The 271728-nt window shown below is 41.3% G+C and overlaps 5 protein-coding genes across 13 annotated transcripts; 2 read left to right on the top strand and 3 right to left on the bottom strand.

The window, feature by feature from the left end:
- Positions 1 to 54041: 54041 nt before the first annotated feature.
- On the bottom strand, positions 54042 to 202536 carry tns1a (tensin 1a). 8 transcript variants are annotated; one of them, XM_054747631.2, is made up of 35 exons: positions 202344 to 202536; positions 159483 to 159597; positions 155124 to 155161; positions 125715 to 125753; positions 121593 to 121634; positions 105790 to 105839; positions 104493 to 104664; positions 104357 to 104407; positions 104125 to 104247; positions 102517 to 102581; positions 101987 to 102070; positions 99177 to 99289; positions 99025 to 99085; positions 98835 to 98910; positions 98625 to 98754; positions 98330 to 98395; positions 95990 to 96115; positions 72244 to 73905; positions 70427 to 70507; positions 70044 to 70207; positions 67765 to 67846; positions 61347 to 61421; positions 61106 to 61132; positions 60869 to 60950; positions 59740 to 60266; positions 59560 to 59646; positions 59295 to 59423; positions 59114 to 59209; positions 58951 to 59028; positions 58416 to 58487; positions 56052 to 56078; positions 55045 to 55213; positions 54888 to 54956; positions 54778 to 54807; positions 54042 to 54675 (listed from the first exon to the last, which is right to left on the bottom strand). In XM_054747631.2, exons 1-35 carry the CDS (start codon positions 202398 to 202400, stop codon positions 54546 to 54548), a joined length of 4995 nt encoding a protein of 1664 aa, XP_054603606.2. In that variant the 5' UTR covers positions 202401 to 202536; the 3' UTR covers positions 54042 to 54545. The 8 variants fall into 8 exon arrangements, 7 of the variants coding, with proteins under 7 accessions (XP_054603606.2, XP_054603603.2, XP_054603604.2 ...); XM_054747628.2 differs by lacking the exon at positions 202344 to 202536 and adding an exon at positions 201714 to 201948; XM_054747629.2 differs by lacking the exon at positions 202344 to 202536 and adding an exon at positions 192085 to 192383.
- LOC107377217 (putative C-type lectin domain family 20 member A) lies at positions 66423 to 67681 on the top strand. The gene has a single exon (XM_070547255.1). The coding sequence runs from the start codon at positions 66652 to 66654 to the stop codon at positions 67450 to 67452; it is 801 nt and encodes a 266-aa protein (XP_070403356.1). The 5' UTR covers positions 66423 to 66651; the 3' UTR covers positions 67453 to 67681.
- Positions 202537 to 237172: 34636 nt separating the features above from the next.
- On the bottom strand, positions 237173 to 243827 carry LOC107377219 (cyclin-Y-like protein 1). 2 transcript variants are annotated; one of them, XM_015946691.3, is made up of 10 exons: positions 243440 to 243827; positions 243291 to 243365; positions 243190 to 243224; positions 242439 to 242539; positions 242330 to 242365; positions 238789 to 238840; positions 238593 to 238712; positions 238358 to 238524; positions 238110 to 238272; positions 237173 to 237756 (listed from the first exon to the last, which is right to left on the bottom strand). In XM_015946691.3, exons 1-10 carry the CDS (start codon positions 243597 to 243599, stop codon positions 237640 to 237642), a joined length of 1026 nt encoding a protein of 341 aa, XP_015802177.1. In that variant the 5' UTR covers positions 243600 to 243827; the 3' UTR covers positions 237173 to 237639. The 2 variants fall into 2 exon arrangements, with proteins under 2 accessions (XP_015802177.1, XP_070405019.1); XM_070548918.1 differs by having other exon boundaries at positions 243190 to 243365.
- A 2038-nt stretch (positions 243828 to 245865) lies between these two features.
- On the top strand, positions 245866 to 247271 carry mettl21a (methyltransferase 21A, HSPA lysine). Its single transcript, XM_015946693.3, has 3 exons — positions 245866 to 246107; positions 246189 to 246300; positions 246381 to 247271. Exons 1-3 carry the CDS (start codon positions 245961 to 245963, stop codon positions 246773 to 246775), a joined length of 654 nt encoding a protein of 217 aa, XP_015802179.1. The 5' UTR covers positions 245866 to 245960; the 3' UTR covers positions 246776 to 247271.
- An 80-nt stretch (positions 247272 to 247351) lies between these two features.
- LOC107377220 (cyclic AMP-responsive element-binding protein 1) lies at positions 247352 to 256708 on the bottom strand. The gene is made up of 8 exons (XM_015946692.3): positions 256572 to 256708; positions 252754 to 252849; positions 252525 to 252671; positions 252340 to 252437; positions 252124 to 252263; positions 251861 to 252040; positions 251632 to 251785; positions 247352 to 248223 (listed from the first exon to the last, which is right to left on the bottom strand). Exons 2-8 carry the CDS (start codon positions 252838 to 252840, stop codon positions 248079 to 248081), a joined length of 951 nt encoding a protein of 316 aa, XP_015802178.1. The 5' UTR covers positions 252841 to 252849; positions 256572 to 256708; the 3' UTR covers positions 247352 to 248078.
- Between the last annotated feature and the right edge of the window lie 15020 nt (positions 256709 to 271728).

The following is a 271728-nucleotide window of genomic DNA, read 5'->3' as shown; positions in this document are numbered from 1 at the left end:
TGTCTAATCGGACCAAACCCACCCAAGTCACACTCATAGTCCGGTTGGAAAAGGCCCATTTGGTCTACAACCCTCACTACAGCAAACACGCCCTTCTGTCTTCGTAGGACATTTTCCAGACCCTGGTAAAGGCTAACTTAATATTTAAAAGGTGTGGAATACTCATTTAATCAATACATTCGCAGTGGTCTCTAGTAGGAATGAATGCCTTGTAAGTCGTACTCTGGGGAAACAAAGATCTGGTGGTTACTTTTTCAGGAACTAAAAGGGAGCCAGATCAGAGCTGAGCTTCAGACTAAAGGATTTGGAGTCCTGATATTTGGACATCTTGCTTCAGATTGGCTTAGAGAAATGTAGCTCTACCACCGACTTGCAACGTTGATGTTTTATCTCCACAAATAACACAAGCCTGGAGGAGTTCTGCTGTGTGGTGAAGTTGCTAATGCTAACGGTTAGCCTGTACTACAGAGACGTTCTCTGCTGTTTCCTGGACACTAAACCAACAACAGCATTTCTTGTTGCGAGTCAAGATGGGTGAGTCCATGAATGTTAAGTGTGTAACGGGATGAAATGACTGTTTTCCACCAAAAGTCATTTTCCCCTCTCCTCTGACACAGAACTAGTCTGCATGAGATATGGCCTCAGGGTCTCATGCATTTGCTATAAACTGTGTCTTTCCAGCTTAAGAGAAGAATGAAGAAAGGACTCTCTCCTTTTAATAAATCAAAGAACTTTGTTTTAATAAAGCTAATCAAACAAAGTGTTAGTCAATAAATAAGATGTGACCAATCTGTGAAATCAAAATATTAATTACTTTATTATAATCCTATAGAGTATAATAAGTAATTTGACTTTAAATGTTTCCACTAGGACTGATCTCATGTAGCGTTAAGAGACGACACTTTGTTTTCACTGATCCAATCAGAATCTGCCAGATCTGATGGAGGCGTGGTTTTGGTGGTGCTTGGTAAATCTGTCATCTTTTCATTCTACCATAAACCAAAACATCCGAAGTATAAAACTATTCCCACGTCATCTTTAACGCCAGTTCAAAACGTTCTAGAGAAGTTGTCGGAGTGGCCAAACCATAACTTTCCTCGTCAGCCGAAAGAACCAACGACAAGCTGGATAAAATCTGTTGCTGTTCCAACTGCTGCAACGGTTCCTTTCAGAATAAAAGCTGAACCATCACGACCCAGGTTTGGGTCTCACTAGATGCCAACAAAATTGTCGTGACCCGGGAGTATCTCAAGACTGGAGGTCGGCTGCCGTGGCTGCTTCTACAGGCTTCGGCTCCATAAGATCAAGCTGGACCTTTACACCTCCTGATCGAGACAGGGACTTCCGCTAAGGGTACGTAGACCGACAAATGGCGTCTCATGTGTTTATGAATCTCCTAACCAAAGTTTAGCATGAAGACATCTCCTTCAGTTCCCATCAGAACTAATCGTTTCTTCGGATTTGTTGGTTCTGAGCAACATTCCACATTACACCATTCTCCGTCTCATTCACTGTAGTTACACCAAACATTTAGTGTTTAAGTTAGTCTAGTTTTAATTTGTTTAGTTATAAATCTTTATATTTTAAACTCGACTCTCTCTCTTCTGTTGTCTCTGAGTTAATACGAAGCTGTTATCTAATCCCTGCAATAAAAAGTTCCAATCTTCTGGTTTAAATAACCCAACAGATCCATAAGGTGGATTTCATATTTCCTATGGAATTCGACGCCTTATGGCTTATTAAATAACATGTAATTTAAATCATTGCAAGTGACAGCGTGACGTAGATCTGTCAGGATCCTGGAGTTTCACCGTCTATTTAGAAGCTAACACAGGAGATAGGTGTAGTTGTTCAGCCTGCATGAAAAACTCAGAGTGATCGATCATTATTTTAAAAAATAACAAGATAAAAAATGCTTTCTGATGGACGTCTTTAATATCACGCATAAGAAAAAGATGCTTTAAAGTCAATCCCAACTCCAAAGTCCGTGACGTTCCTTATCTGTTCAGAGTAGCTGTTAAAAGAACATCTGTCTGAACCACCAGCAGATTCCCCCACACATGTTTGATTCATACATGGATGATTTATTTCTCAGAGGCATTCTGGCAATGCTAATATGTTTTAACAAATTTTGGTATCCCCAAAAAGATTAACCGTGGTCCAAACGCTGCTAGGATTCATATTCCCACTGCTGCAGCATCTGGTATGGTTAGACTTTCTGTAAAGATGAAGTCTGAGTCAACTGGTGTATAATACATGAGTCACACGACGCTCAAACAGAGAAGGAAGAAGCTCTGGGTAGTTTCTTTTTTCAAGAGAGGTGAAGGGTTGTCATGAGACCTAAAACTTATGGGTTTTGCAGCCTGAACTCATGAAGCGATGATCTAACGCACCTTTTAGCAACTTATTTGACATCTTTAATCCAACAGAACGCCTCCTCCAGCTTCTTTCTTATTTCCTCTACATCTACATCTACGTTCAGAGTCGGGCTGATCCGAGCCGTGCGGTTCAGGTAACAGACAACGGCTGACCCGGTGCCAGAGATCTCTGGGTGAAAGGCCCCACACAGCCTCGTCGGTTCACCCACACAGGTGTTTCCACTCACTGTGGCTGATTAGAGCTCCTCTGCTCGGGCATGCACACACTGTTCCTGTTTGACGTCTCCTTGTGTTTCCTGTTAGCTCTGCTGCACCTGTTGGGATGGGTCGGATCACAGCTTTATCAGTTGCCAGCACACAAAGTCCTGCTTCACATCTGAAGGCATCTAATTAGTCAAGTTAATAAAAAAACATAGAGTTTTAGTTTGTTATCCCCCATCCAAGTAACCAAAGAGGGGTGATTCTGCTCAAGCTCCAAGCTCACACCCCTACAAATGTTGACCAGCCTCAATAAAACCTCCCAGTTTGTACCAAGTAGGTTTTCCCTTCACCTGAGGGGGAAAAATAAAACCTGCATTCCCCTTGTTGCCATCAGTTGTGTGGACATGCACTCGCATTAATTGCAATTATAGGATTCAGTGTCCTGCCAAAACAAACTGGAGCTTGGGGATCAGAGATGGGAGTCCAGAAGCAGCTTTATGGCTGAAGCTCCACTTGACGACAAGCAAATAAATAAATCAAAAGTACACATTTTGGGATTATTTATGGTTTAGAAATGTTGCCAGCAGTATCGTGTTTACTACTGACCCCTGTGGACATTGTGCAGAGATATCCTAACCTGGCCCCAATGGAAAATGAGCAGAGAGTGGCCTCATCAAGGTGATTTATGTTTATTCTTCAGTGTACTGGTCGTTCTTGTAGTGCTTTTACTTGAACGCGAATGTTGGCAATAAAATTCTAAGAAGGTTCCAAAATGCCTTGGAAGGTTTGCACGGGTTCTTGGTTTCCTCACATGAGTTATAGGGGCTTGTTGTTGCGCGGGAGGACATTTTAACATCCTATAAACACTTTTTAGGCACATTTTCACTTAAAAAGGTCGTCACAGGTGACTGGAACCTATAGGGAACCCTAACAAGGCAATTCAGAATGTGGGACAAGGAAAGCAGGCTATCATAATAAAAACAGGGTGAAGAACCCTCCTAATGCCTCACAGTATCTTTGATGGTGAGATTTTTTAACCATTTAACCACAGATCCTTCTTCTATGTTCCTGACTATTACCTTTGCCTTGGCCCCCAAAATGCCTTGGATGTGGGACTGAGCTTTGAAGCTGATCTGAATTGTATTAATATAGAAATATTACATACTTAGCAACACTTTGAAAACGTTACTGTGGTCGTGCTCACAGGACCAGCTGCCTGGAGCGCATCATCAATCAGCACTCTGCGTCGTCACCGCTCAAAACAATCCCCAGAGTCCACATAAGTAATGTAACATAAGTAGAAACAGGACATTGCCTCGGGCTCCCCCCTTGGTGTGTTAGTTGAGGGCTCCCCTTAGCTCCCCCTTAATTCGAACCCTGTATTTAGCTTTAAATAAATATTTTGATTTATATGTTTAGATTTATCTTACTAATTAGAGAATATTTTTAATAATAAGATTTAACTAAATGTATTTGTTTCTATATGGTTAGGGTTGCATTTAGAGATTTTACAGTAAAAGTTTAGCTTTGACATAAATATTAGACTTACTCTTTATATACCCTTTAGAAATATTTTTAAACATTTAGATGTAGTTACATATTTACACCTCACTTTGTATTTTAATATAACTGTAATGCATAATATCATATTATATCTTATTATCTGGGGTGACGGTGGCACAGGAGTTAAGTGCTCGCACCATTATCAGAAGGTTGCAGGTTCGAGCCCCGCTCTGTTTATCGCTGTCGTTGGGTCCTTGGGCAAGACACTTAACCCCCCTTGCCTGCTGGTGGTGGTCGGAGGGACTGGCGGCGCCAGCACTTGGCAGCCTCGCCTCTGTCAGTGGCTACATCGTAGCTCATTTCCACCAGAATTTGAATGGGTGAATGACTGATTGTGTTGTAAAGCACCTTGGGGGGCTCCCAGACTCTAGAAGGCGCTATATCAAATACACGCCGTTTGCCATTTTATTTCCAACTTCATACAATTTGATAAGCATTTTTTAAAAGATTATCAGCTCCAATATGTTCAGATTGAAATTTGAATATTTGTATTAAATAAAAATTATTTATACACATCTTGAATAAACTAGTTAGATTATTTTTATATGAACCTCAAGTTTAGATATTTTTTAAAATATTTCTAATAAACCTTTTTGATTAAATCTTAAAGTTTTAGATGAAACTTTCTGTATTATTTTAATGCTAAATATTTATTTATTTACTCCCTCGTTCTGTTGGGGGACTTTAACGCTCACATGGGCAATGACAGTGAGACCTGGAGAGGTGTGGTTGGGAGGAATGGCCCCCCGATCTGAATTCGAATGGTGTTTTGTTATTGGACTTCTGTGCCAGTCATGGATTGTCCATAATGAACACCGTGTTCAGACATAAAGGTGTCCATATGTGCTCTTGGCACCAGGATACCTTAGGTCGCAGCTCTATGATCGACTTTGTTGTTGTTTCATCTGACCTGCGGCCGCATGTCTTGGACACTCGGGTGAAGAGAGGGGCGGAGCTGTCAACTGACCACTACCTGGTGGTGAGTTGGCTCAGATGGTGGGGGAGGATGCCAGTAAGACCAGGCAGGCCCAAACGTATCGCGAGGGTCTGCTGGGAACGTCTGGTAGAGTCTCATGTCAGAAGGAGCTTCAATTCCTACCTCCAACAGAACTTCCAAAATGTTCCGGGGGAGGCGGGGGACATTGAGTCTGAATGGACCCTGTTCCGTGCCTTTATTGTTGAGGCGGCCGACCGGAGCTGTGTTCGCAGGATCGTTGGTGCTTGTCGTGGTGGCAACCCCCGAACCCGCTGGTGGACACTGGCGGTTAGGGATGCTGTCAATCAGAAGAAAGAGTCCTTTCAGGTCTTTTTGGCCTGTGGGACTCCAGAGGCAGCTGACGGTTACCGGCAGTCCGAGCGGAACGTGGCTCGGGTGGTCGCTGTTGAGGGTCTGCTCTCATGAGAAATTGCTACTCAGTATTTTCTCCAAAAGACTGTGTGAAAACCGCCCTGAAGCGTAAAGAAATAAGGCATATTAAACATCAGCGCCAGCTACAACTTCATGTCACATGAGCCTTTGCACACGGAAGTAGCGTGATGACCTCTGAACTCCCAGGGTCCCGCCCGCATGAGTGTGTTTAAGGGCTGAAGCGCAGAGAGAAACTTTCTCTTTGTGTCCAGCTTCAGCTGGTGTTTGAAGAGACGCTCGTTCTGCTAAGGCTTCGGAAACGACAAGAGGCTGAGCCGAGGAAAAGCAGCGGAAAACCATCACATCTGCTTAGCGCGATTGCCAAGGGACTTCTTGAATTGGCTCAGAGAAGAGGTTTTTTTTCTTGTTTTCTCCTTTATCTATTTTTTTCTTGTTTTCTCCTTTATCTATCTTCCCCTCCCGTTTCTCATAGCCAAACAAGCAGACAACCGCGTGATTTGCTTCAAAATAGGAGACGGGTTTTTCTCTTTCGTACCAAAAACCGCCATCAGAACTCCAAGTAAGGTCTGTTTGTTTTATTATTGTGATATCTGTGTTTGTTTAAGCTGGTCCCGGCTGGACAGGCTTTTTAGATATTCAATTTGATTGATTTGTTGTTTTCCTTGAACTGAGAAACAATTCAAAGTGTTTTGGTTAAGTTTCACTGTGATTTTAAAGTGTTTAGCAAAGTTTACTGTGAAAGCTCCTACACACACTGGTTTTCAGTGTGGTGGGGAGAGGACAAAAAGTTACCTCCCACACACAGTTCACACACACACACACAGCTCACACACACACACACACACACACACACACACACACACACACACACACACACACACACACACACACACACACACACACACACACACACACACACACACACACGCATTCCACAAGTGGTTGGATCCCAGGAGTCAGCCATTTTGTTTCAACTACCTCCATCTTGAGATTATACCACCTCAGATTGTTTTACATTATCATTCCATTGTTTAATTACTTGTTATTCATTTGATAAAATAAGTTGGTTGATGTTGATTGGCCAAACACTTTAGAAGGAGCTGTAGTGAATATATTAGTTAATAAAGGTCATTGCCAATTAAGATTTTGTCTCAGGTGAGTTTGTTTGTGTGATATGAATTTATGACTGCTGCTCGTAAACAAATTTTACTAACTTTAAGACAGACTGATAAGAGGTTTGGATTCATTTTCCCTTGTTAAAAAGGGTGGTGCCCCGAGGCATATCTCCGGATACCCTAATTACGTAATAAAATCGGTAAATATTTCCATATTTACGAATTTTATTGAATAATCCAAAAAGTAAGTAAAAGCTTACAAATTATTCGTTGGCTTAATATCCGCAACATCGCCAAGGCAAAAACCCGGACATGGGAGGAGTTCGGTGAGACCATGGAACAAGACTTCTGTTTGGCTTCGAGGAGATTCTGGTCCACCATTTGGCGCCCGTGCGCTACCAGCACTATCTATAGTGGGGATGGTGTGCTGCTGACCTCTACCCAGGACACTGTGGATCCGTGGGCAGAATACTTTGAAGTCCTCCTCAATCCCACCGACACGTCTTCCAGTGAGGAAGCAGAGTCTGGGGACTTTGGGTTGGCCTCTCAAATCTCTGGTGCTGAGGTCACTGAGGTGGTTAAAAAGCTCCTCTGTGGCAAGGCTCCAGGGGTGGATGAGATCTGCCCGGAGATCCTTAAGGCTCTGGATGTTGTGGGACTGTGTTGGCTGACGCATCTCTGCAATATCTCGTGGACATCAGGGGCAGTCTCACTGGACTGGCAGACCGGGGTGGTGGTCCCCTTATTTAAAAAGGGGGGCCGCAGGGTGTGTTCCAACTACAGGGGATTACACTCCTGAGCCTTCCTGGTAAGGTCTATTCAGGGGTTCTGGAGAGGAGGGTCCATCGAATTGTTGAACCTCAGATTCAGGAGGAGCAATGTGATTTTTGTCCTGGCCGTGGAACACTGGACCAGCTCTATACCCTTACGGGGATCCTGGAGGGTGTGTGGGAATTTGCCCAACCAGTCTACATGTGTTTTGTGGATTTGGAGAAGGCGTTTGACCGCGTCCCTCGGGGGCCCCTGTGGGGGGTACTCTGGGAGCATGGGGTACCAGGCCCTCTGATATGGGCTGTTAGGTCCCTGTATGACCGGTGTCAGAGCTTGGTCCGCATTGACGGCAGTAAATGGGGCTCGTTCCCAGTGAGAGTTGGACTCCGCCAAGGCTGCCCTTTGTCACCGATTCTGTTCATAACATTTATGGCCAGGATTTCTAGGTGCTGCCAAGGTGTGGAAGGCATCCGTGTTGGTGGTCTGAGGATCAGGTATCTGCTTTTTGCAGATGATATGGTCCTGTTGGCTTCATCAGAACGTGATCTTCAGCTTTCGCTGGAGCGGTTCGCAGTCGAGTGTGAAGTTGCTGGGATGAGAATCAGCTCCTCTAAATCTGAGACCATGGTCTTGATTCGGGAAAGGGTAGAATGCCTTCTCCTGGTCAGGGATGAGGTCCTGCCCCAAGTGGAGGAGTTTAAGTATCTCGGGGTCTTGTTCACGAGTGAGGAAAAACTGGAGCGTGAGATAGATCGGCGGATTGGTGCTACATCTGCAGTGATGCGGGCGTTGTACCGGTCTGTCGTGGTGAAGAGAGCTTAGTCAGAAGGCGAAGCTCTTGGTTTACCGGTTGATCTACGTTCCTACCCTCACCTATGGTCATGAGCATTGGGTAGTGACCGAAAGAACGAGATTGCGGATACAAGCAGCCGAAATGAGTTTTCTCCGAAGAGTGGCTGGGCACTCCCTTAGAGATAGGGTGAGAAGCTTGGTCATCTGGGAGGGTCTCGGAGTAGACCCGCTGCTCCTCCAAATCGAGAGGAGCCAGTTGAGATGGCTCAGGCATCTGGTCAGGATGCCTCCTGGACGCCTTCCTGGTGAGGTTTTACGGGCACGTCCATCCGGGAGGAGACCTAAAGGTAGACCCAGGACACGGTGGTGGCACTATGTCTCTCACCTGGCCAGGGAGCGCCTTGGGATTCCCCTGGAGGAGCTGGCCCAAGTGGCTCGGGAAAGGGAAGTCTGGGCCTCTCGCCTTAGGCTACTGCCCCCTCGACCCGTCTCCGGATTAGTGGATGAAAATGGATGGATGGATGGATGGATGGATATTAGAAACTAAATGTGACCAATAACTATTGTTAACTGTTGAATGCATTACTTTATAATTTACACTCATTGTAAAAATTACATCACAGCATTTTTGTGGTCCTTCTGTAGAATTTAAGGAGAACATATTCATTTCCTGGAGTTGAATCTTTAACTGGGATCCTTCTAAATCTGCTGATGCAGTTTAGCTGTGACAAAATAAACCCCTACAGGAAAACTTAGTCCAAAAACTTTCTTGAGTTTGGCCCTTACTTCCATTAGGGTGCCATCATGGGAATGCATCACAAACGAAGGAGACCTCAACGTGCCCTCTCCAACTACCATCCTCACCATGGGTTGGGGCAGCGGCTAAAGGGTTTCCCTCACTGCTTGTTGCCCCATGCTGGCTCCTCATGGGGTGTTGTGGTGGGCCCTCGGGGCATGGGGTCATCTCACTCTGGGCTGGTTTGTATCAGTGGGGGCGACAGTGTGTCGGAGAGGCGGCTCTGGGCTTATTGACTCCTAATGGGTTCCCTTAGACTCAGGGCTGGTGCCCTGACATCTTGGCTGGCCCCCTTTCTTCCTTGTGCCTGGGTCTGCCCTGTGGGTTGGGGTTAGGGTTAGCCCATCTACTGGTGGCTATCAGCTGCAGGCGTGTCTGGCCCCAGACTCTGCTGTTAGTGGGACCTGGGCTGCTGCGCAAAGCCCCTCCCTCATCACATACACAACATTTTAAAAAGTAAGTAAAACAAAACTCTTGGTGACAAATGCACTTTTAAACACCCACAAACACGAAGCTCAGATCTGCACACACAGTAGGGCTGGACGATATGGCCTAAAACCCATATCACGATATGATGAGGATTTCACCTCGATAACGATAAGTTGATGATAACTACAAATGTGGACAGAAACAAAAGTTGTCCACTAGATGGGGCTGTCACGTGCATTACTTTAAGTCACATTTTTACGTGACTCAAGGTGGTGGAGCTTCTTAAAGGGACGTGAATGTTGCCAACCTTCACACATTTATTGACACGGGAAAAATTTTCTCGATAAGAGTCATGAATTTCGACAACAATAAATTTTCGACTTATTGCCCAGCTCTAACACATAGGTAACCACATGAACACATATTCTATAACACACACACACACACACACACACACACACACACACACACACACACACACACACACACACACACACACACACACACACGTTATGTTTCTCTTTTTACCCTGCTGTCCACTCTGGTGCGTAAGCGAATGCGGTCTAAAATGCCACAAACACAATAAAATGAGAGGAACATCCCACATCTCTCTTGCTGTAGATTAAAACTGCTTTGGCATCTTATGGCATCCAGATCGACCTTTCTGTCTGCTACAACTGCCAGGAATAAAAATGAATAAAATGAATAAAAAAACAAGGAGACCAGTGGTTGGTCCACAGCCAGGAATAGAGAGGTGGTGTGTATTAAAACACACATTCAAAAGCCAAATGATGTCATCCTGCTCATGCTTGCACACCCTGCAGTCTTGGTTTGTGTCCAACTGGCTTCAGTAAAACAAGACAAAACGTTTATTTGTGGCAGAGATGGTTATGTATAGAATGTCTATAGTAGGGTTATCTAACAAAACTCAGTGGGAAACTTCCATGTTTTCAGTTACGACACAAAACCTAGAAGTAGAAACTTTCTCACAAAGGATTTTGGCAACAATACGCCTAAAGTCATTAATCTTTCGATCTTTTCTCATCTTTGATTCCCTCTTTTCCTCCACCATTGTTCATCGTTTTCTGTCTTGCCTTTCATTTCCTGACCTACTTTGTTATCTGTCAGAAAACGGCTGATTTGCTTGGTGAGGAAAACGAAGCTGGAGTCTTGAAAGACGTCCGAGAGGAGAAAATGATCAAACGGAGAGAAAAGCAGCAACCTCAGCAACAAATAGTTCAGAGAAATGATACAATCTATGGGAAATGGCACCCAAGTATTATATTTCTCCCATTCTCTTGGATCTTCAGCCAACGTGCTACTTTACAAGAAAAGAGGCGGTGGGGAAAATGTTTTCCTGACAATGAAATAATCCTTGTGAAAAAGATACCTCTGGAGCTGGAATTGTATGATCTCAAGATTTGTACGAAAGTCAAATATCCAAATCTGCTGGAGAACACACACCTTAAGTCTAAAGAACAACTTTAAATTCATGAATTCAAATTAAAGCAGTGCATTTACATACCAGGGTGCTAAAATGATGATCCAAGATCCTTTAAATTGTAAAGACAACCAGTACAAGAATATAAAAGGGCAAATAACTGAGCTTTGGGTACTCAACAGCAAAAACGGTGTTGAGGATGAGGAGTGATTTTGCTCAGTGATAGAAAAGGACCTCTCAGACAAGTGTTATTAAAACCATGGCAGAATGTGGCCAGTAAGTCCAACAACATGACGGATTCTAACACTAGTTCCCCAAAATCTAGAATCCAGGAAAGTACAAGTTCCCATTTTTGTATTTTTAAAAAACCAAAAATTGAAGTTTTTTTATTTTTTTTTAGATGTTGTTTGCTGAGTGTCTTCATGCTGTAATTCATTGATACATGGTACTTAGAAGGACTTTTCAGTTGTGTTGTTTTGGCTCTAAACATCTAACCTTGCGCTGCAAGATGATTTCTCGCAAGATTTGGAGTTTTCCAAACTCAAGAGAATCTGTCTTGCACTGCTCCAGTTCAACCCGTCTGACCTCCGGCCATAGGCCGATCCAATCATGTGTCAGCACTGTGCTGTAGGGTGGCTGATGGTTCTGATGATAGTATCAAGCGTCCGGCTAAGCAAAACAAACATGGCCGCGCCGGTTGACGCCCACTTTAGCAGGTTCAAATAACATAACTGTGTGAATTAAGCAGTGTTGGGGAGTAACGGAAGAAATGTATTTAGAATACTACCTATAATCAGTTACAGTTACTATTTTAATACGTGGTATTTAGAATATAGTTACTTTCATAGTACCATTGGAATAATTGTATGTGTTCCACTTTTCACTCAAAAGAGCAATAAAGAAAATTTCGGGCAACGTGTCTCTGCGTTGTGTAGGCTATCTATCCCATAATGTCCCTAAACAATGTCACGTCTGATACTTAAAACTTTATTGTCATTGTTTTTTGAATGCTTTATAATTTTGACCAGACATGGAGACAGAGGTCCACAAAAATAAACAATCAATGATGAAAAAGAGTCTGCTTCTAGACCTGCAGAAAAGGGACACACAACAATACATCAGGAGCAAGCTATCGCTGCATCAACCTGATGGGGAAATATAAAATCAACATTGTTTTACTGAACAATCACACGATAATAAATCATAGCGCATTTAGTGCCAACCACAGCCTTAAGATACGTGTTGAACATGCTCAAGTCCATACTTATGAGAGCACCATGTGAGCACCTGTGTGTGTACAGGTGCTTGTTTATGTAAGGTTTCTCTATAGGAGCGTCCAATATAGAGTGTGAGGGGCCACATATATGCCCCTCAAAGATGTGTAGGAGTTGGAGGGAGCTCCAAGTCCCAGAGATCCAGGAGCTGCCCCAGAGTGCAGGTACCCCAGGGAGACTGTAACCAGAAAAGCCCCTGCCCCCTTTGCTTTGATGTTCCACCTGAGAGTAAATCTGTAAGGCTTGTCATCAGCATTCGGACATCAATTCTGTTTTCTTCACAGCCAGACAGGATCCAGGAAAAGTTAAAAAAATAAATAAAGGAAGTGACGTACGTGTATCTGCACGTGACTTTTATTTAGAAAGTTTCCAGCTGTTTTACAGTTTTCCTGTTTGATTTTCTGTGTGGCCCGATCTAACCGCGTAGCTTGACTTGTTTTGGATGCATAGCAACAACAACCTGGAGCTTGTTGCCTAAAAGACCGTGAAGATGGTTGTGAACTCTACTGGCCCCATAACCCGGACGGAGACCCCTCTCTCAACCGTGGACTCCCTCCACTTTCTTTGGACCACCATCACCCACGACCTCAAGTGCTTCCTCATCAAAAAGGCTCAGCAGAGGATGTTCTTCCTGCAGCAGCTGAGGAAACTCAGTATGCCGACCATGATGATGGTCCAGCTCAACACGACCATCACTGAGTCCATCCTCACTTCCTCCATCACTGTGTGATACACATGGGCCACTGCCAGGGTAGCTCCACCTCTAAACCAGAGATAGAGTGACCATGGCGAATGTGTGTCGCTCATTTTTTCAACTCCACCTACAGGTTACTGGCGTATTGCAGCGTGCAAACGTGTTGCATTAATTATATTGGGCGCGCACGAACTGTGTTTCAAATCAATGCAAGTAATGCGAGGCAGCCATTATAAACATACATACACGTCATTAACCAGCAAGTATATTCCAGGCCTTACTTGGTAATAAAACAGAATTCTGATGAGCCGGTGTTTGTTTCTACTTTCATTAACTAGACCAAAAACATTTTAGGACTTTTTTCTGACCATTCCAGGGAGCTTTCTACTGATTAGCTAGCTACATTCCCTTCAAAATGAGTTTGTCTTCACCAAACTCTATTTTATTTAGTTTAGTTAACAATATTTCCTAAAATCCCTGTTAATCCCCAAGTAAGAAGCAGACAGCAGATCAGAGGATAACTGGTTGGTGTGACAGACGTGTACACGATAGAGTCAGAGTTTACAAAGCCAAGAAAACAGCTGGTAATGTGCTGAGGCAGCATTGTGTTACCCTCCTCCCTCCCGCGCATGCACTCACACACACACACACACACACACACACACACACACACACACACACACACACACACACACACACACACACACACACACACACACACACACACACACACACACACACCAAAGATGGAGTCAATTCCCAGAACACAGCACTTGATTTTCAGAAAAAATTAAAGGCTTCTCGCTGATTAAACTCACACTGAAGTTCCAAGTAAAACAGAGAAATCTCGTAGAGAGGCGATTTTAAAAATACAACTTTAGCTTTTTTATTGGTCAAACCTTTACAAAAACGTGTGTTTAATTCCACCGTTTGTTATATGGAAACAAAGCTTTCGCTGCAGCCGGCCTCCTGGGTGAACGGGTAAAAAACTGGATAAATCCCAGTGGTGATTAAGCTACGGGAGCTCAAACTCCGTTAAGGGAAATTCCCAAGAATTAAAAAAAAAACAAGATTCCAGGGTCATGACTGCAACAGAGTGCTATTTTATGAGTGTGTAATGAAGAAGTCAAACATATACTAACAGCTGTACTGCATCAGTAAAGATGTAGAATAAATTGTGAACAAAACTGTATATTTTTGGTTCTCTTAATGAAAACAGTATGTGAAATATTTAATGTTACATTTTCACCACATTTATCAAGAAAATTACAAGTTAAATATAAAGAGTGCAGCACACTCCAGCTCCTTACAACATGTGCATGTTGTTGCATTTAAATACTGAACTCTTCACATAATTACATAAATATTTAGTATAAATTTTAAATAAACTGTGTAAACTAGGGGCATCAATATTGGTATTGGCTGATGTTAGTCATTTATAAACAAATTGGTTTCAGGTCTGAGAAGTAAAACTGGGTCAATATTAACAACCTGTATTTTTATCCATCTTATTTTATTGTGTGTCTGTTTCAGAGGGTGAGGCAGGTGATGATGCATCGTTTTTTAGTCATGTGACAGTGAGGAATCATTTCAGAAATGTTAATGTGTGTGTGTGTGTACACACAATACAGAATAGGAACAGGCTCTGAACACCAGAGAGGCTAAGATCTACCACACCAGACAAGACCAAATGTGTAGGCTATGCAAAGAGTCCCATGAGACAATCCAGCACATAACTGCAGGGTGGAAGATGCTGGCAGGGAAAGCATACATGGAACGCCACAACCAAGTGGCTGGCATCGTGTCCAGAAACATCTGTGCAGAGTATGGATGGCAAGCCCCAGGGTTAAAGTGTGTAACATCCCCTAAGGTGGTTGAGAACCAGAGAGCCAAGCTCCTGTGGGACTTCCAGATCCAGACTGACAAAATGTTGATGGAGAACCAACCGGACATTGAGGTGGTGGACAATCAACAGAGGACAGCCGTTGTGGTTGATGTGGCGATACCAAGTGATGCAACATCAGGACAAAGGAACATGAGAAACTAGAGAAGTACCAGGACCTCAAAGAAGAACATGAGAAAGCCTGGAGAGTGAAGACTTCGGTGGTGCCCGTGGTCATCGGGGCACTCGTGGCAGTATCCCCCAAACTGGAGAAGCGGCTAAAGCAGATCCCAGGAAAAACATCAGAACATCAGTTCAGAAAAGTGCAGATCTAGGAACAGCTAAGATACTGCAGAACCCTCAAGCTCCCAGGCCTCTGGTAGAGGACCCGAGTTTGGAAGGATGAGACCACCCACGGTGGGTGAGATAGGAATTTATTTCATATATAGGCAAGAATCTGGTGATACAGTATGTATCTAAATCAATGACTGTATAGCTTTCTGTGGGGCTTATTTGAAGCCCAATGGGTGGTTCCCACCACTCATCAAACTCTGAACCGATGTCGCTACAAGCTAACTCTAAGCTAACACACAGCTAGGAGCCAATGGGTGTAGCCAACTGAAGCCAACAGAGGTTTTTGGGTGCTTCTAGCCGGAAAAACATGGTTGAGCCATTCAAAAGTGAAGCATGCATCAACTCAAAAAGCTGCAGTGTTTCTGCCCTGCCAAAAAAACAGCAGTGACATATGGCAAGACATTAAAAAAATCAGCTAGCATAATTTTCAGTTTATAGAAGCATAAATCTCAGAGTGTATTTGCAAATATTGATTATCGACCATCACAGCGATAATAATATCGGATACCAGTATCGGCCCAAACTCGTATACTGGTGCATTTCTAGTGTGAACTAATCTACAGACAAAAATGTATACATGAATATAAAAGTTTTATACTGCTTAGCTAATGAATTCAGAATGCTAGTAATTAGGGATTGAAGGTGCCTCTGACATCTTAGAATCTGTTTGATGGTGAAATTGTGAGTCCTTTCAGCCATTAATCATTGATCGAGGTTCTTTTCGGTTTTCTCTGCATACTGATAAATCACTCCTGGTTGAACTCTTGCTACCAAAACAACCAATCTGAGATGTGAGGATATGTCTTCACCCTGATTTTGCTTTAGTTTGTGCCAGCTGTCTATACTTCTATGTTAAAGATTTAGTTTAGTAGATTTCCATATTTAGATATTTGCATATACAAGTTGATAACTAAATAATCATTCATACAGAACGTTTAGTGTGCGGTAAAAACAGGCAGAATGATGTGTTTTAATGAGTTACAGAGTTTGGTGAGGGAAGGAAGAGGATTACGGGACGCAGTACAGTAGATGGCAGATTGGCTAAAATCTCGTCATCCCATCTGTGCAGCCCTGACTAACACAGATTGGACTGGGGCACCATCATTGGATCCAGATGTTGGAAAACCTTTGGCCTTCCACTGCCATGATGATTTTGTTGAAAAGATTGCCATATTTTTATGATTTCATGGAAAATTGTTCAAATCTGTCAGTGATCTTCTGTAAAGTGAGGTACTTTTGGAGTGGAAAAGAGTTATGTCAGGTGGTCTTGGATCCCAAACTGTTACCCAGAATTTCGGCAAGGGGATTGACACAACTCTCTTCAGGAATCCCACTAGCAATTAAAAACAGTGTGCTTTTTCTTCATGGACCTCAGTGCACTGTGATTATTGAAGAATTACAGCTATATTTGGGACGAGGTCATGTCGCTTCGTTGCACCGCTGAGGCACCTGCAAAAGCACAAAAGTCAGAAAACAGCAAAACAATTCTTGGAAAACAGACGGCTGGCCTCCACGCCGCTGTCATCACTCATATGAAAACACTTTCTCAGAATTTGCGGTTTCTGCTCATCTGAGATTGGTATGCAGAACATCTCCCATGAAACTAAGAATGAATTTGGCTCAAGGGTGCTCGCCGAGGAACCGTGTTGATTTACTGCTGTGAGCCTTTGGCCCTTGTTGTAGGTCAGAATATTTTGAAGTTGTGGTTAGATAGTTTCCCTTTTGTTTCTGTCCAACTGGATGCAATGAGTGATGGTTAAGCTTCTGTAAAGGGTCTTTCCCAGAATAAGTCCTGCTGTGGTCATTGAGGTCACAGTGACTTGGAATAATGGATTCCTTGATTTGTGTGACTGTCTGCACTTCACAGGCGGTAGACTGTTCATAAAAACAACTAAACCCTAAAAGACACACCTGCAGACATGCTATCAGTTACACTCATGGGTGGCTGGGTTTCTTAATGGTACAAAATAAACATTCACCTTGTTAACGTTCTAATTTATGTCCATTTGCAGTATCTATGTTTGACCACGTGTGTTTTCCTTTAACAATACAGCTGTTTAAAAAGACAAATAAATCTCATTGTTCCCATTTAACGAAATAAAATCTGAACCTGTTGGAAGATTATGGGCTACTGTGAACTCAGAAATGGGGTTGCATCAAGGAACACTGAGATGTCATGTTACGAACTCATGAAACCTTTTATTGGCTCTGGGATTGACTCTGGTTGGGATTTTTTTGGTATGGAGTTTTCATGGTCCTTTGACTTCCACCTAAAGTCCCAAATCATGGATGTTAGGTTGATTGGTGACTCTAGAATGACCCTAGGTGTGAATTGTTGTTTGCCACTCTGTGGTCACGTGATGAACTGGCAACCTGAACAAGGTGTACCCTGCTTCTCACCCAATAAGCATTGGAGATAGACCAACTGTGTGATCCCACAGAAAATTTAGCTAGCAGAACTTGAATAAAACTGACTGTTGACTGGTCTTGTGTCTTGAGCTTGCTATCATGCCACTGGTGTTGCCTTAGCATGGAGAAATATTGGGTAACAGCTTCATTTTGATACCAGGACAATCTTGGTGTATTAGTGCTGTTGTGTTGTTTTAAAAAACAGTCCTTTAGTTCAGTTTTGTGCCCATTTTATTGAACACACTAGCCTAATTCATACTTCTCCATCAGCAAATCCCCGCCAGGACAACAGAGGGCGTAGCGCTGTTCTGTGGTATCCTGTCATGTATCCGGTCCAAGATAGTGTGTTTATATTGTGTTTTTTTTTGTTGTATTTTCAAGACTTTTTAATACGGACAAATTTGTCCTTCATCGTCCTCCACCTCTTTATGCGTTCGCCACCTCTAAACCCACGTTTGCCATCATTTCTATCTGCGAACAAAACACCCTCTGCACATCTTTTCACTCCTAGAGTCACGGGGGAATAAAATGTTCATATTTTTAAAATTTGTATTCTTCAAGCTGCTCCATGTCTGCCGCTAGATATCCTTGGCTCTCTTTATGTTTTTGAGGACGCGATGGCGGTGCTGTAAATGACAGCGGTGCCCTGACCAATCACAAGCTTGCATTCTCCATCTTGACTGACGGATGTTTAGAAAAGAGAGCTCGACTCCGTCCGTCCTTGTGAGTGCTCTCCAGCAGGCTAGCAAGGACGGAAAATGGCGTTGCGTGCGTCCTTCCCGATGCAGACGGAGATGTATGAATTAGGCTTTACACTTCTAGTCGCCATTTTTCTTGTCCTCCCGCTCCTTTCGCAATAACTCTGTAACATCAACTATGCTACAGTGGACATAAGGTTTATCAGGAGAACTTAGTGCTAACATATAGAACTTGGTGAAGGCACAGCATCTTGGGTTATGTAGGTTGTGAAAATCATTGGTCTTAATCCGGAAGAAGGTCAAAAGCCAATATCAGCTGGTGATTTTAAAGAAGTTTTAATTAAGGTCCTTAAATGTTTGCAAAGTTCATCAATTTCTTAGCATCAGTTGTGGGACTTTTCTCATGTCAGTTCTCTCGTTCGCTCTTCCTTCTTCCATCTCAGGAACATTGCTAAGCTGAGTCCCATTCTGTCCCGCTCTGAACTTGAGACAGTTCTCCACACCTTCATCTCCTCACGCTTAGACTACTGTAACTCTCTTTTCACGTGTCTGAGCAGAACCTCCCTGAACCGTCTACAGGTGGTTCAGAATGCCTGTGCTCGGCTTCTGACCAAGTCCTCCAAACACACCCACATCACCCGCTTCTCCTCCAGCTTCACTGGCTGCCAGTCAACTTCAGGGTTCATTTCAAGATCCTGGTTCTGGTCTATAGGGACTTACATGGACAAGCACCATCTTACATTGGTGATCTTCTTAGTCCCTACACCCCCAGCAGGTCCCTGAGGTCCAGTGATCAAAGCCTACTGGTTGTGCAGAGCACCAGGCTAAAGGTCAAAGGTGACAGATCATTTGCTGCTGTGGCCCCCAGACTCTGGAACTCTCTCCCCTGAGCCTGAGCTCAGTGGACTCAGTGGTCTCCTTCAAAAAGAAACTGAAGACTCACTTGTTCAAGCTGGCTTTTGTATGACCTTCTTCAACCCCTCGCTCTTTATTCTGCTCCCCCACCTATTCCACCTTCCTCAGGATCCATGATGATATTTTCTTCTTCTTCTTCTTCTTCTTCTTCTTCTTCTTCTTCTTCTTCTTCTTCTTCTTCTTCTTTTTCTTCTCTTGTACTTTTGGAATTTTGAACAATTCTGCTTCCAACTGGTTTAATCCTCTGGAGGCAGGCGTTAAATTAGCAATGTTAAAACCTACCTACCTGGTTACTCCACATACGTATTTCATGAGCTGTTTTTAACTCAGAAGTACCCCTGAAGGACTTAGTTGGTCGTCCTTTCATCAAAGCTTATTTTGAGCCTGAAAGGGTTAAAGCTGAATTACAAGTGTCATAAACAACCTTCTCCAGCCTGCTGTAGCTACTGCTAAATAAGCCTCAAAGTAAAAAGATCCACATTGTTGGATAAAAAATATTACTTACAAGTCCAGTAGCAACAAAGCCAGGTCACTGTCAGCCACTGATTTTTGTAGCCTCCTTTAGCTCCCTCAAATGAGTGTAGGTCTCGTCAATGTTTAATCTGGTTTTAGCTTTTTTCTTAGCCTCCAAAGACATTACTTTTACTTCCAGGCTCTGCTATGATGTCAAGAAAAAAAGAAAAAAAATCTTCTTTTTCCTGTGTTTTTTTTATTGATGGTCTGCAAACTGAAAATGCTAACTGTTAGCCTTTATATTAGCAACTGGCACTGTACACAGCTAACGCCTTGAAGCAGGTAGAGACCTCCCACTAGTGTTCCTATCTGTGCCACATAACTGTGAAGCAGGATTTCTGGTCAGCAGAAGGCTACAGGATGCTGTACAATCTGAAATCGTTCAAGTTTGGGCCTCAAGAATCACTGAAACCATTTAGAAAGCAATAGCTTAAAGTTTAAAGATTGATGGATGAGTTTCTGTTCTCTGCATTGTTTTAAGCTTTTAGCATACATTTTTTCCTGAAAATAAAAAGAATATACATGTAAACAAACATCGTTATTATTGTACTTTTAAAAAGACTGAGCCTGAAAACCTTGTGTACCGCATAAGCATCAAATTCTTCAAGTCACAACTACCAGTCCTAAATGAAAAAAATCCCCGTGTTCAACAATTTGGACTTTTTGTCACCCTCCTCCCCCTTCTAATGCAACAGAACAACCAGATTATTCATTTCACTCCCCCATAGATCAAACTTGATTAATTTGGTTCAAAATGACTGATCCTCTAAATTTGCTGCTGAAAGACGGCTCACACACCTCAGTCACAGCCTTCAATCAAGTAAAAAATGTGTCAGAGTTGAAAGCTTATAATTTAGTTTTATTTCACTAGTATAAAGTTAAATGTGACGTCTATGTTTGTTCAAACAAAACATTTGTGCCCCAAAGTGAAACAGTGCAGAAAGTGCTGACTTTGTCTCAACATTTCACATTATATACAGTCTTGTCTGGGCTTGTATAAACACTGGTGCACTTGTTTTACACGTGTTATTATCTGCGTCAGAAGAGTTTTGTTCATGATGTGGCTGTATGTGAAAAGTCAAGGACATCAACGTGACAGGGGAGCAAAACGTTTCCACTAACATTGCAGATTCATATCGGGGGTGCTGAGCTTGTCAGTTCTGCAATTTTTGAGGCGTCACAATCCTCAGATTGTACACTGATGAGAATCATTGAAATGTGCATGATGAGTATTGTTGTTTGAAATAGGAAAAAGCTTTTATCTGCATTTGATCTGACTCCCCTCAGGTATCAGATGCAGGTCGTGCAGGAGCTTCCAAAAATCAGCTGGATTTAAGCTCTTGTTCTGGTGTTGGGTGATATCTGAGCTGCTGCCAGAGCCGTGTCTCTTTGCGAGACATGTGATACAGCAACAGGACAGCATTGTTAGCCTGGAATGAGTCAGAGCGTGTTGTGTTATCTCGACAGAAATGGCGAGTGTGCGCACATCCCCCGGGGGCGAATGAGAGGCGTGCTGTCGTCTTTGAGAATCAGCAGACGTGTAATTTCAGAAAAAAGTTTACCTTAAAATGTCAACCTATGGATTTGCTTGTTCATGTTAGGAGCTGAAAGATTTCTACCTCAGTAAGCAACAAGATGTCTGAACTTAGCAATTCCAAAACACTGAAGGTCAGTTTCTCTTTATCTGTTTCCTAAAACACAGGAAAAACTGTATATTATTTATAAAACATATTTTATTCTTTTAAATAAAACAAGTAGTAGAAATGAGCTTGTCATGATAAAACCATGATAAAACATTAATTACTGTCAGTTTGTAAGTGCCCCAGGTGTGTACTGAAAATAGTTTGACAAAACTTTGCAAGGGATTTCAATTTCTTAGCAGAAGTTGCATGGCTTTGCTCCTGTACTTTTGAAAATTTGAACAACTTAAAAAATCTTTTAATTTTTAATCATTGTGTAGAATCATTGTGGGCACCTAAAGCAATATTAAATAAACTTCCAGATTCTTCCTCCTATTGGTTGAAACCAAGCCAGCCTGTTGTAGCTAGAGCAAACATTGAGCTAACTGACACTAAAAGGCTCCAACTGTTGGACAGAAGAAATATTATTACTTACAAGTCCAGTAACAACAAAGGCAGGTCATCATCAGTCTGTGATTTTGTAGCCTCCTTAATGCCACAGTGTGCATTTTCCCAGGCAAAAGGGGCAGTGCATACTTAAATCGTTGCAAGCAAGCGGCATTTTTGTGTTCAAGTAAGACCTTACAAACAGGTACCCATTAGGGTCAAAAATCCCAGGAGCGCAATTTTCACACAAGTACATCATCAGATCGTTCAACCTCCAGCAACCTGACAAGCACATCATACTCCCTTTCATCACTGGCGACAAGCAAAGAGGTAAAAGGGTAAAAAACAATGTTTATGAATGGTCAAAGTTGTGTAACTGCTTGTTACAAATCAGTAAAATTGTCCTTACGTAGAAGGAAACATTGCATCTAATATGGCAACTTAGACCCACTACCATGTATTTTAGACCTGATTTTTATGGTTAGATGTTACAAAGCCACCAATATTTTTCAACAGCTGGGCATCATTTAATTCATTTTCAACAATATTTCGATGGATATTTCCAGAGGTTAACTCAATCACTGCAAATGACGACTTGTCGTCATTTTAAATACAGTCGCTCACTGTCATTGACGACCAAAGTCACCAATTGTGTGGGAACAAGCTTGCGCACCTTGATCATAAACTTCACGGCTCTAAAACTGACATCCGTCCATGTGTGTCACTCGACACGTGATCAGGAAGTACACAATCCATGTTTTAGGATATCGTTTTGGGAGGTCACTGTGCCCAAAGCGAGGCACAAACCAGAAAAGCTTCTGCAGCTCACACTTTGAAAATGGTTTGCGAAAGAAAGGAAGAAGCTAGAAACAAGCAGATTCTTCCTGATGTAAGAAGTGAGTCTAGTCTTTCTTTTGGTAGTTTTGGTGTTCACGTGGTCATAGAGCACAATTTACTATGAGTCTTCAAGAAACAGTAACAATTCTCAAAAACGCTGGCAGTCAGGGGCTTTCGGTTCAGAAAATGGCTGGCAGACAATGAGTTAATGGCAAAAACTACACATTGCCACTTTAAGCTTCCCCTTAAACTGTTAGTTGATACAAATCTCCAACACATAGTCCATGCACAAACTGATTACACATTTCATCTTCAAAGTTTAACCAAAACATTTCTCTACATAAAATAATTCCTAGATTAAAACTTTGGCATGAAAAGCAAAAAACAGTGCATGTTCCTTCAAGGAATGCTTGGACTTTCATTTTTGTGGGCGTTTGTGATTGATATGATCAACATTCTCACTTTTAAAGCAGCAAACTTCATCGACTCACACCTCCTTAATCCTTCATGAGGTGAACACGAGCCAGCACTCATCGGATAAGAAAAACTAGGCTAAACAAATCTGTCATGGAGCTGTCACAGACATGTTGTAGTACAGTCTTAATTTAATGACATGTCAGGTCTGAGTCACACTTATTGGTGGAGACGAGGCTCTTCTACAATCCCACTTAGGAGTTGATAGAAACGTGTCAGAGGGTTGTGCCTTTTCCGCAAAGTAGCAGCTAATCTTGTATTTTATTTTATTGTATTTTTACCAGAGCTCTGTGTCACATGCTGAACAGTTTCCTCATCCTCACACTTTTCTTCTTGATGCTTGCTCAAGCTGGGGCCACTTTTCTGGGCTTTGCAACATCAGAATAAACACCATGACAAAAATTCTTTGATTTATAAAATCTGGAAGTTTTCTTTTTTAAGTTTTTACCGAAACCAGGAGTTAAACAATAGGCACAGCTGGTTTGTGGAAATACTGAGGCTAGAGCTTGCTGCTGCTGTTCATAGAACTGATTAGTCTAAAACCCAGTACATGGTTTTTAGCTGTCACAAAGGACTGCTTTGTTTCTCACTGTGAAAACTCCAAAGAGGTGGCACACTGTCCCATCCAAGATATCAGTGAGCATGGCTCATCTAGCAGGACACGCTAACAACACAAGCAGGCTTGTTGAAAAGCATACATCACTAAAATCCGACAGGCTATAAAGTCAACAATAAAAATAGAAAAAAATGCCTGTATTTGTGCTTCTTTTATTAGACTCTGGACCATCCCCAGAAAGGAGTGGACATGTTCTTGCGTGTAGCCTCCATTGTTGATAATGTTGCTAATGCATTTGACCCTCTTCACACACTCTCACGCCACACAATCACCCCAACCAACAAAAGTTGCACATTTTGCATTTTTACGTCAAACAAAGTAAGGAATATGACAGCAACCAACCAACCAATCAACCAAATGCATGAACTAATAAATGCTGAATACACAAAAGCTCGCTCCCCCTTGCCTTGTAGTTCATGGTGGGGGTGCAGAGTAGCAGGCGGTCAGCTGACCGTATGAGAAGACGGGCACATATGATGTGAGTAGGTTCGACATATATGATGGTGCCAGGCCATTCAGTGCTTCATATACAAAAAGCAGGATATTAAATTGTGTCCTAAAATCCACAGGTAATCAAAACTGGGGTCACATGGCTACGTCTGCCTGCGCTGGTCAAAAATCTTGCAGTTGCGCTTTGCACAATCTGCAACTGGTTAAGAAAACTGCTCAAAAATTATTGTGGTGTATTGTTGTGGAAGCAGAATTTTAGCATGGTGGTAGACTATTCATGATGTGGGACCCATTTGCACTGCTGCAGATGACTGGTCATCTAGAATTTCAAGCAGAACTAGGGTGTTTCTCAATGTCAAGGCACCTGGCCTTGCAAGGTGATGTCTTGCAAGGCCAGGCTCCTTGCTTACGAGGACACTGTCCTTCCTTGGTCAAAGAAAACAGTTCAATGGAACAGACTTGCATCACGTGACCGCGGCTTCCACGGCAGTCATGTAACGTCACATGACATGGGAGACAACGTTACTTTTTAAATTGTGTATATGTTTGTTAAATTAAATATATAAGCGAGTTACTACCCGCTAGCCACTGAAGCAGCTACTGTTGAGCAACTAACCAACCATAGATAACTTTTTTGGAACTAAAAAAAAAACATTTTAAATTAGTTGACTTACTTTTAAACTTGAAATTTCCCCAAAGTAGCTGCCGGCTTCTGATCCGACATCTTTTTGAAAATACCGTGGTGTATTGTGGATAATTTTTGACCAAGGCTAGGCTACAAGATAATTCCCGTGTATCCTCGCTTAGCTAGCTAAACGGCTAACAAACGGAGAACACACGCCTTGGTAGAACATGAACATTCAAACACATCTTGACGGTTCCTGATTACATATCTCCTAGCTAACCGAGGCGAGGCCAAGACATCAAGGCGAGGTTCCTTGGCATTGAGAAACACCCTTGGTCACACTGGCATTTTCCTAGGCAATGATCTTGTCATATACAGTCCAAGATATGCAGCTATAGATCTGGAAAAGGGTACAAGAGCATGCTAAGGGAAAATGTCCTCTTACATAATGTTCAGTGAAGAAGCCCTCTCATCTTAATGCTGGTTCTGTTTCAGGCTAGGAGTTTTTCTTTCCACAATCGCCCTGACTTAGCTCCGGATAGAGGATTGCATTGAAGAAAAAGTTCAATTCTCTCTGCCTATTTCTTAGAACAGGGCAACATTTCTTTTACTTGAAGTTTTAGAAAACACTAAATCTGATTATATCACCATTGCATTAAGTTGACCATCCATCATGCTCAACTAAAGTGAAGAAGTGAGGTTTCCTTCGGTTTGTTTCCTTTACTAAAAGATGACACATGCTGCTTTTAGTTACAAGGAAACATTATACTTTAGCTGGAGGTGTGCAGCAACGTCTAGTATCCATAGCAAACAGTTGCTGTGTGCTTGGAAGCTTGGTGCCTTGTCATGTCAGACCCAGGCAAATGACCTTCTTAGGGCACATCACAATAAGGCAGAAAGAGCAATTTGTAACCATGAATCCTACAGCTTCTAAATCCCCCCAGTTTCTCTTCACAAAACATAACTAAGCTCATATAAAGGCAGCATACCTTTTCACTTTCAAAAACAGCTTGAAAACAAACTTTTCAGAACTAACTTCTGCTGGATCAAAGGAATCCAATCATAGGAGTGCATGATGCATACTTTCCAACACACAGCGTGATAACAGATGGTTGTGTGGGAGGTTTATGAGTTTCTAAAACATGCATAACACCATATCATATCTCCAAAAGTGTGTGGGAAGGACATGGAAATTACTTCCAACATCCTCAAGATATTGTTTTTTGTGGTACGGCTTTCCGAGGTCATGGACTGATGGGGTGATAAAACCTGTAGAAGTTTAGGACCAGAAGCTTGCTGATGAATACATTTAAAAAGTTTATATCTTGGGTAAAATCACTGTAAATTCTAGGTTTGCTACTATGCGCTAATTGTATTACTGTAATATAATAAGGTTATCTCATATTTGTAAAATATTGACCAACTAGGTCCTGTAAATGTTAGTATGTTAGGTGTGTGTATGTAGGTATGTATGAGTAGGGGTGGGATGTTTAGTTTTTTATTATTATTGTTATTCTCTGTGTAAAATTGTATTGTATTGTGTAATGTATTATTCTATGTTGAAATACATCAACTCCAGGAAGAGCAGCTGTACAAGTTGAAGCTAATGGAGATCGAAATGATTCGAAATGGAAACCAACCAAGCAATCCAACCAACCAACCAACCAACCAATCCAACTAACCAAACACACAACAACCAATTGGCCAATCTAACTGGCCACTCCAACCGACCAACCAGCCAAACAACCAATCAACCAACCGACTGACTACTCCAATCAACCACTTGACCAATCCAACCGACCAACCAACCAACCAACCAACCAACTGACCACTCCAACCAACCAACTGACCAATCCAACCAACCAACCGATCAACTGACCAATTGCAACGACCACTCCGACTGACCAACCAATCAAATGACCAATCCAACCGATCAACTGACCATTCCAACCAACCACTCCAACCAACCAATTGACCAATCCAACCGACCGACCGACCAACCAACCAACAAGTCCAACTAACCACTCAACCAACAAATCAGCCGACCAACTGACCAAACCAATTACCAACTGACCAATCTAACTGACCAAATTACCAATCCAACCGACCATTCCAAGCAACTAACCAACCAACCAACCACCCAACCCAACCCAACCCAACCGATCAACCAACCAATCGACAACCAATCGACCGACCGACCAACCAACCAACCAACCAACTGACCAATCCAACCAATAATAGAAATACATAAAGCGTTTAGTGAAGGTGCATCAAGACTTTCTAGACAATTGAACTTGGTGGTAAAAATATTACCAAAAAAACTACAAACATCCTGAAGAAAGTTTGGAACAAATTGTACTCAAATTGTTATAGCCCAATTCATTGTGACCCATTCAAAGAAAGAATGAAAGTTGTCACTGAGCAATGTATTCTCTAGTGTGAGTGTGACTACTGAGTCAAGTTTAGGTATTTTTCATAGATTTAGTGAAAAATTATGAATAAATTAATAATTTCTGTAAGGAAAGTGCAAAAAAGGTTTAAGGAAACAAAGTGTTGGAAAGCTGATTTGTTCAGTGTTTGTGCTCTGTCAGCCAACTTACTAGTAACATTCATTTACAGAAAACAATTCAGAGAGAAAAGGAATTTCACCACACGTCTGATTCCATCCGACGCTAGCATTTTCCTGCAACTTGTATCAGATTCCAGTATTTACACTGGATTACTTTTGTTTAGGTTGCAAACACCTTGCATGTGTACGTGACTTCCCAGATAAACAAGTGTACATGCTCAGCCTGAGGCATCATTAACAGTGAAACACACAGAAAGAGATGAAAATGTTTAGAAACCAACATAATTGCTTTAAAATTGGATGGAACATAATGTCTTAGCTTTTTGGACTCATTTTAGAACTTTTTATTTGACAAGGGCATTTCTGACTTTGAGTATAAAAACAGGTTTCAATGGTAGAAGACAGTCCACATTTTCACTACGTCACTACTACTTTTTCAGTCTATCCTACCATGAATGGGTTAATGTGTTTTTCACTACATCTTGTGAATCTCATTTGTGGTGAAGTAGAAGGAAAGAGCTGGATCACTTGGGGTAAAAGAAGTATATTTATCAGTGCAAATAATGTTCTTCTTTGACTCAAGTGCTCCAACTCTTTCCTTCTACGTCACAGTTGCTGTTCCACAGCTGTTGAACACCAGTGTTCAATTGGAAGATGAGCTGAGTGCCGTTTTATATGTTGTCAGACTGAAAATGCCTTTTCAGCCCTTTTCTGAGTCATTTTTAAAAAGCACTGACACGCCTCCCCTTCTTGGCTCGCCCACAACGGCAGGAAAAGTAAGCTTACTCATTGGCTGAGTACAGCTATCTTCATGGTTCTAGAGTGTTAGCATAGATTCCAACATTCAAAATGACCTTTCCCTTCCTTTTCCTTTTCATTAAAGTGACAGTGTGTAGTTTCCCTGACGATAGGGGGCAATACATACCTAAATCACTGCAAGCAAGCACTATGTTTGTGTTCAAGTAAGACCTTTCCAACAGATGGCCATTAGGGTCAAACATCCTTGGGAGTGAAACCTCCAGCAAAATAACAAGAACATCCGATACCCTTTCATCACTTGCAATGAGTGAAGAGGTAAATGTGTAAAAGAACAATGTTAATTAATGCTGAAAGTTTTGTAACAATTTGTTACAAATCAGTGAATGCATTCTGCCCTTACGGCTTCCGTAGAAGGAAACATGGCATCCAATATGGCGTCGCCCAGAGACAGACCTGCTCCCATGTATTTTCAACACATTCTCACCCCCTAAGCGTCGAAAAATGATGCTGTGTGACCAAGCGTTTGTTACCGATGCGTTGGGAGCCTCTGCGCGTCAGGAGGGTACCGCAGGCGTCGGATACCGATGCTCTGGCATAGCGCATCGCCTCCCAAAGTGCAGGGGCTCCCAACGCGTCGGAAAAAAATGCTTAGTCACACCGCATAATTTCTCTGCGCTTTGGGTGTGAGAATGTGTTGGTATTTTAGACCCGGATTTTATGGTTATATGTTATAAAACTGCCAATATTTTTCAACAACTGGGCATCTTTTAACTCATTTATAACAAAATTATATGGATATTTCCAGGGCTCAGATGAACCTGAATCAGGAAATACAATTCCGCTGGAGGAGAAGGAGCTTCAGACGATGGGTTTTGGAGTATTATTTCCTGATATTTTGACATCTTGCTTCTGATTAGATAACAGCAGCGTGACTCTACCAATGACTCAGTTTGGTCTGCAACATGGGGGATCCGTTTTGGTGGCCTGAGGATCAGGTCTCTGCATTTTGCAGATGATGTGGTCCTGTTAGCTTCATCAGAACATGATCTCAAGCTTTCAGGCCTCTTGGTTCCTGCCTCTTGATAATCTACTAGCTAACGTTTGAACATCAGTTTGTTTTTGACCTAAACCCTTTCATTTCATCCAGTCAGTGGATTTTCCTTCTCAGAACTCCACCTGACAATGTTAGATGTTAGACATCTTTTAGAGGTCCCTAAACTTAAAGTCGCATTACTTTAGATGATTGCCAACCTCTCAGCCTCTTGTTTTTTCTCAGTTTCTTCATAAAGCCTATCACAAAAAAGATAACACAAAGTTTCAAAGGTCATGTTTTTACTGTACCAAAACTTTCGTTGCAAATTAACTTTGACCCCTTCTTAACTCGAAACACCTGTTGGACACATTTTCTGCTGACAACATTAAAATGATGATGTTTCAGAGATCCAACAATGCTGTCGGCTCTCTTCAGTTGCAAACAATTTTTTTTTCTTTACGAGCTAAGGCGAGAAAAGGAATTTAACCCTCCTCTGGGCACACAGATTGGTTCAGTAAGTTCAGCCCTGTGTTGAATGAAAGATTTTGTTTTCGCACTTTAGGAGAATCCCTGATGACTCATTTGTTTCTTTTTCACAGCTTTCTTTATCGAATGAACGTTTCCTCAACAGACATGCTACCCTGCTTTTCCTGCTCATAACATTTCACAGCATCTCACCTGGGAGCAGGTCGGTGGAACCACAAACCCCCCGAGTTTCACCTCTCGTGGGTTGAGAGTTTAGATCCAAAGGTACATCTGACAGCTACCAATGGGAGTAAATGTGAATTATGCTTTTTAACTTCCTCTCCATATATCCTTGGGGTTTAAAATGGTTGACTAGAGTAGATGCACAATCTTTTGGCGTGTTTTGTCTCCATTCTACGGTCAAAGTGCTGGATCATTCGTCTTTTGGGAATTGACAACAAATGTTGGTGAATGATCAATGATGTTGGCAGGTGTTAAGGTTGTCGGCTTGCAAATCTTGCTTTTTTGGACCAAACACAATAAATTTCCTTCCTATGAAAAGAAATAATATTAAGTAATGTGAGATTTCCTGGTTCAAACTGTTTTGGATCAATCAAGTCAGCAGCTGTAAGTTTTAAACTCAAGCTGTGCAAAAGGAGTGAAATGGTAAATGGCCTGTATTATAGTGTCTTGTATGGTACTACAACCCCCCAAGGCACTTTACAACACAATTTCCACACACATTGACGGTAATGAGCTACGATGTAGCCTCAGCTGACCTGAAGCTCACTGACAGAGGTGAGGTTGCCAAACAAAGGGGTCGCCGGTCCTTCCGATCACCATCAGCAGGCAAGGCAGGTTAGGTGTCTTGCTCAAGGACACAACAGCAACACTCTCAGGCAGGAGCCAGGATCGAACCTACAACCTTCTGGTTACTGGACAACCCACTCTACCTCCTGAGCTACTGCTGCCCTAAGAACACAGTCACCTCCGCGTTCTACCCGCAGGCTCATTCCCAACCGGAGAAATTCTGACGGGGGCGAAAGCATTTCACACAGCCGGTCCTGTGACGTCAAAAAATCACGGGAGAATTGCAACACCACGTGTAATTTCAGAAGTCCACACACAATAAACAAGTAAATAGACAGTTGCATACATCAAAAAATGTCTTTGGGTTATTTTCTATTCTGTTTGCATCAGCTACAGACGTTCACAGGAAATGACGTAATGCATGTGACTTTTATTTTGAAAGTTTCCGGATGTTCTACAGTGCTTTTGTGTTTGATTTCCTGTCTGGCTCAATCTTAACTGTGGAGTATGACATGCTTTGGAAGCGTAGCGTGTGAAAAATAGACTCGGAACATGACGATAGCTTGCCCTCGCTTCTGGGGTGCGTCCAAAACATCCCACTTTGCTGCTGGAATGGAACTCATCCAATAAGTAGTATGTTTTGCGGCCGTTTCACGACACTTTCACATGCCATGGAAAGGAAGGGTTGGTGTTTCCACCCACTATGGGGTCATGTGAGAAACAACTTAGCAAAGGAGTGATAATACCAACTGCTACAGACGGGGCTCTAACCTTCAACCCTCCAGTTGCGGAGTATACTGGATGCTTCTACGGAGACTTTGAATAGTTTAATGGAGGGCACGGCATAAATGTTCCGGTTTTAGGAATCATTCAATTTTAATCAAAAGGCTTCATCTACTGAAGATTACAATAATTGGCAGTTGTGTCAAGTAATCATAAATGATCTAATCATTCATATATATATATATATATATATATATATATATATATATATACACACACACACACACACACATATATATATATATATATATATATATATATATATACATATATATATATATATATATATATATATATATATATATATATATATATATATATGTGTGTGTGTATGTATGTATGTATATATATTTATATTTATATCCATTTTCTATACTTGTTTATCCACGCAGGGTCATGTGGGGTTGGTACCTATCTCTAGCAGTCTCTGGGCATACAAGTAGCATACACCCTAGGCAGGTTGCCAGTCCATCTCAAAGACACACAGGACAAACAATCATGTCACCTTAGTCACCCATTTGTATTTTTTGTATTATTATTTTTTTTTTCATGATTTGCCCTCTATTAGCGATATAGTGATTCATCTAATAGGATTTACAATAAATACAGTATTTTCCATTTGGATGTTTGATTAGACTGATTGTAAACGAATAAGGTAAAAAAATAACATGTTTTAGGACACGGGAAGACAGTGTGAGGTGTGTTAAGAAGGATGGTTTTTGCAGTGTTTCTGGCAGCGTCATTTTGAAATGAACGCAACAAGGCGTGTATGTTCTGCCACAGAAGAGATTGTCTCGATTTTGATTGCCATTGGCAGAATTCATAGACTAAATAATGATTGTGTAATGGAACTCTGAGCTGCCTTAAACCAGACAAATAAATAATGGTGGTCATATTCATTCCTGCTGGTAACCATCTCTGCCTTTTCATGAAAAAAGGCAAAATCCTTTCAAAGAAAATTGGCTATTAACTTTGGAAATACAATATACTGGCTGAGTTAAACGGATCCAAATTATGACTACTTCTGAGCGTGTCTGTCTGGTGCACTCAACACTTTGACACTGGGCAACCAATGAGGTGAAATTTGTCTTGGTTTGAGAGTTAACTTTTCAGTGCTTTAAACTAATTTACAGCCAAAGAAATCTTTAATTTTTTGTTTTAACCTTTTTTTTTCAAACCAGGGTGTTATTGTAGTCCATAACCAAAGTGTATTTCTGTTGTTACAATTTTCAAACACATTTATTTTCATACAGAAAGTCAGAGAAAACAACTGATCAAATGTGGACATTGGCCCTGTTCTGGTAAAAGAATTCCCAAAATTAAATACAGGAACAGCTAAAGAAACGTTATTTTTGAATAATATAGATAATTATAAAACACTTTAGAACAATCTAGCTAATTTTAGAACGTTATATAACTTTTCAAAAATACAGAATATAACACAATTATTAAACAATATAGTAGATTTTTTTTATAAAAACAGATGATTGTGGAATATTTTTAGAAGCATATTGAACTATAGATACTATTTCTGATCAAATATAGGTCAATAGAATATCTAATATTTGAGGATCTTCCTCAGTGTCATCTTCCTCCTGTTCATCATCATCACTGATGGTGAGATTGGTTTGCACAATAACTGCCCTTCTCCATTTCCCAGAGAAATCTTAATTTAAAACGGCAAAATATAGTCAATACCATAATTGTGATTATTACTGTTATCATGAATATTAAGATTATGTCTAAAAAAACAACTGAATTTACCTAAAAATATTCATAAATTCAAGTTGTTCAGGGTGTATGTTCGAATATAGCAGATGATGATTTTCATGCTAAGATTTCACCAACTTGATTGAGTTGGACATTTACAATATGCGTGGGTTACGGGTACCGCAGATTTGATGACGTCTGACCCGCACCAAACCGCCCCGCATCACTAGGTCTATTTTTACAACCCGCGCCGCCCCGACCCGCCTCATTAAAAACACGTTATTGATTGAATGCGCTTTTATTCAGACAAAGGTGCGTTAAGGGGGGTTCGTTTCAGCCTCACAGGCTCAAAGGCACCAGATTCAGATAAGAAATTGTTTTGGGGCCATACAGAGATAATTTCCTCTCTGTCTTAAAGTTCCGTTGGTCCTCAACCCCTTTTAATCCAATAATGGCATAATTAATCTATCCCAATCCATGCTGATTCGTCCACTCGCTCCTTGATCGCATCCATCTTTGTGCCAATGTGTGAATCTCAGCCAAAGTTCCAAGCTTACGACTCATCTCGACAATTATATGAGTTTGTGTGTTCACAGCGTGGTATTATCCATCCCTGAGCTCCGGGAAAGAGCCAATATTCCTCGACAGCTCGTTAATTTTCCGGTAAGCCAGATAACCTCCCAGGCCAAAAAGCAGGAAACCTGACACCAACACCACGAATATTCAGACGTCTTCAGAATCCTCTACAGACAGTTGAGAGAGGCAGATCAGGTTCCACTGTTTCCAGGAGTCCATGATATACCCAACTGGATCTGTCCCAGAGGGGCAACCGGGAGCCCCTTCTCCCGTTCTCTTTGAAAAAAATGTGTCAATCGCATTGATAGACCAATTGACCAGGTTCATTTTAGTAATTTCAGCTTACAGTTTTCCAGAAAAAATGCAGAAGTGCCGTACAACCAGAGACAGATAAAGAGCCTTGGGATAAGATAGGGAGGAGAGGAGGAAAAAGCGTCTGTACTCTCCAAGAGCCGGAAGAAGCCCAACCTAATGTCAGCATTTTCTCATTTCTCATGGTATGCATATCTTCTTTGAGGCATCCATCCTCCTGAGCACCACAAGTTAGTAAGCAAAAGGGGACATGAGCAGTATTGCTTTTGGTGACTCTGACATGAAGTACACAGCTTCCTATGCCTGTCACTGAGCAGCTGTGCTGCTGTGGGCTCCTCTCCCGGTTTGAGTTTGCTGATATGGGTGGTGTTTATGCCTGTAATTGACCACACAGTTCTATGTAACTAACAGTGTAAACGGGTTTTAACTGTAGGTTTTTTATGCATAGAGCCATACTTTAGTTTTGTTGCACCTTTAATTTGTGTCCACAATAATTTAAACTATTAAACATTTAGAACAGAAACATTTAGCACTGGACATTAACCATTTTTGCTTCAGGACTGATTTACTACAAGCAAAGTGGTAACTTTTCCCTGTCATTTGGAGAAAGAGGGCTTTAATATAGTGTAAATTAATAAATAAAGGTATTAATGTTATGTCAAAATTATTCCAATTAAAGAAAAGTTTTAGTTTAATTGTGTTTTTCTGTGGCTGACCTGGCAGTGAAACAGCTTTAAAATGATGAAATCAGGGATGAATGATTGCTTATGTTTTTGTTTTTTTTTGCCTTATTTCAAAATTAAGCATCAGAAATCTGCAAGTTCTCGAGAAATATAATACATTACATGGGATAGAAATTGTATATTAGACCAAAGTTGAGATTTTACCATTATAATTAAGCTAATAGGGAAATACCATTGCTTTAGATTACTTCTATAACCCTTAATGACAAGTGAAATAAAACATTACAGCCCAGACCAACTGATTCTGGCTCAATGTCTCCCTGTAAATCTGAGTTTGTGCTGAAATGCCCTGCAGCATCCGCCCAGTCTCTCCCAACTTGTCTGAATGCAGAATTAGATTTGAATCTGTGCATTTCAAACACACACACACACACACACACACACACACACACACACACACACACACACACACACACACACACACAAAGCACGATCACTGTTCTGGAGAGATTTCACACGAGCGTGAAGCTGAAAGGGGAGTCAGATCTGATGCGGAGACATGGTGAGTCTTACAAAGCCTGCATTGGCTCCAGAACAGCCGGCCCGTTTCAGAGCTGTCTTCCTGACCGACACGCAGAGGTGAAGCATGGTCCCAGCAAGGGAGAAGCTTCAACTCAGCGTTTTTTTCTTAAAGAAAAGGATCAGCAAGTATGCCAACAGGAGTCAGGAGAAACTTCTCAGATTATCTCAGCAAAAACAGCACATTACCTGTTCATCAGCTGCTGCCAACATCACCACATTGTGAGATGGTGATAAATCTTTGACCCCTTTTTCTTTGGGAAGAAGAAAAAACAAAGCAGATTTAGGAGGAGGGGTCCAAGTCGAAACAAACAGGTTGATTTTTTCCATCTGATAAGAGAACAGTGGGAATTTTCCCGTGTTTGAATATTTACAGCTGAGTGGCATGTGCATGTAGAGGGGTCAGGTTTTTCCAAATCGGCCAAGGCGCCTGGGTGACACGCCTCTCACAGATGATCCAAATTTCAATGTGATCTGACCTGATGTGCCCGATTTGGACCTTTAACTGTTAGACCAACTGTTTCGTAGAGCATTCTTAAGTCCCTACATGTCACTAAAACATTAACAGCAACATTAAACACAACTGGATTCTGCAAAAAAAATAAATAAACGCAAAACAAAAGTAATAACATAAAAGGATGTTTGAATAAAAAAAATATGAAATTAGAACATTATTACACAAAGAAGAAAAACCAAGTTTACTCATTTGCAGTGGTCTATAGTAGAAAGAAATGCCTTGCAGGCCTTTGTTGTTCTCTAGGGAAAAAGCTCAGATGCTGCCATCTCTCACTTGTAAATGCCCACCTCTAGCTAGCTAACAGAGCTAAAAAATGTTGTTTTACAAACATTATTCCTTCTTTATTGTGTTTATTTAAATATATGCTTTTCCATAAGAAATGTCACCAACTCTGCATCTGTCTAGGTACATGCTCGAATGCTGGTGCATGCTCTGTGATTGACATCTGTATGTGAGCGAATGTCTGACGCTATTGGCTAATGCTGAGTGGCGCTCAATTAAACTTGCATAGTGCTTTATTGCAGGATTCGCCCCAAAAATCAAAATCAGGTTTTGGTTACATTATATCACAGTACACATTTTATCTAACTCAGAAGCACTCCTCTTTCATGACTATGAGACTTTAGCTGCCACATCTCTTCTTCCGGATCTTGGAGAGTACAGACGCTTTTTTCCTCCTCTCCTCCCTATCTTAACCCAAGGCTCTTTGTCTGTCTCTGGGTGTACGGTGCTTCTGCATTATTTCTGGAAACTGGAAATTATTAAAAATGGACCTGGTCAATTGGTCTCTCAACGCGATTGACAAGATTTTTTCAACGATGAGAATGGGAGAAGTGGCTCCCGGATGCTCCTCTGGGACAGAGCCAGCTGGGCATATCACGGACTCCTGGAAACAGTGGAACCTGATCTGCCTCTCTCAATTGTCTGTAGAGGATTCTGAAGACGTCTGGAAATTCATGGTGTTGGTGTCAGGTTTCTTGCTGATTGGTCTGAGCAGTTACCTGGCTTACCGGAAAATTAATGAGCTTTCGAGGAATATTGGCTCAATCCTGGAGCTCAGGGATAGATTACACCACGCTGTGAACGCACAAACTCATATAATTGTCGAGATGGGTCGTTAGCTTGGAACTTTGGCTGAGATTCAGACTCTGGCACAGAAGGTTGATTCGATCAGGGAGCGAGTTGATGGGACAGCATGGTTGGGATAGATTAATTTACGCCATTACTGGATTGAGAGGGGTTGAGGACCAACGGAACTTTAAGCCAGAGAGGAAATTATCTCTGTCTGGCCCCAAAACAATTTCTTATCTGAATCTGGTGCCCTTGAGCCTGTGAGGCTGAAGTGATTACTCCCCCTCAGAAGAAATGTGGAATGCTGCTGTCGCCATGGCAACTCTGTCTCCTTATCCCAGCCTGGGCGGGACTGCGACCCGTGAAGGCCGTGGAACTGTTTCCAGGAGTCACTGTGCTTTCTAACCCAATTACCTCCCACCCCTGTCCAAACGGAGATGACGAGCGTAGCTATCGCGGCTGTATGCACTGATGTGAGGAGAGTCCCCAACCCTACCTCCCCATCTAGTGGACACTTATAATGTGTTATGTCTGAAGTCTGTTGCATTTCTGTCTGAGGTGTTTTTTGCATAGCAAAGCTGCCCTCCCTGTGGAGGGTAACTCTGAAGTTACTTTTATTCCTCCACGTGACCCAATCCTCGTGTAAACCCTCTGATCCCTATTAAGGTAGTGCGACTCGGGTTGCGAATGACCACAGTCACCAATTCTTGTCATGTGTCAATGTCTATGTATGTATGTCTGATCTCAGAATTGTGTGTACTGAAACTCTAATTTCCCCCTGGGATTAATAAAGTATCTTTGAATTTGAACAGTTTGTGTCCTCTATAGCTTTAAACTTGAAGAAAGGGATTGGACACAAATGTTTAATCAAACCAAAAACCCAATTGTTTAAACATCCAAAGCAAACAAGAAGTGGAAAGTGACCTCGTCCAACATCGCACCCTTAAATCTGTCTGGGAGCCTAATATTCCCTGAGCCAAAGCCTTTAGGAGCAGCTACCAAGGAAACACTGTCTAGATTCAAGCAATCAGACTGAAAGATTCCCAGATTGTGGAAGTGATGGACCACAGAACGGATCTTTCACAGCTCTGATTATCCCAGCTCTCTCTTTCCGCAGTCAAAGCACACACGTGCTCTTGATTTGCAACTCACTGGCTTGGCTGCTGATTGAGTTGGACGTTAACTGCCGTGCCGCTGCTTAAACTCAAATCATGATTTTATTGTCTTGATAGGTCTATTTTTTTGTGTTTTCTGACTGTAATGTAGTACTGGAATGCTAAAAGGGGCAACATTTACTGCTGAATGAGTCAAATAAAGGCATAGAGTTGAATATATTTACACCAGCTATGAATCAACAAACATCTGTTATGTTTGAAAATGCATTATGCAAGCTCCAGTGCTGGTGAACAGGACCTGTGATGCACTGCAGCCTTGGTTCTCGCTTGTAATGTGACAGAGTGAATAAGGGTGACAGCTCCTACGTAATCTGTCAGAGGGGAAATGTGTCATGCATATTTTGGAGTTTGAACACTGTCTGCAGCCATGAGAAACCTCTACTTTCTCTCTTTTTTTTACTGCCTTTCATCATCTCTCGTGGCTCTAGTAAATGGAACAAAGAGGATCAGCATTAAAAAGTGGATTTTTTGCAATTTAAAAATGTCTAAAACAGAATTTTACTTGACAGAGAAGACAATAAACAACAGGGACTATTTATGAGCAATATTTTATCAACAAGTAGATAAAAATAAATAATATTCAGAACTCTTTGGAGACAGGTAAAACTCAGCTCTTATCAAATTTTTGTATTTGACCTGCTGTGACTAGCTGTTAGCTTGTCAATCCTGTCCAAATGAACACAACTTGCTGTTTGTATGCACAAACTTGGAGCACACTCCATGTACCCAACTAGGAAGTCCTGAGTAGCTGCCGATTTCTGTGCTAAAACCAGTTTATATGGCATCTGTGTAAAAATGATGTGATAGTAAGAACTTGTGTCTAAATTAGAGATGGGTGTTTCATGGGTGTTGCTCCACTAACAAACATGGATTCAGGGTCTGCACAAAAACTAGAAATTACTTTTGATAATGCAAAAACATCAACAACATTAGCATAATTTGTTACTTCTCCACCTCTCTAGCTTCTACCTGCACTCTGCTCTCACTGCACATCACTATGTCATCTGCAAACATCATAATCCACGGTGACTCGTGTCTAGCTCCATCTTCCAGTCTGTCCATCATCAATGCAAACAGGAAGGGGTTTAGAGCCGATCCTTGATGCAGTTCCGCTTCCGTCCTGAACTCCTCTGTTACTCCTACAGCACACCTCTCTGCTGTCTCACACCTCTCACTCAAGCTCTTCACCACTCTGACATACTTCCACTCCAGACATCTTCATGCACCACAACACTCTTGGAACCATGTTGTTGCTTTCTCTAAATCTACAAGGACACAACGCAGCTCCCTCTGACCTTCTCAGCAGCATCTGTTGAAACATTTCTTGAAATGAAACCATACTGCTGCCCACTAGCCTAGCGAACTAGACCAAAGCCTTGCTTTGCAAATTTTGGTCTAGAATTGCTCCATTGGAACCTCCGCAGTCCATAGCAGCATTCCGGCGGATCAATCACAGCTCTTTATTAGGGTTTCAAACCGATAGAGTGCTGTGATTGGTCCAGAATCGTGGGCCAATCACAGAACTCTATCCCCTTTTTGGACCAATCAAGGTGCTCTATTGGCTTGGTGGGCGAGATGAAGGGTGTTTCTCAATGCCAAGGAACCTTGCCTAGATGTCTCGGCCCCGCCCCGGTTGCCTAGGAGATACATAATCAGGAACCGCCAGGCTGTTTTCCAATGTTCATGTTCTACCGAGGCGTGTGTTCTTCGCTTGTTAGCCGTTAAGCTAGCTGAGCAAGGATAGCCTAGCCCGGGTCAAAAATTACCCAGAATACACCGCTGTATTTCCAAAAGGACGGCGGATCAGAAGCCGGCAGCTAGTTCAGGGACAAATTTCAAGTTTAAAAGTAAGTCAACTAATTTAAAATGTTTTTTTTAGATCCAAAGAAGTTATCTATGATTGGTTAGTTGCTTAGTAGTTGCAGCTTCGGTGGCTAGCGGGTAGTAACTCACTTACATTTTTTAGTTTAATAAACATACACACAATTTAAATAGTAAACTCGTTGTAATATGTATAAAACATAACGTTATCTTCCATGTCACGTGACATCACGTGACCACTGTGGAAGCCGCGGTCACGTGATGCAATTCTGTTCCATTTAACCATTTTCTTTGACCAAGGAAGGACAGTGCCCTCGTAAGCAAGGCGCCTGGCCTCACAAGACATCGCCTCGCAAGGCCAGGTGCCTTGACACTGAGAAACACCCATGTGGCTGATTAGTTCAAGATGGCGACAGCTCGTTTGAAACGGCTTTTACATCAATTTGGGACAATTTGGACGTGGGCTTTTTTAGAATCAGGAGAAGATAGATATATTTAAGTCCTTTATTTAGAAAAATATTTATTTTTCTCTTCATCAACATCGAATTGCCTCGTTGACCGACTTACGTTTAGGTGAGTACGTCACGTTGTTCATTGTCCAGTAGCATGCACAGATCGTTTGAAAGACAAAGGTAGAACCTGCCCTACGACCGAGAGCCATCAATATTATTTAGTCTGGCTTGCTAGGCTAGCTGCCCACAATTTCTCACTTCTGACGTAATCCTAGCTTCCTGGCTCTTTCACACATCTTCATTCTGTAACGCATTAGCTTTGTTCCACTGTAGTTGCACTTGTCACTTATCAGTACATTTCCATCCCTATCCATCACTTCACTCCATCAAAGCTGAGTGGAGTGGAGTGAGACGCCAATTTTCGGATGAATGGATTTACCGAAGAAATGGTTGTAAAATAATTCTCTCTCTGTAAGGAGGAGACGTGAAGAAAGCTATTGAGAGTTGATGGTCTGAAGGCTTACGATTTGTCGAAAAGGAAGACGAGGACGCAAATGAAGCAGAGCGGACTAGGGCTTGATGAACAGGTGTCGGAGATTACCACCATGACGGATAAGATGATGAAAGTTGGGGAGCTATCAGAGTTGATTAGATCAATCATAAAGGAAGAAATTAATGTGGTCGTCGGAAAACTTCAGCCTCAACTTAATGAGATTAAAAGGGATGTGACTGAATGGACCAGAAGAGTTGATATGATGGAGGAGTCATTAAACAACATGGTCACCAGAGTTACGCAGCTGGAGGAGAGGAACGAAAGTCTGAGTAAAGGGAATTCTGACCTTAAGGAGAAGGTTGATCGTTTGGTGAACGACTGGAGGAAATGTAATATACGGATGTTGGGGTTAATCGAGGTGCTGAGAAAGGAAATCCAACATCTTACATGTCTGCGCTGCTGCAGGAATTGTTTGGAGGAAAACTGGAACGTGTTCCCGAAGTGGAATTTACGCATCGAGTAGGGCCTGTGGATAAATCTGGCCAGAGAGCAATGATTGTAAGGCTTAGAAGTTTGATAACTAGAGAAGAGATCTTGAGGATGGCTAGAGCGGAACGTGTTTTTGAGATAAACGGAATGAAGATAAGAATATTTCCAGACTTTTCAACGGAGACTGCAAAAGCCAGGACGAGTTTTCGGGATGTGAGGAACCAACTGAGGAGTGCTGGTGTTTAGCATGGGATTATTCATCCAGCATCTTTGATCCTGATGTTTAAAGGAGAATCGAGGAAATTTAATGATCATCGTAAGGCAGAAGAATACTTTAAGATTGTGATTGAACCGGAGGTCAGAAAGGAGGGTGGAAAATGACTGATGGAGAGGTATGGACTTCTAGCTGATTGAGGGGAGTAATGTGAATAATCACTCTAGCCGTGCACCTCTTAAAATATGAGTACTGTTACTATTGATCATTTGAGAGGGTAAAAGCTTATTATTATATAGATGATAACCATTAAGTAGGTTGAAGAATTTTTGTTTAGGTGGCGTGAATTGAGGGTAAGAAGCAAACAAAGAATGATGGAAAGTGTGTGGGAATATATATATATATATATATATATATATATATATATATATATATATATATATATATATATATATATATATATATATATATGTTTGAGTTGGTTTTTATGTGTATTGGTTTTGTTTGTGTTGTTTTTTTCTTTAATCAGACAAGGGTATATTATATGTTTGATTGTGATGTGATTAATGGGGAAGAACAAAACATGTTCAGATAAAGGATTAAATATAGGTCACTTGAACATTTGTAGTCTGAGAAATAAGATCCAAGAGGTTATAAGAATTGTTGAGAGTTAAATTTTACACATTCTGGCTTTGTCTGAGACACATTTGGATGCAAGTATTGATAACTGTTTATTGTGTATAAGTGGATATGCACCATATAGAAAGGATAGAAATATATATGCGGGAGGGGTGGCATTTTATGTTAAAGATCAAATACATGTTAGAACTAGGTTTGATCTTGGCTGTATAGGGGTGGAAGCATTGTGGTTGGAGGTGCAGTTACCACACATTAAATCAATGTTGTTATGTGCTTGTTATAGGCCACCAAATGCCCCAATAGTATGTCTAGAAAGGATCTGTAATATGTTGGATAAAGTATGTGACTGAAATAATGGGATTTATTTATTGGGTGACCTCAATGTTGATTCGAGTTTGAAGAATTGTTCTTTGAAAAATAAGTTATGTTCTATTGCGGATACATGCAACTTGGCACAAGTGGTAACAAAACCAACAAGAATTGTTGTAGGAGCGGTGAAAACAGTTTCATATATAGATTTACTTTTTACTAATACTAAATCACTGTGCTCTAAGGCGATGTCAGTAGGGGAGGGCTGTAGTGATCATAATTTAATTATGATTAATAGAAGAACTAAAGTGCCTAAATCTGGACAGAAAATAATTATTGAATGGGTTTTTACGGATTTTGATGAATGTAGCTTTTGTGATGATGTCAGAAATGTTGATTGGGCACAGGTACTAGGGAGCAAAGATACGGATGAAGCATTAGAGTTTTACAAAATTGATGATGCCAGTCATAGATAAACATGCACCGTTAAGAAAAATGATAGTAAAGAATGTGGTATCACTGTGGTTAGAGTGTGAATTAAAAGAATATATGAGGAAAAGGGATGTTATTAAGGCATAAGCAATCACATCGGGGGATGATGTAGTATGGGAAAGGAACAAGAGGTTAAGGAATTATGTTACAAAACTGAATAGAAGGGAAAAGAGGGTGTATTACAAGAGCAAGTTTGTGAATGTAAAAGAAGATAGAAAGAAACTATGGAATACGTTAAATGAGGTTATTCCCGACATATTTGGAAGTTGGCGATTCATTTTTGAGTAAACCTGTTGATATAACAAATCATTTAAGTGATTATTTTATTAATAAGGTGCGAAAATTACAAGATGATATGAAAGTAGGGTTAGGAGAGGATTTGACTGGAAAAATTATTAAAGATAAAATAACGGTTAGTAAATCATGTTCTTTTTCATTTAAATTAGTGACAGTTGAAATGGTGAAGAAGTGTATGCAGAAAATGAAGGTGAGACCTGCTGGTACTGATGAATTGGATGTGAAGTTATTGCAATCAGTGATGGATGAGACTGCAATTCCTGTGTCTCACATTATTAATTTGAGTTTGGAACAATGTAAATGTCCAGGGAAATGGAAAATGGCAAAAATTGTTCCTCTTCCAAAAAATAATAAGGAGCATTTTTCTGAGAAAAATAGGCCGGTGAGTATTTTACCGATTTTAGGGAAATTAATTGAAAAACTGGTTTTTGATCAAATAACTCTATATTTCGAGGAAAATTAGTTGAATTCTAAATTTCAGCATGCATATAAAAAGGGGTACTCAACAACAACAGCACTAGCAGAGATGACTTATGATTGGATGACTAATATGGATAATCGAAAACTAACTGGGATGGTATTATTGGATATGAGTGCTGCATTTGATCTAGTGGATCATAATCTCTTACTGATGAAATTAGGGTTATATGGTTTTCATGAATCAGCTATTAAATGGGTGGAAAGTTATTTAACTGGAAGGGGGTTTATGGTATTGTTTAATTACAGTTATTCTCGAAGGAAGAATCTTTTATGTGGGGTTCTGCAGGGAAGTTGTCTTGGACCATTGTTATTTTAAATTTTTACTAATGATCTTCCATTTATGTTAGAATGTGCCACAATTGTATTATATGCAGATGATTTGACTTTATATGTAGCAGAAAGGAAACTGGAGGAATTCAATTCTATTTTGGAAAAGGAACTGAGGTTAGTAGAAGGGTGGATTATAAATAAATAAGTTAGCTATTAATGTGGAGAAGACTAAATGCATGGTGATGGGATCACCTCATTTGTTGAGAGAACCTGTATTGAATTTATGTATAAGGGAAATGCCAATTGAGCAGGTTAGAGAAGTTAGGTTACTGGGTTTAACAACTGATGAAACGCTAAGTTGGAATAGTCAAGTGAAACAGATTTTAATTAAAATGGGAAAGAACATGGCAATGGTGAGTAATGGTAGAAAATGTATTCCATATTTAAGTAGAAAATTATTAGTTGGCCAGTTTTATTAGTCCTCCATGACAACCCAGGGTCCAGACCAGGAAGCAGAGTCGTAGTTTAACACACCCCTCTGCAGCTTCTGGACTGTTACCCACCCACTACCCCATAGAGACAGTGTCCTGCCCACGGCCAAAATCACACAGATTAAATATCAGGCTTAACAAAGCAAATCATGGAAATCTCATAAATATCAGAACAAATTCAACTGAGCAGAAAATTAGAAAAATTAAATGTGGGTTATTGAACATTAGACCTATTTTTTCTAAGACTTTGTTAGTTAATGACTTGATTTGTGATAATCAGATTTCTTTGCTCTCTCTCACAGAATCCTGGCTGCAGCAAGAGGACTATGTAGGTTTAAATGAGTCGACTCCTTCCAACTATTTAAATCATCATATTGCTCGAAGTACAGGGCGAGGAGGAGGAGTAGCAACTATTTTTCATTCGGACTTATTAATCAGTCCCTTACCAATTAATAGCTACAGTTCGTTTGAACATCTTATTCTTAGTTTTCCTAATCCAGATTGCAAAACTGTAAAACCACTCTTGTTTGTAGTTTTAAATCGTCCACTAGGCCTTTCTGATTTGGTGCTAAATACTGATAAGGTCATTGTAGTGGGGGATTTTAATATTCATGTGGACATTGAAAATGATAGCCTCAGTGTAGCCTTTAGTAATATCTTAGACTCAATTGGTTTTACTCAAAGAATACATAGCTCCACCCACTCCTGCCATCATACATTAGACCTCTTGGACCACTTTCTGATAACCTTTGAGTTTTTTATAACTGAGTGCTCGAGACATGAAAATAAATTTCACTATAGTCTGTCTCTATCTGACAACACTGTTGCATCTTTTAAATCAACTGTTCCATCTTTACTGTCCTCAGCATCTCAGAGGAGCGTAGCAGAGGGCAATATTTTTATTTCTAGCCCATCACAAATTGATGCCTTAGTTCATAATATAACTTCCTCTTTACGTGTGGCATTAGATGATGTTGCCCCTTTAAAAAAAGAAGGTAATTAGGGACAGGAAGTTGGCTCCCTGGTTTAATTCTCATTTACGAGCGTTAAAACAAAACTCTAGAAAAATGGAGAGAACCTGGCACTCTACGCACCATGAGGAGACCTACTTATCCTGGAAAAATAGTCTTGTGCTTTATAAAAATAAGCTTTGACAAACTAGAACTGCTTATTTCTCAGCGTTAATTGAGGAGAATAAGAATAATCCTAAATTTATTTTCAATACAGTTGCCAAGCTTACACAGAATCATAGCTCTGAACCATCTTTTCCCTTAGCCCTCAGCAGCAATGACTTTATGAGATTTTTTACAAGTAAAATTAATTCTATTAGAAAGAAAATCATTAGCATCCTCCCAAATGCGATTTCTTCTTCCTCAGTAAGTGAGGCAGCATCAGAGGTAACTGTAGAACCTCATCTGTGCTTGAACTGTTTTGATCCAGTTGAGCTTTCAGAGTTATCAAAAATATTAGCTTAATCTAAACCTTCAACTTTCATTTTAGATTCAATCCCAACCAAATTATTTAAAGATGCATTTCCCTTGGTTACTGCCCCCAATCTAGATATAATCAATCTATCCTTAGTAAATGGATATGCACCACAGGATTTTAAGGTTGCTGTAATCAAACCTTAATTTAAGAAGCCTTTTCTGGATCCAGATGACCCAATGAATTATAGACCAATATCTAACCTTCCATTTTTATCCAAAGTCCTTGAGAAAATAGTGGCCATCCAAGTATGTGAGCATTTAAACACTAATGATCTGTTTGAGGAATTTCAGTCTGGTTTTAGAGAGTATCACAGCACTGAAACTGCATTAGTGAGAGTTACAAATGATATTCTCATGGCCTCAGATAAGAATCTTGTGTCTGTTCTAGTCTTGTTAGATCTCAGTGCTGCCTTTGACACAGTAGATCATAATGTTCTTGTAGAAAGACTTGAATATGTTGTAGGGATTGAAGGATCAGTGCTAGGCTGGTTTAAATCCTACCTGTCTGATAGATTTCATTTTGTAAATGTACATGACAAATCTTCTTCATACTCCAGGGTTAATTGTGGACTACCACAGGGTTCAGTGCTTGGACCAATTCTTTTTACTGTATATATGCTCCCAATATGTAAAATCATTAGGCAGCATGAGATACACTTTCACTGTTATGCTGACTATACTCAGTTATATTTATCCATTAACCCTGATGAACCTAATCGGTTGGGTAGATTACAGGCTTGTCTTGAGGACATAAAAAAATGGATGACTCTAAACTTTTTGCTTTTAAACCAAGACAAGACGGAAGTTCTAATCTTTGGACCCAAAATTCAGAAAAGGAAACTGCTTAGTCAATCACCTGACCTGAATGGCATTACATTAATCTCCGAGAACAAAGTAAGGAACATTGGTGTTATCTTTGACCAGGACATGTCATTCAAATCCCAAGTTAAACAGGTTTGTAGGATTTAATTTTTCCACCTTCGGAAAATTGCTAAGATTAGAAGCATCCCTTCCAGGAGTGATGCTGAAAAACTAGTTCATGCATTTATTACATCAAGACTGAATTACTGTAATTCATTACTCTCAGGAAGTCCACAGAATGTAGTTAAAAGTCTTCAGCTTGTCCAAAATGTTGCAGCTAGAGTTTTGATGAGAATTACAAAGACAGATCATATCTCTCCTGTCTTAGCTTCCCTACATTGGCTACCTGTTAAATTCAGAATAGATTTTAAGATCCTCCTTCTCACATACTCACATAAAGCTCTTAATAATCAAGCTCCATCATACATCAGTAATCTGATTGTTCCATATGTTCCTAACCGAGCACTTCACTCTCAGACTGCAGGTTTACTGGTGGTTCCCAAAATATCTAAAATTAGGATGGAGGCAGATCTTTTAGTTATCAGGCTCCTCTCCTGTGGAACCAGCTCCTGGCCTTAGTCCGCGAGACAGACACCTTGTCTACTTTCAAGACTAGGCTTAAAACATTTTTATTTGATAGGGCCTATGGTTAAAATCTGATGTTAGCCTAAATCTGGACAAGTGGGGGAGTAGAAGGAGGTGGAGTGTACAGTCGGTAAAGACGGCTCTCCCTTGCCCTGCATCCAACATGCCTCCATCTAAAAGACTAGGTTATCCAGAGTTATCTCTGTAGTTATGCTGCTATAGGCTTAGACTGCTGGAGGATACACTGATCACTACTTTCTTCTACAATCTGCTCTTTAACTGTATTATTTCCTGCTATTTCAGCTGTTAACTTCATTTTTTCTCTAAGTGTTTTTCTCCCCAGAAGAAGCTACAATGATGTTCTGCTGAGCTGTGGTGGCCTCATGGAGGGGGCCATTGTCTAGCACACTGCTGCTAACCACTTAAACATTCTCCCTCTCCTGATAATAACTTTTTGCTTTCCTTGACGTTGGATGTGCTACTGCTTGTTCACCCATTTAATTATAGATTCACTGGGATAAATACAATAATGTTTATCTCTCGCCAAATAGATTATTTACTAAGAAATCACAATGTAACCATAGACACATTGCTTGGTGTGTGTGTGTGTGTGTGTGTGTGTGTGTGTGCGCGCGCGTGTGTGTCTGCTCTGTCTTCTCGATCCCCAGTGAGTCGTGGAGGATGGCTGCTTCTACTGAGCCAGGATCCTCTGGAGGTTTCTTCCTGTTAAAAGGGAGTTTTCCTCTCCACTGTCGCTATTTGCTTGCTTAGTATGAGGATTGCAATTTGCAGGGTTCCTTATATAGGAAACATTTTTTCTGATTGGCATAATGAACTGACCTGGATTGGAATGTTTATTATGTGAAGTGCCTTGAGACGACTCTTGTCATGATTTGGCACTATATGAATAAAATTGAATTGAATATTAGTTGAAGCTGTTGTTTTGTGTCTCTTGGACTATTGTGCAGTAATTTGGGCTGCTACTACGGGAAGTGAATTTAAATAAGTAACAGGTCGCACAAAATAAGGCTGCCAGATTAGTCTTAAATTGTTCTTTTAGAAGAAGTTGTGAGGATATGCATACTGCTCTAACATGGATGGGTGTAAGGAGTAGAATAAAGTACTTGCAATTTATTAGGAATGTTGTAAATACACAGACAACAGACTTTTTTAAATCAGTTGACATTTTTTAGAGATGTTCACCAAAATGCTACGTGTCAAGCTGATGGCTGCTTTTTGTTGCCAGTTAGTCAAACTAATTTTCTACATTGGTCAGCATTGTATAGAGCTATGGTGGAATGGAATAGTTTACCACAATTCTTGAGGGGTCAGCTACAAATGAGTGATTTTTGTAGGAGGTTGCGGATATTCATTTATACCCTTTTTACACGAGTTTGAGGAAGATGAGTTTTATGTTTTATTATTTTTATGTTTTGTTGTCTAGTATGTGTGGAGTAATTTGCGTTTTATGTTACGGGAAATGTACGTTATTTTGGTGCTGTATTGGGTGGAATGCGGTGTGCTCTTATAGTGGAGATTTATATTGTATGGTGAAATGGATTGTTTGTTTGTGAGCCCAGTGTTGATGCACGAATAATGTTTTTTTTTTGATGATGTTATGACCCCAGGAAGAATAGCAACTGTTTTAACAGTGGCTAATGGGGATCTTAATAAACAAACAAACAAACTCCTGCTGCACATCCTTTCCATCGTTCAACTCACTGCTGCTTCTTTTGTAGGGCGCCAAAATCCCTAAACATTAACATTCATAGTGAAACTTTGGCATAAACACACTAGAATTGCTTTCAGATGGCAGCTATCCACCTTGATCTTAACCTATTGAAGAATCTGCTGACCTTGACCTTGTTGATTGGTTATTTTAGACCAAGGGTGACCAATTCTGGTCCTCGAGATCCCCTATCCAGCATGTCTTAGAAGTTTCCCTGTTTCAACACACCTGATTTGAATCAGTGGTGATTAGCAATGTTCTGCAAAGCCTGATTAGCAGTTGAACAGGTGATTTAGCCACTCGGTTCAACAGGGTGAGATATAAAACAAGCTGGATAGGGGATCTTGAGGACAAGGATTAGGCACCCCTGTAAAGACCCCTTCTCCTTGAGCCTGGGAAAGGAGGAAGAAAAAACATTCTCCATTACACTGACGATTATTTACAGCTAAACACTGTAAATATTTATGGATGAGAGCCTTCAGGCCACAGTAAGACATGAACACCAAGAGAAGCGACTGTGAGTACACCCCAAACCCTCCCTGAAGATGAGTCTTTTCTCCGATTCCCCTTCAGTGCATTGACTTATTCAGTTAATCTGTAGAAATAGTTATCATGACTACAGAGGAGTGTCTCTGAGAATTTCATCATCAGTGTGTGTGTACAGGCCACCTGCAAGTGAACAGCAGAACCTTCACCAAGGGAAAAGGAAACACACCATACTTGCTAGGAGTTATCCGTGGAGTCAGAACAAGTTTCTCAAAACTGAGATCATTTAAAGACTCATCTAGAAGCAAAATAATTATAGTTTTTCCACAGATTCCTGCACCAAAACAACTGGACATGTGCTTTGAAGTGTTTTAATCTACATTATGAGGCCAAAGCAAATATTGTCTACAGATAGATGACATTTTCAGTTGCTGAACTGTGTAATGGGCTGCAGGCTACATGGCAAAATGCAAATAATTAACAGGAATTAGGGAAGATAAATCAGCATCACGATCACTGAGGGGCACCTGAGTGGAACAGAAAACAGGCAATGGTTTGACAGTAAAATGACTTGACGGGATGTGAATATGAGAAGGGCAGCAGGTGAACCAGCGGTCACATGTGTCCTCAGCTCTGCTACTTTGACCCAAGAGGTATGACACGACTACAAGTTTTAATTTCTGACAGCTTCTTTAACCGTGACCAAGGCCTTTCCTTTTGTCATGGTTTTCATGTGGAAAGACTTCCTAAAGAAGTCAGTAATGAAAACAAAGAATGTTCAAAGCTCTTCAGACATGAGAAGTCAAACTAAAGAGGTCATCAAAATCAAATTGGGACATCCACAAATCTACAGAGCCTCCATACAGTTTTAACATTTGTGAAAAAATGTAAATAACCCTCTAAGGTGTTGAACACACTCCTGCTGTGTGGTGAAGTTGCTAATGCTAATGGTTAGCTTCCACTAGCTAGATGCTAATCCAACAACAGCCTTCCCTGTTGTGAGTCAAGATGGATGAGTCCATAAATGTTACGTGACAGTGTGACGTAGATTTATCAGGATTTTCAAATCCAGATTTTCACCATCTACTTTCAACCAGAAGGCAATGCAGCTAGGTGTAGGAGACTATTTTCCTGTTCAGTGTGCATGTTAAACTCAGAGTGACTGATTATGATCAGAAATAATCATGAAAAAATTCTTTTCAGTGTTCCACACTTTTAAAGTTGGAATTTCTTTAGAACACATGAGGTGTGGCTTTTTAGGAAATTTTAGCCTATTTTGTGTTTTCAGACAAGTTTTGTTGAAGTGGATTCTGACTAGATGGCTGGTGGAACTGAACTGTTTTGTCAGACAACAGGAAGTGGGTTAAAGACATCTCAAAAAGTAACACACCATGTCAAGTTTAAACTGTATTTAACAGAGAACAGCATCTAAGCACTGTCGGGCTCACTTGGTTGACATAATAATTTTTTAAACTTTAAACTAGAGCTTTCAAATTGATCTCAGTGATTCTTGAGTTAGAAACTTGACCGGTTTCATATTTGACAACCCTCTGCAGTGAAGTGTTTTGAGGGTAGGTGGCCTATAGGGGGCACACTTTTCCTGCTTTACAGCTGTTAGCTGTAATGCTAGCAGTTAGTATGTTCAGTTTGCTGATTATCAATAAAAAGCACAAGAAGAAGAAAAAGAAGATGTTTGCTTTTTCTGTTGGCATCATGGCAGAGGCTGGAAGTAAATGTAAGAGAGTAATGTCTTTGGTGGTGAAGGAAAGTGCTAAAACCAGAGTGAACATCGGCGTGGCCTACACTAGGTTAAGGGAGCTAAAGGCGGCTACTAAATCATGGACTGATTATGACCTGGCTTTGTTGCTACTGGACTTGCAAGTAATAATATATTTAGTCCAACAGTGTGGCTTTTTATTCCATGGTTCATTTTTATTTTAGTATTAGTTGGCTCATGTTAGTGTTTGCTTGTTGTTAGCACTAGGAACAGCACCTATAGCAAGGTTGTTCACGGCGGTTGTAATTCCACTTTCAACCAGTAGGGCGGAGGAGCAGTAACCTGGTCTGTTACTTTAAGGTTGCAATTCAACAAATTCACAAAAGAAACAGACAAAAATTACCTCTATGGAAGCGTTCTTAGACCAAAAGTGACCCATCTCACTTTCACTCACAACATCCTAATGATCCCCAAAGACAAAGAACAATTATTCCGTAGACTGATGAGACAACAGTAGAATTTTCTAGAAGGTGTGGGTCTCGTTCCATCTGGTGGACACCAACAGCCGGGAATGGTGGTGTTAGTGTGATGGTCTGGGCCAGCTTTAAAGTTTCAAGACCTGAGACACTTGCAAGAAACTTGAATTCTAATCATAAAAAAAATAATAATTCAGCCTTTATGTAACTGATCTGTATTGCTTTATTGGTTTTTTCTCTTTAGGAACAGGTAAGCCATGACAATGTAACGTAAATGATACGCAAAAATCCGAGACTCTTTTTGTACAGCCTTGATAGCCATTCACACAACATTCAAATACCACTTGTACAAGAGGTTGCAGAACCTTTTATTTAATAGTTTTATTTTTTCTAACCAGCACAAGGTAACTTTTGACTTGAAGCCAACAAGTACGATGCACTTCCATGTATCATTTGTGATGTTTTTCTCTCCAAATGAGCACAAATGATGTGAACCTTGTTAGTAGTCAAATAAAATCCTCTGTACCTCATTGCTTCCAAAAAAGCGCCACCATACATTCATCAGAAACACTGACAGCGAAAATGTAAATAAAACAAGGTTACAAAAAAGTCTGGAAAAAAAAGAATAAATAAGAATAAATAAATCGCTGACTCTCGTAGAAGAAGACACCTTTGGCAGTCTGAGCGTTAGCATCGCACAGGAAATCAAATGAATGGCACTCCTTGTTTTTGTGAAGTGCCTTTGTCTAGTTTCACATTTTTAGGAGCACAAACAAATCCCCCCAAAAATGAGTAAACTTCATATCCTGTAACATTTATCCACCCCTTTAAAAAATGCTACTTTAGCTGAGAAAATGGTGTAAATTAAATAATAAAGAAAAAAAAAACATGCTACGAGTGAATCTTTGGCAAAAATTATAATTATAAACCATCATGGGTGAAAACAGCTGTTCACATATTGCCTTTTAGTTCCTCTTTGCTTCTAATTCTAGCATTTTAGCTGCAGTCAGATGCATCTGTCCATGCAACTCAAGACTTGTCCATTCTCCTTATTCAGAGAGAAAGCAAAAATGGGAAAAACAAGATGAGCTGAAAACAAACATGTACAAAGTAATGTACACCATATATTCAAACACATTTCAAAGTCCTCAAACTTTGAAATCATTAGCCAAAATAAGTTTTTTTTTCAACCAATTTTCGTTATCTAGACTGTACAATATATGTATATATGAGTAATCATGAGGGACCAAAGCAACAAAAATAAATACTTTTTCGCTATGTCACCTTTCAAATTAGTATATCTATGTACATTTATATCAATATTAATTTTCCTTAGCTTATTGTGAATGGCGGAGTGTGTATTTAACGAGCAGGCATTGTGTACTGTGTGTTTTTTTTGTTTGTTTGTTTTTTTAAATCCCGAAATGTAGTTAAATGAAATCTGAACACTCAATGAATGAAATCTGAGAAACCAAAATATTAATTTTGGTATGAAAGAAAAATAATTACTTTAAGCACCTGTTGAATTTACTTAACAGAAATGTGTTATGCTCCTGCACCATCATTTCTTCTGCTCAACTAGACTAGACTTGCTATTATTAACAGAAACATTGTTTAATTGATTTCATTCTCTAGTTTTACCATTGAATTTATTAGTTTAATAGGTCCAACCAAATAGCTAGGTGGATATCAAAATGAAGAAGAAGAAGAAGAAGAAGAAGAAGAAGATATCATTTCTATAGCGCCTCTCAAGATAAAAATCACGAGGCGCTTATCAAAACTAAAATCATTTCTTTTGAGTTAATTCAACAGGTGCTTTTTTGGGTTGTTTTCTCTTTTCTTTGAGTAAAACGAAAAGTTAAAACCTGGCCATCACTCAAACAATGGGTTGTCAATTTTTTTTTTACCTTTAGAGCTCTAAGAGTACAAAAATGCCTATTTCATGCAGTCTTTGACAAGTCATCCAACCTCAATGTTTAAAGGTTGTTATTTTTTTTCTTAATGCACACAGTATGTTTTCAGTGATGTTGAGTGTAGCAGTTGGGGGGGGGGGGGGGGGATTTTTGGGACATTAACATGCATAAAGAACAGTGCATAGGTCCAGGTCAACGGGCCAGTTCCTGGTACTTTCCAGTGTGTTTCAGTGGCAGCGTCTATCCACAGATCAACTACTGCAAGCAGGATGATGATGAGGGAGAAAGAGTCCACTTGGATGTGCAAGCCTGAACGTGTGGTGCCATCTGGTGGACAAAGTGTCTTTGTTGCACCAAAGGAAAGCATGGCGATTTCAGGAGTTCATCCAGAAGACTGGAGGGTGATTGCACAGACAAAAAGTGACCTCAGAGTTAGTTTTTTGTGTCTTTTTTGTTGTTTTTTTTGAGTAAGGTCTGCTATGCACAGTTTAGATCAGTTGTTGTTTCACTGCAGAGCCCTTTCCAACACATAGCAGACCCATAAAATGACCTCTAAGGATTTCATAGTGACTTTAATGTGGAAAGTAGAAGAACCGAGCTTAAAGATCAAGGTAACATGCATAATGTCTTCAGACATTTTCTTTTGCTATAGGCCGTTGAGGCCAACTTTTTTTTTACTCTTATGTTTTTTTTTCCTGAAGACAAGTTCAAGAAGAAACCAGATTTTTTTTGTTCAATACTTCATCTTTTAAAAAGAGTAAATTATAATGGCTTAATAGCTACATCATTCTTGCACTATTGCAGCTACCTTTGGTAAAGCAACAGATTCTTCAGAAAACCCCAAAACATCCTCTCATGTTCCCTGACTGAACTTTGCATTGTTCCTTTAATCTTTATCAAGATGCTCCCTGTGATTAAATCTCTCCACGATATACTCTAACGTTTGTCACGTGCACAACTCCACACAACACGTCCTCAAACACTTCTTCTCTGCACCCAAGCTGAAGCTTTCACTCCAAGAAAGACAAACTAGCAAGGCGGAAAAAGGAGAGGGGATGAAACGAACCAAGAGGACAGAAGAAAAGGGCATCATCATGTTTTTGCAAAAGAAAAAACGATGGCCAGTTGCAGCGTGAAGTTTCACCGCTTCATCATTTTGGAGACAAAGCTGACGATGGCTGAAGCAGGTTGATCTGGGTCCAGCTCTGCAAACAGATGGCTGACATTGTCTGTTGTGCTTCCTTGTTTCCTTGCGACAAACCCAAAAAGCCTGAAAAGGACACAAAACATAAATTCACTGTCAGTATATGACTAAAACTTTCTAAACCCTTCATGCACAGTGTTGCGTCATCTGCAAAACATGTAAACCTACTTCACTGAGCCACCTCCTTCTTTGCCCCATCTATAGAAATAAAAAAAAAAGATTTTAATTTATCACAAGTGAATGATGTTTAAAATAAACCCCGATAACATGACTCTTACTTTCTGTTCTGGGGGTCGACTTCACAGTAAGTTACTGTGTTGATGGGATAGTGCCGTCTGAAGAAAATCCTGAACACAACGAAGCAAACAACATGTTGGAAAAAGAAAATGTTCATTCAGTGTTTATAAATACCTATTGCATTGGTATTGCACACACTTCCTCTGGCTGTCGGTGAGCGTGATGCCCTGCGTGGACACTTTAAAGTGGACGGTGGTGGCATCTGGAAGAGGGTTGGTTGCCAACGTCTCACTAATTGCCTTTGCGACAGCCTGAGGCCCCGTGAGAGATTCCATGTCCACAGAGTTGATGTAGAGAACATTGCAGGCTATAAATAAAAAGCGAAGGCTCACTGTTAAATAAGGAACTGATGTTGTGAGGAAAGAGTATCTAAGCGGTCGGGCGGAAGACGATGGTGCAAGGCTTTCATGAACTGCACAATTTGTGCAACAGATAAATAAAAATGGCACCAAATTTGGTAGAATTACTCAAAAACTACAGATGTTGTCTTTTTAATTTAAGATTCCTGCAAAATAAATAAAAAATCAGCTTTTAGAAGTAAATTGTTTTGTTTCAGGTTTTCTAGAGTAACATTCTTATTTCCAAACAAACAAGAACACATCCCAGTGATAGTGCCGGGATAGACACTTCTATCATGATGTTTGCGGTGACTTGAGGACGTTCAACCCAACGTATTCCTCAGACAGAAGTATCCATTAGGTTATTGACCATATGTAGCATACAGCTGATCAAGCCTCATTTCTTAGAGCTTGTAAGGTAACAAATTCTTGCCAATTTTGCCTCTTTGATGTGTTTTCTTTCAAATAGAAGCTGGGTATGTAGTACTGATTGATGCAAAAGGTTGAAATGAAGACGAAACCTTCCAAAGGCTACCATGGTTTTCATCTTTGGCTTTCAAATGACCATTAAAGCAGATTTGAGATCCAACATTCCACATTTGAAGCTTGTTTAGCATTTTTCACAATCCTAGTGACCTTTTGCTTTTTTAAACTTTATTATAGAAGAATCAATCATTTTCTCACGTTTAAATCAATATTTAATTCCAGTAACAGTCACTTGGAATGTTTTGTTCATGCAATGAAACTTGTTAAAGCACATTCCGTCAAAATGGGTGGTGGTGCAAAACCGTGCAAATCAATATTTACCATGAGCATCTTCTGGGATCTTTTGTACTGGAAAGTAAGGATGACAAAATGTTGTTAAATGTTGTTTTGTATTGAAATTGAATATCCCAGACATACCTGGACCTTGCTGAAATGCCTAATTTTTAGCTCCTGTTTGCAATTCGAGAGAACAAGCATGGACAACATTGCTGGCGCCCTTCGGTTAATGAAAGAAAACTCAACGGTCACAGAAATAACTTGAATTTGACAAAAGTAACAATAATTAAAACTTCTATGAAATTTAACCAATTAAAGTCAGATGTTACTTTTCAGCCATGCTTAAATGGAATTTTTTAAACAATAATAAACTCATGGAACATGCCTTATGGAAAAGGTGACCTTCAACCCTAAGACAAGTGGAGCAGTTTGCTCATGAGTAGTGGGCCAAAATACCAGCTGAGAGGTGCAGCAGTACAGGGATTGTTTGATTGCCTCAAAAGGTTGTGTAACAAAATATTAATTTAGGGGTACCACCATTTTGGTCCAGGCCTGATTCCAGCATGGTTAAAAAGCAATGTCTGACTTTCATTGGTTAAATTTCATAGAATTTCAATTTATTATTACTTCTGTTAGATTCAAGTTATTTTTCTGACCAGTGTGGGTTTTCCTGTCACTGACCAAAGGGTTTACGTCTGTAAATATTAGGGCTGCACAATATATCATAAATATATCGTTATCGCGATATCAGCATGCACAATATGCATATCGCAAAGAACAGATAAATATGGCAATGAATGGTCAGCTCGAATGTTTGCTACACATGATGCATTCTGTAAATCAAACGGAAGCATGATGTTTTTTTAACAAATCAAATAGAGCTCTTCACCCATTCGGCCAATTGTGTGGGTTCTCATAGGTTAGATGCCCGCCCCAAGGTGGACGGCACTTAATTTTGATGGTTAGCAAACACACGAGTTAGCTTAGTTCTGCTCTTTCTGCTGATTCTGCTTTTCCCGGGATCCACTGATTGCCTTTTCTTGTTTATTTTCTTTTTACCTTTCCTCACATCTTTTGATTTTCCATTTTAATGATTATTTTTGTTCCTAAGTTACATTTTTATTTATCGCAAGTAATATCCTCATTGCAATTTTAGTCATTGTTATCGAATATCGCAGGTAGGGATGGGTACCTTTGACATTTGAATCGATCCGGTACTAATTCCCGGTACCTACGAATCGATACCGGTACTTAACGGTACCAATTTTCGATACTTTTGAGTGTTTAATATTTTAATTCTCTTTTATAATTAAATATATATTTTTCTCAATATATAACCATATTTGATAAATATCACGATAAATAACACACAACTGTTTTTATTTTAACATCGTCCTTGTAGTTTTATAAGCTGATAATTAAACTGAAGCAAACATCTTTACTGTGAACTAAATTTACTGTGTATCTTCTTTCCTTTTGCCGTCCTTTTTCAATAGATTTTTCCTACTGGGAAGTTAGAATTTCCGAGTAGAAAGCGAACGCACCATTAGCTGATAACATTGGTGGCAATGGAAGCTAATTTTTCAAGCTAACGTTATCTTAAACAGTTTATTTAACTGCTGGAGCAGATTAAAATGATGATGCCTCACACTTAGATCGTTGTCACTGGTTTCATCTTCACCCAATTACCCGTCACATTTAGTAAAGTGAAGTCAAACTTTAGAGCACGTTCATGTTCCTCTAGTCGGAAATTCGGAGTTCCGAGGAGAAGGCGAACGCACCATTAGTGAAACGGAAGCTAACATATCAAACTAACGTTATCTTAAACATTTTATTTACCTACAGGAGCAGATTAAGATGAGGATGTATCACTTAGATCGTTGTCACTGGTTTCATCATCACCCAGTTACCCATCACATATAGTGAAGTGGACCCAAGCTTTAGCGTGCTTTCTTTCTACCATGCTGCTCTGTTTACAACTGGCTCGCAGCGACTGGCTCGCAGCGACCGACGACATAACGCTCTTGCGCATGCGCAGCTGTCTAGACAAGTTCTCGTTAAGAAGGACGGGTACCGAAACGAGGCACCATTTCAAATTAAGTGAATCGGTGCTCAGTCGGGACTGTGGAATTCGGTCGGTACCTTAAAAAGTACCGAATTCGGTACCCATCCCTAAATATCGTGCAGCCCTAGTAATATATCTTTTACTATCACTGGTCAAAATATTTTACGGGGTAGTTGTGCCACTCTAGATATGCTAAAAGGAAAGGAAATGTGACTCTTTAGACGGTAAAAACAAAACAACAAAACAACCAATCGTCTCATGGTTCATGAGTACAAAAAAGGAAGACATACTTAAAATCCAGGTTATTGTGTATTTGTGACTGATGGTAAAATAAACGTTCTTACCTGCTCCCTGCTTGAGAAGCTCAACCACAGTGTCAGTAGGTGTTGCAAGTTCTAGTGCCTCTTCATTTGGGTCTTTAGGGGAAAATTATAAATTGTAGAAAGCTATTTTAATGCATATTGTAGATTATACAACTATAGGTATCAACAAGTTGGTCAGTTTGTTGAATATGAAGGCAGATTTTGAAACAAAATTCTGTATCAGGGCATCTACGAGTAGACAACAGCAGGCCAGTCTTAGGATAGCACAGTTGTTGCTTCGTCCTTTTATGTCTTTTTATGGTTGGGGTGCTTATATTTAGTATAACATCAACAGGCGTGCTAACTTTTAAAACCTCTCTACAGGACCAACAGATGCAAATCCACAACGAAGTACATAATGACGAACGACAATGAACTTTCCTTCCTGTAGCCTCAAAGCCTGAACAACAGGGCTGAGGATCGGCTTCTTCTCTAAAGCTGTGAGGTTTGCGAATGCTGGCCTTTAACATGCCTATTCATGGTTTTTGGCTGCTATGCATCAGAGGGTTAAAATGACCTTTGGTGGGGATCATCAACTTGCAGGGTAGCGCGAGTGGAGTCATCGAGTGTTGGTAGACCAACGCTGAGAGACACCCTGCAAGCATAAGGTGTTCAATCTGGTAAACTGGACCATCTTTACAACGAGCAAAGTAATCCAACAGAAGAAACTCCAAACCCACCAAAATAGGGCTCATTGGGACAACCCTTCAGCCGGACGCCTTTGGAGCTCGTCTCAATCAAGAAGTGCCTCACCAGCTCGTTGGTCATGTCACCAACTGGCAAATAAAAAATAAATTTGGCACGTCAGGAAAACCTACTTAGGGTTCTTGGGGTTTGAGCTGATAGGGTCACAGACGTTACCTTTTTTGTTCTGTTGAATGGTCGGTGGAGGGCAGGCCACCTTCATAGCCAGACCGTAGGCTCCACGGAAAGAATGGCTGTCCCTGATAATGAACGCCCCGGGTTCCCTGTCCTTCAACAGATTAATGGCTGAAAGAAGCAGGTTGGATAGTAAAGTCGCTGAAGATTGGAGATTCAAATGAAAAAGGACAATCATGCTGTTTTTGTTCATCTGCTTTTAGTTTTTATGTCTTTACGTTTTCAACTTTGGAGGACTTGAACTCACCTTGCTCTCTGGAAATGTCTGGCTTGTACCAGAACTTGGATGTATCTTGGACAAACTTTACATTCATCTTAATGTCCGGATACCCATCTGTTTGGAATAAAATAAACAAGAAAAATATTTTAAACTTAAACAGCTGAGAGCAGATAAAGTTAAAAAAGCGAAGCATCTTCAGCATTTCACCGTATATGGACTTGGAGATGTCTGGGAGCGGATGTGTGCCAGATAGGTTTGGCGTGCTGCCACCGCTGATTGGGGTCAGGTTCTTGTTGTCTGTTCTTTCTGCGTCTCCGCTGGACATGTGTCTCTTCTCAGGCAGCTGTGGGGAGACAGGGAAGGCAGGCGTGGGAGGTGGTTGGGTACTCCCTTGGCGGGAGGCAGCACCCAGCTCATCTGGTGTACTTTGACCACTCGATGCTGCTCGTCGTCCCATTAGCGGGCTTGGAGGGACACCAGCCACTGCCGTTTTGGGGTTTCGACCTATTAGAGGGCTTAAGGGGACGCCGCTTGGAGGGGGTTGTCTTGCTAGGGAGGGGCTGCCTTGACCTAAGCGTCTCTGGAGGGCGGGGCTGGGCGGTGTGTTGGTGGCCACTGTGCGGTGAAGGGTGTTTGGGCTGCCAGGTATAGTGTGGACACCCATGATGTCGACCTGGGAGCCTTCGGGAGAGCCGGGTCTGTGCTGGGCGACATCTGAGGAACCAGTTCTTCTTCTAAACACAGAAGCAAATAAATACCTTGTTGTTTTGCTCTTTTCCCTCAAATTGAGAAAACAAAATGTGGAAATCCTCGACAATAATTTAAGATGACCTCAGTGTAAATTTGAGATGTTGATGTTCTCCTTCGAACCATTATGAATCTTTGGGCCATGGCATTAAGCTTACAAAAAAAAAAACACATGCCCAAATTCATTGTATTTGTGAAGATCTTGGTCCAAGGGAACTCATTAGATCGTAAATTGAGAACTTTTGGTCAATTCTTGTGAGGCAGGTGGTCAAACAACAATTTCTAAGAAACTTCTAGCACCATTAATGAAGAATGGGCCACCATGAGTCATCTGATTTAGGGATTTCAAGCTTTTCCCAGACTAAACAGAATAAGCAATCTCTTATGTGAGTTTTAGGTCTTCCCTGGAGTCTCCTTGACCGTTAATGCCCAGAAAAGCTTCAGAAAAGTCAGTCTAATCACATGTCTACGCCACTTCAAATGACTTCCTTCAACGGCTCCCTTTGCCTCATGAAATTTGATATTTTAGTTATGATGTGAATTTGTAAATGGAAAGAAATCCATAAAAACCTGAAGTAAAATCACTCACCCATCAGTGTTGTGGATGGGACTGCTTGAGGAGAGAGCAGAGTTGAACGGCTGTGCCCTTGAGTCCACAACACTCCGATTATCTGTGAAACCCACACAGAACCACTCGGTCAACACCTAAAACCTGCTGCTACGGAAACAAGAATTCATTCATCCTAAACATCATTTTATGGAAACATGGGAAATGAAAACATTTGGTCGCAGCGAAACAAAAAGAGTGATACAATTTTGTCCATACCTTGTTCTCCCTTTTTACAATCAGACTCTGACCGCAAGAAAAGACAAATGGCAAATAAACGAGAGGAAGAAAGATGGAGGAGGAGGAGACAGGAAGACAATAAAGCTGAAAGCACGAGGAGTGTCCAGTACAAAGAGCTGTCATCATGTAAGTAAGCATCAGAGCAGTACTCAGTCAGAGAAGGAAAACCCTGAAGATGTATTTGGTTTGAAGAATTTTACATTTTTCTCTGTATACTGACCTGATCCACCCTGCTGATGGGGCTTTAGTCCCAAAGCAGACAGAGGCGTCTTTGTCAAACCCGGAGTAGAACGGGCTAAAAAGAAAAAAATATTTTCACCAAAGGTCTTCACACTGTTGTATTTAAAACAGAAGCAAAAATGATGCATAACAACATCTAATTGGTCAGTTGCGCTTTACGGCTAGGCAGTTTTACTTGCTTTTAGCACCCCCTAGTGTCTGTTATTGACTAATTGATTAAACAAAAAATGAAATCGTCTACAGGTAAAAAAAATATATATTTTTTTTTATTGAAGAAAATGCATTCTAGATTTCTGGCTTCTATTTACTCTTTAGTTTGTTTTTTTGTCCTTTTAACAAACTTTTTTATATGTACTTTTGTTCGTGATTAGGTTTGTACAGCACTTTGGCTGTCAAGCTGACTGTAAAGGGTTATATTAACCCTTAAATAAAGTAAATTTAATTTTATAATATAAACAATGAGCTCAACTGAATTTTACTGAGAGCCAAGTTTAATCGTGTAAGAAGGTAGGAGGAGCCAGAACAGCTCCAAATAGAAGGTCAAAATAGAAGGCAGGGCCCATTCTTAAAAACATCTGCATAAACATACAATGTTCCACCAACCACACTGACTAATCAGTTCATTTTTTCTTAATATATTAACTAGATCATCTAATTGATCAAATTATAAAACTAAATCAGGATCAATTAGTAAAATAATTTTTTAAAAGTCAGTTTTCTTGGAAAAACATGGCTTTTAGTCTCATGTAAACATCTTATCTTGTTGTCTTTTCCAGTAATAACACATGTCAAAATGACAGATGATGTCCTCTGGAAAAAGAAAATAAAATTTGCACACACCTGCCATGCTCCTGTAGCTTAACCAAATGATTAACTTGTTTCGATCTAACTACTGCATCGCATTGACAATAAGCTCAATTTTTCTACTTGTTTAAAGATTCAAAGATACTTTATTAATCCCAGAGGGAAATTAGAGTTTCAGTACACACAATGAATCGTCTTAAATTTATTGGACCAATCTGAGTCAGCACTGTTTGGCATCATTGCCCCTTTAAAGAATCATCTTTTAAAAACCAATCAAGAACTTTTATCAGACCGCCATAAAATCTCAAACCATCAGCACTCCACCGCTGTGCTTTACTTAATATCCTTCTTTGATCTCATCTCTCTAATCACCAAAATTAGCTTTACTTTTTAAAAATTACTTGTGTTCTGATGGTCTAACCCAGTGGTTCCCAACCTGGGGTGAGTGACCCCCCCCCCCCCCCCCCCCACACACACACACACACACATGATTGCAGGGGGTTCCAATAATTTGGCTTTGTTGATGTCGCTGAAGAATATATTTATAAAAAAGATATTTATAAAATCCAAATAACACACCCGATAGTAAAAATCAAACCTCCGTAAGAGCCACAACTCTGTATGTCTATATAAAGTTTGTAATTGCTCACTTTGAATCGTGTGCATGCGGGTAAGAGTTGGGGTTGGGGAGGTGGGGGGAGTGGCTTATCAGGAACGGGGGTGCACTGATGTATTGGCCCCGACTTCAAGATCGGTGTTCGGCCAAAACCTGAAATCGGTGCACCCCTAGTTAATGTTAAAGCAAATCATTGCTATAGAATAATTATTTTGGACAAGTGTGTCAAAACGGGTACAAAAGTTTTGTTTATGCTGCGCTTCCAGAAAAAAAGAAGAAAAAAAACCTCTGTGTTTGTATTTCTTCTGTTTTCGTAAATCAGTCCATGTATCATGACATCACATGCACGAATATATCGCCCATCATCATTTATTGGACTGATGATTGGCAGTGGGAAAAACCATACAAACTACACCACCCTAATGGGTGCCAAGCGGAATGCGGCCCGGGTGGTCAGAGAGGCAAAAAACCAGGCTTGTGGATATAAGCAGCCACAATGAGTTTTCTCCGCAGGTTGGCTGGGCTCTCCCTTAGAGATAGGGTAAGAAGCTCTGTCATCCGGGAGGGGCTCGGAGTAGATCTGCTGCTCCTCCACATTGAGAGAATCCAGTTGAGGTGGTTCGGGCATCTAGTTAGGATGCCTCCTGGAGGCCTCCCTGGTGAGGTTTTCAGGCACGTCCATCTGGGAGGAGGCCTAAAGGAAGACCCAGGACACGCTGGAGGGACTATGTCTCTCAGCTGGCCAGGAAACGCCTTGGGATTTCCCCCGAGGAGCTGGCTCAAGTGGCTGAGGAGAGGGAAATCTGGGCCTCCCTGCTTAGGCTGCTGCCCCCTGCAACCCAAGCCCGGATAAGCGGCTGAAAATGGATGGATGGATAGCGCTTCTCAAGATAAACACTACGAGGCGCTTCACAAAAACAAAAACTGACATTTTAAAAAAAGCTATATGGTAATAAAAATGGGGAAAAAGTAAAAATTTGGAAAAAACAATATGTGAAGGGAGAAAAATAAACCAATAACAGAATAGTAATCACGAGATCCCCAGAAAGACTGAATTAGTTGAAACAGCAGCATGGAGAGGATGAAATCTAACTAACTAACTAACTAACTAACTAACTAACTAACTAACTAACTAACTAACTAACTAACTAACTAACTAACTAACTAACTAACTAACAACTCTAATTTCTTAAATGCATAATGCAAATTTTCTTGTTTCAATTTAGCTACAAAAACCCAAATCCACTAAAGAGAAGTCATGCCTGTTGTACATGCAAATAAGAGTGTTCTACCTCTGACTTATTCCCGAAGCCCCCGAATAGAGGCATTCAAACCTCATTTCTGTGGTGTGAAAGTTTCTTTCACCTCCTAACTCAATGGGTGTGTAGAAATTTGGACTATTTGAATTTGACACTGTTACAGCCTCTATTGGGGGGTAAGGAGAAGGACAGGGAGTAACACAGAGGCATGTGTTTCAGGTGGGGAAATTGTAAACATTGATTTTATTAAAAGGATTTTAATATGATTAAAGGATTTTAAAATGACAAAAAGCTCCAAAACTAAAAGTACTTAAAACACACTGTTAAAATGGCCATGGGTTTATGTTTAAAACAGATATCCGAACGCTCCCAAACATTCACAAAACAAAGTCCACTGACTTAAACACAAGTTTGGGAGCCAAGAGGACGCCAGCACTCTGGTCCCTCGTCTGTTAAAAACCTCTAAAAGTAGTTATGCTTCACCAAGCTTAAACAACTAAAACCCATTTAAAAGCCATTAAAACACAACAATTGGAGCACATGAGAGAACTGGCACAGATCCAGACTCTCCCTTCCTCCTGGCAGCTCTCCCTTTTAAGCTGCTTCAGAGGTGATCAGCCCAAGTGAGTGCCACCGTGCAGGTAGGAGGAGGAGGCAATGCACTGACTGTCCTCTGCAGAGTCAGCTTTCTGGGACAAAACAGCAACAGCTGTAACAACACGATGGCCTAGTCCACACGTAGCCGTTTTAAAAAAAAACCTGAATATCTACCCCTCCAAAAACTTGCATCCACACCACCTCGTTTAAAAAAAACTCTGTCCACACGTACCCGGATAAATACGTTGTTAAGGACATGCCAGACCTGTTGGCGGCAGTACTTCCCCCGTTCTTAACCTCGTCCTTCGTCTGTGGTCTTCCGCAAGGAGCAGTAATTCCGCTTGCAAAAACAAACAAGCAAAAAGCGCTTGGACAACTGATAAAGCGAGCGCAGCTCTGAGGGCATCCATGCTGTCGGCTAGTGTAAACACAGGTCGCACACGTGATGTCAGCATTTTTTTGTCGCGGAAAGTGACGTTGCGGACCTTAAAACTCCGGTTTTGTCTGTCCACAGGCAGACACCCAAAACTCCGGTTTTGTCCGTCCACACGCAGACACCCAAAACGGAGAAAACGCAGATCTTCACTTTGGCCGGAGTTTTTAAAAAGATTTGTTTTCGTGTGAAAAAACTCCGTTTTCATGTGGATGACAGGCCAAAACGTAGAAAAATATCTACGTTTTGGCAGATCCCCGGCTACGTGTGGACAGGGCCTCAGATGGCTAGCAAGAGCAAAACCTTAAGCCTAAGTTATGTTTAACCCCCCTTGCCTGCTGGAGATGGTCGCACCTTGGGGTTGTAGGACACTAAGAAGGTGAACATCCATTGAATGAGACAGAGAGCGCAGGCTTGTGATTGGTGAGGACGCCACTTCCTTTAAATTTTTCAAGAGCAACGGCATTGCTCCTTCTAAGCAACAAACAAAAAGAAAGCCAAAGATATCTAGAATATTTTATTCGCTTTGCAGGTGACGGAGAAGTCCGAAGGCAAAACGTCTCCATCAATACACGTGTCTCTGCCAAGTGGAGCGGACAGAGAAGCATAACTAGGCTTTAGCCAAAACAGTGCCAAAAAAAAACCCATCCGCAACACACATTTGTGGATTTATCTGAAATTGTCTTAATTTGTTTGAAATTCTGTCATTTTTTGGTAATTTTATGACATTAGGAATTTTAAAAACTGTCTTTGTTTCCAGACTCCTCAACACAGCATGGTAACGCACCGACTGTGTAAAACTTGTAAACGAAGATAGAAACAGAATCCCCAAAAGCCTGCTTTGGAAAATCCTGAAATGCTTTTGAAATTTCAGTGACATCAAGCGAGGAAAAACGAGAATCCTGTGAAAGCATTTTAACCATCCCAGTGTCCTAACGGGTATGACCCCGTGAGGAAAGTTGACCATTGAGCAGGGTTGATGGTTTATCCCTTGGGTCCACGTGGCAGGGGTGAGGAGTGAGCACCACCTCACCCCTGTCACGGGATAAACCATCAATCCTGCTCAATGGTCAACTTTCCTCACGGGGTCACCCATGAAGACAGTGGGAGGGTTAAGGCATTTTGGAAACCCCCTTGCAAATCCAATCCACAGTTAGTTTTCAGTAAGACTCTTGCTTAAGGTGATGACTTTTCTCTTTGGCATTGAGTTAACGTGCACCTACATGCTCCAGACAAACTAACAAAGTTCTGTAGTATGTTATAAGACCATCTGTCCTCCATTTAACCTTCTAATTTATGTGTAATCACCTGGGTTGCGCTGTGAAAATCATTGTTATTTTGGCCTAAATTTACGACGCTCAATTAAAAAAATTCCAGCATTTCTGCAACAAGCTGCAAGCAAAACGTTTTGAGATCTTTTACATAAAGCAGCAGCAGCTCCAGTGACTTCACAGATGACGCCTGAACGCCTCAGTGAATGACGAGGCCCACCTAATGCAAATACTCTTTAAAGAACAAACAACGCCAGCGGGTGCATCTTCCATCCTCCTAGAGAGTCTCACCGACACAGAGAACCATGGGGCAAACCTTCACCTGCATCTTGATCCTGCTGAGCTTCTTCGGAGCTTTTGGTAAATACGTTTACGTCAAGGAGGCACGGACTTGGCTTGCAGCTCAGTCGTATTGTCGGCAAAAGTACACCGACCTGGCTCCACTCAGCAGTAAACGTGATATAAACTTGATGCAGATGGCTGGGAATACAGATCTCTTCAGCTGGATCGGGATGAAGACCACTGACGATACTGAGAAGTGGATGTGGTGGGGAGGTGGTAGGATCTCCTGGATGTTCTGGGATTCAACTGGAACCACGAATATGGCCAATTTTTACGGGTTCTCTCAAATTCCTTTTTTCTGCTACAATCCGATCGTGGTAAAGCAGAGGAGCACCTGGGAGGCAGCTTGGCAGTACTGCAGGGACAACCACAACATGCTGGCCAGCGTGGCATCCGAGGTGGAGATGCAGCTGATTCAGAGGAAGTTAAACCAAGCTGGTGTCACACAACACGTCTGGATTGGTCTGCACTTCTTCCCTGGTGATGGGTGGCTGTGGTTGGACAATCAGCCGCTGGGCTACGAGTCCTGGGGGTTGGGGGGAAAACCCGGGTGTCCCAGGGTTAATCTGGAGTGTGCAGCCTTGAAGGTGAATGGATGGAGGGACAACAGCTCTGGATCTACCTCCAACCCCTCTTCCTCTTTAGAATTAGTGAACAATCTGCTAGATAGCGAGGGACCAGGAAATAGTGAAGCTGCACCTCTAGAAGAAGGTGTGTGGGAAGCTACCGACTGTCAGGAGACACTAAGCTTCATCTGCTACTAAACGTCTTTCAGCGAGTTTGTTAATGTTGAGTCAAAGATTTGAATTTTGATGCTTGCCAGTAGAAAACTGGATTTGAAAGTTTATGTTGTGACTCTGATGATTGCATTGTTTGAATTTAACTTAAAAGTCATAATTAATCAATAAAATTTGGTTCAACCAAAAACAACAATCAGAACTGTATTTTATGTAATTCTTTGCATTTTTCTTATATTTTCATTTTGCATTATTAATAAGTAGGGAATCTTTTTTAAATAACATATAATGCACCATGCATCTGTAGAGACACTGGGGGTCATGGGTCAGCTCTCTTACCGCTGCCTCCATAGGTGGGGCTGTTAGCGAGCCGTGCAACTTCACCGTCCTCGAATGCCTCTCGGTAGCTGTGCATCAGACCCTGGAAAAGAAACAACAATTATATGTTTAGCCTAAAAACAAAAATGAATGATTTGACCAAAATAATAAAAGCTTTTATTAAGATAAAATAAAATGAAGACCTTCATTTTGGTCAATAGGTTTCTTGTAGGACTAGAAAACAACATTATCAATGGGATCAAAAGTCCATTTTTATTATACAAAGTTACATCAAATATTTTAAAAATGAGACTCTTTATGCACGTTAAATACAAAGTCAATCTTTAAACTCAATACAATTACTAAATAAATGCTCTAATTTACTAGCCTGTCAAGCCAGACTAAATAAATATATTATTTAGTCTAGCAAAGCTCCATTGACAGCTCTTGGTCATGGGGCAGGCTCTACCGTTGTCTTTCAAACTTTACTCACCGCAACAGATGTCGGTTAAAGAGGCAGTCTGCTGTTGAGGAAGGCAAAAATGCATCCTTTTTTTTCTAAATAAAGAACTTAAATACATCTATCTGATCCTGATTCTAACAAAGCCCAAGTCCAAATAGTCCAAAATTGATTAAAAAGCCATTTTAATCGAGCTGTCGCCATCTTGTTCCACTCTGTTGCATCACCCCACCCACCAGATGAATGGAGGGTCCTGATTAGCCCACAAAGCGGATAAAACACTGTGATTGGTTCACAAAGCAGATAGAGCGCAGTGATGGACCCACCATTATCGACCAATCACAGCTCTCTATGTGCTTGAAACCCCTATAGAAAACTGTGGAACTGTGATTGGCCAGCCAGAAAGCTGCTAGGGGCTGCAGAGGTTCTAATGGTGCTTTCCTAGAATTTGGTCTAGTTCACTAGGCTACTATTTACAGCTGTTTAAATGTTACTAGGATGACTGAAACCCCCTTTAAAGGTGTGGATTACTGAAAAAAAATGTTAATGATTATTTCTAGGGATGCACCGATAGCGATACTGGTATCGGAATCGGTGCTGATACAGATACCGACACCAGTATCAATATCAGTAAAAATTAACAGATACCAGTAACCAATACCAATGCAGTTGCTTGAAAGTGGCTTCACTGTGACTTGTCATTTCTGTTCACCTAATATTTTAGTTTTGTGATAATTTCTATTAACATATTTTACTTTTTATCTACCTCACAGTCATTTCTTAATGAAAGCAGAGAAGAAAATAAAACCTGTATTCCAATTCAGAGCATTTTTTTTTTTGTGTGGTAGAATTATCGATATCGGCGAGTACTCAGATCCAAGTATCGGTACCGTATCGGTTTGGAAAAAAGTGGTGTTGTTGCGTCCCTAATTATTTCTGATTATTGGTCACTTTGAGTTTTTCATGCAGGCTGAACATGAAAACAGTCTCCTACACCTATCTCCTGCATTAGCTTCTGATAGAAAATAGATGGTGAAACTCTAGGATTAGAAAATCCTGACAGATTTACGTCACACTGTCACTTAACATTTATGGACTCACCCATCTTGACTCAAAATTCAAATTCAAATTCAAAAATACTTTATTAATCCCAGAGGGAAATTGATTAGACGGGGAAGGCTGTTGTTACTTTAGCATCCAGGAAACAGCAGGGAATGTCCCGACTAGTATAAGCTAAATGTTAGCATTAGCAACTCCACCACATAGAAGATCCCCTCTAGGCTTGTGTTATTTGTGGAGATAAAACATCAACGTTGCAGATCAGTGGTAGAGTCGTGTTCCTGTTATCCAATCTGTGGCGAGATGTCCAAATATCAGGAAATAAGACTCCAAATACTCCATCTGAAGCTCAAAAGTGATGTGGGTCATTGCTAGTTGCTGGAAGTGGTACATCAGTATATTTTCCCCCTAAGAAAAACTTACAAGGCATTCATTCCTACTAGAGACCACTGCAAATATAAAAATGAGTGAACCACACCTTTAACCCTACCACTGTCTTTATGGGTGACCCCATGAGGAAAGTTGACCATTGAGCAGGTTTGATGGTTTATCTCTTGGGCCCATGTGGCAGGGGTGAGGAGTGAGCACCACCTCACCCCTGCCAAGTGGACCTCAACTTTCCTCGCAGGGTCACCCATAAAGACAGTGGGAGGGTTGAGGACAAAGTGAATGTAATTATGGGCATATTTTATTCTACCATTTTATTATACTGAATTTAAACAATCTATAAACCATCTTCAAACGATGAAAATTGACTCATATAGGACTTCATGGATTGTACCTCTCTGGGTCTCCCTCCTGGATTGAGCAACAGGTTGTTGGTGAAGTCCGGCGAATGCGTCGCTGACATGCTGTCATGGCTGCTCTGGTACTGACCCTCGCTTGTGGTCCGGCGTCTTCCCATTTCCTGCGTTACCTCTGGGCTCATTCCTCTGGAGCGAACTCCTAAACACCCGCCCCCAGGAAACATTTACCATGTTTGAATTTTAAACTTGTTTGTGTAACGTCATGTAAAACATTTTCTAGAACCAAAGGCAGTTGAACATAAACAAAGGAGTGAAAAGCAGTGGGGAAAGTAATGAAGGAAATAATCTTAAAGGGGGAAAGCCATGGTTGGGATGCAGAGAAAAATCTCAAACAAAAAGTGAGGGAGAGTGGACAAACCAGAGAAGGAATAGGAGCGATGGCGGTCAGATTGTTGTGGTGTCATGCTTTCACTGATGCCTCGAATACGAGCGTTGTACTCTGCTCCAGGGGAGGAATTTCAGGTGTGGGAGGGGAGGCAGCAGGTGGAAGAGGATGAGGAGGCAATGATGAGAATAAAAATGGATTAAACAAATAAAAAAGGGAAGAAAAGAATCAGAATAGAAATAAAGTGGCAGTGTCATCAATCCTCCACTGGGAGGGAGCGTTTAGCTTTTGAAGCATTCCACCTGAATCCTGGACGGAGATAAAGCAGGGATGCTTCTGAAGGCTTAGGCTATTCTTGCTCTGCTTCCCATCTTCACTCTAACCAGCTCTGCTTCATTTCAGCTGCAGAGCTAATTTTATGAGCCCGGGTCATTCTGGTGGTACCGCGCCACATGACCAATCTGTAACACAAACTGCTGAAGGCTGCACTGCTTCACAATCTGCTGCAGAGTCGTCTATTAGCCTCAGTCCGCAGTTTAGATTCAGGCCCATTCTCTCATTTAGTAACTTAAAAAAATCAGTTGGGGTCTACATATTTTCATTCCCTTACAGATGATTATAAAACTGTTAAAGGCCTTGTAACTCATCTGGACTAAAATGATGGAACCCATAACATTTTGCTGAAGACAATATGGGGGCAAAAATGTGAAATTTCTCACTTGTTTTCTGACCTACCCAATGATGCCCCCAAGGCGTGGCCAAGGGTGGCCATGGCCACCCCTAGAAAATTGCCAATTATTTTTATTATTAAATGTTTTGGATACATGCTGCTTTTTTAAAATGATCTTTAATACAACTGAATAAAGGAGCAATGCAATACATCGCCACAGGCTAAACTCTCCCAGAGTTACCACAAGGATCAATTTGGTGTGCCACCCCAAAAATGTCTATGGCCTCGTCTAGCCACCCATATCAAAATTTTCTGGAGGCGCCCCTGGACCTACCCCTCATGCAAACTGCTCCGCCTGTCTCATGTCTAAAAGGTTCCTTCCCCAGATGGTCAACAGGAGTTAGATCAGGACTCAGAGAACTTAAGAATAGTTCTGGAGTTATTTGTTGGCATTATATTTGGAAACATACAGCTGATAGGGCTGCATGGTGGCGCAGTGGTTAGCACTGTTGCCTCGCAGCACAAAGGTTGCAGGTTCGAAACTCAGCTCGGCTGCAGCCTTTCTGCGTGGAGTTGCGTGTTCTCTCCATGCATGCGTGGGTTTACTCCGAGTACTCCGGTTTCTCCCACAGATCACAACATGCCCTATAGGTCATAAATTGTAAGTTGCTTTGGATAAAAGCGTCTCCTAAATGAATAAACATAAACAACATATATTTTGCCAGAAACCTGCAGTTTTTTCTCATCGGTGAAAACGACATTGTCGAGATGCTTTGAGGCTCATCAACACGCATTTTGACTAATTGTAGTCCTCACTGATTCTTTGGCTCAAACATCCGTCAGAGGAACATCTTACTGGTTGGAGATAGACTTCTACCCATTTACATGCTTGGGGATGGGCTTCCCCAGAAGTTATTTCTGTGGTCATTTGTTATTTTTTTAATTGATGTCTAAAAGGGAATGAATAAATGTGAGACCATACAGTTTGTCATTTACAAAACAGATCTACCACAAAAAAGTTTTAAAATTCATATTTGATAGTCTTGGTTTTATGAAACTCTGCCTGCTGTGTAAATTAAAACATCTAACAGATATGTAGTGAAATAGAGTACTTTACTGTCAATGATCTAAAATAAAAACAAAGTACAACAATAATTGGTGTGAAACGTAAAAATCATACCGGCAATACGGTGAGCAACTAGGCCTTCCAGGTTTAGCGTCTCCTCCTCTGGGTCTTGCTCTCTGGGTAAGGGCGAAGAAGATGTATCCTTGGGTTGTGGGGTAAGAACGGGAAGTGGAGAAGAAGAGGTGCTGTAAACTGGATATGGAGATGATCTCTGCAGGTCTGGGGAGTGTGAAACACTGCTGCCTGCATACAAGTTCACCGGTTTTTGTGGGTTGAGGTTAGAAGAATCACTGGGGTAGTGGTGGGGTGATTGGCGAGTTTGAAGGTATGGCTCAGGGGTGTGTGTTGGGGTGGTGTTCTGGTGTTGGTAGCCAGCGTTGGACCTCTGAGAAGGGTAGGTTGGGGAATCTGTAACTGGACTGTGGTGTGGCACCCTCCCAGGTGATCGCGAGGCCTGATGATATGTGTTGTTTACTGATCCAGAATTGCTGTAGCCATGGATGGCAGAGTCCCCTTGGTAGGAAGGCCTGACCAGGGTCTGGGAAAAAGGGGGATGGGTTGAATTGAAGTTGTTTTCCCCAGTTGGTGCACTGTTAGACTTAGACATTTGGGAATTGATTGGATCCAAATCAAGCATTAGCATGTTGAGTGCCTCAATGGACTGTTCAATGTCTCGTTGAGAGGCAGGGGTTGGAAAGTGGGGCAAGCTGTGGGTTGACTGAAGAGGAGGCCCAAATGGATCATCTGGAAGACTATGCTGGTGCCAGTGGTTGAGACCCCTTTGAACAGCCTCTCGGCTACTGGTGCTCCTCTCAGGGGCTCTTGGCATAATTTTAGAGTTGGTCTCAGGGCTACTGGGTGGCTGATTCCCAAAGGAGTGTGAACGATAGATCCCTCCTCCATTTTGGTAATTGCTGTATTCCCCCTGGGGTGATGGTGAGTCTACAGACCCCTCTTGCATCGCTATAGGAGTTTGTACTCCATGGACAGGCATTTCGTTGAGCTTTTCCCCAAGAACACTTCTCTCAAGGTATGGACCGTCGTTCTGGACACTGACAGGTGTCTGTGATTGATAACAGAGGCTAGCGGGTGTTGCTTGACCCTCTAGGGATGAGAGGGTCCCTAAACTATCCACACTGTTGCCCTCTTGACTATTTGGCAACTCTTCATCAAGAATATCTGTCTCTCTTTCCTCTGTTGAAGGTGCCCCAAGCAGCCTAGTATGGCCTCCGTTGACGTGAACCTGTGCCGGGACCAGGTGTCGAACCCCTCCTCCTGGACTGGTTGATGTGGATAAATAGGCCTGTCGTTGAGTTGGGGCCTCAAGACCACTCAGAAGCTGGTCAAGCTCTCTTTTCTCTTGAGGACTGAGTGGTGGGTGGGTTGTTGTTGGGTTGTTGTGGCTTGCAGCTATCTGCAAGGACTGGCTGTGCTCATCGGTACGATCAGTTTTGATAGATGCGGTAGAGTTGCCTGAGTCACTGCTCACAGATAGGGTATGGTCTACAGCAGGTAGGGAGGTGTGTCCTGTCACAGGAAGAGCCTGTTCAGTTGTTTGTAGTGGATGGTTGGTCTGCTGCAATGAGTTTTCTGCATTCTTTAAGGGGTTTTCACAGACTGGGAGACCATTGATGGTAACAACTCCTTCCAAAGAGTCTTTTTTGCGAACTCTGGCGTATAGACTTCCATCAAGTGGACCTTGGGTGTGACCAACATCTGAAAAAGTATAAAAAGACATGTTAAATTCAAACTTCTTTCTATGTCTGTTTACTATGTTTCACATATCAAAACACAAAGTAAAAGAAAGTATTTTTGGTAAAAGTACAAAGGTTTCTGAGGCAATTTACTCATCTTGGTATGAGAGCTGGTCAAGGTAAAGGGCCTTCAAACATTCATCCATTATTTCACACTAGTTCCTGTTCAGGGTCATGGGGAACTGATGCCCATCTCCAACAGTCATTGGACAAAAGGGAGGTTAGGGTGCAAATTCCACCTCTTGCAATCCTTAAGTTCAGCATGCGGTCCAACCAACAGAAAACAACCCCTTCAACTCTATTAATAGTCAATTTGCAGCTCCAAAGCCCATGCCACATTGCGTCACCATGAGCCCATAGGGACTGACATGAAACAGTGTTGGATCTGCCCAACACATTAAAATTCTTGAGCACATGAGCCAAAAACAAGAGGAACAGTGCCAGTTTGAGTGTTTGGAGATAGACTGGAAGAGGACATGATGTCTTTGAGTTGCTTGCTTAATCACAAGATCAAACCCAGGGCAAACACATTTTCAAATTTCCCCCATATTCTGAGGTGCAAGAATTAAAGTATGACAGGCTTCCCTTATGTAGGATGTGTAAATGATACATGACATATACATGGCCGAGGCTGGCTCATATATGTGTTCCAAATTGAGCGACCCCTCGGGACAGATGGTGGATCGCTCGGACTGCAGCTATTTCCAAACCTATGTCAACAACAACTCCAGGGCGCAGTAGCAACAAGACTGAAAGGGCAGGCGAGGAAGCTGTAAACACAGTTTGTTCTTGTGATCTCTCTAAATGTTGACACATTATGAGATTATAAATTCAGGTTTAGAGTTACAATTTGTTTTGAAGAGTTGAGTTAGTCCAGTCCTCATCGTAGGTCAAACATATGATGCATGCATTTTAGTACTAACATTTTATGTCTTACCTTAATTGTGTTTAATTGGGTGCCATACTAAAAGGAAACCCCTCATAAAATGGATCCTTAGGTTTAAACTAGAACAGCTCACAAATCCTGCTTTTTTCGGTCTTCCAGTAGCTTCTTAAAGACAGAACTTTCAATCTCCATGCTTTTTTACTCACTCTCCCATCACCCTACATGTGCCCTGGTGGAGTGAGGTGGGGCTCTACCACTGGCGCTGCTGAGAGGGGTGAGCTGGCACTGACATGATTTAGTTCTGTTCTCGACAGCGGGGAAGGGACGCCGCTGACGTGGAGACACCAGCTGTTCGAGAAGATTTATATTTTGAGATCGACTCCCACACCGTCCACTTGCTGCAATTCTCTCTAGGGGACGTCATTGGGGGTTCCCTTCACTTCCTGCACCATCAGGGTTTCATTGCTTTTTACCAAATTTACAAAGAAAAGTTCTGCTTGTTATTGAATTATGGGAATCAGATTTAACCTTCTTTACAATTTACTTATAGTGTGCAAGAAGAAGTTATCAATTTTCAAACATACAAAAATAGGGTTATTTGTCTGCAAGCATCCTTTACACTAAATAATTAATTTAATTAGCACATTTACAGAGAAATTACTTATTTGACAAAGAATCTTCAAGCAGAAATTACTTCAATTATGACTAATATTTTCTGTTCTGCCACAAGGTCAAAAACAAATGTAAATAATGTAAAAAAGGAGATAAAATAAATATTTAACATCACATGATGTTAAGTAGGTCATGTCATTATTTTCTTTTTTAGCTGTAGTGTATTTGAAGATTTGCTCTGGAAATGATCTTGTCAACTGCTTTTCAACCAGGATATTAGAAGCAAGCACAAAAGACCTGAAAGGCCATCAGAATTTAAGAAAAGAAATTATTTTCACATTTTCTAAGAAAAATATGTTTCCTGAATTTTTTCGTGAATTTATGAGAGAAACAAAACAAAATTTGTTGATCTCTAAAATGGAATATAAAATGGCAAAAAAATAAACAGATCCTGATCCAGTTCAGTGGCCTAGTGGTAGAGTGTTCACCCAGGGACTGGGAGATCGGGGTTTGATTCCTTGACAGTTCATACTAAAGACTTTAAAAATGGGACCCAATGCCTCCCAGCTTGACACTCAGCTTCAAGGAGTTGTATTGGGGGGTTAAACCACCAAATAGTTACCGAGCGCAGCCACTACTGCAGCTCACTGGTTCTCTCCATGGGGATGGGTCAATGCAGAGATGAATTTCACCAGTGTGTGATGATGACTATGGGACTTTAACTTTATTAATGAATATATTAGGGAAATGTTATATACGAAGCACCTTTCACAGATGAAATAAAATAAACAATGTAAACAAAGATAAGATTACTAACGAATGGGTCAAAATCCCCACCCTGTTGCCACGTTTTTGTGAAAAATAAAAAGTCCACACTCTCCCTATAAACCATTAAATCACATTTAGAGTGAAGTTTATTTTTTAGAAATGTAAAGAAAAATCCTTTTCACATGGTGATGTATTCCATCCAGCATAATCTAAATGTAAAATCTAAGTCCAAAAACTGAACTTCACTTCTCCTGACAGGGTTTATGTGTAACAACTGTGATCATTTATGATATAAGAGCATCTCTATTTGAACAGAACTTTCCTTCACTCAATAAATAGAAGCAGTGGAGCTTAAATTAGCCTGGTTGACTCACAGAGTCGCAATACAAACTGACAACAACTCATTTCTTATTCTGGCAGATGACTGGAGCATGCCGCCCTATGTGCTCCAATTCAAAGTGGCAGCAGTAAAATAACTTTTCAGGCTGGATTTGTCCCTTGGTGTCACTCTAACACACACACACACACACACACACACACACACACACACACATACACACACACACACACACACACACACACACACACACACACACACACGTGTGCGTGTGTGTGTGTGTACTCCACATTCCCTCATGTGACAGGTGCTTTCCTTTCCTGTGAATGCACCAGAAGTGTTACTCGTGCAGCTTCACACAAACACATGACACCTGCCTCTTTGCTGAATTCTCCTAAGGGTTCACTTACGCATCTCTTGCTAAATCGAAACCTCAGGGGCAAATTAAAAAGCAGTTTTAACACCTGTGGTCAATGGTTTTTATATAGACAATGTGTTTTAAACACTATTAATGCTGTGTTTCATGGACAAGTTATGTTATGGATTTAATACATGGACGGTAGATTATAGTTGACTGCTTGTGCACAAGCAGCCAAATGTGAATTGTGCTGTGTAATTTGTTGTTAGATGGGATTTAAATTGTGTAAGTTTGCTAAATGTAATTGCCTAAATGTTTTCAAACGTGAAAACGTAACTTGCATAAGTCGTACGTCTGGCCAGTCCTCTAGTGTGACGTCATCGACAGGTACAGGATCCCGAGCCAGCCAGAAGGAAACATGGCGTCTAACGTGGCATCCCCAAAAGGCACTAGACCTTTACCCCGAGTATTTTAGACACAGTCTTCATGGATATTTGTTACAAAGCCGCCAATATTTTTCAACGATTAGATGTAATTTTATTCTTTTTCAACAATGTTTCGATGGATATTTCCATAAATTAAAAGTAAAAATACACATGGTCACTTTAAACAGAAAATTGTGTATGAACTCACATTTATTTGTACATGAAGACTTCCGTATACGCCTATCCATCCCCATCAATATCTCTGTCAATCTGTTGTAAAACAGCCTCTGATATCTCCTGTTTCCGTTGAAAATCCAGTAAAAAAATACCGTAGTCTTGAGTGCTGCCTCCCAAGTGCACGCCACTGTTATGAATCTATTTTAAAAATCAAATGTTGATACAACATTCCCATATTTCATTGACTTCCGTTAAATATTTGCATCCGCTTGAAATTTATTTCAACATTTCCTTGTAAAAGGACTTGAACAAAAATATTTAAAACCTCATTTGGAGAAATCAGTCAGTCTAGTTTGGACCATCTTTTTGCACTGGAGAGTGTGAGAAAGGGAAAGCCTCACATCATAGGTGAGGTGTCAGTCAGAAAGTATCAGTGACTGGCACAAGGACAACTTTTACAGTTTTATATTTGCTGTGTCTGCCTCTGAGTCTGTCCATCTGAGTCCAGCTGTCACAGTTTGAGGTGACGCGGTGTGACCGCGTCTGTGATAGCTTTCAGAATTATGTCACCTATCCGTCTTGTCTGTCTGTCCATCTGTCATCTGAGTGGTTGTCATAAAAATATATCCGTCTGGCTGTCAGTAATTTTGACTAACAGCCACGTTTGACTCATGTAGACATTCTTCATTCTCTCTTGATGCTGCAGTCAAACCAGACTTCTTACATTTTGGTAGGAAGCGTCTGCTCAAGTCCTAAAACCCAGTTCCTCTGACCAAACCACTCAAAAGCCACATCTTTGCATGTGGATGAACAAAAATTAGGAGGATCCAGTTCCATACATGTCTGCCCCTGGAGGTAAATTAAGGCTCCAGGGTGGAGGGTTTGTTTTCCATGCATCTGTCTGTTCATCCATCCATCTTTCATTTCTGAGGATCAGTCACTGTCTCAACAAAGTCTCTACCTGGATAGTAGCCTGTCTGTGGTGCTCTGGGAGCTTAAGTGAACCATATTTAACGCCCAGAGCAAGACACGACGGGCTTTTAAGGGGTCATGCTTCGACACATAAACATAGATAACTTTTAAGTACAGATGCTTCATAAAGTGGACCTAGAAGTACAAATTCAAGATGGTTACATATTTGTCAGATTTAAATGGTGAACGTTTTACTCCCATACTTTTGCCTGGAAGCTGTAGTCAAAATATTTCAGATCTCCCAATGGTAAAGTTTAATCAGATGCTTTTACTCACCCTTTACTGAAAGGTGTCTGTAGCTTCATTAAACTTCTTATAAACCAAAAGATAAATAATGCTTTAAGTTATGAATCATTGGATCTAAACATGTATACAGGCAAAACTAAAAAAAATGAATAAAGTGAAAAGGTTCTTTTATTTTAGTAATTCAACTCAAAAGATGAAACTGATATATGAGATAGACTCAAAGTCTCACATTTTATTCATCTAATGATTCCAAAAGACCTGCAGTGGGTTGCCTTTAGATGGTCTCTCAGTCTTAAGTTGTATTACTAAAATAAATGGACTTTGCACCATGTTCTAACTTTTCAAGTTTCACTTGTATGAATGGAGACCTCGCAATTCAAGATGACCGCTACAGCTAACTAATTTGAAACTGAATTACAAAAATAGCTACAATTCTATTGTACATTGTCTATTAATTTAAACTAATATCTGGAAGCGGCTAAGTTTAACATTGTTTAAAACAATTCCACCAACCCAATTTCCTGATGGCCACACCCAACTGATCTTAGAGAATGCTAAAAATAGCCATCAATCCCAGCCCATATTCTGTGCTCTACACATTCCATGTGTGTGTGTGTGTGTGTGTGTGTGTGTGTGTGTGTGTTTTATTCCAGTTCGCTAAAACCATTTGAATCTGTGTTTGCAAAAGCAGGTGTCTTTGGGGCTGCCAGCATAGGCTTACAGCTGTGCTTTGTCATAAAGTAGTCCCAAGTCTAAAATGGCGCCTGTGATTCCTTCATGTTACTAATTATTTTCACTTGAAGTCAGTCTGATTATTTAGGTCACCCAGCAGAATTGGGATCACTACAGAGTGATTTTTTTTAGGACTTTTTTACTCACAATGCTAGTTGGATCCATTCACTTACTGTATTTTATGCTAAGCTAACGCTAAAGGAGTATAGAAGAAGAAAGTATCATTTCTATAGCGCCTCTCAAGATAAAAATCACGAGGCGCTTCAAGCCGGGTGGGTAAAAATGGTTTCTTCCAACTCTGGGAAATATGTCAACAGACAAAACTTCAAGTTTGGGTGGAATGTCCTTTTAAGATGGCCACAATTGCTTAACAATCTTAATAATCAGAATCAGAATCAGAAAGAATTTTATTGCCAGCGCTCCAGCGATCCAGAGCATAGGAACTTGACTTGAATAAACGGCACTTTTGACACCTTTGTAACATGTGGGATGTGTACTATGAAAGTTACCAGCTGGTGCCGCATTGCACCATTGGTCAGCCACCAATATTCAGCCAAATAGTGTTTTTTTCCAGGAACAGTGCTGAGAAATGATGTGCCACTGTTTTTTATAAATACCAGCAATTTGCTACCAATTTGTTATCCAACTGGATAACCATGTTTACTGTGGTTGGACCCTGATTGCTTTCAGTGGCATCAGCTGCATGTAGGGTCCCCAATTACTAATAGAAAGTCACTTCAAAATAAACAAAATATTCCTTCAATGACATCAAAGCCCAAGAAAGTGGGGTGCATTAAAAGCCAGCTATCAGTGGAATAACATTCACAACTGATAAACTTTTGGTGTCAATCCAATTCAAGATGGCCACCACAGGTAATCAATGTTAGCAAACACAAATACATCTATAACCAAGTCATCTTTATGGGTAATGAGCAATAACTTTGTATCCTAAAAGCTGGGAGTCATCTCTAGTGAGTAATATGAATGCTGAACAATCATGCAAAAGCTTCCAACTTTACATGCCAACACATCATACAAAAATACACCATTTGGTTTTGGCAGCATTAAAATTTATTCAAAAATGTGAAAATATAAGCCTTTTATAAAATTTGATTACCTTTTGTTGACATAACTTACTATGGGGTGCCATTTTTAAAGTCAGTCATCATTTAACAGCAGGTTTTTGGGTTATTTAGCCTATCATAACAAAACAAATAGGAGTTCAATTATCTATGTAATATTTTCACAATGTTATACATTTATAAATGAGTTCTTAACAAAATATTTAGTCAGCGAGCAAAATTTCTTATTTAGAGTTAAATGTATAGTTTACGGGGCTGCACGGTGGCGCAGTGGTTAGAGCTGTTGCCTTGCAGCAAGAAGGTCCTGGGTTCGCTTCCCGGCCTGGGATCTTTCTGCATGGAGTTTGCATGTTCTCCCTGTGCATGCGTGAGTTCTCTCCGGGTGCTCCGGCTTCCTCCCACAGTCCAAAAACATGACTGTTAGGTTGATTGGTCTGTCTAAATTGTGTGTATGTGTGTGTGTGTGTGTGTGTGTGTGTGTGCGTGCGTGCGTGCGTGTGCAGGATTTTTTATCCTGTCTCTGTGTTGCCCTGCGATGGACTGGCTCTCTGTCCAGGGTGTACCCCGCCTGACTGCCTGTTGACCGCTGGAGATAGGCACCAGCCCCCCGCGACCCTACGTGGACAAAGCGGGTTCAGACAATGGATGGATGGATATGTAGTTTACAAACTACATATTTAGCTTTATATTAAATTGTTATTTTCCCAAAGAAATATTTTGATCCCAGCTAAATATTTTTTTTGGGGCTAAACCTAAATATTGATTTAGCTAACTAAATGTTTTTGCTCCAAAATAAATATTTAGCTGAGATTTAAATATTTATTTGGAAAAATAAATATTTAATTTGGAGATAAATATTTAGTTGTGAAACTAAATATTTAGCGTAAAAATAATCAATGAGTTTAATTCATTTTACTAAGTAAATATTTAGGTCTGACATAAATATTTTGTCTATAAAATGAACATTTAACTAACTTAGCTTGCCAACTAAATATTTATTTAGACATCCTAACATTTATAAATGTATGAATATTATGGTAAAAATATGACTATGAGTTATTTTTCACTTATGATAGGACAAAATAACTTAAAAAAACTGCTGTTAAATTATGACTGCCTTTACAAATGGCACCCCATAACTTACAGTAATCTAGTAACTTTTTAGAGAAAATACTTCTTTAGTGTTTCCCATGATATTTTGAGACATTACTTTGTAATGTAAAACAGCGAGAGAGTGAACATTAGGAGAATCAAGAAAAGAGTCTGAGATTTCCAGGAGCAGGAATTAATCCTGCTGCTGCAACTCACCATGCTGTAAGCACCATCTTACATTAGTGATCTTCTCGGTCCTTACACCCCCAGCAGGTCCCTGAGGTCCAGTGATCAAAGCTTACTGGTTGTGCAGCACCAGGCTAAAGACCAAAGGTGACAGATCATTTGCTGCTGTGGCCCCCAGACTCTGGAACTTTCTCCCCTGAGCCTGAGATCAGTGGACTCAGTGGTCTCCTTTAAAAAGCAGCTGAAGACTCACTTGTTCAAGCTGGCTTTTGTATGACCTTCATCATCACTCTCTCTTTATTCTGCTCTCCCCACCTATTCCACCTTCCTCAGGATCCACTGATTTCCCTCTTTCCCATTCACTCTCTGTCTTAACATTTTTAATCACAATTGTCTATTTTTTTCTCATTTAAATATATTTTAATCAATTTCTAAATTCTTTTTTATATTTTTCATTTTTTGTTTTTGTGAAGTGCCTCGTGATTTTTATCTTGAGAGGTGCTATAGAAAAGATCTTTTCTTCTTCTTCCTCTTCTTCTGTCAACAACAGGTCTAATTAAAAACATTATAAGCTCATAAAACAAACACTTCTTTGTATCATTTTGTTTTAACACAGCCGTCCTGTAATGAGGCAGAATTAGACATAATTTGTTATTTGCAATCAAGCTTTCGACTTAAAAAAACCCTAAACCAAAACCCAACATATGCCGTGAACCCGGTCTGAAGGCCTCTGCAGCGCGCAGTCAGCCACCAATCAAAGCTCCTAATACTTTTGGTGTACCCAAATTGCAGCCCGCTCATAAAATGTTCCACACACAAATTGCTTGCTCCATGACTCATTTTGTACCATATAGGCGCCATACACACAGAATACATCAGAGTTGACATGGAAACGCAACAAACAGACAAACAGGCTGTTGTCCGAGCACAAAGTCAGTCTCCTGCTTACTTTTAGCTTTAAAAAAATACCAGTTACACATTTTGAAGGACTTAAGGCTGATTATTTAAAGCAACATTTATAATTTTTGTGAGACTCACCAATCAGCTGCTCTTCTGGATTCCTTACTTTTCATTCATTTGTCAGTTTCGTTCCTATTTAAACCTGTGATAAAAACAATTAAAAAAAAACTCCTAATTTGCTTCCCATTTAGAATGGAAGTCTTTAAAACAATCTGGTTGCCTCATTTCTCTCAGTGTCTCTGTGCCTCTGTCTGTCTCTCTCCTGCTATTCCAGACATGTTTGAAGGCTCAGCCCCGGCCAAATAAGGGAGGAGGGCGGTAAACGAGGAACACAGCCTGTAACGGAACTGGGCCGGCAGATCTACCATACCTAACAAAACACACACACACACACACACACACACACACACACAAACACACATGAGCTTTGAAGTTTAATGAATCTGACAATTTGTACAAAAGATTTCAAGACACAATTGGCAGAAATTACTAAAAGTCACTGGTTTCAAGAAGAGACTTCTAGCTTGGTCACTACTCGGTAAAAATAAGTAATTGTAATTTCTTTGGAGAACATATTTCTAGTGCGGGTGGGACGTGATTAAAAAATAATATAATTGACCAGAGGCTTTGTAATTAATTAATTTTGATTAATCACATTTTAATTGTTGAAGACAATTTGCCCCAAAGCTATTTTTTCTTTAAAATCTTTTTAATGAGGCACAGATGCCATACCCACAGCATAATGAGTATATATCGGTAACCACAATGTCTATGTAATTACTTTGATCTCATTATAAAGATAACCATTATGGGATTTGTCGGGATGTGTAAAAATAGTATGTGTTATTGATGATGTGTAAATGGGCATGGAACAGTGTGAATATTGTGTACTGAACTGAACACTAGGAGGCAGCAGAGCCCTGCTAGTGTATATAGAGGTGTAGTGTAGAGTTCAGGGGAAGTTCTGCTGAGAGTTACAAGATGAATGATGTGTGCTTGTCCTTTCTGCTGTAATAAAGTTCATATGGATAAAGTTACTGCCTGCATATTTTCTGCCAACTACAAAACACTACTGTAAAAAGTCACAAGTCATTTAATTGTAGATTTAGTTGTATTTAGAGCATGTTAAAAAGGTTCATAAAGTTTTGTAACCCAGGCTCTGCAGTTTTTTTTTATAAGTACAGTTTGACGACATTTATCAATATATAGGGCATACATTTTGATGCTCAACTTTTTCGGCCCTCAATTGGGGGACACTTGGGCTCAAGGGGTATATTTTAATGAGTTTTTTTTTTTCAAATTAATTATTTCCCACCCCACGTCATTATTTAAACAAAATATGTCTAGCCAGAATTTTCTGAAAATAACTTTTAGCCTAGCTTGGCCTGCCAGCCTCGTCCTCTGTTTACATCTACAGAGAGAACTAGAGTGTTTCTCAATGTCAAGACGCCTGGCCTTGCGAGGCGATGTCTTGCGAGGCCATGCGCCTTGCTTACGAGAACACTGTCCTTCCTTGATCAAAGAAAACAGTTAAATGGAACAAACTTGCATCACGTGATCGTGACTTTCACGGTGGTCACGTAATGTCACGTGACACGGGAGATTATATTGTAGTTATACGTATAAGTTTCAATATAAATATATAACGAGCACTTTACTTTTTAAATTGTGTATATATTTGTTATATTAAATATATAAACGAGTTACTACTCGCTAGCCACCGAAGCTGCAACTACTGAGCAACTAACCAACAATAGATAACTTCTGTGGATCTAAAAAAACATTTGAAATTACTTGACTTACTTTTAAACTTGAAAATTTCCCTAGAAGTAGCTGCCGGCTTCTGATCCACCATCCTTTTGAAAATACTGCGGTGTATTCTGGATAATTTTTGACCAAGGCTAGGCTACAAAATACCACCCGTGTATCCTTGCTCAGCTAGCTAAACGGCTAACAAACAGATAACACACGCCTCGGTAGAACATGAACATTGGAAAAGGTCTTGGCGGTTCCTAATGACATATCTCCTTGACAACCAGGGCGGGGCCAAGACATCAAGGCAAGGTTCCTTGGCATTGAGAAACCCCCCTAGCCTGGTAACTCACAGGTAGAGAGGCACATGAGGGGCAAGACTTGCCAGCTCAGAATTAACCAATCAGAAAAAATGTGGAAATGCCAAATTTTTTAGCTGTAGTTAAAAATGGCAGCGACACCTCAGACATCTTTTTTTTTAGAAGAAAAAAGGCTTTTAGCGCTTCTTGCGGTTTTAAAGCCATGTTCAAGTCATTTAGAACAGAGGAAAGAGCTGCAGCGAACTCCGTTTCGGTCTTCGTTATTTATGCAAAACTCAGCATCGTGTTGTGTGACGTACACTGCTCATTGATTGGCTCGGTTAGATATCTCAGGGGGTGGGGTTATTTGAATAGGAGAGTTCCCAGGTGCTGGCTGGTTAGGCTACTTTTAGCCACCATTTTGGTTAAATGATTGAGTCACTGGTTTGTAAAATGGACTTCTAGCCCAGGCTTTTAGGTGGCACATTTGGTATCGCTGTTGGCTTTCAGGTTGCAGATTCAGTTTCTGACTGCAGCCTTTCTGCATTCTTCTAATCATTGCTGTGAGCAAAGGAGTTCTAGCCACAAGTTTGCAGATATGACCTGGCATCGGGTTTTCACTATCATAGATAATTGGCTCATTCATAGTACCAGTAATATATCTCTGGTGTATTTATTTTTGTTTGACATTGTGCGTATGTGGATAATTCACATTTTTTTTAAACTAAAGTCATAAGTTTTCCAGGCAGAGTGAAGGGCTAGTAAAACCTGGTTTACGTGGCAGGAATTGTAAATCGTTGAACGATTCTCAACCACACATGCAGCAAAAAAATTAATCACGGATATACCAGTTTTGTTCCTGCGGTGTGTGGTTTGAAGCCATACTTTCAGTAACGGACATTCTCCGCTCGAGCGGGAAATCTCACACAAGACAAAACACAATGAATGAGGAGTGCGCTTCCGTCACCTCGGTTTATGATTCGTAAGACATAACATTCAAAGTAAGCAGATTCATTTGTCCCCAAAATTCAGGTCAAGACAATCCAACAAGTTAAAAGGGCAGATTTCTTTCTGAGCAGAACAGTGTGCTCTTAACACATGACACAAGGAACGATTATCTGATAAGATTATCTTTACAGCCACTAAGGTAATTAGGGTTGAGTTTTGTTTGAATTTGACCAATTCCGGTTTCAATTCTTGTTCCTATCAATTCTAGATTCTGATTCTTTAAAGAGGCAGGGTCCAAAAACTAAACATGTTTTAAATGAGCCAGCTAATCATAGGTCTTACTTGATGAAAAAATCTTCCAGTGTATATGGAAACTTGAAAAACCAACTTACGTAGCCCAGAGTTTATTCTTTAAAACTTGTGTTAAGTCTGTTGTGTTGACTCTTTTTATTTCTTTATTTTTTCTTCGTGGCCTGTCAGGCTGTGAAGCAAACAGAATTATGTCTGAATGCTGGTGACAAGCCTTACAGATTACTCTCAGGTGGAGCATCACAGCTTCTGCTTTTAATGTCACGCCTGATACTGAAAACTTTATTGTTTTTGTTTTTTGAATGCTTTATAATTCCCACCAGACACAGAGACAGAGGTGACAGAGAAAGGAAGACACAAAAGGAGGGGGGTTCCACAAAAATAAACAATCAATGATGAACAGGGCTTTGCTTCTAGACCTGCAGAAAAGGGACACACAACAATACAACAGGAGCAAGCTATCACTGTGTCAACCTGATGAGGAAATATAAAATCAACATTGTTTTACTGAACAATCATGATAATAAATAACAGTGCATTTAGTGCCAACCACAGCCTTAAGACATGTGTTGAACGTGCCCAAGTCCATACTTATGAGAGCACCAGATGAGCACCTGTGTGTGTGCACGCGCTTGTATATGTAAGGTTTCTCTATAGAGCTCCGGACGTCATGTGACTCTCAGAGAGTAGACACCATGTTGGCAGGCAACAAATGTAAACAAAATGAACGGGATCGGCTTGGATTTTACTTCTTCTCAGTTTACTTCACTCTTTAAAACTGAAGAAATTGTTTTATATAGTCAGAAATTAAATAGACTAAACATCTCCGACCCTTACCACGCCCCTGAGATACTTTTTAAAAACACCAAAGCTGTCGGAGCGGACTTCTTACCGGACTTGGCCGGGGAAAAGGCTGGGGGGAGGGAAGTCTGGGCCTCTCAACTTAGGCTACTGCCCCCGCAACCCGACTCCGGATAAGCGGATGAAAATGGATGGATGGATGGACAAATGACATCGATTTACATGTAAAGACTTTAAATAGAGTGCTGTGCTGTTTGAATGTATAAACTGAACGCCAAGAGAAATCACTAGTCTGATTTTTTTTCAATGAATAAAATAAATATGTCAGGCAGGAGCGTCTCAGGATCTGTCTGAGATCTGTCTCAGTGAGACAGATAGCAATCCAAAGTGCTTTTTATGTGTGATCTGACAATTCATCAACCATTGCTTAAAAATTAAATACAGCTTAGCCGGTTAATTGCTGGGATCATAAGACACGTAAACGGCAGCACGCAGAAATCACGAGGCAACGTTTTATGTGATGTTTACTTGTTGCTATGAGTAATAAGACAGAAAAAGCCACGCCAAAATAAGTTTAGGAAGCCCACTAAGAATCGTAATAAAAACATTTTAAATAAATACCATACACAGTTGAGGAAACGTTGGTTTAAGTACCTGATATGATGCGGTTGCTGCATAAGTGAAAACCTTTACTCTCGGGATCCCACAGTTTCATTTTAGCCCAGTCACTAGCGCGTTTTATTACAATGATCCAACATTTGCGGCGCTTCGGATCTTGAGGAATCCTGTAGATGGCTCATTCCTTATGTCGTCCGTGTCTGTTCTGCATCCTGGGGCACAACAGGAATCTACCATATTTCCTGTCTGATTGAGTTTTCTGACAATAACAAATAGTCCAGCTGCGGGCTACTGCCTGCCAATATGGTGCCGTTTCGATTTGAACTGTTGCATGCCGGGAGAAGTGATCTAAACTCCCGGAGGTCTAGAGGAGCATCCAATAGAGAGTGTGAGGGGCCACAGATCTGCCCCCTAAAGATGTGTAGAAGATGGAAGGAGCTCCAAGTCTCAGAGATCCAGGAGCTGCCCCAGAGCACAGGGACCCCAGGGAGACTGTAACCAGAAAAGCCCCTGCCCCCCTCGAGAGGCACAGAGGATTGCCCCGGGGGCCACAACCAGCAGCCGGCAGAGTCCCGGGAGATATCAGCAGCAAACCCACAGGCCCGCCCGTAGCCTCCCACCCCCTAGTCGGCCGAGCCCGGAACCCAGTGACCCGGGACCCAGGGGCGACCAGCCCTGCCGGGGACCCAACAGAACCCAGGGACCCAGACCCCACCAGGCAACCACCGGGACTGATCAGGCAGACGCCAAAAATCTTAAACCCCCTGACCCGGGAGCCACGAACACAGGCAGACCAAGGCACTGCACTCCACACCAGGTGTGGCAGGGAGAGGGGAGGCGAAGATGTATAGCATCACAAGAAGTCCCAGGAGAGGGGAGGAGTCAAAGGCCCCATCTGACATATACAGCCATACACAGACACAGTCACACACTCCCTCCCTCATGCTCACACATACACATACAACCTAAGACTTACAAAAATGCACGCCAGACACCCACTCATGCTCCCCATACACACCCTATTCACTCGGGTCCCGGTACTGCTGCGCATGGGGTACAACCATCACCGGTTACTAGAGTTCGACCCTTTGTGTTGACTCATTTTACCGAGCTTCCTCCATGCTGTATTTTTCGTTGCTGGATGTAAACTTTATATCACTACAGACGTGTTTGTTTACATTTTTTGCAACTGCACACCTTCACCATGTGAAGGAAGGGGAAACGAGATGTGACACTGCACACGGAGTCTCTGCCGGCTACACAGGCCGACAGCTGGTATGATTGGCTCTGAAAGGACTTGATCGGAATTTGCAGGTGACGTATTTTTTCCACGGAGATCAGCTGGTTTTGATCGGTGGCCGAAGCCACACTTTAGAACACTTCTGCTCATTTGCCATGATTGCATGGTAATGCAAACACTTCAGACAAATTCTTCTTCATTGGTATATGGCAGTATCTTGTTCCAGTTTGCGGACCGGGAATCAAAACTACTTATTGAAATTTAAAAACAGATTGAACAATATTCAGAGTCTGGCATATCGCTGAGCAGGGAAGCAGTCGTGGTAAAGGCATAACATCTGTAAAGGAAGCGGGACCGTGGTGAAGCCCGAGAGGAGGTCCGGATCCTGGCTCTGATAGTTGGTGGCGGAAGCTTCAAGACCCAGCAGCCAGGCTACACTGCCTGCCTCCAGGCCCAGCAGCAAGCTCAGCAACACTAACCTTCATGCCAGGTCCAGGCTCCACCATCGGTCTTCAGGCCCAGCACCCGGGCTCCAACACCGGCCTCCGGCACCAGCGTCTGGGCTGCACCAGCCACCTTCTGGCCAGGGGGCTGGGTGCCTCTGGGCCCTGCATCCGGACTCGGCTGCTGGCCTCTGGGTCCAGCAGCCAGGCTCCACCAATAGCCACTGGGCCCTGCTTCTTGCCTCCTCTAGGCTAGGCCTGGCTACAAAGAAAATCTCTACAGCGCTGCCTTCAGTTAGGTAGGAGGTTGCATTTTTTTTAAACTTCAGCTAAGTGAATATTCTTCATATCCGGCCACGAAAATGGCAATGAAAGTTCTACAGAAAGATATGGAGAAGTTAAAGGACTCTGTGAGCATGATGACAGCTGAGTTGACGACTCTGACGAAGCAGCAAGTCTGCATTAAGGACTTACTTGCTGACATTAAAGATCTTAAAATGTGCAATATGGAACAAGAAAGGAAAATTGACTTGCTCAAAAATCGCGTGGCAGAGCTAGAACAGCAGTCAAAAATGAATGACATAATCATTACAGGTCTTAAAATTAGACCGAAAAGCTACCTCCAAGCAATAAAGGGAATAGATAATGACAATGGGGCTGACCAAGAGGATACAGCTGAAGAGCAGGTTGTGTCATTTCTGAAAAGTAAAGGCATTTCAGTTGATAAAATAAACATTGAGGCATGCTATTCATTACCTTTCAAGAAAAATCAGGACAAATCCGTGATTCCAGCTATTTTAATTCACTTCAGTAGTTGGAAGCACAAAGTGAATCTGCTCAAACAAGGGAGGAAATTAAAGGGAACAAATGTGTACATGAATGAAAATCTTACGAAGAAAAATGCAGACATTGCTCGTAGAGCGAGACAAATGAAAAATCAAGGATACGTAGAGTCTACCTGGACTATGAATTGTAAGGTGTTCATCAAACAGAAAGGTGCTCCTGAAAATAGTCATGGGTTCTGGATCAGAGATATCAAGCAACTGGAAAATATGAAATGATGAGGTTGAAGTTTTGATGGTCATGCTCTAATTTATTAATTTTTTTGTGGGTGTTGTCCTATTTACTTAATTTTCTTTGTGTGATTTATTTTCTTTGGGTGATTTTGACAATGATATTGACACAGAAAATAACTGTTGTAGCAACATACAGAATGAATGTAATTATTATACAGAAGAACAATTTATTGAAAAGGTAATTACGGAGGACCTTATATCAATTATACACTTTAATAGCAGGAGCCTGAACCTGAATGTCGCAAAAATAGAAGATTGTCTCGGAGAACGTAATAGCAATATCGGAAACTTGGTTGAGTGACGAACAAGCGGATGAGATGCAGATTAAAGGATATGTTAGTTATTTCACAAACTGTCATGTTCTGTGTCCCTCTGTCCCCAGCCTCCTCCTGTTCTCCTCCAGGTTCTCCTCTTATGTCCCATTATTATTCCCAGCTCCCTCTAGGCTTCCCTCTAGTTATTAGTTGTTTATTTTTGCCCTTAGTCTTTAGGTTTAGTTATTCCGTGTTTTATAGGTTAATGTTTATCTTCCCTCCTGCTTAGTTCTTTTCCCATTTAGTTTATTGAATGCACCTGCCTTCCCTCCAGATCTCACTCACACTTGTCACCTGTTCCCCTGATCACCTCCCTCTGTGTTTAAAAGCCCTGTCTCGTCCCTCAGTGTTTGTCGGTCCATTGTTGTGAGTCAGCGTTGTTTTGTTCCCTTGTCATGTTCTAGTCTTTCTGCTCATAATTTAGCTTTTGTTTTTTGGCGTCCTGATTTTCAGTTTTCTGGATTTGACTCCTGCACCTCTACGTTATTTTGTGTTGCCACCTTAATAAAAGAATTTTACCTCTTTCAACTGCTCTTGCCTCGAGTCATTCTGGCTTCTGCGTTTTGGGTCCTACCTCCTCCTGCTTAGCGTGACACAAACAGGAAAACATCAAAAGGGAGGAGGTGTTGCCTTATATGTCGAAGAAAGGTATAAAAGCCGATATGTTTAAAAAATGTCATTTGTAATGGACAATATTATGGAGTCCGTTACAGTGGAGGTTGATATGTGGAAGTCAAAAAACACTATTTGTTGAGTGTATAGAAAACCTAGATCATGTGTAGAAAATTTCAAGGACAGGTTGTCTGAATTAATTAACAGTAATGGTACTAAGCAAGTCTTTATTTGTGGCTATTTTAACATTGATCTGTTGAACCCCAAGAAACATAATTTGACAGCTGAGTTTATAGATGAAATTTACAGTCTTGAACTATATCCTACAATAACTCAGCCAAGCAGGATAACAAGGCACAGTGCCACCCTTATTGATAACATATTTACAAATGTTGTAGACAGGACAGTTTTGAGTAGGTTAATAATAAGTGACGTAAGCAACAATCTTCCAGTTTTTATAATTATCCAGAACTATATGATACAGAGGAGAAACGGGAAGTATATGGCAAGATGTATAACACAGAAGGCAATACATAATTTTAAAGAGGAACTTAAGAAGCACGATTGGAGGGGCGTCTACGTCGACAATGTAAATGCAGCCTATGAAGTTTTTTTGTCGACTTTGTTAAAGATGTTTGAGAAGCATTGTCCATTAAAAATAAAACTGTGAAACAAAATCAGAGGGAAAAACCATGGGTAAGAAAATGAATGCCGCAAGCATGTAAGAAGAAAAATATGTTACATAGAACATTTTTTAAGAAAAAAACTCTAGAGAGCGAGTTAAACTATAAAAAATACAAAAATAAATTAATTACAATGTTGAGAAACAGTAAAAAAGCTCATTACAGTAAGATTTTGGAGGAAAATAAAAGTAATGTAAAATAAACTTGGAAAATACTGAAAACTATTATTACACATAGAAGCAGTGACAAGAATTGTCCGACAGAACTTTGGGACAACAACACAGTGACCGGTGATGCAAATATAATAGCAAATGGATTTGATAATTTTTTTGTGAATGTGGGTCCTGAATTAGCAAGGGATATTGTTGTCTCCGAGCGAAATTGGAACGTAGAGAGTAAGACCGAAAATATTGAGGAGAGAAACAGATGAAAGAGAAATTATTGATATTGTTAACAAATTTAAAAGTAAGAAATCCACTGATTGTGATGGACTCCAAATGTTTCTAATTAAATACATAATAGATTGTATATCAAAACCTATTGCTCACATTTGTAATCTATCACTGTAAACAGGTGTATTTCCCCACAAGATGAAAATAGCTAAAGTTATACCTATATTTAAATCTGGCAATAAACAGCTACTTTCAAATAGGCTGTTCTCATTACTACCACAATTTTCCAAAATATTAGAAAAATTGTTCCTTATAAGGCTGGAAAACTTTATTACAAAACACAACATATTGTGTGAACAACAATATGGATTTTGGAGAAAAAGGACAACAACACATTCACTCACCGACTTTACAGAGAAGATAGTAACAGCAATAGTAAAAAAGAACATTTGATAGTTTTTGTTGACTTAGAAAAAGCGTTTGATACCGTGGATCATAACTTGTTACTGAAGAAACTAAATAGTTATAGAATTAGAGGCATTGCAAATATATGGATAAAGAGTTATGTGGAAAATAGGGAACAGTATGTGCAAATGCAGGAAGTTAAATCCCAGACACAGAGAATCAAGTGCGGAGTTCCCCAGGGGTCAGTGTTGGGGCCCTTTTTGTTTATCTTGTATATAAATAATTTAAGGGAAGCATGCACGGAGCTTAAACCCATTTTGTTTGCAGACGATGCTACCTTAATTTGGATCAGATTCTGGACACTGTACATGAGGAGCTCTCAATCTTGAAGACCTGGTTTGATGATAATAAACTCACATTAATTTTGCCAAAAACAAAGTTTATTACATTTGGAAATAAACACAATGATCTAAATGCTAAACAGGATAAATAATATTGAAATTGAAAGAATAACAACAGTCAAGTTTCTTGGAGTGATAATAGACGATAATTAAATTGGAAACCACATATAACTTACATTAAGACAAAAATATCGAAATCAATAGCGATACTGTATAGAGTTAAAAAGATTATCAATACGTCTTCTCTGCTAACCCTATAATCTTCTTTTATTGTCCCTTACTTAATATATGGCGTAGAAGTATGGGGGCAATACATACAAAACCAATTTAGAACCTCTGTGTACTGTACAAAAAAAAGCTATACGAATAGTGGCTAATGCAGAATATAGACAACATACTCATTCACTGTTTATTACATTAAAAATTCTCAAGTTTAAAGAACTTGTTAACTATAGAATAGCACAACTTATGTTTAAAATACTTAACCAGGAAGCCCCTCACAGTGTCCAGAAGTTGTTTCAACTAAGGGATGGAAATTATACTTTACGTGGAACATTTATTTATAAGACACCTTTGATTAGAACCAACAGGAAATATCATTGTATTACATCCAGAGGAGTACAAACATAGAATAATTTGAGTGAAGCAATCAAGAAATGTAAAACAATTAGTAAATTTAAAACTCTTTTGAAGATGGAAATGTTAAATATGGTATGAACACATAGTGGCAATACCTTGGTGACATCACATGAGTGCTAGAATTTTAATTGAATATTGACTCAAATTTATTTATTTATTTATTTCTGTGGCATGTATGGTTTGATTTGACTAATTGTTTTCTTTTCTTTCTGATGATTTTCTGATAAAGGTCAGGTTTATGAGAAAGCATTATTTGAATATAATCATCATGGGATCCTTAAATAAGCTGTTTCAGCTTCTTGGAGTCCCTTTCACAGATCTAATTTATGTAGTAGAGTGATACTGTGTATATTGTGTACAGGAATGTTATGAAAATGGTCTGAATAAAGAATAAAAACTGATTGAACAATATTGGGAAAAACTGACAATTAGTCTCGGTTCCAATTGAATCTTGATGATCGTTGCCCAACCCGAATAGTAATGGTTCACATGAGCGAAGCTGGTCAAAAACTGCCATGGTAACTCTGGCGTGTGAACCAGGCTTAAAATAAGAAACAGAATTTTGTAGGCTAAAAATAACATGATTATTGTGAACACAGTGGAGCTTAACCTCGCTTACTTGGTACAATGAGGCACCATTATCACTTCTTCTCTGTCTGCTTCTAGTAGCTCACAGACCCCTTGGAGGCCTGAACATTGGCCTTCTGACTTCTCTGACCTCTGGGTTGACAGCTGCTTCCAGAACACAGGGCTGTTGGTGGAGTAGAGTCCACCCCCCCCCACCCCCACCCCCCCACACACACACACAAAACACACACTATGCATCGCTAAAACAACAAAACAGCCTCTTGAACCCAACACTCCTGCTGTGACGCAAGCCTGTAAATCTGAATAAAACTTGTGATATTTCACACTTCCTGTAACTTCGCAGACACCCGTCTTTCAATCAGACCTCTCAACTGTATTTCCAAGGTCAGTGGTTAAAAATGGAGGCAGGAAATCGTGGCCAAGCCCCCTGAATGCATTCAGATCTGCTTTAACACCCAGACAGATAAACAAGTCGGGATTCTTTAAATGATGTCCGATGACTGATGGACATCCTATGTAAAAATAGGCCAGTCTATCAGCGGGACTCGTTCATTTAGCGCTGGACTGTTGGTGTGTTTTACACCTGATTGGCATATTCTCACTCTGCTACATAACGTTCTTCCCTACTAGGCATTAAGCACTTTTCCCAACAATTCCATCGAATTTATGGTTTGAGAATGGTTTAAACAGGCTGCCTGAAATTCTTTTTAACCATTCATTTGGCTTTTCCTCATTCTTTTTATCGTCCAAAACCATCCCAGACTCCCTCGATCCAGCGTCCATCCAAACGGTGTAAAGAGAGAAGCTGCTCCAACATCCAGAGTCAACATCCAAGCATAAGAGTAAAAACTGCAATTAGAGAAATGGATAAACCAGCCGAGAGCTTTTTTTTTTTTATCCTGCTGAGTGCTGGGAACGCTGCCGCCTGATCCATTAGGATCAAACTTGCAATCCAGGCGATTCCCACTGACCTTCTTGCAAAACGACAATTACTGCAACAGTTCTCAAGGGGACGTGTGCAGAAATGAATTCGGTCTTTGCAAAGCTGTTAAAAAAATAAATATCCCTTTCATAAAATTGAATGCAGCACCGGAAAGCCTGCCAAGTCCTGACTCGGCGGAGCTCCTGTTTGTGCTGATTTTACAACAATGATTATGGATCTCATCATCCATGAGGCTCCAGAGGGACCCTTCAAGGCAGTCTGAAAACCTTTAAGCTAAAATAATTTTAGGGGACCTTTTGAATAGTGTGATTCTTCCTTTTGTATGTGTAATTCCTGGCCCCTCACCACAGAAACACAGGAGGTGGCCTCAGATGCTTGTGTGCGTTGAGTGTTTCAGTTTACCCCCCCCCCCCCCCCCCCCCCCCCCCGGAGAGAGGATAGCCTGTCGCAAGGCGACTGACGCCCCACTAATACTGCAGCAGCTATTTAAAGGCCCAGCTGACAGGTTGTTTGTGGATCTTCACAGGCTTTAGAAACAGGACTCACTTCAATAGAGGTTATGCTTTCATTCACAACACTAATTAGGTTTAAGCTATTCATAAAAACACTTAAAAGCATTAAAATGTAAAGTAGGGCAGATGGTGAGCACGTGGACCAGCTGCTGTTTGTCGGTGGAAGTTTCTACATAGAATGTTTTTAATATGAAACCTATGAAAAGTTACCAAGTCTCATAAATTCAATAATACGAACCGTGCTCGATGTCCAATGTGTCCTCACAGTTGTGGTTGAAGTTTTCATATGAGTCCCAGCGGATCAGAGGGTCCTGGGTGTTGTAGTCCACGGAAACACTCGGACCATTTTCCAGGTGACCAAGACCTACAGAAATAAAATGGTGTGATGGTTACTTTCACCTTTGCCACTTTTGATTCCACACAAAGTACTTTGAGCATTTGCTGGGCACAAAGAACGCGTAGCCATTTTTTAAACAAGACACCTAGCCACAGCTTTGCATTAGTCATGAAACACACACTGCTGCACTTCTCGAACAATGCTTTGAGTAAATAAGCCGTTAGGTCACTTGTATTGACGTAATCTACAAAGATATGAAATTGCATCGCTGTAGTAGTCTTTTATTTTGAAAATTACCTTAGGTTTACACTGAAACAGTGTGTGATTTCCTGTCTAGTCTAATGTTAACTGCGAAAATTCACGTGTCCCAGAAGCGGCTCATGGCAAAAATAGAACCTGATTCTATTTTTAGCGGCGCAACATGCCGCTTCTGGGATGCGCCTGAAAAGTGCCACATCACAGCTGGTTTTAAACACCACATTGACTTTAAGGGATTCTATTTGGAGCAGTGACGTTCCGCTGCCATTCTGTGCCGCTGATGCTTCCAGTGTGCAGTAGGAGATAGGATCTAGTTTTGCTGCCAGGAGAGAGCAGAGCCAAGTGGATGCTGACTGTTGGCATTACCAACTCCACAACATGGCGGAACATGTTCAGACTTGTGTCATTTGTGGAAATAAAATGTCAACGTGGCATTTTTACCCAAGAAAGTAGAGAACAAAGACAGCGGAGGAGTCGCGTGTCTGTCATCTAATCAGAAGTGAGGTATTTGCATATCATTAATATTAATGAATGAGACTCCAGGTTCAGTCATTTTCCACTCCACCAACTAACTCCTACTTCCTGAAACAGGAGTATGACTCAAGGCTTGCATCTATGCTAGACGACTGTAATAATTAGTAGAGGTGCTGAAAAAAGTCGATTCAAGTCTGAATCGGGATTCTTATTTATAAAGATTCAGAATCGATTCCAGGAACTCAAATATTTGGCATGTTGCAGGTTTGAGATGCACTTTTGTCTGCTTTTTTGGTCTTTGTTAGGAGAGTCAGTACTCCATTTACTTTTGTGGTCCCATAAATTGGGATGATTTGTTTTTGAATCTGCTGATAAATGGGGACTAGAATGTACTTTTTCCATACTCAGAAATTTGAGATATTCTCATATTTATTTTCTAAGTTGATAAGTGAGTACTCAGGATTACTCATGTATTTATTTGAAGTTACTGATAAATGAGAGAAAACATTTTCCTTTATAAGAAATCTGAGGCACTTTTTTTTAACAGGTTGAGGACTCAAATGTCAAACTTGTTTCCACAGATACTTAAACAGTATTTGACTGTATTACTTTCAAAGTTACTGTTAGGTAACTAAAGATTTGTTGTATTTTACAAGGTAAGCAAAAATAAATGTTACCTTTTGGTCAAAAGATTGTTTCTGTTTACAGTTTTAGAATCACTTTATTTTACCAAGTAAATTAGCTTTTTTTTTTAGCATGCCCAGTTTAAAGTCAAATAAAAAAATTCCCATAGCTTTAACTAACTTGTACAACAAAGTAGTTAATCCTGGAACGGACACTCTTTGTTAATATTGATTGTGAATCTATTTAAATTGAGAATCGATTCCGAATCGAATCGGCACCCCAAGAATCTGAATCAAATCAAATCGTGAATTGCTCTGAGATTCACATCCCTGATAATTAGTATATAATTTATATAAATATTCATATGTGTGTATACTGCATGAATCAGCTGAGGGTACGATTTAATAGGGATTGCTACTCATTTTCAAACTGACTGAAAGTTTTATTTCAGGCTTGATTGATGTTACTATTTTTTTCTAGCATTTTTGTTCCTGTTGACATTTGTATATTTTTTATTTTTTTAACTTTTTTTTCACAAAGGTTTTTCACAACGATTTCATCATCATCATCATCATCATCATCATTAAAAAGCTCATAGCCCTTGCTTGTCATACAATCTCTGCAGACTTTACCTTGAACAAAGGGCGTTTAGCCACTGATCAGCAAGGCAAGGCGTCACTCATTCATTGATTAATAAAGGACTATGCCAAGAGATCCTTGCTCTTTTCTAGAAGTGATTGTATTTATTTGAAATTATATTAAATTCATACCCCTAAATTTACTAGGATCACAGATTTATGGCAAACAATTATTAGATACCAATTTCTCTTAAAAAGGGCGAAAAAACAAGCAATTTGATAAAATTAGTAGTAAAAACTGGAGTACCTTTGATTTTTTCTGGTCCATAGGAGAAAACAAACTCAACCTTCCCATACTCTGGAAATCGCTCATCTGCACAAACACACAGAAGACATGTTTTGAACTGCCTCGATGCAGCAGAGAGCCACTGCACAGTTAGTGATACTGAGCTGGTTCTGCCACCAGAGGACTCTGTTCTCTATGAAACTGGAGAACTACAGGAGAACACATGAACTCAGGCTGAAACAGGAAAACCTTTAAGTCTCTTATTTGCATTGTCATCTTAATATATTGAAAACATTTTAGGAAAAAGAACAGTTACCTTTGAAGGTCTCATCAAGCTCGTTCTTCCCAAAAACAACCCCGAGGTCATGGATGGCACAAGTGTGAAACTGCACTCTGAACACCATGTCTCTGGTAGGGTTCCTGTGCCTCTTGTGGTAACATTTCAACTACGATGAACAGATCCAAACATCAGCCAGCCAGCCAGTCAGCTACCACAAAAAAATTTAAACTTTAATTGAATTTGTACCAAAATGTCTCCTTTCAGAAGCAGCCCAGGTTCAATAGTGATGCAGATACTGGTGTTGCTGTCTCCTTGCACATTACTGTCATAAAAGGGGGGAAACCTTTAAAAACTTTTTTCAGAGGACGTTATGTTGCCACTTTTTGACCTGGATTCAAACACAAACCACACTGAACTGGAATAAAAGTTTCCATACTATATTCCTGATGTATAGACCGGTTGCATTGCCTGGTAGATCTTCAGGAAGGGACGGCAGCCTGCAAAGAAGCAAAAACAAAGATATGTTTAGACAAGGACTATTCAGCATAATTTTCTGGTTTTTGTAGAAGAAAAGTAAAAGAAACAGACCTCCTTTGGATTCAAAGTTGGGAATGCCATGCATGATGACATGATGCAGGAAGAGAGGCTTGTTGTTGATCTTTATGTGCCCAGACAGGAGGCCATTAAAGTACTGCACATATCTGTAAACGGGAAGAAAAGAAAAAGTGTTCTTTTATTCAAAATGATTTTAAGAAATGCCTAATGACAGCTAAAATAAAGAGAACTTAAAACATTTGTTTATCAAAAAAAGACAAGTATTTTGTACTTTATGATCTAAAAGCCAAAGCCAGTATGATTTGTGGTGCTATGAGGAATTTAATAAGTAAAGAATAAGAAAAGACTCATAATTCTGAAATTATAAATGCAACACATTTAATATCTAAAGACACAAGATGCTATGAGGTTTAGATCATAGTTAAAAATGAACTCTTCTCAGCTGTTACCTGATACAAATTTGCTTCAAATCTCTAGAACTAACTTGTAGCTAATTGTTGTCCGTGGCGGCCATACTTATTCGGGTTTTCTCCAAAGTAGGGCTGGGCGGATCGATCTAAAATATCGATAGTATCGATCTAACGTTGGTATTGAGTATTTACTAGATACCTGCGTGATGGTATTGATTCCGTTTCTTCTAGCCTGGCAAGCCATGACGTACTCACCTCTACAGATGTCGGTCAACGAGGCAGTCCACCAAACTCCATCAACGAAGATGCAAAACACATCCTTTTCTTAAATAGCGTTAGTACTTCTATCTGATCTTGACTCAAACAAAAGCTAAAGTCATAATAGTCCAAACTTGATGCCAAAGCCGTTTCAAATGAGCGGCTGACCGCCGACTAGTCACGTTGTTTTTTTTTTCCCATAACATACCGCCTACTTAGTGTTGCGATTGGCCCATGAAATCTATATAGTGCCATGATTGGACCACTATAGAATGGCAGTCATCTTGCTTTGTAGTTTACCTGGCTGATACCTGTGATTGTACCGTTTTGAGCGGCAGCCATGTTTGTTTGCAGGGACATCCCACCTTCCTCGCTAAAAGAGCGCTGTGATTGGCCCAACAAACCAGTAAAGCACTGTGATTGGAACGCTACGGATGTCAGTCAACGGGGCAGTCCACCGTTACATAAAAAAAAAAGTATAACAGCACGCCACCACAAGACAAGCACAGAACAGCAGAAAGCACTGTTGTGGCTGCGTGATGGCAGACCGAAAAAGGAGCGCCGTTTGGATTTTTTTTTTTACACAGCTTTATAGATTTCAAATAGAAAAAAATCTTGAGCTTTTAAACCATTTATAGTTTCCTAATGAAAACTTTATTTGCCTGAAAATGTTTCCTGTATTTTATTATCATTGTACACATGATTTATTAAAGGAAAAATTACAGAATAATTAAGTAATCAATAAAACTTGAGTTTTATTGATCCTATTTATCTTAATAAATCCCACAAAACTAGATGGTACTACACTAGTAGTAAGAAGTATCGGTATCGACAATACTAGCCCCTGTATTTTCTTGGTATCGGTATCGGCAATACAAGCCCCTGTATTGTATTTTCTCTGTATCGGTATCGGCAATACTAGCCCCTGTATTTTCTTGGTATCGGCAATACTAGCTCCTGTATTTACTTGATATCGGATCGATACCAAATTTTGCAGTATCGTACCGCACTAATCCAAAGGGTAATCGGTTGTTGACACATGTCCAATGACCAACAAAGAAAGGGTGATGTTAACATTTTGAACAATGCACCATTAGCTACTATGACATTAAATTTGAGCAAAATATGTTAAAAACGGACAAAATTGTAAACATTATGCTAATACAGTTTAGCTGAATTGGGATGAATCTTAACGTTAATAATTTATAAATTAAGAAATACTATTTACTTCAACTTCAGTTTAATTATTACATAGGATTTTGTATTGGTGTCTTACAGTAACGCTAAATAGTTATTTTTTTTACTTGATGCTAGAGCTTTAACATTGATCTCGGTGATTGTTGAGTTAGAAACTTGACAAGTTTCATATTTGACACCACCTTGCAGCCCTCCGCTGGCCAGATACTGCACTTAACAGTTTTGTGGTGTGGGTAGGTGACCTAATGGTGGAGCTCTTTACCTGTTCATGGCTGTAAGCTGCTATACTAGCAGTTAACATTTTCAATTCACCGATCGTCAAAAAACAAAAGCACAAGAAGAAATAGAAAAAGAAGTTGTCTGCCTTTTTGTTGGTATCAAAGTGGAGAGTAATGTCTTTGGACGCGGAGCAAAAAGTAAAAACCAGAGTGAACATCGGTGCGGCCTACACAAGTTTGAGAGAGCTAAAGGAGGCTACAAAATCTTGGATTGGTGATGACCTGGCTTTGTTGCTACTGGACTTGTCAGTATCATATTTCTGTCCAACAGTGTGGATCTTTGTACTTCGTGGTTAATTTTAGTATTAGTTGGCTCATGTTAGCGTTAGCTTGTCGTTAGCACTAGCTACAGCAGGCTGCTGCAGGGTTGTTCACGATAGTTATAATTCCACTTTCAACCAGTATGGTGGAGGAGCAGGAAACTGCTCAGTGTTACTTTAAAGAGACAGAAAATAGGACATCCCAGTTTGACCTCAGAAATAACAATTTTTTTTCTTTTCTTTTTTTTTACCATCAAAGCTTGTAAATCAGTTCTCAAAGACCTCTGAATGAACTCCCCAAATGTATAATTTAATAATGGTCTTTTTTGTTTTTTATATAAAAAATGTTTTTGCAGAATTTCAAAACAAAATTCAGAGGATGAGCAAAATTAAAATGAACAGGAAATGGGCTATTTTCAGGAAATTAGGTCATACTTTACCTTTTCTGCGACGGCTGGCCCACAGGAAGTGCTTTGTCCTCGTAAAAACGCCTCATGGCGAACCTGTCCAATGCTTGGTCAGCACTGCATAACATAGATTTTATTCATTTAAATTTGTGGGTTACAAAGTGGCAATAATGTGTTCTTTACACATATCTCAAGTATTTCATCATTTTTAAGCAGCCATAAGTCTTCTTGGCTTCCTCTCTGTCCAATAACATCTGGCTGTCTTGAAGAATGATTACATTTTCAGACTAGTTTTTAAAATAAACCCCCCAGGATTGAATGTTAAGCTAAAATACCACACCAGTGTTTGAGTTTCAAGGCTACTCTTTTAGCCGACTTCAAGGCCTTACTTTGACGGACTCCTGTCCTCACACAACTCAGTGTGGAGGAGATTTGGAGGATCAAAGTACCTGAATACCACTTTTTTTTTTATAACTGACAACCAGAAACCTTCTGCTGATCAGAGCAGTATGTATGAACTCTTCTTACTCAGGTAGATCTAAACCTTCCAACAGGTTTGATACCTTGCAGATATGTTGCTGTAGTGCATGTATGCTGCCACCACCACGCCTGTTCGACCTCGGTTCCCCTGAAACAGAATAGAAGAAAAGGGTACTTTGGTAACATAGCACACAAAGTCCAAAGGCCACTTATCCAAGTTTGGGTCAAGGAGGTATCATGCATCCATCTTTCCAGAGACACTGTCCAGCTCCTCCTCTGAGTTGCCGAGGTTATAAACTTACCCTATCAAGTTTTTGGTCTTTGCTTTGGGCCCCTTCCACAGTAAGGAGGGTTCTAATCAGATGTGCAATCCACCTCAACTGACTCCTTTCGTTTAGGAGAAGAGGTGACTCTACTCTGACCTCATCCAGATAATGAAGCTCCTCACTTTATCACGAAGGCCTTGAACCCTACAGAAGAAGCCCTTTTCACCCGATTGCCTCCAGGACTTGGTTCCTGTGGTCATGATCCAAATCTCAAGATCATAGATGAGGGTGGGAATGTAGATGGACGAAAAATCACCCGCCTTGTGTTTAATCTCAATAGAACAGAGCCCTGATCAATCTATACTGGTTTATCTCTCTGACCATCACATCAAGATACTTAAACTGTAGTTGTTGAAGAACAGTGTTAATGTTGGTTGAGTCTCTGTCTTACAAAGAGCATTCAGTATCTCCCATGGCTACGCATTTTGGTTCCCACTAAAGGACAAATAACTATGATAAAGGATCTGCACTTTTAAAGCACCTTTCTGAGTCACCAGTCAGTCTGAGCACCATCAACAGGCAAGGAGGGTGAAGTATCTTACCTAAGGACATGACTTACCCAACTGATTGAGCCTGAGTCGCTTACGGGATACCCTTGGTTACTTGGATGAAAGGAAGGTGCTATGAAATCCTCACTACGTGGTAATACGTTTGATGGCCTGTTAAGGGGGAACTGGGAACATCTAATGAAGGCTCTTAGGATCTTCAACCTCAAGGAGAGTTTTTCCTACTCTATACTTTCGGCCATGCACAAAGTCCTACCTCAAAGAAGAGTTGGAGTTTTGTTTCTGAGTGAGAAGATTGAAAGGTGTAGAGCAACATCACAAGATGCCATCACAAAAGGGTCTGCTTACTGGTAAAGCACGGGTAATAAACCAAAGAACGAGACTACAAATACTGGCTGAAATGATTTCCTTTAAAGGGTGGCCAGACTGAGCCTTAGGGGTCTGTTGAGGAGCTCGGACATTCAGGAGGGACTTGTAGCAGGAGCTGCTGCTCCTCCATGTAGGAAGGAGCCATCTGAGGTGTGTGTGGTCCTGGATGTCTACCAGGGGAGGTTTTTCAGTCCTTCAGTTAGGCTCCCTACAGGTTGACCCAGAATTTCTTGAAATGATTTTATCTCTAGCCTGGCTTGGGAATGTTTTACAAACCCACCACAGAAGCAAGCCAAAGTGGGCGGGGCTTCTTGGCTTCCCTGCTACAGCAGCTCACCTCATCACCCAAACTCGAATAGACAAAATAGAAAACACGGCAAACAAATTAGCATTGTGAATCAGTCCAGATTTCCTACAATTGGCATTGAAAATTGCGAAATGGCTGACCTCTGGACAAGTTAACAGTACATCTTTTTATTCATCTGTGTACCTTGTTGTGCAGTAACACCACATTACGTTGGTCCCCGCTGAGCCATGTGTCGATGGCTTTGCACATGCTGCAGATCTTGTCCAGCGCTGGAGCATGATGATCCGGCCAGCCAAACTCCAGAACCTGATGGGATGATTCAGGAACAAGAGCGGGTTTTGTTTCTGATGGTTTCACTCAAACTAAACCTCAATAAACGTTTATTTATTTATTTATTTCCACATGATGATTGTACCTTAGGGTTCAGCTTGGATAAATCATTCCTCCGCTCACTTAGGTTGAGAACCTGTAATCAGAAAGAGAACATTACTTTACCCCAACAAAACTAACATCTAAGCATCTTTTTCTGCTTGTTTTGGTCGTTTTCTCACTAGATAGTGTTCGCTGTGCTTCGACTGCAGCATTGTTGCCACCTCCTTGAGGTTGTTGATGTAGCTGCGCTCCTCTGCTCCAGCGGGGAACGAGAGAGAGATGATCCTCTCTGTGATGTAGACCAGGTCCACCTCATAGTTCTCCTCCATGGCCTGAACCACACTCGGACTCCTTGAGGTTTTATTAAAAGAGATTGGAGTCAAACAGCCGACTTGGAATGCACCTTAATCATCGAACATTTGTTAACAGCGTTTTTTTTTTTTTTATCGCCAACAGTGTTGGGAGTAAATGCAGGGACAAAGCAGATTATGGCAAGCTGTTTTAACATTTAATAAACAAATAGACCTCTCTGTAAATCCTATTTTACATAACAATAATTTAATGTATCCTACTAATTGTATTCTTATTAGTCAAAATGGCAAATGCAGACATCAACAGCTGTTTGTTACTATATAAATTATAGTTAAGGATATCCAGAATAACAACTGCACAATAGGAATAAAGTTTGAGATATCTCAGATTCCCTAAAAACCTAAGGCGGTCTTTTTAGTATTTATTAGGCAGACTGGGATTGTATTCCATAAATCTATACTTCTATTGTTCTGAGCAGAAATAAACATGCCAGAAATCTATAAGAACATTTGTACTAATGAAAAAAAGAATAACGAAGAAGAAAGAAGTAAAAATCATTCAGTTAAAAAATCTTTCACATTATAGATTTTAAAGAACATAGCTGCGTTCATAGTAAGGTCACAGTTACTTTGTTAGGTCACTAATGAATTTTACAGTGTGGTGACCTACTCAAATACTTTTTGGAAAAGGTCATTTGTAACTATCACTAATTACTTGTTTAATGTGAGAGGGCCAACACTGGCCACCAACACGCCTTCATATCCGTCAATAACAAAATTCAACTTTGAATCCCAATGAAAGAACTGTATTGTCGTACTATAATCATCTTTTATTCTGTTTTCTATGGTGTTATTGGTGTGATTTTACAGCTGCTGGAGGAAAATGTATAAAACTCTCAGATTTCTATCAGAAGCTGATCTCAAACATCCACTTGATTCGAGTCTAAACTCCGGCAGCTCAGTTGTGTGTTTGTTGGAAAGGAGGGGATTTACATTCCACCCTTCACTGTTGATGTGACCTCTTAGGCAGCTCGTTTTCACGGGCCAAACTGTGATAGAGTTTTATTGAGTGATGAGCTAGAGAAAAATTCAAGGACTTTATTGATTGATAGAGATCAATTAAAAAAAATTAAATGGTTTCAAGTTTGTGACGACTCAGCCTTACCCTGACTGCTTTCGCCTCGTCTCCACACTCTTGCAGGATCTTGTAGATCCCTGGTGTTAAAAACAAAAACAAAAAAAAAAAGAGAAAAACAAATGTCATTTAAACTGCATCTGGCATTGATTATGCTGCTGATAAAAGCCTGGTGCAGTAAAACACAGATTATAAAGGACAATCCAACTTAAAAGAGGAAAGTAAAATGTAACAACAATGACCAAATAAACAATCGTCAAAGGCAGAAAAACAGGTTAGTGGACGATATGTACAAAAATAAAAAGTAAAAAGTGGAGGGGTAAAAGTAAAAAAAAAACAACATCTTAGTTTTAATTTTTTTTTACAAATATTTTGTATATCATATTTTAAAGTAAAAGACGTACAAAAATGATTTCACAAAAAGTGTTAATTTGGATGACAAAATATTTTAGTTTTTTTAATGACCAAATAATTTTTGCGAACATAAACAAAATGAAAACTTTAATTTGTACTTCAATAAAGACTAAATCATGATAGACATTTTTGTTGAAAAATAAAAGACAACGAAAAATGACAGTGACGAAAATCCAGTCGGAAAATGGAAAAGATGGGAGAATGGAAAAAAGAACCAATCAGCAAACTGAACAGGTGGGACTAGACTAGAAAAGAACCAATCAGAGTTTGAACAAGCTACTGGAAACCACAGACATAATCTATTTTGGTCTATGCTGATAACAGTTGAAAAATCAATGTCTAAAAATGTCAGGCAGCTCACTTGGGTAAATTAGTGCAAGGAAATCCCTAATAAATACACCTGAAAACAATTCTCACCTTTGGTTAATCTCCTTGCAGTATTAGAGTAACACCGTTTAAAGAGCAAACCACTGCCAAATCAACTTTTTTTGCTGATTAATTATATAAATGAGTGTCTACTCGTTAGGGATGAGCGAGTACACCACTATCTGTATCTGTATCTGTTCAACTAACTAAATTATCTGTATCTGTATCTGTACTCGGAATGGGCGTGGCATAACCCGGAAGTGGGCGTGGTTTAACCGGAAGTGGACATGGTTTACATCAATGTATTATTTTAAGTCTGAAATTGATATGGATTGATCAGAAGTTGCTATGTGTATTGTTTATTTGAAAACTATTTACAGAGCAGCCTCAGAATTGAGATTAAATATTTTTGATCACAATAGTAAAGAAACTATTACAGAACAAGTGTTTCAATAAAATCAGAACATTAATATTTGAGTGCATGGATTAATACATCTGAACCCATGCAGTAGGAACTAGGAAATATGAAATGCTAGAACCAGACACAACTTTCTATATATTTTTTTATTTTAATTTGATTAAACTGATTTTTTTCTTAACGTTCTTGGCATTTTCCCACACAAAGTTAAACAAAGAAATGTTGATTAATGTGTGTGTGTGTGCGAGAGAGAGAGAGAGAGAGAGAGAGAGAGAGAGAGAGAGAAACCCGACCGGAGCGGAGGTAGTGACAACAGCACGTCAGCTCTGTCTTGTCAAATGCACCATGTCAGTTACGAAAAAAGTAACTTTAAATATTCAACCGAAAAAGAGGCGAGCTGAAGAAAACCTAGGGAAAACTGAAGAAACGTGAGCAACAGTGAAGCCATCACAGCGCGATCCGTTACTGTCTGTGTGTGTGCGTGGATGAGCCGGCCGGACTGAGCTCCCGGTCGGCTAGAGAGTTTTGTAAGTAGGGAGGGGCGGGCGCTCTATGTGACTGGCCAATCACAGAGCGTGAAGACAGTCAGTTACCCAATGAAGATTTTCCTTCAGCACGATTACAGATAATGACTCGTTTTACTAGTTTCATGCTCGTATTCGTCAAAAATGCGTTATCCGTACCGGATACTCGTCTGAAACGAGTATCCGGCTCATCCCTACTACTCGTGCTGAAGACATGTGTAGTCAATAATCTGACTCTTAAGTGCATCTTTGTTAAAATTTAAATATTCTGCCTAAAACTGTGAGCGTTGCGCCCTCTTTAGGTAAAAACTCTACAATGCATTTTAATTAAAATCTGCCATTTCTATTGGCTAAGAGGTACACTATGATGTTAGCTGGTACATTTTGATGTCACAATGCAGTTGTGAGCCTGTGTGTGTATTTGTTAGCAGCTCCGCCCTCTCGGTCTGCCAGGCAACAGAATTTGTCACATTTTTTAAAACAGGAAGTGGGAGATGAGTAAGACTCGTGCATGAACAGATGTAAACTGAGAAGTCCGGAGCACGTAGAATGCACTCACGATCAACCAGAACGGATTAGAGGAACACGCTCGGTGGAGAACATGCTGTTCAAAAAGAGTCGTGTCTGTTAAGGGACGCTGAGTCTTTGTGATGTTTCTCAGTTATTTCTCTGTGTCATGGTGAGGAGTCCATCCCATATGAAATAGTGCAGAAAATCTGAGTCACCTAAACTAGTTAAACCTGCAGATTATTTTTATTTGACTTACATTTAAAAAAAGGATTTCACTGTTTTAAAAGCAAGTAACTGTACAGGAACTGCACATTATACAGATTTGCTTACTTTATTACTGAGAGGGACAATTTCAACTTGTCAGTGTTCATTATGATACTCTCCGTTAATTGTTGTTATTAAAACAATTATAAATAGTGTTTTTGATCTAAAGTAAGAAATGTGAATTTTCCATATTTCTTTACAGTTTTTCTCAACTAAAATTAAAACAAAATGGATGACTAAATTGTGACTAAAATAAAAGAAATGTTGTTAAAACACTAGGACTAAAATCAATAAAAGATTCTTGTCAAATCAAAACTAACAGTCATCTATTTAAATGGTAAATAGCCTGTATTTGATATAGCGCCTTCTAGAGTCCTGGAACCCCTCAAGGCGCTTTACAACACAATCAGTCATTCATCCATTAACACACACATTCACATGCTGGTGGGGATGAGCTATAATAGCCACAGCTGCACTGGGGTGCAGTGCACTGACAGAGGCGAGGCTGCCAAGCACAAGCGCCACCGGTCCCTCCGACCACCACCAGCAGGCAAAAGGACACAACAACAGTGACAAACTGACTGGAACTTTAACCTGTAACCTTCCGATTAAGGAGTGATTATGTTTGAATAATTTTGGACTTCAAATGCAAACATTTTTAAAACTGTGAATTTGTTTTTACCAAAAAGTATAAGTCTTTGTTTCATCTTGTTTAAAAAAAACAAATAAAGAAGTTATTTTATTGTTTTGTATTAGTTGACCATTTTGGTAATATACTTGACTGCCCAGTCCATTTGATTTTCTAAATTGTTAGATTTTATCCTTTAAAAAAGAAAAATACACTTAAACTAAAGATTTTTTGTCAGGAGGAAAAAAAAATATAACAAAAACTACAACTGAAACACAATGTGTGAAAGGGTAACACAGAAGCATAGATTTTATAGAATAAATTTATCTTTTCCTTCCTCTTATAAAGAGTCCTTCATTAATTGTTTAACAAATAAGGCGGCAATTTAGAAAATAAAATAGGCACTCTTATTTCCCCCTTTTTGACTAACTTAGTCAAGCTTGAAAGCAGCAGCTGCATTTCTATCTCAGAGCTTTCCTTCCCACCTACAGCTGCTTAAAAGGGTCAGTGTTCAGCTTTACTCTTCAAAATGTTGAAGTGTGATGCTGCCAAGAGGCGAGGTTAAACACACAACTGGCAGCTGAAACTAATCAGACCCGCTGACAGAAACCAGATGTTAAGCCACTCATGAAAATGTTAGCTAACAGGAGGAATCAGCTGGAGCACCACCATGATTTTGCTTTTATAAAAAGTATTTCAACTGATTTTGGAAGTTAACACAAACCTTTGCTGCGTATTCACTTTTATTTTACTATACGGTAATTAAGAAATACAATTGGCTTTTTCTGCCTTTAGATCACATGTGTCAGACACAAGGCCCACAGGCCAGATGCAGCACACAGAGCATTTTTATGTGGCCTGCGAGATAAATGTCAAAAATATATTAAAACTGACCAACTGGCTGATTTTACCGCAAAGACTACAACTCCCATGATGCTTTGCGGTGTTAGCGCAGAGCCAAAGCGCCCCCTCCTTTGTGTTTTTTCCACCGTCTGCTGCCGGTGTCTGCAGCTCCGCTGTCTCGGACAAACTAAACACTCCTCCCACTCAGCGCCGAGTTTACTCAGCTATTTTCCGACGTTGAAGCCCAGAAACGGAGATTTTAACCGCTCAGTAATGTGTTCACAACTGAAAGAGAAAGTTTTCCAACTAACTTCCAGACAGAGCTGATATAACTCCAGCGAGCAGCAACACGCTCAAATCAGCATGACTCTGTGGCTGCTGTAGTTTTTATTTTTCCTCCCCGACACACAACAACGTGGTCAAGCTGCTCAGACATGTTCAGCAGCACAAACCTATGTGAGCACCTGTTGTCATCTAATGTTGTCATTATTATGATGAAGATGAACAAAACAACAGGAGTCTCCTCCTCAGCTCAGATCAACCCCATGATGCAGGTATCTGGCTGGAACAGGTGAGCATCACAGTAAACCAGTGGAGCAAACTGAGCTTTAAATATGTTGGTTTTATGCCCTTTTTCTGCTCCAAAACATGAAAGTTAACAGGTGAGATGTTGCATTTTCATTTAAGATAAAATTATATATTTATTTTGTTGTTGGAGAAAAGGTTTAACCTACAGTAAATAGGAAGTGGAAAGGCTGCAGATAGATGAATAGAATAGAAAATCCCTTTATTGTTTCTCAGTGGGGAAAGCTAGATGTCACAGCAGCGATGACACTTATTACAGGAGAAAAAAAGGAGAATAAAAAATAAGAAAAATGAATAAACAAGAAAACATAAATCCTGAATAGATTTTAAAAATGCTGAATATACCACAAGTAATGAATACCACTGAAGTGTTTTATTTAAAACTGACTTGCTTGTGTGTATTGCACATTCAGTGTTAATGCAAAAGTAAGTTTGTTTCCAAATTAAAAGGTTCAAAATTGCAGATATGTTGACAAAGAAAATGTGCATATTTGCCGTCACTTTTTCAAAAAATATTAAGTTTGGCCCGCGACTTCGTCCCAGATTTTCATTTTGGCCCCAGTGTGAATTTGAGTTTGACACCCCTGCTTTAGATCCTTTACCAGAGGGTGGTAGACTCATCTTAATGTACCATATCATTTTTTTAGCAAATCTGCAAAACAAGCTAGATTTTGAACACAAACATGGTCACGGAACACTCCCCCCTCCCCTCAGGTTATTTTTCCTGAGATGCTTCTGCTGGAGCTAGAAACCCACGATGCCAAGGAAACGAGATTGCGCTAAACAAATGTCACCATTTTCTAGGTCCAAACGTATTTTGTTGTCCGTGACTTCAAATGGTGATTTTCTTTGTGGGACTCTGGTATTTGTCCTAAAGTTGAAGTAGTGGCAGCCGAGTGTGTCTCCTCTGATATCATTGAGCGGAGAACCTCTCACACCAGCGGGTGTTCTGTTGCTAAATGCGTGAGTGCTATGAGTGGAGGACCCAGGGACGTGCAGCGGTTCGACAAGACCGACAACTAGATGGTTGTTGATGGAGGTTTACAGACAAATGAGAACCACTCTATTTTATTTTTTATTTCAACAATATATTAATAGCTATACTATGTTAGAACGCAGAGGTATGTACTCGAGTCACATGACTTGGACTCGAGTCAGACTCGACAACATTATTTTAATGACTTCTGACTTGTTGCTTTGCAGCAAGAAGGTCTTGGGTTCACATCCCAGCCTGGTGTCTTTGTGCAAGGAGTTGCATGCTCTCTCCCTGTGCATGTGTGGGTTCTCCCCGGATACTCCGGCTTCCTCCCACAGTCCAAAGGCACGACTATCAGGTGAATTGGCCTCTCTGAAATTAGCTGTGAGTGTGTGTGCATGGTTGTTTGTCCTGTGTGTCTCTATGCTGCCCTGCGATGGACTAGCAACCTGTCCAGGGTGTACCATGCATTATTTGCCCGACGACTGCTGAGATAGGCACCAGCCCCCCTGCATGGATAAGCGGGTACAGAAAATGGATGGATGAGTATAGGCTTATATTTAATTAAATGTACCAAAAGACAGAGGAGGAAAAAAAGAAAAGAAACATAACAGATATGTTGCCAACAAATAGTTTTTAATTAAATTTTACATACTGCAAGTGACCTGGAGTTATCTAAACGGTTTATATGAAAATTCCATGCCTTGGGTCCATGGTACCAAAGAGAAAACTGCTCTCGACTATGTTGTTATTAGAATAAATGTAAATTTGGAGCCAATTTTGTTGGATATTTATGGATCTGATGATTATAAGTAAAGTAGTTTTTAATATATGAAGACCAAGTAGAATCATATAATGCTCTGAAAACAAATGTACATATCAAAAGCGTATTAATGTCAAAAATATTTAATAACTTTAATTTAAAAAGTAATGGTCTGCACTAGGACCATTGAACTTGGTAAACATTACTCTTCTAACAATTTGTTTTTGTGAGATTCAATTTTATTAAGGCAGGTCTTATAAGAAGATCCCCAAGCTAAATTTCAATAAGTTAAATAGGGATAGATCAAACTGTAATATAACATTAAAGACATTTCTGGTGTACCAGGCAAGCACCTTACTTTAGTTATGATTGAATGGATTTTGCCTTTTTTTCCATACATGCTCTATGTGTTGCTTCCAATCCAATGTGACATCAATCCATACACCTAAAAGCATTTCTTGACACTCTTGTTAGTTTTACTATTCGTATGAAGTTTTACAAGATCATTATTATATTTTTTTTACTTCCAGCGAAGACCATACCATTTGACTTAGCGTTGTTTGAAGATTTTGTTTATTGTATTCCAAATAGTTCTTTAGGTCACACTTTAACGTATTAATTAGAACATTAATGTCCCTATTTAAAATATAAAGATTTGTATCATCAGCAAAGAGTAATGGGAAAGATGCAGAAGACATAGAAGCAAATTAATTTATATAAAGAATGAATAATGGTGAGCCTGATATTGACATCTGAGGAACACCATGTTTTATTAAATCAATTTTTGACTCAATGTAGTACATGTGTAGTTTTTACCATTAATCTCTGGGAATACCCATTGAAATGTTGCTGAAAATGAATGAAATGATGCCCAGTTGTTGTAAATAGTGTCGGCTTTGTAACATAAAAATCGGGTCTAAAATACACGAGCCTGGGTCTAAGTCTGGGCGACACCGTATTGGACTCCGTAACGGATGCATTATTTTCACCTCTTTTGAATGTAAAGGCATCAGAATTAACATACTTTTGTTAAGAGCTGAAATTATATTTGTGGTCATTTTTCCAATAATGTCAAAAAAAAACATTCTGGTCTTATATAGAAAGGAAACAGTAGAATAATACAGAGTTCTTGTGCAGCTCACCTTGCCCAACTGGTGGCCTGAGCTCCACCTTCAGGAAAAACTCAGATGAGTAAAATGCCGTCAAATGGAACCAACAAGAGGCATGACTACAACATCTCCAGGAGTGGCGCTCTGAATTCTAAATTATTACACATTATTATTACATTAAAGATGCTGCAATCTAGCCAAAATCGTTGGATTTAAATTTAATCCAGTCGTTTAAAAAGTCAAAGCATCAGCCAGGAAAACAGAGAAGTCCTTTGGTTTATAATCAGGATGCAAAATGATGCTGCAGCTTGTGTTGTTTCATCCCAACCAGATCATTAGTTATGTAAGTCTTCTTCTTCCTGTTTTCTTTCTCCTCCTCCCTTCACCCTCCCACCATGTGATCTCTTCCTTTCTATGTCATTAACTCTCAACGTTCTTCCCTCCTTTCCTTGTGTTTGCCTTCTGCACATGGCTCTCCTCAACACGTCTCAGGATGTAAAAAACAGTTTGAACAATTGCAAATGATGTAAAACAAAGCCAATGTTTAAATGCAAACCCAATGTTTTCAGTGCATCTGACAGACCTTCCTGTCTAGAATTTACTCCACACTCACTGCTAACACGCACACGGTCGTTATGCCAAAAGGGGAATTAAGAAATCTTCTTGGATGACCCTGAATTGGCCTCCCACGGACTCAATTATGGTCATGACTGCAAACTTTGCCTGAAAACCACCGTGGATATACGTCCCGTATGGACTAACCAAAGAAACATTCCACCATCCTCGATCCAAACACCGCAATCAGACGCTCACACAAGAATGGAAATCCCCCCGTCATAGGATGATAGGTTCAATGGGACATTGATGCAGTGAGGAGGAATCCCTGTGAGAATAGGAACATCCTACATTTCCTGAAACATGTTTTTGGAGATGACAACCCCTACAGTTTTATGTTTTGAGAGTTTAAAAATTGTGTCCAGAGTATGCAGATCATGAATGCATATCTGAGAATGTTCCGCAAATTCAAGAAAGTAAACTATGCAACAGGAGGAGTATCTGTTCCAGTTGCAGAGGACATCTACACTGACAGATCCTGGTCTACAACTTGCAGCTCAAGACTCACTTGTGGCTTTTAGTCATCATCAAACTCAATGCTTTGATCTATGACTAAAAGTGACCGGAATGACAAATATTTAACTTCTAAATTGACCCCAAAAGAGATGGTTTAGATATTTTTCTGTTCCTATCTTTGCAGTAAGTTCATGAAATGTAAAATTTCTTTTTTAACAAAATAAAAATTCTGAATTCTTAATAGAAATATGGGCTTCTTAAAATCAGGTAAATATTGAAATTCCTACACCTAGGTTATATTTCTGGTTTTGTGGAGTGCTTGTGGATGGGTCAAGCCCAATTTATACTTAAGTCTGCGTCGGGATGGATGGATGCAACGCCATTATCCATGCTGGAGAGCCCTCGCAAAGACTGACGGAGTCGAGCTTTCTTTGTTAAACATCAGTCAAACAAGATGGAGAATGCAAGCTTGTGATTGGTCAGAATGCCAATGTCTTCGACGAAAACATACAGTCAAAAATATCTAGTGGCAAACATAGAGTTTGAAGGATACCTCGTGGGAAAAACTAAAAATATGAATGTGTTATTCACCCATGACTGGACGAGTAAAAGGTACACACGCAGCAAGCCTTTTTTTTTTGTGGACGGAAGTGACAGCAAACGTGGCTTTAGAGGTGGTGAGCACATGAAGAGGTGGAGGAGAATGAGGGACAAATTGGTCTGTGTTAAAACGTCTCAGAAATACAAAAAACACAATATAAATCTAATATTAAACGCACTATGTTGGACTGTCACCTTATCGTGGCAGAGGAATTTGAGTGCCCTAATGATCCTAGGAGATATGTTGTCTGGGGCACTTTGTGCCCCTGGTAGGGTCTCCCATGACAAATTGGTCTTAGGTGAAGGGTGAGACAAAGAACGGTTCACAGGATCTTTCATGGATGTAAATTCAAAGAGTCAGAGTACCCGGCCCGGAGGGTTACCGGGGTCCCACCCTGGAGCCAGGCCTGGGGTTGGGGCCCGTGAGCGAGCGCCTGGTGGCCGGGCTTTCACCCATGGGGCCCGGCCGGGCCCAGCCCGAACCGGATACATGGGCTCATCCAACTTTGGACCCACCATCTGCAGGAGGAACATAAAGGGTCCGGTGCAATGTGGATCGGGTGGCAGACCAAGGCGGGAGCCTTGGCGGTCCGATCCCCGGACAAGAAAACTGGTTTTTGGGACATGGAACGTCACCTCGCTGGCGGGGAAGGAACAGGAGCTTGTGGTAGAGGTTGAGCGGTACCGGCTAGATATAGTCGGACTCACCTCGACACATAGCATTGGCTCTGGAACCCAAGTCCTTGAGAGGGGTTGGACACTCTCCTTTGCTGGAGTTGCTCCGGGTGAGAGGCGGAGGGCTGGGGTTGGCTTTTTGTTAGTCCCAAGACTCTCTGCCTGTGTGTTGGGGTTTACCCCGAGGGACGAGAGGGTAGCTTCCCTACGCCTTCAGGTCGGGGAACGGGTCCTGACTGTTGTTTGTGCTTATGGGCCAAATTTCAGTTCAGAGTACCCACCCTTTTGGAGTCCCTGGGACGAGTGCTAGATAGTGCTCCATCAGGGGACTCCATTGTCCTGCTGGGGGACTTCAATGATCACTTGGGCAATGACAGCTTGACCTGGAGGGGTGTGATTGGGAGGAACGGCCCGCCTGATCTGAACTCGAGTGGTGTTTCGTTATTGGACTTCTGTGCAAGCCGCAGTTTGGCCATAACGAACACCATGTTCGAACATAAGGATGCCCACCAGTACACTTGGTACCAAGGCAGCCTAGGTCGCAGGTCAATGATAGACTTTGTAGTCGTATCATCTGACCTGCGGCCGTATCTTTTGGACACCCGAGTGAAGAGAGGAGTGGAGCTGTCAACTGATCACCACCTGGTGGTGAGTTGGACCAGATGGCAGGGGAAGATGCCGCGTAGACCTGGCAGACCCAAACGCATAGTGAGGGTCTGCTGGGAACGCCTGGCAGAGGAACCTGTTAAGACGGTCTTCAACTCCCACCTCCGGCAGAGCTTTGACCGCGTCCCGAGAGCAGTGGGGGACATTGACTCCGAATGGGCCTTGTTCCACTCTGTGATTGTTGAGGCGGCTGTTGCTAGCTGTGGTCGCAAGGTGGCCGATGCCAGTCGTGGTGGCAACCCCCGTACCCGCTGGTGGACACCAGAGGTTCGGGGAGCCGTCAGGCTTAAGAAGGAGTCCTACAGGGCCTGGCTGGTCTATGGGTCTCCGGAGGCAGAAGGCAGGTACCGGATAGCCATGCGGGGTGCAGCAGTGGCAGTTGCCGAGGCAAAATCTCGGGCGTGGGAGGAGTTTGGTGAGGCTATGGAGAAAGACTATCGATCTGCTACAAAGAGGTTCTGGCAAACTGTCCGGCGCCTCAGGAGGGGAAGGCAGCAACTCGCTCACACTGTTTACAGTGGGGATGGGGAGCTGCTGATGTCAACTGGGGCTATAGTCAGACGGTGGAAGGAATACTTTGAGGAGCTCCTCAATCCCACCAATGCGCATTCCGAGGAGGAACCAGAGCTGGGGGGCCTGGGGATGGACTGTCCAATCTTGGGGGCAGAAGTCGCTGAGGTAGTCAAACAACTACACAGCGGCGGAGCCCCGGGGACGGATGAGGTTCGTCCTGGGTATCTCAAGGCTATGGATGTTGTAGGGCTGTCATGGTTGACACATCTCTGCAACATTGCATGGTCATTGGGGGCAGTTCCTAGGGAGTGGCAGACCGGGGTGGTGGTCCCCATCTTTAAGAAGGTTGACCTGAGGTTGTGTTCCAACTATAGGGGGATCATACTCCTCAGCCTCCCTGGAAAGGTCTACTCCAAGGTACTGGAGAGGAGGGTCTGATCGATAGTTGAATCTCAGATTGAGGAGGAGCAATGTGGTTTTCGTCCTGGCCTTGGAACTGTGGACCAGCTCTATACCCTTGCAAGGGTGATGGAGGGGGCATGGGAGTTTGCCCAACCAATCCACATGTGTTTTGTGGATTTGGAGAAGGCTTATGACTGTGTCCCCAGGGGCACCCTGTGGGATACGCTCCAGGAGAATGGGGTGGTGTTTCGGGCATGTCCTGCTGGCAGGAGGCCCCCAGGTTGACCCAGGACACGTTGGAGAGGTTACGACTCCAATCTGGTCCGGGAACGCCTTGGGGTCCTGCCGGAGGAGCTGGTGGAGAAGGCCGGGGAGAGGACAGTCTGGAGCTCCCTAGTTGGGATGCTGCCCCCGCGACCCGGACCCGGATAAGCAGAGGAAGACGATGACGTCTATCTTGGACTGGATACATGACGCTACTCTCCCTGTTGTCCTGGCGGGGAATTGCTTTGCAACACTCCTCAGGAGATGAAGACGTCCAAGAGCAAATTGTCTCCGTCCGTGCGTGCATGTCTCTCCGTCATGGAGCAAATGGAGAAGTATAAATTAGGCCTTAGGGTTAGGGTTGCGGCCTTGTCACCACATGTGAAAAAATTTAAATGGGTAAAACATTAAACCCCACATAGTTTAGAAAGAAATGGCAATACTAGTGACGTGAATTTCACGAACGAATCAAATCTTTTGAACGGCTCTTTGAAGTGAATAATGACAGCTGAGTCATTATAGAGAACTGTTAATTTTGTCTTCTAGAACCCCCCCCCCCCCCCCCCCCGCCCCCCCCCCCAGACAATAGCATAACCCTTCCCCCCACCCCACCCTACACTGACCGGACACATCGCTCAACGAAAGAAAAAAAAAACATGAAGATCACTCTACTTCGTTCAAAAGAGCCAGTCTTTTGAACGGCTCTTGAATGAACCGCTCCGTTTAAAGAGTCATAAGTCCCATCACTAGACAATGTTTATGTTAAATTTGCAAAATAGAAACTTCAACATGTTGGAGGAGGTATATAGAGTGAAGCAATCCCTTTTTTTATCTTCTTTAGAATCGTTACTCAGACCTGACTCTTCTCAGTCTTCTGTCCTGGATCACTGTTCACAAAAGCTGGTCTGTGTTTATGTTTTACATCACTCTTGATGCAAATGTCCTAAAAACATCGGACACAAACATTGACCCATGAAAAAGAAACTAGAAAAGAGCTCAGATGAAAGACATCTGTGCTGCTTTTATCTTTGTTGCTTCTAATTTCAGCAAAAGGAGCTCCTTTTTAATTTGGAATAAATTCAAACAAGCTAACAAACGTTCCCTTTCTTGTCGCTGGTGGCTCAGATAAACAGTTTTCTTTTCACATTAGCAGCGGTCGCCTCCCCTGTTATTTCTCTGGGATTCTGTCCTCTTGGAACCACGCTGCCTGTGCCCACACCTTTCATGGTTAGGCTGCGTCAAACAAAAACATGCAGGGGGAACCTCTGAGTTCTGCCAGATCCCATGTCAGGTTGGATTGCTTTTGTTCTCTATTAAGATGATTATCACATATTTACGCTCAGGTTTCAAAATTCCAGACTTTTGCGGACTCAGATGTACATTTCAGGATGATTTGTAACATCAAAATATACACATTTCCTAGGGTTTTCAATGTATCTGCTGTGGTCTCTAGAATAAATGAATGCCTTGCGAGTTTGGCACTCCTGTTTTCACGCTGTGGAAGTTTTTTGGAGGAGTGGGGTGCAGAAAACAAAATTTAGAGTCTTATTCGTTAATATTCATGATATGAAAACATCTTGGCTCTTATTGGCTAGCAGTAACGTTATTCTTCCACTGTCATTGTTCATTCTTCTGTCTAGTAAAAAGTGCAAAACTGATATTTTATCTCCACAAAAAAAATATAAGCCTGAGGAGTTTCGCCATGTTGAGTAGATGCTAATGCTAACGGTCAGCGTTTACTAGCCAAGATGCACTCTGCTCTCTCCTGCACAGTAAATCAGCACAGCCTTAGCCAAGAGGGGTGGAGCCTATGAAGGCTCCTCTTTCTGGTGACATGGCTTTTTCTGACTCGATTTTAAATACATTTTCATGTTCAGCATACATATGTAACAAGTCACCGATTGCATTTCAAAAAGAAGAGGAGTGATAAAGTGTCACATGGTTTCCTCGATGAACCAGACCTTTATTTCTTTTTTAGTACAACATGAGATTTATTTTGAAAAACTATGAATAAAACAGAAATAAATACTATCATCTGCACTTTCTTTTGCGTAAAAAGTTAAAAAATACTATCATCTGCACTTTCTTTTGTGTAAAAAGTTAAACACAGTTTACACATCTTGAACCCTTGAGCACTGGAAGGCATTATAGGGTGCCTCTGGCAACCAAAAAAAAAAAAATATATATATATATATATGTATATGTATAATTAAAACATATATAAAAAGTAATTTGTTCTTAGTGCTGTATTTTAAAGATTTGAGAGAAAGTTGCCAACTCTGAGTCAACTGAGGTACACCCTTAGACGCTCATGCTCTGTGATTGACGTCTGTATATAAGCAGCAATGCCATTGGTTTGTGCTGACCGGTGCTCAGTTCATATTGCATTGAGCTCTACGGGACGGGGGCAGGCTTAGCAAAAATAATAATAATAATAAGACATTATATCACAGTACATGGTAAGACAACCAATTTTATGGATTCCTGAAAAACCATACATAATTCCTGAGAGGGGAAAACTACGGATAGCAAATTTAACCCATTTGAATGATGAAATCCAACCAAAGTACATAGTGTCACTTTGGGTGTATGCATGAATGTTTTTATTTTTGTGTTTTGAGAGCCAAATGAAAATGTCTACTCCTGTGGACAACAAAGTTGTATACTATTCAATTCAAGTCAGTTCAATTCTATTCTATTCTATTATGCTAAATAGTTAACATTGTACAGAAACAATTTTTATTTGCCAACATAACAAGAAATGTATTTTTTTGGTCACAGATTAATCTGCTTTAGGCAAGATGTCTTGTTAAATCAACTTTTTCATTTAATGGCAACACCAATATAGAACCATTTAGGTCAATGAACCTCAACTGGCAGACCTTTCCCTTAGAGTCCAGCCCTTTGGGTATTTGTCCCAAATATCAATAATTGTTTATATTTTTCTAACACACCTAAAACTACAATCAAAACAGTTTAGATGAAAAACAAAGCCAATTTAAATGTTAAAAAATTAAGATACAATAATACTTGAACTTTATCTTAGAAGAGCATCTGGCCCTCACTGTTTCTGCTGGAAAAACCTCTGGCCCTTTACCAAATTTAGTTGACCTTGATCTAGGTCATTTTATATTCACTGAGATAATAATAGGAGTTTCATAACAGTAAGAAGCCCCTGCTTGTATTTGTAGAGATAAAACTTTGCTTAAAATCCACCTCAAGATTCTATAAACCTTTATGATTGGTGCTGTAAAGCACAAAAAAATTCCAAAATAAAATATCAACCAACTGAACTTTATGGTTTAATAATTAATCAATAGATCCATCCATCCATTGTCTGAACCCGCTTCGTCCAAGTAGGGTCGCGGGGCGGGGGGGGGGGGGGGGGGAGTCCATTGCAGGGCATAATCAATAGATATAAACACATAAATAAATAGGAATATATTTAATTGGTGATTTCACTGACCAATTATTTGATCAGTTCAAAATCAGTGGATCAATTGATCAACTGATTCTGACTATTCACTCAACCAAATGGTTAATCACAACCAGTGTTTCAATTGACTGATTAGTCAATCAGCTGACTGTCCAACCAACTGATCAATTAACGTATTACTCACCCAATTCAATTTTCAAAAAAGAAAATAAAATCTGGAAAAAAATAATTTCAGACTTTTTTCTATACTGGAAAACAAGTAAAATTCGTAATTTTCCATAATATGAGAACCATCTCCAGCTCTCATTAACGGAGATTATGTGTCTGAACATCTGTTGTGATAAAATCCTCCGTAATTATCTAAAGCACACATCTTTTGCAAGTGACCATAATAAACAAGCACATCCTGAGTAAGTTACACCTGTCTAAAATGATTGTTAAAGTTTGATGCTTAAGACTGAGACTCAATGGCATTAATCATAAATACTTGTGCTCATATTGTTTGGTTCTGAAAATGTAATGTTTCAACATGGAAAAGGTTACTTTAGCACATTTTATTGCTTTTGCAGATATTAGTTAAAAATATATATATATCAAAGAAAATAAACTTTGAAAGTTTGTTTTTGTGTGCTCTTAGTAGGTGAAATGTTAATTAAATTTCCATAAATTAGAGAAAAAAAAATTTAAAAACACCATGCTCAATTATGGAAAATCATAAAACAAAAGTATAAAAAGTAAGCAAATACTGTTGCTGCAAAAGCTGCATCAACAACCTAAAGTGTGATTAGAGAAGAGTCGATACTCACCGGCGTGTCTACATGCTTTAATGGCAGCTGAGGAGTGGGAAGCTGCAGAGAAAAGCGAGGAAGAATCAGCAGGTCAGTCATTGTTTCTCTCACAGTGTTGAAGAAACAACATGGTGGGAAGGAAATAAAAGATGTCTAGAGGAAAACATACACTCCCACTCTGTCTGACTCCACACACTCATCGTATGTCACACACTCAGTCATCCAGTGTTCTTTCTGTCTGAGCGGTTTGAGGTTTGATTTTCCAGAAAGTGACCAGAAATGGAAGAAAACAAAAACACAAACACACGGCGCTGCTATAAAAGCAGAGAACAGCTGCTGCAGAAACCTGTATGTCCAAAAAGGACTCCAACGTATTTGTTTATTTTTGAATAACATCTGTGGTTTGTTTTCCAGTTTCTTGGTCTATAAATATAAAAATGTTACCTAGATTTAGTCAAGTTTCATGAACAGTGCTCACAAGCCTGCTCTTTAGTAAGAGTCAGTGACGTTTTGTTCTCCCATTTACTATAGTTACACTAAAAGCGAAACACCTGGAAAATAAGAAACTGAAACTTTTGAAAAGATTTTAATTTATCAGGTTTCTTTTTTTTTTGCTTGTGCACAAAAATAATTATATGTCTAGCAGTTTGTGTTTGCAGAAGAAAATAGGTAATTTATGTTTATAATTGAGGGCAACAAATTCGGACACACTTCGGACACTCGTGGGTCTTTTCTTTTTGCATTCGTGCTCTGATTACAACACGCCCCTGGCTTTACATTGATTCATCTTGACCCAGAAGATCACAAGTGAGCAGTCCAACATCAGTTATATGAAAGGGTCCAAGCCTTGGCCTGAGATCATTATGACCAGTGTGCATGATGACCTAATAGGGAGCCCAAGACATGCCCATCTACTTCCGGACCAAGGGTACACGGATGAACGGAAAAATTAATGCAAGTCAATGGGGCTAAAAACGCTAAAGTCATCAACTGCATTATTTTAACGAGGCAGGCCCCCGCACCGTGAGAGTAAACATCACAGCTCTAAAGCTGATCTCCATCCATGTGTGTCACACGCCACATGATCAGGAAGCAGAAAATCCATGAATTAGGATATTGTTTTGGGATACTGCTGTGAAAAAAGCGAGGAGCGAACCAGAAAAGCTTCTGCAGCTCACACTTCGACAACGGATTGTGAAAGAACGGAAATAGCTAGAAACACGCTGATTCTTCTTCATGTAAGAGGTGAGTCTAATCTTTCTTTTGGTAGTTTTGGTGTTTACATGGTCATGGAGCACAATGTTCTGTGACTCTTCAAAAACTGTAAAAATGCTCAAAAATGCTGGCAGTCAGGGGTTCTCTGATCAGAAAACTGCTGGTAGTGAATGAGTTGAAGACGCATTTTGATGCTAAGAATATGTTTATTTTCAAATGGGACAAAAAGTTGTTTTATGCTTTGTGTGAAAATAAGTCCAGAACGACAAATGCGCATCACCAAATGACATCATGGAACCAGACACAGAGAAGAGCAGAGGTAAAAGGGCTGTAAGTTTAGCGAAATTCAAATCCTTCCTTCAGGAGGAAAGGACCACCATAAATCTGGCCATGTGGTAAGTAGCAGCTACGCTAGGGAGAGGAGATTCTGTGGTGACGCCACATAAACTATGTAGCGATGTCTGATTTGTAGTCATGCAAATTACAAACTTTTACAAGCTGATTAATCTCCAAGTACATGACTGGCGTGATCAAAACACACACCATTACTTTGATTGAAATAGAGGTACAGCATATGTGTGATCCAGGGCGTAATAACTCCTTAAGCCTCGTTGACTTGCATTAATTTTTTCACACTTCCGGGGACCCATGAGCCGACCGGAAAAGGAGAAGACTTACCTCGATACATGACTACTATGCTCCACGCAGGACTGTAAACACTGCTACCATGACAACAACCTACCAGAACCTGTTTAACTCAATAACTGTTAATTGTTTACTTAAAATCTTTGAGTAAGTTCTGACAAATATAACCAGTGTCTGTGAAAATGTGCATTCAAGACAGGCGGAAAAAAACTCCAGCAATTTTTTTTGTCAAGCTACCTAAACTGGGTGACAACATGATCTTCAGCAGAAATGTGAAGAAAAAAAATCTCTTGGGAACTGTTAAACAAGCTGCAGCGGGGATTTTAAAAAAGGCCAGAGTCTAAAGTAAATATTTGCCTGTGATGCAGCTCGGAGCGCTTCTTTAAAGATACAGGGCAGTTTCTGTCAGTGGAAAAGACAGGAAAACATGACAATCAGTCCTACTGGTTTTCTTAAATACTATCATTTTTTGCTAATCTTGCATTTATTTTAAATAGAACAACAGTTTGGAGACGGTTAAAAGGACTTTTTGGCTTTGACAGCAGCTCAAAGTTACACAACAGATCAGAAACCTTACATAACGGTGTTGTCTTATTGTCTATTTGGAAAGAGGAAAATCACAAGGCTGAATTTTGCAGATATAAAATAAAATTTTCATTGTAATGAAAAATCACAGCAATTTACCCCTTATGCTGAACAAGTGTGCTGGCTACCTGTATTTGCACACTTCAGTCAGATTGGCTGACACTGAGTTGAGTTGGATCAAATATTGTAAGTAAGAACTTTTTTGCAGTGTTTGGTTACGAATGCAAAATACACACAGAAGTAGCTTGTTAGGAACAAAAATCTTTTAGTTCTACCATAGAACTTGCTTTTCTGTCCGTTTTGTATTTGCAGGTTATTTGGTTCTGTACTCCACATATTATTATTCTGCTTTAAAATGTTGTATTATATTGCTGCTTGTTGTTGTTGTAACCATTTTCTAAATAAGAAAAAGAGTAAAAGGAAAAGGACAAGAAGACAAAAAGAAGAATAGGGGAAAGAAGAAGTAGAAGAAGAATGGTAACTGGCCTGTATTTGACTTCTTAGGGTTCTACAACCCCCCAAGGCACTTCACAACACAATCAGTCATGCACTCATTCATACACACATTCACCCACTGGTGGGGATGAGCTACATTGTAGCCACGTCTGCTCTGAGGCGCACTGACAGAGGTGAGGCCTGCCAAAACCTGGTGCCACGGGTCCCTCCAATCACTACCAGCAGTCAAGGTTGGTTAAGTGTCTTGCCCAAGGACACAACAGTAGCATTCTCTGGTGGGAGCCGGGATCTAACCTGTAATCTCCCGATTACAGGACAACCCGCTCTACCCACTGGGACACTCAGAAGAGACGGAAGAAGACAGATGGAGATGAAAAAGATGACAAAAGAAGACTGAATAAAAAACGACAGAAGAAGACAGGGGAATAATTTAGAAGAAATAAGAAAACGGCAGAAGAAGAAGACAGAGGAAGAGTTCAAAAGAAGAAGACAGAAGAGAAAGGAAGAATTCAGAAGAATAAGAAGAAGACAGAAGAAGAAGAAGACAGAAGAAGCCAGAAGAAGAAGAAGACAGAGAAAAAAATTAGAAGAAGAAGAAGACAGAGGAAGAATTTAGAAGAAGAAGACAGAGGAAGATAGAAAAACGAAGACAACAGAAGAAGATGAAGAAGAAGATGACGGAAGAAGAAGACAACAGAAGAAGTAGACAAAGAAGAAAGTCTTAGCAGGCAAGTTAGGTTAAATGTCTTGCCCAAGAGCACAACATCAGCATTCTCTGGTGGGAGTCAGGATTAAACATGCAACCTTCCTGAGCTACTGTTGTCCAGAAGAAGACAGAAAAAGAAGACAGAAAAAAAGAAAAGGAAGAAGCAGACCACTAATTTGGTTAGCCGATCTATTAGTTGGAAAACGTGACTATTGCATTATGTTGCAATATTAGAAAAAAGACAAGGGGCACTGCAGCCATTTTATTCCTGCAGTTTGAACCAATATTCCAAAGAGAGGTTTTGTACTTCTGTAATTATATTATTGCATCCACATGACCATCTTTATCTTCTCATCGTCTCCATCGTATCGTCTCCACCGATGAAGACAAGTGCAGACAAGAATGTGTGGGAAATGTGAATAGTTCCAGGAAGGATCACTTCATTTATGAAAACAAATCTGAACTAAACACAAATTTGCAAAAAAAAAAAAAAAAAAAGCATAAAAAAGAGAATGTAAAGGTTGTTTACCCACCGGCTCACTGTTGGTGGCTGTCTGACATGATGTGGTGACCTGAAAAAGATGAAACAGAAGCGTGATGAGTGAAAAAAACACACTATTAGTGGGAAAGAGGAACGGAAGAACAGAGGTCAAAGTGGACCATCACTTCCCAGCAACACTTAAGACCAAATCCTTGGGAATGTTTGAGTAGGAAAACACCCATTAAACAGGGAAAACCCTAAAAGATCTAGGAGGGAAACTCAGACATCCCTCCCTCCAGCTTAATCCGGAGGATCTCAAGTCATTCCCTGGCTAAAGAGGACATATAACCCCTCCAGTGAATTCTGGGTCTCCTCCTATGCAATGACATCCAGGCAGCATATCCACGAAATGCCGTTTTACGTGGAGGAGAAGCAGCTCTACTCTGAGGTATCTCTAAGGATGCCTGGGACCTGAACTGAAACAGGACTAGAAGGAACTGACTCACCCTGACTGGAGGTCATGACTTTAACACCTAAACCCAGCATGTCCACCATTCTGAAGAAAAAGCCCTGAAAACTAGAAAAAAAATCAAGAACAATAATAATAACAGAGCATAAATCATATTCTTTCTATCTAATTTGTCTCCAGATTTTTTGCCCTGGTCTACCCAAAACACAGACACCCACCCCCCATGCAATGGCTTTTTGCCTTCCTCATGTAGAGAACTCTAAAGCAAACAGACTAAAACTAGAATCAGCTGCTTGGAAGAGGTTCTTCTGAAACAAACTACAGTAGCTGCAGCATCACCTACCAGGATCTTGTTAAAACACTTGAAGTCAAGTATTTTTACCTGCTTTTTGTAAGCAGATTAGGGATATTAACGTAGTAATGATACTAGAAACCAATGCCGGTATACCACCCCCACCCCCCCAAAAAATAAAAAAGAATTCAATCCTTTTAAGTAACTAACATCACATGTCCGCTATCATGCATTCTCAAACTTTGAACATTAACCAATATGACAACTGAATTCAAGTTAGGCCAGTTTTGCAAACCAAACAATAAAATCCCAGGAACTATCAACTCATCACATTTTTATATTTCGAGTGAGAAGTATTTGAAGAGTTTGGTGTATATTATGTAACGTCCAGCAATGGTAAGTTTTAGGTACTGTTTGACCATTCAGCATCTCGTCAAAAAGGAGACACGAGACTGCATGTGTTCCCTTTAAATTGGCCTGCCTTCATCCTATCAGCTGGAGCTCAGAGCCTCTCTGCAGCTCTGAACACATGATAACGTATTGTCAACAGTAATGTTCTCTCCTCAAGGTCCATCCTTATCGCCCTACAGGATTCTTCATGCCTAACACTCGCAGCTCGGACCAGTTGCTAAATCAAAGAATGATTTCCTAAATTAAATACGAACTTCTAAAACTTATAAGCAAGATAATCCTTAAATTAACGTTTGTTTTTTTGCTACTTATAATAACTATAATATAATGAAATGTTTCATTAATCTGTGCTCAATGATTGAAGTTGGAAATGAATGTTATGTTATGATTACAGTGATTGAAATATGTTTCAGCATGTTGATATGACACATTCTCACACCCAAGGCATCAAAATATGACGCGTTGACCAAGCCTCAATACATGACAAATCGGGACGCCCCAGTGCATCAGGAGACGACGATCAGGGACACACTGGGTCACGTGGCTCCGCTGGCATCACTGTTTGACGCGCGCGGTCACACTGACATTGTGCGACTATTTAACCTTCCCCTCAACCCAATCCTAACCTTAAGGTCCATAAACTGTGACCTTAAGGTAAGGATTGGGGTGAGGGGAAGGTTAAGTAGTTCACAAGTACTTCTAATGTCCATCTCACCACAGGCGTCGGATACCAATGCTCTGGGACGCTACGTCAGCTGTTTGTCCCTGATCGTTGTCTCCTGACTCGCTGGGACATCCCAATTCATCATTTATTGAGGCTTGGTCAAAAGCGTCATATTTTGATGTCTTTGGTGTGAGAATGTGTTGGTTGATATGACAAGGTCATCACCATTTGCACTCACACAAGAACAAAGTAAAGTTAAATTAAACTCAAGACACATAGATAGTCCTTTGTCCCAGATCAGAGCATCCGGTGTCACGGAGGGCGTGTGTTTCTGAGACTCTTGGTAATATTCCTCAAACTTGTCAACCTCTGGTTGGCTACACAAATCATAACATGAGAACATTAAAACTGGATCACTCTGGTGATTCCTCAGTTCTAGAGAAAGCTTCAGACCGGCCACCTGAAGCAAAACCCTCTTTAACCATCAAAGCTCTTGACACGTCGTCAAAACCTTTTTGCACCTGCAAAGCTGATACAGCAACAGCTCCTGCAGAACGAGCTGATCTTGTTCTGACTCCTTAAAGAGTCCCAGACGCGTGGTTCCATCCATCTGTCGTGACCTGAGACATCTCTGGACTGAAGAGTCGGTGCCACGGTATTCTACAGCCCTTTGGCGCCAGAGGTCATCCAACCTCTCTGACCTTCGGATCCACCAAGAGGGTCTCCGAAAACGGGTGAAGTAGACACACAGATAGCATCTGATGTGCTTTTGATAACAATCAACTTCATAGCTTAACGCAAACCAAATTCTTTTACATCCAGAACTCAGCTGTCCTAGATACGGTGTCGGAACAGGATCTGCTCTGGTGCAAGATCGGCTCGGGGTTCTTCGACTGCCAATGACGTCAAAGTACGGCAAACCCACTCGGACAAAATACACTACACATCTTAATACTGTTGGAAAGAATTTAGCAGTTTTGTTATTAAAATAATGTTTCTTAAGACGTAAGTTTGTGTTTATAATGGCATTTGTAAAATATAACACTATATTGAATTCATAATGTTGAACTCCTCTTTGAGCACATCCCTTGAAGGATCATAGGTATTAGCAACACCTGTGAAATTGTATTTGCAGGAAAGAAGTGTGTCCCGTTTATTGAAGTATTTTGTGTTTAGTTTTTGACGTCTTGTCCATGTGTAGTTCAGTTACGCTCATAGCTGCTATAGCCAAAACTCTGGAGTTAAAAGTTTTCTGGCTTTACTAAAATACCTGTCTGTACTTATTTGATTGATGGTAGTTTTACTTTCTATTAGACTCCCAATGTAATCATTTGACATGTATCTAATTCATAATTTGTAAGAATGTAATCGGTGATATTAGCATTAGCATTCCTATGGGTTTTTCCACGTATATTAGCATTGCGCTAACCACTCGCTGCCAAATTGCAGCCTTTGCGATTAGAAAATCTCCTTTTGTCTCATCGCAATTTAATTGCACGTGCAGTTAATCGTTCAGCCCTAATATACATGCAGCTCTATGCTAAAAGTGTATTTTCAAAGAGGTAATGATGGATTTCTTTGTAATAGTTGTCCATCTTTCCAACAGAAAAATTTGCCTGGACCAACGTAACGTGATAACAATGTAACGTTATTACGTAATTCCGTGAGGTTCATGTTCAGCCAATCAACTACTTTGACGTCACCGGCAGTCGACGGACCCCGAGCCGATCTTGCACCCGAGCAGATCTTGTACCGACAACGGAAGTTCTGATAACATCACATTCACACCTAGGTTTCATACATCACATCTGGTTCCATCCATCACAGTAAATGCTTAGTTAACTTGTCATGTTTTAATTGTTGGTGTCATGTTTTAATTGTTGGTAAAATTCTTACTTTTATAAAACTGACTGTTTTCTGAATCAAAATGAAGTGTCTACAATCCCCTAATAAATTAAGAATCCTAGAATCTTTTGGTTAAACACTGTAAAGACCAAGCAGGGTTGATATTCTATATTTAGATATGGTATCACAGTTTATTGGTCATAAGTAGAGGTAATATATATATATTGAGCTCTTAAAGCACTCAGTTTCCCAAACCCTACAATTATGTGCATAGCATGTAAATCTTATGTAATTCAGAGAGTGAAACAGATACCGATAATTTCCAATATTACATTTTGATGCAAATATTGACCAATAATAGTGGACATCCCTAATCACAATCATTATCTGTGGGCTTTTGATTTACATTTCTTTACTGGTGGAATTTCTACATAAATCCTTCTGATTAAAAAGAAATTATCTGGGTGCAATACAATAAAAAAATTAATCTAAATAATCAGAGGTTGTAATAAATTAATCTTGATTAATCACAGTTTAATCGTTGAAGACATTTTGCCCATCAGCAATGTTTTTTATTGAAAATGTTAGTGAGTCACAGATGACACACTCACACTTTAATGGGTATATTTCTGTAACCTCAAAGTCTATTTGATTACTTTAGTTTAATTATAAAGATAACAACTTTGGGATTTATTGGGCTGTGTAAATATCAGTTTATGTGTTACTGATGAAGTGTAAATACACATGGAACATTGTAAATATTGTTTACTGATCTGAACACCAGGTGGCAGCAGAGCACTGCTAGTATATATAGAGGTGTAGTGTAGAGTTCAGGGGAAGTTCTGCTGAGAGTTACAAGATGAATGCTGCCTGTGCTTCTCCCTCCTGCTGTAATAAAATTCATATTGATAAAGGTAATGCCTGACTGCTTTCTACCAACTACAAAATATGACTTTTATTTCTTTCTTTTATCCATGAACAGTAATTTGTCATTATTCATCAAATTGTAGTGTTAGTTGTGTTTGGAGAACGCAGAAAAAGGTTTGTAGGTCTATGTAGCCCAGCCGCTGCAGCTTTATGATATTTATTAAAATTTAGGGTATACATTTTGATGCTAAACCCTTTTGCACAATTTTTTTTTCCTAATTAGGATGTTCAATTCCCACCCCTTGCGCGCGCACACACACACACACACACACACACACACACACACACACACACACACACACACACACACACACACACACACAGGTATTGCATAGAGATGTTCCATTTTTGCTTCCACTAGTGATACTTATAAAAAGTTTCATGTGTAAAGTAACTAAGTTCATTACTGTTACTGTTTAAATATTTCTTTTTTTAAAGCACATGAACTGAGGTGAAAATTAAGAGCTTGGTGCTGTTTTAAGACAGCAGCAGAACACGTGGATCTTGATCTTGATTGCAGTTTCCTCAGCCTAGCCATTAGCGCATCAATCCTGACATTTCTCCAAACTGAGGCTGTTCAGAAAACTATCTACAAAGAGCATGATGGAAATTCTTTAAATCACCCACAAAGAAGTACACTTTGAATCCACAGCTACGAATAAACTGGTCACATAAAGTTAATTTTCCCCTTTAAGCTCTCTTTATTAATTAAGACAAAAACAATAATGTTATTTCAGTGGCACTTGAAATAAATCAAATATATATGCATTTCTTTTAAACTACTATGTCTTTGCATTTTTAATTAAAATAAAAAATATATATATATATATATATTTTAACAATTTAATGTGTTATATCAGAAAACGTACCTGATTTCATCCTGTATTACTAAAGCTCATTTCTTGCATCTTTTCAGCTTCTAAAAGCCAAAGAGACCTCCAGTCAATGCAGAATCATAGGTCAGCACCTGATTCCAGGAGCAGTATTGCTTTTAGCCTCATTATACAATCAATTCAAAATTAGCAGGGTGTTGACTTCCTGATTCACTGTGAAGCATATTTAAAAAGGATGGTTAGCTAATAGTTTCTATGTCAGGACAGAGGGGCTCCTGATAGTCTGGATCGCCATATGTGCTAAAATTTGCTGATGAACAGAAACTCTCTGGAAAACTGGGACTTGTGATTGTTTTAGTGTGCACAGATGAACCACACATAGGGAAGTTCATGGAAGCAAACTTAATGTTTTGTGTTGAGTTGAGTGATTTTTACCAGCTGCTGGGAGGAGAGTACTATCAGCAGAGTACAGACTCAAGCAGGAAGGAAGTGGCTGTAATTAGCTTGTTGTGAGAAAACAAAGGACTGTTTGAGTTTGTAATCAGAGTTCAGTTGGATAAAACAGAAGCCAACAATCCCCGCTGATGTTTGTTGTCATGCAAAGTTCCAAAATCAGTCCCCAAATCCCTGTTCCAAAGAAATCTACCCCAAAATTAATTACATATACTACAGCATTATAGCTGCTAACTGATATGGCTAGCTACTAAAACAGCTGATTCAATTATAAACACATTATATATATATATATATATATATATATATATATATATATATATATATATATATAATTATTTTTTTAAGCCTTTTAAGCCTTTTAAAAATAAATCCAACCATTTTCTTCTGCTTATCCGGAGTCAGGTCGTGGGGGCAGTAGCCTAAGTTGAGAGGCCCAGACTTCCCTCTCCCCAGCCACTTGGGCCAGCTCCTCTGGGGGAATCCCAAGATGTTCCCTGGCCAGGTGAGAGACATATTTCCTCCAACGTGTCCTGGGTCTCCCTTTAGATCTCCTCCCGGTTGGACATGCCTGCAAAGCCTAACAAGGGAGGCATCCTAATCAGATGCCCGAGCCACCTCAACAGGTTCCTCTTGAAGTGGAGGAGCAGCAGCTCTACTTTGAGCTCCTCCATGATGACCAAGCTTCTCACCCTATCGTTAAGGGAGAGCCCAGCCACTCTGTAGAGAAAACTCATTTCAGCCGCTTGAATCCCGTGATCTTGTTCTTTCGGTCACTACCCAAAGCTACCTGGTAAATCGAGAGCTTCGCCTTCTGGCTCAGCTCTCTCTTCACCATGACAGACCGGTACAATGCCCACATCACTGCAGATGCAGCACTAATTATATATTTTTTAAATAAATCCTCAATCCCACCAACACGTCTTCCAGTGAGGAAGCAAAGTCTGGGGACTTTGAGTTGGCCTCTCTAATCTCTGGTGCTGAGGTCACTGAGGTGGTTAAAAAGCTCCTCTGTGGCAAAGCTCCAAGGGTGGATGAGATCCGCCCGGAGATCCTTAAGGCTCTGGATGTTGTGGGGCTGTGTTGGCTGACGCAGCTCTGCAATATTGTGTGGACATCGGGGGCAGTCCCACTGGACTGGCAGACTGTGGTGGTGGTTCCCTTATTTAAAAAGGGGGACCGCAGGGTGTGTTCCAACTACAAGGAATCACAGTCCTGAACCTTCCTGCTAAGGTCTATTCAGGGGTTCTGGAGAGGAGGATCCATCGGATTATTGAACCTCAGATTCAGGAGGACCAATGTGGTTTTTGTACTGGCCGTGGAACACTGGACCAGCTCTATACCCTTAGGGGGATCCTGGAAGGTTCGTGGGAATTTATCCAACCAGTCTACATGTGTTTTGTGGATTTGGAGAAGGCGTTGACTGCGTCCCTCGAGGGGCCCTGCGGGGGGTATTCCGGGAGTATGGGGTACTAGACCCTCTGATACGGGCTGTTAGGTCCCTGCATGACTGGTGTCAGAGCTTGGTCTGGCAGTAAGTCGAGCTAGTTTCTGGTGAGAGTTGGACTCCGCCAAGGCTGCCTTTTATCACCGATTCTGTTCATAACCTTTATGGACAGGATTTCTAGGCACAGCCAAGATGTTAAGGGAATCTGGTGGTGGTGGTTGGAGGAACCGGTGGCGCCTGTGCTCGGCAGCCTCGCCTCTGTTAGTGCGCCCCAGGGCAGCTGTGGCTACATTGTAGCTCATCACCTGCACAAGAATGTGTGTGTGAATGGATGAATGATACACTGTAGTGTGAAGCGCTTTGGAGTCCTTACTCTGAGAGGCGCTATACAAGTGCGGGTCATTTATCATCTGTTTTCAAGGCCTAAATATCAGGTCTCTGCTTTTTGCAGATGATGTGGTCCTGTTGGCTTCATTAGAACGTGATCTTCAGCTTTCGCTGGAACGGTTCGCAGCCGAGTGTGAAGCAGCTGGGATGAGAATCAGCTCCTCTAAACCTGAGACCATGGTCTTGATTGGGAAAAGGGTAGAATGCCTTCTCCGGGTCAGGGATGAGGTCCTGTCCCAAGTGGAGGAGTTTAACTATCTCACTGTCTTGTTCACAAGTGAGGGAACAATGAGATCGATAGGCGGATTGGTGTGGCATCTGCAGTGATGCGGGCATTGTAGATGCACGGGCATGTCTGTCATGGTGAAGAGAGAGCTGAATCAGAAGACGAAGCTCTCGATTTACCAGTCGATCTACGTTCCTACCCTCATCTATGGTCATGAGCTTTGGGTGGTGATCGAAAGAACAAGATTGCGGATACAGGCAGCTGAAATGAGTTTTCTCTGCAGAGTGGCTGGGCTCTTTCTTAGAGATAGGGTGAGAAGCTCGGTCATTCGGGAGGGGCTCAGAGTAGACCCACTGCTCCTCCACATCAAGAGGAGCCAGTTAAGGTGGCTCGGGCATCTGGTCAGGATGCCTCCTGGACACCTCCCTGGTGAGGTTTTCTGGGCACGTCCAACCGGGAGAAAGCCTAAAGGTAGATCCAGGACACGTGGAGGGACTACGTCCTTCACCTGGCCAGGGAACGCCTTGGGATTCCCCCGAAGGTGCTGGCCCATGTGCTGGGGAGAGGGAAGTCTGGGCCTCTTGACTTAGACTGCTGCCCCCACGACCCGACTCCGTATAAGCAGATGGATTTATCCATCCATCCATTTTAAAAAATAAACCAGGCTACCAAACATTAAAAACAATGTTTTTTGCTGTTAGGATTTTTTTGGACATGGTCTAAGTAGTCTGAAATTGATGGGGAGGGGGAAAAAATTCACACACCCCAAAAAATGTTCCTCACATTAATCTAAAAATACTAAAAAAAAAAAGTGATTTTACTTTTCAGTCAGGAAAAAAATCCTGTTCATTTACACATAAGGGGTGGGGCTTTAAACCATACTGCAGTCTGCCACTAGGGGGACATTTGTTTTGGTTATTTGTATTTTGGCAGTAAGACCTGCTTTAAGATTTTGATAGATGTTTACTTTGATCTCATCACCCCCTACTGACTCAACATATGTGCTACAGTCTTTAAAAGAATGTTTTATTTAATGTCATAGCCAGATGGTTACTTCTCCTTTAGTTTAAAGTTGACTTTTATCCATCTTAATTAATGACTGACTACATGTACAGATGACTAAACATCCATTTCATTATTTTTCTACGACTTGAACTTCGACTGTTTACAGAGCAAGAGAAAATACAGATATCTGTTCTGTAAACATTGCTCCAAACTGTTTAAAGCCTCTTCACATCCCCATGCAACAATCACCCCATGGCCTCATCCATATAAGGCTCATGTAGACGGGCGCAGAGATTAATACAGGTTTCACAGCTGGATGGAAGAACAGAAAGCTCTGGGAATCCCAGAGCTTTGGAGTCATAGCGGAGTAAAAACTGCATTTTGTCTCTGCAACTCAGTATCTGTGATTTCTGCTCAGTCTTGTCATTCTGCTTTTTAAAAAAAATCTCCTTGGAAAGATTCCAAGTGTTCTCTTTTTATGTGGGCATCACAGAGATAAAAATCCTACTGCTGACGAATCAGTGATTTGGTTCATTTCACATTGAAACTTGATAGCATCTAGAATTGTAAAAAGGACATTTGTACAATATTTTTTCCAGAAAATTAGGGCTCATGCTTAGTAGTGATGGCTTTAACATTTAACATTTTGCTAATTTTATTGACAATTACAAGACCTAGCACTGATAAAAAAAGAATGCATATCACCATTTATCTTTCATGTTGAGTATTTCACATTAAAATTGTCTCAAACTGAGAAAACATGTTTGATCTGGTCAGATCTCGAAAATAACCTTTCACAAGATCTTTTCTGAACATAAACATGACCAATGTTGGCTATCAGTTTTAGCTGTCAGTTAGCTGCAGCAGCCGTCCTGAATGGGGTTGACTCCAAAAGTTGGTCAGCTGATGATGCACATCCTGCCAAATATTTTAGAGATTTTCATTGTAGCGTCCAGAAATGGACAGGTTTTCATGTACAGTTTGACCTCTTCAGTATCTGGTCAAATGGAGACAGGAGTCTACATTTGTTGCCTTTAATCTGCCGGATGCTGCCATTCCATCAGCTGGAGTCCAGGCCTCTGCAGCTCTGAACACATGACAGCATATTATCACCAAACTGTTCCCGTTTCAAGGCTTAAGCTTTCCTTATCGCTTCTACAGGATTCATCGTGCCTCTGAACAAAGTGAACATTTTCAGCTCATATGAGGTAATTAATCATTAAAAGAAGTGAACAATGTAGTTAAATGAAATGTTTTGATTAATCTGTGCCTAAGTTAATAAGGTTGAAATAAATTTTAATATTACAATGAAACATTTTGATGTTATGATCAGTAATGTTTGGTTTAACAAGTGAATCATTATCTACACTCAGACACAATGTTCATAAGATAAAGCTAAAGTAATTTCATGCACATAGAGATGTTCTTACCCACAAATCAGAGAACCTTCTGTCTGAAAGAAGGCGTGATGTTCTATTTGTTAACACCTCTTAACATGGCACATCCCGATTGGCCAAGTAAATTATAATATGAGAATATTAAAACAGGATCACTTGCGGAGTGATTCAGCATTCTGGTAGTTGAAGCTTTCAGTAAGTTTTTGAGCAGAACTCCGGACTGGCCACCGGAGGAAACTCTCTCTAACCACCTACTCAGAAACAGCTGCTCTAGATGCAAACTAGTTCCAACCTGTTGTGCCTGGTGACATTTCTGGACTGGAGCGTTGGTGCTGCGGTTCATCTACTGAACCTCGGTGCCCAGAGGTCCTCCGACCTTCCTGACCTCCGGATTCGCGAAGAAGGTCTCCAAAAAGGGTGAGGTAGACACACAAGATTGCGTCTGATGCCGTTTTGATAAGAACCAACTTTCTAGTTTAATTCAAACCAAATTCTTTTCACACCAAGAACTCAGTTTCTTCTAGATACAAGGTTCATACAAACACACACTATTCAATCATCATACATCACATTCCATCCACGTATATTCACCCATCACAGTCGTCTTATTTAACTTGTCTTGTTTTAAATTTGTTTAGAAAATAAATTTCTTGCCTTTATAAACCTGACTCTGTCTGAATTGATACGAAGTGTGTTTGATCACTGAAAAAGCGAAGAATCCTAGAATCTTCTGATTAAACATTCAAAGACTAAGGTTGATATTCTATATATTTATATAGAATATCACAGCTTATTGGTCATAAGTAGAAGTAATATATTAAGCTTAAAAGCAACTATATTAACCCCCAATTTCTTACATCATTAACATCCATCCATTGGTTCATGAAATATTTTGGGTTGATTCTAAGAGTTAAAGCTGGGGGTATGGAGTTTAAATGTTTTAAAGTAACTTAATGCTTAAATTAGACTATATGAATCAGTTCTATGATATAAAGTAGGTAATTTTTCTGAATTTATATTTCCCTATTTAAAGTAGGCCAGTGGGAGCAGGGATGGGAGTTATAGCCATTTAAATAAAAAAATCTCCTCCTCTGCTTGATGACATCAATCTACAGACCATTGAGGCCAAAGTTTTAAACAACATATATGTGACTATCAGTTGGTATTCTAACCATGTTGGGATGACTCCCTTGCTAACACAACAGCTTTAGCTCAAAATCTTTTAAAAAAAAGCCTGACGTATGTCCATTCCTGTGTTTGCTAATGTCAATTAGATGTAGCAGCCAACTTGAATTTAAGGTGTTATGACTGAGTTTGAATCAAAGATGGTTCCCAAACAGCTAGTGTTCAGAGTTGTGAACATACGAACACTCAGCTGCAACCATTGCAGATTTCAGCTCAACAGCCATGAATTCAGAAGATATTCAACCATTTTCTGTTGCCTAAGATTAGCTTTGGTTGCTCTCTTGGATTGGGTTGGCTAAAAAAGCTGTTCAGTTGTAAAAGAACATCCAGAGTTTCATCAAATCAGTGGTTGGTGAGATTTTTTTTTTTGCTAAGACCAACAAACACACGCATACCATGGAAAAATATTAAGCTAAAAGACAGGCAATAAATCAAAAACTGCAGATTAAATCTTTGCACAGATTCCCAGGCAAACCAGGAGCTTAGTGACCAACAGACCTCAAGAGAAAGAGTCAGAGTGAGTTTAGTCTTTCAATAACATGGAGCTTATAATCCCATTGAGTCACGAGGGGTGTCTGGGAAGCCAATGACCAGGAACAAGGAGTCAATGAAGCCACCCAGGTGGGGGCTCTCTGCAGTACAAACCCAGCCAAGAGGCCCTCATTAAGGGGCAGATAGAGGTGAGTTAGAGCTGGTTGTTATTAGCTTCTAAAGGTCAAATGTCTCCAGCTTTACACCCCCTTGATCTTGTATGCTCAGTTTGTATCTTGTTAAACACTAAGTGACATTTCCAGTACATTTACTGTGTTAGTTTTGGTTTATGACTCATATTTTCAACCTCAGAGTACAGCGTTACCTTTTGGCTCTTTAGCTTGGCAGAGCTTCTGGACTTCAGCAGATTGTTTTACCCCTCCAACTTTATAATTTCTCCAATTTTCAACGTCATCCTGACTGATGGGAGAAAGCATGCGTTTGCCGCTGTGCATAGATCATCTCATTGGCTCCACTCGGTGGGCCCACCATTGGTGCAACCACACTCACATTTCCTCAAGCGCTCCTTCTGAGCCACTATCACATTCATGGCAGCTGGCCTGAAAGAGAACATTTTTCTCTTCCAAAATGGGGGCCAAATAAGGACTGGAGCTCAAACAGCTCCTCTTGGAGGGATTTATGTGTCGGCTGGCTTTCTGTTTAACTTGGAGGGCTAATAAATCTGGTCATTTTTGACGCTCCATGCTCAACGGGATAACGATGTCGCTGGAAGAAGCAAGCTGTCATTTAAATACCTTGCATTTTTGACACAATTCATATTGCCAACCACCTTTCTACCAGGTTTATGTTTTTTTTAATAATTGAAGTTTATTATTTTTATTAATGCAATGTGTGATCCCATGCAACATTGGAAAGTCTTGCAGGATCAGTTTAGTGAGTGACTCTCAGCTACTGCTACATCAAACTTTAGCTCAATATCTTTAAATTAGCCAAGAGCACCTGGCTGCAGACCTCCACTGTCAGGCTGCTTCCAGTGGAGGCTCCACTCTCAGGACAGTCAGGACGGGAAATGCACGGGATACATTACGAAATAAAACGGCAAACATACTTACGCTTGTAATTGATAGGTTTCAATATAAAATATTATGTAAAATCTACCAATTATTTCTCTATAGTTCATATGTAGTTGTCATTTAACATACTCACGGTTGTAATTTATCAAAATGAATTAACGAATGGCCGGGGTAGGTTTCAACATAAAACGCTAACATACGCTAACATACTTCCGGTCATCATATCCCGAAATAAAATCCCGAATGCTGTTTCGGTTGAATCTCTCTCCTCACAGACGCATTCATGTTTTAATATTACGTAAAATCTATCAATTATTTCTCTATAGTTCATATATAGTCGTCATTTATTTAGTAAACCTTAGTTTTGTTTGTCATTCTTGTTGTGTGTTTTCCCTTACTGTTGCACAACGTGGTCATTATGATATATTCTGTCATAATCTAAGACGTAATATTAAAAAATGAATGTGTTTCTGTGGAGAGCGATTCAACCGAAACAGCATTCTGGGTTTTATCTAGAAACATGACGACCGGAAGTACGCTAGCGTATGTTAGCGTTTTATGTTGAAACCTACCCCGGCCATTCGTTAATTCATTTTGAAAAATTACATCCGTGAGTATGTTAAATGACAACTACATACGAACTATAGAGGAATAATTGATAGATTTTACGTAATATTTTATATTGAAACCTATCAATTACAAGCGTAAGTATGTTTGCCATTTTATTTTGTAATGTATCCCGTGCATTTCCCATCCTGACCGTCCTGACAGTGGAGCCTCCACCGGAAGCAGCCTGACAGTGGAGGTCTGCAGCCAGGTGCCTCTCAAATTAGCAGCATGCTATCACTTTTTGAGTTTTCAAAGGCTCATTACTGAGGTCAAAGGTCAATGCAACAGATGAGCTTCATGAGAGATTCAATAACTTAAAATATAAAAGTGTTTTTTAAAAGTTTAGTATTGAAAACGGAACTATTTATTGTCCAATGTTAATATGACAAATACATGATAATTGATGGTGGCAGACGTGCCAAATTCCCGCCCCGTAACAGGAGGGTTGCCAGTTCCTTTTCGGTTTCTTCTACGTTTGCAGCATTAGCAAAATTAAGCTGTTATTATTAAAACCACATTTATGCCTTCATTAATTCTAAGAAGGATTACTCCCTTTTTGCAGGGCTTAGCTTTACATCTGTTGCACGGTTGCGGTTGGTCCAAAACTCGGCAGCAAAGTTATTGACTGGGAAAAGGAGCAGCAACCATATCAAACTTGTACTGGCCTCACTCTACTGGGTCCCGGATAGTTTCCCCTGTGGAATTAAAGATTCTGGTTTTTATGTTCAAAGAACTTGAAGGTAGTGAATTTGTTTGACCTTCTTGTTCCATCTCATTCTCTCAGATCAGCGGACAAGGACTGGTTAGTTGTCCCTAGAATGTGACGTGTATCCAGAAGGGACAGGGCCTTTTCCGTCTATAGGATGCTATTCCATTGCTCCGGATATTTGGGAAGCACCTGAAAACTCAAAATTTACTCATTGGCTTTTTACACATAGGGAGATCTTTTAAATATGTAATCCTTTTTTTATAGTACTTTTGATCCTTTTGTGCCCCTGAACCAGTTTGTTGTATTCTCTTGATTTTATTTTAGCAATATTTTATACAAAGTGTAAATATGTGATTTTATTTGTTGCTGTTGTGTACAACACATCATTCAACTGTCACAATGAATCATGATGTGTCAAGAATAATGCTTGGATGTGAGATATGAATCATTCTCGCCAACCACATCCCCACATTTTTAAGCCATTCTAATGTCCGACAGCTGTTGCGGCCGGCCATCTTTGATGGGGTTAAATTCAAAAGTGAACCTGCACAGTACACACATAATAATATCTGTCCAATGGTTGATGAGATATTTTGCTAAGAGGTGAATGGTTTGACACCAATGGTAAATACGTAAAGTAACACAGAGCAGCTTCTTGCTCCTCCGTCCTACTGGCTGAAAGTGGAATTAAAACTACAACCCTGCTGCAGCCTGCTGCCACTAACATGGGTCAAATAACACTAAAATAATCCATGAAGTCAAAAGATCCACACTGTTGAACAAACAATAGTATTACTTACAAGTCCAGTAGCAACAAAGCCAGGTCACAATCATTCCGTGATTTCATAGCCCTTTTCAGCTTCCTCAAGCTAGAGCAGGCCACACTGATGTTTACTCCGGTTTTATCTCTTTACTTCACTTCAAAGACATTTACTCTCTCACTTTAACTTCCAGGCTCCTTCATGATACCAACAGAAAAGAAACTTCTTCTCTTTCTTTTCCTTGTGCTTTTTATTGATGATCGGCAAACCGAAAATTTCAACTGCACAGAAAATAGCTAACAGCCATAATGCAGGTATAAGAACACCCCCTAGAACACCTACTGGCACCACAAAACTGTTAGGTGCAGTATCTGGCCAGCAGAGGGCTGCTGGGTGGTATATAATATGAAATTGGTCAAGTTTCTAACTCAATAATCACTGAGATCGATGTTAAAGCTCTAGCTTAAAGATAAAACTTATTTAGTGTTACTTTAAGTTTCAAACACACATCTTGTGTTATTAGTTGGCACATAAATTATCTGTAATACATGTATCTATGGCAGCCATCTTGAAACTTATCTTCAAAAGGCAATCAGTTGCAAAATACATCCAGCAAATACTGTTTCGAAATTTAATAAAACATCTGTCCAGTGGTTAATTGAAAATGTTTCTAACAGACATATGAACACACACAGGAGCAGGCAAAAGCGTTATCATCTACCTCTAACCAACTCATGTGAACTAGCAAACAAAGAGCAAAAATTAGGACAACCAACAAGTAATCTCGCCTTGGAACATTCACATGCTATCTAGAGCATCGAACACTCAACAGCCTTCAAGACAAAAGAGGAAAATAAAGTTGTTTTGTCTACTTTGGGAAAATCTAAATTGGGAACCACAGAGGTCTAATCTCTTCTTCACAGAGCTGCTAAACAGGATGTAAGAGGATATTACACACGTTGAAAATCTAAATAATTGGTTTTGTAAAGTGTAACACACACCCTCCACCAGCTGTTTCCAATGGCGCCCATTAGTGGATGATGGCTAGACTTCCCAAAGCACTTCATTTTGCGACATGCAAACTAAGCGACAAATTCCCAATGTCTCTGTGTAAAGAAAGGCTTTACCAAAATAACTACCACATGGCTAACACGTCATAAATAAGCATGGAAATTAGCCAACAAGCACAGTGTTCACTTCTCTTCTAAAGGGCCCAGACAAGCCAAACCACAACATACAGGCGGTTATTTGCAATGTGATTCATCACCATGGTCTGCCTTCATGTTTCAACTGCTCTGATTGCCAGCGAGCTCAATCCAACAAAAGGCACTGACATTATTTCAACTCGAAACCCCAACATGCCAGTGTTTGGTTTGGGGCCGAGAGGAGCTTCATGAAGTGGACACGCCTGGAGGCCAAAGACTATAACTCAGAGAGAAAGGAGCTATTTGAACATGGCCGAGATGCGGCGAGCGGTGAGCAGGCTCTGGCTCGGTGGCTTCTGGTTACAGTTCAAATAGCTGCGAGCTGCAGACGACAAAATGCACCAATAAACAAGGAAATGATGAAAATCAGATGTGCGATTGTGGCTCTCTTTGGACACAGGTTGGAAACCGCCAAATCCGAAATCCTGCCTTGAAATTTTATGCAAGAGTGGCATGACCGCATCGCTTAATCATAGTTAATTTGATGTTGTTTCAGTCATAGCAGAGGTTGGTTGTTTGGCTCAGACTTAGAGCCTTCGTTTACCTGATTTGCAGAACCATTTCCTTCTTTGTGGTTTAAATAAAATGCAACAAAAATACCCACAAATTTAATGCAATTAAAAAGGCTTCTGTGAATGTCAAAAATAAACGTGTTTTCATCATTACTGGATTTAGTCGGGGTGCTGATGGGTTTGTTCCGGACAGTGTTGGGCCTATCAGTTCCTGTTTCTTTAGGCATGACTGCTGCATGCTTTGTCCTCATTTGACCACTAGTAGCACAGTGAAGGGAGGGAAAATGGCTCCAAGCCAACATTAAAAGGTGCACAAATGGTCAGTTTTACATCAGAAGTCATAGCCTGCTCCCTTCTTTCACAAGCAAATCCTAAATAGTTTGTGTTCCTTTTGTTTATCTCCTGCCAGCCTGTCACTTAAGCATGTTAAATACCACCCTCCCTGGTCGCTAGTGTTTATATAACACTTCTCAGCACATAGTTTGTAGCTGACACAGCTGGAGGAGGTTTTCGGCACTCTTATTTTACCAGCAACTCTTTTTTTTTCCACTGGAGGGCCTAACTAAAGACCTGTGGGGGCAATGGCCCTCTTCATAAATCTACTGGCCCCCAAACTGTTTAGATGCCTGATATAAAAAAGACGATGAGTTTAAAAAGAGGATAAGATTCCATGACTTTATTTATGCTTTTGTTTTATATTCTGTGCACAGAAGGCTTATATGAGAAGTTGATACACCAACTCTGACATTGCATCATTAAAAAAATAAAAAGAACTGCTCATGGATAAAAGCAGCAAAAAATTCTGCTTCTTTTTCTGAAAGAGGCCAATTTCAAAATTCAAATCCACTCGTGCAATTTGTTACTCTGACTTGCAGGGAAAGCATCCATCCATTCATTATCTGAGCCCGCTTGTCCACGTAGGGTCGCTGGGGGCTGGTGCCTATCTCCAGCGGTCAATGGGCAATCAGGCGGGGTACACCCTGGACAGAGAGCCAGTCCATCACAGGGCAACACAGAGACTCACAGGACAAACAATTAGGCACACACACACACACGCACACGCACACACACACACACACACACACACACACACACACACACACACACACACCTAAGGACAATTTAGACAGACCAATCAACCTAACAGTCATGTTTTTGGACTGTGGGAGGAAGCCGGGGTACCCGGAGAGAACCCACGAATGCACAGGGAGAACATGCAAACTCCATGCAGAACGATCCCAGGCCAGGAATCGAACCCAGGACCTTCTTGCTGCATGGCAACAGCTCTAACCACTGCGCCACCGTGCAGCCCGCAGGGAAAGCACGTTGGTAAAAAAGTAAAAATAGTTAGTTTTTAAACTTTAAGCTAGACCAGTTTCATATTTGACACCACTCTGGAGCCTTCTTCTGACCAAACACCATACTTGATAGTTTTGTAGAACGGGTAGGTCTCCTCAGGGGCTAACAGCCATGAAGCAGGGTCTTTACCTGCTTCATGGCTGTTAGCTGAAATACTAGCAGTTAGCATTTTCAGTTTGCTAATCATCAAGAAGAAGAAGAAAAAGAGTCTTTGGAGGCGAAGCAAACCAGCGTGAACATCAACACGTCCTATGCTAGTATGAGGGAGGTAAAGAAGGCTACAAAATCTGATGGTGACCTGGCTTTGTTGCCACTGTACTTGTAAGTAATTATATATATTTTTTCTAACAGTGTGGATCTTTTGACTTTGTGGGCCCTAAGGAGATTTCGTGGATTTTTTACTAATAGGTGACCCATGCTAGTGTTAGCTCGTTGTTAGCGCTAGCGACAGCTGGCTGCAGCAGGGTTATTTACAACACTTGCAACCAGTAGGGCGGAGGAGAAGGAAACTGCTCTGTAAGTGATACATCTTCCATTCAGATGACAAACTTGAAATAAAGAGAACGTTTTTGATCAGATGCTGATCAGAGCTCAAGATCAACTCTCCTCTGATACGTTACAGTTCAGACAAGCAAAACTTTCCACTGATAGATTCAGTTCTGACAAGAAACGTCTACCTCCGTTATAATTGTTCACGTTCTGAAAAGCTGCACTTTCCTCTGATACCGTGTTCCAGTACAGAGGTGGTGCATTGCCATTGGATACAGTCTTCCAGCTCTAAAAAGCAGCACTTTCCTGTGATGCAGAGCTCCAGTTCTGGTAGGACCAATAACTTAGACTCAGGAGTGAACCCTCTCAGGCTTATATTAGGTTTTGGAAACAGGACAAACAGCTAAAATGCCTGCCGGTGGTGGTTGGAGGGACTGGTTGCACTTGTGTACGGCAGCCTCACCTCTGTCAGTGTGCCCCAGGACAGCTGTTGCTACGATGTAGCTCATCACCACCAGCGTGTGAAGGATTGGGCTGTAAAACGCTTTGGAATCCATGACTTAGAAAACATGATACAAAAGTGCAATACTATATTATATAAGGCATACATTTCTGCTGCAGCAGAGCCTTACTTCCCAGAAATAGATCTGCTTGGCAATTTGTTTTTGTATTCAAATAAAAAACAAGCGTATCCCTATTTCTGTTGTAACAGGAAGCCATTTAATAGACGCCAAAGTCTGAGATAACATTTAAAAGGTGCCACTGAAGGACAAGTGTGCAGTATTATGTAAGATCTTTTAATGGAATTGAAAACGCTATTCAATACAAATGGTCACAATATTTGATTTCAAACTGCATTCCTGTCTTTGTTCCCATAAAATGCTAAGTCTAATCTGGGAGCCTTCAATTGGCTCAGGTCAGAGGTGAACAATTGCCTCTCAAGGGAGGAAAATGTCTGAGAAAAAAATAGAAAGACAACATCATGAAAGAAAAGAAGGACGCTTTTCTCATACAGCTGCCATACTTTGTGTTCTTGTGATTCCAGAGCGGACTCCGGCTATGGTAAGAGAGAAAACACGTGTTTGCCTGCTGTGTTGACCAGTTGCTGTGCAGCCACAAATCACCACTCGTCGGGTCATGAAAGGCTCCCGAGCCTCAAACAGCAACCTAAATGAACTCTCCCTGTCTTGTTCCCATGAGACCAGCGTTCCCATGGACGTGGAAGAGGAGCGTACATCCAAAACATCCAAGAAAAGGCAGCTTCAGCTGGAATTTCTTCCCATGTTTCTGTGCCGCTTTTCCTATATAACATGTGAGGTGACAGACCTCCAAATTAAATTCAGAATCATTCTGACAGTTCATTTTAAACAAAGAGACCAACCTTTTAGCATGCAAACCATCAACGCTGCAAAGAGAATCTGTGGAAACCTGCTCTTACCTGCAACCGGTGCGACTTTTTCTCACACTCCTCTTGCTTTTCCTTCCTGCCTTCTTTCTGCTTCTGCCTTCACACCCCTTCTAGTAAGACAAGAAGAGGGAGTACCAAATGCAAACACTTCCCTCCTCCCCTGCCTCCCCCCCTTTTCTCACTCCAAAACAACAGCAGTGATCCCAAACGCGTGCCAGAGAGCTACTGAACCTGATTCTGCGTATGTGTGTGCACGTCTGCACAGCCTCTGGCCCGGACCAGGATGCGCTCCTTATGCTGCTGGCTCTGGTCCCTCCTATCAACTGCCAAGAAATTTTCAAACGCACTATATAAGGCCAAGAAAGTGGCTTGGGGCTCCTTAAGATTCTGGTACCCAAAATGAGAGAGCAAAAGGCATCCGGGGGGGCCGTAACTATTCACCCGCATTGCCTGGTCCATATTCCTTTTTCTCCTCCCCTCTAGATAATGTTGGTCTTACATTGTCACTGAGAAAGTTGACTTTCAATGAAACTGATAGAACATAAACCGACATAGTTTCTTTCCAACGAAATAGTGGAATTCAACAAATAAAAAAAATATTTGTTACGCTGGTGAAATTACACTCTGTATTTGACTCGTCCCTGTGGGGAGCGGTTAGCTGCACTTGTGGCTGCGCTCAGGAACGATTTGGTGGTTTAACCTCCCAATCCAACCCCTTAAAGCTGAGTGTCAAGCGGGGAGGCAATGGGTCCTATTTTTAAAGCCTTTGGTATAAGCCGACCGGGATTTGAAGCCCACACTCCCAGTCCCAGGGTGGATGCTGTACTAGGCTGCTGAGAAGGTATAAAAGAGTGATAAATTCACTTTTATATTTCAGAAGTCAAGGCTGGTTAAAGTTTCACAAATTATAGTGACTTTTTAAAATCTTAATGTAATGATAGAATGATTGAAACATTTAGAAAAAAATTTACATAAGAAAGAAGATACAAGAACAGCTGCCTTTGTTTTGACCTAATAGGAATCGGACGTCATCATTCTGCCTGGCTTGAATGATACCAAACTATGGTACTACCAACACCGTGTTTCACAAAAGATATCCAATTTAGATTTCAAAATGAGGTGCTTTTCTTTCTCGTTTACACTAAATTATTTGATTTTGGTCCCATCTGTCTACAAAATTCAATTTTTGTCATTTGTAGCAGTTTGTAGACAGGCAATGCGCTAGCTTCTGTGATTCCTAACCTTTTCAGATTTTAACCGTTTAAATGAAAAGTTTCAAAAATTGTGACTTGTTGGTTGAGTCCAATGACAGTTTAATCATTCATTTATGTTACCTAGTCAACTACTAGATTGGTTTTTAACAATTTATGAACAATTATGGATCATTTGGCACTGAAGATGACTTAATTTGATTTCTGCAGATCCCCTTAAAACTGCCCCTTTGGTGTTTCAAGGTCAATGTCAGCTTTATTTATAGAGCACTGTTGCTCATACAACCCAAAGTATTGTACTTGACATAAGAAAATATATTATTATTATTTTAAGAAATTAAAAAGGTTTCTAACTATGCATACAATTAAATAAAAACTGCCAAGGCCACCTCAATGTCTTTTCGAGAAAATATGTACAGAACAATATTCCCCCAGCCAACCTCAGGGTTTTGGTGAACTCTGCTCTCGACCTCCAGATGACGGCGGAGGTAAATTGGGCCATCAGTCATCATCCAGCACTCGGTTATTAGACCGTTCATACCATTTGTCTGCCAACACTATGTCTCTACTACTGTGCTGCCATCTATACTACTGAAGGGTGTTGCTATGGAAACTTGCTGTGATATTTCTTTGATGTCACATACTTGCACCGCAGAAACAGAGTTTCTTCTGTGTTGAGCCCGTCATTTTCTCTTGCACTCTCTCTCTCTTACCTTTTTCCACTTTCATGCTTGAATGGGTACTTTCTTTTTTCGTGCCAACATTCCTGAATACTCCTCATCCGCTGTGCATATCTTATTGTGTTTTCGGTCTTACTTTCTTCCTTTTGGAAGATAAATCTGATCAAAATAAAGACTGTAGAAGGAACACAGAAGGAACACCTACCAAAATAAGTTACAAAAGCCCAGCAGAAACCAAATTTGAACCAAGGGTGCTGAGGTCAGCTGATGCAGTGAATGTTAAATCCGTGAATGGTGTTTTTAAGATGTATCTAATAAATCTCCAAATCTCTGACTTATTACATGTCCAAATAAACTGTTTTATATTTAGCTTTTACTGGATGAATTGCTCTAAAAGTACAAAGAAGCACCTGTAAAGGGGACAATTTGGCCTTTTTAAAAACAGCAACGTGTTTTTTTATGTAAATAAATGGTCTGAGCCATCTGCCTCCAAGGTCTTTTGTGTTTCAAAATATACTAGCCAAAAGGAAGCATGTAAATGCAGAACAGCAGGAGGCAGATATATCATCCCAGAGGTCCACCACAACTCAATGTTTTGTAAACGTCAAATCAAACAGCAGTGCTTTTTTTTTTACAGAAGCATTTTGCTATCATAGCAAGGAAATAAAAAAGGAGCAGTAAATTAACCAGAAAGTTTTGTGTTTTAATAAGATACTGCTCCTTTATTTCCTTGTGACAGAAACACACTTTCATAATTTCTGGTGCTACCATGAAATGAATTTATAGATTTGCAGTGGTGATTAACGATTTCGTAGTTAGAGAACTTCAGAAAAAAACGTTAAACCTAAAGGCTGGTCTGAAGCTACTTAATTGTAAGGAAGAAGGGGTTTCGGTTGACGTATAGGGAAGCAGCATACTCATAATAGATCACATAAATAGCCCCAAACATCACTTTAGGTGATAAAAAATGGTTGTAGCCATGCTTTCTATAAAGCAACAAACTTGCTGGTAATTATATTGCCTGTGCTGTTTCCAAAGGGTCTAATTTAACACTTCTCCCACTTTTCACACATCACAGGAGTTAGGATGTGATTAAATGTGCCTAGATTGAAAACCTAACCTCTCTCACGTCAGTGTTACCAACTGATATAGAGATGGTCTGATCTCATACCCTCTGGATTTTCTTCGAAGTGACATAGAAATTGATTTTTCTTTTATAACTGCCATTGTTTTTTTTTAGGTCTTTTTCTCAATGTTAACTTGAAAAAAGGATTTCATTAGCACTTGGGGATGTAAGGGCTGTAAAGCCCAGACCACACTGAGCGTTTTTCAGCTGTCACACAGGACTGCTCATGTCACACTGTGAGGTCTACAGAAAGGTGACCCTTTAGCCACAGTCCAAGATTTCAGCAAGCCAGACTGCATGGTGTCTCGCTCTAGCAGGACATGCTACACCATGACGACACCTCCCAAAAAGCATGTGTCACTAATAGCCAACATCTAACCTAAACAACAATGCTGAAAAGAGAAATCAGCGCTGCCAAATGACACTTATTTTATTAGACTCGGAACCCGAACTTCAAAAAGCAGTGGTCCACTTGTTCCTGCGGGTAGCTTCCAAAGTTGCTAATGTTGCTAACTCTCTCCTATTGTACTCTCATCACTAGTTGCTCGCATCATTCCCTGGGTGTATTTTCATTAGTCGATTGCAGATGGGAGTCGTAGGTTTTTAAGCAGTGCTTGAAGACTGTTGGATGCTGATTTTAGTCGTGAAGTTGCTCATTAAGCTGTCACAGAGCCGGGCCCACTGGACAACCACAGATTTGCAAATCATCAGAGACTTGTGTTCACCGTTTTTTGTCACAATTCCATTCACGACAAGATATTTGTCTAGGACAGCCAAAAAATGCAGTGTGGTCCAGGCTTAAAGCAGTTGTTAGACTAGCTGGTTGTTAGCACTTTGGTATGATGTCACAACCCTTAGAAATGCATCACCAACTAACTCTTGTTGTATTCAGAGCCAAAGAGATCTGGTCCACCTCTGCTCTAACCATCAATATTCTCAATATGAATAAGTTAAAGAAAGGCACCAGGATGAACTAAATACCGCATCTAATGACATGATTCATATCTTAGCCCCAAGTAGGCTGGTGACTATCCATTCATCCATTTTCAGCAGCTTATCTGGAGACGGGTCGCAGGGGCAGCAGCCTATGTCGGGACGCCCAAACTTCCATCACCCCAACTACTTGAGCCAGCTCTTCCGGGTGAATCCCAAGGCGTTCCCTGGCCAGCCAGGAAACATAGTCCCTCCAACGTGTCCTGGATCTTCCCTTGGGTCTCCTTCCAGTTGGACGTGCCCAGAAAACCTCAACAGGGAGGCATCCAGGAAGCGTCCTGACCAGTTGCCCAAGCCAACTCAATGGGCTCCTCTCGACATGGAGGAGCAACGGATCTACTCCTGAGCCCCATAGCCCCAGTAGCTTTGCTTTCCGGGTCAGCTCTCTCTTCACCGCAACAGATCGGTACAACACCCACATCACTGCAGACACAGCACCAATCCGCCTGCTGATCTCACTCTCCATCTTTCCCTCACTCGTGAACAAGACCCTGAGATACTTGAACTCCTATTAAAAACTTAAAAGCTATCTAGAGTGCAATATATTTCAACTTTTGCAGGTCTAACCTCATGATCTCATGGCTTACAGGCTTGAGGTAGGCTTCATATCATCTCCAGATCTACTGTTCCAGCTTGAAAGCAAACAAGAAGAATATGTCATCAATTCAGACCGTAAAAATAAGTAGAAACCAATTTCTCGAAAATAGCTAAGGTTTTCCCAAACAAACTTGTCTTGAAACTGAGATGGAACTGCATTATGAACATATGTAAAGTGTCAAACAGAACCACATTATTTTGTAAAAATCTCCTTCATGTTAACAGTTTTATGAAAAAAAAGAAAAACACAGGAGCCAGGTCAAGAGTAATTACTTTCAAAAATCTGTGTTTATATGATGAATATTTAAACACTTAAATTCTCCCTCCTCTTGTCCAGTCCCTTTCCGTCACACACACCCCCCCCCCCACCCCACCCCCCCCCCCCCACCTCCGCCTTTCCCTGCCAAACCTCTCCTGAGATTTCCAACCCTACGAACATGACAAACCGCAGCTGGCAGAGAAAGGAGAAGCGGGGTGATGTGGGTGTGTTTGGAGGACTTGGTCAGAAGCCGAGCACAGGCATTCTGAACCACCTGTAGACGGTTCAGGGAGGTTCTGCTCAGACACGTGAAAAGAGAGTTACAGTAGTCTAAGCGTGAGGAGATGAAGGTGTGGAGAACTGTCTCAAGTTCAGAGCAAGACAGAATGGGACTCAGCTTAGCAATGTTCCTGAGAAGGAAGAAGGAAGAGCGAACAAGAGAACTGACATGAGAATCTAGGGTGAGGGCTGGGTCAAAGGTCACACCAAGATTCCTGACGGAGGTTTTGGTGTGAGAAGCAAGCTGACCAAGAGAGTCTCTGACTTTGGGAACCAGCTTGTCTGGGGCACAGCTTCTCGAAGACACGACAGGATAAATCAGGAGGAATAAGTTGTGTAAGATGGATAAGAGGGATGCAGATGAAACAGACACATGGAATCTGATGCTAATAGTTCTGTTGTGTCAGAGCCGAACTTATTCAAGGCCGACAGAGTGTGTTGATTTGCAAGAGATTAAATTAACGAGCTGTCGAGGAATATTGGCCTGGTCCCGGAGCTCAGAGATGGATTGCACCGTGCTGTGAATTCACAGACTCACATAATTGTCAAGATGAATCGTAAGCTTGGGACTTTGGCCGAGATTCATTCATTGGCACAAAAGATGGATGCCATCAAGGATAGAGTGGACGAATCAGCACAGATTAGGATAAATTAATGTTCATCATTGGGATTTTGAGAGGTTGAGGACCAACAAACTGTAAGACAGAGAGGAAATTATCTCTGTCTGGCCCCAAAACAATTTCTAATCGGAATCTGGCGCCCTTGAGCCTGCAAGGCTCCAACAAAAACTCCCCCCTCAGAAGATATGTGGAATGTGCCGTCACTATGGCAACTCAACTGTCTCCTATCCCAGCCTGGGCGGGACTGCGGGAAGGCCGCCGAATCGTTCCAGAGTCACTGCAACCCTCCAAAACTCAATGCTCCTCCCCCTATCTACACTGAGGTGACATGCACTGCTTGTAGTGGCTGCAGGAACCGAAGTGTGGATAGTCCCAAACCCACCACCCCACCTAGTGGAGACTTATGTTGTGTTGTCTGAAGTCTGCTGCATATCTGTCTGGGGTGGGTTTTCTGCAGAGCAAAGCTGCCCTCCCAGTTGAGGGTAACTCTGAAGTGCCTTTTTTTCCCTCCACCTGAACCAATCCTCATGTAACCCCTCTTATCTCTATTAAGGTAGCGCAGCTCAGGGTTGTGAATGACCACAGTCACCAATTCTTGTCATGTGTCTTGCCCATGTATGTCTGATCCTGAATTGTGTGTACTGAAACTCTAATTTCCCTCTGGGATTAATAAAGTACCTTTGAATTGAATTGAATTGATAAAGAATAAACTAAACTTGGGATAAAAATGTGTATTTCAGAGAAATTCAAAATGAACTACTTTCCAAATAAAACAAACTTGTATGGCCGTAGTTAAGACCAGTCCCTTACATTAGTCAATAAAGCAATCAATAGAGAATTGAAATGTATGGTTAGTTACAAGCACTGTCATCACCATCATCTGCAAAACGTAGCACATTTAGTGCATCAAGTGGTCAAGTTGGGTCTGATGTTTTTTTCATATTTCATCCAAAATAATGGTAAAACGTAAAATGTTAATGAAAAATAACAGTTGCTTGAAGGACTGAGAACAGTCACTTGATACATCACCATGATAACGCAAAAATTGGGGGAGAAAGTCCATTTCAGAATGCAGCAGAACTCCATCTTGCATGTTGTATTTGAGTCCAAAAATGTGTTTCTTTTTTCAAAATCCAGTCAAATTTAGCTGTTCTTTAATTCAAGTCTCACCAAAACAACAGAAAACAGAAACTTCTAAATGAAAGTCATCATCGACCACTGAAGAAATTACATCTCTGCATTTGACCCATCCCCGTGGGGAGCAGTGAGCAGCAGTGGCTGCACTCGAGAACATTTTTGTGGCTGCCGGGCTACTTTAAACCCATGCAGGTCATCCACATGCTGATAAATAGGGACCACAAAAAGTTGAAGAAAAGTGAAACCAATCACCCTCTAGTGACTGTTTCCTGTAATAGTTTTAAGCTCCATCCCCTCCATGTAAAAAAAATGAAGGGTGTTGGTCAGCCAGAACTTAGGCTAAAGCAGAAGTTATGCTAATACCTTCATTTCACCAAAGATTTTAGTGAAAGGACTCACTTGGACTTGATTTTGATGTCTCTAATCAGTGTCTGTTGGCTCATTTTCACTATGGTCAGCTCAGTCTGGGCCATGGCGTTGTCCATACGTGTTTCTCAATGTCAAGGCGTCTGGCCTCGCAAGGCGAAGTCAAAGAAAACGGTTAAATGAAACAGACTTGCATCACGTGACCGCCGTGGAAGCTGCGGTCACCTAACATCACGTGACATGGGAGATAAAGTTATGTTTTATACATAGAAGATTCAATATAAATATATAACAAATTGTATATTTGTTAAATTAAATATGTAAGCGAGTTACTACCTGCTAGCCGCCAAAGTTGCAACTACTAATAACTAACAACCATTGATAACTTCATTGGATAAAAGAAAAATCTGCTAATCAACCCAATAGCTACAATTAGTTGATTTACATTTAAACTTCAAAAGTAGCTGCTGGCTTCTAATCACCATCCTTTAGAAAATACTGCATTGTATTCTGGGATATTTTTGACCAAGGCTAGGCTACAAGACACCTCTAGTGTATCGTTGCTTGGCTAGCTAAACGGCTAACAAACGGAGAACAGATGCCTCAGTAGAACATGAACATTGGAGCACATCTTGGCGGTTTCTGAGGACGTATCTCCTAGGCAACTGGGGCGGGACCAAGACATCAATGCAAGGTTACTTGGCATTGAGTAACACCCCATGTGTTGTTCATTTGAAGCTGACTGCATATTATGGACCTGCTTGCCTGTGGTTTGTTTTGTACTGAGCCGACCAAACACACCCACCTGTGGACTGAATTTAAGTTATTTCACTCTCATGCCTACCTGTGTAGTGGGGGCCTCTGATTGGCATGTGTAGAATCAGCCATGAGTGGCTTCCCGCATATGTGATTGACAATCTTGATGCAGTGGGTTAAACATCTTCTCTGACAGCGGCTAGACAAGGACTGACCATCTGCCATGAGCAGTTTTGGGTGGGAGAGAACAACCCACGGCAGCACTGCTACTCAGTGAGAAGAGTAGGAAGCTGTGTGCCTCATGTCAGAGTCTCCAAAAGCTCACACCCACTTATGTTTACTAACTTGTGGCGTTTAGGAAGGACACCACATACTTTTCTGTAACTCTTTAGCGAACCCGCCCATGTCAACGTTCCTAAGAAGGCTATGGAAACACAACCTGGCCACATGGGGGCGAACTGTCCAAACCCGGTCCAGGCCGAGCTGACCCAAGTGTTAATGCTACAGTAGAAGCCATTTCACCATCCAGTTACCTTTTTAATTTTGTTATTCAAACTCATCCAAAGATGTGAATTTTGCATAAATGAAGAATTTTTACTTCTGAAATTAGATTTTAATTGATTTTATGTAAAAGTTGCATAAAGAAAGTTAAATGGCAACATTTTGCTGATGATGGGGATATTTACACCAATATTTACCGATGGAATTGCACGTAAATTAAACAGTTTTAGGACTACAGCAGGTAAGAGTAATATTTTATGGCCTAAAATGTACAAAACTTCCACCTGCTCATAGCTCTTCTCTAACACACTCCTGTTTCTTCCAACAAATAATTCCTTGTTCAACGTCTGTCACCACTAAAATGAATGACTCATCATGATATTCCAATAATTTCCCACACCAACACCACAAACGGTCCCTGCTGGTTTGGGGAGGAATTTGATGGATTTTTCTTGGATGTTTTGTGAACACAGCTCTTGTTCCTATAGTAATATCTGGGTTGGTGGATGGGAGAGGGGAGGGAAACATTTCTCTGACCAGTCAAAACAAAAACTACTGAAACCTAATGATTAAAATTAATGATGCAATGCATGTTAGACGTAGGACTTTATCTTTATTTAACATTTCATAATTATGAGTTAGCTATATCATAATAATGGGATATAAATGGGATAGAGGGGTGGGAATGGGCTTCCATTCCATTGCTAGTATTTTAGAACATTTAAATAAATTTGATTCTTTTCTTTTTTTTAAAAGAGCAAATATTTTATGTTCTTACCTTCACTTCACATTTTTTATGGCAGGACAGCCGACACGCTATGAAGAGAAAAAAAACAATAAAAGGTAAAGTTATTGTTTAGCGTGTTTTGACACAAAGAGTAAAAACCATCCCTAAATCTGAAAAAATAAATACCGTTAAATAAAAATGTATGTTCAAATGCCATTAAAAGTTGCAGTTTAGCAAAAATAAGTGAGCTTCAGCTCTACTTGTTGAGCATAGAAAAGTTTTTCCTGCTGAGCGGCCTGAAAAGAAACATGACTGGCAGGCTGATGCTGCCATCAAGTGGACAAAAACGACCCCAAAACATTTTGTGTTTGCTTTTTTCAAACTGAACATTTTACTGTACTCTGATTGATGACCACTGGAACAAGAAACCTGCTCTTTGTGACAATAGTGACGATGAAGTAGTTTGGAAAATTAATGGATGGAAAGGCATTTTAAATTTAAATTTAACGTATCTATTTTTTCATGGATTTACTTAATTTCATTATTTTAGCGGATTTGAAGTTGGTTTAGGATGCAGAGAATTCAGATTAAAAAGTATACATTTCCAAAGAACAAGATATAAAACACTCATTGTAGAAATAGCAGCACACATCTCCATCATGGGATCTTCTTCCCTTTCACAATTCCCTACTTTCAAAGATTTGAGCCATGCCTCTTAACATCTGTTACAACAAAATGTGTTTTGAAGCAAATTTTCAACATGCTCTTAAGGTTCTCTCAAAATAAGCAAGCTTTTCCTGTAACTTATAATTACCTTTAAATAATCCCATCAAAACACCTAATTCATGTCAACAAGAAATATTTAAAAGCCACGTGTCTCCATGAATTATGTGCACGGGCATCAGCCATCAGTAGTCTGCTTGTGATGAACGAAGCTGTGTTTGCTCTGCAGCCACAGATGCATGAAAACTGGATTTGCATCTGGAGGAAATGTGCAGGAAATTGTGTTATTGTTGTGCCAAATGCTCCTCTAGCAATGACAACTCAAGCTAAGTAGCTTCCGATGGATTTAAGGTTAATCTCCGCTGTTTTAGCGCAGAAAAGATGAAAAGAAAAATCATTCTCTTTTGCTTTTTATGCTTGTATCTCTATCCCCCGGCCCCCTGTTTCTAGCCTTCGCTTCCGCCCCTCTCGTCTCTGTTACCCCCTCCCCTTTTCTCTCTTTTTCCTCTTATCTAGGCTAATGCAGCAGCAGCTATACTAATTTTAACACCAAATCCTCAGCCAAAGCCCTTTACAAGCCCGATCTTCTACTGCTGCGTTTTTCTGCATCCGTCATTTTCTACTCGGTTAAAGGTGTTGTCCTTGGGCAGAAGACAATGAGTGGTAGAGAGAATGTGTAAAGATGGAGGGATGAAAAAGTGATGCTACCAGGAAGACTTTTAACCTTTAAGTCCACTGGACTTGGCATTGGTGTGACAATAAAACCTTTAGTTTTTATTTTAAAAAGCATAAAATCATTTGACTGGACTGTGAGAGCTGAGGGGCCAATGGGGAATTAAAGACAGGCAGGAAGGGAAAAAGCAGATGCGTGTGCATACATTGGGGGTGGGGGGGTGGGGGGGTGGGGGGTGGGGGGGTTGCAGAAATCAGAGATAATTTTTACTAAACTAGAAATCAAAATAGGTGTAGTTTGAGTTTTAAAATATTACCTTTAATATATTTTTGAACCGATTGTTTTACAAAAATTTGAATCTCTTACATGGGAAGCAATCAGGGTGCAGATAGTACTATATACCATTACTGATTTGTAAACCGAGGTCTTTGAAAGGAATCACCAAATTCACATTGAAAATGATTGTTTCAGTTGGAAAGAGAGTGGTATCATTTTTGGTTGCCATTTTATTTTGAAACTTTGTTAGGCTACAAAAAAATGGATCCCCAAATGACCGTTTGCACCTATCTCACCTGATCACATGGGTCCACCATGAAGGAAGGCAACAGATTGAGAGCAGAGGAAAAGTGGAGATAAGGTTGTTTTATTGCCAGTTTAGCTAGGTTTCTACTGGTTCAAGCCCAGTTCACTTGTGTGCAGATTTAGCACACTTAGGTGGGATCATAGAGAGCGGTATTTACAAAAGTTAAGTGCTAGCTGGCTTATGAACGTTAGCTTATGAACATTAGCTTACAAACGTTAGCTACCTTCTCCCTGCTGCTGTTCACTGATGTAAACAAGTTGCCGACTTTGCAATAATTCATCCCGCAGGATTTATAACATTGTGTGATAAACAGTGTTTCACTTTGCAATGAGTTAATAAAAAAATAAATACAAATTTCCGGATCTACCAGTTTTTGTCGCTGGCAAATATATTTTATAAAGACGACGCTCATGTACTAAACAAATAATGTAATTTTCACACACGTAATCCTACATTAAAACAAAACTTATATTGAATAATTAACTCACTAGAGTGGACAGTACCCCACATCCTCCATGTTGAAATTTAGGAGAATAAATCCTAACTAAGTAGTATAAACACATCACATTCATGATTTCAGGGCCATCACACTTTGTTCCCGTCTTTCTCATGAAACACGGTCTTACCTGGTAAAAATATGTTTGCTGTAAATCAGAAAATACTTTGAGGACTGCTAGTCCATTTGAATGATCCTTGTGGTTCATCTCCATTTTTTAGGTCTCCGTCATTTAAAGGATGAATTAAGTTTACACCCTTGGCTGTTAGTGCGGCCAACCGCACAGCAAACTATTACCATGATACTGTCAAATCAACTACAGTATATAACAGCGATAAAGGCTACAAACTGGCTTCTTTTGACTAACTTCCCAGGAGTTTCGATGTGTCTAACCATTATAAACAGTTTTTCTGCCACCCATCAGGGCGAAGGGGCAATTCCATGAGCACTGTGAGGGTCAATATTATTTCGGTGAAACATGGAAGAAAGCCCTACCCGTTCTGAAGCTCTGTAGCTCAGGTAAACTTCAGAGTAGGGGTAAAATAGAGTTTAAAAGGGTCACAGAAAGTTGGATTTTATAGTTTAAAGTTCATTTCCGACGATTTTGATTTCATTGTCTTGCACTCTGACTTCACAGCCGTCTTTCTTCGAAAGCTTGGTTTATGCTTCTGCGTCAGCTCCACAAAGGAGAGATGCGCACGGATGGATGGAAGCGTTTCGTCTTCAGACTTCTCCGTCTCCTGGTGAGCGAAGCAATTCCTCGCCAGGACAACAGAGGGCGTGCACTCTTCTGGGGTATCCTGTCATGTCTCTGGTCCAAGATAGTGCATTTAATTGTGTTTAAGTATTTCAGAGACTTTTAAACACGGACAAATATGTCCCTCATTCTCCTCCATCTCTTCATGCACTCGCCACCTCTAAACCCACCTTTACCATCATTTATGCCCACAAATAAAACGCTTGCTGGCTATCTTTTTACTTCTCCAGTCACAGGTGAATGAACGTTCATATTTTTTACAGTTTTTCCCGCGAGGTATTCTTCAATCTGCTCCATATGTCTGTGTATCTTTGTTTTTGAGGGTGCAATGGCAGTGCTGTTGACAAAAGCGGTGTCTTGACCAATCACAAGCTTGCGTTCTCCGTCTCGTTCGATAGATGTTTGGAAAAGAGAGCTCTACTCCGTCTGTCCTTGCGAACCTGCTGGAGAGCCCTCGCAAGGACGGATGATGGTGTTGCGTGTCTGCGTACAGATGCAGAAGCATAAACTAGGCTTTATTCCTTCAACTTTTTTGTACAAAGACAAGCTATACGTCAAACTGTTGGTATTTTAGTCTTCGTCCACCTGATGTGTGTCTCACTGATGCAGGATTGATGGTTTTCTCTCAAATCCCCTTAGAGTGCTGAGAGAGAAAATATTTTCTTTAAAATTGAACAAGAGGGGTCATTTGAAATTGTCATATCTCCTACAAAAAACACAATAAATACATTAAAATTCACATACATGACCATCAGAACCTTCTGCAGCTCAAGGTTCAATAACTTTTTCAAAAGAACTGCTTGGGCTCTCACAGCAGCTGTTTGTCTGACACTTCCTTTGAATTTCGTGTTCATATCTGCCATTTATGTTTCCATAAAAGACAGAGAGAGGCGTCTGTTTATACTAGGGTGACCTTAATGAGCTCCAGTGGTTACCATAGTGACCCTAATGAGTCACTGGCAGCAGCATTAACATTGATTTCAACCTCATTTCATTTTACAATTATTAAAAATCCATGTAAATTAATTTTGTCTCAGTTTATATTGTTGCAATCAAAAATAAACATATTGTCCTTCTTAAAATGTTTCTTTAAAATATTTCTAGTTGGTTCTGGATTTAAATGGCACTTCTGTAAGAAAAAAAAACAACAGACTCAACAGTTTTTGGTTACCACTCACCTTTGCAGATGAGACCCTCCTTAGTGATGGCCTGCTTGCATATATCACAACTCTTGGCCTTCTTGAAGGGCTTCAGCTTGAAGGTGTGTGTGTGGACGCCCTCCAGCTCCTCCGGCTGAGAGGAAGAAAGAGGGAACGACAGCTTTCAGTACTGTTTCAAAGGTGAGAATGTGAGACAGTGCTATTTACAAGCAAAATGTTCAAGGTATCTATGATGTATGCGGTAGTTTGCTTTGTATACGTGTGTGTTTGGAGCAAATCCTAAACAATGTGATGGAGAGGGATTTTTACACCCAAAAACCAAAGATGGGAGATAAAGATGATGGAGGAGAAAGGTAGGGTTTACAGCTCCCTGGAGGTGCTTTACAGAGCTCATTTTATGACTTTCCTTGTTCAAACCGTTGTAAACAATCAGAGTAAAAATCTAACAGCTGTGGATTACTCAGCTTTGATTTGATTATGGAGAGAGAAGATTCTCAAACTGGGTGATTCTGAATTTTCCTGTTACAGATCCTCTAGGATCCCGTCTCTCTCTTTTTGCTTTCCTCTTCTGGTATCTAGTAGAACTGATCATCAGTTACAAAACCGGGGTTTTTGTCATCTTAAAAGGTGAAATAAGTGAAGGAGTCTCTCCATAAAAAATGCAAAGTAAGTTTACATCAAAGATCTGTGTAAAGCTAACTTTCTTCTAAATAAAATGAGCAACATGATTGGGGGTGGGGGTGGGGTGTGTGTGTGTGGGTGTGTGTGTGTGTGTGTGTGTAATCAAGAGCAACGTCTTCCTGTGGCGTCCGTGAGGGTGCATGTTGGTTAGCGTTCCTCCTGAGATATGTATATAAACACGTGTTTATATACATATCTATGGTTCCTCCTACGCCCGTCACAGCGGTGGGTGGGGTTTGAGTAGGTGAGTTTGACCGACTTCCGGGGAGGTTTGTTAAGACGAACGGCTCTCTACAGGGACTTGGCTCTCATCATTCACTTTGAAAACCTGTTCAAAAGATTCGATTCGTTCGTGAATGTCACATCACTAGTATGTTAGTCTTCTTCCAATTGCTGTGTCTCACTGCTCTAGGACTGATGTTTTTCTCTGAAATTGCAAGAGATATCCACATTTCCATAGACTTCTGAGATATTTTAGTTCAAAATGTTCTCTTTTATCTGCAAGTGATAGGTCTTTTAAGCTTGTCTTGTATCTGACATAAAACGCCAAAGGGGAAAAATAATTAACTGGTGACTGTCACAACCACCTGCTGCTCATGGTTCAAAATCCTTTTTAAAACAGCTTCTAGTTCTCACACAGCAGCTGTTTAAGTAATAGAGTTTATTTCCCTATTCACTCTGGTCCCCGTACTACTGCACTTGGGTACAACCATCACCCCGCCCAACGCTGAGCAAAGCAACCCACCACCCCAGACTCCAGCAAGATGGCCAGCTCCCCTCTTAGCCTCCAGCCCCAAGAAGCCAAGTGAAAACAGAGGTGTGCTAAAACCCCTATTCTCCCTCTGCCTGCTCTAATACAGTGTTGGTGTGTGTTAATGAGCTGTATTCTATGGCTGCAGTGAGCAGGCAGTGCAGGCATCGTCTGGCCTACGCCAGCTGATGCAACCACACAACCCCACTCCCCCCCCCCCCCCCCCCCCCCCACAGCCCTCTGTGTCTAAGCTCAGTAGCCTAGTGGTAGAGTGTCCACCCTGAGACTGGGAGATCAGGGTTCGATTCCTGGTCGGGTCATACCAAAGACTTTTAAAAAAAAAAGGGACCCAATGCCTCCCAGCTTGACACTCAGCATTAAGGGGTTGGATTGGGAGATTAAACCACCAAATGGTTCCTGAGCACGGCTGTGTCTGCAGCTCACCGCTCCCCCAGGGGATGGGTCAAATGCGGACAACAAATTTCGCACACACATCAGTGTGTGTGACAACTGATGGGACTTTAACTTTTAACTTTAACTTTAAGTGCAGTTTAAAATTGGAAGTGGGCACTGGCACTCGGGATGAGGCTGAAAGATCCCCTCGCCAAATGCCGTTGAGTGTGCCCACTCCCAAGGCCCTAAGTGTGTGTTTGCGTGGAATGTCGTTGGTGGAAGTGTTTCATGTGCAATTAAAATTGGGGGGCAGGTTGCCACAGGAATGTGGAAATGGGATCCATACCCGCACCCCTGACTTGTCCACCCCCAAGGTCCTATGTGCATGATTGTGTGATGATGTGAGGGAGCAAGAGGAGAAAAATATGTGGGGATGGGGAGAAATGGCTGGTTGGCCTAAGCCCTCCAGGGAGCCAGCTCACCCACTGGCCCCAATAGGTACCTCCGTTCCCAAAATGCCCACCAGGGCATGGAAACCCCAGCCCATCTCGCCAGGGCCCAAAGCAGCTGCATCGCAGAGCCCCATGGAGTCTGAGGGCACCAACCCAGCTCCACCCCAGCAGAATATCTACTCCCATCCCTGCATTTGCACAACTTCCAGAATATTTAAGACATGAGACATCCAGGTAAGGTTGGGTCCTCCCCCTCCTGAACATCCCCCTCCCCCGTGATGGGACAGATTTGTTATTATTCCAGAGGAGCCAAAGTCCACCTGAGGCCCTTGAGCCTGGGCATGCACTGCTGCTTGCTCCTGCCTTCTTCCCGGAAGCTTACGAGTCAGGAACCCATCTCCATGTCCACGCCCAGATCCCCACATGGGGCCCGCCGTCCCCATACCCCGAGCCCCCAGGCCCCCACCCAGACCTACTCAGGGGAAACCCATGGCCACCGCCAAGACGCCCAAGGGGCCCCACTCACAACCGCAAGTAGTCCACCCCCCGGTGCAACCCAAGCACCTCCAGAGGGGGGCAGCAGCCCCCCAGCCCCAGACACCCCCAGTGAACCCACCTCCAGGCAATGTTCGGATACTCCGTACTCAGACCCTCCGCCCCATCATCCACATCATCCCGCAGGACAATATAAATGACCCTCTATCGTTGCTATGTGATGGAACCGATCAAAGGAGCCCAGAGAGATTGATTTGACGTGGAAGCAGAGGCTGTATCAAGTGTAATATGATCTAACAAAAGATTTCTATACTGGTTGATGCAAAGAGTATCTCAAATTTTCCAATTCATGAGGATAGTTTTCTTAGCGATGCATATGGCAGTCAGAACCACGTTAACCAAAGGCTTTAATTTCCTGCCTACCTCTTGTTGAGTTTATCAGTAAAAGGGAGTGAGGCTGATGGTGACCTTAAAGAGGCAATGTGTGGTTTTTACCATTAATCTCTGAAAATATCTTTTGAAATGTTGTTGAAAATGAGTGAAATGATGCCCAGTTGGTGAAAAATATTGGTGACTTCGTAACATATAACCATACAAATCAGGTGTAAAATACATGGGAGTGGGTCTAAGCCTCTGGGCGATGCCACATTAGATGCCATGTTTCCTTCTACGTGAGCCTGTGAGGACAAAATGCATTTACTGATTTGTAACAGTTAAAAAACTTTTGCCATTCATAAACATTGTTGTTTTACACATTTACCCCTTTGCTCTTTACCAGTGATGAATACATTTGCAGTGGCCTCTAGTAGCAATGAATACCTTGTAAGTTGTACTCTGGGGGAAAAAAAAGCTCAGACACATCTGGTTCAAGAAGTTAAAGTCAGCTAGAGGAGACGACAAGATTTGGAGTCTTATTTCCTGATATTTGGAGATTGGAAATTTACACTCACCTATGATTAGCTAACTGCAACACAGCTCTACCACTGACATTGATGTTTTATTTCCGCAAATAACACAAGCCTGGAGGAGATCTGTCTTGTTGTGTAGTTGCTAATGCTAACGGTTAGCTTTTATAGCTGAGATGTTCTCTACTGATTCCTGGACATTAAACCAACAACAGCCTTTCCCATTGCAAGTTAAAACAGGTGAGTCTAGGCTGCCAACTGTCATGCACTGAGCATGAGACACACGCATTTGACCCTCTTCACACGCTCTCACGCCACACCTCCAATCTCTCACTCTAAACCAGCGCCTGAGCTCCCCAAACGCACATCACGCACAGTGCGTAGGACTTATGAAAAATTTTTTACATGATATTAATTATAGCATTAGCTACTGAACAACAAGCACACAAACAACACTTAAGTAATAATTTAACTGGCATTATTTCACACAGAATCCCATCTGTATCATACAAGCCGATGGGTTTTTTCCGCTCTGGCTGTGAGATGGGCGGAGCGGTGAGCTCCACCTGCTCTTGATGGGACGGGCATGCCCGGTTCTTTCTCCTAGAACCGTGAGCTGCGGCTGCGCACGCTGCCAAAATTACATGCTTTATTTATAAATGCAGCCGCGTCGCGGTCGCCAGCCGGTGTTGATGGAGCTTCAGTCCCGAATGTTTCTCTTTTGTTTTCACTCATCAGACACAGATCCTCGCTCACAGCAAGCTGGGCTTCCTACCGTGGTGACTCACTCACTTGTTCCCTCTCCTACATTAGTTGGTGACTTTAAAGATCTAAAATTTATTCCAGATACACAATATTACCATTTCTCTCAAACACTGTTCACAAATCAGTCTAAATGTGTGATAGTGAGCACCTGTGCTTTGCTGAGATAATCCATCCCACCTCACAGGTGTGCCACATCAAGATGCTGATCTGACATCATGAGTAGTGTGAGGGTGTACCTTAGACTGCCCCACAATAAAAGGCCACCCTGGAATGTGCAGTTTTGTCTCACAGCAAAATGCCACAGATGCCACAAGCATTGAGGGAGCATGCAATTGGCATGCTGACTGCAGGAATGTCAACCAGATCTGTTGCTTGTGCATTGAATGTTCATTTCTCCACCATAAGCCGTCTCCAAAGGCATTTCAGAGAATATGGCAGTACATCCAACTGGCCTCACAACTGCAGACGACGTGTAACCACACCAGCCCAGGACCTCCACATCCAGCAGGTTCACCTCCAAGATCGTCTGAGACCAGCCCCTCAGACAGCTGCTGAAGCAAATGGTTTGCATAACCAAACAATTTCTGCACAAACTGTCAGAAACCATCTCAGGGAAGCTCAACTGCATGCTCGTCGTCCTCATCGGGGTCTTGACCCGACTCCAGCTCGTCACCGTAACAGACTTGAGTGGGCAAATGCTAACATTCGATGGCGTCTGGCATGTTGGAGAGGTGTTCTCTTCACAGATGAATCTCGGTTTACATTGTTCAGGGCAGATGGCAGACAGTGTGTGTGGCGTCGTGTGGGTGAGTCCGTTGCTGATGTCAATGTTGTGGATCGAGTGGCCCATGGTGTTGGTGGGGTTATGGTATGGGTAGGCATCTGTTATGGATGAAGAGCACAGGTGTATTTTATTGATGGCATTTGAATGCACAGATACCTTGATGAGATCTTGAGGCCCATTGTTGTGCCGTACATCCATGAACATCACCTCATGTTTCAGCAAGATAATGCACGGCCCCATGTTGCAAGGATCTGTACACAACTCTTGGAAGCTGAAAATGACCCAGTTCTTGCATGGCCAGCATACTCACCGGACATGTCACCCGTTGAGCATGTTTGGGATGTGCTTGACTGGCGTATACGACAGCGTGTACCAGTTTCCACTAATATCCAACAACTTCGCACAGCCATTGAAGAGGAGTGGACCAACATTCCACAGGTCACAAATGACAATCTGATAAACTCTATGCGAAGAAGATGTGTTGCACTGCATGAGGCAAATGGTGGTCACACCAGATACCAGTGGCGGTTTTACCATTAGGCATAGGTCAGCGGTTGCCTGGGGCCCAGGCCTGACCACCGGCACCCCTTTGTAAATGCCACAATATTCTTATTACCAATCTCTGCAGACGGGGGTCGCCGCAGACGGGATGGGACATATGCACTTCTCATTACCATAATTCCTGAACCGTTCAAGATATTAAAATTCCAAAAATGCTGAAAAGATTAAAAATGGGACTATTCGTGCATATACAATACATCACGGTAGCCACCGGGATTCCCTGTCTTGAGCACAACGAATCACAACACAGATTCAGAGACGTGCTGAGTTTGTCATCCAAAATGCTCCGTTTTATAACTTTTGAATGAATGATCAGATTCAAATAATTCCAACGGTTCCTAAAGTACAAGCAGCTTTCCAACGATCTATAGCATGAAGCAATCAGAGTTATGGAAAATATCGCTACGAGGGGAAATCCTGCTGTACTGCCTGATTGAAACGGAGCACCGCGGCGCTGCGCTCCGTGGTGAAAGCGGATAACGGAACGGGGAAGCTAATTAGCATAAAAAGCCGGCATGAAATTAGGGAAATGCCTCAAAGAAAATCAACACGATCTATTAGGTGTCCCAGAAGGCTTATATCTGAAGACAGTGACCACGAAGAAGGACAGATCTCCAGTGAACCAGTATATGAATGTTTGTACAGTCTTTATTTTTTATTTTTTTATTTGAGCAACCCTCAACTATTTGCTAATTGTAAGAGTCAGTTTCATTCCAGCATTTATCTTTTTACAATAAATAATTATTTTTGCTAAAACAAAAGTTTTTGGTATAGCAGTGCACGGTGTGCCAGAGAAGCACCCCATGGCGGTGTGAGGTGTGCAGGACTCTGCCTGCAGCTGGAGAGAAACTGCTTCAAGGCCTACCACATCAAATAAAAACGTCTGAAAGTTTGCAAAAATAAATGGACTTAAAAACTGCTAAAAAAAAAGATACCAAGGTTCAAACTTTTTTAAGAATAGATGCATTACAGTTCAAAGTTTAAATTGTTCATTCCAAATTGTTTGCCCAGTAATTTTGAAGTTCCTGTTCAGTAAGAAATGTAAAAAATTCAAATCCGTTTTTTGCTTTTTTCATTTTTAAGCTGATTTTTTAAAGGCTGTAATAGAAATAAATTCTAAATACAAACCATACACTGAAAGCTGAGGTTGTTCTGAAAAAAGGAGATGTGTTACACACACTTTGCACTTTTTATTACAATTTTACAGCCATAAGATTAAAAAAATACCAGGTGGCCCTGTTATAATTATGGTCATAAGAGGGTTATTAATTTGGCGATGCACAAACAGGAAGTGATTAGTAGTCATTCCACTCCAATCCAGTTGGTGGCAGTAATGCACCAAATTGTTGTTTGCCAAGTGCCATAAGACCACAAATAAGAATAAGAAGAGAGGCGGGAGCGTTCGTAACAAACCCAAAGCGATAGTCAAAACATTAAGCATGAAATGAAGTTATCCTAGTGGCTCCAATAAGAGAAAGAAGCAGCATGCTTTATAAAAGCTTTTATTTTCACTTCTGAACGTGACGTCGTTTTTCTATGTAAACATCAAAAGGAAGCAGAAAGGAAAGACAATGGAAAATGTTTAAAGGGAGGAAAACATAGACCAAAATGGAAAATAGAAAAAAGAAATAAACTAAATATACTAAATGACGGACAGACAGACAGACAGACAGACAGACAGACAGACAGATGATAGATAGATAGATAGATAGATAGATAGATAGATAGATAGATAGATAGATAGATAGATAGATAGATAGATAGATAGATAGATAGATAGATAGATAGATAGATAGATAGATAGATAGATAATGTGAAAAAGTTCAGGAGAGTTGGATGTTAAATTTTCCTCATGAAAAGAAAATTTGTATTAAACAAAGGTCAGTTCCCTTTGTAAAGTCAGAGGTATGGAAGAGGATTAGGGCCACTGAAAAGGAAAAAAAAATGAAAAGAAAGAGAATTCTGACTTTCTTCCCTGAATTCCCTGTCAGAATTCCCAGATTAAAAGTCAGAATTCTGAGAAAAATGTAAGAATTCTCTTTCTTTTGTTTTCTTGTAAGTGGCTCTAATCTTCCATACAAAGAAGAAATAAATAAAATATAGAGCACAAAAAGTCTCAATATTAATGCCCCCCTCCCCCCTCTAAACGGTCGGCGAATTGTCTGCTCCCCAACCCCATGACCCTGTCTCACTCTTTGAAATGTTCAAAAGTTGGCAGCCCTGCATTGAATGTTAAGTGATATTGATCTCCCTGCTGAGAATAAAACTGCATAAACCAGCATACGTTGTGTTTTGGTGCTGCTTTAGCTACACCAAGACTGGTGGAAAGTTACAAAAATGCTAAACCTCAGCCAACTCCAATAGTAACGCTAGAAAACATGCTGCTAAGGCTAAAGCTAATGCTAAAGTTAGGGCGAGTACACATCAAAGGAGTAAAGGTGTGATGAGCCTTTGCTACAATAAGCTACAAACTGTGAAATCCTTTGCTGTAACATCTTCAAGCTCATTTTCTCAACCCTCAGCTCCCCGCAACACACACATCCACACACACAGATCTCTTTCCTTTTCTTCTCTCCATGTGCCGCAGCCAATTTGGCTCGAAGCTTTTCCAAAAGTGGATTTCTCAGCGTTTTCTCTCACTTATCTCCCTAAATCTTAATGGCTTTTGTCACACTGACAACGCTCGCCAGAACCTTCGGAAAGGAATCATGGCTGACCTTGGCTGCACAGAGCCAGACGCAGCGTATTAGAGCAGGTAGCTTCAAAGAAAACAATATCCTACAAGCATGTAGATAACTCACTACCATCCGCCTCAGGTGCAACGGGCTTTTATGCTGCCGCAGAAGAACTATATAGCTTCAGTTTAGCCGCTAAAAGCTCTGATTATTAAAGCAGAGGTAATCAGAGGTGACTTTTCATCAGAGGACTGCTTAAAGTTGCAGTTTGAAGCAGAAAATTATGAACAAAAAAGGGAAAAGTGCATATTTCACTTTACCTTGAGAAGAACTGTTGGACATTTTCAAATGTTTGCATCAACACTGAGCACAAATATCACATATTTGCATCACTATGGGTGTGGCTATTTGAACACCCTGGATTGCCATACAATTTGTAGAATTTCACACTGGTACTTTTCATGTCATAACTTCTGCTACATATATGGGACATATAGAGACATTTAAATTGAACCAATCAAGCAAAAATTTGATGTCAGAAAGTGCCATAAAGTGGGTTTCTGCTCATTAAGAAGCACATTAAAAAGCTTATTGAACAACCATGGTTCAGTAAAAGACTCTGAAGCCAAAACTACATCCATGGCCACAAACATCCAATGTGTTTGTATTGACACCTTCCAGACCAACGGTAGCCACAATATAATTTTGGCTGAAATGTGGTTACCGTTGGCATTACTGAGATATAATTTCTTATGAAGTTATTTTCTTCAACCCCGAAATAAAACGTGTGAATTCCACAGTAGTATACAGCTGCGGAGACTCATGCTGACATGTCCCACTCAGCCCCCCCCCCCCCCCCCCCCAGCCCCCAGCCCCCTGTGGAGACGTCTCTATCAGAGGATCAAGCTGCTAATATGCCTGCAAGCACACACACACCATTCGTATGGAGAAAAGGCAACTGAAGTGGTAGCACATTTCTGGCCTGAATTATTATCCCAGTCTCTCTTGACACTCAACCACCAAATGTTATAACCATTTAGTTAGCGGCTAGCGGCTAGCAATTTGGTTGCACTCACAGCTCTGGCTTTGCATCGGGGGGGGGGGGGGGGGGGGGGGGGGGTAACTTTGGAATAGCGCCATTTTAAAGATTTAATCCATCTGAAAACCCACTATGGTGCTAGTGGTGGTGGTGTCTGTTAATTCACAGTAACATTCAGGCTCAGTTTTTAACGTTCCTAAAGATAAAATCCAATACAAATTAAACTCTTTTTCAGGAAGACTGGACAGGGATCCTGTAGCTCTCACTGACAAAAATCTATTTTTTCTGGTATTAGGCAGTATTTAAATACAAATTAGGTAAGAAGGATCACATCTTCACAACTGTGGAGATTAAAGTCAAAGTCCCATAATCATCATCACATGCTGGCGAAATTACATCTCCGCATTCGACCCATTCCCACGGAGAGCGGGGAGCTGCAGCAGCAACTAAGCTCGAGAACTATGTGGTGGTTTAACCCTCCAATTCAACCTCTTAAAGCTCAAGATTAAAGGATTAACCCCACTGCTAGCTACATGGAGAGACTGGGTGTTAGTGATTACAGGTCAGAGAAGGAGGGATCCAGATTGGAGATCTAGATGTGGAGGAGCAGAGCCTAATGGCATAACAACAAGTCCATCCAGGTTTCTACAATAGCTTAGCAGACCAAAAGAAAAGAAGCAGCTGAAACAAGAAAATGTATGCACAAATCCAACAACTGCTTCGGGGTTGTTTTCATGCGGAAAAAACAATATAGCATGGCCAAAAGCTCCCAACCGTGAATTTAGCATAATATACTTCCTTCACAATTTGAAGTCTCTCAGCAGAAGTTAAATGATTATAATTCACTTCAAATGTAATAAGATAAAGTGGAATTTCTTAAAAAATGTAATGCGTGTATTAATAACAAAGCTCTAACTAGAAAGTCTTTTCATCTATCATTTGCTGAAGCAGTAAAAATAAAATTGATGAAATGGAACATATATGGTAGAATAAAAGGGACTGCTATGTGCTGGATTAGTATAAATCTAAGATTAATGTTTTTTTTAAAGAAAACAAGAAATGCAGGATTGTACTAAAACAAGATGATTCAACATGTTAAGACAGCCATTTTTTACAGTGTAAGACTGTTTATAAATAGTTTTGAAAGCACCTCAGTGCCACTCGACTGCCCTGATGTTAAAGATCACCTGGCAGAAAAGCCACCAGCTTAACCATTCACTCATTGCCAGCTGTGACACAGACAGGTGCCATGGTTACCTGGCTGCTGCCAAAACTGGGGTCAATGTGCCCTGTCACACCATGATGGATGAGTTAGCAGGAAAAAAGACACAGACAAACACAAATGAGTTTGCACATGCAATCGTGAATCCGCAGCTTGGCATGCAGACCTGCAGTGAGACAACAGGAGTGCAAATAGCTTTTAGATGTCTGCCATGGAGCATCTGGGATTCAGCTTTTCTTCCAAAATAAACCAGAAAGGGCCTCAGCAGCAGATATTCGTCATGCAGTGTGCACGGTTATGTCCGAAACACTTTGGTAATATCTTCAACTACATCATAAAGGTTAAGGGGAGAAAATCAACTAATTAATGTTTTATCAAACAATCAATCTATTTTGTTTATGTGTTTCAGAGTCCAAGGAACAAAAACACCAGACTGCCTTTTTGGAAGGAGTTTCCCAGGGGAGAAAAGGAGTCATGTAGAGCAGCAAAGAGACAAACAGAGGGGAGGAAAATGTACTCAGATGGAGGTAAAAAAAAAAAAAAAAAGATAGGATAAAAGCAAAGAGTAAGCAGTCTACGAGCCAAGGACGAATAACCGGGAGTGGAGGCGTTTCTGCGACTGAGTGTGTTCGTGTGTCAGGGCGAACAGAAAGGAGGGCCAATAAATCAAGGCTCTTCCCTTGCAGTTGCACTTAGCTAATGAAAAGCATCTCTACGCTACCTCGACCCCACTTAGAGCCGAGACGTAGGAGGAGGGTAAGGCAGAGGGAGGGAGGACAGCTCTCTCAAAGGCAAACCTTCTGTCCTTCTGCTCAGAGACCACGCATGAACATAGACTGGTCCAGACATGATTATGTGAAAAGTGTTTGACTTTATCTGTGGGAGAATTGCACCAGTTAGAATATTAACAGTCATGAAGCTTTCAGATTTCATCCCTAACAATTTCTGTTGGGCCCAAACAGTGTAGCTCATCACCATCAGTGTGTGTGAATGGATGAATGAATGTGTGTGTGGATAAATGATATACTGTAGTGTAAAGTGCTTTGGAGTTCTCCGACTGTGATAGGGTTAGGGTTAGGGCCAGGCTGCGCTATACAAGTGCAGGTCATTTATCATTATCACTGTTATCATCATCATCATCATCATCATCATCATCACCATCACCATCACCATCATCACCATCATCATCATCATCATCAACATCATCATTAAAATATCATCATCACCATCATCATCATCAACATCATCAATGTCATCATTAACACTGCCATCATCATCGTCATTGTCATCATCATCTTTGTCATCACCATTGCCATCTTTATCATCATCATCATCATTATCATCATCATCATCATCAAAATATCATCATCACCATCATCACCATCATCATCACCATCATCATCATCATCAACATCATCAACATCATCAATGTCATCATTAACACTGCCATCATCATCGTCATTGTCATCATCATCTTTGTCATCACCATCGCCATCTTTATCATCATCATCATCATCATCATCATCATCATCATTAAAATATCATCATCACCATCATCACCATCATCATCACGATCATCATCAACATCATCAATGTCATCATTAACACTGCCATCATCATCGTCATTGTCATCATCATCTTTGTCATCACCATCGCCATCTTTATCATCATCATCATCATCATCATTATCATCATCATCACCATCATCATTAAAATATCATCATCACCATCATCACCATCATCATCACGATCATCATCATCATCATCATCATCAACATCATCAATGTCATCATTAACACTGCCATCATCATCGTCATTGTCATCATCATCTTTGTCATCACCATCGCCATCTTTATCATCATCATCATCATCATCATCATCATCATCATTATCATCATCATCATCATCATTAAAATATCATCATCACCATCATCACCATCATCATCATCATCAACATCATCAATGTCATCATTAACACTGTCATCATCATCTTTGTCATCACCATCGCCATCTTTATCATCATCATCATCATCATTATCATCATCATCATCATCATCATTATCGTCGTCATTGTAGCGTGATGAATTGTCTGTTTCTGACCTAAAGGCCCTGCTCTACTTGCTCTGCCCAAGCAGAAACATACGTTTCTGACACAAACCTAATCTACAAGATATGGGCCAAGGCCACCCATGCTCTGTGCTCTTATCTAAACTGTTGCTTTCTCCAGACAGCACAAGAAAGAAGAAAGAAGAACTCTTTAAGAAACAGAACTTTTCTCCTTAAAAAATAATCAAATAACTTTGTTAGTCCAAATAAGCATGTGAAGCCTAATGTTCAATCTGTGAAATGAGAATATTAATTACTTGATATTATAATCCTATGATAGTATTTTAATAAGTAATATAACTTTAAACTAGACACTAGACTGATCACACATAATGCTAAAAATCACATGACACATCCCTTTTTCTGGGCCAGTCAGAACCTTCCAGATCTGAAGCGAGGCGTGGTTTTGTTGGTGTTTATACCATCCCCTTTTTGTGTCAAATTCTGATTCGACCATAAATCAAAACATCCAAATTATAAAACTACGCCCCACGTCATCTCAACTTGAGTTCCAAGCATTCTAGAGAAGTTATCGGAGTGGCCAGTCTGCAACTTTCCTCTTAAAGCCGAAAGAACCTAACGACAAGCTGGATTAAATCTGTTGCATGTTTCACCTGCTGCAACGGTTCCTTCAGAATAAAAGCTGAACCATCATGACCCTTCAGGGTCTTGCTGATGCCAATAAACTGTCGTGACCTGGGAGTATCTCAAGACGGGTCTGGTCGGCAACTGCGGCTTTGCTACAGGCTTCGGTTCCAGATAAGGTCCGAGCTGGACCTCGACACCTCCTGATCTAAGCGCCTTGGATGGTTCTACGACCCTCCAAGGCGCTTCACAACACAATCAGTCATTCACCCATTCACACACACATTCACACACTGATGGTGATGGGCTACGATGTAGCCACAGCTGTCCTGGGGCAAACTGACAGAAGCAAGGCTGCCGAGCACAGGCGCCACGGTCCCTCCGACCACCACCAGCAGGCAAGGTGGGTTAAGTGTCTTGCCCAAGGACACAACAGCAGAATTCTCTGGTCGGAGCCAGTATTGAACCCGCAACCTTCCGATTACCTCCTGAGCTACTGCTGTCCACCTGTATTTTGGAATATTGGGAAGTGGTGGGAAATTGGAGTGCCACCTGTGCCCAGGGAAAGCCTCAGCAGTGTGGAGACTGCTCAGACAGACTGGGACGCTGCTGTCACGGGCTGTGAGCCTCACTGCACGCTTGTCTGTCTCCCTGTGCTCTTGATTGCAGGTGAGTGTGACTGGGAGTCCTCAGCTGCAGCTGATTTCTCATCAGGCTGACCAGGAGATAAAAGCTGCAGTGGGACACTCATTCAACGCTGGATGATTACTCGCACCGGTACCCAACTCGTGCTGGGTTCGACTCATGCCTCTTAGTATTGTATCTTGTCATAGCCTCAGTATATATTCCTTGTTCTCATTTTGTCTTGTTTCTCCCTGACTTCCGGATACCTCACCTTCCTCACCACAAACTCAACCCTGAATCGCTCATCTCCTGGAACCACATCTCACTGTCGTTCCCCTGGACAGCAACCCCCAGCCGCTCACCTGTCCCTCAGCCTCGCCTTTCCCCACCTGCCCGTGGGAAACCTCAGCAACTCTTCACGCCGCGCTCAGCTCCCTCCACTCCTCCAGTACCCCAGCTCATGACCGCTACCCTCCCCGTTCAGGATCTACTCCCACCTTGGAAACTGTAAGCCCAGTTTCCTTTTCTGTTTCTCCTGATTGTCTCACCCACTCCTAGACAGAGAACAGAGGATTCCCCTGCTCACCTGGCAGCACTTTCAGTTTCCCATTCCTGCTCATCGTTTTAGCTGAACCTTCAGTCCCCTACTCAAGATTAATAAAATTCTGTTCATAACTTATCCACTCGGTCTCCTGGTTTGATTCTGCATGTCGTGGGTCAGACGCTTAACCCCCGCCATGACAGCTGCTTTAGGTAAATTGCAAGCTACAGGTCCTAGTTGCAATCCTGGTGTTAGTGCGCAAAATGGATGTGATCTTGAAGAAAGTCACTGCACGGTATGGACAAGTTTAAAGCTAATAATTGGATTTGCTGAAAGAATGAATGATCAGTTAAATCTTAAAGGCAGAAAGGAAATTACCTCTGACTGCCCCAAAACAATTCTTATGTAAATCGTGCCCTGGTGGCCTTGAGCTGCAAAAAGAAAAAAAAAAAACTCCACGATGGAATGCAGACAGATGCTGTGAACCCCACCCTACCCCCTGCCTTTGATCGGGTGATCTTAGCCTGGCCAGGTCAACAACTGAATGAGTCAATGTGCTCTAGCGAGCAGTGTTGTGCCCAAACGCGTTCATTGAACGATCGTTCGTGAATTTGTTAGTTGTTTTTTTTTTGCAAACGTGAACTGAACTCGTTCGAATTTTGCCTGACGAACGTAAAAGTGAGTGCATTTGTCCTGGCATGCGTGAACTGGTTTATGAACGCGTTCTTTCGCTGTTCTAGCTCCAGATCTCCATGGAGCTTTTCCGGATTTATACCCTAGCTAAAACTTCATTTGCAAGTTGCTTTGGACAAAAGCGTCTGCTAAATACATAAACATAAAACATCCTGTCAACCATAGAGTTTATAAAACGTAGAACCCGCAAATGCGGCCAAACATGGGCAGTAGCGGTCGGTGCGGCATCTACTCTTTGTCTACGCTGTGTGCAGGAGTCAAAGTTCATTCAGAAAAACTGTAAAAAGTTCATTTTAAAATGTAGGAACTGAACTTTGAACTAGTTCATTTTTTAAACAAACTCTCCCAACACTGCATGAAAGTGTATTAAATGCAAAATAGATACGCCAGCTGTCACCTAGGAGGTACCTCAGAGCAGACTGGTTGTACTCGGAGCTGATCTATGGGTTTCGTTAGCCAGAGGTCCACTCTACCGGCAGTGTCCATACCGACCTCTTGACCCCCTGGATTGCACAAGGGCCTTCAACACAAAGGGTACATAAATTTTCACAATGGCGTAGGATGCTTTTCTGAATAATCTCTAGGTTATTAAACCACACAGTCAAACCGACTTTACAACCCAGACATCACAAGATCTCTCAGATACTTAATAAGGTTTTGCTACAAACATCTAGCTTACATTTCATCATTTCATTCATGCTTTGTCTTGTATAATCATTAGTTTAGAAGGATAGGATTAAATTCATTTTTATAAGCTACATCCTTGACTCTGTCTGAATTCATATGAAGTGTGTGTTCCCTACAACATTTACCGTACATTGTGCCCTCAGGTCTGAGGGACAGCTCCTCTTTAATGTTTCTAAGGTGCGTTGCAAGACCCCAGGTGAAAGGGCCTTCTCACATGTGCACCAAAACTCTGAAACTTCCTACCTCTCCAGGTTAGTCAAGCTCCTTCAATCTCTGCATTTAAATCTTGTCTGAAACCCCACGTCTTCTTGGCTTTAAACTCTCAAACCTGGTTTGATATATATAGGTTTTCCTCCAACCCATTTGCTTATTGTTAAATGTATGTTTTTTATGGTTCTAATTGCCTGTTGTTGTTTTTTTTTTGTCCTTTCTATTTAAACCTGGCTTTAATATTAAGTCGATAGATTTGTATCTTTTCTATCTTGATTGCCTAATTTCGCGGATACAAGCGGCCGAAATGAGTTTCCTCCGTAGGGTGGCCGGGCTCAGCCTTAGAGATAGGGTGAGGAGATCGGACATTCGGGAGGGACTCAGAGTAGAACCGCTGCTCCTCCGGATCGAAAGGAGTCAGTTGAGGTGGTTTGGGCATCTGGTCAGGATGCCTCCTGGATGCCTCCCTGGGGAGGTGTTTCAGGCATGTCCTGCTGGCAGGAGGCCCTCGGGTCGACCCAGGACACGTTGGAGAGGTTACATCTCCAATCTGGTCCGGGAACGCCTTGGGGTCCTGCCGGAGGAGCTGGTGGAGGTGGCGGGGGAAAGGACGGTCTGGAGCTCCCTAGTCAGGATGCTGCCCCCGCGACCCGGACCCGGATAAGCGGAGGAAGACGATGACGACATTTGCCTAATTTTAAAATTGCCTGTTTGGTTTGATTTTTAGTCCTTTCTTTTAACTATACTGTCTATGTAATTATTTATTTTTATTAACCGTGCAGCGTTTTGGTCAGCTGTAAATACTGTGTTGAAAGCGCCAAAATGGTATGGTATACAGGTTCCTTTTAATTGGCTAACTCCTCCAAAATTAATCAAAACTCTAACTTGTATTTATGCCTCATCAACTAGCACCGTAACAACACAATGTTTAGGTAAATTTACAAAAGATTTAGCAAAATAATGTTGTAGTTTGTAGTTTTCACCCACATTTTTTTCATGAAATCCTGAAATTTGACACACCGCCCTAAGATCTATCTCCATAAATAAAAAAAAATGTCCATCCTTTAATATTTATGTGATGTTATATATTGACTGATGTTCATAGTCGAGGTAACATGCCATGGGACCGTAATTGAGATGCTTAAACATTTAGAAACCATGTTCAACCAATGCTGTTCTTCTAGAAATCAAAGACAAACATATTTCAGTCTCCTTCGATTAAGAATCTAATCAAACTTGAAAAGTCTCTTTAAAATAGACATGGTGGGGGGGGGGGGGATTTTGAGCTGCTCCATCTGGAACTGAATCCCAGACAAGCAAAACCACACAAAAACGAACACAAACATCTATCTTCATTCTCATATTTAAAGCCAACTAGCCTCTTCTAATCCAAAAGCCCACATATGGTTCCATTTATTGCTCAGTAAGAGGGAAGTCTTTCTGCATGAATTGAGAGAATGGTTTGGAAAAACAATGCAGGTCATGTTGGAACACAGATGTACAGTATCGTTTGACTTTATGAGGTAATTTGACACAATCTCTGTAGCCCGTGAGTTGTCCATTTTGAGTCGTATTCCTCTCCAAGGCCCAGGAAAACGTGGTTTTAGTATAAAGTTAGACACTGAGGCCATTTTTGAGTCAGATAGTTGTATTGAAGCTAAAGAAAAACTAGCAAAAATGGTCTACATGACAATTTCCTGAGTTGAGAATTCAAGTCACAAATGGAGAGAAGTCCATACCCCCAACCTACCCATCACCTTCTCCTCTCAGATGAAGTGGCAGAGCCACACCTGCTTTCAATTTCCACCAAATTGAAATTCTCTCAGGAACAATGGTTGCCTTTGTGAAACAGGCAGCGGGAGTAAACAGAAAGGAGAAACACAAAGAGTTGGAATGATTTGGGGACTGTTCTCATACACACAAGAATCAAAAGGCAACAAAGTAATCTAAACAAGACTGTACTGTACTCGCTCTGAGCAGATCGCTGGCCGTGTGCTCTCTACAGTATGATGAGAATGGGTGGGGGTGAGTGCCTGCTTTCTGCATTGGGACCTTACTTTGTTCCAACATCTGTTTCAGAACTTCAGAGCATGTTTAAAAGTGGCTGTAAACTTAAAAAAGATTAATACCATCAGAGTCTGAAGCACTTTAATGATGTTTTCTTTTCAACCCCTTGAAACCTGAAATATGAAACAATAATGAATTATAGATTTTTCTAATGGTTGTATAACAATCACAACGATGAGTTTTGTTTTATTACGTAATTATGAAATAATGTAACAGTAATGAAGAAAAGAAAATTGGCCCCTTCCACCATCTTCCACCAGAGGGCAGTAGACATGTCTAGGACTGGCATGTTAGAACTGATCTGGGTTTAAGGGCAACATACAGCCTTAGATGTGTGTTTTCAATAAATTCCATAGATTGCAATCGTAAATTATTGAATGAAGTCATTCTTACCCATTTTGCCTCATGGCATTATTTAGTTGTTTTTTTTTTTTCAAGATCTCTAGTTAGCTTATCCTTCTGCAGCTTTTGAATATCTCATGCAAAACAAGTATCTCCATTGGGAATTACGTGCTATGACCTTTGGTAGCTCTACATTACAATAGATGAAATTTGCACAAAAACTGCAAACAGTTTCCACATAAACTCTTAACATTAGACTTCAAAAAGCCACTGGTGGTTACCAAGGCAATGTTCATGTACCACTGGTAATTACCATAATGACCCTAATGAAACAATGGTGATTATCATGGCAGCTTTAACGGGCCACAAGTGGTTGCCACAGTGACCTCAACCAGCCAATCAGAAGAACTTTGTATTTTCTGTTGATCTCATCACTTCATCCATCCATTGTCTGTACCTGCTTATCCATGCAGGGTTGTGAGGGGCTAGTGCCCATCTCCAGCTGTCATTGGGCAAACAGGCGGGGTACACCCTGGACAGATTGCCAGTCCATCACAGGGCAACACAGAGATACACAGGACAAACAATCACACACTCACCCTTAAGGGCAGTTTTTGGACTGTGGTAGGAAGCCAGAGTACCAAGAGATAATCCACACTTGGGAGAACGTGCAAACTCCATACAGAGAGACCCCAGGTTGGGATGCAAACCCAGGGCCTCCTTGCTGCAAGGCAACAGTGCTAACCACTGCAGCACTGTGCAGCCCTCTCTTCACTTCAGTTACAGGTTATATATGAAAATACAGGGATTTTGTCTTAAATTTCTTTAATGGCAGGTTCAAAATTGCTGTAGGACTATGAAAAAACAAAATGTCTGACCTTAATTACAAATGGAGTTTATGTGCTGCAATAGCAAGTCTGGAAAACAAATTAGCTTAACACATTTTAATGCCTCTCAACAACAACATTATTTTGTGAAGACAAAAGAAATAAATGAAGTGGCTCTCTCGCATATGTCTAAAAACGTCCATCAATAACATGTTTCGGACCTAAAGCAACTATTGGACCATCCAGTTGAAGGTCTCACTGAACCGCTGCACTTCCCTGGCTCCTCCACTCATTACACACTTACGTATTTAGCCACAGAACATCACTGGTGTGAGAGGTTCTCCGCTCAATAAAATTAGTTCAACTCATTCAGGGTCTGAAATATTGCTCTTAATTAACACAATTCATATTTTTGCATATTAAAAAAACAGATCATGGTGTTAGACAAGAGAAACCAGTCTCTTATAAATGCAGTTTTGATGTCCGATCATTCTTTGGTAAACTTCAATACGATCAATAACTATACTTAGCATTACTAACAGTCTACAAACAACGGCTAAAGTTACTAAAATAGAAAACAATGTTTCTGAACAGCATTGGTGGTTAGGAAGGAGCGTCAGAGCTGTAGGAAGTTTATGTAGAGTGACATTGTCTTCAAATTAAAATTGAGTAAAAGTGAAACTAACTTAAGTTTATTATTTCTCAGAAATGTACATGTCACGATCTGCCCCTTCCCTCTTGACTGTGGCTGTGTCTCAATTCAGGGTCTGCATCCTTCGAAGGACCCAGCCCACCCGGCCGACGTGGGCTGGGTCCTCCGTCGGCCGGGTAGACCGGATGTTAACGGCTGTGAATTTGGACATGCCTAGCCTTCATGAACTCCCTCCGCGAACGTTCCGTCGCCTAGCAACCGTGGAACCGCTGGGCAGAAGGGAGAAGGAACTTTAAACGATGGAGCTCGACGTTTTATTTAGCTTTTTAACCCCCAGAGACCCAAATTTAGAAAACAACTGCAAAATCTTTTTTTAACCTTTCACATGTTGTTCTAGGAGGCCAGATAAATGGGCCTATTTACACATTTTAACAGCCAATAGTGTTGCAGAACTGAACAATAGGACCTATTAGCAATGTAAATGTGGTTTTAAAAAGAAAAAAAATGGGGAAGGTTTATTTTTGTAGACTTAAATCTGATGTTGTAATATTACAACCGTGGGTCTCTGGGGGTTAATCATTTCCTTGACTGTTGGAGAGCTAATTCAGAGAAAATACTTTAGACAAGCTGAGCCTGAGCAAAGATGTGATAATAGTTTTTAATACTTTCTAAGGGTCTTAATTTGACCAAAACCGATTTGTCACCTTTTAAGACATTTCAAGACCCAGCGGATACCCTCTAGTAAACAATTCTCATTTGTAAACAAAAATAAAATTCAAGAGTTTAATGCAGAACTGATTTTATTTAGATATTTCTTTTATATGTACATGTTTAATCTTCCTTAACCATTTTTTTTCTAGCAAAGTAAAAAGCTGTCAAAGTTCTTCCTTCTCTCCTGGGCCCTCTGCAGCCTCATGTCCTCCCTGATCAGCTCCAGAAGCTGGTCATCGCTGGCACCTTCCCCTGGATGCCCATTTTCTCCAGAATAGTCTTAACAAACATGTAAGAAAAGAAACAGGAAGAGAAAAGAGGAAACAGGTTATTCCTTTCATGTTTTCATAGAAAAAATAAACTCAAACGAGTTTTTAAAATATGAGATGTTATTGTACCTCCATGCCACAGCCGCCGAATACTTTGCTCCGGTGATCATGTGGTCCATCTCCGCCCTAAGCTTAATAACTTCCCTGGTTTTCTCTTTTGTTCCTAAAATACAAACTTCTATTAAAATCAGGGGGAAACGTAGCGGGAGAAGTACGACACCGAGCGGCCGAACATACGAGCCGAGACCGCAATACAAGCACTTTTACTGTAACATTTCTAACTAAAATAATGTTCATGTATCACAAAAAGTCCTTAACCTAACAGTTTTAAAGTTTATACTGACATTTATATGCGCAATCCTCTCCGACAGCTCCCGCTTCACTGTCCGCCATTGTTTTTAAGTTTTTCTGCTGGCCGGCTCGCAAGGCATCTTGGGAAATGCTACCTGTTGAAGGATACACCCGACCCATCCTTCATTCAGGCGAAAAGAAGGCCGCATTCGTCGACCGCATTTGAAGGAGTCTTCGAATTGGGACAGGCCTAGTCGTGGCGCTGTGACGTAACCGGCCGACGAATCCGGCCGACGTAGGATGCAGACCCTGAATTGAGACACAGCCTGTGTGTCTCTCTCCTGCCCCGATTAGTCCAGATTGTTTTCACCTGTCCCTCGTTAACCTGCCCATGTGTTCCCAATCAGCCTCGTGTATTTCTACCACATGTTTTGCTCCTGTTCCTTCGTCAGATCATTGTTATTTGTTGTCACCGTTGTGTTTGTTCCTGCCGTTCCCGTTCTGTAATTAAATTCGTTTTTACGTTCTCCGTGCCTGCTCTTCTGCCTCCGGAACCCACCACCACACATGGTCCACCATCTCCAGCCACACATCGTGACAGTACAGACCTGTTGCAAGACAGTAAAAAGAGCAAAACTGAACAAAGCCAACACACCATTACTGGTGCGGTTCTGGAAAAACCTGAATCGGACTGAAGAAAATTCTCAGGCTTCCCCATTTATGAGCACATTTTCTGCAGAGCATAAGGAAATAACAGAGGGGAGAGTTCTTATTCTGGTTATAACCCCCCAGGGGCTTTCTTTACTGTGATTATGACTACATCAGTGATTGCCAGCACAGAATTACCCATAATCATTACCGTAAGCTCAGCAAGCCCTGACAGTACATAAGCAGAGGAAGTGCTCAGCCCTAATTTACAAGACAGACAAGTAGAAAAGAGAACCTTTTGGAAGTTAGGCATTTCACTCATTTCTTGCAAACACTGGCTACCACACAGCACGAGAGGACATTTTAATGCATACAAACATGGACAAAAGTAGGTATATGCAGCTGAACCAATAATCAGTAATCAAATCCTTCCTATTGAGTGTTAGTATGAGGCTGCAGCCGGTACTGTGTTTGTGCACATGTGCGATATGATCAATATCAGGTGTAGACTGAGAGAAACGACGATCAATGAGCTGTGATCATCAAGCCTGGGATGCTTAAGATCGTTACTTAGCAACTAATGAACCCAGACTTTTAAGTCTGCTGATGGGCCGGTTTCTGACTCCAGTTCAGGAGAGGCATGCAAGTTTTAAATGATGTATTTTTAAGTAAAAATGCATCATTTTTTACAATAATAATAACTTTTATTTGTATTTGCATTGTGAGGGCCACCTCCAACCTAAAGCATGACCTGGTTCTGATGTTCAACCGTCAAACGCTGAATATACGGTGCAATAACTCAACCGGCATCTATTAAACTGTGTGGGCTAAGATCCAGACTCTGGGATGAGAAGCCATGCCCAGGGGAAGGGAGCTGAAGCTGGGTCAGGGGCTATCTGACAGTGGTCCGGGGGTTCTAAGAGGGGTAACCAGTCACAACGGATATAAATCACCTCAATGCACCAAGCATTGTATCGCCAGAGTGATAGCTACAGTCTCTGAAGACGATGCAAGTCCTGAAGATACAGTAACACAAGCCACACTCACTGACACACAAAATGGGAGCATGGAGGGAGCTGTAGTGAGGGCTGGAAGTGTGCCTGTGTGGCTCCAGGATAGCACACCAGGTCCCGGGAGGAGGTTACGCAAAACTAGGTCTGACTGTAGTTTCATGCGATTTAGAGGTGAACATCAACCAGTACACAGTGGCTTTTTTGGGGAAGCCCTGTGAGACTGGGAAGGGGGTCTATTTTGCCTCGACCCTCAGAGTGCGCATTTTGCGGCAACGCCAGAGCACGGGTTCTGAGCTCCGCAGCAGCCCAGCGCGTCATGCATAGATAAACGACAAAGTACCAGAGAATGAGCGGACATGAGCGATCGTGTGCTAACATATTTGGTGGCGACCACTTTGTTACTGTGGCCGTGCGCTGGATGTACAATCAGCGTTCTCCATCTTCTCCACTCAAAAGAACTCTCGATACACCGAGCGTCCACATAAATACCATAATATAGGTTGAAACTGGATCCTCTGTGTAAGTTGAGGGCTTCTAGGGGATCCTGTAACACTTTCAGGGGAGCCAGGCTCCCCTTAGCTCCCCCAAAATCCAAACCCTGACATAAACATCAATGAAAGCCTCTTTTAGAAAATAATGTCGCCAATTTGCTGCAACGGCGAGTTGGCATCTGGGCGCCTTAGGTCATTTACAAGGGGTTAGACCGTGGCGGTAATGTGGCGCAATCCTGTATTTTTTACAAAACAGTACGCCGTGGCGGTATAAAGGGGGTATGGGGGCGATCTCTGCACTGTCACAGACTTCCGTTTAATTTAGACAAAAACACCTGCTCTGATGAAGAGTGGCACTGCATCGCTCCAGTTTATCACCTCAGCTGGTTCTGTTAACAAAAGTGAAAGTTACTGCTTGTGTTTACTTTGCTTTTTTAATTTAGTTGCTGGCTGGACCTCAGCAGTAACTCCCCATGTGATCACGGCACCTCCTCCTTTTGCGCCAAAGCATGATATACATTCACAAGTCCGACTTTGCGGCAGTATTACTACTAAGCATAGCGGCACAAATGCTGTAAAATTCCCACAACGCCGTGCAGTATTACGCTGATCTGGGATAAAGGGTTTAAAATAAATATTGTCACATGACTATTTTACACATAAGAGAGGCCACAGGGCGCCGCACAAGAGTCTCCTCATTCGATACAAGATGATTAATATACTGGTGTAAAAACAATATGTCATTTGTAGTACATGACAGGCCACACACACACACACACACACACACACACACACACACACACACACACACACACACACGTCGCAAACTCATACAGAGGTGTCACACACAGAGGCATGGCAGGCAGTAACCATCCAATCAAAGCCTGATTGATTTTCAGAGCTCTCTGGGGATTCTGTTCAGTCAATAAGGGACTCTGTTAGACAACTCAGGACATGATGGATCTACCATACGTCTTGCCTGACAGCGCAGCAGCTGCCTCGTACTCCACTAGAACACAGAGCTAAAGTTTTGTCACGGCAATAGTCGGTAGTTCAGATTGACTCAAACATTAGAATGTTTTTGTATTTTATTACAGCGTTTAGCTAAGTTAAGATACTTTAACAAAGGTGATCTATCGGCCGATCCAAGAGTCCTATGGCGAAAGATTTCTGTTGAAATAAAAAAATATTTACAATTTGGCTAATGTAGGAGTAGCAACAGTATGTGGACTTGTGCACTCTGTCTTGTGTTGTTCATTAGGAATAAAATGAGGCCCAGCTAGAGATTTACAACCCTTTTCAGCCCAGCAATCTGAACACAACGTTTTCAGCTTTGGAGTATCGGCAGGAGTTGTGACACAGGTGCAGTGGCGGTTCTACATGGAATTACTCCCCGGTCCCCCTTTGACCCCCCCACCCCCACCCCACCCCACCTGCATGAACACATGCATGTTTTCTACAAACAGGCATGTTTTATTAGAACAACTATTGAACATTAATTTTTCTAAGTTGCACATGTTTACATTAATTACTATAAAGTTGTCAGAATGTACAGCAATATACATTATATACTGTATAAAAATATATAGAATCAAATATACAAAAACAAACAATAACTAAATATTAAGAATATATGAACATAATATATAATACATATTCTAAATAGCAAAAATATTTCACACATAACAAACTAAAGATAATCACTACAGCACTGCACTTAGAACAGAAAACACAAACTAAATTTAAAACCCAACCTTGATGCAAAGTCATCAAAAATGTCATCATATGAAATCTGCTCCCCTACTGAGTGATTGATACTAATCAGAGCCAGGTTAGTGAGCCGCCCCTGAAACATAGTTGACCTCAGGTATGACTTGATCAAGTTTTGAAAAGCTCCTCTCAGCTTGAGCCACAGTGACTGGCAGAGCAGTCCAAAAGTTGGGGTAGATCTCCAGTAGATCTTTATCATGATCCATAATATTTTAGAATTGCCTCTGAAATTGTAATTTACACGGACATAAAAAAAAACTGTAGACTACCAAAAATGCCAACTTTTACAGAACAAATCATGTAAAAAATAATCAGTGCAGCTATCTGCAATAAATAAACTGGATAGTTAGTGGTGACTGGGGAGTTTTCTTCTGCTTGTACAATTGTTTTATTTATTATTATGTGAAGATGATCAACATGTGTTTGTTGTTGTTCAGGCAGGCCACAGGCTGCAGTGAGCATTTAGCAAATCCTAGTTTGAATCAGTAAAAAACGATTCAAGGAATTTTTTCGAATCATTTGAATATTTGTTTCAATATTTCAGCCCTATTAGCTCTGTTAGCAACTAGTTGACCGAATTTAACCGTTAAAATCCCAGTTAACTGGTTCAAAAAATTGAAAACATGCATCATGGGAGCGCACATACCTTTATCTTTCTCCTTTTTTTTTCTTCTTTTTTTTCCTGAATCGGGCACCTGGTGGTTTTAGCCTTTTTATGTTCATCTCTTCTGTTTGGCTCTTGACTCAGTAAGTTTCCCTTAGTCAGGACTAAACAATTCGACCTTGATGGGGGGGGGGGGGGTGACCACAAAATCGTTTTGTTTTTCCTTTTTTTATTCGGCCATTTCACACAATTCAGAAAAACCTGAAAGAATGATAGGCCTGTGTTTATGATTTTATGAATGAAATGTGCGTTAAATGGAAGAACATCAAGATGTGATTGCATAGGCGTCATTTTAACCGGGGACGCCGGGGACATGTCCCCGGCAAAATTTGTGATTGGCAGCTGTGTCCCCCCCACTTTCAAAAACACCTGCTGATGAGGAGTTTTGTTTTACCAGCTCAGATCTTATACCAGGGGTCGGCAACCTGTTCCCATCAAAGAGCCATTATTACCCGTTTCCCACGGTAATTCTGGACGGACCTTAATAAGCAGTGACTTAAGTGAAGCAGGCAGGTCGCGCTAGAAAATTTAGTTTAAAAAGATGTCATAAATGTGTTCCCCCGTCATTTTTATTTATAAAATATGAAGTAAAAACTCACAATTTAATTTTCATTCATTTGTCATTAATATTTAGTCTACACCCGTGCGTTAAGTGGACCGTCTTCCAGTAAACGCAAAGCATCCAGCCCACCTCTCCAAATGCGTAAAATGTGCATCAGCCGCTAGTTAGGCGCGTCGCGCGCACCATCAGCTCCGTCAGCCCAGACAAGAGCAGAGCAACTAGAGACAGAATAGAGGATAATTGTGTCTGGATGTGGATGGAGATTACATTTTACATCAGCCTGATCATCATTTAAATGAAACCATCACCTGTCTTCTAGTCCACGCTATCAGCATTATTTTAATTGGTGTGTGTGTGTGTGTGTGTGTGTGTGTGTGTGTGTGTGTGTGTGTGTGTGTGTGTGCACGTGTGTGTGTGTGTGTGTGTGTGTGTGTGTGTGTGTGTGTGTGTGTGTGTGTGTGTGCGTGTGCGTGTGTGTGTGTGTGTGTGTGTTTTCCACTTCAAACACTGGTCTAACCAACCAGACCAGCGTGTCCAGTAACATATTAATGTTACAATTAAACAGTTTCACTTCATGTAGGCTAGGAATGTTTCACCTGCCGTGGCCCGACCGCTTCTGCTCCACATAAACTTTGTGTGTAATCAAATGTCTCTACGCGTCATGCGTCTCCATATTAGAGACGGGAACAAGCGCTGTTCAGCCAAAGTTTCATAATTTCATAAAAACAACATTTTTCCAAGTGACACATCCCTCAGAGAGACCGGGTTTCCAGACTGTTTCAGTGGGAGGAAATCTTATCGCATGCGCCGGTTCTGCGCTGCGCTGCGAACCCCAGATCTTCAGCTCACTGTCCACCGTGGGCGCTCCGAGCCACGCTGAACACAGTGTCCAGTATAAAGCTCTGATGTTCTGATGGGAATATTTTACCTCTGCGATGTGCGTTAACGATTAAAATGTCAGCTCATCCATGCGCATCCGTGTGCGTCGGGGTAATTCTTTCAAACCAAGCAACATCCTTGAGTTCATCTGTCAAAATAAACAGTCAAATGAAACGAGGGCCCGGGTGCGTTTCGATCCCCAGACTCCCGGGTGAGAGTCATACGCTCTAACCAGTCAGCCAAAGGGACATCCCCTTGGCCAAGTAGCCAGGGCGCATTATCTATCGGGACACTGTGACAGGACACTCACACTGCCAAACCTGATTATGAAACTTTGGCTGAATAGTGCTTGTTCCTGTCTCCAATGTGGCGTCTGAGGAGAATCCCAGAATCACATCCTCTTCAGCTCAGGAAGCGCCTATGATTACGCACAAGCGTGACGCGTCAACCCGGTCTCACAGTAAGACCGGGTTGGACCTGTTCAGGTTTACGCAGACAATCTTTACATTTAGAATTGGCATACAGATGTAAAATTAATGCAGTAAAATATAAAGCTTTTTATTTAAATATCCATTCATTATTTTACAAGCACAGATGGATGGAAGAGCCGCATGTGGCTCCAGAGCCCCGGATTGCCGACCCCTGTGCTAGCCTACTTTATTGCAATTTTTAAACCCCACTCAAGTGTATGGTTATTGTCCCCAGCAATTCTGAAAACAAACTGACGCCCTTGTGTGATTGACTTTAGCCATGTTAGTACAGTTGATTCAGCCCCTACCCACTCATTTCATTTGGGAAAGACCCAGAGGTGAATTCCCCCGCCGCACCCCTCCCCTTCCTCTTATTCTTACACACACGGAGCACCTGAACCCTCCCAGTCAGCAGGAGCGCCTGCAGCTGCAGGGGGTGACAACTTGCTGTTTCCAATCCAGACACTGTGATATATGACCGATAATAGAAAACCTCGGTGCGGCGCGGATTTCTTTCTTTTTTATTTTTTACTCAGCGCTTGTGCGCCCCTTTGGTGTCATGAAAAAATGACGCCCCGGGCAACTGCCCTGCCTGCCCGTGCCTAAAACCGCTACTGCACAGGTGTGTGATAAAGAAAAAAAAACACTCACTGAAAATTCCTTCCTATTATCCAAGGTCAAGGTATTCTTACAGGGAAACCATGACATTCGTCCCCCCGAGTGACATTTCCTCACCTCTCATAAGGAAAACCCAAGGTGTTCCCTAGCCAGAGAGGATATATAATCCATTCGGTGAATTCTGGGTCTCTCCCAGTGGAAGGCAAACAGAAGACATCCCGGTCAGTTTCCTGAACCACCTGATGTGACGCCTTTCATTGAGGAGGACAAACGGCTCTAGTCCTAACACCATATTTAGTTGCTTGGATCCAGAACCCTGATCTGGTGACCACAGGACCAGTTCAGCTCCTTTTTCACCTCAGCAAACCCACAACAAGGCTCTCGTTACTTCAGAGGAAGCTATGATTCCCTGGTCTCTTCCATCATTCATGAACCATTCTCACTTTGGAGGCAACTACAACATGGAGACAGCACCCCACCATCAGAGCATGGTGTTAGACCAAGATACCGTGCTTTCTAAGAGCCCCGCTCAAAGACTACAATCGCATCACCAACTTAAAAGTCCAATTCCACAAATTTTACACCTTAAAAAAGGTTTGTTTTTTAAAGTTCTGGTGGCATACATCTATTATGATCATTTTCGGAGCTGTGAATGTGTTATGGAGTCCCACATCTGTTTACCGCACTATACAGTTTTTGACCAGCAGTCCGCGACTGGAACTCCTGACTGTGTATTGCTTTATGGATGGGTCTCACTCTCCAAAGCAGTGACTGTAGAAAAGTCCAAAGTCAATGCAGAGTGAGAAACTTGTGTCTGGTTTTGTGAAAATGCTTTATAAAATGTGCGTTTTAGTTGGGTAACATCTTCCTTAGTTGACATTAATGCACTGGTGGCAAATGGAGACCCATCTAAAATGGCGGCCAACAACTACGGCTGCGCTAGTCCACGGGGCCTCCACTTATAAATGTCTGTGGTAGACCCGTGGTTTAGAGACTTGATCAATGGAAGAAGAACGCTAGAAATCCTCATCAGAGGAATCTAGGAAAAGAAAAAGAGAACGTGATAGAGCAAGAGCAAAGACCAGAGTTAATATTGGACTGGCTTTACCTCGCTGGAGAGCTCTTCTTGAAAGAACAGCATGTACTACGGACTCTGACCTAGCCTTGCTGCTAATGGATAGGCAAGTAAAAAATAATTTCACCAGGGTTATTGCATTTGGTTGGGCATAAAGTTGCTATATAGTCCTGATAAAACTTTATTTAATGCAGAAACGCAGCTTAATGTGTTTGTTTGGGCATGCAAGTTGGAAAAAAGCCAGTAAACATGCCTCTAACGCGCAACAGACGTGTTTGATTTTACGACAGTGACGTTACGAAGCATGCCTGGAGAGGGCGACAGAGAGCACATATCTGCAAACTTCAGGAATGTGGCTTTAAAAGCAGAGATGAGATCCTGAAGTTTCTCAACTAAAAACAAAGTATTACTACAAACTTTGTTTTTGGACTTAATTTTCCTTTACTCAGAAGAGTAATCCAGCCTTTCTACTGGATGCATAAGCGCCACATAATGTAATAAATGCGTTTTCCCGGTTAGCTTAGCAGCATGTCATTTCCAACCACTAGCGTTTCAGATGTGATTCAGCATTTCACTCAGCTGGTCCTGGACACAGAAGTTCCCACAACAACAAGCAAAGAGAATGATAGCAGCATGTATACAAAAAGATCTGTGGTTTCTTTTCTGTTCTGTTTACTTCAGCTACGGCTGCATCACAGATAATGACATATTTTATTCACTAGTTATGCAACTGGAAAGTTTCCAGATGTTTTACACTGCTTTCATGTTTGACTTCCTGTCTGACCTGATCTGAATTGCTGAGTTTGATGTGTTTTGAAAGCACTGTGCTTAAAAAATTGACTGAAAGAGTAAATTTACCATAATGTCGTGTCACTATGCTTCAGGGACGTGTCCAAAAAGCACTCATTGACCATTATGATGGCTAGTAACTGTCTACTACACTTCACGGACATTACATGATTCTTAGCCCAGCTTTTACCAATGATCTCCCTTCCAACCGGGAGCGATTCCGCAGCGAATCAGGAGCAAACGCGCTAGGCCTCGCTGGTCCCACAAAGTCACAAAATCATGGGAGAATTGGAAAACCACGTGTGATTTAAGAAGTCCACAAAATAACACGCAAGAAGAAAGACAGCTGCATGTATCCAAAAAGGTCAATTGTTTACTTTCTGTTCTGTTTACATCAGCTACAGGGTTTCACTGGAAATGCCGTACATTTATCGGACGCGTGACTTTTATTTTGAAAGTTTCCGGATGTTTTACACTGCTTCCTGTCTGGCTCGCTCTAAACTGTGTAGTTTGACGGATTTTGGATGCATGGAGTGTCAAAAATAGACTCAAAACACAACAACTGCATCCCTTTGCTTTGGGGCGCGTCCAAATGGTTACACTTTGCTGCCGGTGGAAAGAAACTTGTTCACTATACCGGCGACTAATTGCCGCTAAGTACAATTGGCGGCCATTTTGCGTTGCTTTCACATCCAGTAGAATGTTATGCATTCGTTGTGAAGGCTCATTCACAATTGTCAGCAATTTTCTAAACTTCCTTCATCTTCAACTGTTTGTCCAACTGTTGATTGGTTCAAACCATTTCCAGCTTGATTTGCATCAAAAACGACCAAAATCCAATTCACTCATGCCAGTGAATGAAATTAGCGGATGTAGTTTAACAATTGATTAACGTGTTGCAATGAACAAAGAATATTTTACGCGCCCCTAAACACAAAGTTTATTTAAAAAAATCCATTCAAACCAGTAAGTCTGAGTCAAACAGCAATTCTGTTCAGCCCTTTTGGATAGTCCAGCTAAATAATGAGCTCACACTGTCCAACGCTGTAGGAACTCGCTTGCATTTGTGTCTTTTTTTCATCAGCATGTCAAATCTAATATTCTTTCTGGGCGCATGGAGCTGATAAATAATTAATAGCATGTATTTGAGGAGCTTTCTCTGAGCCAACTCCTTGCACGTCACTCAGCCGCTCTTTTCTTCGTCTCACTGCTGATGTCACACCTCTTAAAATCCACCCGTTTCTCTAGTTCCTTCCTCCTCAATGTTTGTCTCTTTTACTCAGAAACAAGAAGGATGATGATGATGCAGCGTTAGAAAGCCTTGCATCTGGAACACTCGATTTGCCTTGCATGTGCGCGAGTGCGCATGGAAGTGTTTCCTGCATCCTGCCTCTTTCCCCTTGAATCTAAATGGCTCTCTTCTCCACTGTGAGCTACACAAAAGTAGGGCAGATGCCTCATTTACGCTGGGTGCTATCATTGCATGCTATGTGTGCATTAGACAACCATCAGTGCAATAAATACAGCATTTTAGTGAACAAACCTAGGGAAACACTGATTCTATGCATAAAAATACGTGAGATGCGATGCTGCAGATGTGGGCGAACATCTATTGCTTGAACCAAGAAGGAAAATTTGACCCAATTGGACAGAGACTTGGTTGTTTATTTTTATTTTATTTTTTATGATAAGATCAAATCAACACTTGTCAACTATTTTCATGGGTTTGGCTGCTTCCTTTGAAAGCCTCCAGTTCCTGACACTCTCGGATGGAAGTGAGCAGCATCAGATTAAATTATACAGGAGAACCCAGAAATAGCTCCAGCGCTGAGGCCACGTGGACTCAACGCAAGTCGCCGCAGAAAAGTCAACTAGATTAGTTCAGCCCAGATCACTGGATGGATTTCTCCGCCATGCAGCCTTTTGATGGACAGAGTGATGAATAAGAAGTCAACTGCTTGAACTTTAGGTCAAAGGATCGTTAGCTCTTCGCATCAAGATTTCAGACAAAATTAAAAGAGGCTTTATCGTTTTAACTTTCAGCACGTTGGCACTTTCATTAACATCTTCGGGGCTCGCGCATAAACACAACGGCCCACTTGACCTTTCCCTGGAAGGTATTAAAGAGCATCCGACAGACCTTTTATCCATCATGCAGGTCATTCACACAGTTGGCATAGTTTAACTTTTCCAAAGCTCGAAATATCTTTGCAGGATACGTGCTGACTTGCATACATCCCCGAGGTGTCTTACCCAGAACATGCAGGAGAGGCAAACCCAGGTCCTTGCCCTCCCTGCCAGAGCAGAGGGCAGCGACAGAGACACAGAGGGCATCCTTTGTATGTAAAAAAAAAATCTTTTTTTAGCACCAATGCAGGGTTTTGTAACCTCACAACTGAAATCCACGGTATTCCCAGAAAATCCAAGCGTTTCCATGCAGTCCCCTGCTGTATAGGTCCATGCCAGACGTAGGAGATGCACAGAGGAGTAAGAAAGGGATTGCTTCACTGCTTTTCTCTCAGATGGCTTTAGTCAGCCTCCCTCCCCTCCTCAACTCCTGCTTCTCCCTCTAGCTCACTTCTGCCTTCCTCTCTGATCCTCTTGAAGTGTGTGTAACTTTATTCCAAGGAGCATTTGTAAAGAGGAGGGGGTAGAAGGCGAGTGTTCCACTTCACTTTTTTCTCTTCCAAAACTCCCTTCTCCTCAAATGATCCTTGTTCGCCCCTCCTTCTCCGATCCCTCTCTTTACACACATTCTATTCACTGAACACACTCCACCCCCCACATTTCAGTGTCCATGCATGGCATACCCCACCTCTCCTTCCCTCCACCTGTCCTAGGCATGCATGCTCGCTCATGTCTGTGCTAATGTCACTTCAATTTTTCATTGGCAACCCCTTCCTGTTTTCAAATGTGCTGTCCTCCTGCAAAATATCTGCAGGACAAACCGGCCGTCACGACGCAGCCGAGGGACAAGGCAGGCAGACAAATCTTCAGACTTCTCTTCGTGTCACAGAAGCAAGAATCAGCCAGGAGTTCAAAAAGCTGCTGGAAACAACACATCATAGACATGAAAAGTGCACGACACTTACATGCTGGTCTATGGAAGGGACTTTTATGTGAAGGGCCAAAATTGTGAAGCTAGCAGTCACTTTATACTGATCAGACTTACAAGTATGAGGCATTAAATGCCTTTTTTGATAGCTCTAAATAATACTGCAAAATCCATTTAAAATGAAAAAAAAGAAAACAACAGATCCAGATTTTGGCTCAATGCTTAAAGCTGCATCATTATTGGGTAAACATAGTAAACACATAATGCACTGTTTAAAATACTGCTAACCCAATGTTTGGTCAGTTGTACCTGCTTTACATCTTCATTTGCAGCCTAAACCAGAGTTTTTTTTAAAAAAAGTTTAAAAATAGAAAAGTTTTAAAATAGTAAGAGGTTAAAAAAAACTCCATCACATACAACTCTGATTCAAACCCTTTTAAATCTTCTCAAATTGGAATCAGCTTCCTTATAACCACAAACGTGCCCAACTCTAGCAACTTTAAAGTCAAAATTGAAAACTTTCATTCATTTATGAGCCTATAGCCTCTTTAAGAAAACAATGACGCAGATTTGCTGCAACGTTGAGGCGGCATTAGGGAGCTTTAGGGTTTATTTTTTTTGTTTAACCCCCCCTCTGTCATAATGGGTGACCCAGCGAGGAAAGATGACCGTTGAGCAGAGTTGATGGTTTATCCCTTGAGGTCCACGTGGCAGGGGTGAGGAGTGGGCACCACCTCACCCCTGCCACGTGGACCTCAAGGGATAAACCCTCAATCCTGCTCAACGGTCATCTTTCCTCGCTGGGTCACCCATTATGACAGAGGGGGGCTTATAAGTGATCAGATGTGGTGCAATCGTGTCCTTTTTATAAAACATTATGCGATGGTGGTATAAAGGGGGTTAGGTCGGGGGTGGGGAACCCTGCTCCCTGAGGGTCCTATCCTGCATGTTTTAGTTGTTTCTCTGCTTTAAGTCTCCTGATTGAGTGGCTGAATCACATGTTCAACAGCTCATCAGGCTCTGCAGAAGCATGTTAACCATCTGCTGATCAAAATAAGGTGAGTTGAAGCAGGGAAACAACTAAAACATGCTGGCTAGTGGCCCTCAAGGGACTAGGATTCACCACCCCTATTTCAGGACTTTCTGTGCTGTATCTGAGTTTAATCAGCTGGTGCTTAACAGCTTCTGCAGAGTTAATGACCTGCTGAAAAGGTCGTGTGCACCTCTTGTCACACGGTTGGACACTTTACAGTCCCGGCCGCAAGAGGAGTTCTGTTAAGTGACTTCCCTATGCATGCATGTTTGTGTCTCTAAACCACCGCACTGAATCAACATTACACAAGTTGCACAGGGACATTACATCACTCCACAGTCAGATCCATAAAAGGCTAAGAGCCAATTCATTTTGAGAAAACACCCTCTATTGATCCATGCTGCTCTCCATCACTTCCACTGTAACAGTTACCACAGTCTATATGCCAGCCTGACACATAATCTGTGTGTGTGTGTGTGTGTGTGTGTGTGTGTGTGTGTGTGTGTGTGTTTTATTTACATAATGTCAGCAAACAGGACAGCATTATGCTGGTGAGTGTGCTGCAGGAGTCACATTAACCCCTGGGATGCTTTTCAAAGGGATTTTTAGTGTGTGATACATCGCAGCAGTCACTGTTATTCAGATTGGGTCTAAACTGGGTTGCTAGCAGCCTCTAGTGGCCTTCAAACAGCCCTCAGACTCTGCAGAACCATATGCATGTTTGCTTCCACACATGAATGAAGCGAGCTTCTCCTTGATCCATTTGTTCTAAATGAATATGACTGAATGAATTAAAAAAAAAAAACATTCCAGCAGAGTGCATGGATTCTGCTGCTGCCATTGGGATTTCTGAGTAAAACATTCAGTGAGGTCAGGCTGTTATTCCCTTAATCCCAATGCAACATGCCAGACCTCACTGAAAACAGACGGGAAGGCACGGACACGCTCTCATAAGGACTCAAGCATACATGTCCACTGGACGGTAATTTAGGCCAATAAACCTCTACTATAGACCCAAGAAATACTATCAGCATCTTGTATTTCCCGTACAGGTGAGAGGACAACACAAAGTTGAAAATGTATCGTCCTAAAAGCAAAATAAATGAAATTAGCAGCCTTCTTCTTCTTCTTCTTCTTCTTCTTCAAGGCACTCAAGAGCACAGACGCTTCTCTTTTTTTGCCAACGCGTTGGGCACGAGCATCAGTTTGCGACTGCCGCGGTAAAGTTAAGGTTAGGATGGGGGTGAGGGGGAGGTTAAATAGCAAGAGTTTAAATGTCGGTGAAATGTGCATTTTACCGTGGGAGTCTGAAACCAATGCTCTGGCACAGCATGCTTGAAACACGCTTGGTCACCCAGCGTCAGTTTCGATGCTTCAGGTGTGAGAATGTGATGGTTAGAACGTAGTTAAGAGGCATGAAATCATTTTTTTTAAGCTAACATGATTTCCAGATTTGCTATTGCAGCTTTAAATAAAAGTATCCAAATATGCATTTTGTAACGTAAAGAGCAACCCACCTCCGTACCAGAGCTTTACTCCACCCATACTTCCTGTTTGAAAAATTGCCTGGCGGACCGGAAGGGCAGCATAATTGCAGTAATGCCGACAGGACCTCCTGCCCTGCTTGAAAATTCTCCAATTATGAGCCGCTAAAAAAGTTCAGACACCAACACACGCATCCCCCTCGCAGGCGCACAGATAGGGTGGGGGACGGGGGGGATCTGTCCCCCCCAGATTCAGATCGACCCCGATCCGTCCCCCCCAACTACGGCCAGAAAGAAAACAAAATCGGAGGTTAAGCGCTTGAAGCTCCTTTTTCCAATTACAATGAATGCAGCATGACGTAAACAAACACCGACTCCAGAGGCGCCAAAGGAGTTGCTGCTAGGATGCAGGATGAAGTGTAAAAGGCAAGCAACGATTACAGCGTATTTAAAAAAGACCAACAGTGTAAGTGGGCGGGACCGATCTGTCTGTTTATGCATGTTGGTTCTAGTTTCAGTACGTTGTTGTCAGTGTTGGGACTTACTGTTATAAGCGCCAAAGCCTCATTGCTGACTTTAACAAGTCTCATCTACAAATATGATCCCTCATGAAGTTACTACTTTACACCAGAAGATAGTGGAGATGTGGAACCTTCAGGCTGAGCAAAGTTTGAGAGTTTTTAGAGTTTGAAAATCGCCTCCTGCCAAGAGGCTCCCAGTCGGGGAGAGGAGGAGATGCGCGCAGCATGAAAAGCGCAGATATTAGATAAAACGTATAATTGCCGACAGGCCTGGTCTTTGTTGACTGATCACTTTGTCTGCTAATGACTGACTCTGATTATGAAGCAGAATATTGACTCTGATGAAGAAATTCACTCATCCAGCAGGGAAGATTGACGCTGCTGCAGCATCAGGCAGCTGGTGCTGCACGAGAGGTGTGTGGAGTTTACAAGCTCCAAACATTGGGTTTGATGTTGGTTTAACCTTCTCTGGGATGTGATGGATGTAGAAACGATGGTAAAACACCGCTAACGTGACAGACGTAGCGACAATGTAAAAAAAAAAAGCTGTAAAAAGGGGCAGATGCCGATGCGTTATGTATGGAAGTCAAGTGTGCCACATAATCATAAAAAGTAAAATTTAAAAAGAGATTTATATATTTATATATAAATTAAAACTTTCCAAATATAATGAAAATTCATAAATAACGTAAAAATATGAAGGAACATCTGTTGGTCAGGCTGAAAAGTTTGGGAACTACTGCTCTAAGTGATAAGTGAATATTGTTTCTTATTATATTTTATGTGCAGTTTTTTAGGGCTTTTATGTTTTCTGTAAAGATTGGTATGCTGAAACTCATTTAATGTTTTGTATAAAGCAAGAAGTTTTGGTTAGTAATTGATTGGAAGAATAACAAATGACTGAATTAAATAGTGGGGCGCGTCTGTCAGTGCGCCCCAGGGCAGCTGTGGTTACATCGTAGCTCATCACCATCAGTGTGTGAATGTGTGTGTGAGTGGATGAATGATACATTGTAGTGTAAAGCACTTTGGAGTCCTCACTCTGAGAGACGCTAGACAAGTGCAGATCATTTATCATTTATAGCAGCGGTTCCCAAACTTATTTAGCCGCGCACCCCCTTCTATGTCCCAACCATGATGACGCCCCCCCCCCCCCCCCCCAATCAGGGCATGGCTATATACATACATACAACATACATACATATATATATATATATGTATATATATATATATATATCAGACGTCAAGCTGAACAAACAGGGTTAAAAAAATATGATGACCTTTTTCCCCGTCACTTTCCTTTTTTAAATAGTAATTAATAAACATTCGATACCATTACAATTTCCTTTGACTTAATTTTAAATAAATATTTAGAGTGCCCAGGTAGCAAATAAACAATGCAATTTAATGGTTTTCTTAAAGTAGGAACGTTTAACCAGAGCTCTCTCCTTCCTTCTGCTCTGCGTAAACCTGAACTGATCACCTACTTGTGCGTAATCAAATGTCTGTAGGGGAAAAGATGGAAAAGCCATGAGGTTCACTTTTGCCTCAGACCGACTAATTGCTGTTTTATGGTGTGGCCGAATCTGCGATCCGCTGCCACGCGGACTGGAATAACAAATGCTGCAGTAACATGAGTTCAGGTTCGGAGTCACTGGCTGGAACGGACCCGACTTTAATACGTCATCCCAAAATAGAAGCTAATATCTTAATTTGACCTGGAATGAAAAATGTTATAAAACCTCTTAAAAGTTTTTATCACGGAGGAGGCAGCGCTCATTTCTGTCTTCAGTCTGACGGCGCGCTGGAGTTTGCGCAGCGTGCACGCTTATTGAATCTGTGTGTGTGTGTGTGTGTGCGTGTGTGTGTGTGTGTGTGTGTGTGTGTGTGTGTGCATGTGAGTGCATGTGTTTGGGGGAGGGTACATTGGAACTTTGTCCCCCCTCAGTTTGAAAATCCTATCTGCTCCCCTGCCCCCTCGGACGGAGAAACGGCAGCGCGCTTCCTAAAGGTCATGTGCACTTCTTGTCATATTTTGCTGTATTGTGTCATGCAATATTGTACAGTATGTTGTGTTGTATCACTTTGTACTATGTTGCATCGTATCACATCATATTGGTAAGTTGTAAATGAGGCATAACTATTTAGTGCCTTCTAGAGGGGGTATACAACACAACAATCGTTGACCACGCACACACACATTCACACGTGGGCAGTGATGAGACACAGTAGATGTATTTCCACCATTGGTGTTACAAGATCATTTTACCAGATCTTTCCGTCACGCGTGTGTCTCCACGTCAAATGGGCCATTTGTCGGGCCGTTTTCAGTAACCATTGGAGTACCTGAACACAGATAGGTACTCGGAAAGGCCCAGTGGAGTCACTGACCGGAACGTTTGGTTAACTCCCACTGACTTGTAACTAGTCAGGCAAAAACAACCTGCATTAGTAAAATGAGGAGTTGCTTGTGAAGCAGAACAGTAGCACAAGCCAACAAGCACCGATCACAATTCTCTAGAAACGATTAAACTCCCGACACCGAAAACGAAGCAGAATTCCCTCGCGTATACGTAATTCATGCGGCTTTGTTGTCTAACTTTGCAATTGCATAAATTGTAATTTTATTACATGTTCACATTTTGCAACGTATCATATTGTCTTACATTGTCTTATTTGGAGTTGTATAACATCATTTTCTACTGTATTGTACCGTATGGTAAAACTACATGTCATATCTCATTCTAAAAGCTGGAGGGAACTCAAATGCAAATGTGGACACACACTCGTCAATGAACAGGGTGGACTAAACAGTTTGGAGTACATTAGCAGAAACACAATCTCAGAAAAACAAATGAGAACATGAATGGAACCCTGACATTTAATATGCACCGGACTGTCTCTTCATTTGGCACATGGAGAATCCATCACATTAAAGCTTTAACGCTGGAATAGCAAAGCATCTATCAGGCTCTGGTGGCGCAGAGTACAGTGAGCCATTCAGGGAAAACGTCTGCAGTTTCCCGAGCTCACCGCTTGTTCACTGTTCGGCATTTCTCAGCATGGAAGATAGAGTTGACAAATACTATGTGAGATGAATGAGGTTTTTGATGTATACGCTGGAGGGGCAATCTTCAGGCCGAGAATAAGGAGCCATTCAGCAGACAGGTTTCTCATCACCCTCTTCTCTTTGGGTGTCTGGATTGCTGCCTGGTGTGAATTTACTGGCCGGGGTGGCATTAATTAAACTAATGCTGAGGCCTGAAAACATCCCGCGAAACAGGAAAAACACAAAATAGGAGAAATGTAGCGGGAAAAAACTTGAACTTCACAAATAAACAATACCAACGATGGGGAAAAGGGGAAAAACAGCATGAAAAAATGAGAATGTGAATGAAGACTGAGGGCAGGAGAGGGTTAGTCTTTCATGAAGCCACAGTAGTGTCACCATAGTAACACATACGGAGAAAACCTTTCCACAGCACCCCCACCTCCCGCTCTGTTTTCCCATCTCCTTGTTACAAAACCACCATACATTCACAGCCAAACACACGGCCCCGTCTCCTGTAGTAACCCAGCCCCATCATGTGGGGACTGTGTGAGCAGCGTTGCCATGGAAACTGAACACCTAGCAGCAGTCCTTGGAGGGGAAAGCACAGAGCCTTACTTCTCCACTTTCACCTCCCAGTCAGCCACCTGAGCACTTCCTGCTGCTGCAGCTGGAGCAACAGGGCAGGAGCTGGATTAATGGTTGGGGGGGGGGGGGGGCTCTGAAATCCTGCTTAAAGGCACTTATCTAAACAAGAGCTTTGATAAATTGCTTCCAAATGCTAGGAAACAAGGAACAACCAGCATAAAAAAAATGTTAAAACCTCTACCAGTGGCTCATTTAGGTCACCATAGTAACCACCATATGGTATGGCATTCTAACCACACACGTGTCTTTGTGTCCAGCAAAACTAAACGAAAGGCAGACATGCTAAAATATGTACAATGCCTACTCTAACTAGGATGTTTAAGGGTGGATTTGAGACAAAACCATCAGGGAGAAACGAAAGGTGAAAGAAGACAAAAATAACTATGTTTGCTGTAATATCAAGACAGAATACTTAGTAGTATGCTTCAGTACTTATGCATCACCACCCGTAAAGATGCACTGAAGCGTGGTCACAAAAACTTGCAAAGAAACTTAAAAAGGACCCGAAACTGAATCATAAATCCAAAGTCTAGACTGCTGACTAAGCGAAACAACCCACAAAGTTAACTTATGACTGTTGATGTATTCTAAAAGGACGAATGTCGTAATGACACAGAATTGCATGGAATAAAAAAAAGGGAGATAATACAAACCGAATGCAGAGATTAAATGATAAAAAGGTGTAAAAATGGAGAGCAATAATAAGATACACGGCAAAAAGGGATATCCCAGATAACTTATCGAATAAAAAGTATGAAACGAAGCCGATACATCCCGGCTAAAAATGAGCTCTGAGGAGAAATTCTTCAGAAGGAAGAAGGGTGCAGATACAAAAAATACCGGAAGATTTGCTCATTTCAAATGCAGTAAAGAATGAAGGATTGAGCAACAGCATGTGTAGGGTGTCTACTGAGTGGATGTCCACACACACACTTATTTATACAGTAGAAGAGTGAGATGGGGGTGGGGGGTGGAAATTATGTGCGACGGTAGAGATAAGAAGCTGCGGCAGCTGGGCGAGGAGGGGGCTTCAGTTGGGAAGGTGGGGGCTGCTGGTGTTGGTGCTGGAGTGGATGGAGCAACTGCAGAAACACACGCTGCAGCGTCACCACCAGGCTTTTGGGTGGCACTGCTCGTACTGTCGTCGGAGCAGCAGAGGATTACTGCGTGGCAAGTTGGAAGCCTTTTACATCAATGATTTTCCAAAACGAGGACTGAAAATCAGACTTTGAAGGCTTCCACAGGTGGTTCTGCTTGTGGCTATAGCCTCTCAGGAGAGAGATCCTTTGTGCAAACTGCTAAGGATGCTGCGCATTACGCTGATTTGGTTGATGGTTTGTAGCCCTGCAACAAAGGGGTCTTCTCTTGCACCACTGATGCTTAGGGTGTGCTGATAAATGTGGAAAAAATAAACACCCCTCGTATCACCTTGAGTGCTTTTCACACACAACTTATCAGCTGCTAAAGATTCCAAACAGCTAACAAGTCTGGAAAATGGAAAGCACTCTTGGCTGGTGTCATTCAGTGAACTCTATTTGGCCCTTAGACTGCGGGAGTGTTGCTTGGACATGACAGACTCAACTTTTAGCCAAAAACAGGATAAGCAAGATGACAGCCGCGGCATGTCGTATTGGAATACACAGAATCCTGCAGTTTTGAAACCAAGGTGACCCTATTAAGCAGGATAATTTGCTGTTAAATGCCCGGTTCCAGTGACAAATCCAACCAATGATCCCCAATGGTCGCGCTCATCAATCTGGGGCCACTGCCTTGGTGACCCTTTGAAGATGGAACGCTGACCTTGAACCTAAAAGGGACACCGACCCGTTGTCTAAAAACAATGGTCCACAAGCAGTTGTTTTCTCAACTACGTCACTTGGTGGTCCAGCTGAATGCAAGTCACGGTAAAGTGGAGTGATTGAGACCAGGGCCTGTCCAGATGCATGCAGAATGATAATTGGAGGTACATTCTAAGGCAATTGAACAAAGTGGTGAAATAAAGGCAACAGTGGAAGAGCAATCCACAAAGACTGACTCATTATTTCCGCCTCCCACTCCCAGCACCCTACCTGCGCCCTCGCCGAGGTCTTACCTTGTCTCGTTTGGCCCCCCGCAGAGGAAAGAAACAGGAGAAGAGGAACTTGCCCCAGCTAATGACAGCAGCCAGGCACCAGTTGAGGCGAGCCATGCCTGTGTCTGTCCCGTCTTGTCTGCCAGCCTCTCAATTCTGGGATAGGATCCTGAAACAGCCCCCACCACCAGAAGACCAATTTATACCAGCCCCCCACCCTAAAAAAAAAAGATTACGCAAAGACAGGAGATCCTCTTGTCATAGTCTGTGGAGCAGATACAAAATAAAAGCCCTCCTCTGGAGTCAGACAATGACTGAAGAATAATTTTTCTTTCAAAGGATTTTTTTTAAATGTTAGCAGTCTGTCTGGTTTTGTATCTGCAGTTCCAATCTGAGGGGGATCATGGGGGGCTACCGGCATCCCATAAACGGTCTAGACCCGTGGATGTCTAGGAGGATCCAGAGCACTGGGAGACCGTCTCCTTTTCTTTCCATCTATCCGTCGCCTTAAGACGAATCAGCCCTCAATGTGTGATCAGCACCGTCGGCAGCATAATGCGAAGAGCCCATTGCCGATCGACGACACCGTTACGCACACGCATTGGCATACCCGCACTGACTTTTTGGCTGCACGCACACACATACGCTTGCCTGCATGCAACGCTGTCCTGGTGAATACATCCACAGGCAGAAGAGCCCCCCTCTCATCACAGAGCTCGCCTCCAAGCTGAGTATCCCCGATGCTTCGCGTTCACACACTCTGCTTTACACACACTTGTCCGTCTCTTTTGCTCCGTGCTGCTCTGTCACACACACACACATGCACTGATGCTGCAGCACTCACTCAGTCAGAGTGGGAGGAGGGGAGCAAAACAGTCAGGAGGTGTGTGTGTGTGTGTGTGTGTGTGGGGGGGGGGGGGTGGAAGATGGGGAGAAGAACAAGTGGAAGAGAAAGAAAAGGGGGATGTATTACAGGAGGGGGTTTGTAACATATGCGGGAAGTGTGGATTCACCGTGTTAACGCCACAGATGTAGAGTGAAGGGATTTAGGAGACAGAAAAGTGTTTTAATGGAGCACAAGTCTAAATGGGTGGATGTCAGAACGGATGACAACAGCAGCAGGTCCAGGAATGAGAGGCAGGAAGAGAAGACACGTTTTAGTGAGCAGGCGAGTTTTCAACCAGCATGGGCGCACATAAATGGATGTGAAGTGGCCGTCATGGTGCAAAGCTGACAGCAGACAGGCGCAGGGCGATGATTGTGGTGTGTGTGGAGAACTAGGCCGAAGGAAATGAAGGAAGGAATGAGGTGAGAGAGAATGAACGGAGGATAACAGAGGAGGAGAGGAGCAGGGTGTTGAATCATTGTGTCTTGGATGATTATTTCTCTCTCTCTCTCTCCCTCTCTCTCTCACACACACACACACACACACACACACACCCGACTGCAGGTGGTGCACAGCCTCATTCACTCTGCTGCAGTCTCTCTACGCTTCAGTGGGAGCACATTCTCACTGCAGAACGCTCTTCTCCACTACACACACCCCCACCTCTACCCCCCTTCCAATCTCCAAACCCCTTCAACACACCACAGCCACAACAACACCAACGCAATCAGAACACATCAAAGCAATGAGCGAGGGAGATAAAGTGCAGAGACGATGCTGTTCTGTCAGCCAAAGCTAGCATTGCCTAAGGGGTGGGGGTGGGGGGACAAATGGTGCACACAAACACAAATACATAGAGGAACCCTTACTGAAGAATAAAACCCTGGACAATACCAAACTGGCAGATTAGTAACTGGTTGATAGAAAAAAATCATTGGATAAAATAGGACTGAAGGATAACAAGGCTGTACTAGTGTTGGCAGGAAGGCCAGCAGTAGAAGCAGTAATCAGGTCTATCACATTATTTATTACCTAAGATGCTGGATTTGTAGGGTTCCTTAAGGTTGGCGACCATCAATTGGCTAGCCTGGTATACAGGAACATCTCTACCCAAGACAACGGTGGGAGTTCCTCCAAAAAGCTGTGTCCAGATCAGACTTGGATTCTGTCGAGATCTAGCCTCAAAAACAGCCGATGACCAAATGCTGATCGCAGCAGGTGGCACAACTGCTACCCCTGAAGCAATTTCAAACAACGTCAATACGGAGGAGCAAGAGAAACTTATGAGATGGTGAAAGTCTCATAGTTGTCACACACACCGGTGAGTGGTGAAAATTGTTCTTCACGTTTGACCCATTCCTGTGGGGGTAGCGTCGAGCTGCAGATGCGGCTGCGCTCGGGAACTTCATGGGCGGTTTAAACCTCCCCCCCAGTCCAACCCTTTAAAGCTGAGTGGAGCAGGGAGGAATTCGGACGTATTTTCAAAGTCCAGTATGACCCTACTGGGATTTGAACCCCAATCTCCCAGTCCCAGAGCGGACACTCTACCACAAGTTCACTGAGCTGGTAGATACTAACAGTTTAAACAGGAAATGAGAAAGTGTAGAAAATTAAGTAATTGAGCATTTTGGGCAGTAAAAATGTGTTTTCCCAAGAACATTTAAAATCATCAGGGATGGACCGGGGACGCTCATAAAAATGTCTCTGTCTCACCTGCCGTGAGAGTGGCAAGCCACTTGCCTGATTGTGAGGTAAGCATTCACCAATGCCAAATATGCCAGGGGGACGGTTCGCCCTGAAGGTCATCATACTATGAAGAACAGTTATCACTGCTGATGTTAGAAAGGAATTGGCTGTACTTGATCTAGTGCAGGGTCATGGGTTGCCAGTTTCTCGAATTTAGGTGAGTTTCAATAAAGACCTAAGGGCTTCTGAATCACTTTGTCAAGGCCACAAAAACAAACAAACAAAACAAAAAAAAAAACACCACCTCCGCCCACCACCACAGTACTTTGGCAATTGCCTCGAAGCTGAAAATATTTGGGATGATCTGTAGGTTACAAAAAAGATGGCTGCCCTTATAAATTCTTAAATGTAGCTAAAAACATAACAAGGACTTAAAACAGTGTTAGTAAGCAGTATGAAGTCAAATTGCATGCATTGCCACATGTCATAGGTAGACAAATGAAAAGAAATGTATAAAATCACTTTAAATTAATAAGAAAACTTTTGTCAATTTTCATCAGTGATATTTTCCTTTCCAGAGGTCTTTCTGCAGTATATGGGAGAGAGGAATGTGTATTTATGCGGCACGGTATTCTTCAGGACGGTGTGCTATGCTTCTCAGTGTGAGACTGGGCATGTGTCCCACTCTTGGCAAAGTGCTGACCTTTCTCATTAGGCATAAGCAACTTGCATAATCACTGCTGACTTCTATTGACTGGCCTGTCACACTGCCTATCTGTTTGACTGGAAACCCTGTGAAAAAGTGCCAGCTGCCAACAAAACTTCCCTCTGAGTGAATTTCTATTGTCATCTGCAGAGAGATTGGGATTTCTCATCATGTGGACAAAACAAGGATGACGCTCCATCAGACCATCATTACCATTGTTCCAGTGGCAGTTAGCGTCAAGATACAGAGCTAATATTCAGATATGAACCAAAAAAAGAACAAGATGCATGGCTGCCGTCTTAGAAAAACAATTCTTCTACATTAAATAAACGTTTAAACCCACAGAAAATCACAATACATGGTTATTTACACTGGATCTTGTGATTCTTTTACAAGCAAAAATGTCACCATCATCAGCAAAGTGTGGTACATCTGTAGCATATGGCATGTTGCATCCCAGATTTAGCTGGCAGAAGGTTTAACAAAATACAAGATGACAAGATGACAAAACCTACAACAGAAGTGATGATGAAATGGAAGGGAAAAACTAAACAAAGTAGTTATCAGCAGGAACATCTGCCAAAATGAAATACCTTAATACCTTGTGTCAAAAACTTTTATTGTTGATTTAAGGTAGCACAGAGTAGTTTCCTGCTCCTCCGCCATACTGGTTGAAGGTGGAATTACAACAGTTGTAAGCAACCCTGCAGCAGCAGCAACTGTAGCTAGCTCTAACAACAAGCTAACACTAACATGAGCCAACTAATACTCAAATAAGCCACAAAGTAAAAGATCCACGCTGTTGGACAAAAAATAGTATCATTATCATCATCGACTTTTATTGACAGAGCACCTTACACCCGGAACACACCAGCTTCACACACGCCACGAAGCAGAATGTCACGGAATTTGTGCGCTGCCCATTGCTCCTCTGTTCTCATCTGGCGAGAATTTCTGATGAGCGCTTCTGCTCAGGCCTACTGTTTTCCAAACCCCCACCCCCCGTGCCCTTGCTGTGTGTGTGTGTGTGTGTGTGTGTGTGTGTGTGTGTGTGTGTGTGTGTGTGTGTGTGTGTGTGTGTGTGCGTGTGTAACCAGTTTGCTTCTTAATATCAGAAACTGCTCTGATCCTGCTGCTGTTTTGTTGACCATTTCCGTTCAAAATGGGTAAGTACCGTATTTTCCGGACTAAAAGTCGCACTTTTTTCATAGTCTGGCCGTTCCTGCGACTTATACTCCGGTGTGACATATACCAAATTATGTAGGCTATACCGCGCTGCTGTGAGCCCAGGAATGAACTCCCTCTGTCCCGCTGGGAGGGTTTCAAACACCGCCATCCTCTGCTGGAGACCGTGGCGCGCTGCTGCGCCCGCGTTGTTTATTCTGTTATTGTTACCGGTACTTGTCTTTCAATGTGAAATGCTTGGTCTCAGATTTTGTAAGAAAAATAAAATTTCTGCCCAAAATGCGACTTATAGTCCAGTGCGACATATGTTTTTTCTTATTCATTAAACATTTTATGGCTGGTGCGACTTATACTCAGGAGAGCCTTATAGTCCGAATAGACTTATAGTCCGGAAAATACGGTAAAAAACTAGTGTTTGTGGTAGTGTGCAATACTGTTGTATAGTTACGTTTGAATTAAATATTTGTTTGTATTCACTCTATTAAATCCATCTTTTGCTGTAAAATCAGCATTTAAAATTATGGACGCTGTTTCTCTGCAGGAGTGTGTTTGTTTGATCATTTTAATCTCTCTAGTCTGTTTAGATACACAAAAATCACATTTATCAATCAGTGTTTTATTTAGAAAATGTTCTGTATTTTGTTAAATTTACCGGCCTGCCTCTTCTGCTTTTGTTTGACTTCCTGCCAGAATTGACGCGGCTCATGAAAAAATTTGAGCTCACGCTGAAACACTCGCTGCATGTCACAAGCCTTCGTGGCGCTTCGCAGCTGATGTGACCGAGAGCGCAGGATAACAAGGGCGCCGATTAGAAGCGCTCATCGTTCCATGGTGCTTCGCGGCGCATCGTCACGCTTCCCCGTCTGGTGTATTCCGGGTGCTACATTTATGAGGCACGACACCAAAGTGCTGCACAGAAACAATTTAAAACAGGGAAAATCAACAAAAGCAATTAAAAACCAACAAGTAAAATTTGAGTATAATAGTTTAAAAAAAAAAAACAACAGCATCTATACCACAGAGATAAAAGCCAAACCCTAAAAGTGAGTCTTCAGCCTCGTTTTAAAAAACGTTACTGAAGGAGAGAGCTTACCAGATAGAGAAAGTGCGTTCCACAGTTTTAATCCTTTTACGGAGAACGCCCTGTCCCCCTCTTGTTTTTAAAAGCCAACGGCAGCAACTGGCTCTCGGAATGGAGCATTCAAGCAGGGACATGGCCGCGACAACTCCGTTAAATATGCTGGAGCCAGCACATTCAGAGCCTTGAAAACCATTAAAGGGACAATTAGCATTTTTTTTTTTTCATATTTTTATATAGGGCCGCAGAGTGGTGTCACATGAAAAAATCTGGTCAAGTTTCTAACCCAACCATTACTGAGATCAATGTCAAAGTTCTAGCTTAAAGTTTAAAAAACAACGTGTTACTTTAAGACAAAAAAGGGTAAGTTTATCTGTTAACACACATGTTATCACCTGTCAGGGACTTGCACAAACCAGCCAGAGAAGCACTGCTGATGAGTCTGAAAACGCCATTTTATTTTGGAGAAGTTTCAAAATTAACACGGACTTAATCTAATCAGTGTAAATTAGTCAGAATGACACCAGCACAAGACACACATTCTCACATTTCAGACAAACCAGGTTCAACTTAAATAGTGGCTGATCAGACCACTCTACAAACAAGAGGGGAACAATTAACATACAATTGACACACACATTGTTAGGTGTATAGGTTGCATGGTGACGCAGTGGTTAGTACTGTTGCCTCGCAGCACGAAGGTTGCAGGTTTGAAACTCGGCTTGGCTATATCGCGTCATACCCGTGTCAAAACCCGTGCACGCGCATTGGGTCCACAGCGCGCGTGTGAACGGGACTCGCGAGCGAAAATATACATGGCAGCGCGCGTGTGAACGGGACTCGCGAGCGGAAATATACATGGCGAGAGGTCATTTGTGCACTGAGAGGGAGCAAACTGTGTCTGTGAGCGCACAAGGATGTGCACAAGTGACAAACCTGCGTGCGCGCGTTGTCAACGAGCACACGGCAGAGGAAAACGTGCGCGCGCGGCAGCCTCTGTGCGCGCTCGGCAGCCTCTCTGCGCGCTCGGTTTCTGACTCCTGCTCGCTCGGCTGTAAGGGTTTTGGCACTCTGGAGGCGTGGCCTGTGGCAGATCTTCTCTGTCCTCTGATTGGTTAGTTCACCCCGCACTTTACCCTCTACCTATCTATACAAAAAAGTCTGCTATTCAAGCAGTTGCTGGCATAGCTCAGTTGGGAGAGCGGGTGACTCTCGCCCCGAAGGATCCGGGTTCGAGGCCGGGCAAGGAAAATGCAGTAGATGTCATGTTAATTTTTCTTAATTTCAGGTATTTTACAGTTGTGACCGTTCAACTGTCATTAAACGTCCGAATGTTTGCTGGGCAGTGTTTTAAAAAGTGCACATAAGCTAGATGGTTTTAACCATAGAAAATTACATTTTTTGTGATACTGGAAAAATACATACTGAAATAAAACTACTGATTGAAAACTTTATGACTGTGGTTGTACAATATATGACTCACTAATACACTGCAAACTCCCTTAGAGTGGGGCTTCCAGAGAGAGAGAGAGAGAGAGAGACAGAGAGAGAAAAGTTCTTGCCTCATTAATGAATTGTTTATTTTTTTCAGTATTTAATTGACAAATTATCCTTTCAAATAATTAATTGATGAGTTACATAATTGTCCATTTAGAATTGTTGAATGGACTGAGTCAAGTTTGGTGCACTTTATATATTTCAAAACATGTTTTTTTTTATTTTAATGATGCATATAAATAATTTAAATGTTAATTTAATGAAATATTTCTATTTTTTCATTACCTCACCCTTGTTTTGACAAAAACGGGACCTTGCTGGATAATATCATGGAGAAACTATTTGTTCACAGTACATGGCTCCGTAAGGATCTGTGTACCAAAGGAGGAGATACTCAGAAATCTGTCTGCAGATTGTTACAACCCAGACTGGAAGTGGCGGGCTGTAATAAGAAAGGAGACCAAACAGAGGAGTGGGGGTTCAACAACTGATTTATTTAACAAAAGTAAGGATTTACTAAAGCAAGTTAGTGAACAGAAAATGGCCATCTCAAGGTTTTACTCGGATGTCCCTCAGCAGGGTGCAGCACTGTTGAAGGTCATCTGAATGAAAGCTTGATATGCAGTTTCTTTATGAAAGTGTGTAAATATACAGTGTGGTTGCCGTACATATGTTGAGGTTCTCAGACATCAGGCTTCTTTGCCCAGGCCTTCACTAGTGGGCTATTTTAAAAGTTGGTAAGGAGAAAAACCACAGCATATAGCTGATTGTTTACAAATGCAAGGAGGGGAATAACAATCAAAATGCTTGTGTTCTTGGACCAGATGAATGGAGCGCTCCACATGCACTCAGAGATGTTATGGCTTCTGTTTCTATAACTTTACATGCAGACATTTGAGGTTTGCCAGAAAGGAAAGCTGGCCTGTACACTTTGCAGGGCACAATGTCATCAATGAAGAAACCCCTGTCTACCAAGATGACCATCTCTAGTTGTAGCATTTTCATCACACCAGATTCCCAGGTTGGTCGCTGATAGTTCCAGCATACAGTGCTGAGACAAAGGTCACTGGCCTATGTGGCACAATCCAAATGAGCCTCTTCAGAGTGCAGTTGAACTTGAGGAAAATATATGACTCTGGAAGAGAGGGGAATATGGCCATTGACACCTCAGATCAGTGCAGTCAAGAATTACTGGTGTTTGGGTAGTCCTGAACGTGTTGTGATGCCCCCACCGTCTCATTGGGTTTTCATTTGTGTTTAATTGTGTTTTTCTTCTGTTGTAGGCAGCTGGTTAAGCAGCCTTGGAGGCACCTGGGCTCAGGGTGTGGTGCTGCCTACAAAGCCTACTGTTTTTCTGCTTTCACTGGGTCTCTCCTGTGTGGTGGAGAGTCCTCACTGGCCATTTTCTGTTCACTAACTTGCTTTAGTAAATCCTTACTTTTGTTAAATAAATCAGTTGTTGAACCCCCACTCCTCTGTTTGGTCTCCTTTCTTATTACAGCCCACCACTTCCAGTCTGGGTTGTAACAATCTGCAGACAGATTTCTGAGTATCTCCTCCTTTGGTACACAGATCCTCACTGAGCCATGTACTGTGAACAAATAGTTTCTCCATGATATTATCCAGCAAGGTCCCGTTTTTGTCAAAACAAGGGTGAGGTAATGAAAAAATAGAAATATTTCATTAAATTAACATTTAAATTATTTATATGCATCATTAAAAAAAAAACATGTTTTGAAATATATAAAGTGCACCAAACTTGACTCAGTCCATTCAACAATTCTAAATGGACAATTATGTAACTCATCAATTAATTATTTGAAAGGATAATTTGTCAATTAAATACTGAAAAAAATAAACAATTCATTAATGAGGCAAGAACTTTTCTCTCTCTGTCTCTCTCTCTCTCTCTGGAAGCCCCACTCTAAGGGAGTTTGCAGTGTATTAGTGAGTCATATATTGTACAACCACAGTCATAAAGTTTTCAATCAGTAGTTTTATTTCAGTATGTATTTTTCCAGTATCACAAAAAATGTAATTTTCTATGGTTAAAACCATCTAGCTTATGTGCACTTTTTAAAACACTGCCCAGCAAACATTCGGACGTTTAATGACAGTTGAACGGTCACAACTGTAAAATACCTGAAATTAAGAAAAATTAACATGACATCTACTGCATTTTCCTTGCCCGGCCTCGAACCCGGATCCTCCGGGGCGAGAGTCACCCGCTCTCCCAACTGAGCTATGCCAGCAACTGCTTGAATAGCAGACTTTTTTGTATAGATAGGTAGAGGGTAAAGTGCGGGGTGAACTAACCAATCAGAGGACAGAGAAGATCTGCCACAGGCCACGCCTCCAGAGTGCCAAAACCCTTACAGCCGAGCGAGCAGGAGTCAGAAACCGAGCGCGCAGAGAGGCTGCCGAGCGCGCACAGAGGCTGCCGCGCGCGCACGTTTTCCTCTGCCGTGTGCTCGTTGACAACGCGCGCACGCAGGTTTGTCACTTGTGCACATCCTTGTGCGCTCACAGACACAGTTTGCTCCCTCTCAGTGCACAAATGACCTCTCGCCATGTATATTTCCGCTCGCGAGTCCCGTTCACACGCGCGCTGCCATGTATATTTTCGCTCGCGAGTCCCGTTCACACGCGCGCTGTGGACCCAATGCGCGTGCACGGGTTTTGACACGGGTATGACGCGATATGGCTACGGCCTTTCTGCGTGGAGTTGCGTGTTCTCCTCATGCATGTGTGGGTTTCCTCCGGGCACTCCAGTTTCCCCCACAGATCACAACAAGGCCTATAGGTTATAAATTGTAAGTCGCTTTGGATAAAAGCGTCTGCTTTTATGAATGAATAAACATAAACATAAACACATCCTCACACACACAAACTAACCAGTCTAATCAATTCAGGTAACTCAAATAACTAAATCATAATTACAAACTCCCTATCCATAAGAGAAAATATCTACATTAAATTAAACACAAGCATAAACGTGAATCTCCCCTCTCTTGGGAGTAGGTAGATCCCAGAAGTGCTGATTAGGCTTCCTGAGGAGATGAGCTGCAGCTGTGAGACTCCATGTGCAACTCCAAGTCACTGGTAACTCAAATAGAAGTACAAAATCAACACATGCATTCATAAACAGAAGACTGATAGTGTGCACATCAACCAGTCATCCTGGACAGAACACAGAAAACAAACGTTACCAGAAGACCATGAGGTGACAGACACTGCTGTCACATCACCACAAACTGCTCAAATATTGATTTTATTAATGATCAAAGACCAAAATGTGTTACTAGATTGCATGAAAATCTTGTTTGAAACAAACTGCAAGACAAACAAGAGACAGTGGGAGGAAAAGGGTTTAGTTTTCTGCACCAGAAGCCCATTCATATTCAGGGCACAGAGTGTGGACTGTACAGAGTAGATAGCAGATTAGTTCCCACCACACACTTCATCAGTCACCAACATGCAGACTAACATTTATGCCCTATTATTCCCCATTTTTCATGTTTCTTTTGAAAATATGATGGAAAACATACTTTTTTTATAAATATGTAATTGCTTGCATCACACATATCTCCACTATATTATCTGGAATCCATCGGTTTATGTTTTTTGTATAAAAGATGAATCATGAACCCTATTTTTTTTTCCAAAACTGAGCCTCCTATGCCCTTGTGCTGCAAGCATGCCAGTCTGGATTTCAAGGTGCAGGGCGTGTCGTACAGAGTACACAATAGTACATGGTGATAATGACATTTTGTTGTTTCTGTCTCGCTTCATCACATCTAATACAGGAGGAAGCTCTGCAGAGACAGGTGGCTCTTTTTTTACTGTGATCAATGGTCCAGTCTATTAAGTAAAGTTGCTTTAATCAGTAAATCTCATTGGTACTGGAGTTTTGGAGCCAAGTGATTCTTAGATGTTTAGATTTTTGTATCATTTATTGCTCCTTGCCTACATGTCTTCTGTCCCTTCTGTGATTTTTGTTTGCATCTTTTCCTACAACTTTGTAAAATTTCATGTAAAATGTTAATCTAAATGTTACATCATCATCATCATCGTAGTCATTTAAAGTTTGAACATTTCATTTGCTTGTTTGATTTTTTTTTTCTTGAGTAAATCTGCTGTGATCTCAAGTATGAATGAGCACACTTTTGTTTCTGGGGTATAAATGGCTTGAGGAAGTGGGTGGGCGAACAATGGTGGGATTGAGTGTCTTACTCACAACATACAACATCTTGCTTCTGATTGGCTAACAGTACCACAACTGTTATTCTCTCTGGGTAAAAAAATGCAACCTCTATTCTCCACAAATGCCACAAGGCTGAATGTGTTCTGCCATGTTGTGGAGTTGCTGACAGTCATCTTTTTTTTTTTTTTTTAGAAATTCCAATACTGCACCAGCGTTTTGATATAACCACAGTTTATGTTCCATGGTTTTTTTGAAGGTTTTGCATTATACCCACCCTACGAAGTGTGATGATGTCACTAACTGCTGGGCTTTTCAAAGTTCTTTAAAGCTTTTACGAACAAACTCTTCTTTCTTCCATTCACGTTACACCTCTTACACAGTAAAACCATCAAAATGTACTTGCTTTTTCTTCTTTCAGCCATGTTATCTCTTATTGCTATAGAACATAGCAGTAGTGATGTAATGAAGCATGAGGGTTGCCATGATGATCCCAACAATTCATTGAGTTTACCATGGTGACAATAATTAGCCACTGGCAGTGGTTTTAACTTTTGGTTTGTTCACAAGTAAGTAAAAAAGCAACTTCCAAATTACTAATGTAATTTGTTTCAGAAAGTTGATGCAATTAGCTTTAATTGGAAAGGTTCCAATAAAAAATTTAGCTAAGTGTGAAGGAAAAGATTATTCTCTCCTGCTGTCTTACAGGTGAAATTTGAAAATTAGAACTTGGTTCAAAACAAAAATATTGTGAAAAGATTCAAGAATCTAGACACAAAGTGTCAAACTCTAATTAGCTAAAGCAACCAGAACACCTGCAAAGGGTTCCTGAGCCTTTAGAAGGTCTCTCAGTCTCAGGTGAGTTACTGAAATAAATGAACTTTTGCACCTCATTCTAATTTTTCAAGTTTTACCTGTATGAAGTTTGGGATCTGCCTCTAACTGGAAAACCCTCCAGGTGACATGTCCGTCTTTAGTAGGAGTGAATTATGTATGAGGACAGAAAAGCACCTGGGCGTACTTAAGGGTGGAAGTCAATGGGTGGTGACACCTCTGGGGCCTGCTGCCAAACCTAAACTCAGTTATCTAACATCCCCTCCCTCTCCCCCAAAATATACACATATGATCAACCTTTCTTCTGACCCTGAGGTAGGACAAAGATCGGCAAGAGAGATAGGCAATGATGAAATTGCCTCATCGACCATAACATTATAACCCACTGATATCTAAAGCCATGTAGTGCTTTCAAAAGCAAAATAACCCCAGAAAATGGCTCAAAATGGGCTTGAGGGGTACAAAAAAGACTTTTAAGCACTCAGTCCTCATTTAGACAATAGGATAAAAGTCTAGTGAGCAAAACACATAGCCCAAAAATTTCAATGGCAGCTTGACACCCCTGCATTAGTAGCATTTTTATCTTGTATTGTGGAAGTGGGTTTAAATCAAGTACTCAGTGGGGCACTCTACACAGGATCAATGACCACAGTATGCTTAATGCCACTGCTCCTGACATCTAGAGGGAGGAGCTTCTTGGTTGGTTTTGACTTGGTTTGGTTCTGGCTTGCTAGCTGTCATGGCAGCAGGTGGCTGTTTTGGTTTTGTTTGTCAATGGTTTGGAATGACCAGAACAAGGCTTATTAATATGCACATCTTGCGCCACTGTTTTAATGATGCTCATATGCCATATGTTTTTGTTGTTGTTTTGTATTTATATATCATTATTGACTTTACAAGCCAGGATGTGACAAAGATGGGGGCTTGTCCGGGATGACTTGACACCTAGGTTTTTGTCCACTACCTGAGCCACTCTGGCAGTAAAAGGAAGACCGAACGGGCACCTAAATGGTAAATGGCCTGTATTTGATATAGCGCCTTCTAGAGTCCTGGAACCCCCCAAGGCGCTTTACAACACAACCAGTCATTCACCCATTCACACATACATTCACACACTGGTAGTGATGAGCTACGATGTAGCCACAGCTGCCCTGGGGCGCACTGACAGAGGCGAGGCTGCCGAGCACAGGCGCCACCGGCCCCTCCGACCACCACCAGCAGGCAACGTGGGTTAAGTGTCTTGCCCAAGGACACATCGACAGTGACAGACTGAGCGGGGCTCGAACCTACAACCTTCCAATTACGGGGCGAGCACTTAACTCCTGTGCCACCGTCGCCCACCTAGATTATGGTTACATTGTTGTACAGCTACAAGTGTATATGGTTCATGAATCAGGAATACACAAACTGGGGTTAGTAAGTATATGCTTCCTGCTCAAAACTCATTCATTGAAAATTTAGAGATAAATTGTAATCTTGCTAAAAAAATCCTGATATATTTTATTGAGGTTTTAGCTCAGCAGCAGCAGGCATGAGGTAATCAGTGATGTAAACATCTGACTGATAAGCAGCAATCAGGTATCAACCAGACGACAGTAGCGTAATGCAACTCAACAGATCTGTTATCGTCACCATCAGCAGCAGTCCAAGGCCAAATTAGAATCGACCCCCGACTTTCTTCATCTTATATTTTCACAACCCAAGTAGGACGAGGCTTATCCTCATTTGGATTTTGAAAAAAACACACAACAGCTATGACAAGAACAAATTTAACTGTTGCTATGACATTTCTATAATGAGAAAATTCCCACCCTAAAATTGCTGATTGCTTCAGAAATGTAACCCCTCGTCCTCCTTCTGCTCATCACCTGATGTACGCCTGCAGCAGAGTAGCAGTGGGCTGTATTGCGACTATTTCCATTTGGAGCAAGCTTGGAAAGAGCCTGAGGGAAGCCATCCAATGCCCCCCCCCCCCCCCCCCCCCCTCCACTCACATCCAAACATTCAGCTCATAGCTCACGTCCTGCTGCTGACTTGGCTGTTTTCCAGCGTGCTTTTAGCCCCGCTAATGTAGCTACCTATGTAGGTTAAAGACCCCCTTGTGGTCAACAAAAACAGCAGCGCCGGGGGAGACATCTCAAGGTGAGTGCTGTTCAGATTGTACGCTCCTCTTTTAGAGGAGGTGGCAACAATGAAAAGGACAGAAACAATGTCAGGGAGACACATTTCAGCTGTGACTGATTTACACCAGCTGGAACAGGATAGAAAAGACATGTTCCACCCTTTTGTTTCAAGTACAAGACAGCAAGAATTTCTACAAATGTGTCTAAGAACATATCACAATGGACTCCACATTTAATTTCCTGATCCCGTCAGCTGTGCTTAGGAATTCTCAGACTCCTTAATTCCCTAAATGAGCAACGAAAGATCAATAGGAAGACCACAAGCTTTTACTCACTGTAATTATACACATTTATCACCAATCCCAGCCTTGTGTTTGAACGCTGACCGTAGAGACTTTGTGCTACGGCAAAGTGACAGATCAGCGTAGCACAGTTCATGCGTAAAGAAAAGACTCAGCAGAGTGATATCAGGATAAGGGCAATTTGCAGAGCTGGGGATAGATTAGAGGAAATAACCATGAAGCCAGTGACAGAGAGAAGATTGGATGGAGAGGGATTGTCTTTTCTGGCAAATTGTGAAACTTAAACTTCAGATTATGTGAGAAGAGGAAGAGTAGGGCTCATGCAAGGATATCTATAAGGCAAGCTACATACCACAAACAAAAAAGTATTGTACACAGATGAACTTTCTGGTTTAAACAATGTTTGTTGAAAGAAAAGCTTGAGATGCAATGTGACAACTGAAGCACAGTGATGGTAGAATCATGGTTTGGGTAGTTTAGCTCGCTAGCAGCTAGCACAGGTTTGCTGTCCCTTATAGAAGTTTCTAAATCCAATTGTGGAGTCAAACACGGTGAAAGAGATGCCCGAAAGAGAGGGAACTATGTTGAACTTATTAAAAGTGTACATTGGTATGCATCCAAACATTAGATTTTACAAAGGAATAAAGAGCCAACGTGTAGTTTTTACCATTAATTTCTGGAAACATTCATCAAAATGTTGTTGAAAATGAATGAAATGATGCCCAGTTGTTGAAACATATTGGCGGCTTCATGACAGTTAACCATAAAAATCAGGTCTAGAATATGTGGGAGTGGGTCTAAGTCTATGGGCGACGCCATGTTAGATGCCACGTTTCCTTCTACGGGAGTCCAAGAGGACAAAATGCATTTACTGAGTTGTAAAAAATGGTTACAAAACTTCCGCCATTCTTAAATATTGTTATTTTACTTATTTACCTCCACTTGGTGCCAGTGATGAAAAGGAGTCTGATGTGCTCAATATTTTGCTGAAGTTTGCGCTTCCCAGGGCTTTTTGACCCCAATGGGAATCCGTTGGTAAGGTCTTACTCCAACACAAAAATGCTGTTTGTTTGTAATGATTTAGGTATCTACTGCCTCCTATCGCCAGGAAATATACATTCTGTCACTTTAAAAGTGAGTTTTTTATAACTAAGGTACAGGATTGTATCCAAATCTGGGCAGAAAAAGGGGAAATAAAAATAATAATACATCAAACTTATACAGTGCTTTTTAGTACATTCAAAGACGCTTTCATGCACTTTTAAGCCGGGCGTACACTGTGCGACTTTTTCACTTTTTTGAGCCAATTTTCCACTCATGCGAGAATCCACAAGTTCGGGGCGAGTTTTGAGCTGAGCGTCCTGTAGTATACAGGGGGTTACGAGAGGCGATAAACACCACGTGACCAGCTACCGATCAGCAATCGTGAGCTCGCACGGAGTTCTGGCGTGTTTGATATTTTGCTCGTCCCTCATGAGGGTATCGCACTGTTGAAGCGGCGCTGCGAGCAGCTGCGACCCAAAAAGTACCAGAACTCCTCATGCGCAATCATGCATCAACACCGCTCCCCGCTATTTCCCTAATAACACACGCTGTTCGTTTTTATTTCTACATGTTTTTTTTACTCACAAAGATTGTCAAGAAAGCGTGTTTGTCATGTTCATGTCAAATTAAACTGATCACAAAACACAGATTTACTTTCTTTATTTCGTTTTCCTCATCCAACCCCCATAAATCCCTGTGTGTCCTTCTGCAGCACTCGCAAAGGACAACAGACAAAACAAGACAAAAAAGTCTGATGTGTTGTGTAAAAACTGCTATTTTTAGCATATATTTTAGGGCCGACATGTTGCTACCAGACGTACAGTGTGAGCAGTCAAGTCGCATCCGAGAACTGGGTCGTACAGTGTGAACACATGACTTGTGAGATCTGCCCTGCGAGGAAGTCGTACAGTTTGAGCTGAAGCTGAGTGCTACGAGTGAAAAAGTCGCACAGTGTCCGCCCAGCTTTACATTCACACACCGCTAGTGATGGTAAGCTACTATGAAGCCACGGTCTGACAAAGACGAGGCTGCCATTTGGCGCAGTACACCCCTCTGACCACCACCAATACTGGCAAGTTGGGTGAAGTGTCTTGCCCAAGGACACAACAGCAGAATACCCCTGGCAGGAGCTGGAATCAAACCCATGATCCTCCAATTATGAGGCAACCCGCTCTACCTCCAGAGCTACTGCTGCCCTACAGGAAGGTCTGTTGTTACTTAATACCAACATTACTTTGTAAGAACCCCACAATTTGATATATAAACAAGAATCAATATTAATTGAAATGTTAAGCTGTCAACAGTGGCTCATTGGGGTCACCATGGTAACCACAGACCTGTGTATCCTACCCTGAACAGGGATCTTGATTAGACAAGAAAATTAAAATGCTAAGAAATGAAGACTCAAGAACAAAGTTCCTGCTGTGAAGTCTATAGATCTCCAAAGGGTGCAGAATGTTTTTCACTCATAAGTACCCTTTTATCATTATTGTCAATGGGAAAATCTTTCACCAGATTTTGTTAACATTGCTTCATGTATTCCTACCAAAAGCCAGCGCACGCTAATCCCATCGGAGTTGAAAGAAGCACACCAAAAACGGCGACGGCAACTTCAAAATAGAATAGTTTTGGAACCAAAACAATTTTGTCAAGTTGAGGAAAAGTTGAGTTAAAACTGCATTTCTTTTGTTGCTTTGGTGAAACGTGAACATGTTTTTTTGTGTGTGAACAATAAACACAATGACAACAAAATAACTTGACAGCAGAAAGAAACAGGATCTCATGAGAGTCGGTGAGCAATGTTTCTCCCTTGAGGGGCTCATGGTAAATGAACCATTGTAACGGCCTGGTATATATCCAATGGGACACAACCTCAGGGAGCACTGTCAAACTGTCACAACACAGGCAGGCCACAGGACACTGATGTCCACAAACCAGCTCCGACAGTCTGCAGAGAGGCTATAAAAACACACAAGCACCACTTGAGCTGCAGCCTCGCTCTTCTATTCCAAAGAACAACAGAATTACACACAATTTAATTGAATTTGCCTGCTTATTTTTGTTTAAAAATTAATGGAGAGAGGTCATGAATATTTATTATACTCTCATTGCTCAACAGCTGGATGAACGGTGAGCTAAAATGGACAGCATGAAACACATTTTGTGCATAAAAACCAGCTAGCTGTCAGCTGACTGGGCTGATGGTGACGATGCTTTCCGGTGATGGCTCTCCTTGCCTTCTCCTGGTGTCGGCTCACTGTTGCCATGGGAGACGTTTATGTAAGCCATGCCTAATCCTGTTAACTATTACTTCAGCTGCTGACTGGTGTACATGCTCAGCATTGCTGCAGTGCAAAACAATGTATTGGATGGGTTTTTCTTGAAACAAAAGAGAATGAAAAATTAGAACAGATTAGAAAAAGAGGGTACACTGTACAAAAGTTTTAATTGATCCATCTTTTTGAAATATTATGCTTCGAAGCTGACTGAACCAAGAAATAAAGGTAATAATAATAATTTAAATATAATATTACTTTTGGGAGACAACAATGTAAGATCACACTGTTGACTTGTTATTTAAATATAGCTGTATTTTTAGATTTTTTTTAATTTAGGATTGCTTTGGGTCAGTTCAGTGCTTGATTCAATAAGAAAAAAGGGACATAAACTGCTGGGCTAAAAAAGGTCTCAATCAAAAGTTCTTTAAGCGTTTGAGAATGATTTTTAGACTTTGGCTTATTTTCCTTTTATTTGAAGTTTAGTGTCTCTTGATGTTCAGAGTTTATTTTCTTTCAAATTTCTGTTAAAAGGGTTTAACATAACCAGAATATACGATAACTAACTTTGGGAGCAGAAAGAACAAAAGCGGTAGTTGTTGTCACTTTGCACAGAAAATATTTAAAATGTAAGCATGCATGATAGGAGCAATGTGATGATGGTAACCTGAAATGTTTTAGTTTTTCTTTTGTTATGAGACAGGGACACAGCAAATCGGTATTGTAAATTAAGTCAGTCGATGTCGGTATATCAGTAAAAAAAAAAACAATATCGAGCATCCCTAGTAGAAATCTAACTTTGCCTTCATATCTGTAATATAAATATAGCCAACTTTTCACAGTAAAAGTGTTATTTAATACATTTCACAATTTTCCAATCCAATCCAATTTTATTTCCATAGCACTTTCTACACAACACTGTCAACCAAAGTGCTGTACAGTTAAAAGTAAACAAGCACAGATTAAACACATCACCGCTAAAATTAATCTGGTAAAAAACGCTTTTTAAAAAATCCATAATTTAAAAACCGACACGGATATATTAAACTCAAACAAAAGTGAGTGCACAACAATTATATTGTGTTGAACGCTAGCGCGTAGAAGTGCATCTTGAGAAGAGTTTTAAAAACCACAAGCGAGGAGGCTTCCCTGATATTGACAGGCAGCTGAATCCACAGGCTAGGAGCAGCCACAGCAAAAGCCCTATCACCTCTCTGCCTCAGACTTGCCCTCAAAACAATCAACAGCAGTTGGTCAGCCAACCTCAATGGTGGATTGTATGGCAGGAGAATGTCTGAGAGGTGTGATGGTGCCAACCCATTTATAATTGTATATGTCAGCACGGGAATGTTAAAACAAAGTCTAAAAACAAATGGAATACAGTGAAGAGAAGCTAGCACCTGGGTGATGGGATCACACCTACAGGTGCCTGTTAGCAAACGTGCTGCAGCATTCTCCACCAACTGCAGTCTTGAGAGACGGTAAAAACGGTAAACAGCTTGTATTTGATATAGCGCCTTTCAGAGTCATGTAACCCCCCAAGGCGCTTTACAACACAATCAGTCATTCACCCATTCACACACACATTCATACACTGGTGGGGATGAGCTACAATGTAGCCACAGCTTCCCTGGGGTGCGCTGACAGAGGTGAGGCTACCGAGCACTGGCGCCACCGGTCCCTCTGACCACCACCAGCAGGCAACGTGGGTTAAGTGTCTTGCCCAAGGACACAACGACAGCAACAGACTGAGCGGGGCTCGAACCTGCAACCTTCCGATTACGGGGCGAGCACTTAACTCCTGTGCCACCATCGCCCAAGACATCCTTGACTCACTCCAATATTTAGACCATTACTATTCTAGAGGTAATAAAAGCATGAATGAGTCTTTCCATGTCCCTCTTTACCAGGACAAACTTTACCTTATCCAGTTAACTTAACTGGAAAAAGCAAGATTTTACTACACAGTTTATCTGCCTATCAAATTTCAGCTCTGAGTCTACCTTGACCCCCGAGTTGGAGATGCCATCTTTGGGACAAGACGAAATGCATCCAAGAGAGAAGGAGAAACAGCCACTATGTTAAAAAAGCTAATTTTGTTCTTGCTCTCAGTTATTCTCAGAAATTTAGAAGCCATCCATACTTAGGCCTCCTCAAGACACTGTAAAATACCCGCCACCCCATGACTGGAGCATAAATTTGACAGTCGTCCGCATAACAATGATAGGCCAGACCACATTTCCTAAAAATAGCACCCAGAGGAAGCAAATATAAAGAAAACAGTAGAGGACCAAGCACTGAGCCCTGGGGAACACCACATTCAAGGGGAGTCTCCTTGGAATAAAAGTCACCAACACTGACAGACACTGATCAGACAAATATGACTCGAACCAGCTCAGGGCAAATCCAATTTTAATTTTCTTAATCCAATAATGAATTTTCCGTTGATGAACTGGATATTTTAGTCTAAATACAAATAAAAACCAGAACTTTGCATCACTGAGACATTTTTCCTCTCACCATGTCTCAAAGGTGTGGTTTACTCATTTATTCAATACATCTGCTGTATTCTTTGGTGTAAATCAATGCCTTATGAGTCATTTTTAAAAAACTATGAAGCTCTGGTTCTGAGATGCAGAAGCTTGCTGGTGCAGAGGTGGGCTGAAAACAGCAGGATTGCTCATTATTATTAATGATATGCAAACACCTCACTTGTGATTGGCTAACAGAACGCATTCAGCAATGTTGCAAAGTCACTAGCTGTTTTCACAGGACCAGAGCATTTGCAAAACTGGATTTGCCGCGGCTCCCTGGGGAGGATAAAGGTCGTTTATAAGATCAGACCGTGGTGGTACTGTGGCGCAATTGTGGCAATTTTATAAAAGATTAGGTGATGGCGGCATAGAGGGGGTGTGGGGGCGGTCTCTGCGCTACCGCAGACTTCCGTTTATCTTGGACATAACTTGCTTTTTATTGCGACTGAAGCCGTGATGTTTAAGTTTTTTTTAACAAGCAGCTCCTGAAGGTGTCTGTCCCCATCAGTCCCTGTGCAGTCTCTGGTGATCTGAGCTTCAGCTCTAACAGAAAGGCTCGTGGAGCGCTGCAGCGCTCCAGTTTGCCATCTCAGCTGATTTTGTTCAAAAAACAAACCTTATTGCCTGTGTTTACTTTCATTTTCAATAAATTTGCCAGCCGTAGCTCAACAATAACTCCCCACGTCATCATGACATCTGCCTCTGTTGCGCCAGGGCGCATACGACAGACCATTACCGCAATATTACTACCAAGCGAGGTGGAACGAATGCCGCAAAATTCGTGCAACGCCATGCCGGCATGGTGCGTTTATAGACATACCATTGCGATAATATTACGCCGATTTGCCGGCATGGCGTGTCTTATAAAAGCACCTACTATCACCATGACACTCTCCGTTCACTCTCCTCGCTGCAAAATGTTTATGTTAAAAGCTTTGCTGTGGATGGGCGTGAGCCAAGATCGGTGAGGACATGAATGCAAATTCACAGTGTGACATAGATATGTAAGGAAGTAAGTAAATTTTATTTATATAGCACTTATCACAGATGTATAATCACAAAGTGCTTCACATAGATCAAAATAAAACAAGATCATGAAATCATAATGATCTCAAAACAGAAATAGACTGATATCAGAAAAACTAAAGTCATAAAACCACATGTGAGGATTTTCCAATCGTAGCGTTTCACTGTCTATTTTCTATCAGAAGCTAACACAGGAGATAGGTGTAGGAGACCGTTTTCTATCAGAAGCTAACACAGGAGATAGGTGTAGGAGACCATTTTCTATCAGAAGCTAACACAGGAGATAGTTGTAGGAGACTATTTTCATTTTCAGGCTGCATGAAAAACTCAGAGTGACTGATTATAATCAGAAATAATAATGAAGACAATGTTTTTTCTGTCAAACACACCTTTAAAAACCTATGAAAAATCCTGATTTTTGCACCTAAGATGAAAAAAACTGAAAATGTTCTAGAATGCAGATTTGAGTTTTCACAAAGCCCACATCATGAATGGTAATAGATTTTAGCTCAAATTGGTGTTAAAAAAAAAAGAAAAGAAAAATCCTTATTTCATTTGTACAATTTTGCTGTTCTCAGACGTCGTGTTGCTACTCTGTCCGTGCATGTGCTGGAGGACAAAGCAATTCTGACTCCTCTAAAAGCAAAAAAGCACAGCTGACATTTCCTTCTCTGCTGCGCACATGAAAACATGTTCATAGATTAACGGTTTTGTGATGATGAGAGCAGTTGTTAAAGGGACTGTTGGCTCTCAGCAGCCAGCGCAGCATTGCAGCGCGCTCATGTGAAACGATTGAGTAGATTTGGACCTCTGCAACATCTCAGCTACTCTGATTCAAGCCGGCTGAAATCACACAGCTTCCTGTCCTTCCCATGCCTGGACCATCGGCATCTGCCTAATGACTGCTCGAACAGTGACGGATTGGTTGTCCTGGTATTTGTTTCTCTGCAACGCCGGAAGCCGGAGGGCAAGGAAACAAGCTTTAAATGGTGCACCGGGCTCATTAGAGGAGAGAAAAACCAGCAGCAGTCAACTGGGAAATTTGCGCCAACTCAGGATTACCTTAAGGTAGAGGGGGAAACTTGCCCATTGAAGGTTAGAGTTTGGACATACATGAACCAAAAAGCCAAAGAAATTCAAAAATATAATAATTTATTTTCTTTTAGTTTATTATTTTAGTTAAAAGCCTTCAAATGTACATTAGGTGTTGAATATGATCCTTTAAAAGGCTGTCAAACCCAACGTGCAAGAAGTATTTTTCAAATACCGACCTGAATATAGATATGCACCAACCAGCAACATGATCCAACTGTTATCTTTGCACACACACACACACACACACACACACACACACACACACACACACACACACACCCTCCCATCCAAACACTTTCGTTATCAACTTAAAGCAATACTACAGTGGAATGTGAAAGTTTGACCGGCCTTGTTAATCTTCAAGTTTTTCCTGTATAAATTGTTGTTTGTTACAATAAAAAGTCAGTTAAATACATCATAGAGGAGACACACACAGTGATATTTGAGAAGTTTATAGGATTTACAGAAAGTGTGCAATAATTGTTTTCAACAAAATTAGGCAGTTGCATACATTTAGGCACTGCTGGAATTCAAAATTGGTTTGGTAAGCTCAGTGACCCTTGACCTCCATACACAAGTGAATTCAATAATGAGAAGTTTTCCTCCTCTTCGAATATTCTCTGAAGAGCAGCAACACGGGGGTCTCAAAACAGCTCTCACATGAGCTAAAAACAAAGATGGTTCTCCATCATGGTTTAGGGGAAGGATACAGAAAGTTGTCTCAGAGATTTCTGGTGTCTGTTTCCACAGTTAGGAACATACCGAGGAAATGGAAGACCACAGGCACAGTTCTAGTTAAGACTCAAAGTGGCAGAACAAGAAAAATCTCAGATAAACAGAAGTGAAGAATTGAGAACAGTCAGAGTCAACCCACACACCAGCACCAAAGACCTACAACATCATCTTGCTGCAGATGGAGTCACTGTCCATCATTCAACTATTCAGTCCACTTTACACAAGGAGATGCTGTATGTGAGAATGATGCAGAGGAAGCGTTTTCTCCTCCCACAGCACAAACAGAGCCGCTAAAGCACATCTGAACAGCTTCATTTGGAATAAGGTGCTGAGGACTGATGAAACTAAAACTGAGTTATTTGGGCTTAACAGGTGGAGTTCTGCATGGAGGAAAAAGAACACAGCATTCCAAAAAACACCTGCTACCTACAGTAAAACATGATGTTAAACACCTTTGTATCTGAACAAGGCATGCCATCCGAGGAATGTTTGGTAAAACTCTCAACCCATGTCACATTCTGATTTGCCAAAATTTATAAACAATGAGTTTATTAAAACAAGAATTACAATACTTACCCGATTAGTTCAGTTTTCTAGCTGACTCTTGAAGCGGCTAATTCGGGAATAAGCACTTTGAAACCATCTCTTTTGACATCCAGTCAAAAGCCTCTTTGCATGCTGCAAGCTGATACAGCCCAAATGGCTCTTTTAAGGCCCTGTCCACACGTAGCCGGGGATCTGCCAAAACGTAGATATTTTTCTACATTTTGGCCTGTCATCCACACGAAAACGGAGTTTTTTCACACGAAAACGGATCTTTTTAAAAACTCCGGCCAAAGTGAAGATCTGCGTTTTCTCCGTTTTGGGTGTCTGAGTGTGGACGGACAAAACCGGAGTTTTAAGGTCTGCAACGTCACTTTCTGCGACAAAAAAATGCTGACATCACGTGTGTGACCTGTGTTTACACTAGTCGGCATCATGGAAGCCCTCAGAGCTGCGCTCTGTCACTACCCGATCCATCAATTGTCCAAGCGCTTTCTGCTTGTTTGTTTTTGCAAGCGGAATTACTGCTCCTTGCGGAAGACCACAGACGAAGGACGAGGTTAAGAACGGGGGAAGTACTGCCGCCTACAGGTCTGGCATGTCCTTAACAACGTATTTATCCGGGTACGTGTGGACAGAGTTTGTTTTTAAAACGCGGTGGTGTGGATGCAAGTTTTTGGAGGGGCGGATATTCGTTTTTAAAAAACCCTGGCGGACTAGGCCTAAGAGCCAAACAAACACCTTGGACACAAACAAGGATTCCAGCTTACTGTTGTGACCTGGAGATGTCTCAAGACTAGACGGGTTGTATCGAAGCTAATTTACTGGCTCCGGGTACATTGAGGTCGATGTCCACCCCGACTTCTGACAGTCTGGATCTGCTGGGGTTCTCTACACAAAGGGTATTGTAGACTCAACAGATTGCATCGGATGACTTTTATAAACAATCTTTAGCTCATCAAACAACCATCTAAATTATTTTACAACCCAGACATCACAAATTCTCTCAGATACAAAGAACGGTTTTGCTACAACATCTAGCTTCCATTACACTTCACACATCACATTAAATCACTTTATATCCATTACATCACATCTCATTGTTCATATCTTGTCACGTATAATCAATAGTTTAAGAAAAAAACAAGATTCATTTTATAAACTATATACTGACTGAATTAATACGAAGTATGTTCATGGCCTCTAAAGAAGCAAGAACCCTAGAATCTTCTGATTAAACATTCAAAGATCAATCAGGTTGATGTTTCATATTTACATGGAATTATCACATCTCATTAGTCGTTATTAATATGTAGTATCAATATAGGGGGCTTTATGGCTATTAGCTGTGATGCTAGAGGTTAGCATTTCAGTTCTCCAATCGTCAACAAAAAGCACAAGAAGTAGAAAAAGAATAAGTTTACTTTTTTTGTTGGCATCATGTAGGCACCTGAAGGTAATAAAGTAATGTCTTAGGAGATGAAGCAAAGAGCTAAAATCAGAGTGAACATCGGCGCGGCCTACACTAGTTTGAGGAAGCTGAAAAAGGCTATGAAATCACGAACTGATGGTGACCTGGCTTTGTTGCTGCTGGACTTGTAAGTAATAAAATTTTTGTCCAGCATTGTGGATCTTTTTACTTTGTGGTTAGTTTTAGTATATTAGATGGCTCATGTTAGTGTTAGCTCATTGTTAGCGCTAGCTACAGCAGGCTGCAACTGGGTTGTTTATTTATTTATTTATTTTAATTTTCTACCATGTCCTGTTCAGCTGTGAAGCAATCAGAATTGATGTCTGAATGCCAAAGACAAGCCTTGCAGATTTATTATCACAGGTGGAGCATTAAAGCTTCTGCTATAATGTCACACCTGACACCAAAACTTTATTAGAAATATTTTTGGTTGTTTTAAATAACAATGGACACGGAGACAGAAGTGAAAGAGAAAGGGGGAGAGAGAATGAAGGAGGTGGGGGAGAGGTTTTTACAAAAATAAACAATATGAACAAGGATCTGCTTCTAGACTTGCAGAAAGACGGAGGAAAAAAGGGGACATACAAAAATACGACAAGACCAAAATATCACTGCGCCAACAACATGTGGATATATCAAAGTAATTATTTTTACTGAGAAACACACGATTATATTTCATAGTGCATTAAGTGCCAGCCACAGCCACCACACAGGTGATGTGTTGAAAATGCCCAAGTCCATCCTTGTGAGAGCACCATGTGAGCACCTGTGTGCGCACACACACTTGTATGTGTAAGGTTTCTCTGCAGGAGAGTCCTATAGTGAGTGTGAGGGGCCACAGATCTGCCCCCCAAAGACATGTGGAAGATAGAGGAATTCCAAACACCAGAGGTCCAAGGGTCTTCCCGGAGCACAGGATCCCCAGGGAGAGAGTCGTCGGAGAAGCCCCAACCCCACTCCGTAGGGGCGCAGAGGATTACCCCGGGGGCCACAACCAGCAACCGCCAGAGCCCTGGGAGATAACCACGGCAAGCCCCCAGGCCTACCTGCAGCCGCCCACACCCAAACTGGCTGAGCTCGGAATACAGCAGCCCGGGACTCAAGGGGGACCAACTCCGCCGGGGACCCGACAGAGTCCAGGGATCAAGGCCCCGCCAGGCAGCCACCGGGGTGACCCGATAGATCCCAAACCCTTCCTGCCCCCGACACGGGAGCTGCGGATACGCAGGCAGACCGAAGCACCACCCACCAACAGAAAACGTTGCAGGGGGAGGGTAGGTGAAGATATTGTAGCACCACAAGATGTCCCATGAGAGGGGAGGAGTCCAAGACCACAGTATATCGCAGTACAGGGTAAGACTATCACTTTTACTGACTACTAAAAAAAAAACAATTCCTGAAAGGGGAAACTCCAGATTGTGAAACAATTATTTAATGACAATAAATTAGTGCCTTGTCAGACTTTCAGAGTGGGTATTAAGAACACACATTCATGGAAAGCAAAGTTGCTGACCATGTCCATCCCTTTATGAGCTTCTGCAGGATAATGCATCGTGTCACAAAACTCAGGTCATCTCAAACTGGTTTCAACAGGTTGATGACTTCACTGAACTCCGACGGCCTCTACAGCCATCAGATCTCAACCCAATCCAGACCGCAAGGGCTTTAGGGATATCTACTGGCAATGATGGCGTAATCCGTTAAACCAAAGCCAATGAAAACACATTACCAAACCAGAACAAATACCCAATACTAAAACCAGAACTATAACATAAATATTGCCCAGATTTGCGAAAAAAATCAGCATTCAGAAACAGCCAAAAGATCTGAAATATCCTCCAGCAGAATGAGCGCACACACACACAAACACACACACACACACACACACACACACACACACACACACACACACACACACACACACATCCTGTCAGGATCAGCAGGAGTAGCTTGACATTGTGCTGTTATGTGATGTGAGGAGCGACCTTAGTATGTGGAGGGTAAACGGACTGGCCCTCAGTTAGAGTTCAGACAAGTCCCATGATGATAAGAGGTTAATGAAGCTGCACAGGAAGTGTGATCCCTGCAGTACACTTGCAGCCACTTAGACATCACAACACTGCCCCTCTGTGGTCAGTGAAGGACATCACATCCTAGTAACAATCCTGGTGTCCACTCCTGGTCCTTGAAGACCTCTAATCCTGCATGTTTTAGATTTTAAGGTCAGACACATCTGATTATATTTTGCAAAAATTGTGGCAATGCAAAAACATTTAATTCAGTGGCTGAATCAGGTGTGGAGAAACATATAGAACGCGCTGGATAGTGTGACCCTTCAAGGCCTTGACTGGAAACCTTAAAAAAAGTAAAAGAAGAAATTCAGATGGTCTAAAAACAATGATTAGAAATTACTTTTTAAATAAAAAATTAAACACATAATTGCATGAAATTATCATAAAATGAAAGCTTTGAATCTCTACTAATGACCGGTCCGTAAATAAAATGTACATATATTCTAAAATATTAAAATAAAATGTGTTGTAACTTAAGAAAACAATAATGAAAAACCACTAAAATGGAATTCAATTTCACAGATTTTTTTAATGTTTTGGTCTTTGGCCTCCTAGTTAATTTCTTATGAGGCTGCAGAACGTCACCTTTGACAAGCAGGGCTGCGTGGTGGCGCAGTTGTTAGCACTGTTGCCTCGCTGCACGAAGGTATATGTTATAAATTGTAAGTTGCTTTGGATGAAAGCGTCTGCCAACTAAATAAACATAAACAAGCATATTATGTCTCATGCTTCAAGTTAACCTGCATAGATTTCTCATTTTGTTTTTAAACGTAAATAAATCTGTTACATCTTTACAAATGTACCCATTTTAACAGGAACATTCAAAATTAAAGCATTACAAAATGCACTTCAATTAAATTTTTAAAATAAATATAAAGTCCCACTAGTTGTCTCACACACCAATGTGTGTGCAAAAATTGTTCTCCGCTTTTGACCCATCCTCTGGGCAGGCAGCAGGCTGCATCTTCACTGCTGCAAGGCACTAAACTGCATGTAGTATTGGATGCTGCTGCTAGGGGGCAACGTAGATTACTCGGACCGAATAGAGAGCCGGTGTTCCGACTAGCCGTTCTACCCATCGATATGTGCTACTTTGGGGAAATGCGCTGACCGACTACGTCAAAGGCTGTTCACCTGAAGAGACACGCTACCTCTGGAAGTTGTTACATTACTACTTGTTGTATGTTTACCTGGCAGTTAGCCTGCAAATGGCTTGTAGAATATCGTTATTAAACTGTAAACAAGAAATTTATCCCGTTGTTTACAGTCTTCAGAAATCATGACACAGTCTTTTTCATAAAAATTCACCACAAACACTGCATATTGTTGCTAATAATTATACTACAGTTCTGTATTTTTATGTATTATCACCTATTCAAAATAAACCGTGCTTAATAAGTGTGACAGACGCTGTCTGTTTCTGGCCTCCAGAGGGCCTCGGTACTCTGCCTGCACACCTGCAGGCTATTATGTTCATTGATTCTCCCTGTTGAAAGGGAACTCTTGGAGACATTCAGGGAGAAATTCCAGATGGGCGTTGATGCGGAGGTGTTAACACTCCCCTCTCTCTCTCTCTCTCTCTCTCTCTCTCTCCTTGATCGATCAAGCTATCACTGCGTCAACTTGATGAGGAAATATATAATCAACATTGCTTAACTGAAGAATCACGATAATAAATCACAGTGCATTAAGTGCCCACCATAGTCTTAAGACATGTGTTGAATGTGCCCAAGCCCATACTTTTGAGAGCACCATGTGAGCACCTGTGTGTGTACACGCGCTTGTTTATGTAAGGTTTCTCTATAGGAGCGTCCAACAGAGAGTGTGAGGGACCACAGATCCGCCCCCCAAAGATGCGCAGGAGATGGGGGGAGCTCCAAGTCTCAGAGATCCAGGCGCTGCCCCAGAACACAGGAACCCCAAGGAGACTGCAACCAGAAAGGCCCCCGCCCCCCTCGAGAGGCACAGAGGATCGCCCCGGGGGGCCACAACCAGCAGCCGGCAGAGTCCCGGGAGACATCATCGGCAAGCCCTCAGGCCCGCCCGCAGCCACCCACCCCCTAGCCGGCCGAGCCCGGGACCCAGGGGCCACCACCCCCGCCGGGGACCCAGCAGAGCCCAGGGACCCAGACCCCACCAGGCAGCCACCAGGATCTATCAGGCAGATGCCAAAATCTTAAACCCCCAGACCCGGTTGCCACGAACACTCAGGCAGACCAAGGCACAACCCCTCACACCAGGTGTGGCAGGGGGAGGGGGGACGAAGATCTACATCATCAAAAGAAGTTCCAGGAGAGGGGAGGAGTCAAAGGCCCCACCTGACATATACAGTCATACACAAACACAGTCACACACTCCCTCCCTCATGCTCACACATACACATACAACCAAAGACTTACAAAAATGCACGCCGGACACCCACTCATGCTCCCCATACACACCCTATTCACTCTGGTCCCGGTACTGCTGCACATTGGGTACAACATCACCGGTAACCAGAGTTTGACCCTTTCTGCTGGGGTACTGATGAGCACCCCCCCCCCCCCCCCCCCCCCCGCCCAACAATACTCTCTACGGTTAGGATGAAGAGATCGCCATGCATCACAAAGCCCATAATCACTCATGTACTGTTTAACTATATTAGTGGATTGCCAATTGCTCTGAGTCCCAGCTGTACTGAGCCTTTCTGTTAAGGAATTCATCCAAAAATTAAAATCACCTCCAAGTATAAGTGGACAGTCCAAGTGTTCGGAGAGTACAGAGAAAAAATTATGAAAGAATGGAGGGTCATCAATATTTGGACAGTATATGCTGACAATACATAAGCTTTGGTTCTGTACAGATATTTTTAACATTATAAATCTACCCTCTGGATCAGAGACTGTGTCCAATACTGTGAAATTGATGTTTTTGTGTATTAAAATAGCTACACCTCTTTGCCTAGAGTTATAGCAGGCAGAGAACATGCTGGGAAACTCAAGTGTCTTAAGTTCATCTGCAGATGTGGCAGATCTATGAGTCTCGTGTAACAATATTACGTCTGCTTGCACTCTCTTTAGCTGATCAAAAATCTTTAATCTTTTCTCTATGGAGCCAGCTCCATGTACGTTCCATGAGACAAACCTTAGTGCACCCATAGATGTGTGTGTGAGTAGCTAAAATATGACGCCTTCATGTGAATAAGATGGAATAAGTATATAAATGTATAAATAGTATGTTAATAAATAACAGAAAAGTAAATCATAATAATAGTAATAATAATAATAATAATAAAGATCCAACAGTGTTTGTGGTTGTACTATTTGATGCATAAATTATGATATTGTGCTGTGAATTTAATATATTTGTGTGTGTGTGTGTGTGTGTGTGTGTGTGTGTGTGTGTGTGTGTGTGTGTGTGTGTGTGTGTGTGTGTGTGTGTGTGTGTGTGTGTGTGTGTGTGTGTGTGTGTGTGTTGAGTCCGATGCTGTGTTGGAAAGTTGTGTGGTTGTGCCATACAGGTGTAAAGGTACAGAAGCAGGTAAAGAGGAAGGGAAAGTACAGATACAGGTTAAAAAAGAAGAAAGAACTAAAAAAAGGTGGTAGGGGTTTGAAGTGGTGATGAACAGGTGATCTTATCATCTAGAATACGGATTTAGCAGCTGTTTAATCCTGACGTGATCAAACCCAGTGAATCCTGATAAGAATAGTGAACGTCTGACCTGATGTTGGGCTAAAACAGCCAGTCAGTCACTCCTCGCTCCTTGTAAAGCTTATTGTCCACATAAAGCTTATCCACCGAGATGACAGCTCTCTTCCCATCAGGGACGAAATTTTGATTTCAGAAGTGGGGGGGACACAGCAGGCTTGTGCGGATTTGGGGTGGGGGGTGTTATGTAAAGACCCCTTGACACGTCACGTGCCCATCTCAATAATTTTTCCATCCTCAATATATATATATATATATATATATATATATATATATATATCAGAGTTAAAAAATGTACAACTCTATTATTATTTTTATTTATTATCATTATTGAAGTGCAGTTTTGGCTGTTGACAATGTATTGGTCATTGTATTTATTGTTCTGGGTGTTTTTTTTATTGTTTTTGGTGCAACATTTTCTAACAGGGAGTGAGATTCCTTTTTTATTTAATTTTTGTTTGTTATTTTTATTCATTTAGAAGTTCTGGTTCTGGACATTTCAATGTTAAATGAAGGTTTATTTGTTGCATTTTAAAGGGTGTACTTGCATTATTATGATATATTAACATTATATTAGTGGTTATTTTGGTCTAGATAATGTTGACAATATCGTTTATCATCAACAATTTGTTGGACAAAATATCGTCCAGCAAAATGTGTTACTTTCCCAGGCCTAGTCAAAAGTATAAAAAGTATTTATACATAAACGGTCCCTCCTGAGATCTGGCCGTTTGTTCATTTGCTGTGTTAGAGGACATGCTGAACTAATGTTTTACACATGATCATCACCCTAACATTTGAGTGTATAAAAACATATTAAATATGTTTTTTCCCTTAAAAGTGTTTAAACAGTTGTTGCATTTCAACACACAAAAAATAAATGAAAAAATAAGATAAATCTAATGAAAAGTGTACATCTTTGACATTAAGCTTAAAAAAATCTGTTGACGATAATGATACTGTTCATTTTTCAGAGCTTTTTAATGTGAAAATATACATTGCAATAGATAAGTTTACAATAAAGTTAAATGATAAAAGTTTTGAAGTTACACTTCTACTACTACTAGTAATAATAATTATGATAATAGTAATAATAAAAAAATAATTATTATAATAATACGAATAAATTGTGTCTGAGGAGTCAGTTATGTGGAGGAGATGAGTTTGTAAAAGTTAGTTTTGAGTATGGTTGTGAAGGAGGAGGTGAGTCTGAGCTTAATGCAGGGGTGTCACATGTTCCAACTTACGTTTTGACTTTGAAAGAAGTCTCTTATATCCACTTTTCGTTTTCTTGACATGCTACCTCCTGGCTGTGCCTAACTACCAAAGACTCACAAATGAACACTTATTCAAATGTTATGTAATGGAAGCTGAGCTGAGCTCTGATATTACACAGCGTCTAGTTGACGATGTGACTCAGTACCGGTGTTCCCTAGCGGCTCCAAACTAGCAAAACAACGTGAGCACGTTCTGACTGTTTACAACTTGAGTGACAGCAGCAACAGCCAATAATACGTTAGCAAGTATCAGCAGAGCCAATAGATTAGCTTTTGGGCGGGTCTAATAGTAAACCGGTTTCCGTTTCGGTCCTAGTGCTCAAACAAATCCATTTAATGGAGCGTAACATTGTTTTTGGACGGAAAAAAGTGCAGGGGACCAAAACTGCCTTTTGAAAAAGTGGGGGGGACATGTCCCACCCGTCCCCCCCCCAAAATTACGTCCCAGCTTCCCATCCTGGATAAACTTTTTGCGCAGCGGAAAGAGGACCCGGAGCCGATCCAGAATCTCCTTAGGGAACTGATCATTCACGCTGAAATCTTTCCCTTTGAGCTCTCTTCCGTGACTTTTAACAAGATCCTTCTGCTTAAAATGTTCAAATTTTGCCACGATGGGACGAGGTCTTCTGCTGTCTCCTCTTTTAGGTCCAAGGCGATGTACCCGGTGAAAGGTGATGTTTTGTGCCGTTTCTTCGGGTATCTTCATTTCGGTCTGGAGAATGTTCTTGATTGTATGCTCGCAGTTCTCCACCCCTCCCGTCTGCTCCGGCAGGCCTGCGAACACCAGATTATCCCTCATGCTGCGGGCCTGAAGGTCCAAAACCGTCTCCTTCAGAGTTTTGTTGTCCTGGGTGATCCGCGTCATTCCCTCTTCCAGGGAAGAAACGGACTCCCGCAGAGACGCGTTCTCAGCAGCGAGCCGCTCAACCTGCAACATTTCTGTGTTTATGTTGGAAACAGTCGATTCACCACCGTTGTAATTACAGATCATAATCCGCTGACCTTCCTCAACCGCATGTACAACCATAATCAACGTCTGATGTGATGGGCCCTCCTCCTGCAAGAATTCAACCTGGAAATCCGTCATAAAAAGGGGCGTGAACGTCATGGCAGATGCCCTTTCACGTAGTTTTAGCACTTGAGGCTCCCTTGTAGGCACATGAACTCCACTCCTTTGGGTGGAGTTCCGTTTATTATTTTGATAGTGTTGGGGGCCATGGAGGTCAGTGTTGGAAGGTTTCTTCCATCTCGGGAACACTCCAGGAGGGGGAGACATTGTTCCCTCTCGCTGGGCTAGTGTCTAAGCCGCCCACCTTTCCGTCTCCATGAAGTCTAGGGTCAGTTAGTTAGTTTCCTTTTGGGTTGCTAGCGGGAGCTCTCATTAGTTTATTTCAGTTGCAACAACTTCAGTCACGTTCTATCGTTTGTTTCCATTTTAGTTGGTGTTTTGATGGACGGAGTGTGACAGACGCTGTCTGTTTCTGGCCTCTAGAGGGCCTCGGTACTCTGCCTGCACACCTGCAGGCTATTATGTTCATTGAGTCTCCCTGTTAAAAGGGAGCTCTTGGAGACATTCAGGGAGAGATTCCAGATGGGCGTTGATGCGTAGGTGTTAGCACTCCTCTCTCTCTCCTCGGCCCAGACGTTAAAGTCTTCCTTCGACACCTGAGTGGTCTTGTTTTGTTACCTGAGTGGTATTTCTTTGTTTTGTTACCTGAGTGGTTATTGCATTTATAGTAGTTCGTGCGTCACTTCCTGAGAGACTAAGCTCACCCTTTTGGTGCAGTTTTTTGTGTTAATTCGTTTAGCTTTATTCCTAGCCCTTTTGCGCTGCGCCTTTAGTTTATTAGAATTGATTTAGTTATTTAGAGACCTCTTCGTTTATTAATTCCCAGTAACTGGATGAACTTTTTGTTTCTTATTTCAGCCCAGAGCGCTGTTTTGATTAATAAACGTCCTTCTGAGAGTTTTAATTTGGTTTCATTCACAGACATCTATTGTTTACTCCCTTTAATTAAATCGTGCTCCTAGCGAAGCCAAGGGACATGAAAATAAGCATGTCACTGCACTGTAAACAAGAGTGAAACTGTCGTAACACGCCGTGGTAGGATAATTCGACGAGGATAGTCAGAACACCGGGTTTATGGGGTACGACAAACTCAAACAAGGCGTAAATAGAAGAGATCAGTTACTGGTTAGTTTTGAGATAACAGCAGAAAAAAAAGACAGCAGCAGTGTTGTAGACATCATGAAATAACTAATCTAGAGACGCAGTGACCGTGGTGAACGCGTCTCGAATGTTTTTCAACTCTGCCTATGGGCTACTCAGCGTTCAGACCTGTTGCGTTAATTTCGGGGTACACGCACAAGCAGCACTTCAAATCCAGCATGGCAGCCATTTTAAACGCGTGTGTGTCGTTAAACAGTAAGTCTATTCCAGGCCTATGTTTTTTTCATAAGCTGCTTCTAAATGGTTCTGTCCTTACAGCCACTGTGAACTGGTCTAGGGCAGGGCTGCTCTATTCCGGTTGTGGAGGGCCGGTATCTTGCACATTTTAGTGGTTTTCTAGTCCAACACACTTGATTCAGTGGCTGAAGCACCTGTGCAGCAGCACATCAGGCTCTGCAGAAGCCTGTTAATCACCTGATGATTGAAATCAGGTGTGCTGAAGCAGGGTTAAAACTAAAACTTGCTGGATGCGGCCCTCGAGGCCCGGAATTGAATAGCCCTGATCTAGGGATTTCAGCTTTTGCTCCAATGGAATGAAGCTCCTGCATTGCTCCAGTTTGGCCATCACAGCTGATTCTGTTTACAAAAGCAAAACCGACTGTTTGTTTTACTTTCGATCTTAATATAGTTGCTGGCCAGGTCTCGGCAGACTTTCCACATGTGATCATGACACCACCTTCTGTTGCGTCAAGGCGGGATCTTTGTTCACAAGCCCGGTGTTGTGATATTACTACTAACATTTGTGACACAAAGCTGCAAATTGCTCGTGTTGTCATGCAGCCTTCATAACACTCATCGTGGCAGCAGTATTACGCTTATTTGCCGGCATGGTGTGTCATTTGAAAACGGTTTCTTGCTCATGGCCAGGGTATATATTCACATACGTGGGATGGCTTACCAGGCTGTGTAATTGAGGGGAAGAGGGGGTTTGTGTGATGTTGACTGGTTGTTGGCACCATCCAAACCAACAAAAACACACTATTGAGACACCATTTCCATCTAAGCACCTCAACTTGAAACAGTGAGTGAAATTTATTTGAATTTAAATAAAGTCTCATACAGTTCACAGCTATAAGAGCCTACACAGTAAGCAGAACACGTCTTGTTGTCCATGAGCAGAACTACACCACAGGGTAGTTCAAGACCGGGTCAATGCCGCTGGCAAATACTGCTCCCCAAAAGACTGACTGATGTTAAAAATCAAAAGGTGAAACGTAAGTGAAGAAAACAGCGATGAATTGTGCAGCTTCAGGAAGCATTCTGGTGCTGTTTTCCTCCAAAGTCTATCAGCGGATAATCATGCTTTACCTTCTAAACAAACAGACTTAATTCATCGTGGTACAGTGTTGTATGTTTAGCTTCTGGTAACTTTGTACCACCTAGATTTGACATTTATTCGGTCACAGATATTTATCTACTGAAAAAAATGAAGTCTGAACAAGCATCTCAATCGGATGTCTTAGGAGAGGACAGCCTGGGAGTTTCTGATGCCGATCAGGTTGTCCGCGCTGACGGACTTCCTCATGGCAGATCTGCTCAGGTCCTTGTACTTGTCCTCGCAAAGCCTGGAGATGGCCTGGGTACAACAAAAAAAGTTTGTATAGTGAAGGGAAAACCGTGTATACAAAAATGATCCTAAGTCAAAAGTAATTTTAATTTTCTCTAGCCACACCCAAACCTAATTACCACCAGATCTGCAGAATTAACACATCGCTTTAATAAAACCTGTCCTGACAATCTGAATGATCTCGGAAAGTAACTGATAATGCTCCTGAATAACTTGCCATATTTGATGGAACCATAAACTTAAGGCCAGGTTGCTTTTGATAGCTTCTTCCACTTAAAAGATGTCATATAGAGTTCATTTAACTTTTTTACATGAAACATTGTAATATGAAAAAATGACAACAAAAAAAAGAGGATATGAACCTCCAGTTTTTGAGCTCGCTTGTTGCTGAGCGGCTCTAGAGGGAAACTGAGGTTGTTGTCATCTGCCAGCGAACGCAGGTCAAAGTAATACTTGGCGTAGACACTGGCCGGGACATTGATGTTGAACTGGAGCAGCTCCAGGAAGTGGCGTTCCATCTCATTCCTGCTCAACATACCAGCAAAGTCAGCAGATAAATTTCAAATAATTCACAGGTTAAATAATGTTATAGATGAGGAGCAGCACTCACATGTCTTCTACAGTCATATCTTTGAGGATCTGGCAATAGTCGACGTTCCAAACGGCCTGGTCATCCCAGACTTTGGAGGCCAGCAGGATGGCACCGAGTACGATGCGCTTCCAGTTGCATGGACAAATGTCGATCTCAGCATACGTTAGAAGTCGTTCCAGGTACACCTAGCATGGTACACATCTGTTAGCTCACTAAAGCAAAACTCTGAACGTGTTTGTTTTCTAGTCGTTACCAAAGTGACGATGGCACACTCAGCGGTGAGCTGTGCCGAGCTGAAGAGCGTTCTAATGAAGCGGTAGATGAGCTTGTGTTCTGGGTCGACCACAGAGTAATCATCTGGAACTTTTTCTCTCTGTTAAGTTAAGTGTCATCATCAAACATCCATCCGCATTGCCAAACATGTCTGCTTAGAGAAATCGAAGACTCACCGACAAAGGGTGCTTCTTCTCGTCAAATATGTCCAGCGAGTGGTTTGAATCTCTGCAGGAAAACCAAAAATACAAACATCTAAAGTTGCATTTTGAAAACAAAACAACTTCCCTTAAAGGTGACACAAAAACACGGAAAGTCAAAATATTTGGTCTGAAAATGTTATCAACTGAGGTAAAGTGAGCCAGTCCAGCTTTCCTAAAGTTGGTACCAACATTTTATGGTAAATGGCCTGTATTTAATATAGCACTTTCACCAGTATTTTCTAGTTTGCACGGCTGGATCTAACGGTTTAAAGCTGACTAGACTGACCCAAACATTTTAAAAGATTTGTGTGGACGGACCCAAGTTGCAAGATAACCCAAGTTGGTGTTGATGGACTCAACACTTTGACACTGGTATGGACAGACCCCACCTTTTATTGATGGTGTGTAGATAGACCCAACCTCTAATAGTTGGTATGAATGGACTCAGTATCTGAATGCTGAGGTGGATGGACCTAAGACTTTGAAGTTGGTATGCATAGACCCAACATGCTCAAGTTAGAATGGATGACCTAACCTCAAATAGTTGGTATGGACGAACCCAACATTTTGAGGTTAGCATGGATGGCCTAACCAAGGATAGTTGGTATAGTAGACCCCACCTTTATAGTTTGTGTAGATGGATCCAACATTTTGACGTTAGTATGGACAGACCCCAAATTTTGACGTTAGTATGGACAGACCCAACATTTTTACGTTAGTGTGGACAGACCCAACATTTTGACGTTAGTATGGACAGACTCAAGATTTTGACGTTTGTATGGAAAAAAATCCACATTCTGACATTAGTATAGACAGACCCTACATTTTGACGTTAGTATGGCCAGACGCAACATTTTGATGTTAGTATGGACAGACCCAACATTTTGATGTATGGACATATCCAACATTTTGACATTAGTATAGACAGACACAACATTTTGACATTAGTATGGACAGATGCAATATTTTGACGTTAGTATGGACTGACCCGACATTTTGACGTTAGTATGGACAGACCCAACATTTTGATGTTAGTATGGACAGACCCAACATTTTGAAGTTAGTATCGATAGACCCAACCAGGGGTGGACCGTTAAAGCGCCCGAGCGCCAATGGCGCTAAATTTTCTCGTCGGGCGGTAAATACATGACGACTTACCGCCCGGGTGGCGCCCAAGCCTTATTTGTCATTTACACACCGGCTTTCGCCTACGTCATGGCCCCGCCCTGTAGGAAGCTGCCGTTTTCGTTTCGCGCACGTGAACCTGCGCGCCTCTAGCCACCTACTGCACTTGTACGATTCGTGCACGTACTGCACGATTAGTTATAGTCACGTGAACTATAAGTTCACTATTAAAGACGAAGTAGAACCACGCTAGAAACACACAAGCACGCAGGGAGATGCCGCCGCCACAGGGATTGGATTTCTTGATGAAATCTCTGGCAAAACGCTTTAAAACTGGTGAGGAGAAGCGAGACAGTTCGAAACGGTATGAAGCAGAGAAGCGTGTGCGTAGGTGAAATGATTCGTGGCGGTTTAAAGAAGACGGGAGGTGCAGAGAACGGCTGTGTTCGAGTTGAGCAGCGCCTCGCCTGGAAAACAGACGGAAGCAGCAGGGGGAGTGGTTGAAAGCCGGCGTTTCGCCGGGGACACACCGGCCGCGGAAGCGCCCGAAGCGCATCGCTCACGAAGTCCGGCCGCTGCTCGCTGCTCCTCAGTTCAGATCAGACGCGCCCCATTCGAGGCGCGCCTCGGCTCCGCTGTGGTTTTTCTTTTAACTACCCGGTGTCCTCAATTTCCTCAGCTCTTTTCCTCTACGTGTGTGTGTGTGTGTGTGTGTGTGTGTGTGTGTGAGAGAGGGAGAGAGAGAGACTATGGTGTGAACCAGTTGTTTCTGCCAGTTGAATCTCTTGGATTTGTAGCTCGGGGGTGACGATGGATGAAGATATCGCGTTAGCATTCACACTTGTTCAATTTTCAATTTTAATTCTGGTGCCTGTTAGCAGCTGAAACACATCCTCACGTGCTTGTGGATATCATATATTGTATATGAAGACACGAGTGTAATAATAAGTAAAGGTTAGCAGCTGTAGCTTCAGTGTGCTCATAGGAAACGTGACAAAAGAAAACAAAACACATTTCTCCTTATGGCCTATATTGTTGTCATCATCAACATAACATGATTTACAGAATACATGTGACCAACTAACGTTTCATGTTCTACCACCGGATGTTTGGATCAAAATATGAACCAATCAGATCTTAGATCAGGTGAGAGCCAGGCGTTTCCCGTCATCCCCTAGGTTTTGCAGCTGGTGGAGAGCAGCTGCAGCGCCTTGCTCCAAAATCTGCGGCCGCCTTGATCTCACGAGGTTATCGTTGCCTACGTATGCATGACGTCAGAGCAAGTCAGCGTCAAGTCGGACACAAAACCGGCATGCACCGCTCGCCAATCACTGCTGGTCTAATCTGCACAGAACTGGCTCATCTCGAACACAGCCAATGGCTCGAATACAGCAAAGCGGAGTTGGTGATGTACTGCGTTGTATGCCGGAAGTATGCGACGACAAAATCGTGTTTTGTTGAGGGAACAAACAAATTCAAACTTGAATACGTTATTATGTTTGTGAATGTGTACAAAATAAAGGTTTATTACATTTAAAACGGTTCAGTTGTTATTTTGACTCGTTTTGGCGGCTGACCAGCGGGGCCGGTAGATTCTTGGCGGGGCCGGTAAATATTCAGAGTTACCGGCCCGGCTGGCCGGTTGGTTTTGAAGTTAATGTCCACCCCTGCCAACATTTTGATGTTTGGACATATCCAACATTTTGACATTAGTATAGATAGACGCAACATTTTGACGTTAGTATGGACAGACGCAACATTTTGACGTTAGTATGGAAAGACCCAAGATTTTGACGTTAGTGTGGAAAAACCCCACATTTTGACGTTAGTCTGGACAGACGCAACATTTTGATGTTAGTATGGACAGACCCAACATTTTGACTTTAGTATGGACAGACCAAACATTTTGACTTTAGTATGGACAGACCCAACATTTTGACTTTATTATGGACAGACCAAACATTTTGACTTTAGTGTGGACAGACCCAACATTTTGACTTTAGTATGGACAGACCCAACATTTTGACTTTAATATGGACAGACCCAACATTTTGACATTAGTATGGACAGACGCAACATTTTTAAGTTAGCATGGATAGACCCAAGATTTTTGCATTTCATTTCAACTGGCCCACAAATTTTGACTTTTACCTACCTGTTCCCAACTTTTCTCTTACTTTTATGAACAGACTGGAATTTTGTGACATTCATAAGGACAGTTTTGACATTTCTGTTATTAGTATTGATTGACCCAACTTTTGTTTATTTATTTATATGTTCGATTCAGATTATTAAAAATGTTAAATACCTAGCAAATAACTACCTAGTAAACACTTTTATTTTTACCTTTTAGGTGTTGAAATCTATGACACTATTTCACTTTTCCTACCTGTTTTTGATGTGATAGTAGATAGCCAATGAGACACTGAAACAAACAAATCAGATATCAGAAATGGCTCAAAATACATGAAAGATAAATCCATGGTGAAAACGCTCACCATTTGATGGTGCTCTTGAGGTTGGGTTGGCTGACTGTGCTATCGTCTATGAAGATTGTTGAACAAGAACTGAACTTTTTGGTAAGAAGTCCCGGAGATGACTGCGTAAAAAAACGTGATAAATACTTTAAGGAAACAGAAAGCCTTTGCAACTCCATCCTTACCTTCAGTTCCAGCTATTCTAAATGGTGTTTGTGTAACAAAAAACTATTCTTAATAGCATGTGTGTGGAAAAATAAAATTGACATCGGACAGAGCTGATGAGGTAACTGCTGGTCCGAACAAAGCCAAAACAATTGCTGGCTTCTTAAAACAGCTCCAATCCAGTTCAAGTAGGTTTAGAAAGAATCAGTTGGACTGCATAAGGGGAGATTTTTGTGATAGTTTGCATTATTGAAAGTCTCACTACCATTTTAAATAATTTTACTTGGATCTTTCTGTTAGAATAAAGAAAGCTCCTCAGATCAGATGCAAAGTGTATTATTGCAATATTGCCATCACCTGGATGACCAAGAACCTTCGCCATCATGGCACCAAATTACTTAACTTCCCAGTAGTTCATTCATAAACATTTGTGTTACAGTCAAATTCATTGTGCATTGTTATTACCTAATGTAAATATCCCCACCAATGCTACATGTAATGATACTGGGCGAGCCATTAACTCATCAGTCCAGAAAGACATAAAATCTGTTGCTCCAAACTTCAGGAAGTAAACTATTTATAACTCATACATAGACTTGTAACTTACATGGTTCAGGTAGTTGCTTTTCCGTTTCTCCCTCACTATAAAGAAAAAAAAAACAATAAGGTAGAAATAAACAATGACAAACATCGTGGAGAGATACCAACCATCGGTTTGTGACTTGTTGAGGAAGAGCGTGCTGGCTCTCGGATGGTCCGACGGGTTTGCCTCTTGGGCCAACTCTGTGATGAGAAATCACAAATTTGACAAATCACAACTTGATGAGATTATGGGGATCCTTCGAACCCTAGCCTACCATCTGGGAGCTCCCTGTCACTTATGTGCTGCAGATAGGTCCCGGTGTCTTCGCTCACGTCCTCAGTGGTAGTGATAGGACACTCATCCAGATCCACGTGTCTCCTGAGGATCTTTGGACTCTCTCCAGGAGAGATGCAGCAGGACACTGAACCCCCCATTGCTGACCTACAACAGTCCAGTTATGACCACAGCTGGCTCCCATACAACTCAGGAAGGACCTCCTGCTGAAAACACTGCGCCTCAGGAAACAAAGTTTAATCTAGCCTTTCAGGGGGGCACTTTAATGGGATACCTGTGCTCATAAGCTATTTTATACTAAGTGTATTGGACTAATAATCAAATAAATAACAGCATTAGTGTTTTAACTATAATTTAATGGAAGCTACAGGAAGTCAAATCTCTGCTTCAGAGCTGAATGGGATCGATGTAATGACAACCAGGAGGGGATCTGCAGTCTGAGCAGGACAGCTGACATTTTCAGGGCGTGTGCGCAGCAGCACCAGCGCACTTTCCTCGGATTTACATGCGTGGATTGCCTTTGAACGGTGAATTCGTAATAAGATCAAATCATTTTACGGTAAGGTGTCTATCATGACAAAACAGTAACAAAGTCCTCTATCTCCCTCCATGGCTAGCCCCGCACCTCACTCCATGACTATCCCCCTTCAAGTGTAGTGGATCAATCCATTTTCACCGCAGCTGAACGGTCTGACGCCACGAGACGCTTCGTTACCAAAATAAAACACGGATTTACCGAACGGAAACCCCTCTCTGCAGAACTAAACCAGCGGAAAAGCGGCGGTTATTAATATTATAACTAATGTCCATCTCGTCGCATTTACAGGAGACACGTCTCGAACGTCAACGCGATGCTGGCGTTTGAGTTGGGAGCAGCTTCCGGGTGATGCTTTTCAAAATAAAAGCCGAGTGGGTGACAAATGGATAACAAGGACCAAGCCATTTTAAACTAAATGCAAACGAGGAAAACAAAAATTTTCTCTTGAATAAAAATACAGACTAACAAGCAAAAGCAAAATCCTGACAAATATATTTAAACTACAAACCTGTTTTGTGAAAATATCACAACCACTTAAATTTTTGTACCTTTTTACAGTGGCACCCCCAAAAAAGTTTGGTTGCCACTGGGCCAAAGACAATTTTGGGGCAGCACACCAAATTGGTCCCTGTGGTAACTCTGGGAAAGTCTTAGCCTAGTAGTGATGTAATAAATGCAAAATTTATAGTTTGTGTGAACATTAATATGACTTACTAAAGAACACTTGTCTTCCCTGGGTGTGGCCAGTTGGGGTGGCCAGGGATGGCGCTGGCCACCCCTTGGGGTGCCACTGCCTTTTTAATGTGTTTTATCTTGATCATCTGACTTATTATATTGCTGTGTTTTAACATTTTTTTTTAATTAAAATTGGGTTTTTATCATTTTTATGGTTCTTTTCTACCTGCTTATGTTTTACCCCTGTTTGTGGTGCAAGGTGAAAGCATCCTCACATTTTGTAGTACTTTATTGACAATGAGATAATTTTCTTTTCTATTCTATTCTATTCTATTCTATTCTATTCTATTCTATTCTATTAAAGAAATGTAATAAAAGTTTTACAAAAAAAATCTTCAACACAATCTTCCTTTATTTTTATAGAACCTTCAGCAACCAAAAATCACCCAAGTTGCTGACCAAAGCTTAAAATGACATTCACAGCAGATAACCAGTAAGACACTCAAAAGAAACTTGTGCAAGGTGTTAAAAGAAGAGAGAAATATTAAAAGCACATCACTTAAAAATACTTTAAAAGAAAATATAGCACTATCATCAGATGCCTACAAAGACAATGATATAATAAGCTTCAGCCATTGATTTTTTGTAAAATTATTGTTAGGCTCATTTAAAAACATTTAGTGGGAGATGAGCTCAAGTCATTAGATTTTTTTTTTCTTTTAAACCCAATAAATTACTTTTAAATTCAACAAAAAAAGTTAACAAATTAAATAATATCTAAATAAGCTCTGAAAAATGTACTTACACGCAACTTATGTATATCTTTGAAATAACTTGATTATCGTGCTTTTAGTATGAAACGTCAAACGTAAACCAACCGGAAGCGCATCAACTAAGAACTCAACAGAGCTGGCATAGACCACGCCTTCTTGAATCAGTCCCACCCAAACCAACTACATGCTTTTTAATTGGTCATTGCTCTAAGAGCGGGAATATGATTGGCTGAAATTGCTCATTGAAATGTCAAGTCAGATTAAATCAGAAAAACTGACGAAAATGATCTTTTGTCTTGTTTTATGTTTAGTACTAAACTAAATAACTACTTAGAGAATAAAGAAGAACTGGTTTATATTTAGGGGGAGATTAACAAGTTTAAACGAGTTTAAAAAGACGAAAGTATTTCCCTAAATCCAGAAGATGGCGGTAGAGATGAAGGAACTTGGTAAAGATTGGTGAGAAGAAGAAAACCTGGATATTTACTGGGAATTTCTTTCATTTTATTTAAAGCATGGCTCTTGTTCCTTATGTAGAAAACCAGTTACCATTTCTCTCTAAACTTCACAATTCATCAGTACATTTCCGGTTTGCTAACCACGACCTTCGGCTGGCTCAGGACTGGAAGAAACTCGGGGTGGCAGCGGTGGTGTGGGATGCTGTAAGTGACAGTAATGGAGACAAACTCCTCAATGGACCGATAAGGAACGTGATTAAAGCCAGTATAATCGTTGCTTTCCAGGCGGTTGTGATGTGTGTGTATCTGGAGATGGGAAAAGTGGACCTAAAGGGGAAGAGGATAATTGAACTGGGAGCTGGGACTGGTCTAGTTGGTATTGTGGCAGCTCTGTTGGGTAAGTCAAGAAATTGAAATCCATTATGGTCGTTTTTTTGTTGTTGTTGTCTGGTTTTATTTGATAGATAACTTCTCCAGGTGGTTTGGTGACCATCACAGACCGAGAACCCGCCCTAGACTTCCTTTCAGCCAACGTGAAGGCCAACCTGGCCCCAGATTCCCAGGAGTTGGTAGTTTCAGAGCTGACCTGGGGTGTGGGACTTGATCGCTACCCAGCAGGAGGATACGACCTGGTTCTGGGAGCAGACATCATCTACCTGGAGGACACTTTCCAGGCTCTGATGCAGACTCTGGAGCATCTATGTTCTGACTCCACAGTGGTGTTACTGGCCTGCAAGATCCGATATGAGCGAGACACCAACTTCCTGAGCATACTCAGGTGTCGGTTCAGTGTGGAAGAGGTCCACTACGACAAAGAAAGGGACATCCATGTCTACAAAGCTTACAAATTGCCCATCAACAGGGATTTATGATTGAAAAAAGGTGTAAAAACCACCCAAATATACCAGAAACACATTTATTAACAGCTGCCAAAAATGTCTTAATGTATAGCTCAAACATAAACCACTGTAATATACATGTTTGTGTTGACATTTAGAAACTGAATACAAAAATAACAAAAAGCAACATAAAAAAGCATACATGACAACATGTAATAAAAATGCTTAATATGGCATTATAAATGGTGAAATATCCACTTTGTTCATTATGGTTTTGATTTGGTCTCACTTTACAATCCTCTCAGGGTAAAACCAGACTTTCCTCACCAACATCAAAAACATGAGCAGTAAAACACTTAAGTTGTCTGAAATGTCCAGGGATTGTAAATGCAAGGGGATTGCACATGCCGCTTAGTTTATCAAAAAGGTACATCTTTAGATAAAACAACCTCCCGTCTGTTTTTCTTTTTACAAATTGGACAGAATTACATTTTTATTTCCTAATAAAACCAAACGAGTGATTTAATGATCTGGCATGTGTCTCAGAAGCTTGTTTAGAAATATAAAGATATATTTGTTATTTCACAGCAAAACAGTTAAGGCTCAAAAATTTGGTTTTTGTTTGAAGAAAAAAATTTACAGTATAAAAACGACAATCCCTCAAATGTTTTATGGAAAAAAATTAACCGTTTCACATTTTTTAATGCCAACTCCTTTTAAAAAAATGATAACGGGAATAAAATCGGATTCACAAAATCACGTCTTGATTTTTGTCTTTTTGCTGCAAAAAAAAACCTGCGTAAAAGATTGTGTCAAATAATTTCCAGAGTTTTTGCATTTTTATAGCTAGCAAGGAATTCATTCTTTTCACGATTTATTCTTGTAAAACTACACGGATATAAAACAATGCAGCATTTTAGAAGCATATAATCTAATTTGCGCCGAACAAAGATAAAACACAAACTACAGTTACTTTAGGTAACAGATATAATTCTTGTGAGGGATTATAAAGGTCCGGATTATCCAGGTGAATGAGCTCCGTTGTGTTGCTGGTGATGTCGCTCAGCTAGACCGAGCACCAGTTGCTGGAATGCTTCCCTCTAGTCCGTTAAACTGTTTTCTTCTCATTCATCCAGAGTGCAGCTTCGCCCTTTATCGTGGATCTGGGTTGGTGGGGGGTGGTGTGGGGGGGGTTCTGTTTGAGTCACTTGAGCAGTTTTTAAAAAGAAAGCAGAAAAGTAGAAAAGAGGAGTGGCTTTCAGGTGCTCTGAGCCGAGTCTCTGTACATGACAGGAGGGAGAACCTGACAAGCCCCGCCCCCTCCAACAGATGCATTCTACTCAGATTTGTGGCAATACAAGTCTTTAAGGGCTTTCAGTTCCTCGATGAGAGTTTTGTTCTGGTTCTCCAGTACGGCCACGCGGTTCTCCAAACATTTGACGTACTCCTTCTTCTTCCTACGACATTCCCGGGCCGCCTCTCTGCAAAAGAATAAACCTTTCAAAATAAAAGCAAGGAAAGTTCAAACTGTTAAAAAAAAAAAAACTGGGTAAAAGCCGAAACGTAAAGATGATGCTGGACTGAACCCAAACCTCTTTGCTTTAAAGGTTCATGGTGTGAGAATGACACCCTGTGGTTAAATGTGTGTAATGCAGTCCATATATGAAAACAAACCAGTCCACTCTATTCCAGCTACGGCTCTGCGCCAGATTCTAGATGATAAGTTATACACAGTACATTGATAAGTAGATATAAATACATTTCACTGTAATATTGAGTTGTTGGTCATTGAAAAAGTAGCTTGAGATGTTTTTGAATCTAACTATTTGCTTCCAATTTGCCGTTAGCATTGTTAGCTCAACATTAGCATCAAGCTTTCTTTACCGAAATTTGTGTAAAAGAAAAAGACGGCGTGGCTTCTTCTGGGTCGCTCCTATTCACCGACTTCCGTTCTTTAAACAACTCTGGAGCTTTTTTGCCTGCTGGCGTCGATTTACAAATGCTGGCACAGAGCCGGCAACCCCACAGGCTCATGTGATTAGCCCTGGGACCAGGAAGTATGGAGGCGAGACAGCTTGCAGACTAGGGTTGGGCATCCAGTATCGATTGAAACCAGGACTAACTCAGTATCTCCTGGAATTGTTCAAAACTTTTTAAATTCAATTCCCAGGCTGCCGACCAGAAGAAGAATCTGCGGCCGATCTCCGTGAAAATAAAAATGTGATTTATAAACTCTGATCAACACATTTCAGAGCCGATCACACCATCTGACTGTTGCTCCTACTCAGAGCCCACAGCATCGCGAACACCTCCCTCCCATCACACTGCTCCAACGCCAAGCGGCAAACGTAAACAAACACGTCTGCCGAACTTTCTCCGTGATGTAAACTTTTGCATCCTGCAGCGAAAAATACGGCGCAGAGGAAGCTCGTTAAAATGCGCCAACGCAATGGATTTACCACGAGTTTTAAAGAACAAACTCCGCACGGTGTGAGGTGATTTTTTTAAGGCTTCACTGCAGAAATAAAAACACACGGAGCATCAACAGTCAAGCTTAGCCACTCACCAACACTCGACTGCGTGAGCGTCAGAAGGCTGAGCAATAACCTGTAAAAAAATTAAAGGCATCACGCTAGAGCAGCCCGTCTCTGTGGTGGATGACACTGGGTTCTGGCCATTAGGAGCCGATAGGGATAATACATAAATAAGTATAACAATAAAAAAATCTCACAAGACGCAGTTGTGAGATTTTTTTCATTTGCTTTTTTGAACTATTCAGTCTGTTGAGATTGTTAACGTTTTAAATCTGTTAGGTTGTTCCTGACAGCAGCTACATTTAAGTTTTCTTTCTGACTGAATCGCTGCTGCAGCATGTAGGTGTAGACTGTCATCCTGGACATGATCATCCTGAGAGTTTTTCCTGAAAGCAGCTGGACTTTTCTGGATATGTTGGAGAAATTTAGCCTCTCATCCCAGAGGCTGCTTCCACACTTTGGTTGTGGCCAGAAACAAACACACTGGCCGTGCCGCAAGTCTTTTTTCATTTTTTCTTGAAAACCTGTTTTTGTCTAAATTAAGGTGATGGTTTTGTTCGTAGAATTCAAATTTACGTTGAGATTATTTCATCGAGTAAGACCCGTGGTTAGCTGGCTCATGTAAGGTTTTTGGATCCTGCCTCTTGAAAGAATCTGAATCTATAGGAACCGGAATCGAAAAGTGGAATTGTTCAAATTCTAACGATGCCCAACCCCATTGTAGACAAAGACAGTGTCCCTCTTTTTGAAAGGAGAAAACTAGACAACCCCCCTGCTGACTGAGAAGGAAGTCTGTTTCAATGTAACCTAACCATCCTTCCAACATGATTGAGACATTAAATGCCTTTTTTTATTTCACAGTAAAATTTGCACTTTTTGCACTTTTGAAAACAATCGTGATTAAAACCTCCTGTGAGAATTTCAGAACTTAAAGATAATAATAATAATAATAATAATAATAATACATTGAACTTATATAGCGCTTTTTAGGACACTCAAAGATGCTTTCATGCACTCTCACATTCACACACTGCCAGTGATGGTAAGCTACTACGTAGCCACAGCCGCCCTGGGGCGGTATGCCATTTGGCGCCGCCGGCCCCTCTGACCACCACCAACACAGAACTTCCTTTGATAACTAACAACTAGGGTTGTCACGGTAACCGGTGTAGCGGTAAACCCCGGTAAAAAAGTTGACAATAATAATAACCGTCTTGTTTTCAAAAAAAGCTATATTATCTCTCTGGGTTTACCGTGGCTGCGGTGTAGGCGCGGTGACCCTTACCAGCCACCGTATCATCTGCTGAAGTTGCCGGCGACACATGCGCACTTTGTTGTTTATAACCAAAACTTTCTTGAAGCTAAAGCTGAAATAATGGCCAGAGGAGACGACAGCGCTCAGGACATTTATTATCCCTCAGCAACGCTTCAAATCTCATGACACATCTGCGTGACCATCACCCACAACTCTAAAGTCAACGCAAGGCAAGCTAACGTTAGCGTTTTAGCTAAAATGCGTGATCCGAGGATTTGGGTTGAGGGAGAATGCAACGAGTCGCTATATAAAGCAGCCGCAGCGCCGCTACCTGCATGTAAACCGTGTCGCGGATACCGCCATATTGAAATGACGCTATGCATTACGGTGCTCCCAGGGGCAGATAAGAGTTGGTCTCTCTCTGAGAATAATTATGAATTTAACAATGATTACTGCCTGATGACATTTTCCCACATCTGCAAAGCTCACTGGAAGGACACAAACTGAGGACAATATTTTCCTGACATAGGGTTTATTACTCAAGTAAGGGTAAAAAAGTATCTGATTAGAAGGCTACTTGAGTACTGAGTATCATCTGATCTAATATTTTTAAAATGATGACATCAAACAGCCAAAAAGAAGAAGTTATGGGCAAATATTGGTATTTTAAAGACTAAAGGGGAAACATGTAAACAAATAAACAACATAATTACAAAATAACACATTTTAGGCTAAATTTAGACAAAATATTTTCCTGATATACAGGGTTTATTTAGTTGTCTGAAAATGTAACACGTTTAAAAAAAATACTGCGGTAATACCGAAAACCGTGATAATTTTGGTCACAATAACCGTGAGGTTAAATTTTCACACCGTGACAACCCTGCTAACAACTAAATAAAAGACTTCTAGAAGTATAATGTTACATAGTTTATGAAAATCTAGATAAAGCTTTTGATTAGGTCTCATTCATCAGTTGCACTGGACAGCACTAGTGAACGGCCAGCGTAGCATCTGTATACCTCACTAAACAACAGCTACATGAACACATTCAGTCTATAAGCATTAGTCGTATTAGTCTACCCATCAAGTTCACGTACCTGTTTTTCATCAGCCGTACCTCCCGTTTGCGTGTGACTTCCTCCGTACCTCCAGTTGTCCCCATCGCAGGTGAGGTTGCCATGACAACCCCTGAAGTGATGGTGTTGGTTGGAGCTGTGCGGATTTGATAAGCCTGGACGTCGCCAGAGGCAGCTGACCAGCAAAAAGGGACGGGCCATAAACATCTATAGTCTAAACTCAGACACCGTTAAAGAAACACTCACGCACCCTGAACAACCACCTGGTTGCTGGGAACCAGGATCTGCTGCCCGTCGCTGGTCTGAGCGTACTGCAGGATAGTGGCTCCAGGCTGGGCAGCAGCGTTGGCCATCGTGAGCGTCTGCAGGCCCTGAACTGCGTCGGTGCCGTTATTGGCCAGCTGGATTGCTCCACCCTGGGTTATGGCAACTGGAGCAACATAACACCGTTAGAAAATACTCTTCATATGAAAAGAAAAGAAATAAACACCCGTTCCCTGTATCCCCACTTACTGTACTGGCCGCTGCTGGTCTGATAGATGGGAGTGGGCATGGTGACGGTGGTGATGGCAGGACCGGTGTCATCTTCCGACTTCTCTTCCTCGATCCGAGCCACAGCAGGAGAGTCGGACGATAAATCGTTTAGGATCTTCCTGCGAATGCAACAAACAGGCAAGGTAATCATCACGTTCACCCATAGCGTTTCTAGGTGAACGTGTAAAAACAGACCTATAGGAAGGCCGTCTGGACAGAATCTCTCTCCTCTTCTGAGAGTCCGTCACACTGTCTACAGATTCCTGAGAATCCTCGCTTTCAACGGCCGAGATCTGAAAAAATGAACGAAAAACGTAATTCGAGACATCAGAAAAATCTGGGATTACGTTAATAAATCTCTGCTGTTAATCCCCTCGTACCTGCACCGTCTGGACCTGTGGGGACTGAATGACGGACGACTGAGCAGCCTGGATCACGCCGTGCACTTGGACCGTTTGACCGTTGGGTAGCTGCACTACAGTGACTGTGGGACTACCAGTTGTCACATGGCCTGCTGCTATGGGCATCTGCAAAAAGCATGCAAATGGCCCATGTGCAAAGCTGTGACATTTAAATAACTTCCAAATCAAAGTGGAAACAATTCACTACCTGTGACAGGGTGATTTGCTGGGCCTCGGACTCTGAGACAGCCGTTTCACCACTCTGTTGTGCCTCTGTGCCAGCCTCCATGGTCATTCAAAATCTCTATACACAGCAAAGACATTCATTTTCCTTTTGAAGCAGGTGTTACATTTTGGTATTTAAAAGACTTTATAAGCAAGTCGTCTAAATTACGATTTACAAGCAGATTTCTATATGTTGGATTTTATAAGCTTATTTCAGTGCGTAATGTAGATATAGTGCATTTAGAATGAATTGGTAGAGTTTAAAGTGGTAATTTACTCATATTTTAATACATTTGCAGTGGCCTCTAGTAGAAATGAATGATACACTGGTGAAAAAAATGCTCCGTTACACCTGCTTCGGGAACTAGAAGTGAGCCAGATCAGAGTTCAGCTGAACACGACAGGATTTGGAGCCTTTTTTCCTGATTTTCAGGGTTTGTCCTGGCTCAAATTGAGGCAGAGGTGGTACCGTCCTGACCATGCGCCAGCACATGCATACTCTGTGCATTCAACTGCCTCACAGGCAAAATATTATAAAAGGCTCAATAATATGCATTAGATAGGTGTCTAGTTCCCTTTTCCCATCTGATATTTATAGTTAAAATATTTTTAAATACTTGACCTACATTTCAGTAACATTTTAGGTTTGCAATAATAACACTCATCTTAGTCAAAATAACATAAATATATCCAGTAAAATATAATGCATTTCATTAACATGCATTTGTATTAGAAATGGTAATAACATTTAATTTCTGCTGCTAACAATGTAATGGTGGCATGTCTATTATGTACGGGTTGGCAATAATCCAGTTTAAATTATGTTCAAAGATATAAGCTTTTGTGAATTATATACTACAATGGCTTGCCGCACTTCCTGCTCCTGTGTGTGGAGCAGACTTGTAGCAGTAATGTGACTCGTACCTGCAGCGGTACTGATCCATAGCAGGATGCAGAATAAACAGGATGGTGGGGACTTTTCATCCGCTTGTAGAGTTTAGACTTTCTTAGTTTTACCATCATCATATATATTTTTTGTGCGCCACTTGATCGTGAGACTGCTACCCGTTAGCATTAGCCAATCTGCGTGTAGCGGTGTCGGTACAGGATCTGCTCGGGTGCAAGATCGGCTCGGGGTCCGTCGACTGCCGATGACGTCAAAGTAGTTGATTGGCTGAACATGAACTTTACGGAATTACGTAATCACGTTACGTTGTTATCACGTTACGTTGGTATCACGTTACGTTGGTCCAGGCAAATCTTTCTGTTGGAAAGATGGACAACTTTTACAAAGAAATCTATCATTACGCCTTTGAAAATACACTTTTAGCATAGAGCTGCATGTATCTCAGGGCTGAACGATTAACTGCATGTGCAATTAAATTGCGATGTGACAAAAGGAGATTTTCTAATCGCAAAGGCTGCAATTTGGCAGCGAGTGGTTAGCGCAATGCTAATATACGTGGAAAAACCCATAGGAATGCTAATGCTAATATCACCGATTACATTATTACAAATTATGAATTAGAAATGTGCCAAATGATTACATTTGGAGTCTAATAGAAAGTAAAACTACCATCAATCAAATAAGTACAGACAGGTATTTTAGTAAAGCCAGAAAACTTTTAACTCCAGAGTTTTGGCTAGCAGCTATGAGCGTAACTGAACTACGCATGGACAAGACGTCAAAAACTAAACACAAAATACTTCAATAAACGGGACACACTTCTTTCCTGCAAATACAATTTCACAGGTGTTGCTAATACCTATGATCCTTCAAGGGATGTGCTCAAAGAGGAGTTCAACATTATGAATACAATAGTGTTTTATTTTACAAATACCATTATAAACACAAACTTACGTCTTAAGAAACATTATTTTAACAACGAAACTGCTAAATTCTTTCCAACAGTATAGATATGTAGTGTATTTTGTCCGAGTGGGTTTGCCGTACTTTGACGTCATCGGCAGTCAAAGGACCCCGAGCCGATCTTGCACCCGAGCAGATCTTGTACCGACACCGGCACATTTGATCCCAAACTTTGGACTGGTTCTGCCTCTGTGCCTTTGCTGGTTCCTTTATTTTCCTCCCCTGCATCCAGATGACCACACTGTGCGCCAGTAAAAAGCATTTTTCTTTCAGGTAACTTACTTTTGTTCAATAATGTTCTGGGGAAAATAGAAATTCAAAGATGTTGCACCAGTGCTACGTTTAAAAATAGACACGCAGTTTTTTTCGGCGCACTGTACAGCGCTGCTCTGATATGGTAGAGACTGGGGGAAATCGGGACGTCAATAGCACCAGCCACGGATATGTACCAACTAGCGAGAAAAGCAATTTTTGATCTTTGTCTGCAGCGGTTTTAGTGCTTTTCGGTGCACCGCTGGTGATACAGCGCCCGTGTAGTGATGCAACACTGCAACTACAGTTAAAAGAACATCCATATAGCTGGGGCAGAGTGAAATCAGGCTGGGGTGGCACAAAATTAGCTGGAGGCAGCCGCCACGCAAATTTGAATGCAGGAAAAACCCTGTATTTAGACATCTCGCCTAACAGAAATGTGACTACCACTGACTTGCAACGTTGATGTTTTATCTCCACAAATAACACAAGTCTAAAGGAGTTCTGTTGTGTAGTGGAGGTGCTAATGCTAACAGTTAGCTTCTGGTAGTCCAGCCAATCTCTGTTCTTTCTTGGAAGCTAAAACAACAATCTTCCCCGTCACTGAGTCAAGATGGGTGAGTTCATAAATGTTAAGTGACCGTGTGACGTAGATCTGTCAGACTTTTCAATTCCTAGATTTTCAATGTTTGTTTTCCATCAGAAGCTAATGCAGGAAATAGGTGTAGGAGACTATTTTCTTATTCAGCCTGCATGAAAACCTCAGAGTGGCTTATTGTAATTAGAAATAATTAAAAAATGCCTTTTGAGTCAAAATCAAAGTAATTATCGCATTTAATTACATGTAAACTAACGTTCTCGTTAAATATCGCGATAAAACTCCACATTTCTTTCCCAACACGAGAATAAATGCATCTATGACAGACACTGGAGATGTTCTGGCTGGGCAGGAGGGTGTGGTTTAGCCTCAAACGCTACACATCAGAGTTATAGACTTCCTTAATGAAATTATATAAACGCTAAAGCAAAAAATTAACTTCAGACTAAATTTAGCGCAGATGTAAGCGCTTTATTCTATATTTTACTTTACATGCGCGCGGCTAATCGCTTAGCTAGCTCCACAAGACATTGCAGCTCACTAGCATGCTAGCTGGCTAAAATCAGAATGCAATGAATGACAGCACAGTTTAATAGCATCTTATTAAATATAAATACGTTGTCTAATTAAGCAAGACTTTTTTTGTACGTGTGTGTCAAGGTCTTGTGCTTTGTTTTAAGGTTCGGTTAAGTTTGTAGTTTAAATCTGCGCCGGCTAATACCGTTATGTTACTAGCTGGATCTTGGAGGGAAATGTTTGTTTTCTCAGCTACTTTTAAAAAGAAATAGCCGCTTTCAATTGCTGGTTTATTAATCTGTCTGGTCTTTTAATAACCATTTCGCGCTAACGTTACAAGGTAAAGTGCTTCAGAAACTTTAACGCAAACACTTAATTAGGTAAGAGAATCAAGCCCACTCCCATATTATAAAGAGGCAGCCTTGCAGAGACTGACTCATTTTGTGAGCCTCTGCAACACCGCCGCCATGATCTCTTTGTTGGCCCTGTAAGGAAATTGGGCACAAATATAATCTCTGGGCAGCCAGCTATCTGTTTAGCAAACATCGGATGCGTATCCTCTTACCAACACAGACTCGCTTCGTCACTCCCGGGTCTACGGAGCTCCACTTTTATTCAGACCGACACGTAAGAGACCGCGTCAGGCTACACCTCCGTCGCGTCACCGAGAACAACAACACGGAGAGGAGGACGAGGGAGACGACGACAAAAAAATCTGCTCCGGCGGGAGGTTTCCGAGTGACAGCGGAGAAGACCGAACAGTCACGGAAAGTGCCGAGGACTGGGGAGCTCGGAGATTGCCGAGAAAATTCTTTCAGTTGTGCGCTCATGAAAAAAAATCCACCTTCACACACACACACACACACACACACACACACACACACACACACATATATATATATATATATATATATATATATATATATATATATATATGTATATATATATATATATATATATAAACACACACACACACACATATATATATATATATATATATAAACATATATATATATATATATATATATATATATATATATATATATATATATATATATATATATATATATATATATATATATATACGTATATACATATATGTATACATATACACACATTATGTATATATACACATAAGTATGTATACATGTATATATATATATATATATATATATATATATATATATATATATATGTATATATATATATATATATATATATATATATATACACACATATATATATAAATACACACACACATATATATATATATATATATATACATGTATACCGTATACACATAAGTATATATATATGTATGTATATATATATATATATATATATATATATATATATATATATATATATATACATATATATGTATACATATACACACACACACACATATAAATATATGTAAAACAGAATTCTACCTTAGATCGTTCTTCCACTCTGCAGTAAGAGTGTATACCTACTCAGTTTAAGCTGTACAGGTATTATCCTGTTACACAATAACATCAATGCAGTACTGAGTATGTGTTCAATACCTGTGTAATACCAGATTTACATAGTATATCTGTGTCTCTTACAGCAGTGGTTCCTAAGCTGGGGGTCCCGACCCCCACAAGGGGTCGCCAAAGCCTCTCAGTGGGTCGCCAGGACCTCTCCACTTTATGGGGTTAAAACTTCATTTATTACTTTTTTATAGCCTACATTTAGCTCACTTTTTTCTCATGAGTGAAAAGTTTACTGATATTAAGATAGGAAATAATTAGTACAGAGACAGTAACACACTTTTAAGAATATTTTGCTCAGCTCACTGTTTTATTTTCAAGTGTCAAAAGTTCATTAAAGATAGGGTTGGTTGATTAATCACAGCCTTTACAGTAAATAATCTAGTATAAACAGTAATATACACATTTAAGTACATTTTGCTCAGTGTAGTGTTTATGTGTCAAACTTTTATTGAAAGGAATGATTGATTTATCAGTGTTTACAAGAAACAATGTGTTCAGAAAAGTAATACAAACTGTCAAGCACATTATGCTGGCAACAGCGTAAACATATTTGGTAAATGGTAAATGGCCTGTATTTGATATAGCGCCTTCTAGAGTCCTAGAACCCCCCAAGGCGCTTTACAACACAATCAGTCATTCACCCATTCACACACACATACACACACTGGTGGGGATGAGCTACAATGTAGCCACAGCTGCCCTGGGGCGCACTGACAGAGGCGAGGCTGCCGAGCACTGGCGCCACCAGTCCCTCCGACCACCACCAGCAGGCAACGTGGGTTAAGTGTCTTGCCCAAGGACACAACGTAGGCAACAGAATGAGCGGGACTCGAACCAGCAACCTTCCGATTACGGGGCGAGCACTTAACTCCTGTGCCACTGTCGCCGTTTCTTTAGAAGAAAGGCTTTTAGCGTGTCTACTTGTTTTAAAGACATGTTCAAGTCATTTAGACCAGAGGAAAGAGATGCAGCGAACTCCGCTTCAGCCGCCATGTTTATGACAAACTCAGGGTTATGGTATGTGACGTACACTACTCAGCGCTGTTGACTCAGTTAGAATTCTCAGGGGGCGGGGCTATTTGTATAGGAGAGTTCCCAGACCCTTTCTCTGTGCAGAATTAAACAGAGGAGGAGTCTGGCAGGCCGGGCTACCATGTAATTGGCAATAGAAAAATCAGTATTGGTCGGCCTCTTCTTGTGACTGCAAAAATTTTAGGCAGGTGAGAAAAAAAAACACCGTAAACAATGTTTTCAGAAATATAAATAATGAATTTTTAAAAATCAATTTAAAAAATGCAAAGTGAGTGACCCCAAACACCCAGACAATGTAATGAAGAACTATCTTCAGCATAAAGTAGAACAAGAACTCTTGGAAGTGATGGTCTGGCCCCCTCAGAGCCCTGATCCAAACATCATGGAGTGTGTCTGGGTTTACACGAAGAGACAGAAAGATGTGCAACATCTATAGAAGATCTGTGTAGTTCTTCAAGATGTTTGCAGCAGCATTCCAGCCCAGTTCCTTCAACATCTGTGTTCAAATGTACCTAGAAGAATTGATGCTGCTTTGAGGGCAGAGGGTGGTCACACACGATTTGACTTCTCTTTTGTTTATTCACTGTTTTCTTTTGATCAATGAAAATAAATGATTGACACTTCCATTGTTGAAAGTATTCTTTGTTCACAGCATTTTCACCCCTGCCTAGTACTGCATATGATATCTTAAATGACTTTTACTGAAAATATGCTTCCAGAAAAATTTTTAGGCCACAAATATTATTTTTCCCACATGATGGCAGCAAAATCCTGTATAAACTCCTTCAACCGTGCCACTGAGCATTAATCTCCCCATTATCTTTTAATATAATCATGAAGTGAAGGCATTATAGTTTTCTAATAAAAGACCACTTTTAATGAAAAAACGATTATGATTCATTTATGTCGCATTCACCAGGCTTGTCTTTTCTGCTGCTGACTCAAACTGAACTATACTCATTATCTCTTCTCACTTGGAATGTGAAAATGATCTGATGTAAATGTTGCCCTTTTTCATGACTGACTTGAGAAAAACCTGATCAAAGCCTCCTTGCACAGCTGATAGACATTCCTCACAGCAGCTTTTGTTTCTGCTCCTGAGTCCATGTCAAGAACTTGATTAAACATTGATGCCCCCCCCCCCCCTTTTCAATAATGACCACCAGCTACGATAGTGCCAACAAACCACAATTCGCCCGCATCAGATGAGAAGTTCCGCTGCCTATCACTGAATGTGCACGGGGGAGGTTGTGCACCAGTGTTTGTTTGAAAATTGGTCTGTAAATTATGCCTGTTGTGCATGTTTGGCAATTTCCTGTTGTTTTGAGCCGTTCCCTGGAAAACAGCAGGCAACCAGTCTGGAGACAAATTGATGTGAGGCATGCACAGAATAATGTGTTTTGCCAATATTTCATTTACAATGGTGTGATAAGCCTTTTACATAATTTTCAGTGACAACTGTAGTGTTTTAATTAAAGTAATAAAGTATGGCATCAGTCAAACTGCTGAATAATTAACTGGTTGTAGAAAGACCGAAAAGAAGAAAGCTCAAGATGAAATAAAGACTATTTATTTCTGGAAGACTTCAAAAGAGAATATACTAAAGTGTTAGGGAAAAGAACTACAGATTTTATGATTTTATATTTTAAACAAAGGCAAAAAAAATTGTGATCGTGAGTCCCGTAGTTTCAATCTCTCCTTCACTCGTTATTTCAATACATTTTCAGTGGTCTCTAGTACAAATGAATGCCTTGTGAATCATTTCCTGTGGGATCAATGCTGTGATGCGCCTGTTTCAGGGAGTAGAAGTGAGCAAGAGGATTAGGGGCCAGAAAACTGCAGGATTTATACTTATTGATATTCATAATATTCAAATATCTTGCATCTGATTGACTAACAGCAATGCGACTCTTTCCCTGCCTCCATTTACAAGCCTGAAGGAGTTCTTATGTGTGGTGGAGTTGCTAATACTAACGGTTAGCTTCTACTAGCTAAGCTGTTCTCTGCTGTTTCCTGGATGCTAATCCAACAGCCTTACCCGTTGTGAGCCAAGAAGGGTGAGTCCATGAAGGTTAATTTACAGAGTGACGTAGAGCTGTGTGGTACAAAAGTCCTGAAAGGCAACAGAAATATTCTTTATTTGTTTCGGCATTTTTATACGTTTATTTTACTTGTTCCGAACAAGCCCCCGTAATACTGGTATGAAAATGAAGCCAACACGGAAGTGACAAAAATTGCAGTTCCACCCTAATCCGCTGGGGGCTGGTGTCAGAAGTGAGCAAATCCTCATTGACTCCCATGTTAAAAATACCATTTTCACAGCAGAAATAAACATGTTTACAGCCTGGTACCAAAACATGTTTTAGGTTTAATAGATCTAGTTTACACTCATGGCAACTCTGAGGGGGGTGAATTGTTTTGTCACTCTTCTGTTTAAGTGTATTAAAAGCCTAAAATTCTGAATAATTAATGAGCATCAGACCCACGTGACCACAGAGCTAGCACCAGGGAAAGGCCTCAGTAGAGCTTCGGCCTCGCCAGAAAACTTCTGCGATTTTCAGTCTCTCGACTTAGACCATTAGTTGTAGTTTTTTTTTCTCAGCCTGGCAAGGGAAAAAAAATGTTTTACTTTTTTCTATTGTAGCTTTTTTAAAGAGGGACGTCACACTATCAGAAAATGTAACTCCACCCCTAGTCAATATCTGAAAAATGCTATGAAAGTGGATGTTGCCAGGAGGCACAGAGTGGCATGACCAAGTGTGGGGAATTTCGATCCTGAGAGGGAGGGGGAGTGGGAGGAGACTGCACCGATGACATGAAATTGTTCCAGCCCCAGTCAGCCACAAGTTTAAAATGCAGTAGCTGCTTTTCTGCGACAGGGGGCAGCATTAAGGCGTTTTTAGACCTAGATTCTAGATTTAATCAAGTTTACACAAACATGTTAAAAAATGCACAGAAGCAGAAAGATTGCATTTGTAAAGACCCAATTGTACAGTTTATAAGCAATAAAATGTTATTTTCGGGTTTAGTTACTCTTTAAGTATGTATTTTTGTAATACATCTTCTGTCCACTAGCCTGTGCTACAGTGAACGTGGGTTCAGAAAATAAGATGTTGTCATTTTACCATAATTTCTGGCTCTACAAGACATTTTGCGATGTTTTTAGATGAGAAAGTAGACATGAAAACTCCATAAATGACGTCAACCATTTAGAAATTATACTTTTTAAATTCACTGTAATGGTTTTGGAGACTCAAAAGCTGTTTACTATTGCCTCTGATTGCAGGAGTCAGAGCTCAGCCAGCAGTCTGGTCTCAGAAGGGCTGGGGAAAATAGTTTTTTTCAATTGCTTTTCTGGGTTGACTAAAAAAAATTAAATTCTTGAAGAAAAATAAACAAAAATTTCCCTCTCTTGGCAAGGCAAAAAATTTTTTTTTTAAAGTATAAATTTTCTGCAAGAAAAAACAACTTTTGTTTGTCTTTCTGGCCTGAGTAAAACAATTGATAAAAAAAATTGAAAATTGCCATATAAAAAAAATTCCCATTGCCTTTCAAGACTTCCCTAATGTGGCTTTTTCTGACCTGATCTTTTCCTCGTCTATTTTCTTTCTCCAGCTTATGAAGGAAATGTGGGGGGGGGGGGGGGGGGGGACGACTATTTTAACATTTAGCTTGCATCTGAAACACAGTGATCAATCAATTTTAAAAAGAACAAGTAAATAAATGGTTTCTCAGTGAACTTGCTCTTTAAAGAACAATTCGTGTTGTAGTGTTTTTCAATCATAAAAGCGAGAAATCAGTTATTCCACAGATTACTAATCATAAAAAAGGAGCAACCCCATTTTCAACTGCTGCAAAGTTTTTGTGCAGAATTTTTCTTTGCAAAAAAAAAAAGCAAAGCTGCAACACCCACAAACAGCAGAATAAAATTATGCCACAGACATTGGGAATGGTGGGGGGGGGGGGTGCACGATTAATCTTCAGAATATGGAACAGAGACCAATCCCTTTCCTCTTTTTAACACCAGCTGTCAAAGTCCCAGATGTCACACAGGGTCTCCAAAACACTCGTTTCTCTTTTATTCTATTTGTACTTTTGTGTCTCTCTCCGTCTTTGTGTGTTTTAATCATGCAGTTGTATAAAAAAACATGACCCAGTCCATATCGTGGCCCGAGGCAATGCATGTATCACACACACACACACCTCACATCAGGCACGTCTTCCCCGCTCCGTGGCACCGTGATGCTGAGTGAAATAAAAACACGCCTGATATATTCTGTCAACATTGTTGTTGAATTTCAAATGCAGCCGCCAATCAAACTGCATGGAAATATCATACCTGCCACTCAAGTGGGGCATTGCGGGAAGCAGCCGGGTCACATGGGCGAGTGTGTGTGGGTGGGTCAGCCCAGAGAGCGCCTGAATATGAGAAGCAGCACATTTGAATACCAGTGACCTTATATGCATGCTGCTTTTCATCGTACCTGAGCTGCATACGAACCGCCGCACCTGGCTGGGGGTTGCCATGGATACCAGCCCCCCACAGTCTTGTCTGTCTCGCTCAAATTTGGAAGTTTCAGAGATAGGCAGAGGAATATTGTGCAGCTGAGGTGGAGTATTGAGCTGCAGCTGTAAGGCAGGAAAGTTATCTAATGCAGAGGTTGTGCTGACCCTGACTTAATCTGGCTGAAGGCAACATGGTAGATTGGGCCATCTCAATCAGCCTGTCAAGGTGTCGGCTTGCCTCTCTATCTTTATGAGAGTTTTTTTCTTCATTTATGTCTCCCATGCTTCTGGCTTCATCCATCCCTATTTTCTGCTCCTTAAAGGTTAAACACCTGTGAGGCTAATCACACGTCGTCCATAAGACCAAATCAAAGGATTCAGACGTTTCAGTTGGACATCAGAAAATAAATTATGCCTGTTCAGTTCTCAGTGGCTGTGAGCAAAATACAAATCAGAAGAGAAACACACACACACACACACACACACACACACACACACACACACACACACACACACACACACACACACACACACACACACACACACACACAAGGAAAAGACAGAGAAACAGAATTCAGACCACTGATATATTGTGATTTCCATTTTAGTGTTTTGTTTTGGAGAATACTTTATTATTCCTGAAATGTTCTTGTTTTGTGTTACATTTTGAACCCATGGGTGGACATTGGAAGTAGTGACTCAGTCAAAGAAACAAAGACTCAACTGTATAATGTAGTGAACATAAAGTGGGGTTTATGTTAAGCGTTGACCAATGGTTTCATTTTCTGAATTGGTAAGTAAAAGGCTTAGGAAAGATCAGATATAAAAGAAACTTTAGCCTTGATAGTCACAAAAATACAAACCATGGAAGTACGACCTTATTGTACTTTTGGGGTATAGTGCAGTATATTGCAACAATTGTGTGGCAATTGTACAAATTTACTTCATAAAGTTTAATCACAATGTGTCACTAACTCCTCCAGAAGTGAAAAGTTTGAGACAGGTTCAAAACTTTGGCAATGACGAAAGCAGAGGTCTTGTTGGCTAGTGAGAACCACTCTTGGCTAATGCCAAGTGGAATTTGTTCCTAATAATGAGAAGATGGACTTTCCCATGGGATGAAGCCCGTACATTCATAATTAGAATAGGTTTGCAAGGGTCTCCATTCACTGAAAGCTAAACCACCAACCCAACTCAAAATACAGTTTTCAGTTCTAGAAACAAAATAAGCTTGAGCTTAAATGCTTGGAACTGATTATTCTCAATGAATCACTCGTTCTAGTTAATTAGACCCAATACGTTATTGACCATTTAAAGATGCTTGTTTGTTCAGAAGTCTTTGGAGTCCCAGGTGCCATTTATTGCCTGACTAAGCACATGTGAAATGTTTTCCCCCAGTTCTGAGCTTTGACGAAAACCATCTTGTCCAGTCCAAAGCAAGTCCCTAACTGTGTCTATATTAATTGATGTTTGCTTACGTGGGGACAACTCTGACAGGGATGAATTTTGAATGTTTTCAAAGTGAAATGGCTTCTTCCCCTCACAAAATGTCATTCTGGACAACATTCCTCCCAGTGGAGGTCGACACTTTGGCTCGGTGACACTTAGCGTAAGGTCATCTGTCAAACCGAGGAGGCAAGTGTGTGTAAATGTCCAACGAGTTGAACGCAATGCATTTTGTCTTGAATTTGTGTGCGATTGTGTTGAGAGAGACAAAGCCGTAAAAGAACTGAGAGACGCTGTCATTCCACACAATCCTGCTCTTATCGCTTACCTACTCCTTTCACAGAGTTCAAAGGTTGCCATGGCAACTGGAGTCTCAACCAGAGGAGACAATATGCTCCTGCCCTAGAGCCACTGAAGCAAGTGCGCTTGGCAGGTGGGGAGAATTCTGTGGCCTTTGACCCATTGAGGTTTTACCAAAGGAGAGGCGACGAGGGGTGGGGGGATGACTACAGATTTGATTGATCCTTGCAGAGTGACGGTGGAGGGGGTTGTGGGCAAAGAGGTCTTATAGCTTCTGAGCTCAGCGACTTGTGATGGCTGCCTCCTGGACTTTCAGAGGGCCCTGGACGCAAGAGATAGCCGGCTTCTAATCCGCCAAGCCTGTCTCACCTTGCCTCCTCCGCGTTCCTAAGATAGTGCATCTTTTGTGTCAGATCTCCACAGTTGTCGCTGCTTGTGTGGACGATGGTTCTAGCTTTTGTATATATTTGTGTGTGTGTGACTAACACACACACAAATACGGATAGATGTGAAAGGTGCTTTTACAACCTCTCCCCCCAAAAAAGAGGGGTTACCCACAGGATAGGAAATGTCACATATCTTGTGATTTAAAAGGCTTTTTTCCACACACGTGGCCATTGAAAAGATGCTCTAGAGGGCAATGTCAAGCAAAATAAGATCTGGAGACATGCTTTCAGCACATACCAGAGAGAGTTCATGTAATTTATACAGTACAACAAACAGAGTTGTCCTGTCTGGTTTTAGTCAGACATTGTAAACTTTAGTGTAATAGACTTCTCTGACAATTTTTCTCCAAGGTTTGAAATATACCTAAAATATTGGTGGCTTTATAACATATAACCATAAAAAGTGGATGTAAAATACATGAAACTGGGTCTAAGTCTCTGGGGGACGCCATATTAGATGCAATGTTTTCTTTTACGTGAGATGGCTCGGGATTCTGCGCCTGTCGATAACATCACACTAGATGATTGGCTGGATGTAAGAATTATGGAAGTTATGTTATCACATTTGTAAAAGTTACATTACCACATTTGTAAAAGTTCCGTTATCACGTTTGTAAAAGTTACATTACCACATTTGTAAACGTTCTGTTATCACGTTTGTAAAAGTTACATTACCACATTTGTAAACGTTCTGTTATCACGTTTGTAAAAGTTACATTACCACATTTGTAAACGTTCCGTTATCACGTTTGTAAAAGTTACGTTATCACGTTTGTAAAGGTTACGTTATCACGTTTGTAAACGTTCCGTTATCACGTTTGTAAAAGTTCCGTTATCACGTTTGTAAAAGTTACGTTATCAAGTAAAAGTTACATTACCACTAGGGATGAGCGAGTACACCACTATCTGTACCTGTATCTGTTCAACCATCTAAATTATCTGTATCTGTATCTGTACTCGGAGTGGGTGTGGCCTAACCCAGAAGTGGGTGTAGTTTAACTGGAAGTGGGTGTGGTTTACATCAATACATTGTTTTAAGTCTGATCAGAAGTTGCTATGTGTATTGTTTATTTGAAAACTATTTACAGAGCAGCCTCAGAGTTGAGATTAAATGTTTCTGATCACAGTAGTAAAGGAACTATTACAGAACAAGTTTTTCAATAAAATCAGAACATTAATATTTAAGTGCATGAATTAAGAGAGAGAGTGAGAAGAAAAGATCTTTTCTATAGCGCCTCTCAAGATAAAAATCACGGGGCGCTTCACAGAAACAAAACATGTAAAATAGAAAAAAGAATTTAGAAAATGATTAAATTATATTTAAAATGAGCAAAAAATTGACAATTGTGATTAAAAAATGTAAAGAAAGAGAGAGAGTGAATAGGAAAGAGGGAGTGGATCCTGAGGAAGAGGAGAGAGAGAGGACAAAAAAAACCCCGACCGGAGAGGAGGCAGTGACTGACGCAGCACGAGCCGTTTTCAGCTCTGTCTTGTCAAATGCACCACGTACGTTACGAAAAAAGTTACTTTAAATAACTTTAAAGTAACTTTAAAAAGAAGCAAACTGAAGATAACATATTGTCACGTTGAGAGCAGGAGGTTTGGACCCAAGTTGCAGAAAATCCAGAACACACAGGCAGGAGCGGTTGAAAAAGTAAAATCCTTTATTTAGGAAGATAACCAAAAATCCAAGGGGAGAAAGCCAAAACCTAATAACTAAACTCAGACCAAAAAACCAAAAGCTCACCTTCTGAGCAGAGACCTAAAGACTAGAGACAAAACAACGCTGACCTAAGGCCCTGTCCACACGTAGCCGGGGATCTGCCAAAACGTAGATATTTTTCTACGTTTTGGCCTGTCATCCACACGAAAACGGATCTTTTTAAAAACTCCGGCCAAAGTGAAGATCTGCGTTTTCTCCGTTTTGGGTGTCTGCGTGTGGACGGACAAAACCGGAGTTTTAAGGTCCGCAACGTCACTTTCCGCGACAAAAAATGCTGACATCACGTGTGCGACCTGTGTTTACACTAGCCGGCATCATGGAAGCCCTCAAAGCTGCGCTCTGTCACTACCCGATCCATCAATTGTCCAAGCGCTTTCTGCTTGTTTGTTTTTGCAAGCGGAATTACTGCTCCTTGCGGAAGACCACAGACGAAGGACGAGGTTAAGAACGGGGGAAGTACTGCCGCCTACAGGTCTGGCATGTCCTTAACAACGTATTTATCCGGGTACGTGTGGGCAGAGTTTTTTTTTTAAACGAGGTGGTGTGGATGCAAGTTTTTGGAGGGGCGGATATTCGTTTTTAAAAAAACCTGGCTACGTGTGGACTAGGCCTAAGACAATGAACCAACCAACACAGAGTGACAAGACAAAGCTTATAAACACAGAGGGAGGTAATCAGGGAAACAGGTGACAGGTGTGAGGAGTGTGAGCTGAGGAGAAACTGGTGGAATCAACTAACTAAATGGGCAGGGAAAGAGCTTGACAGGAGGGCAGATAAACATTAACCTATAAAACATGGATCCAACTAAACCTAGGACAGAGGGCAAAAGTAAACCACTAATAACAAGATGGGTGAGGAGAACTTATCGACAACTAGGAAAACCAGGGAGTGACTAGGAGGACACAAGAGGAGAGCCTGAAGTGGGAACAGGAAGGGGCTGGGGAACAAAGGGACACAGAACATGACACATAGGGAGTACTGAAGAAACGTGAACAGTGAAGCAAGCACAGATAGATCCTTTACTGTCTGTGTTTGTGCATGGATGGACCGGACGCAGACTGAGCTGTGAACTCCCGGCTGCAGAGCTTTGTGTGTAGGGAGGGGCAGGCGCTCTATTTGACTGGCCAATCGAAGAGCGTGAAGACAGTCAGTTACCCAACGAGGATCTTCCTTCAGCACGATTACAGATATTTACGAGTTTTAATCGTTTCATGCTCGTACTCGTCAAAAATGCTTTATCTGTACCAGATACTCGTTTGCTCATCCCTAATTAACACATTTGTAAAAGTTCCGTTATCACGTTTTTAAAAGTTACGTTATCTCACTAGTAAAAGTTCCATATTCACGTTTGTAAAAGTTCCGTTATCACGTTTGTAAACGTTCCGTTATCACGTTTTTAAAAGTTACGTTATCACACTTGTAAAAGTTACGTTACCACATTTGTAAAAGTTACGTTATCACACTTGTAGAAGTTACGTTATCACACTTGTAAAAGTTACATTACCACATTTGTAAAAGTTACGTTATCACACTTGTAAAAGTTACGTTACCACATTTGTAAAAATTACGTTATCACAATTGTAAAAGTTACATTACCACATTTGTAAAAGTTACACTATGACATTTGTAAAAGTTAAGTTATCAAGTCGACATAGAAGACTTTGATTGGTACGGACTAATGCGCAATTGCGGTTGTAGTCCTGTGGTCAAAAAAGATATACCGTAAATCCTCTAATACAGGCCCGGGCCTGTATTTGACTCAAGCTCATCAAGCTCCAGGCCTTTATTGGAAGGAGGACCAGAATTAGAGGCAGGCCTCAATTTCAATTTGAGCAAAGTGAACTAATAGTTCGCTGGAGTTTTTGACAATTAAATTTGCGCCCACATTTTCAAAGTTAAACACATTTCTTTTAACAACGGTAGTTTCTGCTTCAGCCCTCTCCCCCACCCCCTGCGCAGTGGCTGCAAACTCACTGATGCGCCTGCAGTCTCTCGGAGTTCCTGCTGCTCTAAACATTAAAATAATTATTTCATTTTCTGTTCCTCACATCTGATTACCTTCAATGGTGTCTGTTTGTTGCAACCACCAGGTACAAAAACTAACTTGTTTTTATTTGACTATTTTTCTGTCCTGCCTGTTTATTATCTTCCTGCATCTCATCTCAATCCTAAAGAAAAATTGCTACCTGAGTTCATACATATTCACCTTATGAGTTACCTTTGAACTGCAGTTCTAAAAGTTAACCAACCCCAAAAACAACGGAGTGCTCGCCGGCCACATCAGTTAGGTGCATCACGGAGGACAAAACAGGTGATGTGCCCTGATCCACAGCAGTGAAAAGCATCAGGCACAAATAAAAGAATAAAAGACAGAAAACATAAAAGGAAATGAGCCGACATGAACGATCGTGTGTTAAATTAGTTTTTGAGGTGGCGACACCTGATTTGATAATGTTACTGTGGCCGTGCTCAGGACGCAGATGTCTGGAGCGCATCAACAATCAGAGCTTTGCATGTGCAAGCTGGTTAAGGTTAGGATGGGGGTGAGGGGAAGGTTAAATTGCAAGAGGGTAAACGTCACAATTTGTTTAAATGTCCGTTTTACAGCGGGTGTGAGTACCGACGCTCTGGCACAGCGCATTGCCTCCCGACGCACAGGAGCTTGTCACCTGCTGACAGCAGGCTGCTGTCTTTTCCGTGGACTGCATCTTGCCGGTCATTATCACGTGACAGCGACTAGTCGATGACAGGCAAAAAAAGTCACTATAGAGCGGTGAAGTCGACTAGTGACTAGTTCATACAACCCCTGCTACTGCTCCCCAGAGTGTTCTGCAGCATAATCAGCACGTTCTCTTTGAACTTGATATCGAAGTTTCGCCTCCTCTTTGTCTCTGCGCGGTTAAAGTTACCCTCGCGGTCTATCACTGGCAAATCAAAAGTGAGATGGATGACACAACTGTCCCCCGTACTTGCTTGTTACCACATTCCACCCAGCCACAATAAAAAACTGGCCATTATTCACCTCAGCCGACTCCGACACCGGCCAAAATATGATACCCGGCAGTTAATTAAATACAGGCTAATATTAGAGGATTTACGGTATATATTTTATACTATACACACACACACACACACACACACAAATTTATACTATATTTTTTGGGGGTAAATATGTTTATATTGTCAAAGGTTATATTAAATGAAAGAATAAATATCAGTTTAATAAATGGAGACCCTGAGCAGCTCTGATTTTGATGAAAAGTGGCAACATTTAAAAGATCTTTATTGAACAAATAACAAGCATACAATATTTTGAATGAATGAATGAATTATTTACATAAGAACTAACAAAACATATAAAATAATTCTACATTTATACAAATGGAAAGGGCTGCTAATTATGTAAAAACATTTAGGTAGTAAGAAACGTATTTAGTAACAAAACTGCTACACTCTTTCTAAAACCTATGTGAAAGAACAGAATTGAAAAAGAGATGCAATTTTTTTGGCCGAGTGGTTTTGCCGTAGTTTGACGTCAACGGCAGGAGCAGGACTTGATTTGGTACCCTGCCAGAAAACTACAATCGGCATTGCATTCTCTTGTTGGAATTAACTGAAGAAACATTAAAGTCTGAGGAGTCACGCCGAGGTTGCATGTTTTCTGCATGAAAACAAAACAAAAGTAAAACCAAAAACTTTTGAAACCAAAAATTACTTTTTGGTGTATTTTTATCAGAAAACATCCATTTAATACTAAAAGTTTAAATGCGTAGAGAGGTTGTTCAGTCAAACTGAAAGCCTTGACTATTAAAAATGTTTAAATCAGCTTTGTATTTTAGTCTGAGCTTTCTGTACGCTCACCTCAGTCGCCAGGGTCAAACATATCACCTAAAGTCATCTGTGAGGCATCTTGCCAGAAGAACCTCACGGGCACCAGATAATTCAGAATGATGACATTTGCCCCATTGGTTTTCCATCGCTCATTTGAATGCCATAACGTCAATAATATCATGTCACAATGTTGGTCAAGTAACCTTGTCGACTATCAGCTGTCCTAGCACCACAGCCGTCTTAACAGTTGGAGATTTCACGCATCAATAAGTTGCTGATTTCCTGTAGTAGGTGAAATACTTTAAAAAGCAAAAAAGTACCAGAGATACCCGATCGACCTCACGGGGTGGACTGCCAGATTAAATTTTGGAAAACTACATTTGCACTGAATACTTTTATCAATTAAGGAATGCAGTGAGTGGAATAAGTTGCCTGTTAATATAAGAGATAGTCCTTCCTTCCATACTTTCAAAAGTCAGTTGAAAACATGGCTACTTTGAAATCGTCAATGCAAACATTAATCATGTGATCTTCTTGTCATTTTATCCTTCAAATCTAATGATTTGCCTCGTGTCTGAATTTGATTCTTTTTTTAGCACAAATGGGGAATATGAGGAGTTATGTTATTCGAAAATTTTAGCTATCCTTGTTTTTAATTCTTATTTTGTGTGTTTTTTTACCTTGTTTTAAATTATAATATTTGTGCTTTATGTACATGGGACTACGGATGGAAACTAGCTTAGCTAATTCTGGTATATTTACGTCTTGTAGGTTCATTAATATGAATTGTCCCATTCAAATAAATAAATTCAAACTCAAATACGCTGATGAAGGTTCTCTGTCATCCAGGTCATAGTATTCCAACACATTCTCACACCCAAAGCGTCAAAATATGACGCGTGAGACCAAGCCTCAATATAT

The sequence above is a fragment of the Nothobranchius furzeri genome, chromosome 2 (genome assembly GCF_043380555.1).
Source record: "Nothobranchius furzeri strain GRZ-AD chromosome 2, NfurGRZ-RIMD1, whole genome shotgun sequence".
Classification (NCBI taxonomy): Eukaryota; Metazoa; Chordata; class Actinopteri; order Cyprinodontiformes; family Nothobranchiidae; genus Nothobranchius; species Nothobranchius furzeri.
This window is presented reverse-complemented; position numbering and strand designations above follow the sequence as displayed.

Bases quoted from the DNA above. Each gene is read 5' to 3' on its own strand.
- mettl21a (XM_015946693.3), top strand. From the start codon at position 245,961: ATGGCTCTTGTTCCTTATGTAGAAAACCAGTTACCATTTCTCTCTAAA. The intron at 246,108-246,188 runs GTAAGTGACAGT...GTTGCTTTCCAG, and splicing joins CAGCGGTGGTGTGGGATGCT to GCGGTTGTGATGTGTGTGTA. The intron at 246,301-246,380 runs GTAAGTCAAGAA...TAACTTCTCCAG, and splicing joins TATTGTGGCAGCTCTGTTGG to GTGGTTTGGTGACCATCACA.
- tns1a (XM_054747629.2), bottom strand. From the start codon at position 192,267: ATGGAAACGCTTGGATTTTCTGGGAATACCGTGGATTTCAGTTGTGAG. The intron at 99,086-99,176 runs GTCTGTTTCTTT...GCTTCTTTGCAG, and splicing joins CAACTTTGAATCCAAAGGAG to GCTGCCGTCCCTTCCTGAAG. The intron at 54,676-54,777 runs GTAGGTTTACAT...TGTCCTTTTCAG, and splicing joins GAAGGAGGTGGCTCAGTGAA to GCTTTTTGGGTTTGTCGCAA.
- LOC107377219 (XM_070548918.1), bottom strand. From the start codon at position 243,599: ATGGGGGGTTCAGTGTCCTGCTGCATCTCTCCTGGAGAGAGTCCAAAG. The intron at 238,713-238,788 runs GTGAGTCTTCGA...TTAACTTAACAG, and splicing joins AGAAGAAGCACCCTTTGTCG to AGAGAAAAAGTTCCAGATGA. The intron at 238,525-238,592 runs GTAACGACTAGA...GTACCATGCTAG, and splicing joins AGTGTGCCATCGTCACTTTG to GTGTACCTGGAACGACTTCT.
- LOC107377220 (XM_015946692.3), bottom strand. From the start codon at position 252,840: ATGACCATGGAGGCTGGCACAGAGGCACAACAGAGTGGTGAAACGGCT. The intron at 252,438-252,524 runs GTACGAGGGGAT...TCATTTTTTCAG, and splicing joins CACAGGTCCAGACGGTGCAG to ATCTCGGCCGTTGAAAGCGA. The intron at 248,224-251,631 runs GTACGTGAACTT...ATTCTTTTGCAG, and splicing joins GTACGGCTGATGAAAAACAG to AGAGGCGGCCCGGGAATGTC.
- LOC107377217 (XM_070547255.1), top strand. From the start codon at position 66,652: ATGGGGCAAACCTTCACCTGCATCTTGATCCTGCTGAGCTTCTTCGGA.